At 37.0% G+C, this 288,358-nt stretch overlaps 2 protein-coding genes across 7 annotated transcripts; one reads left to right on the forward strand and one right to left on the reverse strand.

Annotated features, from left to right (window-relative positions):
• Nucleotides 1-1,837: 1,837 nt before the first annotated feature.
• GLRB (glycine receptor beta) lies at nucleotides 1,838-49,029 on the reverse strand. 6 transcript variants are annotated; one of them, XM_079305940.1, is made up of 10 exons: nucleotides 48,895-49,029; nucleotides 47,329-47,482; nucleotides 35,871-35,977; nucleotides 33,335-33,402; nucleotides 26,673-26,902; nucleotides 23,319-23,401; nucleotides 20,551-20,691; nucleotides 17,173-17,325; nucleotides 12,803-13,095; nucleotides 1,838-2,507 (listed from the first exon to the last, which is right to left on the reverse strand). In XM_079305940.1, the coding sequence occupies exons 2-10, from the start codon at nucleotides 47,451-47,453 to the stop codon at nucleotides 2,211-2,213; spliced, it is 1,497 nt and encodes a 498-aa protein (XP_079162066.1). In that variant the 5' UTR covers nucleotides 47,454-47,482; nucleotides 48,895-49,029; the 3' UTR covers nucleotides 1,838-2,210. The 6 variants fall into 6 exon arrangements, with proteins under 6 accessions (XP_079162066.1, XP_079162065.1, XP_079162068.1 ...); XM_079305939.1 differs by having other exon boundaries at nucleotides 48,779-48,919; XM_079305942.1 differs by lacking the exon at nucleotides 17,173-17,325 and having other exon boundaries at nucleotides 48,895-48,925.
• A 42,453-nt stretch (nucleotides 49,030-91,482) lies between these two features.
• On the forward strand, nucleotides 91,483-214,385 carry PDGFC (platelet derived growth factor C). The gene is made up of 7 exons (XM_079305461.1): nucleotides 91,483-91,575; nucleotides 91,726-92,087; nucleotides 161,564-161,759; nucleotides 180,990-181,170; nucleotides 206,302-206,509; nucleotides 211,880-212,097; nucleotides 212,759-214,385. Exons 2-7 carry the CDS (start codon nucleotides 91,970-91,972, stop codon nucleotides 212,873-212,875), a joined length of 1,038 nt encoding a protein of 345 aa, XP_079161587.1. The 5' UTR covers nucleotides 91,483-91,575; nucleotides 91,726-91,969; the 3' UTR covers nucleotides 212,876-214,385.
• Nucleotides 214,386-288,358: the final 73,973 nt, after the last annotated feature.

Raw genomic sequence — 288,358 nt, forward strand, 5'->3', positions numbered from 1 at the left:
GTCCTTCCTCTCTTTCTTTTCATTTATCCTTATTGCTTCTTAAGGTCTCTGACAATTTTGGAATTACCTTCAACTAATAGAAATATTAAAACCTTGAACTAGACCTTAAAGATATTTATTTCAGCCCTCGTTCAACACAGCTCAATAACGTCTGGGATTTGCCTTCCATTTCTTTGGATCAGAAAGAAATCCAAAGGACAAACTGTGGCTGCTTGCTAGAGTGGCTGCCCGAAACCTCCATGAGACAGTGGCCAGGAAGCTGGTGGAATGCATGGGGCCATACTGTGCAGAGCAGTTCTCTTCAACCCAAACACGAGTCACTGCAGCCAGCCTGTTGATCCCAAAGTGGCAGTGGTTTGAAAAAGCTCTGAGTGTGCAGGTTTACCAGATGTCTAGTGATGCCAGTGTGGCATGCCATTCCTCTTCTTACATTCCCACTTTTGACCTTCTGGTTGTGCAGGATCGCTGTATGTGGACAACTTATTGTGGGCAACCTCCAAGTGATCCAACATTGTGGTCTGCATTAGCTCAACACATCCTGGACACGCCAGAAGTGTAGCACAACAAGTGGGATTGTTTATTTCTACACTATGGAAGGTTTAATGTATTTAAACAAGTCCCTTCCTAGCCTATGAGGGGCCAACAGTCCAGATTTCCCTTTATGAATTGCAAAGTTAGTGAGAGGTGCCTTATTTTCATATTGAAACTAGTTGTGGTGCCCCATCTCTACCAGCAGAGATGTGCATGGCAAGCTCTCATGGGCTGAGGCCAAGTCCCTGTTCTCAGGAGACACACTCTACTCACATGCCTACCTACATGCAGATTTATTTCGGCCACATTTCTTCTCATGACTCGCCTTTATGAAGGGATGTACCCTGGCATCCATAGGAGACCACAGCTGCCACAGACCACACCAAGGAGCTCATGTTAAGGTAGTCTCCATACCACAGAGCTTCCTCTGGAAAATGGAAAGCAGTTTCCTATCAAAACTGTTTCATGCATAGAACCATATTCTCCAAAATGTAGCAGTGAGATCAATGGGTCAGTGAGGGCAGCTGTTAATTAACACATACGCACAGCAGGGCTCATGAGAGTCTCAGCTCCTTAGACCTTAGAACATGTTTTCATTCCTACTGGTGGCTATGTGCTAGCTAGCACGCAAACAGAAAAGGTATAATTATTGGTGAAAATGCAATTTTGTCTTGACAACCGGTTTGTTTAAAATGAAAATTTTCAAGGGAATAAAAAAAAAAAACAAATCAAGAAATAAATGTCCAATGCAACAACAAAAAAAATGTGACTTACATACTGCAGGCCAAATGCTACAGAAGTTGAGCCACAGGACAAACTAATGTAAAAATGTATAACAAACCTGATACTGAGCTGCATCTTGTGATGCCTCTCCAAAACTCCTGATACCTTTAGTCCAGAAAGTGGCCTTTTGTTTTTTCTACACTTATCTAGTTTCCAAACTAGAAAGTACTAGAAACTAGATACTACTGTATCTAGTGTCTAAAGAAACAGCAGTTAAAATTTGCCCCAATGTTTTATTGCCAGCATATTCAAACACACTTAACTGTACCTGCTTCATGGACACAGTTGTTGGGTTTTTTTTTTCCTAAATGAGCTGATTTTACAAAATTAGTAGTTCTCTGATCTTTATTTTTCCACATAGACAAGATCTCCTTACTTGATGCTGCCCTCACAAAGTCTAAATAATAATTATACCTTAGCTTTTTCTTCAACAGTGCCAGCTGAATTCATACAAGAAAAAGATGTTTGGTGGGTGTTTACTTTTCCTCTGGAAGTCATCAGAAAAGCTGTTAAATACTACATATACTAGAATACTGATTTAATAATACTCAACGTGCACATCAGTTTCATTGTCAGAAACACTTTAAATTTCTGTATGTTACTAATAACTGAAGAGTGTTATTCAGCTTTATAATGTAGTAGACATTGTCCTTCATATATATTCCTAAAGCAGTATGTATGCTGTACATTTATATACAAAGTTGGTCAGAGCACAGATATTGCAGTGTCATGCTTTCATTCCAATTTCAGATGCCATATGTTCAGTACAATCGCACGGCATCAAGATGCAACATATTGCTTTGCAAATGCAAATAATTTCACACAGTGACCTTCATGACTGGGAAGGGATAATGAAATGGGATATATTTTACACACATGAAAAAAAAAAGGATTTATCATAAATATATGGACCAGTATATGACGTTGAAGAACAAGAAGCAAAAAGGAAAGAGTGCTCTTGCATAAAGATCGATTCTCTTGGCTGCTGATGGAATGACAGGCTTGGGAGGAGGAGGCTTCTTGTTGTTCTTGGCTTGAGATTTCCCGAGCCCATTGTTGACTTCAATGGGCTTCCCATAACAGTCATAATTTGATAATTCAAAATCCCTTGGCAAGCTTCCAACAATGCTGAAATCATTGGATCTCAGATCAGATTTCGAAGTGCAAACTTTTTTGCATCTGGTCTCACCAACCTATGAAATAAAGAGTGAGGGGAATAATGATCGACTCACCACAACTCATTAGCAAACTTCATGCAGCTGCTAAAGAACACTGCAAACAAACATATAGGAAATTACTTGTTGATAGGAATACATTACATAAGACTAATTTGTGGAATGGTTATGTTATAAAGTACTTAAGGATGATCAGTCAATCATATCAACTAATCCAAACATTCCTAATTGTGTAATTTTTCATGCACAAGATGCCTCATGCTCTGCAATCTGCTATAGTTAGACTCCTTCATTTTAAGATTATAGAAGGGGAGAGAACATTTTTGTGGGGAGTATTTTTGGATATTGATTCTATTCTGATAAACCTGTAGGCCTGATACTATTCAATACTTGCATTTTTTTGAACTCTGAAACCCACAGTAAGAATTAGCCCTAAAATTCAATGTTTCATGCAATTAATTTCAGTTTCAGTGTTCTGGTTCTCAAGAGTTATCAGGTCAGGATCCTCTACCTCTTCCTAGGGTAATCATCTTGCATGGTGAGAAGCATTTTCTTTGTACCTGTGGAACTTAGTGCCTCTCTAAAGACAGGTAACAGAGATGTAACACTGTTCTCAGCACTGCAGAAGTGTTTAACTTGGAAATCTAAATCCAACAACAGAATTCTTGTATTTCCTACAGCTCCTTTGGTGCTATCGGGAATCAAGCAATGCTTTTTTTTTTCTGTGGGAAAAAAGGTTCCTATATTCCCTTCCTTGTATTTTGTAAAGCTTTTAATCAACTCATCTCTAGGAGAACCAACCCCACACTGTTCAGGGAGCTTGAAGATATTTACAGATTACTTGCAAGGCACTGTGCTTTGTGACTTGGGTAAAACCTCTCCCAAACTTTCACTTCAATTGGGCTACTCAGGAAAGCAGAGGAAAAAAAAAAAGAAGAAAAAAGAATACAGACTATGAATTTGTTCACATACATAACCTGAGCCTTAATTGAAAAAATGTGAGTTCACAAATCAGAGTACACCCATGGGCAACTGACATAAATGTAAGTTTCACTAAGGCATCCTGGAGTCACTGGTCCACTAAAACTCAGTTATTCCAAAAGCTGCCTGTCCCTTCTACCCATTAGCCTGTCTCTCCTCCACAATGCCCTCAGCTCTCTCCACCTCTGGTGTTCTGCAGTTTTTGGCTGATAGTTTAGGACATTTGCATAGTCATATTTTGTAACTACTAAAATAATAATATTAATAGTGTCATAAAATACAGTACCAAGTTTATGGATGAATGAAAAATATCCTTAAGAATATTATTAGCTTCTCTATGACAGTGAAAATTTATCCTGCATTGAAAGAACTGAGGCAGTTAGGAAGAGACTTAAACTTTGATTGGGGCTTTTACTCCCATTATTGACAAAGTTCATTCTAGTGCTAGATGGAAGAGAAGCATGGCGCTCTTTCTTCTGAAAAAAAGTGGATACACCTTCCCAAATTTGCCAGAGTTCTATTTCTCATGAAAGCAGTGCATTTTGAAACTGATGCATTAAATGAAGGAGCTGGTTTGCCCTGGTTTCAGTCAGGAGAGGGTTAATTTTTGCAGTAAGCAGGAGGAGGCACTGCCAAGGCACAGACGCTATTCTATATCACCTCATGTCATTGCCAGGGCTGGGGAAAGGGATTCTCTTCTGGCACAGAGACATTCCTTCTGGTTGACAAAACATTCAGAAGTAGCCATCTGGTACTGTCTAGTGTCAGAGAACTTTTCTGTGTGAATAATTTATTTTCTTATACCTTTTGTTATTAATATTATTGCTGTTAACTGCTCGTTTTCTTATCTCATTGCCATTTTTGGTATTTTTTTCTGATCTCAAACCATGATCTTTACCTTTTGTGCTTCTGCTTGGAGTAAGGAGGTGGAGCAGCTTTTAGTGGGAGTACTAAATTGGAGAATACCATTCCTAAACCACTACTAAATCAAGATTTCAGGTTATAGAAAAGAAAAACAAGGTAGGTGCTCCCTGATGGTAGGACAAGACTATACACATAAATTTCTTGCAACTGTCTCCCAGTCCTCAAAAGCCTGACAGCCTAGGACAGTGCTCATTACTGGAGTAGCAGGGGCAAACTGTTTAATAAGATGGTGACTAAGACACAGATAAACATGATTATATGACCCTGGGTGATACAGGATACTATTATTCACTGATCTGAGACATTTCTTCCAATCAGATCATACCCCATGACATAGGTAATAAAGATATAAAGCAGGCCCTTGTGCAATGAAAAGTGAACTTGCAGGACTGGGGTGCATGTTAACTGAAGAGTGACAGCAATATTAGATTTTTTTTCCATGGTCAAATCTAGCAAGATTTAGTAAGGTTACAAGAAATAGAATCCTGTATAAAATTATAGGCCTCTTTTTGGATTTGAAAACTGTAGTCCATTTCTCATACTACCACTAATACACTGTAAATTTCACTGATACTAATTGAAGCCTAAATTGTCTTGTTTATAGCACAGAATACTCCTGTTCCAACTGCACTATCTAGAGTGCTCCCCTAAAGGCTGTTACAGGTCAGTTCTCATTCCCATTCAGGACTGAGACTGGATTCTAGGTCACCTCTGCCTTTTAAGCAAAGAACTGTTCAACACATGTTCACACAGAGCTCTGCTTAGGTCAGTGTCAGCTAGGGTACTGATTTATCAGGGTGACACAATTTTGCTTGTATGAGCAACCTGGCCCAAATTTTTCTTTAATAAGTATATATTACTTCTGAAAATAATTTCATCTATTTCCTTTGCTTTAAATCTGACATTCTTCTATTTACTACACTCTACCTAATAATATTTTTAATTTTTCCTCATATATCTTTTCAACTCTCTAATATTTCTGTTGTTTTAATCTAAATTCACTCAAATTAACCTACAGCTTTCCCCAAACAATATGAGTTAATAGAAAGTATATATTATCTGCTTTTTATTCATTTTGTCTTGGTTTGTGCAAGAAGCCTAATAATGCTAACAACGCATCTGCTCTTCCTCACTTTCCACATTTACTGCATAAAACCTTACCAAAGGCTATAGGAACATTTTCAGTACAAAAAAAATATTGTAGGACTTGATTTTAGAGTCCTACACTAAAGATATGTAAAGAAAAGTAAAAATATGTTAAATATCATATCCTTTTGGCTTCATCCTGACAAAGAAAATATTTGATATAATTTGCCTTATCCTGCTGCAGCATCATGACCTGTGGTGCAGACCCAACCCACAGGGTGCTTCCACCAGATTTATGGCTTTTCTCCAGCAGGGGATGGAGAGCAGCTGTTTGGGAAGGGAAGGCTTCTGGTATAGTGTAGGGACACCCTTCATTCCCGAGGAAGCTAGGCAGCCACTCCTTGTCCCTCTGGCCTGCATTGAGGGGGGCCAAGGACAGCACAGAAGGTGATGGCTCTTGGGGCTTGGCCCACGGCACAGACTAGTTTCCTGTTTCTTCCAGGACTGGACCACCTTGTCTAGATTTGGTAGGGTGGACAGAACACCCGACTTTTGATGAACAGCTCAGAAGTACCTAAAAACACCTCCTAGAATCCATAAAGCCCCTTGTGATGATCCTTTGTCACCTTCCAAAAAATACAGGCTGACTGATGTTCGCTGCCAAGCTCAGCACCTGCTGCTGCTCCAGAGCTGCAGCACGTGTGCCTCTGCAGAGCGCCTTTGATTGCAGAATTAGGGGAGTAATGTGAGAAGAAAATGGGGAAAGAGATGATACGTGCTGTCTATGCATGCTGACTGTCAGGGAGGAGCAACTAACTCCCCAACTCTGCCTCTGCTGCTTCTGCTGCTCCTCCTCACTTTCCACATTTACTGCCCAAATGAGTTACACTAGATTTTCCTTTAAAAACATCCGGGATGGAGAATTTTTTCCATGACCTCGTTCCTCAGAAACATATGTACCTTATTTCTAATCTGAATTTATTTGGTTTCAATATTCAGACACAAGGCATAACTACAGTTAGTCTGATTAATTGCTGGTACATAGAGATGGTAACAAATCTAACCTCAATTTTGCATAATTCAGATGAAGTAAGCAGACTGACATATGAAGCCAAGAAAAATGTTCTTAAAGAGTTTCTTACCTTCACATCATTACCTCTGTCAACCTAATTGATAATACTTTAAAAAGTTATATTCAGTTTGATTAAATCAATAAGCACACAGATCAACTTTAATTTCACTGACCCATTTATCAGCTAACATGGGGCTGAATGATGAGTAATATTAAAGATAATTAATACTTACAAACAATAATTATTAGTCAGCATCCTCTAAGCTATGCAATATTCTCCACTGATTGATGTCAGGCTTATAATGATTCATGTTATGCCACTTAGCTTTTAAAAGTACTGGCACAAAGTTAGCTTCTTGCTGTAGTTTGAAATCCTCCCAGATTTAAATGATTTATTAAAAAATCAACATTAATGTTCCAGGGCACTCACAGACCAGCTCTGTCAAAAATTTCCAGATGCAACTTAAGCTGAAATCTTGATTGGAAAATGTCTAACTTTAATAGTTACTGTTTAATATTCTCATCAGCTAATATGAATGAGTGCTATTCCATCCACAGATTGACTATACCTGGCTTTTCCCCAGACATAGAGCAGAATATTTCTTCAACACTTTTCCCTTTTCAGTTAATTCGTGATACTTACAGCACCTCTACCTAGTATAGTACCATTACTCTTCTTACGTTTTATATTCTTGCTGTATATGCAAAGCAACTTCCTATTGCCCTCAGTTATGTTAAACATATATGTTTTTCCTTACTTACAAAATTATGTTTTTGACTTCAGTTTATATTAATTACTATCACCTCCCATTTGCCAGTCAGAAGAAAAGATAAATGCTTGAAGCTGAGTTAAGTTTTAAATCTTTGAGGAGTTTGTTTTCAGTTGTGCTGTTTGTTAAATTTTGGGGTTTTTCTTAAATTAGTATAGCTTTACTTCTGGTTTGAGCATTATTAGCTCACCAGCACCATTCACACTTTTTGTTTAAATTTTTCCATCTAGATTAGACAGTTCTCAACTTTGTGAAATCTGACCTTTCGCAGCACCAAAAATACCAGGGACTTGATTCAATTTGTTTTGTGCAAATATAATAAAGATCCCTCTCAATTGACTGCTTCTCCTGTGATCAAGTCCTCCTTATCCATCAGGATGAAGTATAATATAAAAGCCATCCTTTTTGAGAGCAGAAAGGTATTTTTATAACCCCTCCATACAAGCTACAGCACTGGCAGCTTCTCAAGCTCAGCACGTCTCCCTCAAGCTGAAGAGCTTCCCCTGCAGTGCTGCACTCCCTGCCCTGCACAGCACATCCTCATTGCCACAACACTGCCTCTGCTGCTGTGCCCCCAGCCTCCTGCTGGCATGCAGATCTGTTCCCAGTGCTGCCAGCTCTGACAGGGGCTTCCACACAAGATGAAGGAGGAGTTTTTTAACAAGCTCTGTTATTCATCTCTCTTGCACTTGTTTTGTGCTTTTCTCTTGCTCTTACCATAATGATAGATGTAGATCATCAATAAAATAATGATTATTTAGCATTAGTCTGCATTCACACTGAGTATATTTTCTGGTGCATCTCAGCAGGAATATGCTCCCACATTCCAAATATTCTGAAGTATAGGAAACATTAATACATAAAATATCACAGTATTACAGTACAGCTGAGGTTGGCAGGGACCTCTGGAAATAAACTAGTCCAACGCCCTACTCAAAGCAGACTTACTGCTTGGGGCCCTTGCACAGTTACGTTCTGAATTATCTCCAAGGATGAATACAGGAGTCACTGGAGCAGAAAGTACCTACTCTGTACCTGAAATGCTGTCAGGAACTATTAAAATAGGCTGCAGCCTGTAGTTTTGTGTACAAGGTTAAATGTAAGCTGTTTTTTTGGTCGTTCTACAATAAAAAACTTGAGTCTGAAGTACCACTGAGGGGGAAAAACCTGGGAAGGCTAGGTCACCAGAGGTGGCCACCAGTGGCCAAGTACATTATCACTCAGTAGAGATGAACATAACCAATCTCAGGTTTCAGAGCCTAGATGTGGCTCTGACAAGATAAAGCAAGCAATAACACCACATCTTTTTAAAAATAGCTGGCATTTGGAGCTGTTACCACTACTTGCATAGTGCTATTCATCATCTGCCAGAACCATTCTTTTAGCAAATGTTCTCTCCAGTCATTAGCACATTATCTGTGGGGGACAGGTTCTATACATGGGCTTGATGAAAATGTGACTTTTCAATTCGAGGGGTGTTGTTATAGTCAACAGTGCAATCTCTCACTGTAATCACGTCAGAAATGAAAGCAAGAAAAAAATTATTCATCTTCAAAACATTTCTCTTTTTGCTTGTTTTTCTCACTGTATGATGTTTCATTGCTAGGAAACACATGCAAACTCCTGCTGAGGATTCCAAATAAAAAGCAGTATCACCAGATTGCATAATTTTCTCCTCTGCTTAGAAGAGCATCTACTTGCAGCAACTATGAGTTAAGGGAACTAAACTGTATTTTCTCATGGCTTTTTGCCTCTAAGTGCATAGCCGCTGCTCCTCCTAGAAAAACACATCAGAAGTGCTTATTTTCTCTACTTTTCCCTAGAGATTCAGGGTGATCTTGACAGACAGACCACTTGACTTTAATCAGACAGTCATATTGATAAACCTCGGGGTTTAAAATGGCACTGACATTTCAAGAGTTTTTATTGGAGGGAGCATGACTCATAAAGCTTGGACTTGAGGGGTTGGCTTATCTTAGCAACATGCAGCTTCTACATCAGCCAGTTCCTAGGATCTGGTGAAGTAGCTGTACATCCATGGAAACCTTTCTCCATCTTTGGGTAATTGGCAAATTGTGAGCACTCTTTTCACTCTGCCATTTTCACTGTCATTGTTGGTGATTATTGGTCAGAGATCACTGACTACTGACACAGTGACAAAACTGCTTTCTGCTGAAAACTTTCAGTGAACCCTTACAGGTTCTGTTACAGGGGATCTCTTATCCTAGCCTGCAATTATGAACCACATTAAGCTTCTATTAGAAATATTATTTAGGATAGACTGAAAAGTTTCCTTTTCTCCATAAAAATGGAACAATAGATGCTTGTATTTTTAGGGATTAACATGAGGTTTTGTTACAGTTGTTTTTTACTAAAATCAAATATGCTGAGTCTCCAAACCAGATAGCATTTTAACTTTCACAAATGGAGCAAGCACATGAAAACAAGTTGGTCCATGAAGACTGGAACCAGGGATGCATGATTGCCCACTTGCTTTCCTCTGATTCTCCTCACACCAAAAATCTTCTCAACCTAGCAACTCCCCTGTATCTTACATTTAGGCCCTTTCCCCAAATCTCCTCCCTGACATCCCTGCTGCAAAGTGCACAACTTGCTGCTCAGGGAACACAAACTGCCACAGCATCAGGATCAGGGGCATTTTAAAGTTAAATAAAGTAACGTCTCTTTTTAAATTTGACTCCACTCTTATAACCTAAAGGTATGTATCAGCATCATTCACTTACTGTTTCATAATATGTAAGAGCTTAATTCAAACAGGAAAAACACTTATAAATGGAATTATTCATATTCTCTGGTTTTTCCCATTTGGAATTTTCTGCTTCCATGTCTTTTCTGTTGGCTTTACCTTCAAGTCCCATTTGATCTATCCACTGCATCAAGCCTAGCTATGCTGACACTTCCAGCTACACCCTCAGTCACGGAATATCACCTCCTATAGGAAAAAGACCATCCTTAAACATTTCTATAGGACATATACTATTTCAGGGGTGCAGTTATAAGTTGTTTCTTTCTCCTAAAGTTAAACGCTGGGCCACCTAAGTTTTTCCAGACATTTAGTGAACTATTTGCTCTTGCCTCCCACATAATCCTACATGACCCTGATGAAAAACAGCTCCTGAAGTTCTGGGACAGCACTCTGCCCTCTTTTTGTTTCGTATTCTTTATGCCTTTCAACATACAGCTTTTTTGATTCCTTAATGTTTCTCTCCCTTGCATATTTTCCATATGACAAATGTATTCTCTACTTGATCATTACTAGGTCTGTATGGAAGCAATCCAAATTTTGTGAGGTAGGCCTAGTTTTGGATTAGAAGTCAAACCTACCAAAAGATTTACACCTGTTCTGATTTTGGACTTTTGTACAGGATTTTCCAGGGCCAAGAACTTTCAAAGTATGCCCATGCAGTAGCAGGTTCAGAGAGGGAGTTTTCAGCTAGGCAGATTTAAAGCTTTCAAATATATAAAATCTAGCATCACTGTCCTACCACATCCTGATGTCAAATGATTGATTGGTCTGGGACTTTTTTCTATCTCAGCCTGGTCACCTTCCCAGAAATTACCAGCCCATGATATGTTTGCTTTGGTAGGTGGTGTTTCAAAGCAGGTGGATTAATTCAAGCTGGATCATTAGCCATAAGCCATTCAGCCACATAACGAACTTTTACAGCAAGGAATGCCTATTTCCACTATGTCTTGGCAAAAAAAAAAAAAAGTAAATCTCTGTATAAAGATCATCAGAAGCAACTGGAATGCTACTGGTCTCTCATAAGAAATGAGGAAGACCCTGAAAAGTACAGGTCAAACAGGAGAAGCTGAGGCTGGCATTTCAAGATCGAGGAGCAGAGCTGCTACGAGGGAGGGCAGACTGAATTCTGAATCTAAAAACCTTCAGCCTACAGATAAGAAACCATTCATGGGGAAAATTGCTGAACTTCTGTGGATAATATCAGTGCCTCTCGAAAAAAAAATTAAAAGACAAAAGCACAACATAGCTGATAACAGACAATTTTGTTTTCTACATGGATATGACAATGGCATGTACCTTAGAGAATATGCATGCCAAGGAGAATCAGCAATTTAGCAATTGGTTTTGTTCACTGAAACTGGTTTTGTTTCACTACTGAAAAACTGTAATTTTTTGTTAAACTTTTAATTGATTAAGCTGAACACTTAAAACTTTTTACATACTGGAAAAAGGGAAAATATTTTGTATGCTGCTCTGCTGCATTTTTGCAACTATTTTCTCAGAAGAAACAGTTGAATTTGGGACCTGCAGATTGCTGAACACAAAATTATCATATTCTATTCAGGGAAAGCAAAACCACAGCAGAGACATTTTCTTTCTACTCAGTTCTCATGTTGTCTGGGCTTGGGAAATTACTCATGACACAAGTCAAAGCAGTCATGGGGTTACTCTAAGCTGAGACTAGCTGCCTACCAAAATATTCCCAAGGATTCTTCTACCAGAGGAGAATCATAGTAGTTAAATGCACTGTTCTGCAATACTACAGGTCTTCTGGACTGGAGAAAATTAGTTGTGGAGCAACCCCAGCTTGATACCAAGACAGGATTTCAGCCATCCTTGCATAAACCACTCCTTCCTTAAAGAAACATTGAGGTCACAGTGTGCCAATATTACCACTTTGATCTAGCCCAATACCTTTATTTTATACAACAGAATTGCTGAGTCATTGAAAAGGACAAGCCAAATTCATATTAGATGCGTTGTAGAATAATGTATTTTCTTCTGCAGAATAAATGTCAAGTAAATATCACTTAGGACTGAAGGCAGTTGGACTATGATGTCTGATTACTATTGGAGCACAAATAGAGACTTCTAAAATAACAGGAATTCAGCAACATGATGGAAAACTTCGGCCTGAGTGAAGACATACATGTCATCTCTAATCATATAGTGAAATCTGACTGATTTACACATAAATTCCATCTGGCAACACAAGAAATCCAGGAACTGTTTGACAAACAGACCAGTCTTTTGTCTACAAAAACCATGACTTCTGGATTCCTGGTTTCATAGACATGCAATGCAGTGCAGCTGTGGCCATCCCAGGGAAAGCAAGGAGATGGATGTTATTTGAGTATGCACTCAGCAAATACTTCCTGAGAGTTCTGTCCTCTGAATAGCTACAGTTTGACAGCTGCTATTTATTATGAGAAAAACAGTAACTGTAAGATGCTTGCTACTTTATTTACCTGAAGCTAAGCAGCAATCACAGTGCTACTATATTAAAAGACTAATTTTTCACTTAGAACTTCTGACCCCAAATCACTAGGGACTGATTAGTCAGATTGCTAGCCATTAGTTACCATCATATTTTTAATGTCTTGGCCCCTTCCAAGATTAAGAAGTATTCAAAATTATTACAAACAGTATGTTCCTGGAATTGGGTAAATAGAGAAGAACACTGATTTTGTGTACAAAGCCTTGCAGCTCCTACCTGTAAAGTGCTGATGTGAACAGGAGTCCCTGTGCCATTCACAGTGTTCTTCTTGGCAGCATTTCCACCCTTCCCTTCCACTTGCTCTGCCTTGGCAATCTTTGCTTTTTCAGCTTCAATTCTCTTTGGATTGTTTAGCATTACCTGAACCACAGCATATTCCACCAGGGATGCAAACCCAAAGAGAAGGCAAACAATGAGCCAGACATCTAAGGCCTTCACATAAGACACTTTGGGAAGTTCAGCTGCAAGAGTGGTACATTCAGATGCCAAGCTGAGCACTGAGAAAATACCTACAAAAAGAGAAAACAATATACTGAATAAGAAAACTTCCCTTCAATGATACTGGCTGTGCTCTTCCTCTGAAACAGACAATAGTGAATGATGTTTTGCAACAGTGAATAGGACTTCACAATGTGGTTGGTGCAGCAAGTGTACAAAGTGCATGTGACTTCAGCTAATGAACAAGTTAAACACTTAGGTAGGATAGTGCAGTTAATGATGAATTATTAATAATTAATACTTTCTTTTTATAAACAGAGAAACAAATAAGTTAGGTTAAACTGGTAGTTATTCTCTGTTCCATCACACATCACACAGTTGGGAAATGGGCTTTCCAAAGACTTATTTTACAATGTGCATTTAATTCTGGGAAGGTGGAAGAAATATATGACACTTAAATGAAAAGCCTCCAAGTCCTTTAAATTAGACTAGCATTGTCCCAGAAATCAAAACTGTGCTATAGCAGGAGCAATTCTCTAAAGGACTGTTCACAAGTGTGATATTCCAACCTTAGGTGAAAGGGAAGTTTTTGCTGAAGAGCAAAGCTGCATGAGCACATCAAAAAGCCTTTGTTCCCAATTCACTGAGAAGATGAAAGCATGGAGGTAACTGAGGGTCTACAATTATTTCCTATTTGAGCTTCCAGGATCTAGAGGAAGCTTCCTAGATAAAGGGCATTTCATGAAGGCCTTATCATGAAAAAAGCCCACTTGTGCAAATGCTGTTAAAAAGTCACACTCATCATGAATTTCATCATGTATTTCCCCTAATAAGGCTTCCAAATGTCACCATCCATAAAGGATTCATATCACAAGAGACAAAATACAAGTTTGACCCCAAAGAAAGATTTCTCACAGGCTCCTGCGAAAATGTTAGCATGAATAGCTACATTTGGAAAAAGCTGACTTCAGAAACAGCAGTCATGTGGGGAAAACTTAGCTCAATCTCCAAGTTCAAAATGTCCCATTTTGCTTTTGGGAATGCTAATGATAAAAATCTTTATTGATGAGTGAGAGGTTTAATGAGATAGATTTGATGCCTATAAAATGTTGGCCAAAATAGATATTCAGTTAGTCTCAACTATCTTTCTTATACTGCATGAAAATTTTCTCATTTTTAGAGAGATGATTTCCTTCAGCTTTCTTTTAAGTAACTGAGGACATGAAAATGTAAATTAAAATGAAACTATCTGTATTGGCCTATGAAAATATTAATTTCTACTTGATCACAAACAACACATTCTTTAGCTACTGTTCCCATTTTGATTTCAGTAAGATTGATACGATATTTTATTTAGCATTAATCTCAAACAGACAATTCATTAGCTCTTAGAACACTGAAGCATAAAGAAATATTTTCAGTCATGTGATTTGAAACCACAAAATGTTATGATGTTTGATTTAGAAATGTGTAGTGTCAATGTATCACTGCAAAGTTGGATTTTTTTTCCATGGGGATAATAAAGAATGACCAGATGTGTTATCTCAGAATGATACAGCAAATACTGAACTGAATCCTCAGTGGACACTCTAGATTACTTTTCGTCTACTGTATCTGAAGCATTCACATACAAACATTTCTATAAGGATTAAAAGTAAGCATAGAATGCTTCTCTTTGAAAAAAAAAAAAATTCACTTACCAACACCTGCAGACTGGGGATGGACACTAATTATGGATCACAAGGAATTCCATTAAAAGTTTAAAAAAGGCCATACTGCCTCTTAATATATCTAGGACACAATTGCCTGTGTCCAGCATGCTGCTCATTCTCTAACTGTCCTGTACCAAGTACCATGCATGACTATGCTTGATTGCTGAAGGGCAGCCTCTATCCTTCTCCTGGATAATCTAATCAGCCAATTAACATGGACTGGCTCAACGTCTTGGATATAGTTTTCCTACCAACTTTAAGGCGTTTACTATCCTAATATGGTGTAATATCATGCCTGGTGCCAAAAACATTGTAAACCCACTTTTTTAGACCTTAGAATACTACACCTTACAATCTTGGATTGAATTCTACAGAACTAATTTATACATTCTATCTGCAAAGATTTTTGTGGAGCTTTTATTAACTTGTTCAGTAAAGCAACTGAGGTCATGGTGACCAGCAGCTAATTTCCTTTGGTATGGATTCCTACAATGAAGGATTCACTCTCAGTGTCTAAGAGACTTTTGGGTTTTCAAAGCAACAATAAAGCGAGACAGAAGCACAGAAATATTCTATTCAGCAATCACTTGCTGCCTGATGAATGTTGGCATGGTCTCAGAGACCCTAGTACCAGACCTGTAAGCTGCACTGCAGCAGCTGCACTAGGTGCCTACTTATCACAATCCAAAGCTCAAGGCTCAAATGTGAGTGAGGAGCACAAATCCATACATAATCTGAAAGATCTGAAGTAGCTTCTCATTTCATAAGATCTGTAAGTAGCCACTGGTACACTTCCTTGGGGCTAGATATCATTTTCTTGACACACAAATGTTAATCTTGTTATATTTCAAGGTCAAGGATCACAAGGATGTCACTAGAAGAATTAATTTGTTGCTTTTCTGAAACTGGAGAAAGATAAATCTTACCCCAGTGATGGTATTAATAACTGCCATACTAAATACTGACTCAGCTAAGGGGGTGTTAGATTTAGAGGTTGTTTTGTTTTTCTGGGGTTAAGGAAAAGTCACATAGCCAGGCCAATGGTTAACATCTTTGAAAATTCATTATTTCAGAAATACTAATACATGAAAGAAGCCAATAAACACTTGCAATGAACAAAATAATTGAACAGTGAATAAACATGCATACTTAGTTACAAAAACATCCATGTTACTTAAATCTACTCTAAGATTTATAAATCTAATATATCTTTAATAAGCCCATCTGGTTCAATATTTGAAGCATGGGATTATAAAAATTGAGATATAACTTAGTTTTGATTCTAGTTTTCCAATTCTTCTTTCATTCTTTTTAATTTAATGTATGTTGCATTTTCCCCACCCTTTTTGTCTTCAAATGTTCTCTTAAAGTTTTGCATTATGCAATGCAACCTTGCACTTTCAAAGGTAAAATATTATATTGGTTACTTGACATGAAACTAATACAGATTGAGACTCCTTCCCAAGTAACTATTTAAAGGTTAAAAAAAAAAAAAAAAAAAGAAGAAAGGTTGCATAAGAATTATGTCCTGTGAGGGCATGGTGGTTCCAGTGTGGATAGAGTATTTTGAGCAAGGAAGGAAGCTGGAGGGATTCTGCAACTGCATCACTGGGGTATTGAAAACAGGTGCACTAAACCTCCTGGGACAGGGCAAAAATTTGGAAAGTATGGACTTGGAGAGGAGGGAGTGCTAGGGAAAATGGGAGCCATAGGAGGCCAGAACATGGGAAATGGAATCCAAATAGAAGTGTCAGGATGCAAGAGCCTGGCACTGCATGTCACTGAGCTCTTGGGGTCAGTAAGTTTGGCCATGCCAGAGCTGTAATCCTGTGTACAAACCAACGATAGACTGTGTACAACCCAAGGAAGACATTAGTCAGGATAATATTGTTACTATTAAGTTTGTGTCCTGCTATTTCATAAAAAATGAAGGGCCTGCCTACTGTGTTGTGCTGAGCTGAATGACTGCATGAGCTTGAAGTACTCTCATGAAGTGAGTCTCTAATGAAATAAAGTCAGTCAGGTAACAGAAATGCTCTTTTCCAAATATCTTTTCTATTACCCTTCAGAAAGGCATCTCCAATAGGTAGCTATTCAGAGCCTTACTTATCATCCTGCTTTCTTACTGATCATTCAAATGTTGAAATTCTTGTAACTGCATAGTGTTTGCAGCATCACCCATGCATAGATGGAACAGATTTGTCCAGGCTGAGAGGAGCAGAGACATTGTGCTTGCTACCCAAATGCTGGAACTACTATCAAGTCTCAATGCCAAGGTGGAGTTATAGGACTGGGAATGAGCAGATTTCAGTGAAATGATGAGTGGATAATGGAAGTGAAGTTGCTTTCAGGGTTCAGTGTCATGTATCCAAAGCAACTGAGAATGGCTCAATGATGTTACAGTGGATTGTGACAGTACTTGAAAACACAGGTTACCCAGTGGGACTCTTGCAGCACTTGCATCAGGATTGATCCAAAATGACAGCCAGGACAGAACAACAATTAGCAGTGTAGGAGCATAAACACCCATCATGTAAAATCCAACTTGTCTTCTTAAAGTGAAGATTACTTCTACACAAGTGTAATAACCTTTAAAGAAATAAATGCATTAATGTTTAATGTGCTTTGCAGGTGAACCTGTAATCCATATCTTCCAGATTTTTTTTGCTTAATAGCAAAAGTTCAGTGGTTTGGTTTTCTTTATAAAGTTAAAGAGCTTAATTTGAAAAAAAAATGTTCATAACACAGATCTACTTAAGCACCAACTGTAGTTAGGCTGTGTTACTCTGTGCCCTATAAGGAACCCTTCTACTTTTCAATGCAGCAGGAGGCTGAAGTGAATCCCAACTTGATGCTGGCTTCAAGATGAAGTGCAGATAAAACCAATGGAGTTTAGCAGTCCTACTAGCTTAAGCTCATCTGAAAATCCTAATTAGCATTAATTTGTGCAAAAGATGAATTAAGAAATATTAGTCTAGCAGGTTTAGAATGGAAAGAGGTGCTCTGAATGTGACTCTAACCAGATTTCCCCAGTACTGAAAGCTGGTACAAATGACTTCTAAAATTGCTACAGACATTTTACAAAAGACTCTAGAAAAGCTGCAAATTTTGTAAACAAGGAATAATGCATCAAATCTTTTAAAATTAAGATACAAACTTCAGAAGATGTTTTAGACAAATTCAACACAAAATAAAGTTGCAGTTACTTGATGTTTTGCTGGAGATAACAAATGTATCAAGAAGTCTGATAACCACAAAATAATATTTTTACTCAATTAGAAGAACTGGAATTTTTATGTTAATAATAACACAACAGTGTTGGAAAAAACCTGAAAACTTAAAAAACTATTCTATCACAAGAAAAAGGCATTCCTATGTTATATTACAAGAACTGCAAAATTCAGATCAAACTGCATTTATTGATCCAGTTGATGAGAAACTTATTTAGAAGAGAGAATATGTCAAAAAGTTCTCTCTTGACATTCCATATTGTATCAGTTAAGTGCTGTACAATGATAAGCCATCATAAAAGTGCTGTTTGGGCATACAAACACCATAACAACAAAACTGTAAAACATTAAGGACAAACATCCTTGTGTAGAAGACACTATACTGTATTTTATAGTTCATTCTATCATCTCTAGTGATCAGTTGGCTGAAAACTTTTCCCTCTGTAATTTATGAATGGATTCCAGACACTTTAATGTTTTGTTTTCAGATGACGGATGACCTTCAAAATCATTATTTGTTTGTGTTATGTAGGAAATGTATTCTGCATGCCTTCATTTGAATAATATTTCATCAAAAAGAGTATAGTATCTATTGTCCTCACCATTGAGCTCAAAAGAACCTATTTGATCTGTCATAAAATTGATGAATAACAGGAAATTTGCAAATATAAATATTCAATGTATTGCTACAAAAGCAGCCCAGATTTCTTGACCCTCTTTCAACTTAGGTAGGTATGATAAAACATCAGTTGACAGAAATAGGCAGCAAAGATTAAGGGTTTTTGTAATTGTCAGGAAACACCTACATACAACATAATTTTAAAATCTGCTGCTTGATGCAAAACTTCTCTTGATTATCTGACAAAATTATTTTGCTCCCTGTGCGAAATTTGCTTTTAAAAAATACCTTCAAAAAGAATTTTCAAGTAAATTTTAAAAATGGAGCATTAAAAACAGCCTTTAAAAATACTTAAAAGTGCTAAATATTCAATGCACGTTACTGAAATATTAATTCTGGTTTTGGTTATGAGATTAAATGGATGTTCTTAACAGAATAGATTTGCAACAATATAATTTTGAAAACTTTTCAAAATGGTTCTCTCATGTTCTTTCTTTAACGTTCAAAGCAAACACACAGAACGTGAATATTTTACTGAATATTTTGCACCATGTCATTTGTGGTTACAAGTTACTGAAACTTGAGAGAACACCATTGATTTTCTTTGTGTGTAGTTCTCATATTTTTCTTCAAGGTTCATAAAAATACCTGAAATATCTAAAGTTTTTTTAGACATTTAATTTCAGATTTAGGGCATACTTCAAAATAATCACAATAGCATATAAGTTTTACAATTTTTCCCATTTCCATGAATTTTATTTGGAAAATGCAAGACCCATTCCTTTAGTTTTTCACTACTTCATGACTATTTTTTCAATAATTTCATTTTTTAATTAAGAAAACAATATTTTTCTCTCTGCTAAGTAAAGTTTTACCATATCTTGAATGCAACCACTGCTAGTTGCTGGATACGCTTTCAAAAAATCAGAATTTTGCTGAAGAGAGCTAATTTCTTATTATTTATAAGTTATAAATCATCTGAAAGGCTGAATTATGTTCTTAGGCTGAAATCTCACTCATTTTGCAGTTAAATACCAAAGACCACTTTTATTTTCATTATCTTTTCAAATTAAATGCTTAACTCTGAGATCTGCTAAAGTTCCTTGAGATTTCTCCAGGCTTGGAATCTATTGCAGGAGCAACTGCAAGTAACAGATCCTCCACTTCAGCTTAATAGGCAACAAGAAACTTGCAGAGGATCCTCAGAAGCTGCAGCGCCACTATTCTATTTTTAATAGAAAATTTATTCCCATGATGTAAAAGCACTGACTAAAATGCAGCTGTTCTTGTAGATAGTCTTGTGGTTGTCACAGCACAAGTAGTTTGGATATAATGATAGGCAGGAAACAATCAAGGTGAAAGAGGTAAATCACTAAAAGCTAAAGTACATAAACCATTGGTAAAATTTGTGCCCACATTAAAAAAAAAAAAAAATCAAGAGAATAAATAAATAGAAGAATGAGGATTGCAAACAGCTTTCAAAAAATGACAGAATTTCCAGCACATTTAGAGAAACGAAGAACTTGCAGGGTGAAGCATTTGGAATTATACTCTGGTACTAACCACTCATGGAATAAAAGTCTAACCAGAAAATCAAAATTTACCCATTTAGTTGCAACTGGCATGATTCTGCATGAACATCCATTAAGAAAAGTTTGACATTTACAAGCATAAACAAGTATTAGGACCATAGAAATAAAATGGTGATAGTAAGTTCACGATGTATATAAGCAAAGCCAAGACAAACATTTAATCTCTTCAACTTGGCTATTTCTACATTTGAACTAGCTTGTAATGATCACAAATTAATTAAACTTACCATTATACGAATCACTCATTAATTAAAAGTAATCTATTTTATCCCAGGAAAAGTAAGATGTGGACTGGAACATTAGACATTAACTATAGACAGTAATTGAAGGAAGCTTAGAGTTTTTAACCAAGGAAATAACTTATATTACCTACCTGTGCCTTTGTAATACTTGGTACAGTTACCATATTCAATATCCTCCTTTTTAATATCAAACTGAGGCAGAGCAATTTTCTCTAGCTGTACAGGATCTCCAGACTGCCAGATAAACCGTAAGTCATCAGTTGTGTAACCAACTACAAGAAGAAAATAGTAATAATAATTGTTTAAAGAACAACCTCAATCACAGTAAACTCTGCAAGAAAACCTAGCATATATGTTTTGTATGTCTTTCAGTCTTTTTCTTTTTATTTCCTGTTCAAATAAATAAATACAAAAATTAAATAAACTGCAGCTGCATTTTTATGTAGGCTGAAGTTAGGACTTAGTGGGTGAAACATTATGTTATCAGCAATATTAGGATGACTAAGAGGTATTTGTTACAGTGTGTACTTTTCAAACAAAGAAAGCAAAGCTGTACTTTGCATAGCTTTCAAGCCTCCATAGTCATTCACACTCTACTTCAGCAAATATGAAAAAGCTGGATTTTAAACAGCACTTATGAGTCTGAGTAACTTCAAAAGAATTTAACAACTCAATTACTATGATGAATCTTGGTGTTTGTGTAAAACAACTGCATTGCTTATTTGCTGAGACTAAAAGCTCTGATTCATGAAAGTGTTGCCATTATGGAAATACTTGACCAGGAATTAGAGCAGATGTGCAGTCCTATGGAAATTAGCTCAGTGCCTTCATGATCTACTGAGTACAGACAGACTTCAGCAAACCTCTGAGCACCAAAATCATAATATATATACACCACCACCAAGTGAGAGGCAGTGCAAGTTAGATTCACAACATTAAAGAATAAAGCAATATTGATTAAATATGCATAATCAGAATCATGATTTTACATGTCATTTTTTGCTTCCTTCTGTTCATTAAAGATTACTTTATTCAGAGATAATGTGTATTAGATGGGAACAGAGAGGAGCAAACATAAAAAAGATGGAGTTGGAATGCGTCATTTTGCAGTTCAAAGCCTGAGAAAAATGTTTAAAGAGCCATTCTTTTGCTGGAGGCATTAGATTATTCTTTTTAATTTTTGAAAAACAGCTGTGATTAAGAAAGCAAAACTGCTCACAAATTATGTCGCTAAGATTCACAATAATTTAATAAAAATCACAATGCTTCAAAGTTCCATAATACACTACGCAAAAAAATTGTATTAATGTCCATTCCAACATACAGCATATCACAAAACTGCCAAGATCCTTTATGATAACAACTACCGGAGAGTGAAAATTTTGTCTATAGACAATATATAGAACTGGGGATATGATAACTGTGGATTTGAGAACATCTTAGTAACAAGTGATGGCCTTAACATCTTAGTAATAAGTGATGGCCTTTTTTATTTTGAATTTTAGCAAGGAAAAACAAAATATTCATTTGAAAATAACCTAAGAATAAAACTGCCAATGGCTAACAGGGAAAGAATTGGAAGGACTGATAGGAAGTCATGGGTACCTTTCTTACTTTCAGTAACTGAATTAAAAGGTAGAAGAAAGTTTAATGCACAGTCTTTTCAAAGAAGCAAATTCACTGAATTTGAGTATATGCATCTTAGAATTATTTTTTACCAAGTAATTTATCCTTGCATGATTATACCTTTCAACACTTGTAAAGCAAGTGGACTTTCTGGACTGAGAAATCTTGAGTGAATTTCCATTAGTATTATTAACTAATTCCAGTTTTACTCCAAACTGATTTGAATTTTCCATAAGAGTTTACTTCAGCTAATGTACATACAGAGAAGGGGTGAAAAAAATCACTGTGGACATACTAAAATTCTAAAGATAAATGCTGACAATCAAAACCTATATTGTAAAACACTATTACTACTATTGTTACTATTATTGTCATAACCATAATTATTTTTATTTTTATTTTTATTGTTATTTTTAACTTTGTCCCCATTGTGATACCCTGCACAGCTTTGGTTAACCTTACTTTTTCTTCACTTGTGACTTCCTTTCCCCAACCTCACCTTTCCCACCTGACCTGCTGGAGTAAGAGCTGAACGTTTTTATGTTACAGGAGGGGCAGACTTCTCTCTGCTTCACACTCATCCTTACTCAGGAAAACAGAATTACCATGAAAGTGGGATCACCAAGGGTCAAAGTGCTGGAAAAAGCTGTAGCTGAGTAGACATCTGCATACTTGGAGCATGGGAAGGAAGATGGATTTCAGAAACATTTTGCCTGCAACTTGCAGCATGTCATTAAGTCCTTCAGAGATGTGACCTGTCTGCCCTGTTGTAAGATTAAATCACCTGGAGACCAGGAATAGATGCCTGACTACATCCACAACATATCCTGAAACCACTACCAAAAGGTTTGATCCTAAATGATCTCACTGCTTTGGCATCAAACACTTTTTCTTTGGTACAATATCAAAGGATTTTCAAATAATACCATTGCATCATCAATGCAAAGGGGTAAGTTGGGCCCCAACGACCTACAAAACAGCACACACTGTGGACGGTAAAATTACCTGGCAAAGCCATTCTTCTTTCCAAATTACATATTTCCATTTATCTCAGTTTATTGTAAATGCATTTATAAAAGGCCTCAGAATTCACAGTGCCATAACGGTAAGAAACATTTTTGATAGGGAAATGTACGTTGGTGGGGACCAGTGAGTATCAATTTCATGATTCATTAAGAATGTTGAGATGAAAAAAACAGAATTAATAATTTTTGTTTGACTCTCATGCATGCCTAGAAGAGAAGTGTTTTTATGGACAGAGTGATTTACATACAGCTTTCCAATTGCATCTTGCAGCGCTGTGTATCCATAGGAAACAAGGTCAAGTCCAAAGGGCATGACAGCGTAATAGACAATCTGAAAATACAGAAATGGCATTTAAAAACAGTGTGAGCTGTCAGGTAAGCATAGATGGCCGTGAGAAAGAAAAAAATCACAGGTTTTTTATTTTCATCCTCTAAAAGAGCAGAAACAAAGTTTAGAAGTTATAATTAGCAGTTTGCAATGGAGATCTCTCTAGCATAAAATAAGACAATAAAATTTTATAGAGGGTTTTAAACACATAGAAGCTCACAAATTAGAGAACTGCTAATACAAGACAAAATGCATATAGGTCATAGAAAAACGAACCAAATGTTCATACAGAACAGAGTCCTGTCTCCAGCATTGGCCAGTTACAGACTTCTAAAGAAGAATATGACACTACAGCAATCTGGAAGTGTTATTTTGCCAGATATCCAGCAGCATCCAAAAGTTGCATCTCAAGGGCTTCCTAGGCCAGAAGGGAATCTTCAGTATTTAAGGGACATCAACAGATTTTTTTGTCTCCACGAAGTTGTTTTACTTTCAGCTGCTTTCTGGAATCTAGGTGTCCTGGCATCAGCTGGGACAATTAATTATTTTCCTAGTATCTGGCACAGTGCTGTGTTCTGGATTCAGTATGAGGATAACGTGGATAACACACTGATATTTCTGGTTGTTGCTGAGTAGGGCTTACCCTAAATCAAGGACTTTTCAGTTTCCCATACTCTGACATAAGGAGATGGGAGCCAGCAGAGAAGGGATGGGCATCTGTCAACAGATAGTGAGCAATTCTGTTTTGCATCACTTGTTTCTCTTGGTTTTATGTGTCTCTCCACCTGTGCCTTTTATTACAAATAGTCTTAGCATAAATACTTTTTCATTTTGTTTAATTTGCTGCAATTTTTAAGTGGTTCTTGACCCACAACTTCTACAGTCTTTATTATCCTGCCTCTCCTCCCCATCCCATTGGGGCCAGGAGGAAGTGAGTGAATGATACTTAGTTGCCAGCTGGGGTTAAACCCCAACACCACATAAACATCCACAGACAGCATCTTGCAGCAAAGACTGCCATAGCCAAGCAGCACAGACTCTAATCACACTTCTGTCTATCCTCAGTCTGTCTCTCTTTCATTGTAAAAGAAGGAAAAAAAAAAATCAATGTCCATCCATTCTCTCTGTGCCATTTGTGATTTAGAGACCTTTATGGCACCATCAAAAAGTATTTTGTTTTTTCTAGTGTGAAAAGTTCAGCCTTTCTCAGCTGTTCCATACCTTTCACTATCCCTACCTCCCTTCCTACAACTGGAAGACCAGAATTGCATTCAAGATGTAAGCACAGAATGCTTTTAGGCAGTGGCATAACTTTAATCCTTAATACTTCCAACAACTCAATTCATTTTCTCAAATAGTACTGAGCTATTAGCTGACATTTTCATTTTATCCATTGCTACTCAAAGCTAATTTTTGGCTGGTAATAATCAACTCTAGATCAATCAGGCTTTATGATTTTTTCCTCATGCATAATTTCCAGTTGTTTACATTGAATTTCATCCCATTCTTTGTTGCCTAATCCTTAGATTGACTTGTGGTTCTCACTGTTGTCTCTTATCTTTACCATTCTGCATATTTTGGTATCATCAAATGCACTAGCAAAGTCAGAGCTTTTAAGATTACTTATGTTGAAAAGCACAGAACAGAGAACAGATTTTTTTGTGGGAGTCTACTGTCTACTTCCCCTGATGTGAGCAGTAGCTGTTTATTCCTGCATTCAGTTTCCTAATTCTTAACTATTTATGCAAGAGCTTTCTCTCATACACATTTTGCTGTGCAAGTATTTTGATAACTGGAGAGTCTTTCATTTATATGTGATAATATCTCTATAAATAGAAATACAAGGCTTGGAACTTATATGTTTTTAAAATGTCACCAAACCACAGTCTTTAAAAAAATTCATCTTACCTGCATACATATCATGTAAGAACACAGTGTGCTATTAAAATAAACAGAGTATTTTTAGAAGAAGACAATAATTTCTAATTTCATTGAACCCAGTTTTCTTATTTGCAAGTTTTTAGAGAACAATTTTTCCATCAGAAACACTTCCATTAGTATTCACTCAATATTCACTAATCATTAACCATACCTATTGAGGTAATTTATAAATACCTGCAACCCATTAAAATATTTGAAACACATTTAAATGTTTCATTTAACATTTTCTCTTTCAAATGGGAAATTCCTTTCATAGCTGGAAGTTATTTTCTACCTTGAAATATTAATTTCTACACTATTCAAAATTACAGAAGCAGCTGAAATCAAAACCAAGACCTTCAGAGCAAGCCAAATGAAATGCTTTGATTGCCCAATATATCTTCTTTTTTGATCACTGCCAGCAATAGTCTCAAGACTGATTTTCCTCATCCTGTTTTGAAATGGGAAAAAAAGAACCCAAACTCCTTCATATTGTTTCTCTTTTTTTCCTATCCATTTCTACTCAAGGAAGAAATAGCTCATGTGAACCTAGCTTCTCAGGTGATTCCCTCTTAAAAGTAATGTTGCAGCATATTCAGATAATCATTTCCACATCTATCAGGGCAATATAGTATACAACTCACATCAGAAGAAAATTCACTTCCTGTTAGGAAATTTAGCCTAATCTCTACAAACCATAAACTATTAACTCTCTAGATCTGTCATTCATTATGACCTCCTTTTAAATCAACTAATTTTCTGGTTTCAGTGGATGAATATTTTTGTGACATCGTGTATACCTTTGATAAACCACGTCAAGCCACCAAAAAAGAAAATGTTAGCTGCAATTAAATTGAACAGCAATGCCCAGACTTCTGAAAAAAATTATGCCCAGTAAGGCATAGAATGTAATTACGATTTTTTCACAGTACTTTTACAGAACATGCATGTTTACAAATTTTGCAATTTCTGCCTTTCCCTTTTTCTTTAGGAAGTAATCATTGTTTACTTTAGCTGCTGTAAAAATTCAAGTAGTGTGCAACATATACTGTTTTACTGAAGGATGTATTTCATATATACACATAAAATGTTTAAATTTAGTTATTTCAGTGTGTTAGCTTAACATGTATGTACTTCAAATTTCTCATACCTGTAGTGCTATCAACTGACAGGCTTTAAAACACCTTCATCTGACTTCTTTACACATATTTAATTTATTGCAGCATTGTTTAGAAACTCTCTTATAAATTTAAATATTAGTAATAAATTGTATTACATAACTAAGGTTAATACAGAATATATATTTCATATAAAATCATTTTAAAAAAATAGTGGAAACATATAAATAAAATACCTCATGCTGACTAGGACGTCTCCGTCCCGAAATATAAAAAGGAGGATATTTTCTTGTGTGACATCATGGAAGTTAGCATTTTTTTCATTTGCAAAGAATAAGTCTGGCTTCCAAAGACACTTAAACATAGTTGGGTCCACTGTTAGTGTATCTGAACCTCTCCAGTCATTGGGCAGTTTGAGTCTGGGGTCATTCCACTTCTGTCTTAGAAAGATGTTGACTCTATAATCCTGACAGGAAGAATAAAAAAAAAATTAGACTACCCAAAAGTCTAACAAAAAACCTACAGAGAAATAAAACCAACCACATTCAGAAGAGAAAAAAAAATATGCCGATGTTTCTATCACAAAGAAAGTAATCACTATTCAAATTACATTATGAAGTGTTATGTTTAACAGACTTTACTAAAAAAAGATTACATCTCTCTCATGGTTTTGAATATAGCAAATTTCCTTAAGCAAAGGATCAAATTGTCACTCCAGAGTAATTTTTGCATCCCCTCAGTAACAGGCTCCTGTTACTCAGGCATAGAGAAAAGCATGCAGCAGGGCAGAGAAAGGCCATGGCTTGACTTCACTAAATGACTGCAGGCAGCAGGCATGATATCACTTCTTTCAGGATATCCTGTGAGTTCCAGTTTACTCTCCATTTGGTTAAGTGACATACTGATGGCAAAATACCACACTATAAAAGCAGGAAACAGACCAGCTAGGTAATAGATTTTATACTGCACACCCAGAATACAGCCTCAGACCTTCTATCAGTGATCTGGACTACCTTGGTAACTGGAAGACTGATGCCAGCTTGCAATATAAGTACTGAGGTAGCAGGTATGAAAGGAGAAACAGAATCAGTCTCAAAGAGACAAAATCAAGGATTTACAGAGGAAATCTTATTAAATCAGTAGGACTCTGGCTGAAGGACAGACAGTAGTACAGCCATGCTCAACCTAGAACCTAATTTTGCTTTTGGGAATTGGAGTAGCATGTGTCTCAGGGCAAAATGATACCCTGCACATGTTGTGTCCTTAGTGAAAGCTGTGAGCATCTGAAGGAAGAATGTGACCTAGAATGTCAGCTATGATTTTTCAGTCTTATCTCTTAAGTCTTTTTGCTTTTTACATTTACATTTAAGTCAGTGGCTCTTTTTTATGTGTATGTAAACTATGCAGATCACATACAGAGAAAGAATAAATCTATTGTCAAAAAAAAGTTAAACAAACTCAAACAAATGAATGAAAATTATATAAGATTATTTCTATCTCCAGTCTTCCTAGTTGCCTTCTACAGTGTGCTTTGTTTTTTCATAATTGTCTGCTAGGTACAAAGCCTCCTGAGATAATGGCTGTGTCTTTCAGAGCAATGAAAACACTGCTACTGCTCTACAATTATAGCAAAATGCTAGAAATGTGTGAGTGAAGGTTCTTGACATATTTTTGATTTGTCAATGGATTCTGCATACAAACTAATTTTATAAAGTTTTTTATTCTACATGTCAATGACTCTTACACATTTTTTTTGATACAACTGAATTATCTTCTATTGTACTTGCTACATTGACAGTCCAAAGCAGGTGCCATCTTGAGACAGTCATGCTAACTTCAACCAGAAGGAGTTCACTTGGCTAATACCTCATGCAGAATAATTAATTCTGTTGTTTTGCTCTCCATATTTAAATACAGAGCCCACTTTCCCATGTCAAGTTCACCAGACAAATTAGCCCAAGTATTTCTTTATTACACTATTCTGTGTAATATTTTTCCTTACTGCATTGTACGGAAAAGCAAAGCAGCAAAACTAAGTACTTGTTACTTGTTGGTAGTTGGTATTGAAAAAATATACATAGTCTGACCCTCATTTATACAAAGGTCTATGTTGTCTTATCAAAGTAAAGAAGAAGCAAAAAATAATGGTTATTATGAAAGGAATTTGTACTGGAAAGCTTTAATAGAGAAGCTTCATAATTGGAGGGAATTCAGGTCATTATCTTGGAAAGCATCTTTTCAATTATATGCATATAATTGAAAATTTCATTTACTTGCTTCTTGCTGAAGTTCCCATTCCATATGCACTTGCTGTCTCAGTGACAAAAAATTACTCTAAACCATATGAGACAAATACTGCATACCATTCATGCTCACAAGCATTACACTATTGGTTACACTGAATTCAATTTTCTCATAAACAAATGCATTACCCTAATTTTGAGCAAAATAAGATGTCTTCACAAAGCCATAGGCAAATGATAAGCACTGTCCAACACTTGCCTTCAGCTTACCCATTCAGCAGAAGAAGATGCTTACATCACTGAAAAGCAGAATGCACTGGCAAAATAAGAATTGGAAGTAAGATCAGGGGGATGGATGCTATTTTATTTCCTTCCTTGCTCTATTGCAAATGAACTTAAGCACCAAACAACCAGATGTTTCAACATCTGTTTAGCTCAGAGAAAGAAATTTTCCTTTAATCTAAGACAGGGAGGTTCAGTCCCAAAGTAGAGATGTTGACAGGTATACTTGGAGAGGAAGGCCACTGCACATTTGAGGCAATACAGAAAATGTAGAAGGAAGCAAAGAGATATAAAACTGGCTAGCCAGACAACAATGTACAACAGGGCTCCTTCTTAGAAGAGCAAGCACCCTTACAGCATCTGGCAGCAGTAAAGGCTATGATCTGGTATAAATTTATCTTGAAAGAAGTCTGTAACCAGTCCTCTCAAATTCGCACAATGAATTTCAAGATTCAGTAAATGTATTACAATTAGGTTGAACAGGGGCTGAAGAAACAGTCTGCATGGAGCACATGGTCTTCCTGGTGCACATTTTACAAATTTGTTTAATTTGCAGAGTGATTAACATTTTATAGTAAAGGAGAGTCAAATAGCAGCTAAGAAGCCTGAAACTAAGGGAAGAGGATGGAAGAGATATTCAATAGCATCAGAGCTAGGAAGACCTGCCAGGTAGAAAGAAACACAGAGGTATTCTGCAGGGCTTTGTTTTCCCATACAACTCCAACAGAAGGCAAATTGTTTTCAGGGAGGTTGGGAGGCATTCTAGGATGTATTTCAGAAATCTACTAAATAGTAGGCATGTGGCCAGAAAATCACCTCAGGCCAGAAAGCAAGCATAGCCTATACATCTCACTGCAAAACAGAGCACATAGATCGTGAAAGACTTACTGCATAAACTGCACTCATACAGAGAAAAGCAACATAATGAACGCAGAAAATGTCATTTTAAAAATAAAAGTAAGGAAGCTGAATGCTTTTTTGTGATCACAAATATTAAAAAGACCTCATGAAAATTTTTAAAGAAGAAGGAAGAAGTGGTGTTTTGTCATTTGAGTCAGTGAAGAAAGGTCACACTGCAAGCAAAAACCTTGAACATAGATTATGTAGATAGAAATTCAGATCATCATCACAGAAAAAAATATTATAGCCCTATGGGTATTTATACCAGAAACTCTCTATTCCTAGGAATCCTTGACTAGTCATCCAGTCTAAAACAGTTTCTAAATGTGACATAATCATCATATTATACCACGAATCTGCAGTCTGAAAAAAATAGGAGCAAATTCAGAAGCAGAGTTAATGTGGGACCCTTGACAAGTGGTCTAACAATGTAGAAGCTAACAAGTTACAGGATTCAAGGAAAAGGGTGCTAACTGGAAGGTAGCAGCTCTGGAATAAGCTCTTCTCCTTTATATCTGTACAAATTCTGATTCTCTCTGTAGTTCACTAGTTCTTTTGCCTAGTTTTTTCCAGAAGATTTGCTTGATAAGTGTGTGGTGCCACTGCAATTCTCTTCAATATTAAACAACACAACATGAACACTCCTTTTTAAACACAGAGCAAACATTTGCCCTTCACATTCATCGCAAGGACTTGATTAAAGTATACAGGATTCTGGGCATAGGACCCACAAAATGGGTACTCACTTTAAAATAAAGTATTTTCAAACATGTTGATGCTTTTCTGTAAAGAAATTCCCTCCTTTCTTAAATCTAAGTGGACTCAGAGGGAGCTAATCTCAACTCTGTTGAGGATGAGCCAACTGCATAGTTAAGAATATAAATATCACAGGACCAGAAGGACAGCAAGCAAGGCCTTTTCTCACTGGCACTCTACACTTTTTTTTGTTGGGCCTTCTACCATGACCTCTCTTCCAGTCATCTGGTACCCATTGTTATTTTTCCCCACACTTCCATCACACATAAGAAGGAATCATTGCTTTAGCATGGCTTTACTCTCACATACAATTAGCAAAAATTTGTGAGTTCAAATTACTACAGCCAGTAGTGGCTAGAGAGCAAAGCATCCTCACAATTAATTGACTGAAATACTTCGAAATATATTATTTCACAAATTTTGGGATCACTCCAATCAGTTTAGTAGCTTCTGGTAATTTTAGAGACAGTCTTTAAATCAATACTCCTAATGATTCTCAGCAATGCCAGGGACAGTAGAGATGTAGCCAGCCACTCCCTTCTCCAACACCAAGGAACCTTTTCAGTAGAGCTAGTACTTCTGCAAATGTCTCCTTTTCTAAACACAAGAGATCTCTCTGATTCTTAACAGGCTTGATGCCTCACCTCCAGGAAATATTCTTCCTGTAATTCTGGAAGTACAAGTCTTTTCCTATTCTAGTGTCTGTTATATTACCCAGATCATTTGAAGGCAAGTACAAACCTATCCCCAAGAGAACAGTGACTCCTGAATATCCAATGCCCATTGAAGCAGGAAGAGTTTTCTAAGTAATACATGGAAGAGAAGATTGACTGTTAATTTTGTCTGTGCTTCATGTATTACATTAAGGCAATCAAGAAGAAATCCAAATTTCACATAAACATGCTTAGCTATCATGGTGATCAGCTAGACACAAAAATCTAAATAAAAGCATAAAACAAACTAAGTTGTGAATTATATAGGAGAGCATGACTTATCATACTGTAGTATGATACATCCCAGTAAATTTGTAAGTAACCATATCAGGAAGGCACAGTCAGGCATACCTAGAGGCTATAGAGAGCCTACTTCTTTTTTTTTTTTTTTTTGGAGGGGCTGGGGGAAAGCAAATTCTTACAATCACGTTTTATTACTATTTGAATCTGGGTGAAATGCAAGAAAGCCTCTTAAAAAGTCAGTTTTTAAAGCATGCAATTATTTCAGAAATTTGAAAGGACTGTTTTGGTCTAATATGCTTGACATCTTAAGATGCTTACCTCAGTCATACTTTCTTGCTCTACCTCTCTGCCCCTCTTTAAATTTGAGTCCTCTTTTTGTTTTCAGAAATAAATCTTGTGGACTCTTGGGCAAACTCTCTTTTATTTTTTGGTTTTAATATCGGTTCCTACTAATGCCTTTAATTGTCTTACTATCATTTGCAATCAAACATAAATATCTACTAGCTAAAGAAACAGAAATTTCTGGCCAGGCTGTTGAAAATTGTTCTAGCCACCCTTTATGTTCAACTTGGAGTGGCTTGCAGTCCTATTGAAAATTCATTAGGGTAATATGCAAGCAGGTTCTGAATTTTAAGTGGGATTACTTTCAATAACAACAAAAAAATGTTTTATTTCTTATTAGTGGTATTGTGGTTTATTGCTTCTCTGCCATTATGAGTCAGAATGCTCCCTTAGTCACAGTATTAAAAAAAGCAACTTGATTTTGGGGAGCTGACTCAATGCTTTAGATGCAGCAGGTCACCAAAGTGATCAGGGAATGCCTCAGAACTCCCACTCATGTGGGAGTGCATGTCTTGGCTGTGGCTTTCCATGAACTGGCATGACATGATGCACTCCTCTCTTTTTTTACACAAAAGGAAAACCTGATCAGGTCAGAACATCTTCAATAACTAAATGCATTTTTGGTAATATTTTTGATAGTGTTTATTGGAATCACCATGACAAAAAAAAAAGATCCCAAAATACCAGAAAGGTCTTTGCTGAAGCAACCCATATTTTGAAATTGATTTTATTTCCCAAATAAACAAAATAAGTCAAAATTGCAATGAGGATTATTTCATCCTGACATCTTGAAATTTTCTGGCTGAACTAGAAACACATTTTTATGAACTTCACTCCCCAGTTTATCTTTCCCAAGCAGTAAATAAACAGCAGTAAGACTATGGTCATTGATAGTCTATTCCTTTACTACTGCTCCTTCTATTTCTCCACGATTTATTTCCATCTTCAGATCCACCTAAAAAAAAGAACCTATATATTTCTTCCTTATGTATGTCAGTTCTTTTTTCTCTCATGTACAGTCTTAGTGGTTTGGGGATTTTAGAATAACACACTAAGCAACCTGTGTTATAACTCTCAGGAAGATCTTTAACTCATACTCCCAAATGGGTTCTTCCAATGAACTTAAAAACTTACAGAAATTAGTCTATCTCCTACATCTTAGAAAACATGGATTTCCTTTCATGTAAATCAGATTCTAAAGCTACAATAATCTGTGGACACATATAGAGTGAAATACCTTAATAGATATAGGTCTATGGAATAAAGCAGAGCCAATCAATCACTAACTCCATTAACTGAATTCTCAGTGTCTGCAACCACAACAATTCTTTCTATTTTATAGTTCATAATCTTCAGTCTGAAGTTAATTTTAGTAAGAAAATCTCCATGTATACTACATGAATTTAATCTCACTCTTACCATAGTTGTCTCTTGAATTGACCCAAAGCTGTTAATGAAGATGTTAACCGCAACATCAACTGGAATTCCTTTAAAAAAAGAATTATAGTGAGCTACACAATCCAGTAAAGGTACATTATCCTTCATTTAAAGCTCCTTTATACAAATGTCACAATGCAAGTTTACCTTTTTAAGTTGGTATACATAGTTTTCAAAGTCAATAGGAATCACTAAACCTCTTTTCAACCTAGTGATAAGAAAAAGTCCAGAGAGCTAATCTTACAGAATTCCACTGATCATATATCTAAATTAATAGTTTTTGAATTCCATGATTTTCTGTTATCTCAGAATAAATAAGCCAGTATTATGTTTTTTTGCACACAGTATAACAGATAAGAGACAATTCACATTTCTAGCAGCAGACACTTTTAACTGCCAAGGTCATCATGCCAACCTATCACCCCAAATTACCTGTTTATGATTTGTGAAGAGATATTTCCTTATGCTTTAAGAGGATACCTCTTTGTGCAAGTAATGCCTTTACCTGCCTGTAAAGTATGAATACATGCAGGTAAAAAATTATTGCATGCATCTTTCACAGCTATCCAGCCTTGTGTGAAAGAGTCTGAAAACTGTTCAATTTTACAGTGGTTACCAATTAGCCAAGAAAAATTTCTAGAAGTCAGCAGCTGTGAAGGTATTAAGAGGGTTTGGATTTTTTTCTCTTTCCATAGCCAGGATTCCTGTAGTTGAAGAGGGATGGTATGACAGCTGCTACAATCTGCCCTCTGTCACCCTGTGGGAATTGATTTGCAGCCATTTAATCTGGTTTTTACAGAGAGTTATCACAGAGCAAGAAGTGGCCTGATAGTTGAGAGAACTAATTATGCCCCACTACTTTTATTTAGTATCTCTATGGTGTGAGTGTCAGGATGTCCACTAGATGCAGGTATGTGATCTCATTTACACTGTTACAAATACTCAGTGGGTTTCTTCCTACTTTCAGCAACAAAAGAGATATAAGAATATATGAATATTGCTTTGACAGACTAAGCAAATACAGTACAAAGTAATAACGCCTCTTCCAATAGCATGTTTGTCTGCATAAAATATTTTTATGTACATTTAATACATAAATTCAAACTCATTCTCTTAAACACCAGAAATATATGATGATAAAATTTCACCTTTTCAGTTAAACCATTTTGTTTGTTTTGTATTTTTTAATTAGACTATTTAAGTGTGATGCTTTTGGTTATGCAATAAGCACAATACTTCTTTCAATGCCTGATGCATGTGACAGAGCACCCATCACATCACTAGTAGTCAAGAGTGTACTCTCTCTTCCAGATTTGAATAGGAAGTGCCATCCAAGAAAATCACTCATGTGTGAGGAACATTTTAACATGGGCAAACTACTTGTCAGAAAATATTCTTTTTCTTCCACCTCCCTCTGAGTTAACATCACATGCCCTCTCTTTCCCTTCCGTCTTGATTCTTACCAGACTGCCAGAAGGGTTATCAAAAATATAAAGAAATCTGCAACATGCTTTGTGATTACAAGCTGATTATGCTGAAGAACAGGTAGAGAAGAGGCTAGACATTTATCCTTTGTGACAAGACCCAGTGCTGCAAACATAAATATGGTTCTACAGAGAGTAAGAAAGAAGCAGTACACTTGCTGAGAACTGTGTTTAATATGTTTATAAAGCTGTTAAATAGAACTTCAAAAGCACAATAAACATTTACTATTTCCAAATTTTTCATACTAGTGATATTCATGTTAAAATATCTCTTAATGCTCACATAATTATATGGGGAGTTTTAAAATGAAAGAGCTGTTTTATGTAAACTGCAGTGCATATATGTAATAAAATTGTCTTTTTTCAGAAAGTAAATAATCTCATTCCTGGAAAGTCTAATTTGCAGTCTAACTTGTGTGAATTCTTAGAGGTTTTGTAGAGAACATATATTTCAACTTTTTCAGCACACTTGCCTACAGAAGAATCCTGCAACATATGACTATCAGGGAGATGTTTTAATGGCAGAAAATGTGTTTTATTGCATTACCTACATGAATTCCCAAAGTGTGTAAGCTTTATAACTAAAATATCTTTACAGGACTTAATAAGTGTTTGCTAGTAGTGATACTGCTGATCCCCAACTTTTTATAGTCATATTAAAGGATGTCTACAGAGAAATCTGGTGGTTTAAAATATTGTAAAAGAGAGTCTAACTAAAATCTAGGGAAAAAAAGATATCTTAAAAACTTATTCTATAAATTATATTTCTACATTTAAAAATATTTTATAACATAAGTCCAATAGTAATAAATCATCACATACATCGCACCCCATTTCATTATTATGATAATGAAATTCTAACATATCATCTTTCAGCTCAAAAGAATAAATATCTTCTGCAGTTTCACACTAGCTAGGGAAGCTTCCATTAAAAAAAAAAAACCAACAGAAATTTTGCTTGTTTTTCTATGCATGAAAAGAGTAAAAGTTAAAATCTAAAGATTAAAAACAAAAAGCTGAAATATCTGACAAACCTTTGAAATTAGGCCTTATCCTGGGATCATAGCTGAGCAATAGTCTATTCAAGATATTGCTGGTAGAATTAGCAGGTACTCTTGCAAGGTCTTCAGCTGATTGCTGCCTGTAAAAAAATTCATTAGTTACTATCAGGACAGAAACAACTGCATGCTTAAACTAAAGTGATTTTAAAGTAATGCCATAAATTCCATTTCACAAGTAAAAAAATGTTCACTATTTTCGGGTGCCATACTGTATAGTCTTCCTTTCCTTAAGAAGTTTCAGTATTTTTCAAGACATTATTTGTGTCATAAACACAAACACTCTCTGACATACTCTAAACTTGGAAGCAAATAAACTGCAATTCACTAATTGTTCCCTTCCCTCCTAACAAAAATATACAGAGGGACATGATTTCTTCATCAGTGTAAAGCAGCCAACTGAACTATTTTTAGTAACTGTCAGATTAGGAAACTTAGTAAATTGACAGCCACTTTGTAGGTGCCAAAGCATGCAGAGGCTTTTGGCAGTCTCCTGCTCTCGCATTCCAGCACCAGCTATTCCACCCAGAGCTGGAGGATTGAATAATCTCATTGTCAAGTGCTAATAAAAGCTTTGCTACAGAAGACAAGCCTTGGACTCTGGTTTTTCAGGGGGAATTAAAGTATCTTCATTACCTTGCCATTATTGTGCTGGGTGTAAAATGAAAACCATTGCTACAATCAAAAAGAACCTGTGACATGTAAATGTAGCTACAAGAGTACATATAATTGAGTGTAATAAAAAGCAATACAAGTGCCTCAGTGCCCTCCCCAGGTAAACACCAAGCAGGCTCATAATGGTATGTAAGTTAATTTGTGTGTTTCCAGAACCTGTTCAGTGAACTGTTTCCAGTTTTGAGTTCTGTCTCATAATCATTTTTCCATCCCTTTTGTGACAAGTTTGCTGTATTTCAGTTATTATAATTCAGTAACCAGGATACTATGTAAAGATAAGACAAGCACCCTACAGAGGCAAAAGTCATGTACATCAACATTATTATCTCTTGCAAACTAATGTCTGAATGTATTTTAAAAAATTATCAAGTTTAGTTTCTAATGTTTTTCATAATCAGCATCAGTTGCTGTTGCCTTCTTCACCCTGTAATTTAATTTTTTAAGCATTCTGTCCCATACCAATGCCAGTTTGACAGATCTGCAGGTTATTCTATATAACCTATATATTCTATATCTCAGTTCCCTGCTTTTTTTCTTCTCATCCTTACGTTTCCTTCATGTCCTCTGGGATTTCTGCCTTATTCAAACATTTGTTGAGGAAAACATTAACTCTACAGAAGGCTTTTGACCAGTTTAAAAACACCAAAAAAACCAACATGAATGTATTATACCTCCTGATTTTAAAATGTCCAATTACATTAGCTCCTGTTCAGCATTTTCCTTATTGATTACTGAGAAATTTATTAATTAATAAATGTCAGCGTAGCATGACACCAGTATTTGATCGAAAACTGGAGATGAGACCAGATCCTAGCCCTTGAAGAGCTTTTATTAATAACCTCACCTTTAAAAACAACTGGTTTAACTCAAACCATAAGGGAAAAGGGAATCAGATCTGCTAACTTGGTAGCACTCACGATGCTTTCCCAAAGAGATTTAATCTTCTCAGTTAACATTTAACAGCTAAAACATTTCTAAATAAAACTATGAAGGAGTTCCCTATTTTTAAAAACATGTCAACCATTCATGACAACTTAACTGCTTTTTTATTATATCATAGTCTCCTTGATACCCTTTGAGCATTTTACTGTTCAGGAAAAGAAATAATCAGATTTCTGTTTTCTCTGTTGTATTCAGGAAATTTCTGAAACCAAAAGCTGCATATCTGCTTATCTATTTTCTTGTATTTGCTTGACATTACAAATGAGGAAAAAATTATGGCAATAAAATGACACCAAATCCTCCTTGAAATTCTGGACTGCTCAAAAGTAATTAGCAGGATAAGTATGCATTCCAAAGACTACTAAGAAATGTATCCAGGAGGATAGCTTAAACTATAACATACAGATAAAGAATTGTGGAGCAGCTTTAAGAGGCTGTGGTATATAATTACCCACCCACATCTTGCAGTAAACACACTAAAACCTCTGTGATCTGTAACAATCTAATAGGTAAACTAATTGTTCCAGCAGAACTTCTCCAGAGATAATTGGTCTTTTAATAAAACAAGGAAGTGTTTACTTTTAGCAACATATGTTAACTTCCTGCTATGTATACAAGACAGTATGTTCTGTACACAATAGGTCTCTACTAATTTAATAATAGAGCATTTAAAAAAGGAATATGTGTTCTAACTCCTTTCCTAATAACTGTCAAATTCACTTTCAAACAATTCTCCCAGGACTGAGTTTATAAGTTTTTCTATTTTACTTAGAATTGGATCATTATGGAAAAAAAATTATTTATTTATTTCCTCATCTGGCCAGGCAGCTGGACTAGATGATTATTGTGGGTCCTCTCCAGCTGAAATGTTCTGTTCTATTCTATTCTATTCTATTCTATTCTATTCTATTCTATTCTATTCTATTCTATTCTATTCTATTCTATTCTATTCTATTCTATTCTATTCCATTTCTGTAATTTTGAGATGTGTTTCGTTTTCAGTGATGAACTTTACCAATGAAGAGGTTGCTACAGAAATATAAACCAGCTTTGTTTGCTTATTTTACTGTTAGCACTAGTTGGATAAAAGGAAAACAAAAGGTTAACATTATTTTCAATTTTCTAGAAAGAGGAATTCAGAAAAAAACGTTCATTTAGCTATTAAAAAGGTAGGCAAAAAACTCTGTATGCTGTGTTTTATCTGGTACAGAAAGTTTCATGACACTGGTTCCTTGCAAGTCACACATACTAACATCAAAAATATCTACATCATATGTCTATAAAAACTATATTTATAAAAGAAACTCCTTAATTCTGAAAATAATATTTCTTTCTAAATTATGTTATGTCCAGTATAATGTAATATGAAAACAAATCCAAGCAACAACTAATGAACAAACTTAAATACTTTTTTTTTATTTTTGTCATGGGTGATACAAATATGTTCATTAAATAGTGAAAACAGTAATCTGAACCCCACAGGATAACATGGACACATAAATGGAATACAGATGCTCATAAAAAGCAATGAGGAAAAGAGGAAAAATTTGAGAAATAAAATGAGTGAACAACAAACAGAAAAAGAAAGCCAAATGCAGCTGACAGGTTTATTTGTCTATTTGAGCAAGAAGAATAAAGTGGTTGTTTTGTGAGATTTGAGCTGCACTGCAGAAGTATATTAATACAAATATCTGTTCAGCTGTTTGGTCAAAAGCCATCCAAAAACTGAGCAAAGAAGATTTATTGCATTGGGAAGACAGTAATGGGAAGAACAATGGCAGCATAGCTTGCTGGTAAGGAACATCACAATCACATTTGACCCAAGTTGTTGGGTTGTGTTTTCAACTTATACAAGTGTATAAACGCATTTGTCCTCGCTTATCTGAGAGCCAAGTGAAATACAGTGACATTGGCTGGTTTGAGTTAGGAGGAGAAGCACTGAGATTCAGTAATTGCTACTTTTAAAGGTCACTTTGAATGAAGTGGTTGAAGCAGCTACTGGAAAAAAAAGCTCTGTAAGTATCAGCCATATTTTCACTGCAGTTCTTTTATAGCATGCTGTCATTAAACTACCATCATTGAACAGCACACAAGGAAACTTCATCCAAATGACTGGATTTTCTTCTGAGAGCCTTGCTGACCAAAATGCCTAAATTTCACCTGCAAATCAATACATCAGATGTGTTCCTTGGGGTGAGTTAAGAAGCTAATGACACTTTCAGAGCGAAAGGTGAGCAAAAAGACTTAATGAGACAGTTAATGGGATGTGTCAGGCACTTGGATAAAGAGGCTGGGACTGTCAACGTGAGACATTTACCTAGAGCAACAACCTCCCCTGCTTAATTGGCCATTATGGAATTAATTCATGTTAGGTATATTCGTGCATTACACAAGACAAAAAGGATTTGAGCTGAGATTAGCTTTTCTAGAAGAATCTTACTTCAATGTGCTAAGTCCCACATAACAACATTCACACTGAGAAGTTACTCACTGTTTTTTCTAATTCAGCCAACAATTTTCCCACTTGTAAAAAGCTGATAACTTTTTCCACCAATGATTTCCACCAGTTGCAGCATGCATTTTAATTTTAATGCATTTATTTCAACCTGTGGAGCTGATGGAAAGCATTGAGAAATAGCAATGCAGTACTCTTCACAGTAATTGATGAGTTCTAAGCAAGATACAGTGAATACCAAAAGATAAGGCAACAGAAGCCTCACACTTGCTGTGAAGAAATTTTAAAAGCAAGTAATTGTAAAGCTAACATTTTCCCTACCAAAAATTTTATCTAAGAAACAGTTAAAAAACCCCACACAACCAACCCAAATACCCAAATACCCAAACCCAAAGTGATTTTCCTGTCTTTGAAAAAATAAAAGGGAAAACAACCAGTATTCCTGTATATGCAGAAATATCTGCACTTCTACAAACACTGTCCTCACAATCCAAAGAAAACAAAGTACAGTTAGTCTTTTGCTATAACATCCCCGTGTGAAAAGCCTGGTCTTTTGGAGGTTACATTTGGTATTGCTGATGAATCAAAGAATTGCTTTACATACTCTATGTGACAGGATATGCAGTAAGGTATTCATCTCCTCTTCCTCTGGGCTCTACACATATTAACACTGCTTTTGAAGACCACAATCAACATGTTAAGTTGATAGCAACAGGTAATTATTTTCATAATTCACTAATCAAATCCAGAATTTTAGATGAGCAGATATGCATGACAAAAGGAAGCACGTGTTACACTTGGTTTGAAATTTATATAGCTTTACATTTGTATTAGGCAAATGCATCAGAAGACATTATATCTCTGTAAGTCATCATTGTATTTATTCTCAGAGCTCACTGAAGTTAAAAGGAGTCCTTTTCACATGCAATGCTACAGGAGGAAAGAATATAAACAATATTCTATTCAAACAGGAAAGAAAAATTTTTCATAGTTCTAGATTACTGACAGATAAAAATATGTATCTCAACTCACACTGTTATCTCCAGTAAAATTTCCTATATGATTCTGAAACCACAGATTTCAGTGCAGTTTATTTAATCTACATGATAGACATTGATATTTTAGTCATATAACATGGCTGTGTACACGTGAGAAAGGTAAAAATAAGTTTTGGGAAACATCTATTATCCCACCATATATTTTAAGCACAGTTTTCCTGTACTTAAACTTATAAACTATTAGTGTTCTGATTTGCAGGCATTTGATTTTTTGAGTGCAATATCTCTAAGCATAAAAACAAGTTAGTATGTAACAGTGAATAGTATTTAACTCTTCTGAGTGATCTCTCTGATCTCTGGTATGTTTAACAGCTATCTTTTCAAACTGTGAAAAGTGACATATCTATTCCTAAGAAGACTAATTACAATTACCCCAATGAAAAGTGGCATCACTAATTACATTAAAACAATGGAACTCTCAGTCACCAGTTACATATCTTCACGAATGCAATTGACATCTAAACACCTAAAATGAGATATGTAACTTCAGTACATAAATTTGGAGGTAATGCAGTGTAGTGAAAAAAGAGAAAGGTTCCTTCACAGCTAATTTTGAAAGAGAAATCCAGGTTAGGCACTCTGAATTGTGAGCTGTGAGTTGAGGGAGTGAAACAGCTTGTCTTTCATCTCAACTTGTAGATAGAACAAAGAAAACAGTCTCCTAATGTGGACAGGTAGACAACCTTCCTGCAGTTAGGTAGTGTCAATAGCTGTTAGTGTCACTGCCTCAGTCCTTGTCTAGCAGAAACCTCTTAAATACAGTTTTGGTTTCACATTCAACATTCCCAGAGTTAGACACCTTAAGGAATGGTTATATGGGAATCTGAAGTGCCTTACTATTCACTAAATTTGAGAAAAGCAAGCTGCTTCATCTGCCTGCCACACAGCCAACAGCCCCCAAACCAACCAGGTTAGCATGGTATTTCACCCAGCCTAAACCAGTACTGCTCTCAGCAATGCAGTTTTTTTGCTAAAGTTAGCTTGGCTGCTCCTAGCTTAGGCATCTCTGCATCCCACTGAAGTCACCACCTGTGTCCCTGTGTGCAATGGGTGTCCTGTTATGTGCTGATATAGCACACAGATGTAAAACATGATAAGCATCCAAATGTTTAAGCAACATTTTTAAAGTAATTTATCTAAATCAGTTCTGTACCCCAGCATCTTTTTTCCCAAATGCTGTAAGTATGGAGACAATAGAAGGACCCTGGCAAAATCTAACCACCTGCATGGTGGTAGAAGTGGCAATATAAGAGGAAAGCATAAGCTGAGATACATTTATGTAATTTGTCTTGACAAGAGAATTTAGACCTATGGTTTTCCTCGGGCTTAGGTAAAGGTGGCACAATGTAACCCACAGATCTAAGTTTTTTCTCAGTCTGGATGTTGTATATGAAACACAAAGTCTGTAACTTTTCCAGACTATTATAGAGTCTCATCATTCCGGTGTTGAGAATGGAGCAAATGCTGCTCACTGAGAGGAAAAGTTACTGAATGAGAACCAGTCTATCATGCTTAATTACTGCTTTACAAGACAGCTTTGGTTTTGCTTATATAGCTTTATCTTTTACTGCCCACCACATTTAACCACTTTGAAAACAAATTCACAAACCTTCTGAAATGTGGCCTTATTTGTCTGGAATCTCAGCTTTCCAAGAGAGATAGATGACAGTGAATAACAAAAGCATTGACCAACTGCTGTTACCACAGGGCAGAACAATTTTTATAGGAACAAGACCTGGACTCTGCAAAGCACTCATCACTGAAGTGACTGTCAGATATATCTTCTTCCACAACCAAATTCAGGCTTTCCTTTCAACTTCATTCCACCTCCCCCCACAAACTGTATCAACCCTTCCAACACACCTACAAAAGAAAATGTTCACAGACTATCAAAAGTGTCTTCTAGATGATGGGAATGAAGAGAGACATGATGTCACTTCCCCACCATTTACATTTTGGGGCTGATCACCTACGACAGATAGAGAGGCATTGTACACCCAAACACTTGATAAAAAAAGTTCTAGTTCATGAAGAAGTGGAGGGGACCCAAGGTATAAAACATATTTTGAACTTTTACTTTAGTCTTAATAGGAAGAGCATGTCAGAAGCTTGAAGTTAAGCAAGAGAAATTTTAGGACGGTTTCATACAACTCTATGCTTTAAACACATCAAAGCCTTTTTTGCCTAGTTCCAACTGTCTTTGTTGTTGTTTTTGAAAAGAAGCTGTTTATTGAACCTTCGCATCTGTGACCTTTGTAAGCTTCTGCCCAGGCAGATGGCACAAGCCATGTTTTCTGGAGGGCTTAGAGGGCCATTTCACAGTTTCTCAAGTAGCTGATATGCTTTATTGAATACAAGCCAAATACAATTTGTACTCCTTCTTTGTGGGTAAAAAAGGTCTCTATAGATATTATACAGTATTTAGTAAAGCATCTACAAGGATATAAATCTCCATGTGGACAAATGCATAATGCTGAAGAGGGATGCTGTTTTCAAAGCACAGTCTTGCTTTCCAGACAAAAGGATGAGATTTAGTGACTGAGGTTTTGCTCTCAGCATTGCTGTGGCATTAGGGACTCTGAGAGATCTTCAGAAATGAATGCTGTGCAAGTGAACAGCTGAGTCACCCTAAAACTATAATTAACAGGGATAGCTGTGATGATGACCACAGTCACTACTGGTTTTGTTAGCTGCTATGTGACACTCTTACTACACTATTCCACTCAACACTGTAACAACCTAACTTCCCTTTTCTTATAGTTTCAATTGTCTAGAGATCGTGTGAGTAATTTTGAGTAGAGACCTTCTAGGCTGCTAAGGATTGTGGGGATAGTAGCAGCAGCTCAAACATTATAAAATAACCAAAGCATTTATTACTCTATAACAAAACAAAAAAACCATCTTTCAGCTGTACTGTAAGTCACAGCTAACTGTCCCACATATTTAAGAGAAGCAAGGTATTATAAGGAATTACGAAGAAGTTAATAAGAAGTAAGTAGCAAATGTCATGCAAATATGGGCAGTCTGTGAGCAGGAAAGAGATCAAGTGACTTAATCCAACGGTAGCTGTATAAAAATCATCTGTATTAAGTACATGAAATTTCAAAATAAGCTTTTTAAACAGTAATACACTTTTTTTTTCTTGAAAGAGTGGGCCAGATTTTTTTTTTTTTTAATTTTCCATGGAAACAAAAGACAAAAGTTTTGTCACTGAAGCTTTATATTGCATTTCTCTATGTATCTGTGGAAGCAAATTTCTCAGATTTATGGTGCAAAACTCTCTATTACAACATTTTAGGCCCAAAAGAAATTATGTAAATTCCTTTGTTAATCAACAAAGACTCAGGAATCAGACAGAAGTATAATTTCTCTATGTTTCATTTGGAAAGCCTGAAGTAAGAAGGAAAATTATCTAAATGTAAGATGTGAAATCTTACATCTATTCTGAGAAAGCATTAAATCAAAGTAAGAACCCAAGCTTCAAGACACCCTTCAATAAAAACCTGGGGAAAACAGTTTCAGGAATTAATGAAAATAAGATGACAAATCAAGCCACTATCATACAATGCACGGAGAAATACAAGGGGTTGCTCTAAGATACAAAATAGAATTTTCCTAATTTAAGAAGTAAATATCTGCTTATGAGACAATAATGAACTTTTTACAGGGTTTCTAATCAGCTTGTTTTCATCTTATCCTAATAGTAGTTAATTTCATGCCAGAGGGGTACATTTGGTGAAAGTATTGTATTCTGGATGGCCAGAAATGGAAATATTCAACTATGCTTTATTTTTATCCAAACAAATTCATGCTGAAGTTCCAAACCAGTCTTGCAGCCACCCATTTCTTAACACCAAATTAAGGAACTGAGGCAGTAATATGAAACTCAATATAAGTTTTTCCTGAATAATTATTTGCATAGATTTGAATTTCATTATAAAGTTTGCAAGAGAAGACTTCTCCATATACAACTACTAATGCAGTTTTTGTTCTTTTGATGAAGTAAAATTTAGCTTTTGACAAGTTGCAAGGAAATAAAAGGCAATAATTTGTTCCAATTAAGGTTTAAATTTTATTGCACTAGTAACCAATGCAAATTAAAGGTGGATTAAGAGTTCAACTTATAAATGTACACTTACAGCAGGAATTTGTACCACTCAATTTGATAAATTATGCAAAATCCTATTTTTATTAAAAAAAATAAAATGCATTCTTTTAAAATATTTCTTCATGCATTACTAGGAATTCTTTTATTTAGACACTTCCTTAAGTAGTTTAGTCAACCCTTATGGGTGTTACTTGATTCTCTGTCCACTGCATTGTATTTTGGTTTGATTCTGAGGAAAGACAAAGAAAAAATTATTACTAATAGGTAACCTCTTTTATAACACAGATTATCACCAAATCAAGAAGTTTTGTGAAGGATCATTTAAAAAATGCTGATGACTGGAAGTTTGCCAACAGCAGCCTGAGTTAAGAGAGTATTGGGCAATTTCTCTGCCAGACAGAGTTAATTTTCATTGTTCATTCACATGACAGGTCTTCTGGATGCCAGCCACAGAAACAGCAACCTCACTATTACAAGTGGTTGTCTCTCAAGCTGTGAGCTTCAGCCAAGTAAGATATGGACAACTTGGTCATTATTCAGGAGATCTAACATGACTCATTGCTACAGCAAATCTTGCTGGCTACACTGCACAATAGATCAACAAGTACTGGATTCCACCAGTATTTTTGCAGACAGCTTCAACTGAAAAAGTATCACTTTGAAAATTATAGCATGTATTCAATATTTTTTCAAGTGTATTGGTGACAAATGATATCATATGTAATGGTACCAAAAAAATACAGGGCTCAAAATAAAAACAAACAGAAAAAATCCACTCACTCACAAAGATAAAATGAGATTGATGTTTTGAATTCTACTAAGACTAAGTCAAGAAGAGGGGGAAATGCTGGCTATTTAAATAAGACCATGGAAGACCTGTACTCAGTTCCCAACTGCCTAACACTTTCCAAGGGCTTCTGTTCTGATGCCTGTCCTGGGAACCCTGACATTTCTCTCCTTGCTATAAACTCTCACAGCAGCTCAGACAAAAAGCCTCATCCAGAATTCAACTTAACTTTTAAAAGGGAAAGAAGGGGTAGAGGTCATTTCAGATGAGTCATTATCTCATTTGAGACATATCTGAATGTACTCGAATCTAATGAAAAATGTAATTTTTAGGTTTGATATAAAAAAAGAGAAGGAAAACATGCACCATATGTAGAAACATTCTAAAATTTGGGGTTACAAATAAACATCACTATCAATACTTGAAAAGAGTGGAAACTTTAAAAAGTCATACTTGAACAATGCTTCTGTCTGATTATTCCACTTCTACTATGCTTTTTCTTTGGCAAAAGTTGATTAATGTTAAATAGCCAGTCTAACATTCTGCACCTCTTCTTTTATGGTTGAAGAAGAAATATGTTTTAAATTTGTAGAAACAATATAATTTTTTCAGTCATAGTGTTTTTCTACACTTACAGGCAACTTATCATAGTCCATCAATCTTTTGCTCAGATATTTGTAATGTGACACTATAAAAAGAGTAAGGCTGTCCAAGAAAATGATAAAAACCGCACTCACAAATAAAATATTGTCCTATGGATCACAACCTAAAGTGTGATAGGCATTAGAAAAAGGGAGTATTTTTACCATCAAGTAATCATAGCTGTCCAGAACACATCCTCTATTCAACTGGGCAATTACAGATTATCATTTCTGTATTTTTACAGGGAGACTATTCCATAAGGGTATACTTCATAGCAACAATCAATATCTCCACTTTCAAAAAAAGTTATAAAGTAATCCATGATTGATGAAAGGTGCTTAAGACATTAGTTCTATTCAATATGCATTAAGAATATGTGTGGGACAAGCCTTCTCTTACAGAACTTGTTAACCAGAAGCTAAATTTCAGCAGTTTTACACCCTCCTTGCTTTCCCCAGTACATCTGCAACATGATGCTAGACAGCACAGCACTATGGGACCATGCTACTGTGTCCCCATAAATAAAGCAAGGCACTAGATTGTTCCACCACAAGAAAAGGAACAACTACTGTGTCTTAGATTTTCCCCTGCACTAAAACAGAAGACTTGCTGCAGAAGGAACACAATTATGATGGTCAAATCCATTCCTGCTACAGACCCCATCCTTTCAGCAAAAAGCATCACCTTCTACTTCAATTCTAATGTTAAAAACAGGGCAGGATCACCATCAAAAGCATACAAAAGCATATAAGAAAGCAGGAACATACGATGGACATAGATACTGCTTCTTTTTCCCTTTTCCTTTCTTTGAAGACTTCTCTTTGGAATAGACTTCTTCAACCCATAAGGAGAATGAGATGAAGCATAAAATCACTAGTAAGAACTTCATCATGAAGATTATGCTTCAGAGAAATCTTCAGTCTGTGGTAAAAGAAAGCCATTTATGTTAGTAGGGCTGGATATGGCAAAAAGAAACACCTGCAAAACAAAAGTTTCGGGGGGGGATGGGATTTTTGTTGTTCTTCCTTGTCCTGGGAGAGACAATCTGTTCACATTTCCTTAACATGAAACTGACTTAGACAATTTCCAGAGTCAAGTAGCTTCCCAAAGTTGAGACAGACAGTGAGGAACAGATTTAAATGTAGGTTTGCACCACTGTGTTTAAGAACTGTGATATCCTTCAAAAACTGCCTAACTGAAAGTACTCAGAAGCGTGGAAACAGTGCTTCTCACCAGAAATGTATCAACTGCATTAAATACAATGTCAACCAGCCATGTAGGGAGGCAAAGAACTGCAAGCTCTTTGTGACCTTGGACAGATAAAATTGCAATAATTTCAAGGCTGGTTATGAGGTTATAAATATAAGTTTATGTGCAGAATTTAAACACAACTACTTTGCGTGAAGCATTTACACTGCAGAGCCAGCACTGACAGGGCCTTGCAAAGATGACTAAACACAACCTGCAATACCATGCTTTATTGCATCGTGCTCAGTTTAACATTTAAACTTCTCAGGGGCAAAAGCATGTACCCCTAAGGCGAGGAGATGAGCTCGTGTTTGGCCAGAGGCTGCTCCACCTGCCCCTGGCCACAGCACTGCGGCACCCAAGGCACTTTCCATTTTTTTGTCATCCCACAGATCATTCCCAAGGATTTCCTTGGGCCAACAGAAATCTCGCAGATGCCTCAGAACCTGCTGCATTTTCCACTTTGATTTATTTATTTGGGGTTCTCCCCATCCCGTCCCCCACTATTTTAAAAGAGCTGCGACTCTCTCTCCCCCCACCTCCGGGCAGCACGGGGATGCTTCAGCTGCTCCTTCCCCGGGAGCCGCAGCATCGCCCCTCTCTCCCGGCCCGGCCGACAAAGGTCACGGATCTGCCCGCGCCGCCCCCGGCCCTCGCCCGGCCTCCCGGCCCTCGCCTGCCAGCGGCCCCAGCGCGGGAAGGGAGCGGCCTCCGCGCTGCTGAGATCCGCGGGGCGCGGAGGACGAGACGAGCGGGGCTCCCCGCGGCCCCGGCAGCGCCCCGGGCCGTGCCCACCGCCGCCCCACCGGCGCTGGCCGAGGTGCTGAAGGGCTCGGCCGCGCCGCCGGGCGGAACGGGGATCTCGGGCCGGACCCTCGAGCCCCCGCCCGCCCCACCGGGGGCGCGGGCCCTGCCCGAACACGGCCCCGCCGCCGCGGCCGCGCCGCCCGCACACGGCCCCGCGCTCACCGCCGGACGCTGCGATCCCCCCGCGCTCAGCGGCGGCGGCCCGGGAGCGGGCGGGCCATGCCGCGGCCCGGCCGCAGCGACAGCGCGGCTCCTCCGGCGGCGGACAGAGCCCCTACCTCCGGCGGCGCCTCCGCGGCCAGTGAGCATGTGCGGCGCTCCCCGGCGAGCACGTCCCGGAGCCCGCCCACACAAGGCGCTGCGCGCCGGGAGCGGGCAGCGGGGCCGACCCCTTCGAGCGCTGGACACGGGGCACCGGCCGGGCGGGGCGAGGTGAAGGAGCGGGCGGCGGGGCGAAGCCGCCTCTGCTCTCTGGCGGGAGGAGAGTGCGTTCGATGTTGAGACATAGCTAATAGAGTTGGCAGGAGCAAGAGAGTGTTGGAGAGGGACTGAGTAGGATGAGAGGAAGAGGGAATGCAGTCTTGCACCGATTAGTGGAGTGGTGGATAAATGGGCCAAGGCCACTTGTAGGAGATTCACCAAGGCCAAGTGCGGCATCCTGCCCTTGGGTCAGAACAACCCCGTGCAGGACTGCAGGCTGGTGAGTGACTGTAAAGCTGCCCAAAGGACTCTGGGGCCCCTGATCAACAGCCAGCTCAGCATAGGCCAGTGCCATTCTGGCCTAGATCAGAAATAGTGTGGCCAGCAGGACCGGGGCAATGATCATCCTCCTGTACTCATCACTGGTGAGGCTGCACCTCTAATCCTGTGTTCAGTTTTGGGCCCCTCACTACAGGAAGGACACTGAGGTGCTGTAGAGAGCCCAGAGAAGGGCAACAAAGCTGGTGGAGGGTCTGGATAGTAAGTACTATGAGGAGTAGCTGAGAGGTGGGCATGTTTAGTCTGGAGAAAAGAATGCTCAGACAGGACTTTAGTCCTCTCTACAAGTGAAAAGAGGTTGTATAAAAGTGAGGATTGGTTCTTCTTTCGGCAGTCCCTTGCCAGGCTTGGGGAAGGGGCAGAAGACAGCCCAGGACACCAGGGTGGGCAGGGAGAACTTGCCAGCTCACCTTCCACTCCCTGTAACCTTATCTTGGCAACAGCACAGATGCAACAACCAGGTCCAAGCTGATGTAGGGGCAGGGTGTAGGCCCAGCTCCCTGGGATGAGGACCATCTCCTTTGCTCTTTTATTGTCCCACAAGCAGCCAGAGAGATGGCCCTAGCATTGCTGATGCTCTCACAGCCAGGGTTTCCAGGAAAGGCAAAGGGTTCTCCCAATGGCAGTAATTTCCTGCTGCACTTGGAGAGGAAGAAAACCTTGCTGCAAGGCTAGCAGGCTATGGAGAAGACAGCTCTGTCTTGTTCTCAGCTCCATTCTGGGCATTTCAGCATCTTCAGCCTAAGGCTGGGTGCTTGCAGCCAGCCATGCTTCTCCTGGTCTGGCAGCTTGTCCGTTGTCTTGGTGTGCTTCCCTGCTTCCATCTCCTGCTTGTTGTCCCAAGATGACAGTGAGCAGCACCTTGCCAAGCTGGGGAAACCATTGTCACCCAGCTATGTTTAAATGCCCATGAACTCCATGGCACACTTTCACCATCACCCTCTCCCAAAAGCCCAGGGCAAGGCAAGAGCTCCTGTCCACAGGGAGGGGAATTCCTGCCTTCAGAGAACCCTGAAAAAAATCAGGGGTGTTGCAGCCCCATTTGAGAGTTGATTCTTCCCCTGCCAGGATGGTGCTGCACAATAGGACCATGGCACATCATTGCTTGGGTTGGCTTATGTGAAAGCCAATGAAGATTTAAAGGGGACTGGGGGAAGAAAGGCATGATGTGGGCAGAAAAGAGCATCCTGTATGACAGAGCTCCAGCTCTAACACTTGCTGCATTTGTGGTCCCTGTGGCAGTAAAAAGAGACAGTGGGATTTCCTCAATCTGGGGAACAACCGTACAGCAGCTGTGGAAAGGATCTCATGACAAAAAGAGAGAAGGTGAAACCTGAGGGATGGTAGGAACTGCAGCGGAAGCTCAGGAACCCAGACATACTGCAGCATCTTACAAACCCCAGCAACTGCCTGGGCCTCTCCTCAACACCATGGCTTCATTCCCCTTCTGCAGTTGGGAGAGCATAACTTCTCAGTCCCCTCCTTGCTTCTCTGCCTATCCCCCTCCTCATATTCCTAAACTGTCACAGTGAGATGTGAAGAAGCAACTTTTTGGTTTTGAGCTGTTTCCAATGAGCTCCCTGCCCACAAAAATTAAGCTGAGCAGAGAGATTTGGCTCCAGCTGTTTGGGGACAAAGACATCAGTACCAGGAGGACCAGGATGGGCACCCCACCTAATTTTTTTTTTTTTTGGTCTGCCGAGTATGGAAAGGTTAGACTATGTCCTGGACTCCTAAGATGTTGCTGTATGTTGTGCTGTGTCCACATTAGAATGCCTATAAGTCCCAATACAGCTGAACTCACAGGCAAGGTCTTTGCTCTCTAGGTACAAACCCACCAAATAAAATAGCAGGAATCTGAAAGTCTCAGCAATTTCCACTGTTCATCCTTTCCTCTGGAAATGGTGCCTCTCCAAAACAAAAGCTTCCCCATAGGACAGATAAGGCACTATGGCTCTATGCCACATTTGCCAGTAACCCCTCTTCAATGACTTTCTTCAAGGACAGTTTCTTTTATATGGGAAGTGCTGCATTTTGGCTATAGGAGCAGTGGAAAGAATAATGCAACAAAGTCGTTCCTGCAATGGAGAAGCAAAAGAGAGCTTTTATTTAAAGAAACACTACACTTTTATGTAGAGTTGTTTGTGCAATACAGAATAGAAAAGGTTCATTGGTCCAAGAAGGCAACACCTCTTTGAAAGCATGCTTTTAAGAAAACATCACATCTCTTACATCTCCAGCAGGTGCTTAATCATTGTTATAATTCCTTGAGCAGCCTGAGAAAAGGCTGCTTTCTTGGCTCCCAGCAGTATCCCAATGACAGGGAAGAGCTTCGCAAAAGCATTTTTCTATTGCAGCTTCTTTGAAGCGGCCCATGTCAGAACTTCTGATGCTGGGGGCAGGGTGGGGACCAGCTGTGGGCAGCAGCCCCTCGTTCTTGCCAGCTCCCCAGCCTCTGCTAGCCCACAGCACCTACCAACTCACACCTCAAGGAAACCTCCTCCCCTCCATCTCAATTTTGCTGTCCTGTCCCACACGTGCTGGGCTCGGCACCAGGTCATAAATCACCTGCAAGCTAGGGAATGCCTAGAGGACAAGAGCAATTGTTTTGGCAGTGTCCCTGTGCCTGTCACAACATTAGGCACATGAAGGAGAATTGCATCTCCTTCCTGGTTCTGCTTTCAGCTGGAATGACAATTTCCAATCTTTCACCCTTCACAATCTCCATCTCCTCAGCCAGGCAGGCTGCAGTTAAGCCACCTGCCCAGGCTGGCTCTGGGACAGAATTTCCCATGCAGAACTAAGACACCCCCACGCCAGCTCCCAGCTCCATATCCATCCCTCACCCACACACCTGAAGAGGGGAACACAGCAGCAGGAAGCAGGTGGCAGTGGAAAAGGCTGATGATTAAATTCAGATCTATTTTCTCTTAGGAAATTTCAACTTCCTCCTCCAAATATAGCACACCTGGATTGGGCTTGCCCCCATGTAGCGGGACACACAGGAGAAGTTGGCATGTCCCAGAAGGTGCAGAGTCCCAGCCCTGCTGGCAAGGAAGATTCCAGGACCTGTTCTATGTCAGTTAGTACCCCAAAGCCATAAAAACGCTTCAGTTCACAACATTCCATGTGAGCTTCAGCAAAGCAATCACTCCTCCTGCAGTCAAACACAGCAATTGTGCTGGGCTGCAGAATTGGTTGTTTTCTAATAGCAAGAAACCACATTGAAAAAAAGAGTATATACTGCAGACCAAATCAGAACAGTTCCCATTTCAACCCTACCTGAACAAGTCCCACAGAGGCTGTTCATTCTGAGATAGGCTCTTCCATGAAACAAGAGGAATAAAAACAAGTCAGCCTCAGTCTTCCGTAGGCATGTTTCCTAGCAGGGGAATATATGGAAACCTTTTTAAAAGAAAAAGTTGATAATTAGTTTCTCTATTCTCCTTGAGCAAAAGAGTTTTGTGCAAGTGTTTTCCACTTTTGGCAACAACAAACTATATTTTGGCTGGATACTCTCCACTTGCCTCAGCAGTGGCTCTTTGTCCTGATTTGCTGTGAGACTCATCTGTCCCTGCCAACTGCCCTGGCCTGGCTGCCCTTGCCCCACCATGGCCCCCCATCCATTGCCAGCCACACATAGTGGAACCATGGAGCAATTCATTCCACTGCTAAGGGAAGTCTCTTCCCATCCCACAGGATGCTTTTCAGATGCCTGGAAAGCCTGACCTAGTGCTCACCCTTCTGACTTGCCCTGCCAGGTTTCAACTGCCCCAGGGACATGGATTGTTTTCTTAATTGCTGCCTGCATGTCCTTATAATTTCTTTTACTCTCCATTGCTGGGGACACAGAGCTCCTTCCATTTATCTCCCAACACATTTAATTTCACTTTTCACTTGCTCCCTCCCTCCTTGCTGCTTCTGTTCATTTGACTCTTAAGCAGATCCCTACCTAAATCAGCACTACATTACTTCTCAAGACCCACATGTTTTACTATTATTTCAGTTCTTCTGAAGTTATTGTCCTCCTAACACTGTAATCTTAGAGCACTTGCTCTAGACTCAGGAAAACTAGGACTGAGGCAAATCCAAGACAGAAGGGAGGGAGGAAGAAGGCTTGCTTTAGGCAGCAGGATCCATCTCAATCCATTGGGTACAGGCATTGGCAAGAGCTTCCTGATACAGGGCAACTGTGAAGATTCTGTAAGAAAAAGCCTCTTCTTCCACCTCTCACCCTATAAAAGCTGTCCAAGGTCACAGACAACTGCTTTCCTACCTGCCAGCACCTTCTTGGCAGGCCAGCAGGGACAGAATAATCGTTCCACTCTTGTGAGAGGAATCCAAAGCAATCATGCATGCAAGACTCTGGAGGACAGCCCACACTCCATTCAGATGTCCTATTGCAGTGCAAACCAAGCTGGCAATGCCCAAATGGGAAGAAATGGAGAAAACTGCCTCATGAGAAAGCCTTATACACCCAAGCCAGTTGATCATGAATAACAGTTCAGCTTCTGCTGATTAGTTTCAGTCATATTGGTTTGTATTTCAGAGATCCTATTGATGAGAATGGATGAAATACAAGTTTTACTAGTAAATGAATGTATAGGGGAAGACATGTCTGTCTCAATATTTGTTGTATTTCAGAGTGCAGTGATAGACTTAATTATCTTTCCTCTGCTTGCAATTGCTGCGTTGTCAGGACTTGGGAATATCTAACCATGTTAAGTTGTCTAATTCAGGATAAATTCCTGATCTTAGACAATATTCACTAGAAAATTCTTGTGCAAATCAAATGAAAAATATAACGAGACATTTCCTAGTGATTCATCCAGGAACATTAGTTTTTTCTTTGGTTTGCAGTAGTAGAACATGGACATCTGAAGGTCCAGCTCTGCTGTTCACTCACACAAAAGATACTTTGTAGCTGTATAAGATAGAATTTCTTCAGGTTTATTGCTCTTTTTAGTCTCATTTAGATATTGAATTTTGTGTAATAACACTGTATGCGTATATATTTCAAGCAGCTTGTTTCAAACTTGATTTTTTCAAGTGATTTATAATAATTATAATGCTATTTAAATGTTTATGACATTTATATGTTATATATATGTTATATATATAACATATTTGTTATAAACATATGTTTATAACATCTATTTATAATGGTTTTTAAAATAATAACAGTAACTTAACAAAAAAAAAAAAAAGGCAGAGGAATCAGAAAGTAGTTCTGTGTGTTCTGTAAATGCTTGAAATACAGATTAAGCTAATGTTCCTGCAGAAGGAAGAAAAGAGAGCAAGCAGACTGGCCTGAGTGGTCACTAGAAATAAGAAAAAACACCTAGGAAAAAGTTATTACCAGTTCTTTAGCCTGTATAATTCATAAAGCATTTACTTTCCTGGAGGATGAATTATGACTGAAAAATAAAACTTCTAATGTCGAATAGCTGACAAAATTTTATTAAAGCCTTTACCAAGCCTTTTTCAGGAAAGCAAATACATATTTTTAAATTTCTGTTAACACAAGGACCCATGCCTTGGCTTTCAGATTAATTCAGTTTAAAAGCCAGGCAAACAGAAGACCCAAATCAAATTAAAATCATATTTCATTAGTTTCAATGCTCACCAAAGTTGTTTTTCTTATAAATTGAGTTGATTTTATTCATACAATTGAAAAACCACAGTTTTAGAAAGGATTTCATGTTCTCCAACCTTTTTAATTATTAATGGGTTTTTTCAGTCGCCTATCACATCTTCATGGCTGTGGTGATCATCCAGAAGATTTAAAGATGCACAGAGCACCTAAGAGAGACTGATTTCCAAAGGATGATGAAAGCTCTTTCTTCTTTCCTTCTCTACTGTTGTAAAGGGGTGTACATCCTCAGGTCATTGCAGGAAATAGGGACAAAATAGGTACTTGGTATACAGGGTTTCTCCCATCTGGCACAAATGGCCAGAACTGTGGATATAACCTGATTTTGCTCCTTTGAAATGAAGACTAATGATTTTTCTTTCATTTTGGAATACAGAAATTTGAAGTAGCAAACCCAGCAGCAAAAAAAATAGCAAACAGATGAACCATCACATGAAGAGAATTTTAGCCTGTTCTCCTTAATGTTCCAGTTCCCTCATCTCTTTCTCATTTACAGATACTGAGTATGACAGACAATCCTTACAGGGTCGATCTGGCAAATCTGACTGGAAAATTCCGACTACTATGCCTTGGTGAAGACTCTAAAATTAGGACTTTTGAGAGAGCTACACACATGGTGAAGTGTCTCATTTATTAAAATTAAATGAGAAAATTATTAGAAACCTGTGCCCCTTTAAACATGTTAATGCTGGTAAAAAAAACCAAACACGTGTATATATATATATATATATATATACACATATATATATATATGTTATGCTTTATGTATGTGATAGATAAAGAGCTTGTCAAAACAGCAATGACATAATAGACATTTCCATATTCATAATGCCTGTACTTCACAAGAAGCAGCTACATGTCTAATGCTTCCATGGATTTACAGAAAATCGAGATCATACTAGATGCTGAAAACATATATTGCTTTCAGCCTCATGTGTTTTATTGCCTACATTTACTGTGTAGCTATACCTTTACTGACGGATCTCCATGTGCAAACCACTTCAAGCTGTTTGTATGACCTCATGCTTTTTTGCCCTATGCAGTGGTGCTCCCACCCTGGCCACACTCCAATCCCAGGAACATTCCCTAGGACTCGGCCTTGAGAAGGTGCACCTGGAGCTTATCAGGAGCTGAACTGCTCCCAGGAGCTAGTACTGTCTAATGACCACCTGGACTTTAACAAACAGCCTTAGAAACTTTTTTTTCTTGTCTGAACCATAACCAGAGTGAAATAATATTTTCATTATCAAACTTTCAAAGAAAGCTTCTGACCTCAATTGTGGCTAGGATGGAATATTACTATGACTAAAGCCACCTCTCTTGTGATTCTAAAAACAGCAGCCCAAAGTGAGACCCTCTGAGCTCTCCTGGACCACAGCAGCTGCAACCAGCCACCCCCCTCTGCCTGGGACATCTCTGAGAGCCAGTGAGCTCTCGAGTTTGCTCTGCTCAGAGGATCACTGAATGATAATGATGGATCCAGGGCTGATGACCAAAGTAATTGAGGGTCAACCCTGTGCCTGTTGAGAAGATGCAAAGGCATCTGAAATGAGCACTTCACTGAACTCAATGGTAATTTTTCACAGGTACCTTGTATAGATTTTTTGTGTGAGCAAGAGTGAATATGCTATAGCAAATTACTGGGAATGTTAATCCCCTACATTCTTAAGTACTTCAGATTTGAAGGTAATTAGGCCTGTGAGTTACTGTTGTGCTACAGCAAACTCTATGTGGATCCTTTGCTAAATTGTCAATCCTCAGTTATAGATTAAGCACTATTAAATTGAAGTGTTGTTAAGGTTAATGGCTGTTGAACTTTCAGGCATAAACTGCTGGTAAAGGTCAGGCTCAGTTTAGCACAAGGGTCTGCTCTGAACCTTCTGACTCAACAGTAAGGTGTTCTGTATTCTTCTTTATCCTTATGCTTTCTTATCCTTTCCCTGCCTGACCTCCTCCTCTAAATTTTAAAGACTTTAAACTCTTACTGTACATTACAACAGTCACAGTGTTGCACATTATAACCTTCACAGCGTTAATATCTTTAAAAACAGTTTTGAACACAATCATATACCTATAAAAGTGTTTAAAAAACAACTAAATGTCTCTTGAAAATTACAGAGGCTCATTTTCTTCCTGTAAAATAATGTTTTAAAAAGTTGAGAAATACTGTCACACCAGTTTTGTAAGAAAAAATTATAATGAAATCAAAAGATACCTTTTTGTCTGCACCCACATTTAACTGTGTTATGCTTTCATTTAACCCCTACATCTCAACAAAATGCTGTAATGAATTGGCTGAATATGTTTAGTGCCATTTTGGATTATACTGTCATTGAGGAATTGAGATGCAAGTCAGTGATAAAAAGGATTAACCTGCCAGCTTCAAAGTTCTTGAAGGCAGTGTTTGTTCATGCATAAATGGTAGATGTAAATTACTTGTGAAGAGTTAATGCATGATTAGTATTTTTTATCAACAAGCTACAGGCATGAACTGCATGTGTTATGAGTAACTGTGCCACAACTGTATCTAAACAAATCAATAAAGAATATAGCTTAACCCTGGAAAGAATCAGGAAGAGAGTTACTGTTGAGAAGTCATTTTATAACACCTTCTATACTTTCTGCCATATAAATACTTTCTAAGGGCACTTATTGCATGTAAAGTGCTGTACAGAATTAAGTGCCTGTCTTTATTTCCTCTACTTACATAATAAAAAGAGGAGACAGACGCTTGTTGGACAAGTCAAGGCAATTCCATCTAATAGCAGTTTTAAGCATGGTTCAGTATTTGTCCTGGCTGACAATTTTGGAAAGATATCTAGATGTTCCTGAGGGCAAAAGTGAGGACAGCAGGCAATATCACATTCAAATTTTTTTTTTGCCCACCATGGCATATATATTATACCTAAATTACACTGCTGATGTGCTTTAATGTAGTAATTGCTCTTTACTTAAATTCTTCTTGATTTGCACTCAGTCTGAAGAGCTGTTACTACCTGCTAGACATATGGTGCCAATGGCCCATAGGGCAAATTTCTTACAACCCACAAGATGCTCAGTTGCAATCTTTTGAACACTTTTAGCACACTGGCATGGTATTATAATGAATTGTGCCTATCCCAGGCTCCAATTCCAAAGTGGATCTGAGCCCCAAAATTTTTACCTGAAAAAACCAGATCCTTTCTGCCTTGAACAGAGCTATTTCAGGAGAATCTCACTCTGAGGTCTTAATTTGCTTCTTAGTCTGAAAAACTGATATTCTCTATATTTTTGCTAATATGTATGTCTGAACTTTAAAACCTGTCCCCTCATCCAGATTTGGCAATTCAGAAAAGGGAAATCATCACAATAGCTGAGAGAATGTATGGATTTTCACACCAATGTGGAGCCAGGCACGTTAAAAGATCTGCCTTAGGAGATCCCAAAAGACTCTATTAAATTTACCCTGAAATTAAATCTCTTCTAATTTTTTTTTCAGAAAACAAGGAGAACTTGCAATGCCTGAATGCTGATTGTTAGAGTTAGGAGCAAAATGAGCACTGTAAAATGCAGTAGAATCATTCCCTATATGGCCCTGGAAGTGCTGGAAAATGAAGGAACTCAAAAAGAAGAACAGCTGCCTGAGGCACCAGTGCATATGTGTGACACACTATTTAAGGAGATATTTTTCAGGAATAGAAATGTTGCACAAAATAAGGGGTTGGAACAATAACTGTTATATGAACACTCTTGACTGAGCATGTTTTTCAGAGACTTGAATACAATTAAGCATGTAAGAAAGGCCATGTCCTTCTAGTTTGAAAAACACACTTCAGAGTAATAATTATATACTTGGTGCCTAGTTATTAAACTACATGGTTTCTCAGAAATTACAATAGCAACTAATAATTTCCAAAATAGAAACTTCCAAAAATATGCTGCCCAGAAATCCCTGTAGAAATCGCATTCATCCTAAAATGACAACTTGTTATGGAAACAAGTATTTTACACATTATATCTGAAATGTACAGGATAAATTACATACCTTACATCAACATTAAAAATAAATCTAGCACTGAAACTTCAATAAACTGTGGTGAAAGCTCTTGTGCTGCTAATTTTTAAAAAAATATCTAACTGTAAATAAAGGTGCTAGAGGATGGGTGATCATTCAATATTAAAGAACACACTGACTTCTTAGTGCATCCATAAAATAAGTTTCTCTTGTCTTTCCTTCGTGTCTTCTTGAGCTAGGGGAGACTCATACATGCTAATGAATCTGACACCAGTGTTGCTGAATATAATGATTTTTACGATAGAAAAAATACATTCTCATTTTCAGATTATATCTGACTATTGTTATATTTCTGCTTTCACATAGGTTCACTTTAATACTAACTCAGGCCAGTCAGCAGAGCCATTACCTTTAGTGTAATTATTAACATCCTTAGGTCTGTGTTAAAATGTGTAATGTGTTTTTTGATTAAAGGTCTTTATTTTATGTTAGCACTTCTCTTGCACATAGTAGTCAAAATCATAGATCCTGCAGTGATTTTAAGTGCCAAAATCAATGGAAATATTCAGTCTTGAACACTTAAAATATTAGAGCTGGGATTCATCTGCCCAGATTGATCTATTTTGTCAAAGCACCATTCAGTTATTTTGTATGCAGTATGGATTCAGTAGTGTTCATACGAAGACCATGCAGTCATTAAATATTTGATGATGATTATCAAATGATTTCATAAAAGCAGTCATGCTACTTCAGACCACTGGACCCCATAAAGCAACATTTTGTCTGCACAGTGGCCACAGGCAAGTGGCTAGGGAAGAATGTGAACAGGACCAGCAGATGTTACTTTTTACCCAAATATCTTTCCAAACTCCAACCGTTTTCTACTCAGGAGATTTCTTAATATCACTGTGTGGGTATGTAGACCTTAGTGTATTAGAACGAGGGGTGCTGCTACCCTGCTGCTCAAAGATTAGGAAAAAAGAAGAATATTGGGAAGTTTGCGTGCACAGAGGAAAAGCTGATACTGAGTCATGGTATCATGTACCAACACAACAAACCAATAAAAATGTCAGCAAACTGGACAGTGACTTTCAGGATAGCTGCTGTACTTGGATATATAGCTGGCAGCTGCAAGGATAGCAGAAGTATATCTCTAATGAGTCTTGCAACATTTATAAGTCCATCAGTGTTCTCTAATACCCAAGGAGGCCTCTTTTCTGGTGGCTCATCCCATCTAGCTCCTCACAGTCAGTGTGGAGGCTATTAATTACTGACATTATTTACTGGTTACTTAATGTCCTAGATGGTGAGGGAGGTGTTTTCTGGTGGAAAAGTGATAGTATAAATGAAAAGCATCCAATACAGATGGTCTTAAAATCATATAAGGAATAAATACTATCACTGTTGCAGTTACACTCCTCAGCTATAAAACTAGATTACAAGAGACATTTTGCTGCCATTCAGCCTCCTTTTGGATGTTTTGCCATGCTGCAGTGCCATGCAGCAGTATGGTGTGATGCAAACACAGCAGCTTGCTGTCCAGAGCGGTTTCCAGCCTTTCCATCTACAGATCTCAGGCACACATCCCAAGCTGTCTGACCTCAGATTGCTCAGACCTTGTCTACCACACAAGCTGTCCTTGCTTTACTCTCTGCTTCAGTCACTATATTCCTCTCTTAATTCCTATTATGGAGTTTCCCAGTCCAACCTCTCAGCACCCACTCTAATCTAATCTTAATGACTACTGTCAGCCTATCCAATCCCACTCTCTGAGTCTTGCTTGAGGGCCTGAACACTAACACAGAGCATGTGGGAGATATCAGGGCTCTCTCACCCATTGCCAGCATGAGGAACTCAGTTCCAAGCTGCCTGGGTGGGCTCATCAGTGAAGCCTTGATTGGAATTAAGGACCTCTAGATAAAACAGTTTTAGCCAACTGGCATAAAGGAGATGAGTTACACTGCTTAAGTTAGATGTTTAGGCTGCCAGACAAAAGCTAGGAAGGTCTCCAGCTGAATGGTGACTGAACAGCCCTGGGCATTAGAAACCCTTCCTAGGGGAGAGGGCACAAATTGTGCTGTTGTGCTGACATAGGACCTGATGATAAGGAGGTTGGTTTAGCTCTAATAAGGTTCGAACTAGACCACATTTCCTTGTTTGCATATGCTGAGATACACAATACAGCCCAACCTTACTAAAATCAAATTATTTCACCCCTGCTTTATTGACTCACAGTGCAGGCTAGTGCACTGCCAGCAAATGGTTGCCTCGGTGTGTTTTGACAAGCCCATATTGTATACTTCTTAGCACCTCATCTTTTAGGTGTATACAATTTGATTAAACAAATATGGTATGTCCTTTCCCTTTCTAGAATTTCACATTCCTCTTTTTGCTCTCTTCTCATGATAGTTGAATAGAATTGAACCAGCACCAGGCTCACAGTTCCAGCAATGTCTTGTTTCCTGTCTTTAAATACGTGGCTAACTTAAAAAATGCTAATAATCAGATTAGTACTGATTCTCTGAATTTTCAGATCAGTAACTGTGTTAGTCACTCCAAAAATGAAGTGAATTCCTTTTTTTTGTGGTTTTATTAAATCTACATCATGTACTGGACCCTTTGCATAAAATGGATATAAGGCTACTTAACAATGCATAACTCTGCTGTTTATTATTTTATAAAATATATCAAAATTAACTGAACAGTACCTTGGCTTGGAGCTTTGCAGAGATACAGATCACAGCAAAACAAAAAAATCTTGAGATGGTCACTGTGATTTATTGAGAGTGAAAAAGCCACATATAACTGATATCACTCGATGCAGCACACTATCATTGTCTCTGAAATGCTCCAGTGAACTTTTTGAACAAACCAAACAAAAAAAAGAGACCTGATAACTTGTTCAAAATTAGGGATGGCCCTTTCTCAGACACAGTTAATAAAAAAAATTCCCTTTTGGTACATGTGAACCAGGCTTTTGTGCTCTCGTTATGAAATATTTTTGTCACTGTAGATTAAAGGATTTTTTAATTGCTTTTCTTGTCTTTCAAAACAACTTTATTGCCAGTCAGATATTTACAGCAAAAGTTCCAAGCAACAGTTTTGTTATTAAAGTAGTGGAAAATAAACAAACATTAAAGTGTAAAGAAATATAAACAAAACATTTTATTAGCTTAGCCAGAAAAAAGCCACATAAAAAAAATCTCAATTAAAAAATTTATCTTTCTGTAAAACCAGATACTGATGGTTTCTGATGATTCAGTCCAAATATGAGGTACATGTGCAATTTGATTGACAAAACACCCAATCATGGCCCACAACTTGGCCTGCTCTGACAATACGGCAATTGTGTGGATGCAGATCTAGCCATCCAAAGGTGACCCAACTCCATCATACCCAGGAATCTCCCATCCAGATCTGCTGGGAGACTGTGCTGCTGGCCACTGATGTTCAGCAAGGGATGATTCCCAGCTCAGAAAGCATTGCTTTCTTCCTCTGTCAAAGGAGAAAGCCACACAAAGCTAAGCTATTTAACTTTGCCTTGGGACAGAGTTGCAATCTTCACGTATCCCAGCAGTTATTTTGGCTCAGAAGTGAGATCAGGTTTTGTCATTTCCTGAATGAACTCAAAGTCTGCCTGGGATCTGATTTAGACAATAAAGAAAAAAGACCAAACTAACAAAAACCAATTATGGGGTGTGGGGGGAAGGAGAGGGAAGCATATTAAAGGGGAGGGGGGGGGGGGGAAGGAGAAAAAAAGAAACGTGTAAACAGAGGGGAAAGTGGCAAAGGAAAAAATAAATCAGTCTTCCCTGATAAGAAGCTGGAATATAAATGGAGCTCCTATACATGATCTTTTTCCCTTGACTTGATAGCTGAGACTATTCACATTAGTGGGGAGAGAGAGTCTCCAAACCTGTTTGTTTGTTTTCTGAAATGAGTGAGCAGTAAAGTTCCTCTAAACATTTTCTTTACTAAAATTTCCTCAGGACTTCCATGAGACTCATCTCGTTTTCACTGCCTTGGTGAGCACTAAATCTTCAAAACTATTATTGTCAGTGTGCCATGAGAACATTGTGTTGCTGGAGAAAAAAAAGTTAAAATCTTACCTTTCCCATAACACATCTCTCCCTAGATTCTTGCTCTCCTTAAGAATCTAGGGCATTTCCTTGATTCTGACAAAGTATAGATCTCCATTCATGGGCATGAACTTGTGATTTGGGCTGTTAGAATGCTGCAAAGTAGAGACATTATACATGTGGTTCCTGTCTGGTGGCTGAAGTAAAAATCTTGTTTTAAGGACATCTAGGTGTTGCACTGACATTACTAAGTGGTGCAGATGTGTTGCATTTCTGCATGGTCCTAGTACTGGCTATGTGTTTTTCAGAAACATTATATTTGTTCAAATATCTGACTGTAGGCACTGCACATGCATTAAACGTAATGTTGTGAGTGAGGTGAGCCAAGGGCATTCTGATAAGTGGCTTCAACCTTGGTTCCACCAGGGCAGAAAGAATTTCTCAGCACAGCAGTCATACACTCTGGCACATCCTGCAAGACTCCAATCATAAGTGCAAGGCATATTCAACCCCTCTGGTATTCTAAATAACAAATGTGCAGCTATTCTTCCCCCAAAGCAAAACAGTCATTTCAAGTTAACTTCACATTAGCCATTTAGTGTCAGTAAAAGAAAATGCCAGCTCTTTATCCGTTTCTTCAAGACTGTGGGATACTATTAGCATACAGCCAGCATGGATTTATGAAAGACAGATCTTGGTTTACCAGCCTAATCTCCTTCTCTGGCAAAGTGACTACTTGGTGAATGAGGGAAAGGCTCTGAAAATTGTTTACCTGAAATTCAGTAAAGCCTTTGATGCTGTTTCCCACAGCATTCTCCTGGAGAATCTGCCTGCTTACAGGATGGTGCGCTGCTCTCTGAATAAAAAACCAGCTAGGTGGGCAGGCCCAGAGAGTGGTGGTGAGCAGAGCTCCATGCAGCTGGCAGCTGGTCACCAGTGGTGTTCCCCAGGGCTCAGTACTGTGCAATGTCTTTATCCATGACCTGGATGAGGGGATGAAGGGCACCCTCAGTCACTTCACACATGGCACCAAGTTGGGTGGGAGTGTTGATCTGCTGGAAGGTGGGAAGGATGTGCAGAGGGATCTGGACAAGCTGGATCATGGGCCAAGGCCAATTTTATGAGATTCAACAATGCCAGATTCTGGGTTCTCTACCTGAGTTGCAACAGCTCTGTGTAGGGCTACAGTCTGGAAGCAGAGTGGCTGGAAACCTGGCCAGTGGAAAAGGACTCTGGGGCTGCTGGTCAACAGCAGCTGACCATGAGCCAACATGTCTCCAGGTGGCCAAGAAGGTATTGTTTCAATCAGCAATACTGTGGCCAGCACGACCAGGGCAGTGACGTCCCCTCCAGCACCGGTGGGGTGAAACTTTAAGTTCTGTGCCCAGTTTTGGGCTGCTCACTACAGGAAGGACATTGAAGTGCTGGAGCGTGTCTGGAGAAGGGCAATGGAGCTGGTGAAGGGTCTGGAGCACAAGTCCTGTGAGGAGCAACTAAGGGAGCTGGGAATGTTTAGCCCAGAGAAAATGAGGTTCAGGGGTGACCTTATCATCCTCTACAACATGAAAGGAGGTAACCAGGTGAGGGTTGATCTCTTCTCTCAAATAACAAGCAACAGGGCATGAAGAAACAGCCTCAGGTTGTGCCAAGGGAGGATTAGTCTGGAAATTAGGAAATTTTCTTCACAGGATGAGTTGTGAAGCTGCCCAGGGAATGGTTGAGTCACCATCCCTGGAGGTATTGAAAAGACACATGGATGTTCAGTGGTGAACTTGAGGGTGCTGAGTTAATGGCTGGATTCAATAATCTTAGAAGTCCTTCCCAACGTAAATGGTTCTATGAAGTGTGCCACAGCTAATGGTTTTCTCTTTAAAGTTACTGCAGCCACACTGAATGATACGTTGGGAAGATAATCTTTATGAATACTTGTCTCCTTGATAGACAACCAAGAGACACTTTACACTCCTTTAGCTGTGTTTCTCAGTAAGAAAAACCTAGCTGTGCACAGGCAATAGCTTAATTTTGAACTAATTTTCAAATATTTTGCTTGGAATTCATATTAAAGTTGTAAAAATATGTTCTTTTGGTCTACAAATGATTACATTCTTTCTGTTTTACACAGAAACTGTAACTATTCTGACACCAAACTAATTTTTCTTAATGGACTCAATTCACTGTCAGCAAAATCAGTAAAGTGTATTTTTCATCAGTCTTAATGGGATCTGGAAAAGGGCCCATGATTCTAAATAAAGCCAAATACTGGGCTAATTCTGTAGTCAGTTATACCCATGCAAACTGGAAATCAGCCAGTTGGCATATTCTTTTTTCTTTCCTCCTTTTTGTGTTTTGCAACAGAAAAAAAATCCCAGTTTATTAGGCTGAAAAAGGTAGAAGCACAAGATTACAAGGATAAAAATTCAAATCCCTTTTCAAGTGATGTAACACTTGGTCTGTGTGCCTTGGCTCAGAAGGAGATTTTTTTCATTATCCAAATTTCAGCATTTTGAATAATTTGCAGCAGTGTTAGGGTTGACATTGCTTAAATGTGGCTGTCCACATACTAAAAGAGCCTTTTCTATTGCTGATTATTGTCAACAACACTCAAGCAATATTTCTAAAGTGGCACCTATGTATGAGGCAGGCGAATGTAAAGTAAAGTTATCACATCTGTTCCACTCACCTCTTGTCCTTGGAAACTTTCTTAATTTATTTACTTTGGCAAAGTAAAGGGATTTTTACACAGTCTCTGGCATCTCCATGTACATAAAGATATTATAACACAATCCCTGAATTTGACATACAGGTGGATTATGACAATGGCTTAAACAGCAGAAAGCTTTAAAAGCAAGAATGACAGTCTGCTTAATTTTCAAATAATGGCAGGTTTCTAAACAATTCCTCACACATAAAAATGGCAGAGATCCCTGTGTGGTTGAGAACATGGTTGCCAATGACCTCACTACAGGTACCTCAAAAAACAGGAAAAGACAGTGCAGCACCTGGTAACATATCCTTTCTCCTTGATTCTCTGCCAAAATCACTTCTCATATTTAAGAAATGTTTAGCTCTCATGTTTTAAGTCTGGAAAGCTTAGTAATAACTTACCCTGCTTTATAAACTGTATGAGATTAAACCTTACACTGCAGACAGATAAGACGTAGTTTCAATACCTCTCCTTTATTCTCTGAGTTTCTTTTTGAAAAGGACGTTACCATAAAAAACTCTAATGTCTCACAGGAAAATAATGGCACTTATGTACTCTGTTTTGTTAAGTCCCTATATGTAATATAAAATACATGTGTTTATATATATTCATATATATATATGTACAATATATGAAGAGAGATCCTTTTTGCCTGTGTCTTGTGTAGTATGTAGCTTATACAAAGAGGAATGGTTAAGAGTTTAAAGAAACCACCATCTATAGGAAGAAGAATATGGTAGGAATCACAGTTAAAATGCAAACTGCTGTGGCAGATGAGCAGACAGAACAGCAGGCTTCCAAGGCAGGCAGGCAGGCAGGCACTGATTTATCCTGCATTCCTTTCACTTGGCAAAGAGCACAAGCAAATAGTTCCTTCCATCCTTAAGGATATATGATGACCAGCAGATTCTACCTGTATTTTTCTGCATGTATCTGTTAATGTGGTATCAAAAATATGAAAAAATTCCATTTAAAGCAAGAGCAAATTAAATAATATGAAAATAAGCCCCTAATTCTTCTGTCACTACTCTGTTCCCTGGTTTGAGCTAAGGTGTAACTGCTGTTGATGTCCATAGGAGTTGTATTAGTAGAGCAACGAGAAAGAGTATGCACAGGGACCTGTTCTTTAAAACCTTTTACAGCCTCAGCCATCCTTTCAGAAGAACACCTATTGTTAAAGAAGTCTGTGCCTGCTCACAATGCCATTCACTGGTGACATCAGGCACTGCCTGTGGCCAACGTGCAGTCCCCACCTTCTGCATAGGTTTAGTTTGAAACTTCCAGGCTCCAGTGGACACAAGGCAACATTTCAAAGACAAACAAAGCCACATTTTAATAGTTTGGAAAATAGGACTGTGCAAGGTGCTTTGTTAGAATGCTTGGTAGAGATGGTAAGATCAGAGCATATTTGATGAAGTTTCTGGATTTTATTTTTTTCAAAGTTCTGTTCCAAAGGCTGTAATAATTAAATGAGCAACATCAGTATGATCAATATGAAATAGGTTATAGGATTAGTTTTTCCCCCATGGGTATTAATCACTAGTTAGATAAACCTTAAGGAGTACAGAATACATACTTTTCCCAGGAAGAAACTGAGAAAAAGCTTTTACAGAAACACAGTTTAGAAATGCTTTCCAGAATACCCACCTACAGGAATACAGGCTGAAGGAGACATTCTCAGGCAGCTGTCATGATGGTGATAAGTCATTGACCTCCAAACTGAGAGTTTACCAGTTCAAGTTACCAAATATTCTAACTTCTATCTTGAATGGAATTTGAGAGAAACTATACCCCAATTAAAGATACGTCCTACTTAGGCAGAAAGCAGTATTGTTCGGGCTTTCAGGCTGGCTGTTGGATTTTCTCACATACAGGAATTATGTTTAATCAGCTAGTTTAATTCTTCCAGTGGCAATTAAATACATTTAAATTAACACATTTTTAGTAGTTTTTTTTGTTGGTTGGGTTTCTTGGTTGATTTATTTTTACTCACTAACTGGATTTTTAACCTATTTCTTTTGCTCAAAGCTAAAAACAATTCACTTGCTGGTAGGCCTGAGTTTAGCTGCACGCGTTTTATACACAGCACAGATTTTATCAACATATGCTCCACCTCTTTCTTATTTGGAGTATTACACTTATTAACCCTCCTTACCTCTTGCTTTCAGTGGGAAAATAAAGAAAGTGATGAATGATGCAAGGCCCCATCTCATTCCAGTGCTTTCTAAGATATGAGGTAATGGTATAAAAGGCACACAAATAATTTGGCTTGATATTTTTTATTTTTCTAAAGATTGCACTGTGACATATACCTTACGGTATTTTTAATTAACATCACTTGATTGTTTTCTTTATTCAAAAGCTTAGGAATTCTTAAAAAGGTCTTCTATTGATATGGGAATTCAAAGCATCTTTTTGTATTTATTTTTCAGATTAGTTTAGATCACACCCATAAAAAAAAAAAAAGGAAAAAAAACCCTATTTGCTTAAATTATATTATAATTAGTTATTTTTAAAATAAAAAACAAGGTCACTTCTCTCACACATGCATTTTAGAGATCATTCTTGCCATAATCTATGAATTTATATTAATTTAAACTGGTAGATACAAGCACAGTATTCGTTCTATTAGAACCTAGCTGACTTTGTAACTTTGATAAATAGTGGTGTCTGTAGAGCAGTCCATTCTAGTATTCACTATGGGTATTGACCACATTTTCATAGAATATGCTGGGTTGGAAAGGACCCACAAGGATCACTGAAGTTCAGCTCCTGCCTCGGAACAGGACAGCACCAAGAACCATGAGCCTGAGTGCATTTTCCAAATGCTTCTTGAACTCCGTCTGCAGTGCTGTGGCCACTGCCCTGGGGAGCTGTTCAGTGCCCACCCTCTGTATGAAAAACCTTTTCCTAGTACCCAACCTGAACCACCCCTGACACAACTTCAGGCCATTCCCTCAGGTCCTGTCACTGTCACCACAGAGCAGAGATCAGTGCCTGCCCCTCCTGTGCCACTCAGGAGGAAGCTATAACTGCAGTGGGGTCTCCCCTCAGCCTCCTCCAGGCTGAACAGACCAAGTGACCTCAGCCATTCCTCACATGGCATCTCCTCAAGGCCCTTCACCATCTTTGTTGCCCTCCTTTGGGCATTTTAATAGCTTTAAACCTATTTAAACCTTTCTTATATTGTGTCACCCAAAGCTGCCCCCAGCACTGGAGGTGAGGCTGCCCCAGTGCAGAGCAGAGCAGGACAATCCCCTCCCTTGCCCAGCTGTGATGCTGTGCCTGATGCCCCCAGGACAGGGTTGGCCCCGCTGGCTGCCAGGGCACAATGAATCACGTTCAACTTGACATCAACCAGGACCCCCATGTCCCCTTCTTCATAGCTACTCTCCAGTCTCTTGTTCCCTTGATGTCAATCACAAGTTTTAGTCTGAAGCAAAATTCAGAGAAAGTCCCAGAGGAGCTTCAGGGAAATTTTGCGTGGAGTTCTTTATGAGTAAGTCCCAAAGGAGTATCATGGAAAGAGAAGGATGTAAGAAAAATGAAAAGTATTTTCCAAATTCCCATAACTACTTCTTAAAATTGCAGTATATTGCTGATATCCACACACATGAGTATTCTGCATTTTCCTACTTTTAGTATTGAACTCCTTCACTGTTGTTTTACAAAACTAATTTTAATTTACTTTCTAGTCACAAAAGAAGAAAATATCAAAAATAAATCTCTCAGGCAGGTTTTTCCCTTATACAAGAAACACCAGCCACATGAAGCTTCGTGAATGGTTACCATAAAAGCTAAAAACAAACAAGGATTTCTTGAAAATGCAATTGCTCAATATACCCAAAACTGCCAGCTGCAGTTTCCTCTTTAGGCTATTGACTTCATAAACTTACCCAACCCTTCAGAAATTTCCTGGTCAACAAGATTTTTCGGAAACTTTATGGAAAAAACAAACAAAACAAAACAAGACAAAAAACCCATTGGTTTAAATTAATTTCCTGAAGACTGAATTACTTCGTAAGAAGTCAGACTAAACAATTGTAAATGTTACTAAAAGTTAACCGGTTTAGAGCAATAGAAGCAAATAAGCAGACAAGAAATCTTGTTGGAAACTACCTCTTTAAACTACCACCTTGAAATAATCAGATATTCTTTCAATATTTGTTTTTTCTGTATTGGAAGAAAAGGTATTGCAATGCATTTTCTCTTTTTTTTTTTTTGAGAACAGGCTTCAGAGATACTCAAGGGTACAAAGTAGGAGTAAAGTTTCAGACAAAAAGTGCTATTTCTTCATGAAACTTTGGGTTATGGTAATTCCTTCTGCAACTGAATAATGTATTTACAATTGTGACTATTTAAACTTTAAAAGTGATTCTGTAGGTAAAAGCATGAAGTGTGTTTTTAGCAAGTGTATTCAGATCAGAGAGAGAAGGTATTTTGTGAAAATAGCTTTGCTCTGCATTAACTACTGTTATTATATTCCTGTTCAGTGGTGACCTTAGTGGGACTATTTGCATGAACATACACATGAGTATTAGGCTTTTCTATGAGTCCATAAGAAGCACAGCCCCATCTCACTCCTAGTTATAGTTAGTGATTCAAATTTCAAGGAGAGATATAAATTAAAAAATAATTATCCATAGGGTTGTTAAGGATTAAATGAGAAAGCTGGGCTCCCATCTTAATAAGGTTGCTGTTACATTTTTTTTGCATAAAAACTTGGACAGCTGGTCTGGCTACAGTCTATCTTATATGCTTTAAGGCATGTGATAAAAGTTATATCTATATTTTCAGACCTAGGTCTTATGAGGTACAGTGTCTGTATGGAACAAGACAGAGAAGTTACCTTTAGATTAAAATATGCAAGTTACTTTTAGAGTTTTTCCAATTTTTAATGAAAACTGGAAACTCACATGTTCTGATTTAAAGATTTCAAAGCTATAAACGTAACCAACTGAAATCTGAATTAAAAAAAAAAAAAAGTATATTAAATAAAACTTGCCATTAGAAGTGCTTGTTATCCAAAATATCTACAAGAACATTATTTTCTTTCAGCAGAGGCTTGCAGACTTTCAGTCATGGAAGAGTTCTCCACCATGCTCTTAGGAATGGGATAGAAAATGCACTGTCATGCTGTATCGATGTCTAATGAAGACCAAGTGTCTTTTGTTGTTTCTTTTTCTATTTTAGGAGACTTTTGGAGGGATTGCAGAAGAGCCAGTAACTCTCTAGTGAGCTCCATGGAAAGCTGAGAGAGCATGGTGCAGAACCTCCTTCTGCTCCAAAGGCTTATCTGTGAGAGCACTGATGTGAAAAAGCATCAGTCATGCTCTTGCCTCCCTGCTCAAAGCCAGCTACAAACAAGTGCAGAAATACTTTCAACTAAATGTTCCCAATTGCTGTTGTGTTTGGCATTTTTTCCCTTTTAATTTCACTACTCAAGTTTGCTGCCTCTTATTTCAATGAAAGAAAAGTAAGGATGTTTTTAAGAGCAGAAAATAGTAATAAAAATAAACATAAGGCTAGACCCTACCAGCAGCTTTCAAACCAAACTGAAGTCTAATGTGTGCATTTCTATTAGAGTGCAAACCCACTGGGTTTGACAGTTACAACTGTTAGGTATGCTTAGAAAACCTTAATTATATTACTAGATTACTTAAGTCCTCCACTCACTTTTTCTAAATTTTCATTTAGACAAATATCTGACATTGTGGTTTCAAAATACAAAGCAATTTATTCCTGGTGTTTCACAATAGACATAGCTAGTGGCTCTTTCTGACTTCTCATTTCTCTCCTTATAGCAGGGAGAGGCTTCAGTGTCATCAACCCTGACGGTGCTGAGCAAGCTAGAATAGGTGCTGCTCTGTAAAACACACTTTGAATTCTTTTTTTTTTCTTGATACCTTAAGGTGTTTTTTTGTTTCTTCTGCTTTAACAGCCATGGAGGGATCTCCAGCTAAACCAGACTGGACACAAATGAACAGAAGCAAGCAGATATTGCACAACCACAATTTTTCTAAAATCATTTTAGCAAAACAGGAGAACCTTGGCAGTCCTAAGGCATTTAGTCAGTCAACATTTCTGTAAACAAATATATAATTCAGTTTTAAATGTAATTTCATTCCAGGGATCAGTTTCAGGTTGCTGTCACACAGGCCTCCTCTTGGGGAGATTTTTTCAACAGAGATGAATACAGAAGAAGCAAAAGAACAAAAATTTTGGTCAGTTCCAAAAAGAACCTGGTTTGAATCAAGCAATGAATCAGGGAACCAGGACTTTCTTTCAGGGGTGATGGACTGAATGGCAAGCCTTGTTCTATAGTGAGGCAAAACATTCCCTGAAGAAGTTTTAATTGGTCAAGAAATTAATTTTCTGTATTTTGACAGTTTTCCATTGCAGACTCAAGACACTTTGAGGATTTGAATTTAAAAAACTGACAGAGTAAAATAAAACAATGCAGAAAGTATAAAATTATCTTCAAATACAGAAGAAAAAATGCCAGTATGGAAGCTGAGGAGTCATAATCATTCTCTCATATAAAAAAACCCTGTTCCTGCTTAGAGAATTTCAGTTCAGGCCTGGTATTAGAAATGCCAGGATTCCCTTTCCTTTTTTCTTTCAGTTCAAGGGTATGACAAAGACTGAGCAGGTTTGGTTTCCTTAGCCAGGAATTCCTACAAGGTATATTAATATCTGCTGAGTCACAAACACCTCTTTTTTGGCTTTCACTTCTTTTTGGAATAGAATCTCCTTTTTGGACAACTGAAAACAGGGCTGAGATCTGATACCAAACTCCTTATGGTCAGCAGGAACATTGATTCTGTAGGTGGACCTGGCTGCAACTGTCCCCAGAAGCATTCATTTTGAGTAGATCCAGATGTTCAAGAAGAAAGAAGGAAATAAAAAAATACTATCTCCTCCATTTCTTTTAGTGCATTGTTTTTTAAGTTTTGATACCATCTCACATTTTGTATATGACCATTTTATTCTACCAAGGTGTCAGCACATAATTGTGGGCATATGTAACAGCTCATTAGATAAAAAGAGCGTTTAATATTGCTTCATAATCAGTACTTTTGGCAGAATTAGTAGAGATTCAGACAGGATTTAAGGATACTAAAATCAGGTTCATAGCTGTGGGTAGAAAATGGAAGGAAGTCTTAAGATATTTTTAATCTACCATGTTAACTTCAAGTTGTTATGAGTGCAATTCTCTCAATGTAGTTATGCTTGATTTGGAGCAAAGCAGATTAAAAGTCCTTTACCTGGATATTGGTCAATGCAAATAATACATAGAAGTTCATGAAGCATTAATTTTCAGGGTATTTTTTTCCAGGCAGTTCTAAGGAGGTTTGAAGTTACATTCAATTTGAAGAAGGGGGTTTGTTTGAAGCTTACTTGAATTAGTCCAAGACAATCAAATTGATGGGCTAGAAACCTGTGACAACCTTTTACTGTCCAGCATTTATTCCACATTTCACTGCTAAAATTAGAGTATGTCTTTCCTAAGGCTTTCCTGGACTAAAATATATATTTCTAATCTAAGGATAGATATGAAACAATGTATACAGAATGTGTAAAAAAATTATTTTAAACCTTTATTATGCCCTCTGTAATTTCAGAAGGTATTTCCAGTCATCCAAATTTAGCACTATATAGTATAAAGATGCAATCAGAATTAAAACATACATTTACTTCTCTGCATGTTAATCTGGTTAGTATAAAAGACCAATTTGAGAGAGTAAATCTCTGATACCTATTACTTGCATAGAATTAGTTTAACAGTATAATCATATTTACTAACACTTTAAACAGGGACATATTTCTGCATCATGCTCTAATGATTATGTCTGAACCAAAAATACCCCTCAACTTCAGTCCTTGTAGGATCTGAAGAGAGGCTGAATAGGGAAATTCCTGGATTAGCAAAGTATTTGAATATCAAACCACTGACATAGCACTCACTGACATATTTTGGAGTCCAGTCAGGTGTCTAGCTCTGTGGATTCTTAAAGAATCATGTAAGTGTCAGAGCCATTCCCCTTGAGCTGTGGAGACTGTAATGGACATAGTGGAAACTCCCTGAGCTAGGAATACAAGCTCAGTCTGAAAAAATGCTTTGTTCTCAATGCAGGAAGGAAGCAATAACATTCAGCAGGGCATTGTTAAAAACCATTTATATGTATCAGTCAAGTCTACTGAAAATCTAAGGAAGTAATTTGTTTTGTGTACATAGAAAATAATGCTTCTTCATCCTTTTAATTTTTTTTCTTTTTTTCTTTTTTTTTTTTTTTTTTGTAATGGAGTTGGTCTTTTCTGTCCAAGATGAATTCCTAGTTCTTAGGAAAAACTCCAGAAACCTCTGATGGAAAATGAACAAGACAGATTTCTGCTACTTTGAGGCAGCAGCAAGTGCTAAAAAATAATGTACCAGAATGTCAGACTGAGTATGCTTTTGGAGACAACATTTCTAGCTTAGAAAGACACAATGATACATACAAAACAAAACAAAAACCCATATTTTTAAAAGCTGTTAATTCTTGTTTAATTCTCAGTCTTTCTCTTTTTCTATTTTTGATTTTTTGCTGTTTTGGGTTTTTTTAATATTTTGAATGAGCATCTACATAAGTGTTGCAGATCAGTATGCTATTAGAACTGGTACTTTGCTGGTTACATCTCTAAAGACTGAGCAGCAGACTTCCTTTAAATGCATAAATGTGATAGGGTCCTTTTTCTAGATGGGCAAAACCAGAGTCAGTTCATATAAGTTATGAATCCATTCTGGCAAGAAGTTAGACCATTCATTCTGGACCTCTGTTTATAGTTCAAGGAATAAAGACAGGTCTGGAAATCCAATTATTGTCTCTTGCCTGCAGTCTTTGAAAGAACTTAGGAAAGGTCTCAATGAGAGAGAGAAACACAGCAAATATTTTTGAAGTGTTTTATTTAAAGTACATCCTTCTAGCATTATTGTTTAGAGCTCAGAGTTTAAGTGATGTAATTACCAACATATGTTATGTCTGTTTAAAATATTACTGAGGGGTTTTTTTTTGGTGTTTTTTTTGGGGGGGGCGTTACATCACCAGAGAAACAATGGATAGGATTTCTCTATCATATTTGCAGCTCTGGCAGTAACTTGGATCTCAGTTGAAAAGGAAATGGAAACATATATATGTTTAATAAGAGTAAAAAAGGCAAAATAAAAAGCTTTTAAGAGCAGGGAGAGATAAGCATTACTAAGCAAATTTAGCTTTGAACATATGTATCTATCTATCTATTTATCTATGTATTTATCTTTTGCTTTTAGTCATTCTGAAATAGGCATGAAGGTGTGTGATGAGAACAGGTGTAGAAACACAGGTAACATCCTCAAACATTGTTACATCACAAAATTGTCAAATAAGCTTAAATTACTTATTCTGTGGGGTTATGAGTTGTATTTCACATTATCCTGACCAAACCAAACCAAACCAAACCCAACCCAACCCAACCCAACCCAACCCAACCCAACCCAACCCAACCCAACCCAATCCAACCCAACCCAACCTATTTTAGTTAGAGAAATAAGAGACATTAAAAACACAAGAGTGTGTCCAGGAAAGAAGAAAGGAGATGGATCTTACATGAGGCAATGTCATTTCAAGGCTGAGCTTGGTCAGAATAGACCATGTTAAGGCCAATGTGAGGCCTTAACTCTCACTAAACTTTTAGCTCCAAGTCTCTGTGTAGCATTTTTATTTACTGACATTCTTGGGGCTGTGGTGGAGAGTTATCTCTTACTAACAGTTCCTGCTAAAAGACATTCTTTCAAACTGGAAATAATTCTGGGATCTGCTTTTGACTCATACTGTGAGTAAAACTAGGAAATTCCAATATTTTGTAACTTCAATGTCATTTCAGGGACCTGCAACCAGAAATTCCAGCAAAGTTCCCTACTAGAAACTGCATTTGCAGTGTTTGAGTGAACACCATGCTTGACGAGCCAGCTACACTCCTTCCCTTTTTTGTTCCCTGACTGAGCCCACATGTAGGATTGAGCTTCCAGAATGGCTGCTTACAGACAGAGCTAAGTTTCTCCAAATGTGTCCACCTACCCCTCAGTTCCACACGAGGCAGAGAGGCTGAACCTTAATGCTGACCTGCTTCTGACCTAAGTAAAGTATCTAAATCTCGTTTGTGCCTTTCTTCAAATTACTGGAGGAAAAAAAAAATCAAAAAACAAACAAACAAACAAACAAAAACAACAAAAAAACCCCCAAACAAACAAAAAAACCTCAAACCAAAACAAAGCCACGATCTCTCAGAACCTTTACCTCAGGAAAGGAACTTCCTTTCAGTTTTCTCTGAAACACCTTTTCAGTAGCATAAGCAGTAAGCTGTTAGTTAGGTAGATGAGTTCATTATTGTCTTGGTTTATTAAGAATGACTGTATCATGCAGTAGCTATGACACTGCTTATCCAGACCTTTTTCTAACCCAGTTCTGTTTCCTATTAAGGACCAACAACTTTTCCTTGATCTGTATTTAGAGTTATAAGTGGGATTTTTACATTATAATAATAGTGTATATGCTGCTGTGTTTGCTTTTTTTTTTTTTTTTTTTTCCCCAAACAGGGAGAATACAGAAGCATGGAGCTTCTGCAATATTAATTATATGTAGCTTATTTCAAGATTCCAAGATATGGTTGTAACCATCCTTATTAAATCCATGCTACAATTGGAATATATTCTGCTGAGAGGTAAAAAGTTAAAGAGATAATTATTTGTTATACATTGTCTTAAACTATGGAGGTGTGTTTCAATTAGATTTTTCATTTGTATTTCCCTTAAGTGATGGTTTTTTTCTTAATGACTTTGTGTTAGCAAAATTTTTCTGACACTGAAGATGAGGGGGATTATGAAGAAAGGGGAGAATAGCTTATTATTCATGAGGAGTGATTATGAGGTTTAGCAAACTAAAACTAAAATGGAAAATAATATGAATTTAAACTCAGAGAAAACCATACTAATAAGAATTTCTGCTACAGCAGAAACTGTAAGAATTAGGCCTATTAGGATTTGCAATGCAGAAAATATTGCAATACATTAGTGGCATTGAGGACTAGGGGTTTCCAACCAGATTTCAAGTAGTATTTCAAGTAGTGATGGAGAAGTATTAAAGCAAGTAGAAATCTCATTTGGAATACAGTAGGCAATGTTTAGGAAAACAATTCTAAAGCAAAGCTCTCAGGTAAGGAAGGTGTCAGTGGTGCAGGAAGCCTCTTCTAGGTATTAATTTCTGCACCTCTTGGCAAACTTCACTGTATAATTTCATTGTTTAATATTCACTGAAATCTGACTAGAAAAAGCAGTGAAAAATACATTTGGCCTTCTGATTTGAGCTAGGAACGGAGAACACTTTTATTATAATAAGTCTTTATTTTCCTTCTACATCAGCTTCCCTATTTGAGAAACAATGAAGTTACTTACCCAGTTTTATAAACATAATTAAGCTAATTAAATACTCATCATCCTGAATGATTAATGAAGCACTTTGCCTCTGTCCAATACCACAACTTGTGAGTATTTGCTACTGCAACTAAAGAAAACAAAACCATTTTGCTTTAATGTGGACACGAGCAGCACCTAAACTTGCTGTTGCCTCTTTTTATGAGCCCTTGAATATCTTTAGATGCTCAATGCACTGTTTCTGTTCAGAACCAACGTGAACTAGAAAGATTCCCAGTTTTCCAGAACAGTCAGGGGATTAAGGGTTTCTTAAGCAAAACTGGAAAAAGCAGACTACATAGAACCCTTTCCTGGAATTCCCATTCTATACAGAAAATATGAGTCTTTTCCAGCAAAAAACAACAGAAATATCTAAAGTCTTTCTTGTTCAATAAATATTACTGTGCAAAGGATACAAGATTAGAAGGGAGAGAAAAAATCCCAAATGACAACCAGGAACACGATTCTATTATCTACTTGTTACAGCACTGAAAAGAGAAAACAGGGTTGGGAAATCCTAGTTTAGTGTTGGTAGTTTCCACTAAACTCTAGAAAGAAATATGCAAGTAAGGGTTCAGTATTCCCTCTATGCCTACATTAAGCAATATTAGCTAGACTTAGGAAGCCAATGCTTTCTCCAGTGAAACTGGGATCTGCTACTAAACATAAACATCACTTTACCATGTCTCTTAGAGAACATCTCTTTCTTCAAAGCCTCTCAGAGGAATAGGTGTGATTAGGCCACCATTAGGTTGGAAAGGTAATTAAACTTAGATTTTCTCTTTCCTAAGTGCTCAAACCACTAAGCCAGCAGTGGAGAGGTTCCCTATGGGACAGGCAGGGCAGGCACATCTTTTATGGGTGATTCACATGGTAGAAGAACATCTTGATTCACATGGTAGAAGAACATCTCCTGGTGTATCAGGGAAGGATCTAATATATGGAGGCATAGAAGCTGAAAGCTGAATAATGTAGTGCCTGTTTCCCTCAGTCCTCAGCTAGAAAATATGATAGGATAATCTCATGAATTAATGGACAATTCATGAATCATATATAGGTCTTTATTTTGCAATTTTCCAGACATCCTTTTGGAAATTTTCCAGTCATTGGAGAGTCTTTTTATCCTCAAATACCACAAAAGATTAAGGTGATTGAGAAATCCTCTCCGCAAAAGGAGAATTTATTTTTGGAAAAGCCTTCAGATGTCAGCTTTAATAAGTACATGTCTGATCTCCATGGTCACACTGTGATGTAACTAAAAATGACACGGTAATCAAAGAAAGCACTATTTTTAGAAGATTCATTATAGAATTGAGAATTGCAGCACCTTATTGAAATGTTCTCTCCTCTGGTGGTCTTTACAACTCAGTGTCATGATTTAATCCCAGTCAGCTACCAAGTCCCACACAGCCCCTTGCTCACTCTCCCAGCAATGGAACTGGGGAGAGAACTGGAAGGACAAAAGCGAGAGAACTCATGGGTTAAGGTAGAGAGACAGTTTAACAGAGTAAGCAAAAGTCATGGACACAAGCAGTGCAAAACTAGGAATTAATTCACTGCTTCTCATGGGCACAGGTTCAGCTGCCTCCAGGAGAGCAGGGCACCTTCATGTGTGATGGTGACTTGGCAAAATGAATGTCATCACTCCAAATTTTCCCCTCCTTCATCTTCCCCAGCTTTATACACTGAGCATGATGCCTTTTGGTATGGAACATCCCTTTGGTCAGTTTGGGTCATGTGTCCTGGTTGAGATTTTAAACAGCATCATGTAGCATTGCTTTTCTGAGCTGAATCATGAAACAGAGAACTTACCCTAAGATAATATTCTTGCCTTCAGCCACAGGGCTCCAAACGGTTCTTCCTTCTTCTCCTTGTTGATTTTACATTCCAGTCTTCTAATCAAGATGTTATGTTGTACCACATCATACACTCAAATTTCTATGAGGAATTTTAAATGAACACTATCAAACTATTATTTTTAGCAACAAAGTGTGTATTCTTAATAAAAAATAAAAAGGCATCAAATCCTTTCTGCTACGAACAGTGTTGAATGATTTCAATTAATGGATAAAAATATAATCACTCTTAATTGTCTATTAATTTATCAAATCAAGCCAACGTATCTCCTCTGACTTCCTCTTCAGTCATCCCCTTTTTAAGAAACTTGAGATTTACAGATAACTTCAGACTTTAATTTGCCACAGGCCATGATGTGGCAATGATTATGGTATATCCCACTCCCATCAAAGCGGAACTTTAACCAATTGCTTTTTCCAGTTTTATAAATCTCCTCTATTAGACCAGGCTTAAGAAAAAAACCACAAATATCAAAATCCCCTTGAGATAAGTTTCTTGGGTTGGGCAGCAGTCAGTATGATTTAGATGGTTATTTTTAGTAGCTGCTGCTCACCAGTCTTCTCAGTTGCTTTGGGAATAGAAAGAGTATGGTCTTCACTGGAGATGCTGTACTAAGACAGACTTTTCCATACCTGCAGAAGCATTCATTTTTCAGCTGGTGTGAATATCAGGAGAATTTGGTAGGTTGGAATAGATGTAACTAAAGCGTAACTTAGGTGATGGCAAAGTAAACTTACAACGAATGCACAAAATGTATGATTCTAAAATACTGCTAACAGAGCATCATGTAGGAAAGCCTAAACTAGAGCCAAGAAAGTCAGCTACACAAATAACCAGGTACACCCTATGAGCACAACGGTCTCAGTGTAGGAATGGTTTCCATCTCAAGCAAAGTGCTGAGTTGGCCCAAGTCCACTTTCCCCAGAATTTTAGGCAATATCTTAGGATAATGCTTCAAAATCCTGCGTTGATTAAGCTTGCTGCAGATAAGCTGTTACCTGCCCACAGTGCTGCCATGCACCAGGGGGCCCTGTAGACCGCCCCACAATGGTGCTGTCAAAGTGAGGATCCAGACAAACCTGTCACGGGGAGGAACAAGATTAGGCTGGATTTAAGTTGAGCTGGGCCAGATGAAAAAACTCTAGCTATTTGAGAGGACTGATACCCCCTGAAGGCAGAATGCAGCACTGCAAAAGTACACAAGCTGACATTCAAAAAGTAGCAAAATCATGCTAGCACAACTTTGCATGCAAATTGGTTAGACCTTGCTTAATCCCCATAGTAATTTCTCTGTAGTGAAATTTTCCATTCTGCTTTCAATTTTTTTGTAGCTGTTTCAGCAGATCAAAGTGAATAAATGTCAGATGACACTCGGTGATTCTTATACTTTACTCCCTTTGCTTTTTGTCCCCGATATACCAGAAATGAGTGATGAGTGACTACAGAAAAGGGAATGTGTTGCTGGAAGGCTTTGGGGTTTTTTCTTTTTTCCTTCTGGATGTTGTAATCTGCTATTCATTAAAATGAGTAAGTTGACATCTGCAAAGTGAGGCATGAATGTTTATTTTATACACTGAATACCTGACAGATTCTTAAACACAATAATTTCCAAAATATTATATAGTTTATTATATTGTTTATTTTCCTTGTATAGTGTCATTACAAGTTAGAACCTGATTTAACTTTGAGAATCAAAATGGTATCATTTAGCAGCTGTAAACATTGTTCTATGGGCAGATTTACCTAAAATAACTCATAATATTGCCCTAAGCTGTTAATGCACTCGGTCCTGCATAAAAAAAAATCCATAGAAGATAAAGAACAACAAATCAAAGCTAACAACATTGGAAAAAGAAATGGAATAGGAATGCAAAAAGCATTTAGAGTTTTCCACTGTCTCAGCATGTAGCTGCTATTCTTAATGCCATAATATTCATATAAAAATTAACTGATATGACAAATCTGACTTACATCTGATAACTGCATTAGCAGTTTTGAATCAGTCTGTGCAATGAATAACATTCTTCTCATCTACTCAATTAGCATTAGTTTTTCTGAGTTACCTGAAGCCTATGTTAGTCTTAACTAAAGTACATATACAATAGCTTGGTATTGGTGAGTACAAGGATATTTTTCTGCCCATAGTTTGTGGGGTGAAGGGGCATGGTGACTAAATTATCATCTTTCAGTGGCTAGAGTAGTCCTAGTTTGATTGAACGATCCTTACAAATGGCTTTCCTGGAAGAATGAATATGGTCCATGACTACAAATTTGGTAGAAGAGATTTATAATGCCCTTAAAATAATAACTAGCATCCACTACAAAACAAGCACTGATTTATCTTTCCACTGCTGCATTAGAACAGAAGAAAAAAGGACAGTCTGTTGGCCATCATCTTTGCCAAAGTCAAATTCCTTCTGCTTTCTTAAGACATACAACAGGCACAAGAAAGCTATTACTATAATCCCTTGTTAAAACATATTGCACACAAATTTTTTTTTTGCTTGAAATATACAACCATAACAACTAATTTTATGTAATAAAATATTTTTGCAGGTAGCAAAAAGTACTCAAATAATCAATAATAAAATGGGTGGAAAAGAATAGAAATGCCAGAGTCCTGAAAACTGAGGAGGAGAAACCAAACTGGACAATCAAAAAGGTAATATCTCAACTTCTGTAGCTTTACCCACTCCCAGTGATCATTATGCTTTAGTATGATTTAGCTGGTTATGACCAGGTGTGGCACTGAAAATACAGCTTTCACTATTTCCTGCGTCAAGAAATCAAAATCCATTCATCAGGCTGTAAATGGGACAGCTGAACTGAATGCAGGGAACCCACTATTGAACTATCTTTCTAATTAATTTCATGAGGGGCTGAGCTCTTTCTTAGTTTTGTTTTTTATTTTTTAATGAATATAATGGAATTAACATTACTCACTTCAGTGGTTCCCAGGATTGAGCAGAAATGTGTTGAGCTACAAAGGTTCAAGTCATATTTGCTTTATTCAGGCATGAACAGGCTTACTCTTTCTATGAGTGTGATAGGACTCTTCATTTTTCAGACTTTTGTCCAATAGTGTAGTGGGCAAGGACTAGGAATCTGGTCCTACAAATCAATTTAGATCAGAAGTCCTTGTGGAAATTAAGAACTATCACCTCAAAACTGGTTTACTTTTTCAAAATATGTTCTTTTAATAACATCCATATTTTGCATTGATTAAGAGCTTCTTCAGGTCCACCCCTATTCACACCATTCAGCCTGGGCATTGGTGATATGCTTTCTGAAGAAAGGCATGATCCAAAAAGATGCTGACAACCTCAGCATCTTCAGCTCCTCTATCTTCTTTAGCCCATGTTAAGTTTTGGGCTATTGACAGTAACCAGCATGCTGAAGGGAATGTTTACATCTACAAATCCTCTCTAAACACCTAACTAGAGATATAGTCTAGGGAGAAAAGAGTATTTTTTTATAAATTTTAACATTAATGGAGTGGTATTCTTTTCAAAATGGATTGTGACAGGGCACAACATACAACAATATTAGAAACATAATATGAAATACATAGTTCAAAGACCTGCTGTCAAACTAAACATATTTCATGGGATGATCTGTGATCCACATGGCTGTGAAGTTGAAATTCTCATTTTTTTATAGTGCTGTGGGAATGAGAGACTGATCTGGTATGTGATCAATAAAGAAAAATGTTGGCAATACTCTGGAATATTGTGCATTCTTAACTGGATAACATGAACTCCAGGGTATTGTCGTGGGATAGCTTTGAAAAATTACTGGAAAAAGCTTTAAAATTTTCATTTGTAGTGTATTTCCATTCAGCGAATTGGCAAGGAGATAACAATGAGGATATATTGGTATGAATAATGCATCATTTGTATATTCTTCATACTCTTGTCCAGCTGGCAGTCCAGTTGCTGCAGCATTACCTGAAGTTCCAGATACAAAAACCAATGTAGGATTTGAAAACCAATGTATGAAGTAGGCTTTTCTCTACGTTCTTTTGCAGTATAGTTAAGTAAGAATTTAACTACACTTCAGTATCTCAGATTCTGATATATTTATAATATGCAGAAATTCAAACTACTTATGTAGGAATGTGTAGAAAAAAATTGGTAGAATTATGCTGCACAGCCTTTACCAATAACATTTTATCTTACGGGAAAAAGAAATTGTAGAATCTATGTCTGCTTTTAAAGCATATTATTGAACGAAGGGGTTAAATGAGATATTTTTTTAAATTCTGATAATATAAAGACTGCTGCCTTTTACTAAAGTGACCTGATATTTTAAAAGACTTTTACTTTTTCTGACTTTGGAAAAATACATTGGATGAAAGATTTTATGTTCCATTTTGAACTTTATTTCTGCCAAAATAACTTAGATAGTTCTGTGAATGAAGCAACTGATGGGAAACTCAGAGTTTATGATTTTGTACATCTCCCATGTTAAAGCTTTTTAAACATTTTCTGATGAGTTAATGTTTTAGGAAGTGATATCAACTACTTTGAACATGGGCCTGATGCCTTTTTTTTAACATAAATTAATAAAGTCTAAGCAACTTGAAAAATTAAACTTTGCATCTGATCTGTAAATTCTTAAATATTACAAATCAGTTCCTTGGAAGCTCTTCATCTCTTCTCTGGAAAAGCTCCAGATGGCCTAAATAAAACTCTGGCATGCTTCTGTAGATGATGCCAAGCCTAGATTTGTTAGGTGAATTGTTAGAACATGTTCTCTCTCTCCAGTTGACTCTGTGCAGTGTGGAACAGGGAAGCTGTTCAGAGGCAGAGAAACTCCATCAATAAGGAGAAGTATGTACTGTAAACTAAAATAAGAGGGATCTCGGAAAGGTGTCATCAGAGTTGGGGCAGACAGAATAGCAGCTATATTTACACTGGAGTAGAGTTTTGATATGAAAGACACGTTCTGAAATACATCTTAAAATCTGAATTACATCTTCTATGAGATTATCATCTCATAGAAGTCTTGCAGAATTAGCGCTTTCTTATGGAAGCATACTGAAAGATCTCCAACATATTTGTGTGTGGGTGCTGGGTCTGCAGCACCAATTGATTCACTCCACTAGCCTATGTTGAATGAATCAATGCAATGAAGGTCTGAGTAAAGGTGTGGAAAAGTCATTATGTGAAATGAAAATGGGGATAAAAAGATTTGCTATGGTAAGCAAATCTGGCCTGGGGATTGACAGGGCAAACTACAAAGAGGAAACAAATCTGAGTGCTAGGGAGTATCGGAGGACCAGTTATGAAGGAAAGGAGGTGGATTAAATCAAGTGTGGAGAGATAAGATTAGCAGGAAAACGCTTTAATTAAATAATTAGTGCAGTAGAAGTAGTAACTAATTAACTGAGAAGAATGAAAGGGAGGAGGTGAAAGAGAGGAAGACTAAGGAAGAGACAGAGAAAGGACAAATGGGAGGAAATGTAAAGGAGCAAGTCAGGATTAGGAGAGACACTCCATATGTAGTAGAATTTTTGCTTCAGTGCCTCATCATTCCTGGGTGGTTGCTCCTGCTCTTCAGTTCAACTTTACTCTTCTACTCCTGTTAGATTCTCTAACCTGATGTTCTCTAACCTATGGACCTGTTTGAAATATTTTCTCAGACGGATCTCATTAACCAATTAAACTGTAATCTCAGTTCAGTCTTTAAACAGTGCTTTTTGGAAGCTGATATTGTCAGTAGAATTCCTGTTCTCTTCTGCTGAATTAGTACTTAAATGAAGGCTCATAGATGTGTAATTGTCTCAGCATTACTCCTGCTGTGTGTGGACTGAAGTATCAGAATCAGGAGACTAAAGCTGAAGTGCAACAGCTATACAAAAAAAATACAGTTCAATTAAACATGTTAAACAATGAAAATTCTCATTATCAATACAATTCTAGATATTATAAACATAAAATGCCTGCAACATAAAGTAAACTCAGTAGATATAAATGTTCCATTAAAATAAATGTGACAGATCTTAGTATAACTGTTTGATAGACAATCTGCATTCAGGCTGTTAAGTTCTAGATAAATTGCAAATATTGGCAGCAAAATTATGCTGCTGTGCCACAAATACTCTCAACTGAGTTTAATTTCCCTGAAGAGCAGTTCTAAAGCCACTGAATTTATATATAAATAGCTTAGAATTACTTCAGTATATAAAAAAAATGCTGTAAGTGGGTTTTATCAGTGTTTGAAATAATCTCTTTATATACATATATGTGTTTTGAATAATACAGGTCCCTTAATTTTATTGAATCTGCATATAGTGATGTGACTTTTATAACTACTAAGACACATACTATTTTTTAAAATAGCAGTGATTATTAATGCTTAGAAATACTGACCAGAATTTGGATTTTCATTGTATATCCATACCTTGCAATTCTCAGTGAAAGGAAGACAGGCAGGAAGACTGGTGGTTATCCAGAAATCAATAGTTCTTTGGAGCTGACACAGCTCTAAAGAGATATGTCATTGTCAGTATTGATCATAGGATTTCATGCCTGTTGATAGAAACAAAGGTGTTAGTGATCAATAAGTGGTGTCATCTGATTAAAAATGAGCCAGAAAGCTTTTTTCTGCCATAAACAACCAAAGTCATCATACACATAGTTATAAATAGGCAGACATTCATGAGTACTGAGCAGCCTGTTGTCTGGGCACTTACTTTTATGCACTTGCTCAAGCACATGGCATCTGAATACTGAGGTGCATCTGAATGGGAGCGTAAAACCACAGGAACCTCTACTCTGAGAGCATGCAGAAGAAAGTAAATGCTTTGACAGAGACACTTTTGCACCCAGAAAACTCCTACATATCCCATGGGGAAACACTGACTTTCAGAATGGTGACTGCCACCCTCTCAGGCTGGGTGTAGTCCATGCTGAAGTTCAGCAAACACGTTATGAGGCATAAATTACCTCCACGTGCTACATTTACATGCTGACTTTGGAAGCCCATCAAGACCCAAATGAGCTAGCAGGTGCCAGAAGTGGGTAGTGTTCTTTTACACAAGTTTGGGAGACCTCTAGTGGGCCTCCTCTCTTGTCTCCTGGTGTGGCTCCCACAGCCATAAAGCAAGGTTGCATTGTAACTTCGGCTATATATGTGTATGCAATTCACTCAATCAATGGAATTCTTATATGTGACTGCTCTAAAACAATGCTTGCAAGTGGAAACCACACAAAAGTACAGTGAGGACTTTGATCTCAAATGTTTGGGACATTTTGAAAAATTATTAAGCTATGCACCATCAAGCAGAACAACACTGACAAGCTTAGAAATCTGTTTTTGAAGTCTTATTTGTAGGTGTATTTTTAAGACCCAAGTCTCATTTTAGGATTTGCAAAATAGAAATGGCACCTTTTATTTGGAGGCGGGATTCAAGTGACCAAATTATGTTTGGAGTTCCTTCTCCTCTGTTTGTGTCTGAGCAATCCACACCACACAAGCATCAACAGAATTAAAGCCTCTGTGAACTTCACATTTTTCTTTATTGTATTTTCAAATGCAGCATGGAAATGGGACAACAAAACTTCAGCTCATTTACAAATTCAGTAGGAACAGACAATAAGACTGAAAAACTAAAATTTATCATTACCTCGTTTACAGAGTACTTTCTAATACAGGAATGATGTTCTATTCAACTCCACACATAGCCTTTGCACCTCACATGAGTAAGATTTTAGAAGAGTGATGTTCATTTGTACAAATATGCCTATTTTCCAACTGCTCAGTGATCATGAGAGTAGAAGATTTTATTATTGTTTTTCTAAAAGACAATCAATGTTTGTAATGCAATTTCTGTTTTCATATTTATCACTCAACCATTAAAAAAATTAACAAAACATGATACTTACATAACTAATTTAAAAATTTAAAAAAATTCCATAATGTGAACATAAGTATTTTAAAGCTCAGCCCTTTTATACCAGCAACTAATTAATGTGTAACTATACTGAAATCAGGAGTACTTTGCACAAAGTACACTTGCCTGTGTGGATGAGCAAATATTTATTAGCTCTAAATTATATTCTAAGCTTTGCAAAATACTGTTTTATATTTAGTATGAACTTACAAGGATTATACAGGTACATTTGAAATATTTGGGAATATAGAAGTATGTATGTATAAATTCTTTTTTTTGTTCTATTCTTATTAAGAAGTGAAACAAGCTTTAGAGAGAAAAGTGAATGAATCCATCTTCTTTTCCCAGCAGGGGATTTTAGTCCTGCAAAGGTATGTAAATGTCTAGCTCTAACTTTTGTGAGACATGAATCTGATAGAAGTTATTGCATTTCCAGAGTTATGCATCTCCAGAAGCATTTTCCTTTGATTCATAATGCCTAAAAATGGGTTTATATCTCAGCCTTTGGCTATTTCCCCTTGAAAACTGTATTTCTCACCCTATTCCTTCTCATGAGAGAAATGCTAATGTCATGACAAACCTGTTGGAGGGTAAAAAAGTGTTTCTGAAACAGAATATTAGGAAAAGGAAATAGTACACTTCCTCACAGAATTTGCTTGGGATATTTAGAACTCAAAGAAATCAGTCCTTATCTGTTGGCATCAGTTCACACTATAAAGGGCAGTTTTTGAGCATACATGCACCTTGCCAGTTCCAGCACTCTTCCAAAAGTAATAGGGAATGTTTCTTGTTGCAGAGTGGTGAAGGGACAACGTGTAGAGCATGTGACTGCCCACCTCTGCTGGCACTGTGACCATATTATTTTGAATTTGGTGTGGGGAAATTATTTGCTGGTGTAAGTGAAGGTTTTGAAGACTGTGTGATGAATATATGTTTTAACGGTAACCCTTTTGGTTAACAATAATCACAGAGAATGCTTTTTCATTTCAAGGATATTTATAGTTCAGGAAGGCTATACAGCATCACAGTAAGTCTCTGAGATCCTAACAGGCCTAATATTTGTTGCCTTCTATAGAGGCTAAGTCTCAACACATAAATTCCTGTGGGATAATCTAGATAGTTCAAATTTTATTCAAGTAAAAGAAATACTCCTTCAAAGATAGCTCTAAATGAGTATGATAAAAAAAAAAAAGTCATAAAACAATCTGAAAAATGTCAAATCAATGAGGTTATTCTACAGAACAAAGTTGGCATGTCAGACAATTTGAATATTGCAAATTACAGAGAAGCAACTGTTGCAATATTTAAGTTGAAAAATACTTGAGGCACACTTTACAGACTACATGACAAAACATTTGGGGAAAAAAGACTTTGAAAGACTACAAAGTGTAGGCTAAATAATTGTGAGATGAGTTATGGTGAGGTGACTGATAAAAAAGACAAGAACTGAAATGCAATTCTAATAATGGAAAAAACTTTAGAACATAAAGCTCTATGTACTTAAAAATAGTTCTAGTGTATGTAAAAAAAATTATATCCAGTGAATTTTGTACTGGGCATTGAGTCACCAGAACTCTTAGCTGCACTGGCATTGTGGTCCCCAGTGAAATTCAGTATGACTAATGCAATATGCACTGGCAGGAATTATCTGAACTACACACATATTAGTTTGTCATAATAACCTAGACATTTACTTTTTCATTGTTGGTACTTCTGTGGGTTATTACCTGAGTAGATAATATAACAAGTTAAAGGCATGAACAAGAGATACTATATACAGTGAAACATTCTATCTTCATTCACTATATAATGTTAGATTAGGCCTTCACTTGGCATATGAAGTTCTATTTGTCCCACCCCAAATAAAACACAACAAAAACAGATGGCACTTGAGAAGCCTTAGAAGTACAAAGGTGTTAATGTGAAAATCATAATAAAAATGCCAAGCTGGAAAAGGATGTGATACAGCTGTAACATAGACAATGAAGAGGTTAAAGGTGGAAAACATAAATTAATTATTTTCATAACCCAAGCACATACACCTGATGAAACTGGAGAGCAATAATGTTAAACATAGCTGGTGACAAATGCTTAGCACGAATTTCAGAGATGACTGGACATATTTAAGGATAGAGATTACCTCACATGATATTTTGGGTGGAATTTGCAACAAAAGCATTTTTGTAGAAAAGCAAAGCCTTAGTGATAAAAATATACCTTGACCTTTAATTACAGGAGGTATAGAATGGAAGCTTCCTCCCTAGGCAGTGTTATTCCGTATTCATCCACTATGTGGGTTCTTGCATTTCCCTTTGGAAAGTCTGAGCCAGGACCACAGAATCATAGAATGATTAAGGTTGGAAAAGACCAAGATGACCAAGTACAACCACAAACCCAGCACTGCAAAGTCCACCACTAAACCATGTTCCTATGTGACACATCTACATCTCTCAAACACCTCCAGTAATCATGATCACCACTTCCCTAGGAAGCTTGTTCACAACCCTTTTTGTGGAGAGGTTTTCCCTAATATCCAATGCAAACCTCCTCTGATCTAACCTAATGCTATTTCATCTTGTCCTGTTGCTTATTACTTGGGAGAAGAGAGCACCCCCTACCTTGCTGCAGCCTCCTTTTTGCGCAGTTGAAGAGAGCAATAGAGTCTCTCCCCTGAGCCTCCTTTTCTCCAGACTAAACAATCCTAGATCTCTCAGCCACTCCTCAAAAGACTTGTGCTCCAGATCCTTCACCAGTCCACTGCCCTTCTCTGGGCATGATCCAGCACCTCCGGATGAAACCCTGGTCTGATGCAGCCTAGATTTTTTCAATGGATAGTTTATTTTTCATGTGCACAGCGTAAGACATTAGGCTCATGTTTTTCAGGGTGAACTTGCCATCAGTACTCCAAAATACAAAGTAATCCAAAATGCAATTCCTCAGGCAATGAAGGTTAAGCTACAGTGTAATACTTCATTTATTTGATTAAAAAAACCCAAAAACACTGCTTGTAATCATCAGGGTAAGAGAACTGAAAAGTTGTATATGTTATTTTTATTGCCATTTAAAATAACAACAGCGAAGCCAAAAAAATTATAAGAATAACAATAATAAAAGTAACTACATAGTCTGCTTTGTGCAGTACATTTCTGTCTTCGTGCTCTGTGAAGTGAAGGGTTGCTATTTACGGTATGCTCCAAGTCTGCTTTTCAGAAGACAGCCCAGCTTGGCTGGACAGCTTTCAGTTGCTACTGGAAATATGTCACTTATTAGGAACAGAGGGGTTGTTTATCACTGTCTCAAGGGTAACTTTGGCTGAGGCAAAGAAACAGCTCAGTTATATAATGGAAAGAGCTGGGTCAAAGGATAAGAAATTTATGTAAGTGTGTGTGCGAGACTCCGGCTATGCAGACTCAGTTTCTCTAATGTATGTCTTGCACATATCATGGCTATATAGGCCTCCCAAAAACATATAAGGCTGTACAGGTCCCCCTCCATCCCCAAAACAACTTCAAAACTACGGGGGCTGATGTAAAAAAAATTAAGAAACCCTCCCAAAACATCTCAATCAAGACAAAGAAATGTGCCCTACTTGCTTCTTTTGTCCCATCTGGTATCCAGTTAGCATTCAGTCTTGTTATCCAGACCCACCACATAGTCACAGTTCAAGTCCTCTAGTAAACTAGAAATGCCATCTCCAGCAAAGATCTGTACGGGTGCTGAACATCATCAGTCCTTTTCATCCTCACCAGCATTAATAGGGGAATACTCCTTGACACAATCTCAGTTCTGCTTTCTGGTGAAACAGCTAAAAGGAACCCAATCCTATCTGCTTTACCTCACCAAGTACCACACGGCCTTGCAAAAAGCCAGGGAGAGCTACAAATAGTTGAACCTATGTTTCCATCTGCTTATGTAACTGTTATATGTCCCAGTTCAGGGTAACCACAACAACTTCTAGTACAAAAAAACCCAAACAAACAAATCCAAACAGTCAAAAAAACAAAACAAACAAACAAAAAAAAAAGGTATTCAGAGACTTTTTGAAACCTTCCTCTTAGTGTTTTAGTTCCCATTGCCAAGGGCATCCTTCAGATTAAATATTTAACCAAACATCAAGTTTTCAAGCACAAATCAAATTACCATAATAACATCCCCGTAAAGAAACACTGGTAAGTCAGCACCTCGCCCTAATTACCAAACACACAAACTGACTGCGGACCGCGGTGACCTCGGGTCTCCTCCGTGGGGCAGACGGGACCCCCAGGTCCCTTCACAGCACCTGTTGCGCCGCCCCTCGGCCGCAAGAGAGGGGGCAGCAGCGGGGGCGCCCGCCAGCCTCCTTCTTCCCACCGACAACTTCCCGGGGCGTAAACGGCCGCGCCAGGTGCCGCCCTCGCCGTGATGGGACGGCGGGCGTGGGAGGGAGGGGGGAGCCGGCAGGCACGGCCGGGCTGGCAGCGCGGCCGCCGAGCTGTGGGCGCGGAGAGCGCTGGTGTGCGAGCGCGGGCTGCCCGCCCCCGCCCGACAGGTGCGCGCTCCTCCGCGGCCGCACCAGCGGCCCAGCGCCAGCTCCGGCTCCTCTGACCCCCGCCCGCCGCGGCCGCGGATTGTTTAGTCCTTGGGAAGCTGGTCTGGGTCCAGATTTTCCTCTGATCTTTTTATTTTTTTTCTTTTTAAGAGAGAGAGGGGAAAAAGAAAAGCCAAAGGAAAACAAAACCTGGAGACACAGAAAAGGGCTCTAGGAAAAAGTTTTGGATGGGATTATGTGGAAAGTACCCTGCAATTCTCCGCTGCCAGAGCAGGCTCAGTGCTGCCTTCGCCCCAGCGGCGCAGCCCGCGCCGGGCGCTGCTGAGAGACGCCCGGGCCTCGGTGCCGCGCCGCCAGTGCCTGCTGTGCCGGAGCCCCTCGCCCCGCCGGCCCAATGCTCCTCCTCGGGCTGCTCCTGCTGACATTTGCCCTGGCCGGCCGGAGGCAGGGGGCCGTCGCCGAGTCCGATCTCAGCAGCAAGTTCGTCTTCTCCGGCGCCAAGGAGCAGAACGGTAAGGAGCCGCTGCGCCGCCCGGGGCAAGGCGGGGGCGGGCGCCCGGCCGGCGCGGAGCGGAGCTCTCCTCTCCTCCCGGCCCCTCTCCCTCTTTCCCCTCGGCTCGTCCCCTCGGCCCCTCTCCTCCCGCCGGGGGCCGGGAGCGCGGCCCCGGGGTGGCGGCGCGGGGGCAGCGCGGCTCTGCCCGCCGGCTCCGGGCAATGGGCAGCGGTTCGGCGGCCGGGGGGGAGCCGGCGGCTCTCTCTTCTGCAGCACTTGAGGTGAAAAACGTGTCCCCTTCCTGTCCACCGCTTCGCCCTGATCAAAAAACAAACAAACTGAAAAGCAACAATTTAAACCCAACAACGACCCGCGCACCTTTGAACCCTAAATGCTTCGCTCTCGGGGGGTGGGTTTTTGTGTCTGTGCGTGAATGAGTGGTATTTTGTACGGGCTGGAAACGAGCTAATCCTGCATAGGAAATGAGAATTACTTTCAACTTTCAAGTGTACCTGAAATGTTTAGAGAACTCTCAAATGCAAGTTCCCCTGGGCTGGGGCTGAGCAGAGCTGGAGAAAGACTCCTTTCATACAGCAAGGGCAGCTTCGGGGTGTGTAATTTGCTTAGCCTCTGAACTCCATATGATTTACATTATTCAGATTTTTAAGCGCCTTACCTCTTGATCTACTATTATGAAGTCATTTTAAAGAATGCTTTACAAACTGTAACGTTATATACTGCATGAAACCACACTTACTATAGAATATCTAAAATTAAGGCTGTTAGCATACATTTGTGGAAACCCTGGTGTTTAATGTAGGGGACGGGAGGGGGGCTGTGTTTGAAAAATTTAGTACTTAGCATGTCAGCTAGAACAAGCTTTCTCCCTGGGCACAAACCAACACAAAAGGCCAAGCTGGGAGCTCTCAAAACTCTCTGAACTGTAATGAAATAAAGCAGAAACGTAGATTCGAGGCTAATTCAATTCCCTCAACTTTGAACTTGGGGCTCTTCAGATAAAAGTATTGTACGTCATATCTTCTAATAGAAAGCAAAGTTTCAGAGACCTCTGTGAGTGGGTAGAATATGCAGTGCACTAACAAATTTAAACGGGGGAGATTAATACTGCTGTGGCCTGTTAATGTGATGATATATGGCACCTGCAGACTGCTGGAGCTGCTGATCAAAGAGCAGCATGGGATCAATCTCTAATCAGAGCAACTGTGAAGGGCCAGAGGAAAGTGATCAAAAGACTTAGAGAACCAGGCTATTCTGACAGGAAACCAATCAGACTTTGTTCACAGTACAGGAAATTATCTGCTCTGTGTGAGAAATCACTCACTTTCTACCCCTTCCCATTCTACCTGGTGTTTAGAGGCTTTAGAGCACACGTTTGTGACAAAATGGGCTTGGCAATTTTATACTGATGTCTCGTGCTGTTGTGCTGCCTTCCCTTAAATTTGCATGGTGTGCACATGGAGCTTATCAACACACAGAGTATTGTCATTGCTTTGCTTTAACTTTGTCAGGACTGGAAAGAAAAAAGAAACCTGCTATGCTGTCAGTCTCCTCTAAAAGGTTTTGTTCCAGGATAACGCAGCTGGGCCCTGAAAGGCCTCCAGGGTGCAACAATGGGAGCACAACAGTGTAAAAGGTAGATCATACAGCATGGAAGCAAAACTGGTGTAAATAGGTGTAAGTAGATGTGACAGTGCCAACTGGATTCTGTTCACATATATTGGAAATGCAGCTGCCTTAGGTCAGGCTTCAACTGGTTTATAATGAAATTTAGCATGCTCTAAGATACAGTCACTACATCTTAGAACAAATACAAGACCAGGAGACATTTTATTTTAAAAAAATGTGCCCGGAAACTGTATTATGTGGTAGTTTATACTCAGAGCAGTCCAGGTTCCTCTTGTAACTTATTTTAGTTTGCTTTATAGTTGTTCAATTGCAAATCTTACTTAAAAAAAAATTAATACAAGTTTAAGTATACCTAAGTACCATCCTTGGACTTTTCTTAACTGATTTTAATTATTTGGGGCATCAGTAACACTAGTCAAACCAGTTCTTACTTGATTTAATTAGAGTGATTTTTACACTCTGCTGCAATCTAAAGATTGTATAGCTTTTAGCTAGAGGCAGGTTAAAACTCCCTGGAGTATGAGAATGAGATATTGCTGTTCATGTGCCAAATAATCTCTGGTCAGGAGAGAGGGAGATTTTTTACTCACGCAGACTACAAATAAAAATTCTGTCCTCAACTTGTAAAACTGCTAAGTGGCCAAGAAGTTTTGCAGTAGAATGGATTGCAGTGTTACTCAGCTGCACACATGGGTGCTATAGATATTGCTTCAAGGTGATGCTGGAGATGCCTGTGACCAGTTATTAATTCAGTGGGACTACTTGTGTTTCAAAGGGTAAGCACGTGCTTAAGGATTAACTAATATTTATTTAATAATTTAATTACATTAACTTCAAGATTAAAATTTGACTCAATTTATTTGCTAATTGTTTGCATAAGAAGCTTTCTTGTTTTTGCTGCATAGTGAATATTGTTTTAGGTGGAAATTTCCTAGTGTAAATATTTTTTTGCAATTGTAAATTAAATATTTTAGAATAGTGTTTTGCTGGTACCTCCTGGAAAATCATTTGAAACCACTTAAAACTACCTCCATGTTTTTATCTGCCTGCCCTCTGTTATCATGAGATTTTCTTTAAGAACAGGTTTTATTTGTAATTCTGTGTGACAGTAAGGGGTTTTATGTGATTTCTGTGAAAAAATCCTATTTATCTTTAAGTTTTTATTTCATTCCACTGAGTAAATAGTCATCTGGAGGATCAAAGAAGTTTATGCAACAGTTTTCTGGAAAATAAAGTAATAGTAAATGGTGCATGTGGTGAGGGCTCCCATTTATCTGGGTGGATTTTATTTCTACAATTCTTTGTCAGATTATGCTTTGAAGGGTTTTTCATACTTATGTGGCTTTATCACTTTTCTTATGGCTCTTTGTGGTATTTACTACCATTTTTTCACATTGAAGCAAAGAGTCAAGAAAAATTGAATGCTCAGTTTCTTTTAAATCACAAAATTGAATTCTTGTATATTGAATTTAATTGGATGGTTTACTTCTACTTTCTTGCTTTATTTCTATCTACTTTTGACTGCTGTTTTTGACATAGTATCTTCATGATGTTTCTGTAGCTTCAGAAATGTCTTAGGGAGCTATTGCTATGTTGAGAACTGTGAATGACTTAATTCTAGTGATTTAACTGTTAGCTTTGAATGCACCTGCTTATGTGATGTTATTAGCTTAATCTGGATTTAATTCCAGCATGAGATGGCAGGAGAATCTAAGATCTGTTTTCTTGGCTGCCTTGGAGCAAGATGCAATAAATGTTTAAAGCAATTTTGCTAAGCTATCACCTGTTACATTTCCTATGAGAAATGTGAGTGTATCTATAGAACATAGTGTAAACACTGCTGTTGGATGCCATAAGCAATGATGTGTGGTGTGTGCATTTCAAGTGTAGTACTGAGTGACTTCAGAAGGCCAAGAACCTGAGGTCAGTTAGAGACTCACCAGGATCAACTAAAAAGACTCATTTTCCTGCAAGTATGAATGAGCTGCAGTTAAGAAAGTTGCTGAAGTAAATCTTAGAAAACTGAAGCACTTACTTGATTTCTGCAGCACAGGTGATGTTGGTCATGATCTGCCTTTTCACAGATCTCAGAAGGAGTTTGATTGATTTTCTTCTTCCTCCACATGAATGAAAACCCCTAATAATAATTTTCACTAACTGAATGCTTCACAATCTATTTGTTAAATCTTATGAAATGGGAAAAATTTCTGTAGCTTAAAAAAACCAAACCCAAAAGTGTCTTTGAGACAGAGTATGACACTTGCATATTTCAGGCCATCCTTGGGAAAAATTGGTGGATGCAGCTGGAACTGAGTGAGTAGCTGAAGTGCCAGAGGAGGATTCTCTCATCACCTCGATGTGTGTGTGGCCTGCCACACCTCCTCTGAACCACATAAAAGATTCCCTGATTTCTGTATCTCCAAAGAGAGCTCCCAGTTAATTTAGGGAGGGGGAAAGCATAGCAACAAGGAGTTTCTGATTAAGTTCCTTTAACTTGGGCTGAACATCAGAAAAATATGTGTATGTCCAAGTGATGCAGCACATTGAATCCTTACAGACAGGATTGTCAGTGTTTTTGCTTGAATGCAGTCATTTGACTGCAATATTATCTTATAGCTGAAGATACTTTATCGTGGTGTGATGCCACTTCCACTGGCTCATGCTGGAAAGTGCCAGCACAGCCTATTGACTAAGGTTGGGTAGCAGAAATTGTCTTAGTTTTGAGAAGATAAGGAAGTATAATAGATAAGCTGTGTCATCTAAAGGGAAATTTGATAGTGAGGCAGTTTTTTTCAAGTTAAGTCTATTTCTGCCTAGTCCAAGGCTTGTTTTGAAATGTTTGAAAGCTGTTTTCCTGGAAAGTAATGTGTTACAGCACATCCTCTTTTGACTTTAAGCAAAAGATTGTGGCAAATTAGAGAAGCTGTTCACCACTACAATAAATTGCAAAAGAATAAAGTTTTTAAATCTGGGGCTTTTGTGTTTATAGTTGACTTCTGGCATATTGTTTGCTATTCAGCAGGGTGATGCTTGGGACTTCTTAGTCCTATTGCTTCTCTCAGTTTCTTCTATTAGGTAAAATAAGGGTTTTAAAACACAGACCTCTTACTTCTTGTCCAAAATATGTAGTCATTCCAAGCTGTACATGTCTTTTTTTAGGGTTGGAATAGAATATAGTGTAAAATGAAATTTAATGTATAATGGAATCTTGAATGGAATTTAGTGTAAAATCTTATTTTTGCATTAACTAGTTCTTATTAAGTTTGCAGATTGGACTTCAAAGCTTTATGTCATGTTGTTTGGGGAGTTTTTAGTTTGTCTGTCAGTCAGATAGAGTTTTATAATGGAGAAGAAACACAAGGCATACCTTGAGTCAGGGAGAGCAATATTGCCAAAGAGCTTATGTTGAACTTTTTCTTGACATAAATATAATGCCTTTTATCTTATAACTTTATTCTAACCATTTGAATCCCAATTATTGCATAGTCAACATGTAATAGCAAAGTACTGGTTTACATCATGCAGCAGTGGTTGTGCATCAATGCAGTGGTTTTGGAGGTTTCTGTCTCTATTGGGTGGGTGCTGCTTTTGGTTTTTGTTATGTTGGGCAGTTCCTGACTACTAGAAAGAGGATGTGCTGAGAAAGCCCACTTCCCTTATCAGGAAATAGCCTCTTCAATTGCTTTGTAGATAGCTCCTTGGCTTTACCAGAGAGCCATGCCTTTGCTTCTTAGTCACAAAGTGCATGCCATGGGAAATACCCTTCTTGGTGTGTAAGCCTTAAGAATTGGCCTGTACAGATGTAGCCTTTTAGCAGAAACCAGTGTGATCTAGAAAAAGTTACTGGAACAGGAAGGGAATAAAGCTTGCACATAGAAACATAGTTATTTTAGTAGCACTTAAGGGTCTGAATGAGGGCAGTATGAATTTCTGAGAAATTAATTGCATGCTGAAACTTACTCAGCCTTGTCATTCCCTTTTGGGGGCAACTCTTTGAGTTTGTGTTTGAATGTGAAATGCTTTTATTCAAGTGGGTAAGTGAAAATTCATAATGTGTTATTGTGAAGCTAAAATACAAATTGGTGTTTTGCAGGGACTTTCTTAGACTGTAGGATGATATTTTAAGGTGACAATGCCTGGAAAATTTGTTCCTGGCTCTATCCACAGATATTGTAGCCTCAGGGTTCATCTGTCTTCTGATGATCTCTTCTTGACATCTTTCTACTGAGATTTTTTCAAATAAATCTTCAGTGCTACACTGGGCTATTTGTGTTTAATTACATGATTCTACAGCATACTAAGCAGTCTTCTTATGTGTGAAGGTACCTCATCTTTACAAAGCATGTGTAAATAACAGCTCACTACATTTCTTTAACTTAATCAGTTTCCACAGCAGTTGGTTGGCTGAGTGACAAAAGGCAGAACTCTGGATGCTCTGGGAGAGTCTTACAGACACAGAGTGTAAGAACTATTAAAAAACTAGTATAAACAAAGGAGAAAGCCCAGCTAATTCTTCTGCATTAGGGTTTGTGAGTGCTGGGTTTTTTTCTGAGCTTAATTGGTTCTCTTGCAACTATTCCATCTTAGTTGTGCATGCCTCAGTTTTGGACTTTGACATTCACCTTGTGTAGGCGTGACCTTATGCTTGCCCTGGGCTTGGAGCCTGCCTGGCCTCTTTCCACTGTGGAGCTCACAAGTCCTGTGAGTCACCCTCAAGCCATGGCAATGTGCTTTTTCACCTTTACTGACCAGACCTCATGTGAGCTGGCTGCAGCTAAAGTTAAAAGAACTCCTCAGCTGTGTAGTGAAGTCTCTTTGAGCCACTGGTTTACTATTTCACTGTGTGGCTATACTCACTCTTGTGGCCTAATTTAAGGCTATGCAGGTTAATTCTGCAGTGAGGATCTTCACTGTGATGGCTGCTGCTTTTGTTTTTGGAATTTTATTTTCTTTCTGCCATTTTTATATGCAAGTGTTTGGATCTGAGGAAAGAGGATATGAATTAGCCTCCCTTTAATCCAATCCAGGCAGAAAGAGAAATGAAATAAGAAATTTTTCAAAGGTTTTTTCCCATGAAATGGAATCATTTTGTACTACTGGGAATGAGAGTTGAAAGGGAATAATCAATATCACCTTTTCTTTCCGCAGCAATGTGCCTTTTTGGTGAATTAATCCTCATAAACTATTCATTAAACTTGCCATTTTGTGGTAAATTCATTCAAGTTATCATTTTAAACATGGGTGTTTTAAGGAGATTCTTCTAGGCTGAAGGTCACCTTTGTTCCTACCTCCCTGAAAGCCCAAAACACTGAAGTTTCTCCGTGAATTAGTTAAAACTGGTTATTAGCTGCATTAAAACAGGATGCAGGCATGGCTCAGTTTGATCACTGAGCTGATTCTTCCACATGAAGTGGAGGGTGTCACTGATCCTGAGTAAAGCTTGGTAAAGGCAGGCAGGATGGAGCTTTTCTTTGGTCTTGCACCTTGCCAGCATTGTGACTGGAATTAAAAGTCTTTGGCTTTAATTTTTTGGGGCTTGGTTTTCTAGATGAACAGTGCTATTGGTTGCGTACCGATCCTAATATGTTCCCTGTGATACTACAGTACTACTAAAGGAAAGCAGGGGAGGTCCTCCTAGTTTCAGCAAATGTCTGGAATAACCAGTGATAATTTTGAGTGCTAGATCCCTTATCACTCTTATGTTGCTTTTCTTGAAACCTTAATCTGTCTCAGAAAAAGCAAAGAATGTCTTGGGAAGAGGAGGTAATGCTGCTTGTGTTTTCTGTACATTTAATTCCTTTCTACATTGGTGCTGATGAAGTATCCTTATAATGAATTGGCAATAAATCATATAAGAAGGTGGGAGGCAAGGAGTTAGATGATGCAGTTAATTAGGGAATTGGTCCTGTAATCTGATAAATGGGCTCCAAACTAGTTTCAGGCAGTAAAAAGTAAAGGAGTGGTGCTCTTTTTGTAGTTTCAATATTCAACATCTTTAAACCATTATTCAGTTTGATACATACCAGCAAGGTTGTAAGTTTCTGTGCATGTAAAATACCAGGGAGTTTCGTGTTTGAAGAGTAGTTTACTGGAAAAAAATTTGGAGATGCATCTTCCCTGTCAATCTGTAGTTCCTAATTTCTCTATGCTTCTTTTTCAGCATTATTTGTTTAAAAGCTCATAAGGTGGGAAAGAACTTTGTTGGAAGAGGTACTTATTTCTGAACTAATGCACAATATCACCTGTTTCAATTCTTACCTTTAGCTACAATTTTTCACAAAAATCAGTTGTCCAGTCTTTTACTAATCTAGAGAGCTTCATTGGATGAGCTATTGTATGAGAGCAGCTAGAATATACAAGTATGATGATGATTATTATGGTTATCTTATATTTCATTAGTTTTTCTCCCCCAGTGTAATGCTGAATGTAACCATCCCACTGTGTTCACGCTTGTTCCAAACAATCCAAGGCATTATAGTCCTAGGGGCACCAAGTTTCTTCTTGGATTGACAAGGAAATCATCACTCATTTTATGCAACAGTTAAACATTAAGAAAGGCATATGGCACAGGAAATTTTTTTGCTGTGTGTGAAGGTATGGCATTTCCAAACTGAAGGTGTTGTTCTGACTATTTCACCGGTAGTGAAGAGTTATATGAGGCCACTTCCATCTGCAGAGAATCTGTTTCACTTTCTTGTGGTTCTGGGGCTCATTGAAAATCTCTAAAACAAAATCTAAGGAATGGATGTAATAACTTCTTTATGGAAAAGTCATAAAAAGGTACAGGGCCATGTAAACAAATTGGGTCATTTACAAGATGTTTAAGTGATGGATGTTCAGTCCAAATGCTAAGATGTGGATTAGGTTTTTGCAGTCATCGTGACTAAATTTTGCTCTCAACAAGTTTTTCTTTCTCTGCCAGGAGAGCCTTTGACACTACAGATGACAAATTTTCAGAAAAAGTGTTTTCAAACGTTTCAGTACATTCAGAGTAAAGCCAAGATGCAGGAGAACAATTCAGTAGTATGATTTGTTATTTTTCTAGGTGAATGAGGAGCCTTTCTTGATCTTCATGGTTACACTGTGAAGCCATAGTAGAACTTTGTAGTATCCCCAGGGAAAATCAACTAAAAGAGTTTTCCTTCTGGATTCAAACATGCCTGAACTAATTACAAAGCAACTGTTTTGGCTCTGTGCTCTGTCAGTATAAATACGTTTGCACAGAACAGAGTGACTGCAATCCAGGCTAAGCTGTGTTAGTCACAGAATGTGTGTCGTATTTCATTGAAGCCCTGGACATCCTATCTATGGTGTGTCACCTCACAAGGCCCTTCCAACTTCCTTCATCACTTGGAGAGGAGTGCAAAATATAATAACTAAGAATTCTGCTTGTTAAGATGCATTCTGTGGATCATTTATATGCTTGGTTGCAAATGTAAGCCTAAGGATGGACAATTTCCAGTTGGGGAAGGGATATTGTGTTAGCTACTGTGGGATGCTTCTCTTCTCAAGAGATGTGCTTGCTCTCCTACTACCGAAGCAGCTTCAGTTACCTCTTGTAACTCTTCATGCATTAAATGTGCAGGTAGCAATGTTATTTTCTGTCTGAAACTAAACAAAAGTTTGGAGTTGGTAGTAATTAACTGTGCATGGCTGAAGCTGTCTATTTGTGTGCACAGTGCTAAATCATGAACCGTTGATATATCTCTTAGATGCTTGATAATGTGCCTCTGAAACTAACAGCAGTTACATGGAAAGTGTTTGTATGTGATTATGCAGCATTAAGAAGTCCTTCAGAAAAGGATTTGAATGAATGTGGCATCAGATGGTGTCAAGTGTAAAAGGTTTGTATGTGTATTATTAGCATTTTGTATTTCAAAAATTTTGGGGAAGTGGTCTATGGTAATATTTCAAGACTTACATGTCTTGCTACTTGGTTGGTCTGTTGTTACACAGGAAGGTTCATACCTACCAACATTTCTGTTGCTTGTGAAGCTATAGTAGATCTGAAACGGAGGTAAAACCTCTTAATTGACAGCTAACAAATAATGGCTCCAAAACAAGCATTGTCTTTATAAAAAGAGATTAGATTTTTAGATATGACCCTGCCTACTGTTTTAAAATATGGCTAAAGATTCTTGATGGCCTTGCTTTCTTTGTGTCATTCAAAAATCCCAGGTCCAAGGTGCAATGCATATTTATCGGCAAACTGGAGTCTGAAACTTTAAATGCTCTAAAAATTTCTGCTTAGCACACACTGTATTTTTCACAGGTATATGTTCAAGTTTGCTGTTATGAGAAGTTGCAAAGTACTTGCCTGTGATGCTAATGCAGCCTTATAGTTATTCGTTTTGAAATGGAGATTGTATTTGTCACAGTGGAGTCTTTCAGCAGTCTTTACCTATCTGCCTAAGAGCCTTTATAAAGATTGGCATAAGATGCTGAGAAACAGCCTTTTTTTTTTTTTTTTTTTTTTTTAATTTATTTCTTCCTTGGGAATCTTTATTCTATACCTATTCTCAGTACCTGCAAGAACTGGTATGTGTGTAGGGAAGTGGGTATCCCAGGCTGAGTCCAAACAGCACTGGCATAGTTAGAGTTCAATAATTTTATTTGAAGAGGCACCACTGAGATTGTCTTTGATATTACCTAACACCTCAAGAATGCCACACCTCTGCAGAGTATGACAGTAAAGAGAGCTCTGTTGCTTAAATACCTACCTGATATGCATAATTTTCATAATGCTTGTAGGGAAAAAGATGGTTTTGCATTGTTGTCAAGTAGAAAGATAAATATGTTTTTAAAGCATGTGCCTGCCTTATCAACAAGAATCTTACAAAAATCTGTTTGGCCTCATTTGTCAAGATGCATGTGGAGGTTGGCCTGGTGGTAATTCCCAATGAAGTAGCAGTGAAATGTTTCCAAATTGTTGTTGCTTATAACATAGTTACATTACCAAAATTTGGACCCAGTTAGTCTTTCTCATTGGAGCAAGAAATGATTGTGTGCTAGTATTATATCTAACACTGACCATTGCTTTTATGGGATTTTTAGCTTCTCTAAGTTTGGGGCTCTATCTATTACTAAAAAATACTGTTTGCAGGTTGGATCAATGCCCTTAAATAAAGTTGATTTCTCTTGCTCATTATGGGACAAAACCATCCAAATTTGTTAATGGTTCTGATTCATCTGAAACACTTTAAAAGATTTCAGTATAGAAGAGAGGCTTAGTTTTCTTAGAGAAACTTAGCCCAACATTTCTTTCTAGCAGCAGTTGCTCAGTAGATGGTTGTTAATTATTCAGATTTATGTTTATGTGCACTTGTGTGTGGTGTATCCTGACCTTTTTATGTATGTAGATGCTTAATGTATGTTTGTTGTCATTCTGTTTCTTGAGGTTTGTTCTTGGGCTCGGTTGACCTGTTCAGACTTTTTTCAGTTTTAGGAAGTGCTTGGTAACGTTGCATTCAGTATTTGCTTTTCAGATGAGAATGTGTTCTCTGTAGTTTGTCAGAAAGCAAGCATCTGAGAATCTCTTATTTTTAGTTGGCTTGGGCAAGCAGTGGTGAATAAGAGACGTGAAATTATTTTGGCTGAATTCAAGGTGGGCTATCAGTTTGTTAACAGGTCCTAAACATTCAATAAATTTTGTAGAGTTTAAATAGTAGTCTTTTATGTATACATGGAGATCAGCTAATGCTAGGTAACATAACAATATTTATATTTTATTTTCATTTTCTTGGGTTTGTGAAGAATGACATCTTCTCTGCTCTTCTGCATGTCAACTGATCTTAAAATAATTTACTTCCAGGCAAAAGTGGCTGTTGAACATGTGTATCATTGGCCACATCCAAGCTGCATATTAAGCTATCTGATCTACAGAGGGGCAATGTGAGACTGCAGAGGGTTCACACCATCTGTTTTTGGAATTTTTGTGTACCCGGATGCTGCTACTGGATACAGAATAAAGGAGCTATTAGTTTCTGGGTTCTGATTCCCCAGCCCTACTTTAGGATCTTCAAAAACGACTCTGGAATATGTAGGAGGCTTTTTTGGTTTGGCTTTTTTGGTTTTGTGTTTGTTTTGTTTTTTAACTTTTTAAAGTGCACAATCACTTATTTATTAATAACTAATGTATTAAAAACAATTTTTTATTTTTGCCTCTAATTCATTCCCTTGGCTGACTCAAGACTTCAGAGTCAACTAAAATATAATTATTTTCAGAGGTAGCTGGTTTTTCTCTGTAACATTTTTTCTTTCCATTGTTTGCTGAATATTCATTACTTTGAAGCTCAAAGTCTACTGTAAAGGATATCTTGTAGCATACTTAAATAAAAGCAAGCTGTTACCAAAAATATTACTTTCAGTCTCTGTTTTAGTTGAAGTCTTAACATAAAAGTAGTTCTAAACTTGCTAATTATTATAAAACATGCTATTATATCTACTAGCAATTTATTAGGCATACTAAGTATGTACACTTTTTTTTATAAATAGCCTGTTACCAGCTGAATAGCTCTAATCCCTGAACTTCCCTGCTGACAGTACTTCAGATTGGATAGATCTAAAAGATGCAGAGATATATTGCAGAGTTGTTCCCTGAGATACACAAGATGTCTTGACCTTGCATGAGGAATTCCACTAAAGCTGGGAAGTGATTTGGTCTAGTTGGAATGAAAAAATTACATGATGCACATTTGCAAGATCAAGACCTTGTCATTAATTCAAAGCCTGGAAAATGGAAACTTCTTGATGACTTCTTCAGATTTTTGATTATGTCCATTAAATGTGAAATAAAGTTCAGCAATTGTGTTCATATTTGCTGTGTCTGTCTAGCTATAAAAATCATTTACTGTGTCTGAATTACTTCTTATCTGAAAAAAACCCCAACTAATAATGGTTAAAGTGTAACAAAGTTTATTTATGTAAAACAGCATTTGAAAGATAAATGCTAATCATGCTTTCATGTTTTGAGTTTTATTTTCTTTTTATAGCTCTCATACTCAATCAACTAAGGAATCCAAGCTCTATCCTGAACAACAGGATCTCTCCTCCCTTTACAGTGAAATACTAATAGACAGATATGAATATCTGTGCTCTTGATAAAAAATTGATAAAAACTGTAACAAAAGCTCTCATGCTTATGCCTTTATGGCAAGAGAGAAATACTCTTCTTTGCAGTTTGCAAAATAGTTGATCAGCACTGACTCGTTCCTTAAAGCATAAGGAAGTGGTATATGTTGAGAGATAAAGACAGAAATGTGAGAAGAGTCTGTGTTGAAAGTTAACAGTAGAAGAAACCAAGATGTTGTGGTAACACTGCATAGAAATTGTTTTTCTCAGTATCTTTTTTTCTTTCTGTATTAGAAGAATGAACAATAGAGCTCCAGCTCTTCTTTGATGATTACTGAATGGGGTTAATTATTTTTTTCATCCTATTGTGCATGAGGAACTTATTTTATACTGCTAGATTGATGTCACCTGATTTTTTTCATCATGTAGAGGAATTTAAAAGAGGAGTTTGGAAGATTATCCTGGTTCAGGACATGAAGCTGTAAACAGCAAAGACAGTGATTAATTCATAAGCATTGCAATATACTGGCTTGGTTTATTAGCATTATGGATAACTCTTTTTGATGGGCTGTTCCTCAAAACACAGTTTTTAACACGGTTTAAACGGGTGGCTAATCAGGGTTCATATCTCAGGGCCTGAAGAGAGAAGCATGCCTTCAGCTGTTACAGTTTTTTCATGCTAAAACATTTGTATGTCTGATGAACTACAGGTAAAGTAGCAGATGCTTAGACTTTTTATCAATATTAGATTCATAACATAAGCAATCTCTATTTTCCTGTTCTTTTTTTGGTTTTTTTTCATGCACCAAAATTAAGATATTAGACATGGCCTTTCAAGTTGCTTGTTTTTTGTGTAGCCAGTAAGCATGACTTTCAGAGATGGCTTTGTATCAATAATTGTCGTTACTTCAAACTAGAGGAAATGATAATACTCTTAAAAATCAAAATCAAAGCATTTAAAAAATGAAACTTAATGGTGCTTGGAAAATCATATGTCTCACTGAAAATTACCAATATATTTACTTTTCTGGCATGTGCTTATGCTGCCACTAGGAACTTGGTCCTTAAAGCCAGAGGAGAGAATATAACAAACTTCTCAGTGACACTTTGGTGCCAAGATAGATTCACTGCAACCTTTATTTATTTATTTATTAATTTTTTTTTGTTATTCTTGGCACTTTTTAAACTAATGATCTCATAATGCCTGAAATGTTTCTGAGGATAAATAAAATTGCATCTAAAGCTTCCCTTCTTCTCGCCTTCCTGGGTTTTTTTTGTGGATGTGTGTGTGGATGTGTGCATTTTGGAAGTTTTTTTAAATAAACTGAGCCCTAAGGAAAAGGTGTGTAAACCAGACAGTGATTAAAGGGTTGCTTTTTGATTAGAAAGGTCAGCAGCTGGCACCTGCCAAAAGGATTTTGATCAGAAATTATTAGATATGTATTTATGTATGGATGGGGAAAACAGGAGGAAGAGGAGCTTTGGTAATTTTTCTGCCTGTGAATAACTCTGGAGGCTCTGGAATCACCTTTTACAGTAATAAGTTATAATGCTCAGCCTCAGGCTTTGGGTGCTTAGCTAGCCCCTGCTTTCTGTCACAGAGCAGGGCTAGAGGGAAAGATCTTGCATCCTACTGGAATTGCCTGAGGTGTATTTCCTGAGGACAGAATAAACCAAAAGGATCATCAGTCCTTCTCTTCAATACGATTTGATAACAAAGAACACCCCATAAACATAATGGGATTATTTACTCAAGGGATCACGATGTTTGTTACTGCTACCTTTGGTAGCAAACAGTAGAGAAGCACCATAAGAAAAAAGACATCCAATAAAATGCCTTATCTGGTAAAGATTTTCTCTAGATGTTTTCCATTAAAGATATTGATGGCTTTTATCCAGGTGAATAAATGCTGCTAACATTCTGTCCTTTGCACTTCCATAAATTCTGTGTTTAAAAAGTAGTGGCAGTAGTAAGGCAAAAATAGTAATACTGTACAGATTTTAAGAATGTCTGTAAGCAAACAAGATCTAATTCAAAGAAACTGCTTTCATTCTCTGACAATTGCATTTATATTTTATTTTTAAGGTGAGTACCCTTGCTCTTAAAATTATTCTTGCTCTGGAATTTCCTTCAGTTCCAGGACAGAAGCCTTCTGTATGTAATTCACCTTTTCAGAATTTTATTTCTTTATAAATAGACTATCTGGTACATTGGTTCTAGGTGCAATATTTCCCCTACTTCTTCAAAACTCTATTTACAAATACCAGTTCAAATAAGCAATATTACATTCAAAGTGATTGTGTTCAGAAGATAACTCTCTAAATAGCTTGAGATAGTTATTTTCCTTTTTAATATTTCTATGTTGTTAATTTCTGAGGTTAGGTGTAATTCTGTTTTCATAGCTTTCTCATAATTTGGTTTAGAATTTTACCATTTTGATGTCTCTGCAGAGGATTATCTAATGATGAAAATTCCACCTCCAACAATTGTATTCATATACAATTCCAATATACACTTGTCAAGCTGTAGGTGTATATTAGGCTTTAGGTAGTGTCAACAACTTTCTTGAAGCACCTGCAGAAATCTTCCAGGCTCACAAAGACCTTTTTATTACTTGCCTTGAGGCAAAAATGTTGCCAGGGACTTGATTCAATGGCAGTCTCTTGGTGTAACACTTTGGTTGTATTTCTTGGTATCATGGCATCATTCAGGTAGTAACAAAGCATGAGCAGTTGAAAACACAAGGCTGAGGCTCTGTTCTTGTATCTCAGTTAAAATTAGCTTTAACTACTACCTGAGTAGGCTTTCAAAGAAATAGAGAATGTTAGATGAAGAGGGTTTGGAAGCTGTGCTTGTCTTCCATCCGTGTTGGTACTGGAGGGGACATGAAGGCTCTTCTTGAATTGTTCTTGAGGGTTTTGTTGATTGTTTTGTTCTGTTTTTGCCTTTCTCTCCCCCTGGAGGGTTGAGACAGTGACTGACATCCCCTATCACTTGCTGCAGGTTAGAACACTGTTTTGACCAGAATCAAATCAGAGAATTACTTTTGGTCCCCACAAATTCCTTTCTAAAGATGTAATTTTCTTGCTCTACAATAATGTCTGCAATTAAAGCAACCTTTTATTAACTGCTTTGGGGTTCTTATCTACCATTTGCATCTGTTAAGAATGTAGTTGCTGTTCTGTTGCCCAACTCTACACAACTTTGGATCTGTTTTAGTATTTTATGAGATATTTACATGGAAGATGTGACTAAATATCCATTTGTTAAATTTAATTTTTAACTTGGGAAAATGTAGGAACCAGGGCTTGAAAACAGAAGTAAAATACTTGAGAAAGAGAAAGGAAATGGAACAGAATTATGGGCAGAAAAATTCCAAACTTCACTCAGATATGACTCCTATTTACCAAGAAAAAGTTAATTAGAATTAACAATTTAATATGGATATTCTTAAAGAAGTAAAACTTAGTGGTAGGTAGCTTATATAATTAATATTAGGCTGAGGAGAATTCAAGAAAAAATAATTTGATTGTGCTCAAAAAGAAGTGCTTTGTATTTGAGATGAAACAATTTTATTAAAGGTAGGCAAGGCAAGGTAATTAAAGATATGGAATAATATGTGAATTTTGAATATCATAAAATGGTAATGAGGCCAAAAGGAAGAGATAAGGTTAAGTATAATGCTGTGATCTCAAGGCTATAGATTAAAAGAAAGTGCTCATAATGGAACCTGTGTGCCAAGGCAATTCCCTGAGAAAGTTCTAGAAGGCAAAGCAGCCACTTCAGGCCAAATTAAAGGTATAGTTGCCTCAATGTCTTTTTTTGTTTGACAGTACCCAGTAAGGAATGTAACAATGATTCCCTGGGCTATTTTCCTGCCTTATGGTGTTGTAGGATTCAGAAAATTTTATAAGTTTCAGGCAGAATTTGGGTGTTTGGTAGCCCAAGGGATTTTTGTCATCTTGCAAACTTTTGCTGTTTGCAGTTTCTAGCGAGAAAGTTTAACCACATAACTGATAAATATCTTATTTTGGTTGTTTCATGCACACTGTTGGATCATTTTATTCAATATCATCTTGCTCTTTGGTTTTGCTTATGGTTTTTAGATTTGACCAGCTATTGTGGAGCCCCAGCTAGTAGCTGCTCCTAGCCTTGGATCTGCCACACTGTTCTCCTGCAGAGTGTTTGTGTATTCACCTGTAACAAACATGCACATGCAAACATGCAAACATGTGCAAAGATGCACACAAAGGATGTATCTTCTGGTATTTCAGGTATCAAAAAGTACTGAGAAACAGTATTCAACATATGAGTAGATACTGGATTTACATAGTAATAATGTTTTCTCTGGCTTTCCACGCTTTTGCCTCAGGTTCTTAGTATTCACTTAATAAATGATCCTTAACAAGGATCTGAGCTGTTTTGTCCTGTCCCAATAGGTCAGACAGCAGCTCTGCACCTGGGAAAGATGCTCAGAAATTGCTTTGTGTTGGGCTCAGATCTGGGAGTGATACAGACTGCAGTGAGTCAGAGCTATACATTTCACAGGATCAAGACATTTCCGTGTTCCACATCATGTATATCATTGTTAATATGGGTAAAAGATGTTGTAAATCAGGTGGTGACTGTAAAAACAGAAAGTAAACTTTCTCAAGTGTTCTTTCCTAGTGTTCGGTTGTGGTGTCAAGTGGTGTTCTATTTGTTTTGGCCTTGGTTTTCTTCCCAGAGACATTTTTTTTCATTTGTAAACCTTCATGGCCAGAATCTATCCCTTCATTATGCCTCTGCCTAAGAAGAGCAGAGATTTAAAGGTTTGGGTTTTTTAGTTCTTGCTGGTTATTTTAGATCCTAGTTTGAAGGAGAACCTGCCCGTGGGGGTAAAGCAGATTCTTCAGTGCAACTAGTGATATTAAGATATTGCAGATTAGTAGCTGGTCTCCCACCCTGTTCCTTGCCCAATTTTATTAGTTCACTATTGAGTTTCTCTCATGAGATAACCCCACCTTTGTCTACCTTGTGTGGGAATAGTGATTAATTTCCACTCTCCCCTCCTCTCTAAACAGAATATTTTCTAGGATTTTTTACATGAAGAAAAACATGTTTCAGAATACCAGATGCTTTATCTAACTATCTGGAAATTTTGTCTTGAGTCAGCATTTGATACATTTAGGAATGTGGTTTTTTTGTCTGCCACCAAAATAAAAAATATTATTAGAAAAGTAAATTAATAGAGAACTTGTGTACCTCTGTTTTCTTTTGTGCTCTGAAATTCTGGTTCTTATGCATGGAATAAATAACACCTACTCAAATAATAATCCTCACTAACCTCATCAGGTAGAGATGACAAGATAAGAACTAAGTACTTATTTTCTAGTGGTATTGTCAAATTCTGCTGAAAATAGAAAATTACATTGGCATTATTTAAAATTGTCAAATTGAAAGTCACCTTAAAATTTACCCTGAAAAATTAATTTTAATTTATTTTGAGATAATTTAGAAGAATAATTTTCAAGATTGTCTTCTATATTTAGAGAGAGCCTAGCAATTGAATTACTTTTTTGTTGTTTTTTTTCTCTAATAGAATTTGGAAGAATGAATGAATTCTGCAAGCATGAGCAGCCTAATGCATGCTCTGCTGAAATTTTGATGACCCTGTTAAGTCAAGCCTGGTTCTTGGTAGGCAATGCTAAGAGCAGAGACTGGACTGTACCAGTGCCTCTTGTCTGCTGGAAGACCCTTTCCAAGGGAAAAGCTACTTGCTGTGAGAGTCATTTCTTGGTTGCTGCTGGATCCAGTAATGATCACTTGAGCCTTTCCCCCAGGTCTCTTGTCTCTGCTTTAGGAGAGTGTAAAGGTATTGGGGGAGGAATGAAGAGAAATACATGTTTGGAGCACAAACTGAAAAATGCAATTCATATTTGGGCAGTATTTTCTGACCTTATCCACTGCAATAATTAGACATTTATGAAAATGCAGGCTGAAGTGGTACCATGCCAGACAAATGTAATAGAAATCTCAAATCAAGTTGCCAGTACTTCCTTTTCTGGCTTGCTTTCAACTGTGCCTGTGAGCGCAAAGGAATGGCATGTATTTATACGTTTGTAAATAAGATCCCACACATTTTCCGCTTGAGAACATGCACTCGGACCTTTTATGGTCCGGAAGGGGTGTTTCTCTCTGTCTGTGAGCTGCCCAGAGAACTGCACATTTACAAGTATGCAGTTCAGAAACTTACAGCTAATACTTTGTAAACTTCAGTTTAAATAAAGAGGTTTTGGGAGATTAAAGGCCAATTTTTTTTTCTCCCAGTAGTAAAATACTTAAAGAAATAGGTTTTGAAGTTGATATCTTTTTGCTAGCCTAAGTTGCCTCATTCAGGTTTAGTTATAAAAATAGCACTTAGATCAAGGTCTCGTGACTGTATGTCTTCTTTTCAAAATGCAATTTATCAAGAGATTAAGTGATAATATCTTTTATCTAAAACACTCAGTGTCAATTGATCATAATGGATCAATAGTATCTAGCAATAACATTTTTAGGAAAAAACCTCACAAATCAACTAAATTTACCTAGATGAAATGGAAATATTCCAAAAATAGTAATTTCTTGCAGGCTTATTTCACCTATCAAAGAAATTTTGATTCCATTTGAGCCATTTCCAGCCCTGTAAGATGAATGCAGAACACTTACATGTCAATGTCAAGAAGTACCATCTGAGAGGGCACAAATAAAATAATTTACTTGCATAGCAATTTAGTTGCAGAGAGTATAATAAGTATGTTCTTTCTTCTATGTGAAATGATAAAGTGTTTTAGAGTAAGTGTAATGTGCCCTACAAAATGTGTCCAGGTTGGGTTTAATTTTCCATCAGCTGTTTTGGAAACTGCAAATACTCTGAGGCTGGACAGTTGGAAACACTTGAAATATGCTATAAGAGCCAGAAGATTTTTTAGGTATTGAAACAGGTTTTAGTTCTTATGCCATGATGCACACAGGACTCCACTCTAGCTTTTATAATAAAAAATATTAAATAGATTTTCTTAAAAGTGGTTATTTACTGTCTTCAGATTAATCAGAAAAAAGACCCTTTAATAATTTCTGGAAAAGAAGAATGCTTACAGGAAGAAGAATAATGAGATGTGAGAGTTGCCATAAAAATATTTGTTTTATTTCAGGACTGTTTAATTAGGTCAAAAGAAAATGACAATAAGCTGAACATTGTAATAACAGTATGTGTCATATATGCTAAGAATGTATTTTTGATTATAAAGCTTTTAGTGCTTCAAATATTCAGTTTCAAATCAAAATAAAGTCTTTGTGAAGCTCAGGTGTTTTTCTACTCAGAAAAGATGAATTGCATGCAATAGACATTTCCCTTTCTCTTAGGCTGCCTTTGGTCATCCCATTCTACAATAGCAGAACTAGTGCAGTTAAATTCCCAGAAGTCTGAATTTGCAGTCAGTTGAGATGTCCATAAAGAATTTAGCTTGAAAATTTTCAAGTGGGCTGTGTGTAAGTTCTCAGAATCAGTCCATACAAGCAGGAATTCAGACAGTTAAGATTACCTTGCAGATTTCATAATACAGGCAGCTTTCTCTCCAAGGTCATGTTCTTGCATTAACTGGTGCTATGTAATCTTTGAAAATATGTTACCCTACCACAGTTGAACCAAGAAAGTAATTCCTGTTCCAAAGAAGTAAAAATCAGTGGCAGAGCAGAGTTGCTAGGGCACTTGCTCAACTTAAGTCTTCACTACTTTGTGTAGGCCTAGAAATCCCAGTGCCACTAGTTAATTAGTGGTGTAATCCTGAACTTTGCTTGGCCAGAGGCAAGCAAAGCTATTATTTCAGTGAAAATAGCTGAGCAGGATTAAAACAGATAAAATTGGGCCTCAAGGGGATCAAGTGTATTCTTAGAATTCAATTGTTGTCACTTAATGTGTTTAATTGTCTCTCGATTCACAGGGCATGCCATGTGCAATTAGCTGGAGTTACAAATAACTAATCTGCAAATTTTTGAGTTAAAGCTGCCTTTTGATGTTAGACTAAACTATGTCTTCTATGAAGCATTACTCTAGAAACCCGGACACCATCTTTTTATTTTCCTTTCTTCTTTTTTATTTTAAATTTTTTTTTAGTTTTTGTCTCTCCTGCTTCCTTATATTATTTTAATTACCTTTTGTGCTGTTTTCCCATTTCTAGCTGCCTATGGTTGCTATTGGTATCATAATATGGTATGGGTTATTTTCTCCTCTGTGTGATTTTGTAGTTGATGTTGGTTAGTGATGTCATTGCTGAAGGCATGACCTAGGTGGCTTCTCACAGGTCTAATTGACCTCTCTTTCCTGTGATTACACATAGACTTGTTCCTCTGTTAGCCATATTCAGTATCATGGAGCTGATTCATGTTTTAGGTGATAATCATGTATATGACTTACTGAACAGGAGCTGATTCTCTTATGTTAGATACAATGTGAGTACTTTGATCCTGATCAGGAAACTCCTCGAGGAACTCTGTGCTGAAAGATCAGCTGCTGCTTTGGTGCATTGCTAAACTGGGCTTGAAATGTGGAGTGTATTGTAGATTCAGCTCTATTTCTTCTGCTTCAGTGACTAGTGATAGTTAAATTGTAAAGGCATGATAAAACAAGGCGTTTTGAGGTTACAGCCTGTGCATTATAACTGCATATTCAAATACAGCTACAAAATAGTAACTTCTGAGTACCCATGTAAAGTATCAGATTTCATACTCAACTGAAGAGCCCTGTGGAGACTCAGTGGCCTGGTCTGGCCAGTGAGCCAGCCCCAGCCTGGTTTGACCTGAAGCCATGGAAATCAATTCGCTCAGTTCGGGGACATTGGTGAAGTTGGGAGAGTTAAAGTTTGTCGGCACTGTGGGGTCATGGGAATTACTATGTAAATAAGAGTTATGTTGCCACTTATGGTTGGGTACAATGTTTCTTGAACCTTCTATCTGAGAGTATACAAGTTGTGTTCACCTCTTGTTAGGGGTCTTGGTCTTCGCATTCCAGAGTGCTACATGGAAGAAGAATAAAGTACCCTGGGATTTCCCACCCAAGACCCTGCATCTGCTCTTTTCTTCAGCGCTGACCTATCGCAATTGTCACCAATCCTGTGATGCGACAGAGCCCTGCTGTTTTGCATCTTATCTGTGCTTTTTTACTGGGGTCTGTGTATATAACATCAGGTTTTGCTCTGAGCTACACAAAAATTTGTTTGGTTACTTAGAGGCTCTCTTGCCTTGAATGATAATGAACCAGATGGCATCCTCTATAACCACTGAAGCTGAAAACATGGTATGGAGAAAATCAAGGGACAAAACTCTACAGTTGTGGAATCATCAATGAAAAGTTCTAAAGGCAAAACCTTTCTGTGATTTAAAGCTTTGTTGAAAATTCTGGCGGCTCTTTCCAAACTAAGCTGATAGGAAGGCTCTATTTGTAACCCTGAGATATTTGTGGGAGCTGTGGTTGTGATGACTCCAAAGGGTTAAAGTTCAGTCTCTTATTTTCAGATCTCTTCACCTTTAAAGCAGCAGGTCATTAGTTTTTATGTTCTATGGTTGTTGGTTTTATATCTGAAATTAGGAGAGGAATAATTCCTAGCTGTCAGAGCCCTGAAATTGTTTGCACCATCAAAAAGCTTAGTGCAATTTTTGTGATGGCCATGTATGTGGTGTTATTGTTCTTCCCAATAGTAATGTGATCTGCTTTTAAGTACAGCTTCAGGATAGTCTTAACAGTCTTTTTATTGTCATTGTGGTTAGTTATCAGGAGTCTTGGTAATCCGAAACCTTCCTTAATAACAGGAAATATTTGCCATTTCACCTCCAATACAAAGGAATTCATGTTTGCTGAAAAGCTGGGTCCTTCTAAAGGTCAAAGCTGTGGAGCTGTTGCATCCTTTGCTTTCATAATTCCTTTCAGTTTTGTCTGTTTAAAGTCAACTGCTTTTGCATTCCCACCAGATAGTGATAGGTTTGGGTTTTTGTGGTGTGGGTGGGCTTCTTCTTACTATATGTGGGGTTTTTAATGGGGATGCAGAAAAATGATATGAAAATAGGATTTTAAAGGTTTTGGACAGAAAAATTGAAGTCCTGTTTTTAAACCGATGAGGCAGGGAATGTGACACTGAGTGTGGTATTACTAAGTTAGACTCAGCTAAAGTTTATTTTATTGCCAATTTTATATTTGTAATAGTATCCTCAGTTACTGCTCAAGTTCAGGGCTAAGGTTATTCATTTATTAAAGTTGTAATGAAATAGATGAATATTTTGGAGCTGACATAATTCAAAGTTGAAGTAATTGATGGAGGCATTTTCCTTGTCATCTGTTGTTAAAAGTGTATGCAGTTCACAGGATAGGCATGAGGAAAGGTAAGTTTTTGTTGTATTTTAAGGTATTTGACCTTGGCTAGAAAGTTTACTTCCATCTCACTCTTCTCTTCCAGGATTTTTATCCTGCAGTTCTGGCCTAGGTGTAATTATTGTCATTTGTGCATATGTTTATGCCATCACAAAATGACTGTCCTGTATTTGCTGGTGAGATAGGAGAGCAGAAAAAAAACCCCTAATCTGGCTTGGTATTCTTCTTATTAGTAGTTGCTGACTACCCAAAAATCTTGGCTCTTGTGTATATCCAGAAATACTCTGCTCCTGGCAATCTTTTCACCATATGAGCTGTCTCCAAATGCAGATGACATTTTTTTTGCTGGACTTCCCAGATGGCTTTTAGTTGAGACTGTGCTTTATTCACATTTGCATACACATGCTCTTAGAAAACTACAATGGCAATGCCTCTTTCTTGCAATGAAGAAATCTGCTATTCTTACCTCAAGCTTAGCACATGGTGAGACAGATACATGACTCTTCCTTTATCACAGGCATTTCAAACCTTGTGTCTGATTTTCCTGGAGAAAAGCTGCAGGATGGCATTTCAGGATCCCTCCAGGAACATATAATTTCATAAACTTGAACACATCTCTGACTGAGTAGAAGTAAATATGACTTAAATAGTCCTGGTGTTTAAATACTTCAGGAGGAAATTTTGACTTGGAGACCTTCATAGATCAGCTTTTAATGGAGCACTGACATCTTTGAAAGAAGAGGGGTTTCTTTCAAATGAAAACTACCAAAAAGAATGTCTTCCTCCAGCATGGTTTCTTTTCCTCCTTGGGTCTGCTTTAAATCACACATACTGATTTGAACCGGGATGATTGTGTGGTTTGTTGTTCTTTATTTAAAGGTTTTCTTTCCAGGAGTTAATAGAGGTTTTCAGATTTGTTTGGAAACCAGACCATGTGCCAAATGCTTAGATATGACAGTGCCCATTAAATATTTTTTTCTTGTATATTTCCTTTCATGTTTTCTTATTTTGAATGTATGATTTTTATATGGTTCTTCTAAAAATCTGTATTTGTTTCCTTTTTAAAAGAAAACCCAAGTCAATCAGCAAATTAAACCAATGAACATACCTTGTCATCCCAAAAAACAAAGCCCATGCATTTTTCTGGTGTTATTTTTGGTAAAAGTAAAATTTACACTTTTGATTTAGATTGTTCTATAAATGAATGCAAATCTGTTGAAAGAATAATCTGTAGTGAGGAGAAAAAAGCAGATCTGTGAAACATGGTTTTAAGATCTCAGTTTTCAAGGAGCTTATGAAAATGCAACTATGTTGTTATGTTTATAGGATTTAAAATATTAGTCTTTGATAATTCCATATCAGTAGATAGTAAGTATTGCTCTTGGTGAGATGCATTTGTTATAATTTTATTCCGTTTGCTAAATACAAACTTAAGAAAATAACTGTACTTTATTCTGAGGTCATCAGTCACTTTAGCTTCTAGACCTCTTTTCACCATAATTCTCTTCCCCTCCAGACTTTTTTTTCCTCCCCTTGTTTGCATAAAGCCTACAGTGAAGTGTAACTTGAGGCCCATTGACTGTGAAATTTCCAGAAATCTTTTTGCAGCTGACCCTTTGTGCTTTATTAAGAGTGAAGTTAAAATACAAAACTTAGAGAATTTTGCCTATGCAACAGGTAAAAAATATAATTACAGCTTAATGCTTGAAATATTTTACTGTCTTCAAAGGCTCTGGTATTTGTTTCAGGAACTCATCAAATTTGCAAGACCATTTGATACAGCTTTGGTTTCTAGAAATAAGAAAGCAAAATAAATCTATGAAATAGAGTATTTATCACAATTTGGATAATACTGTGAGAGTATGAAATAATAGTTCTATACTTATTAGTATGTATTGCTACTCTTTCTTAAAGTTGTTATAGATCCAAATGTAAAGTAATGAAACTCTCTTGTTTAGAAATTTAGTGGAGATAAAGCAACAAATGTAGTCTTATTTTTCTGTCCTATGAACATATTGTAATACTGAGTGTGAGTCTTGCAAACTCACAAATTTAAATGTAAATAAACTATACCTTATCAACTTCAATATTCATAGTAGCTGGTGGGCAGATGTATAAAATGGATACTTTGAAAGTTGTGCCTTGGTGGCTTTTCTGCTACCCTGTTTTTATTGTGAAAAAGAAAAAAAAAAAAAAGCCAATTTTTGACCTAAGTTGGAGAAAAATCAGCTGAGGCAGTTCTGAATTGTGGCTTTTGAGATTCTAATTTTGTAGATAATGTGGCGTTAGAAATGCACCCAGTTCAGCTGAACTCAGGGTTGGGGTTGACTGTCATAGTGTTATCCCAACTTAAAACTGAATTTAGTTGCTACAAATTTTGAAAGCTTGGTGTATATATAAATAAGAGAGTTTTGCAGCTTCTCATAAATGTGATAGGTAGCTCCAATTTCCAGTTGTTGCTTTCATGTTGTTGAAGTTCCTTTAATGTAAATATTACTGACTTCTGAGACATTTTACATGGGCCTTTTTTTTTTTTTTTTTTTAACATACAAGTTTGTACCAACACTGTTGTCTTGTTTGGTCTGTTTTATAAATAGAAAAGTAGACTGTTATTATGGTGGTCCTATTAAGAACTGGAGCATGGATAAATATGTAGATTTTCAGTGTCCACAAAATTCTAATTGCTTGACAAGTATATAAAAATTTGGATTTTCATGTATTCAACTTGATGAAGGCCATTATATCTGAGTTCTCATGGAAGCCACCTATTACAGAAACCCATTGTATCATACCGTAAAAGGAGAGTTATTTTGCTTTAAATTGAGATGTTAAACCAGACAGGTGTAAATTTAAAAGCTTTTTAATTTGTCATCGAAGCCATCCTGTCAGCATTAAAATACTGCATGAGAGAAGGGTGGATGTTGTCCCCCTGCATGTGAAGCAGTGGAGCACTCTTCTGCTCAGTCTTTGTTCTCCTCTATAATAAGAGAGGAATGAGACCCTGTTGGGCATATCATATCTTGGCAGGACCAGCCTCTGATCTTTTGAAGGCTGCTTTACACAAGCAGTGGGATCATTCAAAGTCTGTGGAGTTTGTCCCAGTGAAATGTCTGGGATAAGCTTGTAGGATCAGTCTTCACGTGTAATTGCTAAGCTGGTAAAGTGTGATTGTGTTTTGGATCTGTAAATCTAGAAAGAATCTTGTCTGCTGTGCTCTGTGAGGCCATGCCTACCCTACCAGGTTAGATCTAAGTGAAGAAACAGTTCAGAACAACTGCATGTCTTAAAAGGTGTGATGCTAAGAAAGAGATGAGGTTTTTTCTCTGCAGGAAGGTGACTATAACTGAATTGTTATGTTTGGTGCTTCCTGGTGACTAGATAATTGCCTTTTCTAAGTTAGAGGCTAACTTAAGTTGTAGGCTTTGCATTCTGGAGTCCTGAAACTCTATCCCTTGCTTTGGTGAGAAAATACTAAATAAATAGAGCTGATTACAAATTGCACAATGTTTTTGCATCTACAAAATAAGTCTTGGGAGCCTCATCTTCTCTCTTGTGTCTGTCCCATTGCTTCTTCATGTTTCCTATGTTTTCTTTTCTTTTTAATTTTTCTATTAATGTTTTCTATTCTTTTTAATGCTACTTTTGTTACTTAAGCTCACACAGGTGGTCCTGTCAGGCTATAAAAGTAGTTGTTTGACCAATATAAAGAGACTGCCTGAATAATGCTGGTTTTTACATTAAGTACTAATCTTGCTTAGAAACCTTTACATAGGATTTATGGAAGAGAGCAATAAATTATATGTAACTTGTAAAACATTCTGAGATACACATAGGATACAAGATCAGTCAGCAGCAAAAAATTTCCCATGAGTCGTATGTTTCTAAGGTATCTGGCAAATTGGTTCATCAATCTTTCCTGTTTACCTCTTAATAATGGTGATAGTTTACTTTACATATTATTTTGGGGTGTAAAGTTTGTTGAACAGTCTTAAGGATCATGTGACCAGTGATTGATGGAGCTCTTGTTTCCAGCCCATAGCTTTCTGGCTTGAAAGGAAAAAAAAAAAAGTTAAGCTAGTTTCTAATTAAACAACTGTTTAAAGTAAATGCGTGGGACTAATTTATAATATGTGTATTCTGTGGCCCATGAACTTGTGATAAAATCTGTTTTTTATGTTTGTACTTTTTACTGTCAGTGTGGGTTGTTATTTTTAAAATGGACATGTTATGAAAACTGTTCTTCACAAGTGCTGAAAATAATTGGAAATTAAGTAACTATGCTAATGGAACTGTCTTGCAATGTAGAATAGGGTGCATGAATGAAAAATTAAAAATAGTTGTCCACTGACTCTGAAAGTCCATGAAACTGGCAACAGTAGCAGATCTTGCTCTTTTGTTTTATGCACAGCTTCTCGTATTGACTGTTGGCCCATCAAGAGGCACTGTTGCAATTGCCTGACTCTGGAGGGCCTTGAGATAGATAGATTAGTTTTTAAGCTAACACCCAGTGAAAAACGAATCAAACACTCCAACCTACAACTGTCCTGATAAAAAATCCAACTAAAACCAAAGTCTATTTTTAGTTTGTTACTATGAATAAGACTTGGGTTTTGGGCAAAACTCTAATAAGAGAAGGTTTTTTTTTTTTCCCTTAAGAGGAGAATGTGTGTGTATATACATATTTGTATATCTATTTTTTTTAAAGCATATATATGTATGTATAGAAAATATTTTTGTGTGAAATGCTATAACAACAAAATTTAGGGTTTAGATTATGATTTTGAAGGAAAACTTCAAAATTTGAACTTGTCTTAAATCAAACAGATTTTAGAAAGAGATGTGAAGTGACAGGTTATATACAATTTCCTGGAAATTTTGGGATGCATATATTTATGCATATGGTTGAATCTTTAGTCCTGTATGCATGTAAACATTAAAAATTAGCAGTATTTTTGAAATTAAGCATTGTAAACCATTCCATTCCAGGTTGGTTACAAAATACTAATCTCTATCCCTGTAAAAGCAGGAATTTACTGGAGGAACACAGACGAATCTTTAGCACCAGAAATCTGAGCAGTGTCCGTGTAATATTGTACATGCTATTTAAATAATCCATGAATTAGTCACACATTTATCAACTTAACATTGTGCTATTCAGAACTTCACACTGGACAGCAAACATTGAATCCCATAAATATTTTTCCCAAAAGCTAGTATATGAGAAGGCTTACTGAAGCTTTTTTTAAGGGAAAAAAGGAAATAAAACCCAGTAAACCCACAAAATCCAGCAGAATAGTGAAAGGTTTGTGAAGAAAATTTTGAACAGGTTTTAAATTTTTACATGTCAGTAGTAATCTCAGCTTTCACTAAAGTGCCTTTGTCACATTATGTACTCCATTACTTAGGATTTAGATCCCTTACTGATTTGATGTGGAAAACATAGAGATGACTCTTTCCCAGGAAATAAAAGGATAAGGTTGTTTTTTTTCCCTTGTCCTCTACTATGCTTGCCTAGGATTGCTGCAGTCACAAAGCAGCATTTTCAGCATTTACCTGGATGAATCCTGTAGCTCTGTGGCTGTGTCTGACTGACACAAGTAGTTTCATGAACTATGGGAAGCAAAAAAAGTGATAGGTCTGTGCCAGGTATTGTATATAAAGCTAATTTTCTTGCCTATAACTGCAGTGGTGAGTTTTTCCAGGCTCTGTAGTGGCTGTGGCTGCATTACATGTGGGTTCTGCGGGGTTGTCTTAACTGTGTGAATATCATCCTAATAACTTCAGAACACCTGCTTCATTGTCAGATAATTAGAGTTAAACCTGGTGGCAGAGTTTCAGGCTTGTTACAAGGACGTAATTGCAGTGCTTTGTTTTTGTTTTTTTTTTCTTTTTTTTTTTTTAATGATTTTGCTTTCCCTTGAAAGTAACACATGTGGTAATTTCAGTGTCACTCACTGTACTACATCTCCTTCACTGTACTACATCTCCTGCTAATGATAAAAGGATCTGGATTCTATATACTTGACTATTGTATTAATGACAAACTTCTGACTATTGTAAGATATACCTGCATTTCATGTATTAGTTCACATATTCATGTGAAATTGGAGTTAATTCTTTCACTGCAAAATGTAATAGCACATGAATGTGTTGGACTGAAAAATGGCATTTTGCTTCACAGAGTATGTCTTCTCTTTCCTACCTTACACCTATGGAAGACACAGGCTTTGGTTAGTTGTGCATTTTTTGTTTGGTTTTTTTTTTTTAAGCTACAGGTAACCTCAGACTAGTAGTATAAAAACCAAATAAATGAATAAAGCCCTGTCAGCTGTGTAAAATGATTGTGGACATAGAAAATATGCCTTGGTGCCTGCCAAAGTCATTGGGAAACTTCTCCTTGACCCCAGTGAGCCAGTGCTCCTTGTTATATTTCTTTGGAACTCAGAAGATGCCTCTGACCAAGGAGTCTGTGCTTGTGTATGTGTCAGGAAACAGAGGCAAAGAATCTATTTCTTAAAACCATTTGCCCCTTAAAAATCCTAAGGAGTCCTTTTTATTTTTTTAAATTTTTTTTTAAATAAAGCTGAAAGGATAAAGTTGGCATTTAATCTGTGCATGTATTAGGTAGCCTTAGATAGGCAGTGGTGCTCAGCTCCCTTGTTCAGCCTGTTGGAGGTGACAACTTGACCTGAGTATGCAATCAGCTGTTTCCACAGCAGAGGCCCACCATGTACATCTTAGTACCAAGCCCCCTGTGGAGAAGCAGTGGTTGAGTGCTCTGAAGTAATGAATTTAATCTCTGCATAAATCTGAAGTTCTGTAGATAAACATTTCAGTTAAGCTGCAGCTCTGTACTCTCCTCCTGCAAACAGAGGATTCTGTCATTCTGCTTCAGTGAGGCGTGTCTGTGGCCTTCCTCTTTAGCCTGGTCACAAGTCCAGTGTTAAGCTACAAAATAAAGTGTTCTGTTTCTTCATCACACTGTATTTTCATCCATCCTTATTCCAGCTGCTCATTACTCTTTTCCAATAGCCAGTAGCACAGGTTTTGAATGATATCTTTGTCTCTTTGCTCGGCTAGAATAAAGTTAAAAAAAAATTAAAAAAAAAAAGACATTCACCCTTTCACCCCATAAATTACTTTTCTCAAGTAAGGTACTGGGAAAATTTTGTGTACAGTAGCATAGTCACTTGAAGAATTTTATGAGGTTGCTTACTAGAGGTTTGGTTCTGAATCCCAAAGTGCCTAAAATGAGTTAAGCTGAATTCACAGCCGGAAAAATTTCTAGATAAGAATGTGTTAGCAAGTGGTACATTGGTGGTTGAGTTTGGTCCTATGATATAGACAGGTGGGGAGTATGTGAGAAACTGATATAGAAAGGAATGTAAGAACAAATCAGGGAGCATGAGAAAAGAGATTTTAGTTCATTTTCTGTGGAGCAATGGCAAAATGAAAGAAATGAGAGATTAAGAAGCACAGATGCAGAAGATTATAAATACACCTTCTTGGGAAGAGCAAAATACTGGGTAAACTGGGATGCCTAGTATAAAATTGCAATTGATTGAAATAGTTCAGTGTCATTCAACTTAACCTGTGGTTACTGTAGGTCAAAATGTTTAACCTGAAAAAGCAGATATGTCGCTATACTGCAAAGCAGCCCAGTTTCAGGGCTCATTTTGAGAAGATGGAATAGATTGCTGCGCTAAAAAAGGCATTTTAGACATTGTTTAATATTTCAATGTCTTCATATTACAAATATCATTGAGCCTGCTTTTTCTCCTTTGTTTAGACCCTTTTTCAGAAATGAAATACCAATCAAGAACTATGTCTGATTTGACATGTACTTCAGTTGCATTATTTTTATATTATTCTTTAAGACTTTTAAACAATGTTATTTACTCTGTGTGGTGATATATACATAGAGATTTTCTGTATGACACAGATTTCTATAACAGAATAAAGTTTATAATTTTCTCAGAATGTCAAGTACAAACCAGTTATTCTCAATAGTAAGAAAATGAAGCTTTTTGGCACTGGAATGTGTCTGTTAAAGTTTCCCTAATGCAGACCACCTGCCATTCTGATGTATCTGTATTTTTGCTAGATATACCTGTGTCTGGGGGAAATGTGCTTGTGTAGTTTGCATTGTGTGACATTGCAAACTTAAGCTTCCTTCCTTTCATGGCTGCTGTTTGAGGCACAGCTGTTTTTTGAAAACATATGAATTAATCTTTTTTTTTTTTTTTTGGTATCTCCAGGAACATGGGATACTGGGAAACTGTGCTCCCAGCAGCTTCTCTAAGAAAAAATAATTTTGGTGTCTTTTTCCCTCCTCACCAAATGTTGTGTGTGCTAAACCAACACAGAAACACACCTGAAGTAGCAGTGATACTTCTTGTGAGATTAGCTAGTTTTTTCCTGTGCTCACATTATTTTAACAACAATATTTTTTCCTTTGGAAATCCTGTAAATATGTCTACACTGCAAGGTGGTTGTGTCATTTCGCTTTTCTCTACTGTGTTAATAGTTATTTTTCTTTCTGTGGATTAGGTCCACAGTTTAGAGATTACTAAAGTAACAACGGTAAGACAGTTGACAGTGAAGTAATTTCTGAGATACTAAAGATTGTATCTTCAAAGTCCCAATCTTGGTTTATGGCAAAATGTTACCTCAGAGTAACATTCACATATGTTTTTAGTCTTGAATGGTTCCCAGGTTTATCTAATGTAAACTAATCATCTGTACTAGGGCAAAACATTTTGCTGAAGCATTTATATGCAGAAGAAGGCTTTGGAAGATTTTACATATATATATATGTGTGTGTGTGTGTGTATGTATATTGTATCTAAAGTCTTCCTTAGAAAAGTTATTATTTTTTCATAGGATGACTTCTTTCAAAGCAGTAATTCTTATTAAGGGTGTCATATTGTTGCTGTACGTTAATACAATATATATAGCAAGAAATTCTGTGTATGCTTCTTATGTTTAAAAAGAATCATGGGATCATATAGTTTGGAGAAAACCTCTAACATTAAGTCCTTGACTGGCCACTACCTTGTAAACTAGACCATAGTGTCTAGCTAGTGTCTAGCTAAGTGTCACAACTGTGTATTCTTTTAAATACAGAGTTTTAAACTGTGATCATTGAAGTATTTCTCAGTCCTAATGCCATGCTGTGTGCATCTTCACTTTATTTTGCAGTGGGTCTACACTGGAAGTCAAACAGCCCTGCAAATCTATACTCCTTAAAAGTTTCAATTCATTTTAGATAGTGGACTGAAAGAAAGAATACAAATAGGAAAAAAAAGAGAAAACATGTTTTTTTTTCTTGTGTGTGTTGTAGATTCTTGACTTTTAAATGTGCAGTGTCCACATAAAGTCTCAGAGCCTCTACCTTAAACTGAAGCTTATTTGAGGCAGGAATTATCCGTGGTGACTTTTGGGATGGATTTAGAACTGTCATTGTGCTGTAGAGCAGTACAAAAAGTATTTTTACTCAGACAGCTTCTCACTATCTCTGTGATGGGATGTTCTGTGGCTCTATGTTGAATATTCTACCAGTGTAAGTTTTAGTGGTTGAAAAGTAGCTTATTTTTATAGAAGTAAGGAATTTAATGCCTTAGCTTGTTCTTTTTTAAATTGCACAATCTTTTTTGATAAAACAATCAAACTCTATCTTTAAAGCCACCAGATTTTTTTTTTTTTTTTTTTTTTTTTTTTTTTTTTTTGGGTTTTCTTGGTCTCTGAAATTCCTTTAGAATTCTAAAGGGAGATGGAGAGTACAGAGGAGGTGAATATGCACATAACAAAATAGAGTTGATGTTTGCTGCTGAGTTTACTATATGCAATATTGAATTAGGAGGCAATTCAAATTCAGAAATGCTGATTGCAGTTCACTTAGGTCTGAGAAGGGTAAGGCTGAAGCCCAGTAGTAAGACTGCATTATGATTTCCTGGTATTGTTATCAGAAAAAGAGGTGGAAAATGTGTGCTGCAAACTGTGAAGACCACAAATGCAATACTTACAGCAAAATCAAAAGTGAAGAATTTCTCTGAATATTTTTTCATAGACAGATAAGGAAAAATTGAGTACCTGACAGCCAAGAACCAAGAAATAAAAACAGAAGATGAAAACAATGCTTTGATAGCATTGGAACATAAAAATTCAATTCAAGGAAGAACTAGTGAAAACAGTGGTGTCAGAGAGGACTTTGAAATCATGTGGTAGCAGAGAAAAACTTTTTAAACTTCCAGAGATGCTGGGCAGTTCTAACTTCCCTCATCTAAAGCATGGAACTCCAGTTAGCTTGGTTTTGGAGCTAGACACTGTTATGACTTGGATAAACCTCCAAGGAAAGTTGCAGAGTTATTTATAGCAAATTATGAGCTGAATATGTGTATTTTAGCTAAGCTAAGCCACAGCAAATGTAATAAACCTTAAAACAATTGAAATTGCTTCAGTTCTAGGGAAAAAGGAAATTTATTTAGGTGGGTGTGAGAAGAAATGGTAGCTAGACAGACTGGAAGAAAAAATAGGAGACATTTTTATGAAGAATAAAGTGCACTTTGAAAAAAATACATTAAATTATGTGGTAGTTTTCTGAGTGGAGCGGAAAATCTATTTACTGGAGAAATTTGCAACTGCACATGTTTTACTTCTGCTTTTTCTCCTTGTTTCCATTTTGCCTGAAAAGAATTAGGAAGGCAACTGTTGTTCTGCCCCTTGCAGAGGAGAAAGTTCAGTTGTCTTTATCTCAAAATGTAATGATGTATTAATACTTGGCACTTCACTTTCTAAATCTGCAGAATAACCCATATCTATTTAAAAAGGCCTAGAGAACTTGAGAGCTCTTAAACAAATGTAGTTCATGCTGTCACTGTAGAGAAGCTTGAAAAGTGACAAATTGTCCTGCTAGTTTGCTGAAAGCACCTGGGAAGAACTGAGGTTGTCAAATGATGGGTTGAAGATATATGTTCCACTTCACTCAGAAGACTGCCAAATAATTTAATGTATTTTTTAAACTGCAGAGAAGTATCTCTGTGAAAGTTTTAAGCATCCCTACATGCACATTCGTTCCTATAATGCTGCTTTCTCTTCTCTTGTGTGCTGGTCAGAATTGGTCCTGAGGCAGTGAGGGATATAACAGACAATTCTTACTCCAGTTTTCCAGTGTAAGCTTTGGTTTAACCCCTTCGATCAGCATTGCAAGGTTTGACTGTTGAGAGTTGCAGTAGGAGGTGGAGAATTAAGGGAGTTGCAAACAATGAGAAAAACTTGCACAAACGTGTATTTAAAAGAGGAAATTATCAATTTTCTCAGGGTTGTCTCTTATTCTTTAGAAGTTATTAAAAATTCTTTAAAAATAATTTCAAAGGATATTAAGCTGATGATGAAAATTGTGAATACCAGTTTTTTCAAGAGTGATTTAAAATGAAGATTGTAACATGATTTAACAGAGAGAATTTATTCCCAGCGTCAATTCCATGACTTTATATCACCTTTCCCTTTTTATCAACTGTTGCTTTCAGTGAAGCTACTGATGATTATTTGAGGATCTAATAACAGGATGGAGGTATGGCATCTGAGAGATTAGTGATTTGTGTTATTCCCTTGAGCTTTCCAGTAACAGTTGAAGTTACATAGCTTTCTACATTGGTGTAATTTTTGAAATGCAGAGTGTGAGATAGTCTTCATTAATGCAAACTCATATACAATCACTCTGAGTTCTTTGAACAGCAATATTGCAGAATCTGTTCTAAGGTGGATGTTTTCAGCATTTTCTTCTTAGAGTGAGGAAAATCTGAAATATTTCACATTTATTAAACATGGTTCAGAATGGTATTTGCATACAGTGTAAGCAGTACAGGAAGCTGAGCATCTGTTTAAGCATCCCTTTAGAGTCTAGTAAAAGATGCTCTAGAATATAAGATGCTATAAGAATATTAAGATTTTTGTATATCAAAAAAAAAAAAAAAAAAAAAAAAAGAGAAATCGCAGCAGCAAACACCATATCTCAAAAACCAACCTAGCTTTCCTAGTAGTAAAAATCATGTCTCTAGAGGCCTTTGTCCCTAAGGCAATATGAAAGAATTACAATAATTTTTTTACTTTAAACTCCTGTCACTCTGAGTGTTAAATCACAATTAGTTAGAAAATACATAATGCTGTGCTTCTGCTTTTGGTATTAATCCCTGTGTGATAAGTCATCATATTTACACAAAAGTGATGTAAGATTTACCTGTTGTAGTGGTTGCTGCAGTTCTGGTAGTTGCCAGCTGATAGTGCTGGGACTAGGCATGATCTGAGCAAGCTGGACATTGTCTTTGCAGGTGAAACTGGCAGCAAGGAGAATATATTGATGTACATCCAACCTTTCTCCATGAGGCACTGAACCAAATGTAGGGTGTACTTGAACTGCTTATTAAATGTAATGATGCTGAAATTATGCTAATGTATTCCCCTAGAGAATGTGGCTACTGACAATCCCATTTTTTAGCCTGTAAGATGATTTTAGCAATGTTTGAAATCTCAAGAATATATTTATTTTGTGAAAGCTCAGCCGTAACTGAGCTGATTTGTGCAAAAACATTTTTTAAAGTCATAGAATAAATCTGACTAGGAATAGCCATTTTTCCTATAGCAAAAAATAAAATTATAAATATATTAATTATTGCATGTATTGCATTATATACAGCTACTAAAAGCATAGACCTTTAAAAAAGAGTGAATTAGGTAGTATAGGTAACATAAAAAGGTAAGGTAGGTAGGTATGAATTAGAATTTGCTTTCTTTAAGTATAAGATGATTCTTTTACTGTCTGTTAAGTAAGCTTAAGCTTTCAGCAAAGGGATTTATGTCAGTATCCTAGTGAAGATTCCTTTGTAGAAAACTTCATTGCAAGGTCTATGCCTATAATAGCAACCATCAATATTTAGACTGTTTTGGTCTTTTGGGTTTTTTTCTTATTTTTTTATTTTTTATTTTCAGGAATAGCTGAGTTGAGTTCCTGGTCACTTGAAATATATTCTCTTGTGTTTATTATTTCAGCACCTAAATATGAGCAGTGAATAACATTATTTTCCTCTTTTGAGCAATGCTACCTTTAAATGCCTCTACAAGAACATTAAAACAGGAGTTTCTTGGATGCTATTATGTTAACACTACAAAGTAGCAAAATACAAATCACATATGGATCAATTTAGTTGTGTGCTTTTTTGTGTCATGAGCTGTTCACTGGTGGAAAACTATTTTGCTGTTAAAGCTGCATTTAGCTTATTGCTTATGCTACATATACAGGCACAAATATGGGTTCAAATCTATCTACAAGTTAATGGTTCTCTATTTTTGGAGTGTAAAGTTTTCTAAACAAGCTGGTTAATAACTAATGCTAAGATAGTTGTGACTAGAACTAGGAGGGTTTGGTGACTATTTGACATAGTGGTCAGCAAAACCAGCAAAAGTGTTCCAAAGGTTTGCAATCCAAACCCATTTTTAATACTTACACCAGATGTCCAGATTCTGGTCATACTAATTAATCATTTAAAGATGTTGCAGAGAAAATGTTGTGAAATAATTATTTCAATAATGTATGTAAACCATACTGTTTAATATTAATTACATAATTTATTGTGTTTTATACCAGCTTCAAGTATATTTATTCACTCCAGTTTTTACTGGTTGTACATTGGATCTGCTTACCCTCTTGTTCTGAATCTCTTTGAAATTTAAGAAGCTTCTCAGGCTTATTTGAAGATAGTCTTTTCAACAGCCTTTTGGAAATACATCCACAATCTCAAAAAGGAAGGGATTAGACATCATTAAAGGTTCAGTGGGCCATTCAAATTTCATTTGAACTATTTCAGGTTATCCTACCTTTTATCAGTAAAATGCTTAAATACACTAAGACTGATTTGTAAGAAATATGACTTCTAATTGCAAAGCAGGAGTTATTGAAGTCAATGTTGAAATGATACCTGCCTCCCTAAAACTTCAAAGAACAACCTTTGTCCTCTCAGGCTTTAATAACTATAAATCAATCTGTCTTTCCAGTATTGTTCTCACAACTACTCACCATGTCTAATTATAATGCAACTCAGTTTAAGGAATTTACCTTTCTTCTTATCTTTTCCATTTAGAAGTGTGTTATGATTGCCTCCTATTTGGGCAAAACCTGGGTTATTGTGAATGGCTCCTTCTATTTTAGAATACGTAGATTTTAACAAAAATATTTTGAAAAATAAAGGTAAGACAAACAAAAAAGTGTAAGAAAATTTTTCCTCTTTGAGGACTTTGTGATAGTTCAAGATGGATAGTTCAAAATGGATAATTCAACTCTAAATGTTCTGGTGAGACTGTGTTTTTGTTCTTTGATTTGTCTGTAACAACCATGTTTCAAGTGCCCTGCCTGACTCAAGCAGTCAGTCTTTTTCAAGTGTATTTGGTTTTTGTTGAGACCTAAATGTTTTGCAGATATGCTCTTTATCTGTTGTTTTGGAAAGCTCTGTGATATCAATTCTTTTTTTCTTTTTATGTAAAACTTTGTCTGATATGCAGTGAATGATGCAGGGACAGTTAGGCCACAGTTCTTAACAGTTGTTTATCACAAATTCTGCTGATGGGGCATATGCTCATTATTTTAGTATATAGCCACTAACAAATGTTTCTGAGAAATTCTGCCTTTTAGGTAGGTTGCAAATTATCTAATGTAAAATGCAGGGATTGCCATTAATTGCCTTTTTTTTTTTTTTTTTTTTTTTTTGTGGCAAATTTTTTTTAAGTTCCACTCATATTTTTCTGTATCTGAGGATGAAGGGGGTTGGATGGAAACACGATGCTTGACATTCAGTGTTTTCTGAATTATATGTGTTCATGTGTTGGGTTGAACAAATCACACTTCTTGAGAATTCCTTATGCAGGGATTCTCTTGGGAATTTACAGACTTTTTGGGATGATGAGTAAAACTGCAGATAAGAGGTCTAGTGACTTGGCTTTCTATAGCTTGTCTTAGAGCTGATGAGAAGAGTTTTTCTGAAGAACAGTGCCTTGCAGACAGAGGAGACAGAGCTTTCTAAAACTGTGTTACTGACTTAGCTGGAATTGTGGGTTCTGGCTAGAGGCAGTGGACAGGACTGGAATGCCCTTGAGACCAGAATTATGATCCCCAGCTCTGACCTTCCTTGTTAAATTTAGACAGCAGTTTAGTTTTGTCCTCTAATTAGAAGTATCTGAGATGGGTGAGCTTGCTGTTCAAAGAGACTGTGGTAATGTAGTCATTGCTACATAGGAAAGAAGGACTTCAGTAGCTTAGGCTAGGAATGGCTGTTTGTGGTCAGTGTGCACAGCCCTGATACATTTGAAAATGTGACATGACAATTCTTGTTGGATGTTTAGATGTTTATGTTTAATAGCATCTGATGTGTGTAAACCAAATCTGAACTTGGTGCTTCTTATAACTGTTTAAATTAGAAAGTGAAATAATAGATTAACATCCAAAATAGCATTTTGTTCTGGTTTCTGTGACTTCTTGGGGATGCGGAGATAATGTTCTTTCAGGCAAAATCTCCTTTTAAGGAGAAAATTAAAACTGAGAAAGCAGAACTCCCCATGCATATTGGCAGTATTAAGTGTCGTAGGATGGCAGAAAAATTTTGAGGGTCTTTCTTTTGTTTTAAAGTGATGCAAATGTATGGTGCATTTCAGTAGAGTTGCAGGGACTTTTTTTTCTTCCCTGTACAACATTATACAGGAATCTAAGGACCAGGATTTTTCTGCATGGGCTAGTTTGCCCTTCTGAGAATTTAATACAGGGCTCTGTGAGCTTAACTACATAGGAGACCTAGTCTGTTGTTTGTAAAAGGAACCTGTGTATTCCTGAGAATACTTTGAACCCAGGCTCAAATATTATTTGCACAGGAGACCACTACCCCTATTAGTCAAACACTTGATGAAAGTGAAGAGTTAAGATTGTTTGTTATCCCCCTTCCCCCATTTGGAGGAGAAGTGAAATACTCTTATCTTCAAAGCTTGAAATAGATTTGAGGCAAACTCTCTGAAGGGCTGTATTTCCATCTGCTCTCTTCTTCAACACCTGCATTCCTCACATTGCTATCAATGCTTGGTGCTGCTGTAATAAAACTGCAGAGATTGCAAGCCTGTGGGATTTATTTTTAATAAGTTTTGAATAAAATAATTTATTTTAAACAACTCTTGGTTAAAAATACTATAAATATTGATTTGGGGACATCTGCCTAAAATTAATAGGCTATAAATAAAGTGGTTCTTTAAACAGATGTTTCTTAGCCTACAATTTCTCCAGTTGTTTTTTAGGCCCTTTTCATATATGGAAGCTAAATGTCAGTGAAGAAAGCCAGTCAAGTGTATTGCATTTTATTTGTAAATTGTATCTCAATATCTTGTCAACACTGAATATGTTTTTGTGGTTAAGTAATGTGCTTTTTTTCATCATAGGCATAAAAAAAAATGCAGTTAGTTATCTTCATCAAGCTGAAAAGGAGCAGGCACAATGTCTGGCCTGCCTGGGTAAAAATAGGACCAAATAAAATGTTCCTGATCTCATTTCTCACCCAAAGAAAAAATCTGGTTCCTTGACCTTCTATGAATCGTATCCTGTATAAAATTTAGCAATAGTTGGATGCCTGCTTTTGCATGTGAGGCAGTTATATGCAAGATACCTTATTTCTTCCTGAAAGGAGGAAGCCTGGAAGAACAGGTGGTCCTGACTCTCATGATTTCCTACTATTAGGATTAGTCATCCAAGTATGAAGGATGAGCCCTCCTCATGCAATGTCCACATTAGAAAGCTTATTTAGAAAGATATTTCTTTCAAAATACTCTTTTGGAGTGTTGAAGAGTGTCTGATTATACAGATTTGATAGGCTAAGCTGCAGATTATCACAAATTCTTGGTTTATTATTGATAGTAATATCATCTTTTGTTGTGTTTTAAACATTTAAGTTACTTTACTGCATTTTTCGTTCACTTCCCACCTGGATTAAAGCACCAGAAGGACATGGATCTGTCAGAGTGAGTCCAAAGGATCACCAAAGTGATCAGAGGGCTGGAGCACCTCTCCTCTGTGGAGACAGCCTGAGAGAGCTGGGGCTGTTCAGCCTGGAGAAGAGAAAGCTCCAGGGTGACCTTATTGCAGCCTTTCAGTGCCTGAAGGACGCCTCCAAGAAAGCTGGAGAGGGACTTTTCACAAGGGTGTGTGATGGTAGGGCTAGGGGGAATAGCTTTAAACTGAGAGTAGCTTTAGATTAGATATAAGGAAGAAATTATTTGCTGTGAGAGTGGAGGCACTGAAACAGGCTCCTCAGGGTAGTCTGGCTGCCCCATCCATCTCAGTGTTCAGGCTGGATGGGGCTCTGAGCCCCCTGGTCTAGGGAAGGTGTCTCTTCCCATGGCAAGCAGTTGGAACTAGATGATGTTGGAGGCTTCTTCTAACTCAAATTTATCTATAATTCTATAGTTGTTTTTAAAAAAATAAAGAAAAATAATGCACAGGTTGGGCAAATAAGACATTTTGGTAATTCTAGACCAGATTGATTTTTGTGCGTTGAAGGAGCTGCAACATGATTAAATGACTCTTAACAGTGATGCAATTTAGAAGACATTGTTTATTAACCCAATTTTATTTTTCCGAATCTTCCCATGTTATTGTGGCAAATTTTACTGAATAAGGATAAGGTACTCTTTAAATACAATTTGATCTAAAGTTATTAACAATGTAAAAAATAAATACCATTCTTATCCATTACATTAGTCTGTCACACAGGACAATTTTTTTTTCATTATTGGGAATATGAAATACTGAAAGAAATCAAAAGAAAAATCTGCAAATATGTGCATGACTTCCTTTTTAAGAAAACGTGAGCATAGACATGTTGAGAGAGGCCTGTATGTGCTCTGTCTGAGAAATGACTAAAAGGTAAGCAGATTGGTAAATAAGAAAGAGAATAAGCACAAACTATGTATGAATTCTTTCCCAGGCTCATGAATCAGAGGCAGTTTCTGTGCATAGTGAACTTCTATTCTGGTAGCATGTCCAACCTTCACTCTGCTTCACTCTGTGTATATTTCCAGCACCCACAGTACTCTTTTGTAAAGATGTTACAGGTTAGTCATTTTTGTAAAGAATTGTGTTCTTTGGTTTTTTGAGCCCTCTCCTCACTCACCTCTTTCTGTGAACCATGTGCTGAAACAGAATCCTGTCCATTTTCCATGCCAGTCTTATGCTAAGGAAATAGAAATGCTTGAAGACACAGACCTTGCCATCCTCTTAGTGCCAATTTGGTGTTCCTGTGCCTGGCCTGCTCTGCAAAATTTGTGTCATTTCAAGCTCACAAGTGACTGAACTACTGTGGCCCTTAGGAGGAAAAAAAAAGCATTCTTTGTGTTTATGTTGTTATGTTGTTGAGTTGCCTTTTTTTTTTTTTTTTTTTTGGGTTTTTTTTTTTTTTTTTTTTTTTTGTTTTCTCCTGTGTATGTGCTTCTCCCATTTTATTTGTCAGTCTGGTCACACATGAAGATACAAGTGAATGTCTTTTGTGGCTCATTGGAAAGGAATGTGATGCTAGTGAAAATATGTATTAATGTAACAGATCTCACTTGTGGAATAGCAAATGGTAATGCTGTAAAGGGTGAGTGCAGGAGTAAATGTCTTTGAAACTTAGTGTTTACCTTGAGTGAGAATGGCTGAAGTGCTGTAGCAATGATCATACAAATTCCTGTGTTTGCAATGCATATGCATGGGAAAGTGGACAATGTGAATTTTTTCTAGACTATATAGATGACAGGTTCATTTCTCCAGTCATTCATAGCATAATATTTGGTGGAATTTTTTTTTTTGTTTGGTTTTTTTTTTGTTTGTTTGTTTGGTTTTTGTTTTTTGGGTTTTTTTTTTTTTTTTTCTGTTCTGATGCCAGGAACAATGATCACAGCAAGAGTTTTGAGGAAACATTCTCAAAGGAAGAATCATTATCCTCCTTTGATTGTCCCACCAAAGGCCAGCTTGAAGAGCTCTATAGTTTGTACTGCTGCAAAACTGGCCTTTCCATCACTTTTCTCAACCCTTTCACTAATAGAGTGAATGTCTATGGAACAACAGAGGCCTTCCTGCTATAATCCTTTAAAGTTACCTCACTTTTCCTTTTTTATGACCATTTTAATTTCAAGGAAGCAGAAATTTAACAAAAGCTTGTTGAACAGAATTAAAACCTTCATGTGTTTAATGAAGCATAATTTACTATTGCTGCCTCCCTAGGCCAACTTGTTTTGTCTACTCTTTAGAATGCTACCATGTAAAGAAATCTAATACTTTGCAGTTGCTTGTTATTCAATTCATTTAAATTTGGCTATAAATTACCTTTGGCTCTATTACAAAGCTTTCAGAAGATAATTAGAAGAAAACAAGAGTCAGGAAGAAGTAATAGCAGTTTGTTTTTATTCTATAAATCTGCTTTACTGCCGTACATAGCTGGGCATTGTGTAGGAAAAGAGATGAGTCCAAAGAGTTCAATATGGCTCAAGGACTTCCCCAACCACTATCAACATAAAGTCCTCTGAATTAGCAAAGAGAATCTTTGTTGCTCAATATTATTATAGCCATTTTCATCTTTCTCCAACCCAATTCTATGTATTTTCAGTGGCTTTGATAAGTCTCGTGATCACTCATTTATTGATCTTTCCTAACATTGCCTAGAGAGTCATAAAGTTTGTGGCAGTGCACAATTACTTTACAGTTTATCATGTGGTGACAATTGCTGGCTGTAAATGTTTGTGGTGGTAGGTGTAAAATTAGAGACTGTATCGGTAATTGGAGGAAATAAGATAAATGAAATGACACAGTGAAGGTAAGTTCAAGAAACTGATTGAACAATTGAGTTTGGTAGATGTTTCACTTAGAATCTACTGAACTGCACAGGCACTTTGGTCATTGCAAGAGGCCACATGAAATAAGTTATTATCTGCACTGTAATGTCACTTTCCCAATTCTCAGCAAAAATTCAAGCACAGAATGATGACAGCTTATGCAAATGAAGATTTCCCCTGTGTCATTTCAGCTCAAGAAGTGGCATGCCTGAAGAGGGAACAGAGAATTAGAGCTATTCTGTCTCCTCTCATATGATTTTGGATGCAGAAAAATTACTCATTTTTGTACTCAGGCCCAGTTAAATGCAAAAACCATATATTAAATGAGTACAATAATACAATAGCTTAAAAGCAAAGAAAAAAGAGAATTAGATCACATTACATATTAAAAATAAAATCAGTCACGTACTTGTTTTTTTGGGTGGAGTTGGACCAGTGGCAGGTAAGGCTGAGTGAGGGACATTTGTCTCTTTTGAAGTTGTACTGTATCCCCATTTATATAATCAGTATTTAGGGAATGTTCTAGTATTGCTCTGTAGGTACAAGTCTTATGACTGGTGGAACAAATTGTTTAATTTTTTCCTTTGTTTCCCTGAAACATTTCTAAAGCACATTCATTTATGAATTCCATATGATGTGGAACTTTTCCTCTTTGTCCTGGCTGTAAATGTTTCATGAATGTGCCTTTTTAATTTTTAAGCAGCATCCTCTAGGACATTGGTGGTTCAAGGGACACCTATTTCTTGCAACTTGTGGTAGATCTATAATTTTCAGAGAAAAAGTTATATTCTTAAAGGATGTCTTTTTGGCACTTTTTCAAGGTCACTTTGACACTGATGAGTGTGTTGGTTGGCAGAACTGGTCACAATTCTGAATCACAGAATGTTGGTTAATTGAAAATTCTGTGATGCTTAATAATGAAGCTTCTGTTCACTTTTATGTTTAATGTTCATAGCAAAGCCTGTGTGTGAAATTCCAGAAATGTATTGTAGAGCTTTAAAAGGAGAAATTCCATGAGAAACATTTTCTTACTCTTCTTTCACTACTCTGTGTTTTTTTCTATCTATTTCAGTGTCTGAAGCAGATTTGAAAGCCATTGCTTTTTTAATAATAATTGTTTTATCTGCTTCTTTACTATTCTGGAGAACTTTACGGATTATCTTGCAAGACATTCCTGCATGTTGCTGCATGAAATATCATCTTAAATGGGAGGAACTGTCTTGTAGTTGCAGTTTTAAAAGTTTTCTTTCTGTTACATCTCTTTCTACCTTTTTCAGTATTTGGTCCTATTGTAAATCCTTTTTATGCAAAACCAATGCTATTAATGCAGAAAAACTCATTCCTTTTGGATAGCATAAGCAGTGTCTGATTTTCTTATTAGGGAAACAGGTATAGTTATCTATCTATCAATCTGAACCTTCCTATCTGTAATTTAGTTCCAAAACATGAAAAAAATTATTATTGCATAGAGTTCTAAAACAGAGAGGGAGAGAGAATTTGGTTTGAATTTTTGAAAGAAAGTGGTCCTAAATTTTTTGTTTACTCTTTTTTTATTATTGCTTTTTCCCAAATAGAGCTGTAGATTTTTTGTTTCCAAAACTGGACATGAGGTTTTATGATAACTACAATTCTACTAAAGACTTAAAATTTTTATCATGAACACATAATAATTCCAGCAGATTGCCTTTAGTATGGGCACAAATTCTGAGATTATTTTTTTTTAATGTAAATAATGTTGTTTCATACATCAGAAAATGTTTTGCTTTCTCTTCTGCTCGGACTGCCTCTAGAATGAGAAGTTGGAATCTATGTTCCTGGAGAGAAATTGCATTTGATAGTTGCTAGTGCATACATTAATACATAGACATGTATTTTCTGTTTATATGCAGCAATTACAGCTTAATATTGCTGATAAGGATAGAATAATTTGTGCCCATGGAGCATGATCTTTTGGGCTACTTTGGCTTTTGGGATTCATTACGTGAATTTCCTGTAGGGTTTAGAATTATCTGTTAAAAAATGTTTTCTCTTTGTAGAGAAGTAGTTATCTTGGTGTTTTAGGGTAGCATGAAACTTCTCAAGCAGTTCTGCTTTTTCTTGTATTATGTTGTGTGAACCAATTATATAATTTGAAGTTGAAACCATTTTGAAGTTCTCAGGAATAATATCAAGCTCTTTAAGCTCTGTGTTAATCTTAAATATATCTTTCTTGGTAGTTCTGCACACATGCAGAAATAATATTTCTAAAGTACTTTTTGTGTTCTGGATTGTTCTCAGTGTTCCAGGTAGCTAAAGGAGTACATGAGAATATCTGGTGTGACTGTCAACTGTTGCAGTCTTTGTCCCTCTGTCTGGAGCACTGAGTTTGTCAGGGGCCAGCCTGCATCTGCAGTGAGATGTGCTGCAGAATGTAGATCAAGAACAGACTTCATGCTTGAGGTTCTTTGTTTGGAGTATTTGGAGTTTAAATAAATCACTATATAATAGATTTAACAAGTTCATTTGTAGTCTTTGGTCTTGCAATTTGACTGTGTTCCAGCTTCACTGAAACATAATGAAACTGTTCCATGCCAGTTATTCTGACATTTTAGCAGGGGAACTCTGCAGGTCCAGTCTCCTTCTTTCAGCAAAGGAAGGCTAGATGAGGTAGCTCAGGGCCTTATGCAGCTGAATTTTCTCAGTCTCTAAGGATGAAGATTCACAGCCTTCATGGGTAGCTGTCCCAATGCTGGACAGTTTTGCTTTCAGCAAACCCTCATTGTTCCCATGTTCAGCCAAATCTTGTCATCCTGCAGCTGGCCACCACTGGCTTTTGTGCTGTTATTTATGTCACAAACACCTCTATGATCCTTATTTAGGTTGTGGAAGATTGCTATGGGATCCACTCTTTGCCTTCTTTTCTCCAATTCTTTCCTCCTGCATCATTTGCCAAAAAACACAGGAGCACTTTGAGCAGTCTCACCCTCAGGTGCAGCCAGGTGGGTGTTTAGCCCTTGTTGCTGCAAGGATGCTCACTTGTTCATTTTTGCTACCCTCCACAATGCCCAGGACCTTGCAGAGCCACCACCTTATCAATGGCTGCCCCTGCCTGTTCTGGTCTGCCTAAAAAAATCAGTAACTGACTAGCAATGGTAGCACTGTTTCTTGAGGGACCAAATGGTCATCGCTAAATTAAAAAACAAACAAGAAAGAAACACCAAGCAAATAACAAAATATCCCTCCCAAACCCCCCAAATACCCTTTATTTTCTGCATTTTACCAGTTATTAGTCTTTGGAGAAACCACATCTGACCTAAGGCACTCCTATAAATGTAATCTAAAAATAATAAAAAATAAAAGTTTCTGCATAAATTCTATCAAAACAAAAATTTCCATTAAAACCACTACATTCATTTATGTACCTGCTTTTTGTGAAGATCTAAATTTGCTTGCGTGATTTCACTGGCTTTTGTGGTACTAACCGCAGTCTATAACATTGTGCACATGAATAAAAGCTTTCAATATTGACGTTGTAAATAACAAGCTGTTTCACAGGGAGAAATATGTCTCATTGAGGTGGACTTTTGTTTGTTTTGAAGGATTTTGAAAATTTACAGTTCATATAAATACCTTGTTAAGGTCACCATTAACATACCAAGGCATTGCAACAGTGTTTTCTTGTTTCAGAATGATTGAAATTAGAGCATGGAATAATCCTCAAAGAACAAAGACTTGCACCACTTTTTGCTTATGCTGACTTAAGAGAAATAAGACCTGCAAATGAGGATCCCTTACTGAATACCAGACTTCCCCAGCTGCTGCATGCCTTCAGTATTAATTTATTTCAGTGCCTTTCAAAGGCATTGATGTATATTTCATATGAATAAGTGAAATATTTCCAGGAATATTTTTGGTCAGATGGCTCTCTGTTGTGTTTTGGTCTCCTTGCCATGTTATCTTGTAGTGGAGTGGTTTCACCTCTGATTTTCCTCGAAGGGTCTGATGTTGGGCTGCTGGTGGAAGTGCAGTCTGTGTACTGCTGCCCCTCTGGGAAATGGCAGTTGTGTTCACGTGCAGCCTCCTGGAGACCATATGCTAGAAGATATTTTCATGTTATTCAGCTAGCTTGTTAATTCTCATTTTTACTGTTGATCTGCCCTGTTTCACAAATGGCCACTCGAGATCTGAGCAAAGAAAAGTTAGGCATGTTGAAAAAAGATCAACAGATATTGTAGCAATGAGACTAGCATTGCTGGAAGGTCAGACTAAAATTTTCACTCAAGTTGAAGGGCAAAGAGAAAGAGGAATTGGAGGTGAACTATTTCACAGCCAGAGTATTGTCATTAGCCTGTCTTTTTGCATAACAGGTACATTTAAAAGTAACTGCTACTTCATTACTTTTGTAAATCACTTGCATTCTTATTCTGTATATTTATATATTGGTTCTCCAAGATAATGTCCAGCAGGACATCAGTCCTTGGGGTTGAGTAGTAGTAGTCAACAGTATGATTAGCTCTTAGTCTTAAACTTCCTTTCTAACTAAATGACCAGTCCTCGCAAGAAAACCCATAAAATCAAGTGCTGAATCTCTTTTACCTCACATTCATTCTGACAGACTAGTTTCACTTCCAGCAGAGTGAATTATGCTGGTATTTCATTTGGTATCAAGAAGAGAGAAGAAAACCTTTGAAAGTGACTCCCTTACATAAGATCTTACCAATTTGGTTATGTCCTGATCTGTTGAAAACTGAGACCTGTGCTGATTTTAATGGCAATTTCTACAGTACTCGAATCCTGACTTCAGACTCTGACATTCAGTTCCTCTCCAGATGGTATTTCTGATTTTTTGGAGAATCCTTTGTAGAGGTATAATAAATTGTCCTTACATAAAACTAGATGCAATGCTGGCATTAACCTGAATCATCTGAGAACTTGAATTTTCCACAGTTGGAACTGACAAGACAAGATTGGAATGCATATAATCTGCAACATCTGATTTTCACTTGTGTACTTGTTTAGAATTTTAATATAGATACAATATTAATTTTCATGCTAACTAATAATGCCATCTAATGACATACCAATTTTATTTGAAGGCTGGAGACATATTAGACAAAATCCAATCTGTCTTATGTCATCTCTAAGCATGTATGCTTGTTGTTGTGGAAATATTACTATGGTCAGAAGTAGGATTTCATATGGAAAATAACAATTTTTTAATGCTGTTGAGCCAGCCGGTAGGATGAGGGCTATAAGAACTTCTGAATAATGCCATCTGGAGCTCCTGAAGTCTGCCTCAGAAGTATTTGGCAGTTGACTTCATCAGGTCATTATGTCGTTTTCAAATCAGTAGAGTGGAAGAAAGTTGGGATTCTTCCAAAATTCTGTCTTTTGACTTGGAAACACTATTTCTGTGTGTTGCATTTTTTTTCCAAAAGTAGTAAAGTAGGATAAAACTGTCAGATGTGCCTGCCACTCTGGTAGAAGCTTGGCAAATATTAAAAGATGGATTTTAAATTTTCCCCCCCTTGAACATGGTGACATACACAATAAATTATAGTCTTTCGAAGTGGAACACCATCTGAATATACTGTCAAAAAAAATTTTAGTATAAATCTGTCACTGGCTTTGGTAATTTAGCAACAGGATTACAAGAAGAGATGTTGACTGTTCCTTTGCTTTTTCCTTAACAAATTTGCACTGGATTTAGGAAACTGATCAGTTCCTAGCCCAAAGAGATTTTCCCAGGATTTTCAAACATCCCCTGTTTGCCATGAGGAAGGTGCTGCTAGAAGTGTGTAATGCTGACTTTCAGCTGAAGCAGGAACTCAGAGTAGGGTGCAATCTTTGCCCCCCTTAGCACGCCCTAGGCAGTGCCCTCCCAAGCACTCTGCTTTGCTCTCCAGTCTGTTCCTCATCATGGCTGTACTGGGGACTGTGGGCATTGCAATGCTTAGCTCTATTTGAGTCGAGCTGGCAGTGCCAGAGTACTTGTTGCAGGTTTGCACTGTGCTGTTTGCTCTTTTTACTCATTTCTGATGTGCCTGGAGTCCCTGTGGGCAGGGAGCCGCTCTGCCCAGCTCACCAGGGAGCTGAGGCACACTCAGAAATTGCAGAATGGGTTGGCTGAGGCTGGAACCAGAGCAGAACAATACTGCAAGGCTTGGAGCTAGAGCTTGTTTATAATCAGTCCATGGTTCAAGGAACAAGTTGTCTTTTTTTGCCTGGATTTTTTTTCCCTTCTCTTATATATTTAAGGGTACTTTTGAACTTGGGCTTTTTGTGACTTGAAAGCTTGAAAGAGATGAATTACTCCAGTATGCTTACTCTTGGAAGCTTCAGCTGCTGTGGAGCGAATGCCAGCCTGCCTGCTGATGGGCACATCTGTTATATTTTATCTGTTTTGTAATCCAAATCTTTCTGAGACCATTTCTGTCCATATACAGTCAATCCAGTTGCGCTATTAGCATTTGAGTACAGATGGCAAGTGTGCTCATAATAATGGTCCTGACTGCAACTTGGTTTCTGTGAGACAAAGGTTGGCTCTTGCCTTTTGTGAGTCTTGCAAACACAGCACTATTTAATTTTGTTAGACTTAGGCTGGGCTTTGCATAGATATAGTATGAAAAAGTAGTTTTACTCTGAAGACCTTTTTTCTCTGAAGATGTTGCTAATTCAGACTGTGTGTGATATTCCTGAGGAGCACATCCCACTGGATTTAATCATTATGAAGAATGTGTTAGCCTTAGAGTAATCCCCAGGGAGATGGCAGAAGCTGACTGTGCAGCAATGAAACCTTGGTGAAAGTTGTGAGTGTGACTACAGAAATTGGAGACCTCAAAAGTAGTAGTTAGAATAAATATTTAGACTGGAAAAGCTCTCAGATATTTTAAACAGACTTTTTTCAAGAAGTGCATTTATATAATACAGCAATCAAAAATTATGAATTTTTACCTGTAGTCTGACAGAGAAATTTAGGTTACAGCAGGATGTTACAATCCTGCCAAAATACCCTTGTGAGAGTGTAGGAACAGCACCAAATCAGTACAGGACACAAGTGTCCTATAATTAATCTTGGAATTTTAGGATTTTTTCTTCTGGGAGTTATTTAACAACCAAACAAAAAAACAAAATCCAAAAAGTACAGACAGTCTCATTATCTGATAGTAATGCAGCCAAAAGAGAAATGACATTTGCTGTATAAAGCATCTACCTAGAGTAATTTGTCACTAGCAGCAGCCATTAGTTAACACTGTAAGTGCCACTGTGATTCTGACTAAATAGCACTTGTTAAGTTCTGTTTAAATACTATAGCAGTAATTACACTGATGTATATTACAACCTTCAGCATAAAAGTGACTGATTATATGCCTTTTATAGAGGAGATGAAAAGTGAAAACATAGTAGTTAATTATGAGGTAGACTTTTCATGGCTTGCACAGCTGTATTAAGAGAATGAAGACAGCTGCAAGAATAAACTGCAAAAACAGTTTGTTTAGCTTGCCTGCTTCCTAATTACACACATGTCCTTCTGGAGGGAGACACCTGGTATGGAAATGTTTCATCTTTGTGTCTGTTCAAGAAGTCCCAGCATATTCTTGGTGGCTGCAGAAGCACCCAGACATTTAAATTAGGAAATATTAAACCTGGACACTTGAATGTGTGTAGTAATCCTCCATCCTGATATTTCCAAGGCCCAGAAATTTGGTTTCACTGCATTTTTAGACTTATCAGTGATAAGGGCAATTATGTGGAGGGGAGAAGAAGGTGAACTTGTAGGAAGAATACCTAAAAACACCTTTCTGAAACAAAGTGAAAAAAACTTGGAGTGTTATTGTTTTATGAGCCATAATTTGAAGTTGTTTGCCTTTGAAGGCAGAGGCTTTTTGATCTATATTCTGCTGTTGACTAGATTTTTATCTTTCAAGAGAGATGAAAGTAGCTTAAAGGAATCTGCTAAAACAATGGAAAGGCACTTGAGGGAGGCCCTATTTTGGAAAATAGAGTTAATCTGCTAAAAGTAGGGTAGTAGAACTCTTGTTTCATCTGTGTAATTTGGTTAAGTTAAAAAACCCTTTAACTTCTGTTCTTAAATGAAAATATCTGTGATTTCCATGTTTTCTTCCCATGTATGAAGCTTAATTTGCACATGTAACTGTAAACCAGAAAATTAGTTTTAAGCCTAAATTTTAAAGCTGTGGTCTTACAAACCAAAACTGTTTCAACTTGTAAAAACTGCTAATTACTTAATAATTAAAATATTTGTACTTGTTTTCTTATTCATTTCATGTTAAAGGAAGAATAAAAAGTGTTTGGTGAAAACATTTTCTAAATTTTTTTTTTTCCTCCAAAGGAGAAAGCAGGGACTTTTTTTTTCCCCAGACTGATGTTTTTTTCCATGCCATTCACTTCAACATTTTTCAAAATAGAAAGGAGAGGTAAATCATAAACAATAAAGTAAGGAGAAAGTAAAGCTTCATCTTTGTTAAGTAAGAAATTTAAATTCCTGCTTTTGGAAATGGAAATGGAAAGTGTGAGTAATGGGATATAGAAGAGTGTAATTCAGGGAGAAAAAAAGGCCTTTTATTAAAAATTCATGTATTGAAGTTTCACCACTACTGTCAGTGACTGACTTCAGTTGATACTGAATTATGTCTTGTAAAAATGGTATTTTGTTCTAAAAAACCAAGAATCAAAAACCATAGGATTATATGGAATTAAATTGCAAGTTGCTTTTCCCAGTTCAAACTGGTGAACAATTATGTATTCAGAATTTTATGAATGTTGTGTTATATTTTCAGACTTCTACATTTTTTTTAATACAGTAGTCAATAAACCATTGCTCCAAAAACTAAGCAGCTGATGATTTTGATAATCTCACCTATATTTCAGTGTAAAATCTAAGAATAATAAAAATAATAAACCTTTCTATAACCAAATGTGTTGTCAGTCAGTACTTGTTAAGCAGTGCCCAGTTTTGCTGCTGCAGTGACAAAATTGAGCACCCTCATTACCCATTAAATAGTTTTCTGATTGGAAAACCTTTGCAATCTACTGGTTTTGCAACCTCCCCCCAAAAATGCAGTAAAAATATGATCTGATAAAAGAAAAAAAATAAATAACTTGAGAGAGATTACATCTATGGGTTTTTTGTACAGAGCTACTGCATGGAAATGTGAAAGGTGGTTGTAGATGTTTGCTGCCCTGGCTGTTTCACTGTCAGGTTAATGCTGTTACACTGCTTTCTCTGTTGTGACACACATTGTACATCTTTCTTCACTGGAATAGTTCCTTTTGTCTTAGATCCCCAATAATCAGGAGATAGCAATATATTGAAGTTTTCTTCAATGCACTGTCTGATTTTGGTCACTCACACAGGAAAGTGATACTGCAGGACAGCATTTTTAGAAAAGGTTTTGACAGTTTGTTCCTTAAACTTACCAGTTTACCTGTAAACTCACCTTAGACCTGTTCTGAGGATTCAGAACTTCTCTGTAGCCTCACACAGGGCAGCTGGTTTACTGTTCCTTGCCTTCATTATTATTCAGCTCCTTTATTATTCAGTTGTGTCAGGCTATGCTGCATATTTATGCTAAAATTCTGCAAGACCACTCCACATTAAACAATGGGAATTTGTGATACAGACTTGGGCAGCTGGCTGCTTTGTTGTTCAGAGTTATAAGCTCATGTATTCAAGGTATATATTGAGCATGATACCTCTCTCAGAATTTCATCTGTGGGCTGTGTGCTGCAGGCAGGTAGGTGATCCTTCCTGAGCTATTTAGACAGAGGTGTGTGCTCTTCTCATGCCACAGAGTACATATACACAGGCATCCTCACAAACATGATTATTTAGAATTGTGCATAGGGTGTTTTTGTGAATGCATGCATGGATAAATGAAAGTAATATAGCTTACTTTGGCCAAGGTATTTTATTGGGTTCTGCATAGTAAATAGCAGAAAATATTTTATAGTTGCTTTATCTCTTTCCTTGTTCAAGAAGCCAGTCTAGGGAAACAGTCTGGCATGATGACTAACAATTAAAGTTTCTCTATCCTTTTTCATTATGCATCCATAAAAATGGTGATTATCCATAGCCCTTCTTTAGTCACTGATACATTCACAAGTATAAAAGCATTGATATTTGATAACTTTACCTTGAACTTCACAGATCTGATATTTACAAGAGGCTAAAAATTCATTAATGTCCTCTTTCTTCTTTTTTTTTTCTCTAAACTGTTCTTAATGTGGTGTTATTCTATGCATGTATTAGTGCTGGAGTTTTATTGGGGGGGGTTCTTTGATTTTTCTGCTGTGATTAATTCCTTGCTTAATTTACCTAAAAAGTGTCTTATAAATAGAAACAATATGATTCTGTGTTAAAGCAACAAAATTGGGAGAAAAATTAGAGCTTTAATTTGCCTTAACGAGCTAGAACTGCAGATTTAGATAAAACTTTGCCAAACCTTGGAAGAGAACAGGTAATCAGCTTTTATATGTTGCTGTTATGCACATGTGGATGAAAATAAAAAAAATAAAATGGGATGAATAGTGAGTTTATAGGGAGAAAAAAGCACAAAAATAATACACCAAATAGTATATTTTGACATTGAATAAGTTGATAAGAAAACTGGTATTCAGCTTTAAGAACTGAGTTTTACTGAGGGTTCTTTTTGACTTCAGTTAACAAGGTGCAGCAGCTGACTTAATTTTTTTATCCAGTGAACTGATCTCACAGACATTGAGTGTATAAGCATTTCTGTGTATGAGTAAAAGTACTAGAGGCTTAAATAAAAGCACATATTTGCAGCTGTTTTACATAACATCTGGATTTCATCCACGTTACCATCTGTAACATTCATGGAATAAAAGAGGTAAAGAGAAGTGAAGGATTCCAGTAGATTGTGTCATCAAATGACTATGACTAATTTAAACATTTAGGTATTAATAGTGGTACAATACTCTGAATTTATAGGGACAAAAAAAAAAGAAACATCTACCTACTTTAACTCTCCAATAATGGTAGTAATAAATGACAGTGATAAAGGAGGATGAAATGAAGTTCTGGTGTTCTCATGTTAAGGTACTACTAAAATCTAGACATTAGTACTGAACTGTTTTATGCACTTAAAGAAAATAAAAAAGCTGTTTTATTTAGCTTTGGAGGTAATTAAATATTTTTTTCCTTTGTTTTGACTTAAGATACATTCCATTCTACTAAAGGTGTAAGATTTTATTATGTTAGCAATAACATCATAAACTGGTCTTCCAGCCCAGACTGGTTGGTAATGTGAGCCGGGTGAAAAGATAATTACATGCTCTGCTGGAAAAGGGGATGGGGTTCTCATCGTCTTTCAGGACTTATCTCCATGAGTAGACAGGCACAGTAAGTATTTATCATTAGTTGCTGTTTTCATTTATAATTGTTATTTTAATTCCTACCTCTTTACAATGATACACAATTATTTTGGCTTGTAACCAGAATTTGAATAAATATTACTAAAGAGAAATTTATAACACAAGAGGAAGTGGCTTTTGTGTTCCTCTTCATACAGTGACTGTAAAAGCTTTAGGGGATTAATTAAATAAATCCTTGAGATATTTAATTGGGAATTGCTGATAAGTATTAATATTGCTCAAAATTTATGTGGCACATATATTTTAGTAACAGTAACAAAAATAGTTGTCCTGTGAAGGGAATAACTAGTATTGAAAACAAGAACAGCTATAAGTAAATGCCTTCAGTAAGACCCAGAATATTGTCTTTATGAATGACTTTGGCTAAGCTGTGAGTATGTACCCAGATTTGCCAACTTCTGTTTCCTAGTAATCCCATTTTGCACCAAAAGTTAGCACTTGAGGGGTATGTGCTGGGGAATGCGGTCTCATTGAGGAGGATGGTTTTATTATCAGCCTGAATTTTAACAGCAGTCGCAAGGAAAGCAAGTGATTTTGCAAATGGATAAAGTGGATTTACTGTCGTCTGCAGGATGTATCAGAAAACAGAATGAAAACGCAGTCTTCTAGCTGTTGGGGGTTGGAAGGAGTTGTATCTGAAGAATTGCCAAAATAAAGAAATAAGCTGTGCTCTAGCCCCTTTATTAATCTATATGATTTTTACTTAACAAAGGTTACTTTGTTTCAATTGGAATTTTGCCTAACATTTTCCTAGACCAGTCTCTAGAAGTAGTGAGGGCAATAAGCAACACTGGACAAAGTGCAAATGCAGACCCTTGTGGAAACCTCCAGTCCTTGTGGGAAGTCTCCTAAAGAAAACCTGATCAGTACAGCAAATTTCTGAAATGGCCTAATACATCTTCATTCTTCTGTCTGTTCTCTTACAGTTAAGTGCCATTCTTTTAAGTGTATGAAATGACTGTGATGTGGAAAACAGAACAGCTGAAGCACTCTGAGCTCGTGAGAATGAGTACCTGTGTCAAGGAGGGCTTCTGTTAACTCCAGCCAGCAAACTTAAAGGCATTGCTTTCTACCAGTGTGTGAAAAGGAAGATATTGACCAAAATACTAGCTGCTCTCTGATGGTGCACATAGGTGGTTTGCTAAGAGATGAGAGCTGCCTGCAGCCAGAATTCCTCTGGAGTGCAGCTGGTGGCAGCTTGACTCCAGAAAGGATGGCTAAGAAAGCAGCAGGAGCAGTGCTGTCCTGGGGCTGGCCTCACCTCCTGCAGCCCACAGAAAGGGTCCACTGTGGGGATCCTCACAGCTGCAGGAAGCTGTGGTAGAATAATGGAATAAATGGGAAATCCAGCTTGGGAAATCCAGCTTGTAGGTGGCGAAGGGGGCACTTTCTGTTCTCTCAATGTATGGAAATACTTGGGCTGCTGGAGGTCAGATTTCTCCCAGTTCTTTTTGTTAAAGTCTGTTTAACATCTCTCAAAGTCTTTGCTGAGCTGCAGCATATTTTTGACCTTTCCATACCAAGACTGGTTAGTTTTGATCCTAGGGTTGTAATTTAAAAAATCCCCAAAACTGTGCTAGTCTGAATCTGTCACATTTTTAATTTCTACCCTTAATTTATTTTCTCCTATTAATGATTGTAATGGTATGGACTTGTTTTAATACAGCTGTTATCACTGTTGACTTCATGTATGCCTCTGACATTTGATATATTTCGCATCCACCACTTCAGAAGTGGGCACAAAAAACTTTCATCTTTATTAGTTTTAGGTCTGCAGCTTCATAGATAGTAGAAAGTTTCTGCTCTCCTCTTCCAGTTTGGTACAACAAGAATCTTCCAGAGGCAAATATGCATTCCCATGAGCTGAGAGTGTGTGACCACTTTAACCTTCATCAGATTTGGGCAATTTCAAAATGAGATGATTACTTATTTTGTTGCTACTCCTTTTAATTATTTTCTCACTTTCCCTTGTGCTATGAACTCCCTTGGTCTTACAAGTAGATTTGATGTTACTTCCAGAAGTGAACTAAGAAGTAATTAGGCATACCATGAAAAATTAAAAGATTAGGATAAGATCCCCATCCAAATTTTTTTTTTTTCTAAACAAAAGTGTGAAATCTGAGAAGACATCACAGAGCTACTTCTGAACTGTGAAGTAACAAATAGTATTAAATGATGGAAGAATTTGTTTCCTCATCAGTTCTTCACTAAATGCCTATATATGGATGTATGTGGTTTGTCCTTGCAGCAGTGCAACTCATAAGCCATCCTGCTCACCTAAGAATGTTTAAATAGTTTAGGTGAAAGTTCTGTACATAGGTATTTTTTAAAAATAATAATTAAAACCATTAGCTCTTTGTATTGTGCATATCTTGCTGATAATCTAAAAAGAATTAGTCTAATTGCTTTTAATAGCGTGACCTTTAATTCACTTTAAAGTATACAAAATAATGAATTTGAAACCAGAATAAAGTTAGTACCCTCTGAAGGAATGTATATCTGTTAGCAAGTCTGTATTTGTTAGATTTAAAAGAGAAGATGGTTTAAAGTGGGGGTTTTAGTGCTCATGGTGCAGCACCGTTCTTTAAACAGTAACACCTCAACTTAAAGGTTATTTTGAAAACTTTTCTCACTGCAGAGAATCTAGTAAACTTGCAATTAAATCAACTGTTTCAGTTACATTCAGTTCTATGCAACTAGGTGATACCATGAAATACGAATCCTCTTCTTTCTGCTTCTCAATACCTAAACCTAAGCGAGATGAACTTAAGACATCTCTCAATTTAGAAAAAAAAAATTCCTGACCCTTGCTTTTTGGAGCATCCTAAAAAAGTTTATATAAGATGCCCATGTTTTAAAAGAATCTGAGGGAATAATGTTCTCAGAAGCAAAGTTCTTCATTTAGAGACTACAAATCCAAATTTTGTTAATTTAAAGTGAATCAGCAAGAGGTAAATCAATTACATCCCTCAAATCCAGTCAGTGAGGAAGGAGTCCTAAAAGAGTGAAGCCAACAATCATCAAGGCAGGTTTGCCAGTGTGATAATGTAACTTGTCTGCTTTTACAGAATACCTGAAATATTTAGAACATGTTCATATGCTGTTTCTAAAAACTCTAAAACAACCAGGAACTGAAAAAAACAAGACCACCCTCACCCCTGAAACTCTGAACATTCTCAGTTGATTTTAATTCAGCAGTCTTTGGTTCTTATTCAGCTTCATAGTGCAGATAGTCAACATTTGGCATCTGGTGCTTCATTTTTCTTTATAGCAGCAATGCTTTGATGTGCAGATAATACTTTACCTGTGGCATATTATAATCTTAACTTCAAGCTTTCAGTTTTAAAAATAACATCTGCCATAGCACTTTGGACCTTTCTACTTATTTTTTTTCTTAATTGTGAAAGATTATAATAAAAGAGACTTTTGCTAAGTACCTAGAAATAAGAAGAAAATATTAACATAGCTAAAAATTTCAACAAGCAATTAATTAACAACCTTCAGATTTGTATTAAGCATTCTATATGTATAGAATTTTTTTTTCGTGTACTGCTATGGTGGACTGAGAGAAACTGATTAGATATAAGAAATATTTACTTTCTTCTTCAGCCTTGCTGTGTAATATATATATATGTTTAGTTATTGCAGACCATTTATCACCAAGTGATTCAGACATCCTGTTAATTGCAGTGCTGGGTTAGATTATGCATATATTAATTGTTTTGTTCCTTCTAATTTACGTGAAGGCATAAGCTTGAGGGCTTGATATTCCTATCTTGTTTGTTTTGCAATTGAATTACTAGCTTCACCTATTAGTGTTGAAGTTGTTCATAAATGCCTTCTCTTGGGGATGCACTTTATTCTTAGGCATAAAATTATAAATGAAGTGTGCATCGAGATGTGAAAAGCTGTTCTCTTTCATACAGTAACATGCTGCTATGCCTTGGAAAAATACAATACCTTAATATAAGGCACAATTTCATTTAATTGAAAGTACTATAGTTTTCTTCTATTTTAAAGTATAAATAACTCTTACAATTACAGTACAAGGTTAAACACTTGGGTCGTTTTGTAGTGATGCCAAATGCAACTAGGGGAAAGGTCTTTCTATTTAACTTGTCTTTGGTAAGCAGAGTTCTGGCATTTTCTTTCCTTCTTGTCTTGAGACTCATGTGATGTGATGTGAACTTGGAATTCAACTTGTTCAAACTTCTCTTTAAAAATGTAGTTCTTTGTCTGTGAAATTAGTGGTTCTACCTTTCTTCCCAAGGAGTTCAAATGACAATACAAACTGAGCCAAAACTGGCATGCCAATTCCTTTCCAAAATATGAGTGCAGAGACTGTAAAGTGGTTTTCATCAAGTATCCTAACCTAGTTTACTGTTCACTTACCACAGATTATCAGTAAAGCAGGTCTTATTTATTGGTGGATAGATGGGGTTCCATCAAACATTGGTGTTTGTTCTACCATTGACTCTAAGGCAAAGCCTTTTTGTCCAGGCTGAATCCAATCCACTTGGGGTGTCTTTGAGCTTCCCTGCTAAGGACCTGCTTTCCTTTCATACTGCTTGCATGTTCTCCAGAACTGCAGGGACACTGCAACCAAAATGCATTTTAAGCATTGATTTCCCCCAACCTTCCCATATGCCCATATGTCTGTACTTTCCAAAGAATTTGAAGAATACTGAAGGCTGGTATGGATGGTTTGACAAGGGTTAAAGTTTCTAGAAAGATAAAGTGACAGATCTGGCTTCATTCTGATCCTGAGTGACGCTGAGGAGACTTGTGACAAGCAGCATTATTTCTCATGCTGTATTTCAAAATGAGAAGTGCTGATTGATCAAATTATGTTAAAGGAATATAGCTCTGTACAGCATTTCTAAGATCATTGGGGAGATCACAGGCAGTTTTAAAAGTTTTTAAGTGTTAAAAATTCTATAGTTTTGGAAAGGTTGACAAATGGGAAACTTACCTGAAAGTAGGGATATTGGAGTGACTTAAGAGTTTCAAATGTCTCTTTTCATATCATAACTGTGAAGCTTTTTGCAGATAAACCCATATACAGTTTGTGGACATTGGGTTAAACATAACTCTCTGAGAAGATTTTTGTAATAAAGACAGCAGGGAAAAATTTAAATCATCAAGTGATAAAAGCTTGAACTTACTGTGTGAAAAAATTGTAAATTATTTGTGAACAAATAAAATCATAAGTTAACACAGAAAATAAGATGAACATTGGCAACTCTGAGGAACAAAGCCTAAATCAGTGTGTCAATAGGTTTCTGAAGGCTTCAGCACTGCATCTAACCTTTCCAGTGGCATAAATTGTGACTGATGGTGCTTGGGCCCTGTTATCAGTCCTCTTCAATGACACTTGCTGTACTAGATTAGCAAAAAGGGTATTTTGGAAGCGTTTTTACCTTAAATACCATGTGCAGTACACTAGCCTATGGGATACAGGTTTCTTCTGGATGCTCCATTGTGCCTTCATGGTCTGTGGAAAAATAAAAGGGTCACGTGAAAAGAGGGATAAATTGTTTGCAAATGTGATGTTGTTGTTCATCTGACTTCCATGAAGAGAAAGGACTGAATGATCAGTTATGCTTGTGCCACTTGCAATTACCTGAAAATAGAAAGTGTTTTACTTATTTAGAGAGAATGGCAAGAGTTCTCTCCCTGAAGCTAGAAAATTCTCTGTCCTAAGAAAATTCTCATCAGTTTGTCTAAATATCAAATTCTTGTCATTGTGACCTGTCTGCAAAAACAGATCCTGGTTTTCACGTGTACATGAGTTCAATAGCCAGCAGGATCAGAGATGTATGATAACAAAGTTGTAAAAAGTATTCTTTCTCCATATCCTGCTTTTATACTGTACAAAACTTTCTCATTTTGTCCTTGCAGAACAGCAGACTGTCTGCTGTAGCTTGTGCTTAATTTCTAAATTTCTTCTACACATGCAAATACTGTTGGGTGTTGCATGATTTAAACTTCCATTCAAAGATACTAGAAATGAATGTTTAAAATTTGACTTTTTACTGAGCTGTCTGCTAAAGATTTTCCAGTTCAATAATAGTTGCATTGCATTCATCTCTGCAGATCTGTGTTGATAGTACATTACTGCTTCCTATGAAATCATCTAGAAATCAAATTTTAATAAAGTGAAGACATTACAATTTTCCTAAAGCTTTGTTTTAACAGGCTAACACCAGCTAAAGTATTTTTTGTTTAAATGGACATTAAAAACGTATTGTTTTTATGTCACTGAATTTGGAAATATAGTGTAGTTCAGTTCAGAAAACACATGAAAAGATGCCAAATGATTTCTTTATATTTTCTTTGCTTCTCTTGCCTTTTTAACACAAGAATATACTGGAGGCATATATTGTGTGTATGTAAGGTAAGTCTGGGACAATTTTCAACTGAATTTTGTAGTTTCCAGTAGCAATGTCACTTCTGTGCTAAGAGTAACTGAATGCCACATGGGTTTCTTTCTTAGTTACTCTTCTTGAATAGGTAAAACTAGCCCTACATGTGCTGCATTCCTACCTTCAACTGTAGTGCACAAACCCTTCAATCTCTCATTTTCTTTTATGTCCCGTCTTACAGGTCTTTCATCACTGTAATTTTCTGACTAAAAGTGTTTGCAGTAATGCTTTTCAAAATGGTCTTGGGCAGCACATTTTTTCCAGAACTTAGAATATGACTGGTGATGTTCATAAATGTTTGAATTGCTATTTTTATAACATACTCTACTGTGTGAAGAATTAAAAAATAAAATCCATACAAATAGCAAAACAATTCAAACAGCAAACAGAAGCATTTCAGGGCTGGTGTTTCTAAAGATTAGGGTGGTAATTTTATCTCTTTTTCTTGTTCTTCTTTCCCCCTCTTGAAACGTGATCAGTCTGGAGTTATTTTTTTCATTCTGAATAACGCCTAAAATGAGAGAGAGCTGTTTAACACATTCCGTATCCATAGAGTCTATTTATTCAGACTGAATTCCACATGGACCATGGATAATCTTTTTCCCAAATGTTTACTAGTATCTGCTCTTAACAAGTACTGCACAATATAAACTGAAGGCACCATAAAGAAAAGGGGCATAATAAAATTGAGCCTTGCTTTTCAGCAAAGTCTGACTTAAGATCAAGATGTGCAAGTTTCAAATGGTCTGGATTTTAAAGGATTTTTTCTATAAAGGATACGAATCACATCAATTTAAAAACACGTGAAGAGCCATAGCTAGAAAATAAGCTAGAAGTAGGTTTTAATAAATGAAACAAATGCTTTTAACAGAGATGAAAGGAAATCCAGGTTCATTTCACTGTTTTGTTGAAGTTATCTTCTTGCACTTGTGACCACTCTGTGCCATGCACCGTCTGGAAGGTCAGGGTAATACTGCCTGTTTCCCTGTCCCTTCCTATCTCAGCTGGTATGTGCACCTTTTCAAGACAGACTGGCTGATACTCTGTGGGCATGTGTGTGGTCTCCAGTACTAACAAAGCTAATTTTGGATGTAGCTTCTAAGCACTGTTGTAATAAAATGGAAAACAAATTGGAAGTGCTAGGCTTGAACGTTTATATGTGATGATTTTTACTTTTGCTTGAGTTTCTGTTGTTGCTATAGATACTATTTATAGTTGTACTTCCTGTTGATGTTTGTTTGCATTTCAGAAATCAGTTATGTTTTTCAAAACTTTTTAAAATCAGTTCCCATAGGAAAAAAAACCAAAACCATTTATTTTTAGTAACAGAATTGGAAAAGTTACAGATTTGAAAGTACTAATATTTCTTCACTCAAACCTCCCAAAGATGTAAGACTTTAAAAATACTTTTTTTTCCCCCTTTATAACTTAAATAAATAACTTTGTTATCTCTTAGTAGATATAAATATCTCCAGCTGGGCAAGCCTTTTCCTGGTTTCCTGGTTAACTGTTTGTGTTTGCTTCCTGGTCTCTCTCATCATTAAATGTTCCTGCATGTTTTTGTACTGAGGTTTTTCACGTAGAGCAAGTTGTACTTTTCCAAGGAGACTTGCAATTCCTTCTATTCCACGCCATTTAATCACATTTGTTAAAATTTGGGTGAGTAGCTTTCAAAAGCCTTTCCCTTCCTGAGTTTTGCTATCATTCAGGACCACACATTTTACCTGTTCATTATTAAAGAAGATTGAACCTGATGTTCTAGCCTTCCATGAGATGAACCTGGAAAATGGATCCACCACTGTGTGCTGTTATGCTTTGCTTCAGCTTCAAGACTTTTCAATTTAAATCATTTTGCATAGAGGGACTTTTGAGTGGAGATAACATAAAATGCTTCCCCCTTCAGCAGAGGAAGAGAAAATAGGAAACAAAAAACATGAGAAATATTATGTAGCAGACTGATGCTCTGGAATATAGCAGAAAAGAAAAATAGTAAGAGTGGTCTTGTTGCAGAAAGATGAGGAATTAATGAAGAGCTCATGTGGTGATGAATGAAGGCCAGGTATTTGGGCTGATTACATTTGTTGTCTGCTCTGCATACTGTTCATCATGCAGCTGTTTACAATCTGCCAATCCTTGTAATGATAGGGGGAATGACCTACTGAGAATTATGGTTGTTACCTCATTTTCCTTCTCCTCTCCTCTCTGTTTCTCTCTCTTTTCTGTCCTTTCTCCATCTGTTTTGTTGTGGCTTTTTTTTTGTCATCACACTTTCAGGTACTGCTTTGACATTTAGAGACCATACCACAAATACAAATGAGTTGTAAGTCATTCAAAGTGAAAAAAAAAAAACAAACCCAAAAAACCAAAAAAACCAAAAAACCAAGAAATGGAATTAACTATAATATAGAGCCTTTAAAACTTCTAAATCACTTTCTGCTGGACATTTGATATACTTTCCTTTTAATAGGTTTGCACCTCCAGAAAAAGAAATCATAATTCTGGATTAATTTCATAAATATTTTAATAGCATTGCTTATAGGAAGAGGCCAGAATTTTCTTTCCATAAGCAATGCCTCTTCTGTCTGAGATGACTCCAGTCACTCAAGCTAGAGGACAAAGACAGGGCAAAATCCTTGATTAAAGACTGTATGTTGTGTGATGTAAAATAATTTTATGAGAAACAGAGACAAGAAAAAATGAAAAAAAATCAAAAGGATGATCTTGGTATTTATATTATCCATAAAAGAAAAGATGTTACTGTAATAACTTTATCTGCTAAATTTTGTATTACAGAGTACTTTGTTAATTTTTGAATGGCTGGAATATGTATTTATATATATGTATTTATACATTTGTGAATATGCAATGTACTAATAATCCTATTTTTTTCAGCATAAATAAAGCAGATCATATAATCATTTTAGAATGGATCATCAATCCATTACAAAATAATTCTAACAGGTTTAAACAGTATTTAGCATAGATGGAATTCCTTTCATATTTGAGTCAGCAGGGGCTTTAATATCAATTCCAGTGTAGCCAAGACTTTACCTGTGGACTTTGGAATAAATGCTTGAAATAATTGAAACACTCTGGAATAATTAGAATAATAAATAAAATAATAAATAATAAAATGAATATAAATAAATAAAATAATAAAATAAATAATAAAACTCTGGAATAGTTAGATCTTTGAGCATGTGAATAACAGCAAAAAGTTACCTCATCTAACATTTAGCAAGAGGAATCCTTTATCTTGGCTAAAACATAGTATTTATCTAGCTTTAAAAGATGTTGAGAAGTTCAGGACCAAGACTGCCTTCCAAAAGAATTCGGTCTGAAAACAGATCTCAATAGAGGTTACTTTTAATGCAAGAAGATTTACTTGTCAGGAAAAGAAAAAAACAACTGCCAGCCAACCAACCGACCTACAAAAAACTACCAAAAAAACCCTCACCAACAAAAAGCCCTGTTTAATTGCCATTCTCTTCTTTGATCTGAATCCAGAGTACTAGGCAAATGCTGGCAAAATACTAGGTTATAAAATATGAACTTATAAAGTAAAAGTATAAATTCATTTTTGTTTCTCGATGCAATTTGGAATCAAAAAAGTTTGTTACTTTCTGATTAGTCGTTGTTATCTTCTGCAGGACATTGAGTCACATAGCTGTGTGGAAACTTTATTAAATCTGTTACTGCAGTTCCATGCTCTGTCACCCATTGATGTCTTCCCCCTCTCTACCACTCTTTTTCTTCCCTTTCTTTTTCTTACATTTGTCCTTCCCTGTTGGGCCAGCTGCCAAAACTGAGGGTTCCTGAGGATCAATTAGAAAACTTTTTCTTCTCTGCTCACTTCATCTGTGTTCTGTCCTTAACATAATGTGGAAGGCAGAAGGACCTTTAGCCAGCCATCAAATAGTGTATGATATTCAGTGCCTAGGGTAACAGTACAAGTTTGAACTCAAAATAGTAGCTGAAGAAAGAAAGTATAGATTAAATTGTAAGATTAAAAAAAAAAAAGAATACAGTTCTTCTATACATTCATCTTGAGTTGTTTGAACTAGAATTTTTTCACATCTTTCAAAGTGTGTGAGTTAAGTGTGTGTCAGAAGAAGTAATGTAAACAAAATGTAATATATGTATTAAGATGTACCTTACATGTACCTACTTTGTTACTTTATATCTATATGGTATTTATGAATTGTATTTCTTAATTTTCTAGTTTGGGGTAATATGTAACTGTGCAAATTAGCGGGTTTCTAGTTCAAAGTTGAATTTATCATGCTGTGATGTTGACAGATCACATATGTGTATTGTGTGTGTGCGTGTGTGTATGTACTGTGAGTAGTGCTCATCTCTCTTTCTAATTTCTTGCTAATATTTGAAGAATCATGTCAAGACTTAGAGCAGGTATCTGTATCATAGCTGAAAATGGAAAATCCACAGAAGATCTGTCTCAAGAAATGTATCCCAGAAAAGCTGCAGACTGTACTGCTTAGGGAAGCTCTCTTAGGGGATACAGCAAGTCAGTATTAAATTTTCTTAGTACTGGAGAAGTTGATGATGAAAGCAAACTCTTGTGAGCTTCAAAAACATTTCTTGTGCAGATTGAGGCAAAAGTATGGGAAGAATAGACTGCTTGCTTAGTTAGGTTGAAAATAGGCTGGAGGCCAGGCTTGAAGGCTCAGCTACCTGGTGGCAAGTAGTGATGGATAGTATGGAGTCTGGGCTTGTTTTGTCTGAGGAAGAGAAGGCTTTGAGGCAGCCATAGCAGGCCCCCAGTTGCAGTTACAAGGGATGGACAAGTTAAACTCCTCCTGGTAGAAGGCACAGAGTGTAACAGAAGAAATCCTGAAAAAAAAACCAACAACAACAAAAACCAACAAAAAAGACCTCACGAACAAAAAACCAAATTAAACAAAAAAATCCCACCAAAAAAAAACCCCTCAAAAAACGCCCCCAGACAACAACAAAAAACAACCAAAAACCAAACCAAACATGAACCAACCCCCCTTTGCCCTCGCCCCCCGAAAAAAACCCCAAAAAAACCCCAAACAAATGAACAATCAAAAAAGCCCCACAAAACCAACAAAAGAATCATGGCTAAAAATTGCAGCTTGAGGGGATCAAATATAATATTAGGAAAAAAATCTTACCTAGGAAGTAATGCAGGTATGGAACAAGTTATCCCAAGGTACTGCGGGGTTTCCATCAGTGAGGGGCTTTGACCATTGTCTAGGAAATGCCAACCCTCCAGTGACTGTGCTGCTCTGGTGTGAGCAGGATCTGTAACCTAAGCAGGAGCTGGGGGTCTCCAGAAGTCTCTGCCAAACAGCCTTTATATGGCTTGGGCTGACTTTGCCCTGATATCCATTTTATGTGCAATCAATATAGAACAGAGGTATTTGTCTTCAATTTTTTGCCAATAACAGATGATTTTCCAGTTTTAATTTTTTGCCTGGCAAAAAGAGTTAAATTTATTTTGACTGTTGTATTCAGATAATAGAAGTGCCTAAAGGCAACTGAATCAGAGACAGGACAGAAAGAGGTACCCCTGTATGACTTGAGTTGCTGCTTTTGAAAGCAGGCTTATTGCTTCTTGAAAGTCTGGTGAAAGAGGAAGAAATAGCATGTTATATTAGATTTCAAAGAATTTCTTATACAAAGTCTTGGTTTCTGCATGGTGTGTTGTAAAAATTATATGGCAATGCTGTCTGGAAATCCTTTCAATTAATTAAAAAGCCCCATTTCCCTCTCAAGTTCTATGGTAATCACTGAATAATTACTGGCATATTTTTTTCCCTCAGTATTAAAACAGAAAATACACAAATATTGCTGTATATCTGAAAAAATTCTAATGTTTATTGGTAAATATTTTGTGTTCAGACTCTTTTTTATTTTTGGATTTGGCTTTATTTTTTAAAGCAATGATAACCACATGTGAACTAATATTTTTCTGATGGCCTAAAAGCTGTTTTTCATAATTTAGGGCTATCAGACGAAATTAACCAAATAATATATATTGAGACTGTGTGATTAGCAGTACTGTTGTCCTGTTGTGGAAAAAGTTTAGTTTTAACAAAAGGATTTAAAAACTATTTTTTTACTAGTAATGTGTGGCCTTTTAATGAATCAGTCCCAAGGTCATTATTCCACCCATGGTGCTCCTTTCTTCTTCTGCAGAAGACTGTTTCCTGCATGCAATTTGTCTGAGTTTTAACCATGACCCTTGGTAAAATGTAGAGATTGCAATGTACTGAGAAAGAGGTACTTGCTGTGTTTAAAAAGTGTCAGTGCTGATCTTTGTGAAATATGTTGCACCCATGGGGGAAGAAACTTACTTTGAACTAGGCAGGAATGAGCTTGTCTAGTCGGTGGGTTTAATTTCAGTTTACAGTGGCATCTAGTGATCTGTTTGGTGATACTGTGGTTTTCATCTGTGTTACTGCATTGGTGGAAGGGTTAGGCACTGCTGTGCTCTCAGAATGCCTGGAATCTTGTAGCTTTCAGGGGCAGACTTTCTGCACTGATGGATATATAAATCTGGTGATAGCATCTTGTACCACATCAAAGACAACTGTGGCGACTCATTCTTCAACTTCAGGCTATGTTAAGTGTGTGCTGTCCTTTCCTAATAAGTGTAACTCTGTCATATCTCTAAGTCAACTCAGGGATTTTTTCCTGTCTAGTTTGACTCATTTCCAGGGCTTTCTCCTGAAGATGATCTCAGTTGCTCATCATCTGCTGAAGCTTTTTACTGAAGATGTGAATATATTGCTTTGGTCCTTTTCTGTCTGTATTGTCCCAGTTATCTCCTGACTGAAATGGTGCCCTGTCTACCTCAGTCCTCACCTAAACTGATGCATCAGAGTTTTTCTATGCTGTTTATACAGTAATAATTTTTTTTCTATTTTTTTCTTTTCTTGACAGTGGAGGGACATCAGGATGAGTGTGGGCAGGATGGTTGTTCATAGAAAGGCAGACAGCCCACAGCAGCTAATGTATATAGATTTGGAGATCTGCAGCTGACTGCTATAAATCTGACTGAGCTTGTTACTGCCTTTTTAGTGTAACTTGGACTGATTTGTACCTAAAATAAAACCAGGAATTACAAAGTCATTCCACAAAGAACAAAAACTATAGTTTCATCTTAGCCATGCACAGGTAGACCTGACACAGCCCACTCAAACAATTTTCACACCATGCATGAACTCAGTAGAGTTTTGAGGTACACTGGTGCAAATTTTGTAGAACAGATAAAATATTGCAGATTATCTGAAGAGAAATAGCAAGCTTCATTCTCCAGTGATAGCAATTACTTGCCTTTGTAGTAATACAAAATAATTCTTCTGTAAGAGAAGAAATTCCACTGTCCAAAAGTAAATATTTGAAATGGACCAAGTGGTGTGTGTGGGAATTTGATATGTTCATGTAACATTGTTGTGTGTAAAGTAAATAGATACTTTTCCATTACAAATGGGGGAACTTGAAGGTAGTGGAGATGCAGTTCACTAAATAAGTAGATATCACTAAATAAGTAGATATTCCTTTCCCTCATTTTTATTTACTTCTCATTTGATATGCCTGGACTATTTACAGTTCTTACCTGCAGTGTTGTTATTATCATTTCCCTGATGATGCAAAAGAAAACTATTTTTAATATGTTGTGAAATATATCATGGTTTGTGTTTTTAATGAAAAAATACCACTAAATATAGTGTCATCAGGTACCACACTTGGACATGTTTCTCCGAAATGGTGGTGATTTGAATGCTTTGGAAGTTACACTCTGATGCACTAATCACTGGGAAAGTAATTTTTATCATTGTTGGCTCCCATATATAGCATGCAGCTCTCAGCTGACAGACTGTACATTATAGAAAAATGTTTGTGACTCAGCTAACAAAAACCCAGTGAAGTATCTAAATTAGAAATTCTGGTTTCATGCCTTTTTTTCTTTTTACTGCATGCTGTCCTCTCTTACTGCAGTCAGTCCTTTGCAAGTCTGTGTGGATATTGGCTAAACCACACTCCATTAGTTTGATATAAGCAGCCATTCTACTTAAAAGAAAATTTTCTATTTTCATGCCACAAGTAGAAGGCACAAATCCAGAAGAATAGAAGGCAAAAGTTCATCAGACTTTAAATATAGATTGATTCTTTTAAAATAGCAGTGCAATGTCTGTGGCCTTCTTTTCTTGCACTACATTCATTTAGCTGTCAATTTTTATATGTGGTATATTAAGGTACAATTGCAGTGTATATTTTCATAGTAGACAGAAGTATGTATGTCTTTTAGAAATTCAAATGAATTTTCATCAGAATGCTGTTCATAAAGAAAAGGGAGGAAAATAAAGTAAAATATGTAACTGAATAAAACAATGAATAGCTGGAAGTAATAGAAAATCTCCAGTATAAAAATGCAATCTTATTTTGTTACAGAATTTATTAATAGCTACCTCTGAGAATTCCTATAATTTACTGAGTGAAATATCAGCCTGACAATATACAGGTTTTAGAAAAGCTCTTGTGTTATTCTATGGGCTTTTCAAGCAGAAATTCTTGCCAGATGAAAGAAAGCCAACAAAGCAGAAGTGTCTTTATCTATGCAGGCCATACCAACACTTCGGGAAAAGAGAAGGAATGAGTATTGATGCCTCTGTTTTCTGTCCTTCCTGTAGGTGTGCAGGACCCTCATCATGAGAAGATAATTACTGTGACTACTAATGGGAGTATTCACAGCCCCAAGTTTCCGCACACATACCCACGCAACACTGTGCTAGTGTGGAGATTAGTAGCACTTGATGAAAACGTGTGGATACAACTTACTTTTGATGAAAGATTTGGGCTTGAGGACCCAGAAGATGACATTTGCAAGTAAGTTACTTCCTCTTTCACTTAGGAAATTCTGAAAGGAGGTGATTGGAGACGAAGAAAAAAGGTATTGCTTGAGTTTTGTAACAATCGGCACTTGCATGTTAATTTATTTATAAAATACATCTTTTATGATTCTATGATTTTTTCGTATGATTTTATTTTATAGTGCCAGAGCAGTTTTTCATGCTTTAAAGCTCTGGGGTGCTGCTGTTTTCACTTCTGCGTTCAATATGTAGGCCATAGATATATTGCAACACAAAAATGTGGCATATTTAAGCTCCATCTCAAGTAAAAGTTTGGACATCTGGAAAAATATTCTTGACATAATGTTAGACTTATGAATGTATAATTTTTACAGAGTAATTTTTTCTAAGTTACCTGAAGCAGGATTCATGTCATGACACAAAGTACTACACTGTTTTTTAAGAGACCCCTACACAGTACTCTACAATATTTTAATGGCCTTATATTGTCAAGTTATCTGTTAAAAACAGTACTTAGAGTACTGTGCTATTGACATTCTTCAGTGGTACTGGTTTTTCCCTGACTTCAATAATTATCTGCATGCTCAGTCACTGGCAAAGGTTTCTGGTAGGACTTGTGGAATCTCTTGGTTTCCTTCCACAATTCTGGGCTGAAGGTTTTGTAATTTGGGACAGAAACATTCATAACATGACAGGCATCAGCACAGATGTAATTCTGAACCAAGCCTTGTGGTTGATAACATTCTGGATGTTTTGTGGGGCAGTAGGACTAATATACATATTTCCTGTGGGAAGGTGACATCTTGAATCACCTTTTGATAGCAAGTTTGAATTTTTTAGAGGTTATTTTTGCTGTTACCCTTGATTTGGGAGAAGGTGCTTATAAAATAGAGATAAATATGTTTCTACAGGAAGTAATGACCAAGGCCATATCACTACTGTAACACAGTAGTTTATCACAACTATAAACTTATGTTTTCTTGAATGAGTGCACTCCTTTGCACTCCTTTCTTCAAGTAAAATTTTAGCTTGCTTTTTCTTTTCTTTGCATATGGCAGAGTGAAGTGGCAAGTGAAAGAAAATTCTGGTAGGGTGACTCATTCATCCACTTGTAAAAAGAGAAGTAAGATAAGCTAAAATATTTTATAATATTATAACTAGAATAGTATTTTAATTGGAGTACATTTATTTTAAGTAAACAATGTGCTAAATACAAAAGGACTGACAAATTAAGGAACAGTAATGTTACTCATAATCTTCACTCAGTTATAATCTTATGTTTGTATTTGTGCAGGGATTCCAGGAAGTTGTATGACTGCAATTCCTGATACATGTCCTACTGAGAAAATACTGGTCTTTTTGACTTGGAGATTAAAATGAGAAATATATTTCTCTCTGAAAAAGATTGATATTTTTCATTTTTAACCATGATTCCTCTAGGATTCCTCTGAACTTTAATTTCAGTAGCAAGTTCAGTAAAGGAAGAGAAATTGCACCTTGTTTGATGTAAAGGGAATATAAATAACTAACAAGTTGAGGAAATAACTAAAACACAGAGAGATTAGATATGTAAAATAATTCTACACAGGTCAAGTAAATTACCAGTTACCTCAGTAATATCTCTTTATGAGTTATGTCTTGTATTTCTTATGTCTTAGAGTTCCTAATAAAATTATTTATACTTCTTCCAATATTTTCTGTAGAAAAACTAAGGGTTTTTTAGTAACTACATTCCTCAGTATTAATTACTATATTGTTTTTCTGCCATCTTGAAACACACAAATCAGTATTGTTGATGTAGAGTGCTCAACTATTTCTCTGAAAGCAAGTTTATATGACAAAGGACAGAATGAAACATCACATGAAGTTTAATCTATTATCATTCTATACCTTTGACATATGACTGAAACTAAGTAAAAACTGCAATCAGGAAACAGACTTTCTATGCAGGTACAGAGTATATCAGAGTGCCATTTTCTCCCTTCTGTAATGAGTGAGACAACCTCATGAATTACCTGCTGTGGTCATTGTCACAGTTTTCAGTCTCTCTACCTGTTTTTTAAGCTGCTCCTTCTGGCCAGAACTTTCTTCATCATCTCTGTAGACTGTGGTGCCCTGTGGTGTCAGCTCATAGGGCTGATGAGAGTATTTTGGAGGATATCAGTTTAAGATAATTAGCAGTTTTTAAATCTAATAATAAGTAAAATATTGCTCATACTTCAGAGAAAAAGAAAACTCAAACATATCCAGTTGTACAAGTGGTTTTTGTCTAACATAATTCTATAACAGGAATACAATAATAGTGGTAACTAAAAAATGTCATATATGTATCCTGAAGCTATGGCAAGTTTTTTCCTGCATCTGACCTCCTCATTCAGATTTCTTCAAAGTCAGTTCTGACATTTCAAGCTACTCAGTGAAGTCTTTTCATCTAGAGCAAATAGCACATTTTACAGATATTTTGCAAGTACCAGTCCAGCCTCTACTTCAAATATTTTCCCAAATGCAGATCAAAGTGATCCTGCATGGCTTTTTTTTATTCACTCTGTTTTTACTTGTAGTTCAACTTGTAGTATTTATTAATGTAGCAAATTTTCATTACAACAAATTCTATGTTTAAGGCTAGCCCTTCTCAGCCTCACCTGAAATAGTATTAACGTGCATGTTCTGCTAATTCTCAACGGCATGATTGCCCTGTAAGTTTCAATTACAGTGTTTTTAGAATAAAATTCTGGTATTTTACTTGTCTTTAACCAGGTGATCTTTATCCTAGTTTTACAATGGTGATGTACTTGAAATTCATGCACATCATGTTTGCATTCCTTTAAAGATAGTCACTGTTTTCTGGTTTGGGGGTTTTTTTACAATAGTTCTATTTCCTCTGCACTTGATCCTTCCTATGGACAAAATGTAAAGAGCCCCACTGTGTCCTTCCTGTAATGAACACAAACTCCACTTTATTTGGAAACTAGATCCATGCATGTGTCTAGAAAAGATTTAGGTTATTTGGTTAACAGTAGGGATATATAAATCTCTGCAGTATTACAGTAATTTCAGTTTCGTACACTTTGTTTGATTTCAGTTGTGACTTGCAAAAGAAAAATGCTACAAGCAGAAAGATCACTCTTCAAGCCAACCAAACAAAGTGAAGGATGTAACTCTTGGGTTTTTTGTGTACCCAAGACATCATCATGTTGTGTCTACATGATAAAAGTGGCAGTGAATTTCTAGCAGAGGCGTTGTGAATTTGGATTATATACACCTACCCTTTCTGATGAAATAAAAATGCAGTTTTTCTGCTGTTGGTAAGGTAACTGGTGTGACAGGTCATTCATTATTTTAATGATGCTAGCCCCTCAATCCTGTTTTAGTCATAAAGCCATTAGACTTCTGTGCCAGACAGCTCCTATTGCCAGGGAGCTGCCATAACTTTTCTTGACCAAAAACTGACTTTTGCTCAGCTGTTGCTTGTTGTTCAAATTTGTTGGTTTCTGTCGATAAGAACATGAAGTGATAACAGCTTTATGATGAGCTCCTCTGTGACAGGAAGACATAGATTTAGCTTTCTTCCAGCCAGGACATAGATGTTACAATTCCCCCTGAAGGGAAATCTGATGGTGTGAGTTGGTTGTATATTGGAGCATTACAATGCAAGGCAGAAATAGGAAAAGGAAAGGAAAGAATCTTTTTTCTATTGGGAGCATGTATCAAACTTGCTTTCTCCCTGTGTATGGAGTGGCTCTAGTTGTTCATCTGAGTAGTGGTTGCAGCTGTTCTTTCTAATCATCTGATGATTACAGTCTGACTTTTATTATATATGATAAAACACAGAAATGTGTCACAAATCCAAAGTGCAATTACTGCAGATAAGGTGATAAGGATACATGAGTACATGAGTAAAAGGCTGTGGAACTGATAGTAGAATAATAAATACCTTTTACCAACATCTTCATGTTAGGATGGTTACACTAATTTCCAACTCTCTTTATCCCTCCAATAATTTAAATTAACAACTATAGTTTGTTTGTTTGGGGGAGGGGAGGGAGGCTTTTAGCAGCTGCAGATATTAATCTGTTCATTTACATGTATACTAAGTAAAACATTAACGTATAATGTTTGAAAGAATTGTAAAAGCTTCTCTACTTGATATATGTAATTTTTAGATTTTTTTCCTGCAGAAAATTAGTTAAGCTGAAGGCAGCTGACAGTGCTAACATGGGGTAAAATATATGCAACTTGTTTTCCTCTTCCTGTCAAATTCAATACTTAATTTTTAATCTCAGGAATGTTCTTCCTCTGAGGATTCTTAGGATGATGCTTTATTATTAATTGCCACCTGTATTAAATTCATTGCCTCCCCTTTCCGTGTTTCTCTAGGCTACTTTCCTTCACTGCAGATCTGTTGTGACTGAGCTATTGCCTTCCATTCATGGAATATCAAGACTCTGCAGTAGAAGCTGCAATTCAGAGTGCTTCAATAGTCATATATGTTCCTAATGAATCTATTGTTAGGAGATTGTTGATTAGAATTAAAGAATCAGGAGATTCACCTTAGTCTGACAACACTGAAAAAGGTGTATTAAAGAGGAAACATACTGACACTGTCTTTTGTCTGTGGCTGTGAAGAAGGAAAATGTTTGCTGGCAGTTTTTTTTTTTTTTTTTTTTTTTTTTTTTGCATAATTTGTTTCAAATGGATGTTAGACAGTGATAATTTATAGTAAACACAATCAAAGACTAAACATTTTGTTACGTAATTTTCCAAAGAGACCTTTCTTTGTAATATAAGACACAGTGAGTTACTTGCACTATGTGGAGCTTGCTTTCTTGTTATTATTACAAATCTGAATTTCTAGTATGTGGAGTAGAATATGGATGCATAGCTGTGACTCTCTAATGCCTCAGTAAAAAAGACAATGGAAATTTTACTTCTGTTTTGCTCCTTTTTATGGAAACACCTTGCAACATCAAGAGAGTGCATGCATGAAAGGATAATGTCATCATCATTTTCTTCTATTCAGAAGAAATTCCATCCCATACTCTGCCCCCTAGGGAAGACAAAAAGTTGTTTTTTTCTTGTTTTACTTTGGATGCATTATAGAGTCAATGTTGGTATATGTGTGAAGACAACACTAATATCAAGCATAGATTTGTGAAAGAAATAAGAGAATTTGAGAATTCAAAAAAGAGTCCCCAAACCCGCAGAATCTTGAAATAGAGGTGAAAGTTATAGTGAAGACTAGACCTTAAAACTCTTTTCTTACAGCTGTTGCCTTAGGAGTTCAGTATGTTCAATTTTAACCACCTGGTTTTTCATGATAAAATCACCATTGATATGATGTTCAACAAGGGCAAGTGCAGGATTCTGCACCTGAAGCAGGGCAGCCCTGCATGTACAGACAGACTGGGGAATGAGAGGCTGGAGAGCAGTGCCATGGAGAGGGAGCTGGTCCATGGCAAGTTGAACGTGAGCCATTGTGCCCTGGCAGCCAGGAGGGCCAACCCTGTCCTGGGGGCATCAGGCACAGCATCACAGCTGGGCAAGGGAGGGGATTGTCCTGCCCTGCTCTGCACTGGGGCAGCCTCACCTTGAACATTGCATGCAGTTTTGAGTGCTGCAATAAAAAAATAAATAAAAATAAAATTAATTAAAAAAAAAATTTAAAAAATAAATTAAAAATTAAGCTGTTAGTAAGTGCCCAGAGGAGGGCCACAAGGATGGCGAAGGCTCTGGAAGGGAAACTGTGTGTGAGGAGCAGCTGAGGTCACTTGGTCTGTTCAGCCTGGAGAAGAGGAGTTACATTGCAGTTACAACTCTCTTGTGAGCAGAAGAGGTGCAGGCACTGTTCTCTCTCTGTGGTGACCAACCATGGAACCCGAGGGAGTGGCCTGAGGTTGTGTCAGGGCAGATTTAGGTTGGGTATCAGGAAAAGGTTCCTCAGCCCATGGGTGGCTGGGCACTGGAACAGCTCCCCAGGTAAGTGGTCACAGCACCAACCTGACAGAGCTCAAGAAGGTTTTGGACAATGTTCTTGGGCAAATGGTGTGACTCTTGGAGATGGTCCTGTGCAGGGTCAGGAGCTGGACTTGATGATCATTGTGAATTCCTTCCAACTCAGAATATTATGTTATTTTGTGAGATTCAACACATGGGTGGGCTGGGCTCTGTTTAGGTGACTCTACATATCAGTGACACTGAAGTGTCTCATAATTGGATGTAACTTCTGCAAAAATGAAAGCATAGCTGAGTTAAAATTTATTATAACTCTATTCTATGACTCAGATCCATTTGGAAAGGAATGACAGGGTTATAAAAAGCCTATGAACTCTCATTCTTCAATACAAAATATTTAAGTTTTTCCCAACACATAAATAACTTGTTAATCATTTTTATTCAAAGTCTGAAAGGGAGACATAAAATTTAAATGGTTGGGATGAATTCTAGCATTCAAGTGCCTTGGTTTAATTGAAATACTGATGGCAGAGAATTAATATGAAGTACCTAATTTAATCTGAAGTCCTTTGTAGCAGCATTGATGTTTTCTTGATGGCATTTTAGGAACAGTGTGTAGAAAATTATTTAAAACTTGTGTTAATACAGGCTGATGGAGTAATTTCTTCTGATGTTTGTAGAGTGGTTTTCTACGGTTTTGGTTCTTAATTGTTTGATCCACTACAAGACAAGTGAGAAGTTGTGCCAGTACAAGAGAGGTTTGGATGCTAAATGTATAAATGAAGGATGAGAGTGGGGGATGGGGACTAAAATTTATGAGAAGTTGTAATGATTTAGGCGCAAAGTCCTCTGATTACCTTAAAACTTTTATGTATAAAGAAAATAGTTTTATACTACAAAGGTTATTTAATATGTGTTAAATGTAACAATATTATTTCAATTTAATAAATAGAATTTTGATGAAGAATCCAACAGACTTAGGCTTCCTGCTTTCTTAGTGTTTTGAAGAAAAAATCAGTGAATTTTTTGTGTAAAAGAAATATCTGGATGTTTCTTCTCTATTTTGATTTCACTGAACAAAACTATAGTGGGATTTTTTGTTTTGTTTTGTTGTTAGGTTTTGGTGGTTTGGTTTATTTGGTTTATTAGTTAATTTATTTATTTTTTAAGAACTATCTCTCTTTTGGATATTGTGTGATTCCAGAAAAAAAAAAAAAATCCGTGTAATTCAAACATTTGCTCATCTTTCAGCTGTGCCAGCCATTTGGTTTAGCTACTGTCCCACTGCTCAGTGTGGCAGTGTACTGTATCCAGAACCGTATCCTTTCTCTTGAGTTCTCTACTGATTATAAAAGTTGCTTAATACCCTTCTCATGATAAGAGATTTATAAGTGTGACAAAGCAGATATCACAGGCAATAAAAGATGATTAAAACAAATCAGAAAAGCAAAGTTCAGTGTGATTTTAACTGAAGCTACTCTGCAACACACATTTCCTGGGCTTGAAACATAGGAAAGGAAAATGAAGGAGATGTCTCTCTGAGCAGACTGGAAGGAGAGCAGAGCACAGGTGATGTGATCAGAAGAGCACACTGCACAAACCTAGAGACTGCATTCTTGCCCACCCACCTTTCCCTCAATTTCAGTAATTCATAATTCATTTTTAGTATCCACCGTTGAAAGAGGACACTATAATAGAAATTATTTTGGAAGTGATTCGACCCCTGTTTTCAGCCCAGATGAGTGTGTAGGAGAGTAATTGCTGATATGTGAGCAGTTGACATAATCCTTTACTCCTTTTTCACACCAGAGACTACAGTCATTTGCTCAAAAAAAAAAATTAGGCTCCTTAAAATTTCTTCCTGGTCCTCTCAATCTCAAACAATCTTTTTGAATAAAGTAAACTATGTTCCCACTATCAAAATATTTTGTAAATGGTTTTAATCCTAATTTATTGCTTTTAAAATTGTTTCATGTTACTGTAGTTGGCAGTGTTTCTAGTGGTGGAGACCAAAGTTATTTTCTTTGAATGTGAATGTGGAGCTGCTGGGTCTTGCTTCTCTCTAGGGTTCTCTAGGAACAGTTGTTATTGATGGGGTTCTCCTGCTCTCACCCTACCACTTATAAAACTATATAGTCTCTGCTTTCAGGGGCAGAAAAACACTGTGAGCCATCACCACCTGAGCTCAGGGACACAAATAGACCCTGTAGTTTCTGGTGTGGCTCAGTTTTGCTCCTGATGCCATGGCAAATGCAAACTGTGGGGTCCAGCCTGGCAACATAATCTAAAGTTACCCCGTGTAGTGTCTAAATATGCCAGTTTAAGCATAGCACACACTCCCTTAATGATGTTTTATGATAACTGAAAGTCTAAATATGATTATAATGTTAGGCTCACCATCAGATATATAAGCAGGATTAAACCAGAATAGCAGACATTCCAACTGTCCTGATCCTAGATGGAGAGTGTGCTTCTTCACCTGTTGTGCAGCTTTTCCTTTTTAGCTTTCTCCACTTATCCTCTTCCTTTCTTTTCTCCCTCTCACTAAACATTGTCCTTGCTTCTTTAAGTGTATCATTGACATTTTAACAAAGTATGTTTCTCTCCTGCAGTTGTAGTCAGACCGCATTACCAGCAAATATTTTCACTCAGACGAGTTAGTAATAATGCAGTTGTGCACTCAATGCTGCTACATTAGGATAAAATAGAAGTAAAATGTAAAAGTAAAGTAAAATCCAATTTGCATCTTTCTGGTCACCAGGATATCTGAGAAGATGCATGTGCATCAGAAACTGTGGAAAGAAAGATGCAGTATTATTAAAAAATATTAGGTGGTCATGTGGGAGCATCATAGGGATTTTATACAGTTTTTTTTTTTTTTTAAATTAGATTATTTGATCATCTCATTTTCTGAAAGTAGCATGTGGAAGAGGGAGACCAGCGCTGTAGCATCAATTAAGACATATCTCTTCAGACTAGCCCTTGATTCATGTTCTGTCTGGACTAAAAATATATTTGCATAATTTTATGACCATCAATTTATAACTAGTAAAAGTGAAGTGAGAGGAAACTTGTTACACTCCTTAGATGAAAAGTGATCTCCTACTAGGATTGGGAATCCATTTTTTTTTTTCTGGCTTGTGCAGACTGCTCTGTTACATTACATGTTTTTTTCACCTTCTGTTTGAGTAGCAATTACTAGCCTGTCCTAAAGCAGAATATCAGACTTTGTGAGAGCTGGTCTGTCCTGGATTGGTAGATACTGTGTGCAGGCATAGCTGCCAAGAGGACATATGTTATTGTGTCACTGAGCTAAAGAAAATAAAGGTGTTTTCATTTAAATAAACATAGACAGAGCCCCAGCCTCCCCTGAAGTAGGCAGAAATGGGGGGAGGGAAAATGAGAAACTTTTGCAGGCATTTAATGGTGTTCTAATATCAAAGGCTGCTTGAGGGGAAGGGAAGCAGCCTGCACTGCCCTGGCAGAATCTTCACATTACTAAAAATGCCCCTTATGCGCCTTATGGTTTTTTTTCACCCAAAACTATACTTTTGAATATTGTTAGGATATTGCTTAGCCAGTAGTTTGCACATCATTGACTGGAGCCATTGCTTCATTCCAGGATTTATATCCTGGAATATCTTTGAAAGTACAAAAAGAAGAAATTACTCTTTGGGATACTAGAATAAATATTTCTAATGCTACTTGAAAAACAATGGTAAAAAATGTGTTTGTGGATTCACAGAAGCTGGAAGAGATACATTGACCACTGAGAACAGTGTGAGTAGAGGAAGAAATTTTATAGCGGGTTAGAAATAGTGTTTTACAACCTTGGCTGTAAATGTGAATTCTAAGGTCCATTAGAGTTTTTGGTTTTCTACAAAATGTTGATCTGTACAGTAGGAACATGTGATTTATTATGATTGCTGTAATTCCCAAGATAAAATATACCAGACTTTACAGAGGAGTCCTGGGAAAAAGTTGATAAGGCATTCAGTTCTCCAAAAAATGGAATATGTAGTACTGTACAGTGCAGGATACTTACTAAGCTGATTGGCTTTGTAAGGAGAGACAGTAGCTGCATCTTTATGAAGGCAGAAGTGTTTTGGAAAGTGTAATGTCCATTGCAGCTGGACCCTGAACTTTGTTGGTCGTTTCCATGTGATGTTTTATTGTAAGATGATAATAATAATTATAATACAGGTAATGCCTCGCACGGCAGAAGACAAGGACAAATAGAAGTACTGCTGTACAAAACAGTAAGAATACTTTGTCCTATTACCATTTTTTGTTATGTGTGTTATTATTTATTTCATAACTGGTGCAGAATCCTAAGGAGGTCCAGTGAATACGACAAAGTAGACGATCGGAGGTAAAACAGTACAGGAAAAGGTTTCCTGTAGATGATACCCATTTTATAGTCCTTGAAAAAGAACCTTTCCAAGTAACTTCTAATTTTGTAGAAAATCTTTTTTATTTACTTTATTTTGTATGACTACAGGAGAATCTGTAGTCAGATAGGTGAAAGGTAAGTGTAGCCCATTAACTGTGAGTGTCATAATTTTTGGAGCCTTCATCTCCACAGAACTTCATTTTTTGTATTTAAAGACGAAGACCAAAATAAATACATGAACATCATTTGCAGGCTGATTTGTGTACAAATGTGTACAATTTTTACAAACTGACCCTTTTTCCCAATTTCTTCTTTGATATATAGTAAGAGTAGTGATGGTATGATGTCATGCACTTTCTTGATGTATACACCTGTTCTACTCATAATGTCCCATTTTTAGAGAAAATTTAATCTGTATTTTAAAAAAGCTAAATATATTTCCTATTCTTACTGGCATTGGGAATGTTGTCATTCCGAAATATAATGAAGGTAAGTATAGGTGGCTTCTAAGGAATTGTACACTCGATGTTTTAAAAGGAAGAGTTTGGGCAACCATCTTCTTTCTTTACATCCAATTCTGATCTGCCAGATTATACTGTCTCTTTCTAAAAGATTCTTATTCGCGTGCTTGAAATGCTGTACCAATAGAAGTTGTATGGGTATAAATTAGTTTGTAGGAGAGGCTGAATTCTGTGGTTCTGTATTCATTAAATTATTGTTTAGGTAGTTAATCCATATCAGTAGTTTAATATACTTTTAAATAGTTGAAAGCTTGCTGTCTGAACATAGAATTGTTTTTGTTTTAGAAACTGAAGTACATTTACCAATGTATCTGGTGTGCAATTTCTCATTCTTGCCCCTTTGTCCCCACAAGCAGCTGTCACTTTCAGAGGCTGTGGGGTATTCATGAGCTTATGGTTGAGACATGTAAATGTTTATCAGTGCACCTAGATGCCAGTCATGAGGATTTATTTCCTAGATAAAGTTGTGTGTCAAATTTTAGTCATCAGGGAAATGTTTTCAGCAATACACAATTTATAAACTGGCACTGAAGTAAACATTTGATACAAATGGGAGTTTTAGGGAAAAGAGACACATTTCCTTGGGCTTCTTATTTTTGCATGCAGTGCCAAAATGCATTCACCAAAAGACAAAATCTGCTTTGCAAAATGTGGATTTTTCACCTTCACATGGTACTGATTTACAAAAAAATGGAAAATATACTTTCTGGTAGACTGGAGTGTGGTAATGCAGCAGTTAACTTGACCAAATCAAACAACCAGTGCATCCTTTTTCATGAAAAGAGTTTGAATACTTGAAGAGTAGAATTTGGAGGTTTGAACTTTGTCTTGTTTTTCTTTTCCACTTGTAGTGTGGTAAGTGTATATTTATGATCAAAGTGATTTATAGTGAAATCTAAGGATTAACCTTTTTTTTTTTTTTTTTTTTTTTTTTTTTTTTAATGTATCCTAAATAACAAAGTAGAAATACAGAGAGAGCTGTGTGGATGTGTTAGAAGCCTCAGGGTGTTATTAATCAGTGTGGGAAAAGATTAAGCAGGGAGAACCATGGCAACCATGTAACATTTGTGAATGAAGGTGTGTTTCCATAAGGCAGTTCCTAAAGTGCAGTACTACATATTCTAAAATAGATGTGTTCAGTGTAGTTTGGCACAGAAACTACAATCCGCATTGGGGGAATGGCAGTTGGAAATGTTTTCTGTTTATACCTTTGTCTGATTTGAAAGACAGGTGTCTGCTAGGGAAGGCAGGATTGGAGAGTGTAAACCCCTTCCCTTTGAATTACTATAGTTTTGAAATTAAGGGGCTCTCAGGCAAAGATATGGAGGATAGGAATAACAGTTCTTTACTAGTATGTATAACAAGGCAAATAAAAACAACAACAACTATGGAATTAACGACAAACAGAACCAGGGACCCCATGGCAGCTTTTTCAGCCGAGATAAGAAAGAGAGGAGAGGCTTTGCCTCACAAAGCCCTGGGGCAGCCGATCCCGGTGCCCTGCAGGACTCTGAGGAGCACTAAGGTGGAACTGCAGGAATGAGCCAAAGATCGCGGGCTGGTGTCTGAGGTGTGTCAGAAACTTTGTGGCAGTAGCTGGAAGTGCTGGGTGTCCCAGCAGGGCAGGGCAGTGCGGGGCTGCAGCGCAGAGAAACCCAGAGCGGCGCCGAAGGAGCGGCGGGGCTGGGGCAGCGATGGCCGAGCCGAGCCGGGCCGGGAGAGGGGGCTCAGGATTACCGGGAGCCCCAGCAGATGGTGACGGGTCCCTCTTTTAGGGAGGCAAGAGTTAATAAGGTCCTGGGTCAGTGGCTGCTCTTACAAGCTGAGGCTCACCCCACAGAAGAAGAGGAAGAGGAACAAGAACAAGAACAACGAGAAGAACGAGATGAAGGAGAAGAAGAAGAAGAACAAGAAGAAGAAGAACAAGAAGAACAAGAAGAACAAGAAAAACAAGAAGAACAAGAAGAACAAGAACAAGAAAACCAAGAAGAAATTCCAGGCTGGGTTATGGCAACAACAGCTTCCAAGCAAGTGTGTCCTCTGTGTCCTCCAAAATCCCCAGAGCAAAGGAACTAGCAGCTGCCCCCACCTGGGCCCAGCCAACCCTTGGTTTTCTTAAGTAGCCATTAAGTACCAGCAGTCAGCACCTCCCAGCAACTCATGGGAAAAATTCAATAGGTAAGAAGGAACAAAGGAAAAGAAACCTAACCCCCAACAACCTTGATTATCTTTATATAATGGAAAATGTAGACACAGCAGGATCCTTGAGGATTTTATGCTCATTTGTTGGCTGGAAGTGATGTCTACTGCTAGAAATGATGTTTGTATATAATTAAACACAATTTTCTGAGTACAAAAACCAGCCTCATCAGTTATTTGGATTATATCCGGGTTTGTTGTTTCATTCCAGTGACTGTTATAACACTCAGATCATAGATCAGCAAATACAGAAACAACTATGGAAATTTATTTCACATCAAATCACTGGTGTTCCATCATTTTTTCTCTGTTTATATGTTAAAACATTAAGCATGATGATTTCATGACAGATATCATAGAACGTAAGCCTTTTCCCAGTTGTCGGATAATCTGTAATGATATCCAAAGGAGTTTCCCCTTGCGGGAGAAGATCCTGCCAAATCCTTCTGAAGAGGGGCAAATTACCCATTTTGTGAGCTTCAGGAACTGCAGACAAATGACTCTGGTAACTTTGTTTGGAAATTCATATTGGAAAGACAAAATCCAGAGGGAATGTTTTAAATAACTAAAATTTTATATTGGCTAGTTTTTGAAATTTTTTATCTTCCAGTATTCTGACTTGGCTATCACTCAAAGTAGCCCCAGTTAAATATTTCTAATGATGTTGAGCAGAATAATCTTTACTGAACTTTTTCCCTATACAGAGTATTTGCTGGTGCTCTCACAGAGTCACCATTTCAGTAAAGGTGTGTCCCGGTTTGAAAGGACAGGTGTCTGCCAGTAAAGGCAGAAGTTTCCCTTTGAAATTGCCTTTAGTTCCACTCCCCCCAAGTATTATAATTGTTTGAATCAAGGACTCTGAGGCAGAGATAAAGGGGTGGGAATAGCAGCTCTTTTACTAATATATCTAACCGTACAAGCAGAAAACAACAGCAGTTGTTAAAATTGCTAACAGAACGGAATAGATAACTCGGTGTCAGTCCCTTTAGATGCAAGCACGCTGTCTCTGTGCTTAGTCCCAGCCCAGACCTGCCGAGGGCAGGCGGGAACGGAGGCAGGAGGGGGGTGGGGCAGCAGCGGCCACGCCGGTCTCGGGTGGGAACGGGCTGGAGCGGCGGCTCCTCGCTCACCATGTGTGTCTGGGGGATCAGCTGTGTCCGCAGAGGCAGGAGGCTGGAACGGGGCAGATGCAGGGCAGATGATCACAGAGGGTCTGGCTCTGCTGTGCTCCACAGCAGGGGCTGAAGATCTGAGCGTCCTCCTCCAAGCTCCCTGGAAACACGAGTCATCATCCCCCCCCCCCCCCCCCCCACCCCCCGGAAGCCTCAGAGGCCCCTCCGGAAGCTGCTGCCACCAACCCCTTTTGTCTGGAGTCATCAGAGACCCTGGGTGTAGCCCTGCCAGCTCCATTGGCATGATAATGGGAAAAATTCTTTCAATTGACACAGTAATAGAAAAACACTCAACCCCCCAAAGGTGAAATCTCCCTTCTGTACCTCAAGAAAATCTGCTTTCTGAGTTCTTTTGTCTTCTGCCTATCTGGCTAGTGACATTATTCATAGGTAACTTTTACTGATATGCACTTCTAGTGGTTTTCAATTCCAGGAATCTTGTATCTACTCTGCTGAATGGGGAATGGACTGAATGGGCCTATCTGACACTCATATCGATGTTTCTGTCTGGCAACAAACGCAGAAGAGTATGATATAAATTATTGCATTTGAAAGGCAATGGAATTAATTAAATAACACCTCTGAAGCTTACAGACTTGGGCGATAAGTGGTTGTGCTGCCTGACCTAGTCACATTGTAAAGTAAAAAAATACCTGAGTTAAAATTTCATCTTACATAAACTGAAAAGTAGTGCACAAGTGCCTGCAGTTTCATTATTACCCATGACTTAAATTTTGTGTTATTTTGATTTTCATCTCACATGATTTATCTTTTGTGTTTGCGCCTTTGTCTTTGAGGAGAACTTAATTTTGTCTCAGTGAGAGGAGGAGTATTGGTAATAAAAAAGAAAGTTCTCCACCTGTTCAACGAATGATGGAGTTTTCTTTTTGCAACTGTACAACTTTTTACAACTGTATTGCTATGTCTGTAGGCTTTTTGCTTTCCTGAAATACACATTTTTTCTCTAGTCCAGCATGCCACTCTGTCCTTTTCCTCCTTCTTGGGGTCCTCCCATTTTCCCTCTGTCCTTTGTCAAAAACTCTGCATTCCTCTTGTCCTATCACACATCTTTGCCATACATTGGCCTTCAGGAAATAACAAAGCTGCTGTTAGAAACCGTGGATTTGAGTACCTCTGTCATGCTCCAGTGTTCCATTTTCCACTCAGATATACATTAATCTGCCAAGCTTTGAAAAAAATACTGTCGAACTAAATGTTTGGTCTCAGTTTCTTCTATAGGCAAATATGTTTATTTTACCAAAAGAAGTATTATTACTTACAAATGTGATTCGAAAGTGATCTAAGAAATGAAGACTAAGTAAACGTATCACCAGTACCTCACACTTTTATCTCTACAAAATCACAGTTATGTCAAATGCTGGAAACCATCAAGACTTTTGCTCCATAGGAAATATAAATACTTCAATATCAGAAATTAAAGTTATTTCAAATAAAGGTGGAAGAGGGAAGTAAAGTTTCCTTCAGAATGATAGTGTTAAAATTCTTTGTAAAATTCAAAATTATATTTTCATGATGACAGTTTTTAGTAATTTCCAGTTTTTCCAAAACTGAAGCTGTCCAAACCATTTCAGCGCTATTTTGCAACAGTTTCTCTGGTGAGCTGCCAGAGGACCTTGAATGTTTTGGATCTGCAGGTGGGTGTGCTATGCCAACACCAGGAAAATGTTGGAATTCTATGTGCTTTTAAAACAAGTTGGAATAGAAATATTACATTGCCCCACAAAATGCTGTAAAAAAACTTCAGTAGGGATTGCTAACAACTTTTTATTTCTTAACTAAAAAAAAAACAACATATTTTTATCAAAAGGGGAAGAATAAATTTCACTTGTCACAATCTGTTTTATTGGGATTTCTAGATTTTTGTCTAGCATGTGTCTGTGTACAGATGGAAAGGTCCAACACCACTGATATGACAAAGGCTTTTACCTAGTGGATTTTGCTCCTTAAATTTTTTGATATATTTGTGGAATTCTGGAGGCAGAGGGAAGCCATAGAAAGGTCACAAAACTTCAAGCAAAGATAAACAACCTGTCATAATATGTTTAGGAAATGACAGTATAAACCACAGAAAAACATATAGAAAGGAGAGGAAAACATATACCCTTGGAAAATACATCTCCTGGTTGGAAAGCTGTTGAAACTTTGAGCTGCTTATGTTGCTTCCTTGCTCCTTTCCATTAGATTGTCTTAGTTCAGGTGTTAATTCCCAGCACCAGGCCTTAGGGGAGGGGAGTAGATTTTCTGTAGCAGATACAACAGTAGGCATTGTGGGCGTCATGCCTAAAGGCCAGAGCATCCTTAGTCTCAGAAAAGCAGACTGGGCTGCCTACTTGACACGGATTTTACTTAGTAATATTTAAAAAGATATTACAGATGCAGCACCAGAGTATTTCTTTAGTAATTTTCAAATAGGCTTGTGTTTTCTCCTTTGCACACTGCACAGAAAATAAGGCTTCTATGTTGGTAAGTTCAACATGCATTTTAACATTATTTTTATTCTCTTGCAGTTGTAAAATGGCATCTCAATTCTTGGTTATTTATCTTGGTTCTCTTGTGTTTCAAGTAGAAGCTTCTCTTGAGTGGAAGATAATTTTCCATGGCTGTGCTATTGTCCCCACTGCTCCTTGGCCCCGTGTCATCAGCTGCAAAATGACACAGCAATAATGTAAATGCTAAAGCATCTGAAAAACTTTGTTTTGCTGTTTTTACAGAAAGTTCAGACATCAGTCCAGATGTGTGATGAGAGGAATTTTAGTTGCACGAAATGCTTTTTGGCAGGCTCTTGTAGAACATTTAGCCTAGATAACTGACAGGAATGAAGTTATTGGCTAAAAATATCATTATCCAAACTGAATTTTATTTGTTTTTTCAGAATACTTATTTCCCTCAAGTTTGCCTTTTTGCTAATGGAATTAATCAGCTCTTATTTGGAAGGTCTAGGATTTGAACTGTGGAATGTGAGTTTCTCTTTTACTTCAGGTACACCAGAAGACCAAAGGGTGCAATAAAAAGTTCTGAAAGTTAGGCAGAGGCACTAAACCTCAGGACTCCTCTCAACATCTTAAAATTTAGTCAATAAATGTATATATTAGCTTATTTCACTCTTTAAAAATAAGCAAGGTAGGTAATTATTTCATATTCTTAACTGAAAAATAAAAAAGGTTATCTTTAGAAATTTCACAAGCTAATCTTAAAAAGAAAAAATGTTCAGCACTCCAAATAAATTTGATAAATGTGTTGAGCCCTGAGGCCTTAGTACAATTAATGTACACATTGCCTTTGTAATAAGTTGTATACCTGATCATAAAGTAAAAACACTGGTGGATCTGTTAAAGGAATTAGTTTGTGTTTGGGGGAAAAAAAGATAATGATAAAGTAATTAGTATCATAAGTTCAACAAAGATTTAAAACTGTGGTACATGGCAGTAATGGATTTTGAACACAGTTAATGAGCATATTCATTGCATTCATTTTTAATTAGGTGGAAAAAATAGTGGTCCTTTAAATGGAGATAATAAATGTGCAAGTCAGTCTTGCACAAACATGCAACACAAGAATTTATTGCCTGCTGTCTAACTAGGGAACTGGGAATCATTACAAAGATTAGATTTACTGAAAAAAATCCAGAAAAAGCTTTAGTAGAAAATGTTTATGAGGTAATAATTTTCACATTAAGTATAGTTTGGCACATTTGGTAGAGAGTGTGTGTGTGCATGTTTTTTAAAATATGAGCCTTTGCTATCATCAGAGGTAGGACTGTTTGTACCCTTGAAAAGGACTCTGCTATTTACAAATTTAGATTTATGTGAGATGTGTTTAATATATGACTGCACATGCAAGAGAACATAAAAATATCAGAAACCTCAAGGCTTTCTCAGAGGTTTGTTATGCTGATGCTTAGGATACAAATTGTGGTTTAAAAGTAAAAACTTGGCTTGGGAGCTGCAGCTGAAAGCAGCCGAGTGCTTGCCCTGGTTTAACCAGCACATGCTCACCTTCCCAAACCACCAGGCTGTGCTGCCACTGGGGCTCTGGGGGATTCCAGCTGAAGCAGGGAAAGTGCAGCTGAAATGCTCAGTGTTTATTCTGCCAGTGGGCGGCTGGGGAACTGACATGAAGCAGGTTAAAGCACTGAAACCAGATGTACCTTCTAGAGCAGTGGCTTTCCATGTTTTTATGACTTGGGAACCCACTAAACATTTCCAGTGAAAACCAGGACCTTTGTATGCCATACTGAAGCTTATTGATGATTGACTGGCATGTCTTAGTTACCTTTCATGGGTCTGGTTGAAGTTGTTCACCGATCCCCAGGGATACCCAGACCAAATGTTAAAAGCAATTAAACTAAATCAAACTTAATATATTTCATTTTCTCAGCGTTACCTACCCATCTGTTCCTTGTCAATATTTCCACAATACCAGGTTCTTTCTGACATGCGGTGAGGTCTAGGTCTTTGCTCAACAAATGTCTTGTTGGGATATGCATAAACTCCTTCCAAGTTTCCCTAAGCCTTTACTTAACCTTTAGGAAATTATTCACCTCTGGTATTCCAGGAAAGCAAGTTTTCAGTACCAAAAAGTCCCCAGACTTTCACTGGTGGCATTTAGTCATGCTGCTGGTGACATTGCAGCACACATTACTGTGCCACTCAGGTAATTAAGGTCTTTTTCCCTTATTTTATTCTGCCCTGTCACACATGTGGTAATTGCTTTCTGTACAAGAAGCAAAACCATACACTTGGGTCTCTTCAAAATGCTAACTCTGTTTTTATTTTTTTAACCTCACTGCATGATTTTATTATGTATGTAAGTCAGTAGCAACTTGGGAGCTAAGTTTGAAATAGCTGGCTTTGGCTGCATATTTTTAGCATTTAAAAAAACTAAAAATTGCAGAGTCAGTTTATTGGTTAAACTAGGAAGTTTATAGAATTTTTGCCAATAAATTTTTGTAAATAATTTTTTTTTTTCTTTTTTTTTTTCCTGTTCAGGTATGACTTTGTAGAAGTTGAAGAGCCCAGTGATGGCACTGTTTTAGGACGCTGGTGTGGTTCTAGTACTGTGCCAAGCAGACAAATCTCCAAAGGAAACCAAATCAGAATAAGATTTGTGTCTGATGAATATTTTCCTTCTCAACCTGGATTCTGCATCCATTATACACTTCTTATGCCAGTAAGTAACATGTTTCAGATCAAAACATTTCAGGATACAAAATCTTTGAAGTGGTAGCTCAAAAGAATCTTTAAGGGTAAGATTAATTACTGTTTATTTCTTAATGATAATAATAGTGTGCAATTTGTCATCCTGAATTGTAAATTTTGTTTCTGTTTTTTAACTGAGTGCTCCTGTGGTTCTTTTTGGATAGTTTTGGACTAGGAACTTGTGGGCTCGGTTGTTTGTGTGGAAAATTCAGTTAAATGTTAGCATTCCTAATACTGTACTGTGGAAAAAAAAACCAATTCCACCTTTGAGAAAAAGACATCAGTTTATGAATCAGCAGTGTGATGTTGAAAGAGGATTGGGAAGTTACAAAAAAGAAACTGAAGAGATTAATGTTTTTATTAGTCAGCTGCTATTTGACATACTCAACCAGATGAGTCTATCTACTTCTCAAACAGAAGAGTTCTTATGATTCTAGATAGCTTTATTATAGAGACAAAGCAGACATTCCATAATATTAATTTTTCACTGCATTTTCCTTGCAATCTGTATTTTAGGCTTTTGTTGAATGTTGCTTAAAGCTTGGAAGTCACAGGTATTAAACTAGTCATTTTCTAAAATGTGACTAATTTCACCGTCAACGGTTTTCTGTTACTATTTTCATGAAATGAAAGATCTGTAATAGCAAAAAGTGTTTACATAATTTCAAGGGTGAGATAATGTCCTGAAACATTAAAATGGAGTTGACTTGTTTTAAAATAGGTATTCTATATTTAAAGAGAGTAAGGAGTATTTTTTATTAAATTCCTCATAATTCACTTTGAATCTCCTAAGTAGTCTCATGGCCTGTGGTATTTGGTTGGTCGAAAATATCTCCAAGTTCAATAAAAATTGATCAAAAGAATCCCTGTTGCAACCCCACTGACATGTGCTTCGCTCAGAATGCACTTGGCTGGCTTTATTTTTCTGCTATTTTGCTCTTTCTCCTCATTGGCAAAATTTCAGTTATTGAGAAGAATATATTTAGCATGCTGATGATGGTGTCAGTGTACTGTAGTGGGGGTGGGGTGTTTGTGTATATATGTATATATATATATACGTGTGTGTGTGTGTGTGTGTGTTGCTTTCCTATAAATATTTTTAATTACTTATGCCTAAGGAAGAACTACTTCTAAAGGGACTAAAGGTTTGATCTGCATGTTTGACTCTTTTATGATTTAGAATAACTTTTTTTTAGTAGAATACTATGACCTGATATAAAATGTCAGTCTCCAGCCTTGAAACAAGGCCAAGTTTAAACTTCAGTACACCTGAGGGCAGAATGTAATAAGTAAGTATGTTTACTTTTAGAAAATAGTAAAAAAAAAAATCACTAAATACATGCATTTGTGGGGCTGGTGCCAAATTCCATTGTCACAGCTCTAGTATTACACCCTACCTACTATGTATCTGTCTAACTTATGTGTGATCCCTTTTCTGTGGAACTGATTAAGCAAAGGCACATGAAAATAGGAGTATATGTATAATATAGCAACTGCTTATGAGTTAATTTCTAAATCTCCCTTGATCTTGTGATTTTTTCAGCAAAAAAGTTCTAATAGTCATGCAGAATACAATTACACATTTCTGACAGCAGATTGTAAATTAAATAGATATTGTTTAGTTCCAGGATTAAACCTGCTTCTTGTACCTAAAGCAATTGAAAACCAATGCAAAAAAAAAAAAAAAAAAAAAAAAAGTAGTTTGCTTTACAACTATATGGTTATCTTCTCCAGCTTTTCAAGAGAAAATTAAATTTACAGCCCCCCTCCCATACCCCCACAAAGAAGATGTCAGCTATAGGAATGAGCTTAAATTTTAAATAATTCTTGCAAAATAATAACTGGTTCACTAAGAGATTCAGTTCAATGATGTGGTCCTAAACAGTTAATTCTTTTCCCTTTTTTTTTTTTTTTTTTTTTTTGAAAAGTTGTGGGAAGGGGGAGATGCCTGGTAGACTAGCAGTGAGAGATTGTTTGGGGAGAAATGAAGCAAAACTGAAATAAAACAGTGCAAGCTTGTTTCAGTATTTAAAGGCCACACACAGAGAGGGGCACCGGACACATTTTCAGGTCTATTAAAGAGCAAGAGAAATGGCTTTGTTTAGATCTGCTGTAATTTATCATGTATGTGTGTGTGTGTGTATATATATATATATAAATTTTTAGGGGTTTTTTTGTTTTGTTTTTTTTTTTTTAATTTGTATATTATATTTCAAACCAACTTTTCACATGATAAGTAGTAGGAGAATGGGTATTGATCTGATTATTGCTAGGAAATTTAGTCACTCTAAAGAAAGGACTCACAGCCATTCCTATATCAGTGGATGCAACATCATTCTTTAGTAAGGTTTGATGCAGGATTGGAAGACACTGCATAAAACCAGTGCACATACTGTATACAAGCAGAATGTTCCCCAAGAAAAACATGATACTTGTCTTCTAATTCTAACTAATTAGTGCTTAATAATTTGAATTTCTTCAATTTTAAGTTGAGTACCTTGGCTACATTTGGAACTTTCTATAATTCTGGTCTTTACTCCCACTTTCTTACCTCTATTTTATAGTTAAAAGTTAATTTTGTCTGCAGTATCATGAAGTGGAAGCAGATGTTGAAAAAGCTTATTCATGTTAAGGAAACATATTTTGTGTTATTCCAAAATTATTATGCTCCTTTCAGCCCAGCTATTATTCTCAGTCACTCTTTCATACTCTGCCCTGTCACTTACTATGTGCTTACTGGTGAGCTGCTTTATTCATAAGGGCTGCCTGGTGATGGTTCTCAGTTTTGACCAGCTATCCATTTATTAAAATTAATAATTTTGGCAGCACTGTGCCACCTAAACCCTCATAGAACTTTATTGCAAAAACAATCCATATTTCATTTCTTTTCCCCTTCTTCTCACTTGTCCTATATAGTAGCCACATGAAATTGAGGGAAATCTTATAAACTCTTATAATATACATTTAAGCCTCAGTCTTCCTAGTGACTTGTTTAGTTTAAACTATGTCAGTTACAAGTTTGGCAGAGAAAACTTGATGTAATAAAGTCCATTGTTAGTTGGGGAGCGGGTGAATGGGATACTTGATGCCTGAGGTGCCATTAAGGAATGCATGACTGATTGCCAAAGTAGTTATTAATTATTCAGGGCACTCTGAACAAAGCAGCCCCAGTGAAAGTTGAAGCTGGGGGTGACTGTATTCCCCTTCTTTTTTGGCATATGGTAGCATGTCATTTGTCATCAAAGATCATGCCAAAGATCTTTGAAAATAACAGACTTAACCTTCTTTTATGCAAGCAAAGATGAAACTCCAAGAAACTGTCCGAAGACTGACCTGGTTTAAAAGTGGCTTAGCAGGTGGTTTGGGATTTTGGTGCAGTACCTGTTTGGCTACATGGGTGTCAGTCCAAGAGAGTGGTCTGATTTACTTTTCTTTTTTCCCCTTTTGATGCAGAGATTTTGTTAGTATTGCTCTTGCTTTTAACAGTAATGAAAGCTAAATAGATATTCTTTTGACAACTATCTAATAATACTTCCTTTGTTTCATCCAGATTGGCTAAGCTTTGCTCTTTAAAGATTGAACATGTTACTTCTTTTTTGTGGAACCTTTTAAACTGGGCATGTTGACTGAAACAGGCAAATAAAATTAAAATACTAATAGAAAAAGTGCATGAAACTAGAACAGAGAGGAAAATTTCCTGCTTTTGCTTCCTCTCACAAGTCTGCAGGCTTCACAGCAATCAGGTGTGTTTCTAATGTGTTCATGCTGAAGCCCAAGAGATGTTTAACTGTGTCTGCAATAACTGGAAATTCATCCAGAAACATCCTAAAGAACATTATTGACCTCCTAAACAAGTCTTTTTTACACTCTCTTTAGAAGTGGTCAAAAGGTTTTAGAAATAAAATTATTTCAGGGTTTTTTAAGCTAAGGTGTATGAAGAATCAGGAGAGTGGATGAGTGTTATGTAGCACTTTGCAATGCTACATGAAGTGAAAAAGAGCTGTGAAGTGAAAACCCTTCATGTGGTGGGAAGGACTCTGAAACAAAACCTCTGTGTTCAGAGTTTCCACTGATTAGGTACAGTGAAACCTTAGTCTAGATAATTGAATAGGTTACTAAAGAGGTTCCAATGTGCAAATTCCATGTATTAATTTTCTTTTGTGTGGCAAAAATTAATTGTAAATCAAAGATGTTTTGGAACTAATTCTTTCCTTGGAGATTCCATTTCGCATTAAATTCTTGCTTAATATCTTAGATGAGATAATTTCTTGGATGAGACATTAAATGTTATCCCAAAATACACAGATAGGAGTGAAATGCTTTAGTTGACAAAAAAAAAACCAAAAAGTACAAACTGAGAGTGGCTATTATCCATGGGACTAAAATGAGTGGTGGGGGAAAAAAAACTTTGAGGCAAAAGAACCCTGGAGCATACTTTCTAATTAAATCATAATGCTTTTTTTTCCAGTGACCATATCTCAATCTGTCCCACAGCATCATAAAAAGTTTAAAAATCTATGTGTATGAAGCAGATTTGCAGAGAGACAGGGTTAGACAGGAATCTAGCAAGATGATGGACCTGCTCAGAAGTCCATAGAAGTCCTTAATCTCCCATGCTAAGTTTACTACCTCATTACAACACTCCCACAACCTGAGGGGCCAGTGAGGATTTTCTGAGACTCTAAAAGGAAGAGTGACATTTGGAACCATGTTGATATTGTCATTTAGTTCTTAAAAAGAATGAGTATACATACATATCTAATAGCAAGTTTTGTACTTTGAGGGACAAGGTTCCTTTCCCTTTGGCCAAAATCTGAATGCAGTTTCTTATGTAGTATATGTAGTATAAGCCATTTCTTTCTTATTTTTCTGTGATGTTAGTCTTGCAGGTTGAAAAGAATCACAAATTGTTTCATTGTTTGTGGAAAAAAATTACTAATTTTCTTGGATTAAACTTTTTTACAAATTTATCATATATTTGACTAAGATTTAAATTTATTGATTTGAGAAGTTTATTGAATATCACATCCCATATCACTGAGGCAAGAGATGAAAAATCAGCTCATTTTCTTATTTCTAAATAAGTAGCTGCATTTAATAGAAAATTAAATGCAATTTCGTTACTGCAAATGTCATGCTTTGGTGTTTTTTTCTTTACAACAAGTTCTGTACTAGTTTTCTTCCTGAAAAATTTAGGAGTGTTCCACAAGTGTCAGAATGGGGGGTTTTCTTAATGGAACATTAAGTCTAAAAACTTTTTAATTTTTGAGATTGAGGGCATTTTTTTGAAAGTAAGTATTGAGGGGCAATCACAACAAATGTCATGGACAAGAACTCATGAGAACTACTCTCCTTTTAGTTCTCATTATGTCCAAGTTAGATCCCTCTGTGCCAAGGGATTATTTATTACCATAAACAAGAGATGGGGTAATGCAACTGTCAGGGATAACCTTTACTGCTCCTTGTCCCAAATAATGTCTTTGATCACATACTAACCCTCTCCTGCCACATAAAAGCAGACCACAGAACAATTCAGTGGAAACAATTTAATACTCTGAAAAGTGAAAATGTTTAGAAAATGTATTGGAAAAGTTTTTCAAATATGAGATAATCTTATTTCTTCATTTTCTGTAAATTACCCAAAGGCTTTTATAATTTCCATGTAGTAGTGAATGTTTATATCATCAGGGATTCTTTTTTAGTATTTGAAAACTTTATTTGTGTCTCATAGCATTTCAGTAGAGAAGTTTATGTATGCATATTTAACTTGGAAATAAGTTTTACCTGGTCTATCATGTACTTGTTTGTAGTGTTCTAGTGTAAATTTTAATGTTGTGTGGTCTGCTCTTTTCAAAAATTGCAAAGTTTTCTATGAGGGTCCTCAAATAAAAAAAAAAACAAAACTCAAATCAAGGCTGTGACTTAAGAACAATCTGTATGTAAAAAAAGTCAGTCTTCAGCTGTACATTCTGTGATATCATATAATTGGAACTTTGAATGCTACTTCAACAGAAACATTTCACAATAATGTTCAAATGTTCCTTTAGCTTATCAAGATTATTCTGTAGTCGTGGTTCAAATTTATTTGTTCAATCTAATTGATCATATCTATTCTAAAGAATGAAGTGTATCAATAATTTGTAATTTTTTATCTAATCCTTTACTAAATATTTTATGAGCTACTTTTCCCTTGATATGTTTGGTTTAAAAAACCCAAACTATCCTCCCCTCAAAAAAACTATGAAAAACGACAAAAAATTTCCACAAACGAAAATCCCACCAAAAAAAAAAAAAAAAACCCAAAAAAACCCCCCAAAAACAGACAAAAACCAAACATGACAACACCCCCTTCCCCAAAGTTTTTTAGCAACCCATATTTTTTATACCTTAAGTACTACAGAATCATCTAGTTGGTTACCCCTTCTCCAGTTTTCAGGATCAACATCTCTGAGAAAGCATGCTGACAGCTTCACTGCAAATTCGAAAGCAAAGTGATTCTATCTCACTCTCAAAGTAATCCCCTGTGTAACTGGCACAGTCCTGATTTTTTTTTTTTTTTCTTTCAAATGCTGAGATGATGTGTCTGACATGGTTACTAACTGAAAAAAATGTACTGTAAGCAAATGTACATTTGATACCAGGTTTCAGGCACCACCATAGTTTTCATTTGTGCTATTTAGGTTCATTCCTGTTCTGTCCCTATTCATTATTAGTGTCTTAGTAATGCCACAATCCTATCCATTGCCTCACCCCAGCAAAATAGGAAGCAGCTAATTAGAGTGATGTGTATTGTGCTAAATTTTCTTACTATGATTCTGGTAGGAAAAGACAAAAGCAGAAATTAAATGATAGAATTTATTTTATTTTATTTAATTTCCACAGGCTAGAGCTCTGAAGGGGCAGCTCTAGACGTTTGAGATAAACTCAAGTATGGAGCAAATGGCTTACAGCACAATCTAGCTCCACAAATTGGTAGAAGCACCTCTTTAAATTCAGGAGAATATTCTTGACAGAGTAATAACACTGTATAGTAGCTTCAGGGTAAGACTTTGCTTGTGGGAAGATTAATGTGGAATATTGGTAGTGGTGTTAAGACAAATTCTTTTGTTTCTAAAAAAGGGATAGCTAATAAGCACTATGGGAATGCCAAAATTTGCACCTGTCTAGTGTTTGCAGTACCTGGCCTCTGGTGTTACAGATGGGGATTATGAGCTGTCATTTGTTAGCTTCTATAAGTGCTCAAAACCTTTTTAATGATGATGATGAAAGGCTTGGCTGAAGAAGGCAGGATTGTTGTTGAAAAGCTTTAACTGTTGTTTTCATGGGAAATTCTAGAAAATCGCCAAGCTGTCACATTTGTTCTTGCAATTATCTCAGGCTAGGGTTGTAGACAAGGAATTCAAGAATGCTGCTTCCATGTTTGCTCCTAGCTGGCTGATGTTGTTGAAGAACTGTAATTGTTTAAAAACAAATATTTTAAAAACCTTGCACGTGGAAATGGAAGGCAATTTGTTTGACCAAAAACCTTTCCAGAGGCTTGACTAATAATTTCACTCTGCTTTTGAGTGGAGCAATGACAGGAAAAAAATAGCAACGATCATTTAGAAGGAGAAATAGAATGCTGGTCTTCCTATTGAAAGGTGTGTTTTACTGCATCAAAGACTTAGTTTAAAGGCACTTAAAAGGTGGAGGTGTAAAAGCAGATGACACAGCCTTTCCAAGAAATTCTGCATGTAATCCTACAGGCACTGTGGAGGTTGGTGGGTTCTAATAACCTTTCAGCTGCAAAAGGGTTTCTTGGGGGAGCTCTGTGATAACTCTACACTGTCAACCCTTACAGCAGTTCTTGGTCTCCTCTGAGTGTGTTAGGAAGATAGGGGATTTTCAGTGTAGTGGTGTAGAAAGTTAAATCAAGATGGTGCTTTGTTGTTCAGTATCTGGCTCTGGTGTTTTTTGGTAGCAGCTAGTTTCAGAGTTTGTCAGCAGACATCTCTTATTCTAAAAATTCTTCTAACACTATGACAAGTAACCCTTAAAAATCATGACCATCTTTAGAAAGACAGATGCTGTGCTAAAGAAATTTCTTAGAAATCAGTATCTTAATAGTTTAGTGAGCAGTTGGCTTAGTAAATGCAATTCCTGAATTTGAATTTTCAAGTGTTTTATTTTCACTATTTTTCTTACTATGTCTGCATGTAAGTTTTTAAAAGGCCACTGTCCTTGAAGCTTGAAAACCCCTAAGATTTAAAATACATTTGAAAACAAATTTTTGCTAACTGTGCAGCCAACCCTGAATTTCTGACTGACAGAACCAAAATGACTAGGTAGCCAAGGAGAGTAAGACAACTTAGTTGAGTCAAATTATCAAACCTTCTCAGTCATCATGTATATTTCCTGAGGGGAAAGGATCAAATGCCAAATAATTTTAAACTTTCCAACTGGAAGGACAGTTAGCCCCATATATATACGCTTTTAATATGTAAACTGTTAGTAGGGTTGCCCTTGCTTATCTTCTATAATCATTCTGATCTGCTAAATTCTTCTGATTTGCATGTGTATATTTGTCTTTGGGCTTTTCAATGTGAGGTATTCTGGATAATCAGAAGTTAATAATGAAATGCTTCCTGTTCTTAAGTAATCTTAAGTAATTTTGGTTTGGAATTCTTGTCTTTTAGTTAAAGTAAGTTCTGTCATTGATCTCATCCTGTTTGCACTCTGTCAATATATATAACTTTAAATACTGTATTTACTTTATTTAAGAAAGTCATAGGCACCTTTCATGTCGGAAAAAAACCCTTTGTAATTAGGTGCCTAAAATAGTAGTATATCTTTGATGCAAAATTAATGTGGAATTAAGGTTCATAAGAGTCTTTTGAAACTGTTTGCTGGTATAAAAACTTCAGAGTACATCTCAGCTTTTCACCAAAAATCCAAGATTTTTACAAGAGAAAAACAACTAAAATTTTTCAGAAAGTTTTTCAGTTCTTTAAATTGGAAGAGAGACTTGCTGTTAAAGAGGAAAAAAGAATTCTTAAAATTTCCATTATAAAGTTTGATATTTCATCACCTGAAACTCACAAATTACAGAGGAATTTGGAAAATCAATCCATTAAAAGTCCTGGTGAACAGGACCAACTTTTCTGCGCAGGCCTTTTTAAAGAACTTGTTGATAAATTTAAAACACTTTCGCCCATCTAAGGAGCATCATTAAACAAGTCATACAAAGCCACAATTTTCTAAACTAAAGCTATACAAAAATGCTAATGGATACTTTATAGATAGAACTGATCTAAATTTTCTGGTGCATATTTGAAAGAGCAACAAAATATTAAGGTGTAGTCATGAACATCTGAAACTGGAGAAAAGTGATTTTACTAGCACCATTGCTTTTTAAATTTTTCTCTAAACTTGATTCCCTAATAAATTATGAGAATACAACCACTTTTGAAAGACTTCTCCATTGTACTTGGTTAAAAACTTAAAAAAGGTAATCTCCTAATTGAGCAATTAGAGAATTAACAATCAAGCAGTTAGAGAATTCTCCAAGAGAACTGGGAAGCAACACATCTTGCATGGAGTACAGCGTGTAGAGTTTTCAGTTTAGGTCTTTTATACCCTGCTCTGACTTTGTCATGCACAGTGTTCTCTCCCCAGGGACAGTCTGCCATAGGCCATGGCTTCTTGCAGAGTGGCAACTGCCACTACATTTCTTTCTGCAGGAAAAGGATGGCAGTTTGTTTCTGACAAGTATTGAGGTTCAGAGAAGAAAGAGAAAATAATCGTCGAGTTACCAAGGGATGATAAACTGGCAATTGCTGTAGTGCCAAATTGTCATTGTTAGGACATTTTGTATACAAATGGTGTTCTTGTGGGCATTATCAGATGAATAATTACATTTTAAAAGTATTTTAACAATGCACTAACTTGAATTTATTATTGCATGCAATTTTAATGTTATTTCTATTAATATACAACATCACTGAAATTTCAATAATAATCATATACTTTCCAATTTATAGGCTTGAAATCTTTGGAATTTTTTATTCTAGTTCTTTTGTCATTTACAATGTGACTGGTGACATATTTATAAACATGCAGTTCAACAGGAACTACTAGGTATTGTGAATCTGAAAAACAACGACCACACCATCTCAACGATGGTCACATTATTCAAGCCTAAATAGATTTTGATGGTTTTAAATTTTTTCTAAAATTAATTAATTAATTAATTGACAAATAATTGTTTCCCTATGTGATTAATGTTCTGAGATTAATGTTCTGCCTAGCATCTAGGTACTCCTCTAATCTCCTATTAAGTGAATTATACACCATGGACCAGATTCAGTAATGAAGTAGAGATTGCTTGGAGGAATTAAACTTTGATGCTAATCAGGTTAAATCACTATTGATGCCCTCATTCTGAGACTACAGTCAGTGGTTATCCCAAAAAATTGGTTTAATTCTCTATGGTAGAAGTCAAATTGTAGGAGATAGAAAAGAGTTGTCAATGCTTTAGCTGCTTACTAAAACATCCTAGTTTCTCAGAATTCCCTTTGACAACATAATAGTTGCTAAGGTAACCCATATCTAATACTGGTATATTGTTTGAGAAGAGAATATAACCTGAATTGCTAAATAGCAAAATGTCCTCTTCTGACCTCTTAACTGAAATATAACCTTACAAAGAGAATTTATGCTCATTTAAATTCAGGCAATTTACATTAAGTTTATGGTGATGCTTGAAACCACAATTTGTCTTCCCTGCCATTCCCAAAGTGGTTAGTGCTCATGCATACTAATTTGTTCATTCAAATCCTTGTTTGTCCACTGGGACTGCACAGATAATCTAAGAGATGCAAAGTAGCATCAAATTAAATAGTAAATAATGAAGGAATGCTAAGAACATGATAATACTATCTTCTTGGCAATTAGATATCTCAAAAGTTTAAACATTTACAAAAACAGAGAATATTTTCTCCAAATTCAAGACTGAATCTTCCTTAGCAAAATGTGTCAGTCACCACAGTCACTTTACTCAACTTGTTTAACATTGCTTCCTAAGTGTAGTTCCTGCAGAACATCTCAATTATGTTTCATTTTTGGTATTGATAATTTGTGTTTTTATGTGTTTTTATTTTTATTTAAACAAAGAGATTATCTCATGGGGTTTTCCTGTGTAGGGCAGGTGGGAGAAATGTGAATTATCCATGCAGATCTCTTCAGTGAATGTCCTTGATTGGTGTTATCCTTGCAATGTTGCTTCCATCCCCTCTGCCCCACTTTTTTTTTTTTTCCCCCTCTTCTTGCAGTGTCTGTCAATCATGCCCTGGAAAAACATACCACGATATATATTCAGCGATCATTGCTTGTGAATTATACCTTTTTAATATGATCTTAAATTATCTTATTTGGTTTACTCGTGCTTTGTTGGGGATGCAAAAGAGCATTTTCAATGTAATGGCTGTGAAGTAGATTTGCCGACTTGGTCTAAAGATAAACTTGTGGTTTGCCAGTATCTTTCAGTCCAGTAGGCAAAGGAACAAATAACTTTGTTTTCTCTCTGTTCAACCCCACATTACACAATGTCTGCAATTTACAGAAAGTCATATTTCAGGTGCAACCAGTGCCTCACACTTTAGCTTTTTACTTAAACTGATAATAGGCCCTACATCTAACCACTTCCTAGATTACAGTGAATAGCAGCTTGTGAAACCACAATTAATTAAAGTTTAGAAAACCACAGTTTTTGATGTCTTGTGTTCTGTAATTGGCTCCATATATTCTACATTAGATCACCAGGAACTGACAGTATTGCTGAATCAGTGAATATGAAAATAAGAGACACAGGGATATTTTAAGTAGATATACAAGCAGAAAAGTGTGTTACAGAGCATAAATATTAATTTTTCAAATTAATAAGAAAGGCTACATGATGGGAATAGAACGAGAGTGCCTATTTAAAAGGCTCTGCAACTCTTGTAAAATTATGCTTTTGAAATACAAAATTGAAGAAAGCCTTCACCTCTTTCAAAAGTGACAGTAAGGTATAGCAGGTAGCAGCAGTTTGTAAAAGGGCTGTGATTAGTGCAGTGTTAGTGTGCAGCACTTCCTTTCTTGTGCCAGTGTTTTGACTCTAGCTTTCCTGCACAGTGAGCATGCAAAACTGGAGTAGCGTGAAAGGAGGAAACCAGATGAAGCCTGTGCACATGGGGACATCTCTTTAACTCAGTGTCACTGCTATAAGCAGTCTGGTGGCAGGACTGGGGCCACAGTCAATGCCTGGATAGACTTGTTTTCAATGTTACAAGGAAGATTAATGGCCTGGTTGAGGACATAAAGCAGCATCATTTTATATCAGTTAAAAGACTATCCATACCCATACTATGTTAGCAAGCCCAAATGAATATAATTATCTATCTATCTATCTATCTATCTATCTATCTATCTATCTATCTATCTATCTATCTATCTATCCATCCATCCATCCATCCATCCATCCATCCATCTATATCAAGATACTTGATCTAGTTGACCATCAGATTAATTAGAGACTTTTTGATCACATCTGTGGACAATAACATTGTATAACTGAAGATATAAGGCTTAACAGAAGACAACTGATTAACTAGCAATCCTCAAGAGGATGGTATTTTCTCTGCAAAGTTTTGGATTTGTTATTGCTATGGGTTTATTACTTGGCAGATGATGCCTTTCCTTCTTTTCTTCTTCTGCTTTCTTTTTTTTTTTTTGTCAAGGAAAGGGCTGAAAAGGAATTGCATATACAAAAGAAAATGTATATTTATTCATTATAGTAAAAGTAATTTGACTGTTTCAATGATTTATTTCATTTTTAATAACACCAAGAATCAAGCTGAGGCAGTTGTTTATAGTGTTGCCTTAAAATTCAACCTATTCTATTTTAATGGATTTTTTCATGCTGTAAGCAGCACCAAATTTCATGAGAGGCTATTAGAAATAGAATTAAGCAGTCTGCTCTCAAACCATCTTTGAAGGATTAATTTTAAATAGCTTTGAAAAGTAGAGCATGGCAGAAATGCATCTACTTTTATTTTATAACTGATACTAATACCATCTTCTCAAGTATGTTATATTACATACTATTTTGAGGTTTCAAATAAATTATAAATAATACTGCCAAAGGAACTTCTGCTGCTCCCAAGGAACCAACTTTTAATAAAAACCGATAACTCCCTAATTTTCTTCAAGAGAAAATAGCTAAATTAAAGTCCAAAATGGAAGTACTTTCATTTTTATTTTAGTTACGGGCTTGTGGTTCGACATTCATCTAAAAAAAATGTGTTTTTCTACCAGATATTCTATATTTAGGCATACTTGCATGCTTTCTATGTACCATTAGTTTACTAAATCCAAAGGGTTAAAATGTACAAATGGACAAAGAGTTGCTGAGGAAAAAAAGTGTTTGGTTATGTATTCAAAAGTGTTTCTGGCATAGTTAGTCAAATCAGACTTTAAAATTATTTAGGGTTAATTTGTTTCTAAAATTCAGCATGTCACTCAGCCTAATTTTACAGATCTTCTAGAAAGATCAGTGTTCCAGGCAGATGCTTTGCAATACAATAGCAGAGATGCAAGGCTGGAAGGGAACTCAGTGGGACTGGACCTTTTCTGAGCAATTGTCCTGCTCTAAGCAGAATAGGTACACTAAGATCCTTCTTGGTAGATTCTAGTGCTGTTTCTGAAGTCCAGGGATGAGAATTTCAGAGATTCCCCATGTCATCTGTTGCATGCTTTTACATTGTATGCAACATTTTTAAACCACTTAACATAAATAATTCTTGTCATTGAGGGACTGGGAACAGCTGATCATCTGATGCTCTTTTGCATGTTTGTTATCTGCTGTCAGTCTGGTCTTGTCAAGATGAAATAAAGTTGTATCACTTAATCTTTTATCATGGCTCATTATTTTGTTTTCATCTTCTCTTTCATGTGAATATCCTGTTTCTCTCTGCCTGTATCTCACAAGTAATGGAGATAAATCTGAACACTGTATTTCAGCTGAGACCTCTCTAGCAGCTCAATATGTTTTTATGATGTTCTGAAAATGTCTGAATGAGGTTTTTTCAAACAGGATCCCATTATCTCTTATTCAGGTTTTCATCTGCTCTGTAACACTGTTTATTCTGCTTCAGACTCTGTTTATGATTTTGTATTTATGCTTTTAATATTTTACTCCTAAATGCAAGGGATTTCAAAATACTTTTTCTTAAATTTCTCTTTTCAAGCATAATTTCCCAATTAATTTTGACTTTTATTTGTTGTGCGATCACATTACTTGTGTGCGTAATGTATATCAAAATATAATGAAGTAACATGAAATGTGTGATGACACTAAGAATGGATATATTAGGACAGAGATGAGGTTCTTTCCCTGCAAAGTAATGTTTTGTTCAAGGATTTTTTTGCCTTCAAGGCAGGACAAGCTCTGATTTGCAATGTCTGCGGTACAGGAATGTTGGGTGTGTTCATTTTATTGTGATATGAAATGAACAGAAAGCTGTTGTGGAATGCAATTTAACATGTGTACTGAAGGATCAAATTAAAGTAGTGTTCACTGTAGAAGAAATTTTCATTGTCCTTCCTAAATACATTTGTAACAAACGATCATTCCTAGTGTTTAATGTTTGATGAACCTCCTGTGAACATACCAGGATAAGTAAACATTTTCTTAAGAACACCTATCCATTTCCAGTGGGGAAGTTCCTAGAGGGAACTTTAAGAGCAGTTCATTCACTGACTCCAAACACTTACTGTTGTTTAATTTGATTAAGCTGTTATATGTGTTTTGAGTAAAATGAATAATTTTAAAAAAGGTCTGCAGGCTTAGTGCCCTCTAACTATCACTGGCTATATCCCCTGTCATAGAAGAATGTACAGAACCTTTTTCTATCCAGAGCAGCTGCACTTAAGTTTACTGTTTATTCTTTGTTCGCTGCTGTCAGTCAACTAAGAGCTAGCATTTTGTGTGCAGAAAATTGAAAAAAGACTTCTGTAAATCATAAATACAGCAGACACAACTTTTTCCTGCTTGAATTTCATGTGTGTCTATAAATGTAGTGATTAGTACCCACAGAAGTAGTCACAGTAACCCCATTTGCTACAAGATCTGAGCAAATATTCATAAGACTATATCTACATGCCCACTGCCATCTGATTGCAGTAATCTCTATGCACTGATTCATTTGGGCATTTAGTTTGCTGTCAGTTCAATTACAATGTTATTCCTCCTTTTTGATGGTAATTTCATATCGTAAGCAAAATTCAGGTTGTCCTGTTCTCCTGGCTGAAATAAATTGTTCCACAATTCAGCCTTCAGGTATGTGTACTGGAATTGCATAGTATCAAAGTTTCAGGGAAAGAAGCTAAGCTGTAGTGAAATCCTATTCTGCTAAAGTTCAGCTAAATCTTGGAGCCAGGGTGTCTGTACAACAAATATAAACTGTAAAAAAAATATAAGGATATAATTATAAATATTGGGAAGAGATATTCTCTGTCTTGGTTCCAGTATTTGATATATAAAGTTTCCCTTCTAGAAGGGAATTGCAGGTATAAAATGGGGCAACCTAGAAAATTACATTCAATTTTATATTCAAATGAAGGTAAAGGGGTTTTTTTTTATAGCAGCATTTGAAAAAAAGCCACTTATTTAGTTGTCAACTCATGCATTTGAATGTCCATGAAGGAATATTTTAGTGCAAAGTGATGTTACTATTTAAAACAGTCACTGAATACCCTACCACTTCAATCATAGGGACATTTGAAGCACAAAACAAAAAGGAAGCTACCTTATGATCTTAGTGTTGAAACATAGAAAGGTAATTATGGGTATATTCAGAAAGTCATCAAGCACTGAAATACTGAAATAGTTTTAGAAGGGTCTCTGTAGAGTTCTACTTTCACTCCTCAGTGAGAGCAGTATAAGGAGAAAATAATACATATTTTGGAAAAGTCAGCAAGTATTCAATATGGAGTTCTGCCCTGCAAATGGGTACAAGACAGCAATGCCTCTTAACAATGAACTAGATTAAGCAGGGAATAAACTTTAAATATCCTTAAATACTGTGATGAGTAGTTAATAAGGGAAATTTGAAAGGAAGGCACTATGACAGGGAGGACAGAGTTACTACATAGGAAAATATCTTGTGTTTCCAAAACTTAACCTGCAGCAATCAGCAGCAGTCCCATGAGATGTTGACCACCTGTCCTGCACATTCCCTCACACGTTCCACACATTGTAAGGATTAACTGCAGCTGCTAACGGGTTTAGGATAGTCCTGTGAATATAAAAAAGAAAATGCTATCAGACATGAAGGTTATGATTTCTTAGACATTAGGGGATTTGCCTGTTTTAGCAGCTTGCTGCAAGCACATGACAAGCTCTTTCTCCAAAGATTTTATGAGATTGTGATGAGAGAAACTGTGCTACAGTAAATTATTTTGGTACTTCATTTTACCTATACACAGTCTACTTTCCATCATTTTCAGTGGGGACTTGATCTGTATAAACACACAAATACCCTTTATACCCTGCATGTGTATATACATTGTATATGTATTGCCCATGGTTAGAATTAGACTAAATGTTTTTATTATGCATTTAAATTGTACAAGACACAGCATTATCTACTGGGTTATAGCTTTTTAAAGCTGCAGTTACAGTCTGCCTATGTACTCATGCATGAAACAGGAACAGCCAGATCTTTTCATAAATTTAGTTTGATAATATTATAATGAAAGTTACTCTGAAGTTCAGAAATCAAAATATTTAGTAACTGTTACTAGGATACAAAAGGTAGACTTTTTCTCATAACATATATACATAGTTATATGGTATGGGAAGAGCTCACTCTAAATTCAGCTTTAAAGTCTCATTTAGAAGAGGGAAATGTATAAAAAAGGAGAGAGTGCTCACTAAAAATTAAGATTTTGGAAGTACTTATGGTTTAAATGTTACTTTGCCACAAGTGTACTTAATAGGAACCCAGACTTTGGGATAATAAACCTAAAATTAGTTTGTATATCTACAGTAATTTGAAAATTCTGAAAAAGATAAATTATTTCAGGAAGTAACTCAAGATTAAAACTGACATACTGATTCTACTTTGAAGTTTCTTGTCTTGGAGATAATCTATGCCATAACTTGTTCTATACTATTATCACAGTCTAAATGTTTGCTTTTAAATGCTTCCTGTTCAACTCAGTGATTTCAACTTCATCAGGTCCTGCTTTCAGAATAGTGAGGCTGGGTCTTTGCCTACTGAGTCAAAATGTGTCCAAGTTGTGAAATGTCTTACATTTCTTTCTGTCTTCTATCTAGAATCCTATTCACTACCATGTCCACAAATTCTTAATGCAAGCAAATACAATTAAAAACCCATTAGAAAGGTAGAAAAAAGGCTTCTGAATTTGACTTCCAGTGCAAGTATCTGGTTGGATTCCAGAGCTTGCAGGGGTTATGTCCTTCATGGTTTGAAATCTCTGCAGTTGCCAAAGGTGCTGGCAACACAGCTTTCAAGCAGAGTTATTTATACAATTCTTCTCTCCTAAATTAGCTGAAAGAATAAATCAGTGAGTGAAAGTTACCCAAAAGAATTCAAGAATCACTGGGTCATTTTATAAAAAAAAAAAAAACTTCCAGTAAAGGAGAGGCAGGTAATTTTGTAGTGCTTATTAAATACTCATGAAGTAGCATGTGCTGCTTCAATGAGACTTACCAGATGCACTGAAAATTCAACAGCATTCAACTGCATCCAAGAAAGATAGCTTTGTCTGTGTATATATTTCCTAGGAATAGGAACTTCTAAAATTATCATTATTGTATATTGATGCTGAGCATCAGTTTTCTTCATTTTGCCTTTTAAATTAATTAGTGTGATTTATTACTGATACATGTGATCACAGAAAAAATCAAGCTGTATTTTATGCATGCATAAGCACAACTATTTATGTAAGCATTCATGATTATAGATATTTATAACTGACCAATCATTCAAGTTTTTTGAAAATAGCTTCCAGAGGCTATTGCTATTGATGCATCCTCTGAGAGTTAATGAACTAGCTCTAAATGTGTCAGCTCTGTCTACACAGAGTGTCTCTCACACCTGTCTATTTCAAAATGTGTTAGAGAGCATAGAGTTCCGGCAAAAAGCTGCAGTTTGCCAGAGGAACACTGATGATTGGTGACATCCTGTGCTATTTCCATGCTGCTACCTTCCTTGGGAGCATCTTGAAGTTGTTTACAGCACAATTAGAATTCCAGGCCTTCTCTGTGAACTGCACAGAAACTCTATTTAGGGTAATATTTAAACATTTTAAAAAAAAGTATTTATATAGAAAGTTTAGCCTGAGGAAATTTTATGCTGTTAGTTAAGCTGTAAGACTGTTACCCAATGCTACTTTTGCAAGTCTTTTTATTCTTTTATTCAGATAAAACCAGAAAGGCACAAATGTGTTCATTTTCCCTGGTTGTTCTCCTGTTGGTAGTTATAGAGAGTAGAGATTATGCACTATTCAGAGGGCAACCCTCAAAATGCAGTAACAAAAATATGGATATAGAATTTGGAAAGCCACCACCGGCTTGAAGATGTAAATTGGTGCAAGGGCATGTATGGATATTCAACAAATGAGGACCTTAGTGAGATAAAAGGAAAACCCTGCACACACATAAAGACAGCCTGAACAAACTTTTGATAAGAGGTAGTACACTATAGGAACAGAAAATTTAGGGAGCCTATGAAAGGCAGAGAGCTGGAGGCCCAGGAAAGAAGGGTGCTGTCATCCTGCAGTCTGGTTCTTGTTCATAGGAGCATTACATTGGGGAGGGCTGGTACCCCTCTATCTGTGTGACATTTGACTGGGCACAAGTTGCATTTCTGAAATGAGGCCAGCTGGAAGAGAGGGATGGTTAATCCAGTGCCACTGGAGCTTATTTCACCAGACCTACCTGCTCAGCAGCCCCAGGGTGATGTGCCTCTCATGAAAACCATTCTTGCTGCTGTGATAGTAACTTCATCTAAAGCAGTAAAAAGTGCTACAGTGGACGGGAGCTGTGGCAGCCTCCTTGACTTCCATCTCTGCCATGTGCAATAAACATCCTCACTTTATTCCTTGTTTTTGGCAGCCTAAATTTATTATCTGCCTCTGTGGCTTTTTTTTTTTTTTTTTTTTTTTCTTTTTTTTCTTTTTTTTCCCCTCTCCATTCCTTTTCTCTACTTGGGCTGTTTGCACACAGGACCAACTACAGATCATCTCACTTAGTTCTTGAAACTTGAACAGGACTAACACTTGCTTAGCATTACACATTAATTTTGTGAGTCTTTATAAATGAGACTTTTACAAGAGCTTTTTCTTTTGTACTGCATAGATGCAAGCAAGTAAAAGCCTGTGCTTTTTCAGGTAGGTCAGGATTTCTAGAGACTTTTCACACCTATTACAGCATGTACTTATGGGAGAAAACAAAGAGCTATTGTTACATGGAGAAATTTGTGTCCTCAGGGCAAACTGGAAAGAGTTGGATATCTGCTTTCTCTCACAGCTTCTAATGATGCTTAGTAGGAGGGTTACCTATGATTATAAAGGAAGAAAACAGGCTCTTTATTGTGTGTGTTACAAGAATGAGCATGTTCTATAAGTTTCAAAAGCATTATCTTTAAATCTAAGCAGGACTTGGAGTGTTCCTGTGTAATAATTTAAATAATAAAAAAAAAAAAAGCCAACAAACCAACAAACTCTAAGGATATTTCATTAAAAGAAATATGTTACTTCTTTCAAATTACTGATACTAGTTGGGCTTCAGGGGAGACTACGTTCCTTTGAGGTTTTTATAGAGTCCTTTCTAGTTTGATTAAACTATGCAGATGTTTATTAGTTTCTCTGAACTTTACCAACTGATGAATGGGTCATAACTTAGAAACTGCTTGCCAATGTTTTCTTCAAGACAAGTAAGGGAAAAAAAAGTAGGGATTTCTTTTGTGGGGAGGTAATTATTTTAGACATAGTATTCAGTACTTGTAAGTGTCCTGTCATGCCAAGTATTTGACTCACTTGTTTTTGTTTTTCCAGTCTGAACTTAGTGCTTGCATTATTAGAGATGAAATTCCTTACTCCTGGCAGCAGCAACCTAATGTTACTATTTTTTGCCTTTCCTTTAACTGGAAGAGGGTAGTGTTAGTACATTTAGGGTGTTAGTACTCTTATCCTGAGAAACAGGAGCAAAATAAAGGCTTTTCCTAGGTTATAATAGTGCTTGAGAGCTGATCTTGTGTGGAGTGTAGGTCAGTGCTGTTATGCTCTGAATTGTTTATCCTTGGAGCAGGTACAGTGCAAGGAAAGAACAGATGGATAGTGGCAAACAGGAGAGGTTATAATATCCAGTCTCATATCCAGCTTTATACCTGGTATCCATCTAATACACTTCTGGATTCTTCAGATAAACCAATAAGTATCTAACAAAAATGGTTTGTATTCATTCTGTCAACAGAACTTGTGAGATCAAGGAATTGCATTTATGCTCATTTTACAGGTTCAATAAGGCTGTGTTGCAAACCTGTATGCTGGTGCCAGAGTGAATCTAAAACTATTTGTGATTTTGTGTGAGCAGCTGCTGTGCTTTCAGTTGTGATGGCTTTCCTGTTGCAGGTCTATGCTTCTTTTTCAGAAGTTTGCCTCTTGTTTATTATTCAGCCACATACACAGTCATGCTGGCATAGCAAGGAGATGCTACTTCCAGATGCTTTACATTATGAAGGTTTGGCCTGAACACTGTGCTGAGGATAATGCAAGAAGTATGTGTGAGAAAAAATTAATCATAAGTCTTCAAGTTAGGCTACATATTAAATAATAATTCAGGCTTGAAATGAAACTAGATAATTTTAAATTTGTTTGTTGAAGTTTTTGTTCAGACTTGCTGTTTCTGTGAGGCTTGACATCTAATTTTACTTACCATAGTATCCTACTCTTTTCAGTTGAGAAAGAGGCTAAATGGAATAGTTTTGATTCCTTTAATAGGGCACAGTTAATATGGTGAGTACTGTAAGATTCATTTTTAGTCCCTAATTCTTTTTCTGGGGCACTGTTATGTGGGATGTTCCAGGGTGGACAGTCTTGTGACATTAGTCTGTATTATTTCTGTCCTTTTTTCCAAGCCCATTTCTTTAACTGTTGCCTAGATTGGCCTGTCTTTTATGTGTGTAAGCAACTTAGGGGATTTTTGTGTGGTATTTGTTTGGATAGAGCTAAGTGCATGTACAGAAATACAATATAAACAAACCTGAAGAAAATTCTGTTTCACCAATTGTCATTCTTGGCTGTTGTACAGGCCAGCAGAAGTTCAGTGTTTTCAGCTGTAGTTCTCATCCTGAATCATTTTAACTAACAGTAAATATGCAACTGTTTGTCTCTAACTTTGTACTAAGTATATTTATGATTATTAAAGTAATTTGAAATTGTTTCATGGGCAGAAAAGCAGAAAAAAGCACATTTTTTACTAGAGGAATCACATAGAGAACCTGATGTATTTGTCAAATCTGTCTTGACAGAAATTATTCATGCTCAGGAGAAAAAAATAAGAAGGGTGTTCTCAAACCTAAAACATTGGCATGAGTTGAGAATGTGTTGCTGTGAAAGAAAAAGTGTTTACTGTCAATTAGTATTTATTATAACAGAGCTTGGAGAACATCACTTCCTAGAAAATGGTTTCCATCCGGAAAGATATTTTGGATAGCTACTATATTTGGACAGCAGAAGTGTCTGTGGTCTTGGTTTGTATCTCCCCTGTCAGATATATAAATATATGTTAAATCAAAGTTGATTATTTTTTAGCTGACCTGTTAGGGGAGACATTAGAAATTTCTGGGAAGTAAATTAGATGATGTTGTCTATAGAATAAATGTCCAGTTGACAGATGGCTGCTTCATTATCAGATCATTATCCCCATCAGTGTTGAGCACCAAAAAAGCTAGAGATCATCAGTGGTCTTCCTGGGAGGCTTTCCCACCATCATGCTGCTGTGAAATGGCATCTCTCTCTGTCACAGCACAGCACAGAGTCCCTTGAGAACACCATGAGTGTCAGGCACGCATGAGTGAGGCATCCAAGTAGGACTGCCTAGAGAAGAATAGATTAAATTGCAACAGGAGTGATAGACTTACTATAAAAGTGACTGAAAGCTTCAGGTAAGAAGCATTTCAGCATTTCTGAGTTGCAGCTATGATGTTACTTTCCCGAGTTATGCTGAAGTTCTGCATTTGCTTGTTCTAAAAGGTGTGTGCCATCAATGAAGTTGAGTTTTAATTTCTTGCATTAAGTAATTTCTGCTTTCTGCTCTGCTAGTAAAACCTTATTGCATGTGTAAACACTGCCTATAGATGACAAACTTTGAGAAAGTCAAGTGAAATTAAAAATTGTATAGAATTCCAATATATGATTTTAGTCACTGGAAGGAGTACCACTTACGCTGCCCTGGATGTTCTGTCCAAAAGATTTAAATTACAAAACATTTAGTATCCAGTAGCAAGTAAAAACAGTGTAAAGTATAATTATAAGTACCATTTATCTTGAAGAGTTTATTGAATTGAGATTTCATAAAGGTTATTATGTCACAAATTCAATATACACCATTTATAGCTTTATGATATCAATTATCTTTCATCTTTGTGACACTTTAACTGTCATAGAAATTGACCAGCATTAAAGAGTATTGGGAAAAAATTCTTAATCCTGAGATCCTAATGACTTTATTCTAAAACATTCAAAGTTACATAATTTTGCTATTTCAATTACTTTTTTCTTTTCTGCCTTGGGCTGCTGTGAGAATGACTAGAAAGTGGTGGCAACTTTAATTGTGTTACCATTAAGTGCAGGGATTCACCATATCCTCACATTTTTACTCAGGCAAATGCCTGTTGAATCCAAAATACCATAAACTGATGGATTACTTGCTATATATGTATTGTTTAGTGTGCATGAAGTAAGTTGCAAATATGAAAATAGATTCTAGGTCAGCACATTTTCTTCTAGAATCCACCTATTTCTCTGGCAACAAAAATCCCAGTAGGAGTAAGACACTGAAGTAGATTATTTACCTAGAAACAAAATAGAAGAATTTTTTTTTTTTTTCTTACTTCAGTTATTACTGATTTTGTTTTTCATGTTAGTAAAACCCTGCACCTCCAAACCAGGAAATGTGGCTTTTGCACTATTGTGGAGAAAAACAGGAAGAAAAGTTTTGAAATGTTTACTTTTTTTACCATCTGAATTACAGTGCCACAGCACCATCCTGAAGCTTGCTATGCTAAGTAGCATATTTTTGCTGAGAGCAACTATTTAAATTATAGACCAGAATTTTTTTCTTTATTATCATAGTGTAATAGATGGATCAACATGTTACTATTTTTAATACAGGCAATGAAGCAAAGAGAAGAAGAAATATTTTAATATTTTGAAAAAATCACATTCATCCAGAATGGGAAACAACTGTTTCACCAATTCTATTGGAAATTATTAGCAAGATGAAAATACTGTAAGATTAACAGTAGCAGAACACTTAATCTATGATTTGTATTATTTTTTCAGGACTTTCAGTTAAAAAGCAGCACAAATCCTTCTAGTGGCTGCATTTCTCGAAGTTGTAGAGAAAGCCTTGTAGCAAAAAAATATGAAGGCTATAATGGGTACTCCCATTTGCTGCTCTTTCAACCATATATTTAGCTGAAACAAAAACTGCATATTTAATAGAATTTAGAGAACAGAAAATAAAATATTAGTGTTTGTATGGGATACAGCTACCACAGGAATATATATTTTAGAAAACTCCTGCTGAGTGAGTAGTGTTACAAGAATTATTTTACTAAATCTTCTTTTCCAGCATAACAGTTACATTTCTCATCAATTTCCCTGATCATTTTGAAAAGATAAATGACTAGCTACCATTGATCTGATATTATAGATGGAAAAAATTACAGTATATACACACTTCACATTACAGTACTGAGAGTGCCATTTTGTCACTAAGTGGTAGGAGGATTTTAAATATAAATATCTATATAAACACACATTATTGTCCTTTTCCATCTCTGAAATTGGCAGCACATTCAAATTTTTCTTCATCTTTCTTACATGATCCAGATTACTTGCTCTGGTGCAGTAAAGCAGACATAATGTCTGTAGTAATGTCTGCATTGAGAAAAGCCTAAAGCCTAAACATCAGGTGCTTCAGAAGCAGCTTCCTACTTAGGCTTACCTTCCTGCCTTGTTTTATTCTTTTGAAAATACAAATCAATACATAATTTTTAAGCAGATTGTAGAGTGAACAAAAACAGATGCCTCACTTTGCTTGAATTGTCTATGACTAAGTACTCCTGTCCACTGAGTTGGTCAGTGAAATTTGTGCTGGGGTAAATTACTTTTCAAGACTCAATTTCAGCTTTTAAATACTTTTGGTTTCATTTGAGACATTATTTTTCCTTTCTTTCTAAGGCAGAAATAATTTTAGTTATGCCAGATGTTGTTATTATTCTGTTCATTATTGTTTAACCAGAAACATAATTCTTAGTACTGTATGAATCACAACTGGTGCTTTTTTTTAATCTATAGATGAGAGGAAGAATATTTGCTGTCTTTTTACTGGGGTATGTTGATATTTTGCAATGAAGGATAAGAAGACAAAGATTGTGGCTAAGTTTCTGAGGAAAGGCAAAATGTCAAATGTTTCAGATTTCTAAAAGGGTTTAGGAAATGGCTGCAAATGGGGCCGTATTTTAAAATCACCCTTTGTTCTATTTCTAAAGTCCCATCTGTCTCTCAGTGAACATCTTCAAAGGACAGGTGAAGTGGCATGCTAGCTGCAAGGCTGGAAATGTAAGAAAAGGCAAACTCTGCAGTGGAAGTTTACAATTATTGCTAAAGAATAATTAGGTACTTTTTGACTCTTGTAATTTGTCTTATTAGATAAACTGTACTTCACTTACAAAGCTTCCCAGCTATGTAACTTGGTAAAGTACAGCAGTGTGCCAAAGCAGATCCATTAACCCTCTGACTGGTGCCCTTCTCTTGGGTTTGCTTGCAGCACCACACAGAAGCACCCAGCCCATCCCTGCTGCCCCCATCAGCCTTGCCCTTGGATGTGTTAAACAATGCAGTGGCTGGATTTAGCACTGTGGAAGACCTTATCCGCTATCTTGAGCCAGATCGATGGCAACTGGATTTGGAAGATTTGTACAGGCCAACGTGGCAACTTCTTGGGAAAGCATACATTCATGGGAGGAAGTCAAGAGGTAATTTACTCTTCTGTCTGGCCGTGCAGCTTCCTACGGGTATGATTTCTTGACAAAGAATTAAGAGTGTTCTTCAACTTGAGTCTTGGTTCCAATAATATGCTAGAAAGGGAGCAGATACCATTGTTACTAGCTGTCCTCAACATTATATTATTTGAAAAAGGACAGTGGCCTAACTCAAAACTTAAATGAATTCAGCAGGATAGGGCAGCAAAGAGGAATTAAAAAACAACAACAACAAAAAAGAAGCAAACAGTAGTTTCCTGTAGGGAACCTGGGAGATCTTTATTTCTCTAAAGTAACAGGGCATCTTGACAAAGTCACATATTTTAAATTTGTGGGTTTCTTATATTATGAGGGCAAAATTTTTTTTTTTCATTTGTGGTAAGTATTGTCTTACACTTACTGTATCATGTGAATAATTGTTTATTTCCCTAGAATTTTTCCAGTCTCTACATGAAATGAATTGAGAGTAATTACCTGAATGTTTCTCTTCGATGACACCTTAGGAAACACCATGTGTCCATGTCTGGGTTGATCATACAGTTGTCAACTTCATCAGAAGTAAAGTAGAATGCATTTTCAAAATTTGTAGATCTGTTGATCAACAACTCATTTTCTTCCTTCTGCATCTGCCACATCCCACCCAGATTACATGTGGATGGATAGTGTGAAAGGAATGCCACATTCCTTGCTCACCATACAGCATGAAAAGGGAAACATGAGCATAACTGAACAGACTTCCCTGTTGGTGGATGTAAGCTGAAAGGTTATCATCTGATCAGCAAGAAAAGGGAGGAAGTAGAACCTTTCATAGCTCAAATTTAAGTGTTTGACAGTTTCATTCTTAGATCAGAGCCCGGAAATCAACATTTGTACCCTATCCATATTGCTATAGCCCTGCATAGACCAGCTAAATTTTGGGCCAAAGAGGAGGAAATATCTTTAAAAGCTCTCAGATAATAATTTAACACTTCCTTAATTAAAGAGATTTAGTATTTGCCCAATGCATGCCATAAGCACACAGTAAGTGGGAGAAAAACAAAATGCAGGTGTTGGTTAACATCTGTATAGACAAAAACAACCTCCCTGCAAGACACATCTTAAAAAGAAACTATCAGAGTAAATCTTTTAAAGACTTCTAATTAGATGCTGAAATAGATTTTTTCACTGAATAAACATATCATGGTGTTGCCACATTTGTCTTCCAGACCACCCTCAGCCTGCATTGCTGAGTCTGTAATACAATATCCTGTGGTGGAAAATATGTCCAGTTGAAATGACATAGGACTCTTCAACAGATAGGAAAAGCAAAACCTTTTTCTTCTTTTTAATTTTTTTCCTGTGTTATTCTCTCAAGCAGCATGTTTGCTATATTTCAAAACGTTTTTAAGAAGTGTTTGCCAGAAGTGCATATCGTAAAATTTTTGGTTTTTATCAAAGTCTTTGATTCATGATTAGATCAGTTTCATTTTTACAGTGTTTCAGTGAAAAAGCTAAATTACTGTCCTGTTTTCATAAGCAACATAAACATATACAAAAAGTATATCTTACTTTATGTAGAGAATTGTCCTCTCTTCCTACATAATAATTTGTATGACAAAACTATATTTATACAACCTTAATTCTGGAGAATTTCTGTTTCTGATGTTTCCTCTGGATAAAATGCTTCCAAAAAAACTTCATCAGGAAAGAAGAAGCACCAAGTTCAGAAGCTTTGATGTCTAAATATAATCCTAAATTCTTTTATACTATTGAACATGCTTAAAAATAAAATATATTTTGCTGTGCAAAAAAAATATCCTATCACTTCCCACTGAAATAAATGTATAATCATTAGATCATGTTCTGAAATCTCCTTAAGGAGACAAAAACCAGTCCCAATCAAAGCACAGTCCTTAACAGTTGTGTTTCTTGTACAGTTATGTGACTTTTTCTTTTCTTTATACCCCACTTCTTGCTTGAGATTTTGTAACAGCTCTTATTGTAGAAACCAGTAAGAAACTTACATTCTCAGGAATATCTCCAAAGTGCTTAGGAATGAAAACCATTCTGCTGCTATCTGTGCTCACACACAAGTGCCGCAACTGGAATTTGATTTGTTTCATTGACTTTGAAAGCAGTATCCAGCTGGAAAAATGTTTGGGGAAAGAAGTTTCCCTGTGGCACTTGATACACATCGCAAAAAATGCCAGAAAATTGCATTGCCAATTGCATAACACAATTAATTTCAGGCTGCTGTGAACATGAATTAGTTCAGTTATGTGTGCCAGTGTAGGCACACTTTTGAAATACCCTTTACTGTAGGCCTACCTGCATCTACATTTTTTCTCCTTCACTAATTTTTATTTTAGTGTTTCCAATTTATGTGCTACTGCAGAGCCTTTCACTCCTCCTGAGCTAGTGCTGGACAAAAGAACCTTGACTGTTGTGTCAAACATGATACATGAGTGGAAGCCAAGTTGAAGGAGTGTTTAAATGTTCACATTATAACAGGTACTGTAACTCAGTGCAGTTGGGAAATCCACATAACCTTTTATTGTGGTTAAGTAAACACTTTTAAGGGAATATATACATTCTCTCATCTAGCTTCATGCCCACAGTGTGTTAAAATAAATGTTGAACAGACAACTACTCTGAAAAAATAACAGCTTCATTCACACACTTCAAAGAAGTGATTATATAAGCACTAGATAAATTTGTCACAGACCTTTTGATGAAATTGAATTACATAAGGTAGGGCAAGGGTTCATTGTGAGGTATCATAGCAATATACCATAGTACATTTTAAAACATGGAAATCAAACATGGCATTTGTTCATCTCTCCTGAAGCCTGTTGCAATAGTAAAGCACACTGAAATATATCTGCTGAGAGCTGACTGCCGGCTCTCCAACAGAACCCTTTTAAAATTAATGTCTGCAGGTCTGAGGGTTGAGTTCAAATTATTTCCTTTTTTGTGACAAAGTGAGTAACATACTGCTTATTTTAGTGCACAGTCCTTTCTCTGTGACTACAGCTAGCTGTAGGTATGGAACTTAATGCATTTCTCTGCTGGAAGGTAAGAGGCAATGGAGAAGGACACCACCACACAGGAATCTCTCCCAGTGGGTCTGCTGGAAGAGGTGTCAGTGCCCAGCTTCCACTTTCAATACCTCATGGTGAAGGGCTGAGCAGCACATAAGCTCTTTCAAATTCACTGCACCAAGCATATCAGTCTCTGTAGAAACAATCTTCCAGGAAAAAGTATTGACAGAACTAGTGCTTGTCAAAGTGTGCTTCAGGCATTTTGTCCTCATTCAGACAGCTCACTTATTATATGTTTGAAAACATAACAGAAGAAAGAAATACTCCATTCCTGTCCACAGTCCTTGATTAATGGAGGTAGACACATCCACCTTTTAAGTGACTCAGCCTAGAGCTATTAGCTGATCAGAAGAGCTTAAATAATTTCTGGTTTCTCACAGTGAATCTCTCCCCCAGAAGTTTTGTCTCTCTTTTCCTCTGCTCCCTTCTCAACTTTCTCCAAGGAATGCTCTTGCAGTGTGGGAGGCAGGCTGGTGTCCTATCAGTAACTTTATTGGAGTTATTACACACTCCTCCCTCCTGAAATTCAGCTTGTTTATTTAGGAGCCTATTTTAAGCCGATAGTGATGGAATGAAGCGCCCCAGCTTGGCATTCACTGTGAGTGCAAGCAAAGAAAAGGTTTCAGTGTGTTAAATGACCTTTCACAATAATAAATCCTTACTTATGTGTGCCAGTATATGGATATGGCCTGCAAAAGAAATGTTTGAAGGAGCATGGATTGAAATTCCTTCACAACGCTCAGCTCCTGGGACAGTACCAGTGAGCATTTCTGCTAAAGAAATTCTGCTTCTAAATTTTTTTATGTCTTATGTGTTTAAATAGAATTAGGAGGAATTACCTTGCCTTGATAGGCTGAAGTTCTCCTTGATGACCTCTTGAGGCTCTTTACATAGTAGAGAGGAAAAAAAAGGTGTTTCTCTAGAGGGTGATTCAAATCGGAAACTTATTTTAGCTTTTATATATATATATTTATTTATGAATGGATGACATTATTTTTTTTTAGCAATCTTAATGCACTGGGGTTCTTTTTCCCCCCTAATTTTTTCTTGATTTAGCTTAAAACCGGTTGGTTAATAGTCTTTGCCACTTTGTTCAGGGCCTCTGTTTCACTCATCTCAATAGCCAAGTTACCATAGTGTTTTCATTTTCTCTTTATGTTTCCCTTTATGTTCTTGGTTTTCACTAGAGAGAGTAGTATCCTTGTGAATTAGACATCACTTCTGTTCCTTTGTGGTAGGTGTGGAGAAAAACTAGGTCATGATCATTATAGTCTGAGTTTTCTGAAATAAATTCAATTTATATTGCTTCTCACTTTTTTCCCCCCAGTCTTATTATTTTTTCCTAATTTTAACTGCTTCTTTCAAGGCTTGTTAGCTCTCGACTATGCTGCTAAGAGGAACATAAAGGAGCTTGTTCTCTTTCAGCTCTTTTCATGAACTTGCTTTTCAACTATTGGCAAAGTGGAACTTTAATATGATACAATATGCTTTTTATATAAGTGGAACCTGTTTATAGGGAAACTGGTGTCAAATAATATATCTTTAACTTGCACTTCAAGTTAGTTGTTTACAAGGAGGAGGAACTTTTATTTAAGACACATAAAGAGAAAATGAAACCTGGAGAAACAGCAGAAATCCATATATATGCTGCTATAAAGAAGGAGGAGAAAATTGAGCCTACTAATAGTTATATAGATATACAGTCTTGTGCACTTATTTATTCTGTGCAGAACTCCCTGATGATGTCAACTACTTGAAGTTCTTAGTCCATAGAAGTGACTTCTGCTTAGATATGAATGGCTTCATTCTTTCTTATACTTAAAATGCCCTAGCAAAGATGCAATAGTGGAAATTTTAACAAGGAAGAAGTTTGAATTCTTTATTGCAAGGGAATTTAAAAAGTTTTTGAAATTTTGCAGGATTCTTAATTATTCTCTCTGTTTCACCATAATGACTGTAGAATAGCAACACTGGAGCTGAGAATGTTAGTCTAAACCAAGTCACTTCCATTAGGGTTAGTTTGATAAAACATGTGGAAGATAGCCAAATCTTGCTTTAATTTGAACCAACTTTGCCAGCATTGTAAAATAACTGGTGAATATCACTATGCAGTGATCATTCCATTTAAGTTTCATGGTATTCATGGAATTGCACTATTACACTTCTGTGCTGAACCTGCACAAAAGTGAACCTCACCCATGGGTTCTGTACTGCTGAAGTGATTTGCCACAACTGAACCTGGATTGGAAATCAGGAAGGCTCTGTTGTCTCTGTACCTTTGCAGTGGTGGATCTGAACCTCCTGAAGGAGGAGGCGCGGCTGTACAGCTGCACTCCTCGCAACTTCTCGGTGTCCCTGAGGGAGGAGCTGAAGAGGACAGACACCATCTTTTGGCCGCTGTGTCTGCTGGTGAAACGCTGTGGTGGAAACTGTGCCTGTTGTCAGCAGAGCTGCAATGAGTGCCAATGCGTGCCAACAAAAGTCACCAAAAAATACCATGAGGTATACATTGTTTCTGCATTTGCATGTTTGGAAATAATGAAAGCCAGTTAAGGTGTTTGTTTTTGAAACAAGAGATGCACTGGTATTAGTATTTTAATATGTTATGAATTGCACTTGTAGTAAATAGTTTTTGGCATTTAAATTAGGTATTGCATTGAAAAAAATAAAGTCTTCCTTGTTTATATACTTTTTCTCTGCAATTAAATAATTTCTAAGCCTTTTACTGCTGCAGTTTAGACATATAACAACCATACCTTTTGTTCTTCTTTCTCTAGTGGTAGATATCAACTTTATGAAGAAACAAATATTTATTAATTTCCATTGCTATAAACTGATAGCTAAAATTATTTATTATAGAATTATCTAATTGGGTTAACTCTACTGTTTGCTCTTAAATAAGATCAAGTGGAAATCTGAAACTGCAAGTCTCATCTTTGGTAAACCAACATGATTTAATCATGTTCAACATGATTTAAGCAATTTTGTAAATGGCTTGAGGTAAAAGCAAAACTAGTTATGAGTGGGTGGAATTAAGAAGAAATTCAGTTTTAATGCGCTTCCTGTCATCCAGTGGTTTTCCAGTGCAATCTGGTAAGATCATAGTCCAGGTGTGTGATGAAGCACTTGCCATTTTCTTGATGCTTGGCTTCTTCTTCTTCAGGTTCTTCAGCTGAAGCCAAGGATTGGTGTCCGGGGATTGCATAAATCATTGACAGATGTACCCTTGGAACACCACGAGGAGTGTGACTGTGTGTGCAAAGGGAATACTGAAGGATAAACATAATTTAATTGTGCTGTTTTCTTTGAAAGCACATTCAATCAATGGCTGATTCTATTATGGGGCTTGTGCATTATCTCCTTCTGTAATCTCAGTTGTTTGCTTTGGGGATCTTCCATCTTGAAGATTTACAGTGAGCTCTAAAAAGAGGAGAAGCCAAACTGGGATTATATGTTGTGTGACAGCTCTGTTTGGAGGCCCAGTGAAATGATGGGAGAAAGGCATCAATGAGGGATTTAAAATATATGTATTGTTGTTGTCCCCCACAATTTTCTTGGCAATACATGGATTTATAATTTAGGAGTAAAAAATAGATTTAGAAGGCTGACATCATGGAGACTTGATCCTGCTGGCTGTCTCATTTCTACAGCTCAAGTACATCTGGCCTCTGGTTGAAAACACCTGAAATCTTTCTGTGTTCAGCTACTCCTACATACTCTAAATCAAAGCGTTCTTTGTTGTATAAACTTGGGTTAAAACAGACTTTTTCCGAATTAAATTTAAATTTGTCTAATGCTGGTAGGAAGGACTGGATTTTTCCATATGCTCTAGTAAAGTTCCTGCCTTTTAGAAGGAAGACTGGACAATAACGTGAGCTAAGGAAGCAAACATTGAAAAGAACAACGCCTTTATTCTTACTACTATGGCTGATGATTTTTTTTGTGTGTTTGTTATTTTTATCGTGTACATTTTTATACTCTTCTATTGACAATATAACTATTTGCTTTTCTAAACTTGTTAAATATATCTATTTTTACCAAAGGTATTTAATATTCTTTTTTTATTACAATCTAGATCAACTATTTTTTAGTTTTCTGAGACTTTTAAGCCAGATTTATACAGTTGGAGGAACAGAGATATGGTTACAGTGGGAAAGAAGTGTAATCTCTTTGTTTCTACAAAGTGAAAAGTACAGATTTTTACCTGGATGCAGGTATGGCAGAGATGTGTGGATGAAGCTCAAAGCTTGCTAGCTCCATGAGACTAAAAATATGAGAGACAGAGGTTACTATAACCCATTTCACAAGCTGACTTTAAAATTCCCTCTCTCCATACTGGCCTTTGTCCAGGTAGAAGAGAAATGAGCATAGATAGATGCATTCTGGCTTGTTTAACTCTTTATTTCTTTAAAGGAGAATGACCAACAATGTAAGAAGAGACACTGGTGGTCTGTAGCCATCATGAGGCATCATGGTCATGGGAAGGCAGCCTTGTCAATGGTAAAGTGTATGGTTTCCATTGATAGAAATATCTGTTTAAGTACTGTTCACTCACAGGAACGTAACACTCTGCAGTGCAGTTTGATGAACTCTATGGTATCTTTCTTCTGTATGTTATATTCTTTAACCAATACACTTATCCCACCCTATGCAAATTGAAACAGAAACAGTAAAGTATTTTGCTTGTAAAATGCTATAACATTATGCCTAGTTTATTTTTTTGACTATTGGATTTTCAGATTGTAATGAATCACGAAATAAAGTAATGATGCTAATTTTGGGAGAATAAACGTTTCATTGTGGTTGTGTGTTTGTACCTTTCAATATACAATTTCATGGGAAAAGTTAGAATGGTGATTTTCTCCCTATCATTTTGTAAGTCAACTCTGAAAACAAAAGTCTTCTATTGCTAAGACTTCCACCTGCTTTTTAATTCTGCATTACTGTAAATCCACAAGAAGAAAAAGGAAAGGAATTAATGTGATGTTATTTGTATAAATATTCAAAGTGTTTAAAATTGTGTGGATGTGAAGCCATCAGTTTGAAATAACATCTTCTGTTATTGTTTCCATAGAAATTAATTCTGGTGAAATTTTGGGTTTTCTGCAAGTTGGTGTGACTTTCTGATACCAGTTACGGAAAACACTCAGGTGGCTTCTTATTTTGTCCCCACCCTCAAACTCCTACTCAGTAAGAATAATTTCTGGTGTAAATGTGACATACAATTGTCCAGTCTGAATATTAACCCTGTATGAAAATACCAAATTATGGTCACACAAGAAACCTGGTTTGCTTGAGTTTTGAGTCTTTGACTGGAAGTGTGTTGTCCTTTTTTTTTTTTTTTTTTTTTTTTTTCAATTTAAAGAGTTTTTAAACAGCAAGTCAAGGTAAAGACAGAAATCATACCCTCTGGCATCATAATTCATCAGAAAAATAAAAAAAAATGTAATTCCTTTACAGAAGATTCGGCCATAGTAAATGGAGGTCTCATCCTCTCTGTAGACTTAGAGAAGGTTAGAGAAGAAAGCTGATCAGGAATTTTTGAATAAGTATTTGGTAGCAGGAGAGTTATGGGGAGTTTCTGAAACCATGTGGGATATGGTGAGTAATGTTTTCCAAATGTTGCAAGTAGGTTGTTTTTTTTTCCATTGCCCCTCTCTGGCTCACTTTCTTTCTTGCCAATTTCTTGAACCAGTTTCCTTCCCAACTGCTTGCTATGGACCTGCATCTGAGCTCCTTACCCCTTTTCTCCTTTCACAGGACTGTCACTTTTGTCTGACCCAAAATCAGCACCACTTCTGTTTGCCACCTCCTGCTGAGCATCGTTGAGCTGTGTGCCTCCCCCTCGGCTCCATGCTCAGGCTTTGTCTTCTCACTGCTTCTGCCAGGACTTTGTTTTTTCCACCTCTCCTCAGATATTCAAGAGATGTGGAGATCCACCTCCTCCCTAGCTGAAAGAGTCTGGACAGGCTCATTTCTCCTACAGGAAGGGGTGTGGGAAAGGCACCAGCTGAGGGGAGCAGTGAAGGATGCAGTTTTCTGCTTGGTGCTGTATCCTGGGTCCTGCCACACTGAGCAGGTGCCCCTGGCTGTGGGTGACTTCTAAGCAAAAAGTGTGGTAAAAACTGACTGAAGATATTAATAATGGATTACTAACAAGCAACAGTGCCTTTCACAGCTACTGGTAATGGCAGCTGAATGCCAAGGATGTGTGGAAAAAGATTGACAAAAGTGGGTAGTAAGCTTGTGATTTTCTAATGTGGAGTAGAAGTTGCAAGTTTTGATCCTACATCTTTGTGGAGACTTTTTGGAAAATGTTGCAGTCTGTTTTAAGCCGTGAGTTCCTGAATTGCATAAATGTAAGCATCAGTGTTTGGCAATAATGGCTAATGGGTCTAAACAGTGGAAACAACCAAGTGGAATAAAGTAGCTCCTGTAAACAGACACAATCCAAATAGCATAGTCTGGATTTTGTAGGTTTTATCCTATGCCCAATAAATGTCTTCAGTCAAAAGTAATTGTTCCCCCCAGAGGAATAGGTGGGGGAGCTGACAACTGATGTTGAGCCGTGTTTTTATGGATTCTGTAGGCAGTCACATTCCTGGAACCCTCCTGTCAGCTGTGGCCAGCATGGGAGTCATGGAGAAGCACCAAATCTTTACTCAGCAAGGGCGTTAACTGCAGATCTCTTGGCTCTTAACAGAGTTTAAGTGTTTTTGCTCCATGTCTGCCTGGTTGAACAGGCTTACAGCTCCTTTTCAGCAGAAAAACAGAAAAAAAAATGGATGATACAACAGACTGTGTGGAGAAAAAAAGATAGAAACAAAGATTTGGTTTTATTAGCTAGTGTATCAGCTAATACAAGCTGTTACCTGATTTCTTTTCTAACAGCTGTGTTGAAACTCTTAAAAATTTGCAATTCAGATGCTAGATGCTTCCATAGTCTCATTTTGATTACTCAAATTCTGAAAATAAAGATTGTAAACATTTACTTTCTGTTTAAATTCTGAAGATACAATAATAGTGCTACTGTTCAAAGCTCTCTCATAAAACCTCATGGAGAAATACTAAAGAATCATGGTTGCAAGATTCTTGTTCAAACTACGTGCTGAAGCTAAGTAGACCAACTTTTCTGACTCTCTGATGTATTTAAATAACTTTCACCAAGATTGCTCTTTATATCACTTCTTGCATGGAATGCTTTATCAATTTGCCTTTGAAAGTCCTTTTATGCACCTTTTAAACCCAAGAACGGTGGTTTTGTTTGTCTGCCAAAATCACAGTGTAAAAATATGGCTGCTTATTTCAACATAAATTGGACAAACTTTTCGGAGAAGACAGTTTGCCTGTTGCATTACTGGAATTCTTTTAGACTGTTGAAAGAAACATAAGTTTACAGCTCAGTCATGGGAGAAAGGTGACAAGGTTTTTGCAATTGTACATAAGCTATATTGCTGCTCTGAATCTTGCACTGCGTCATTCTTCATTGAGCTGGTTTATCTTCATCAAGTATAGAGGCAAAGTGTGTCCCTCCCAGCTGAGGCAACTCTGTTAGGTGTATAAGGTTCATCAATGGAACACTTCATACACAGGCCTATTTTCTGAACAAAACATTACTTCCTCAAAGTGTCTTAAGGAGTTCTGAGTGTGGAATGGCAAGGTTGGGAAGAAAACTTGTTTATCTGCCTTTGTCCCGCTTCACAGATATTTGCGGGGTGGGCCTTGACTCAGACAGTACCTGAAACCAAAACTTATATGAAGGCCATAATGCTTAGGGTTATTTTTTGAAAAACAGCATCTCACAGTGATCAGAACAATTAGCAACTTTAAGACTCAGAAGATAGTAAAATTAACTTCACTACTTTGTTCAAAAGGGTTCATTTAGAGACGTAGAAGAAAAAAATGTTTAAATTTTGATTTCACTCTTTTAGAGGTTTTCCACAATTTCAGAAGAGCTTGCTTTTCACCCTCATTAATAGGGTGTAAATTCTGTATTCTTTTGTCATAAATTGAGTGATTACGCTTAAAAACAGTAAACACTTAAGTCTCTGTTTCCTCAGGTTTTAAAAGGCTGGACTTCCTGATTCTTTCAGCCTTCAGGGTGTCATATCTTTTATTGTGACTAATATACTTTTTAGTGAAGAGAAATCAGTGACCTGTGTACCATATAGCATCTTTACCCTCGAAGGCTAAGCAGACTTTTGGTATACTTGCAAAGAGGAGGTGCCAGGCAGGAATTGGCTCTTTTTGGTGCCTTCACACAATTGAAAAGTCATAGCAGACAAGATGAAGTGTGTATGGAATTCAAATTCACAAAATTCCATCACTGTTCTCCAGAAAGGATATGCCCATATGCAACTTCTCAAGAATAAGTCTGTTTACCTGTGACTTACTTTAGTTACTTTTCATGTCCCATGTTGAAGGTAAGTGTTGAAAAACAAAGCATATCTGAGCTATAAAAAGCTTTTTCATCCAGAGTCTTAAGCAACTAACTATAACAACAATCTCATTCTGTTTTATGCTGTGTAGTTAAATCTTGGAGCTTAAACACAAATTTCTGACACAGTCAGAAGCAATCTCCTCTGGCTGGAGAGCAGGGTGAGAGGGCATCCTATCCTGACAATTTTATGGCATCTGGCTCTTTGGGAAGCAGTCTGTACGTATAGGTGAGATATGGTTTGCATGTGGTCCTTAGTGACAGGCTGGTTTCCACTTACAAAACTGGTTATTGATTATGAACAATTAGGAGTGTATGGATAAGAAAACAAGTGAAAGGCTTTTGGTGCCTTAGACCAAGTGCTCCTCTAGCTCAGTGTTCTTGTCTCTATTCATGGCAACCATTGATGAAAGCATACAAGTATGCTACACTTTCCAAACTCCATAAATCAGCAGGTTAGGACTCCTTTAGCCAAAGTTTGAATTAACTCAGCCCATAACATCCTCAGGAAGAGCTGTAAAACACAGCCCATTTAAACAAATAAATGTGTCTTCTGCATTATGTGATTACAGAGTGCTGAAATTCAGCACAGGTTCTGCCTCACAGAAAGATGGTTATCATAAGTGTCTTAAACTTCATTTCCTTTGCCACACCTGAGCTGAACAGCTTCAAAAGCAGCAGATCAGCTGTTTGACTACCAAAAAGGCAGTGGCATCTTGAAGTAACTGTTATACACAGGAGATGCAACACACTTCTTGCATGCAGTGTGAAGTGTTCAATAAAAGCAATAAAAGTTTTATATGGACTAATTAGTTTCAGGAAGGATAGAAAAAAGTTACTAAGTGTTCTTTTACAAAGCATTCTTAGTATATATATTTCCTACTGTATACTTCATTGTGCCCAAGGCATCACTCAGGTTGAACAATCTTTTCTCATACATTTGGTATATTTTTTTCCCCATCACTTTCAGATAAATTAAAATATTAACATTTTTTCGTTGCTGAAATTTTGACTATTGCTAACAATAATTCAAGAAGTATTGGAGACAAACTTTAAAGCATAGCTATTGCTAAAGAGATGATGTGCTAGCATCTCAAACAAAAGACACAAAATTATGGCCTAAGCCACAGGCTGTGACTGTTAGGAATTCCTTTCAGTCACCTTGGCAATTGTACATTTCCAGTTGTTTAGTGGTGGGGCATGTTTATAGCAAAGAAATGTAATTTTTTTCCTACTTGTAAAAATAAGGATTTATTCCATGCAATCAAGGAAACTAAATTAGACAGCTATGTTAGAGAAGCAAATCAAGTGTGGGCTGGATGGGCTGGATGAGCTGGCAGTGAGGGGGACTGAAAATTGAATGACTGGTCAGGCCAGAAGAAACTAGTTGGAGAGCAGTGTGTGTGCCCCCAGGTTCAGCAGTGGGTCCAGTCCTGTTCAGCACCTTCATCAATGCTCTGGATGTTGGGCCACAATGAGTGAACCCTCAGCAAGTTTGTAGATGACTCCTAACTGAGAAGAGTGATGCACCAGAAAGTTGGGCTGATGTGCAGAGGGTCTTTGACAGGCTGGAGAGAGGGACTATAGGAACCTCATGAAGTTCAGCAAGGTGAAGTGCAAATCTTGCATCTGGACAGGAACAACTCTGGGCACCAGTGTATGCCGGGGGCACCCAGGAGGAAAGCTGCTTTGAAGAAAAGGATCTGCAGGTCCTTCCTGGTGGACACCATGAGCAAGCAACGTGCACCCGTGGCAAAGAAGGCTAATGGTGTCCTGGGCTGCATTAGGAAGAGTGCTGCCAGCAGGGCTAGGCAGCCAAGCCTTTCTCTGATCAGCACTGCTGAGGGCACACCTGGAGTGCTGTGTCCAGTTCTGGGCTCCCCAATACAAAAGAGACATGGGCATACTGGGGAGAGTGCATAAAAAGCCCACTAAGATAAGAAGGGACTGGCAAACTTCTTGCATGAAAAAAAGACTGAGAGGTGTGAATGTGCAGCCTGAAAAGGCTGGAAAGAGATCTCCTCAATTTATACAAATACCTGAAAGGACAGTGCAAAGAGAATGGAGCCAATGATTCTTTTCAGTGTTGCCCAGTGATTGACTGGACCAGAGGCAATAGACACAAACTAAAAAGCAGGACTTTCCCTCTGAACATCAGGAAAGACTTTCTTGCTGTGAGGGTGGCAAAGCACTGTCAGAGTTTTCGCAGAGATTTTGGAGTGTCCCTGCTTGTAGATATTCAAAAGTCACCTGGACATGTATGTGGCCAACTGGTTATAGGTGGCCCAGTTTGAGTAAAGGACTGGAACTACATGGTTTCCAGGGGTTCCTTCCAATCTCAGCCTTTCTGTGAGGAGCACACATATAATTTCCACAAATATTAAATATTTGTCTTAACACTGAGATTCAACTCATCATAGAACAAAGTATTAATAAGCAGAGTCAAGTATTTTCTTATGCCATAAAGGATATACCTAGGCATCAAATTGCCTCATAATGTTTATGATCTGACAAATTCTTTAGTTTCTTCCAGAGAAAGTTTCTAAGGGTTTATATCTGCTTTGTTAATCATTGCTTTCAAGATAAAAACTGAAGATAAGGATGTGAAATAAGAACACATTATGTGATAGGAAATGGCCTACATCTAAGCCAATATCCTGTGTGAAATCACACCTTTATTTTTCAAGTAAAATCAACTTTCTGTATGAGCAATAGCCTTTGAACTCTTACCAAATCTCTTAACACTTTCTCTGTGTTTTGGTTTTGCTTTATGTAGCACATAAGAACGTGGACATTTTCCCCTTGTACTTGCTTTAAGTATTTTGCCCTTACAAAAGATACCTTACAGTAGCAAATAGAGCCTGTGAGTTTCTACTCATTTGGGAAATTACATCAGAGCAGTTTTATGGCATGTTGTCCAGGGGCAGCAATGCCAGGAATGGTGCCACACAGGATGATGATAGGCATCAACTCACAGACAGGCCACTATGTAAATACCCACAAGATGCAGGACTGGGGACCAGTAGCCCTGGGAGTCAACCATGCACTTCTTCAAAGTTGAACTGATTTTCTTTGATAGAATATGTAAGGCAAATGACATCATCCTAGCCTCCTGGAAGGGAAAAAAAAAATTGAAGAGCTAGTTGAACTATCCTAACACTTAAAAATTCTTTTTGCCCCATGGGAATGTGAAAAAGCAATAAAACTTTTAAGCAATGCTGCAGTTCCCCTTGCCCATGCTTGAGGTGGCATTTAGATCAGTAAAGACAGCATTCTTTCCAATGTGAAAGCAGTGAACAAGGTTATCAATATAAATACTTTATTCTACAAAAGTACCTGAATTAACATATCACTGCTATATTAACCAAAACTAACCATGTCAAAGCACTTTGTGTGGTGGGTTAAAATTGTTGCCTTAAATATGTTAGCACAGTTCATAACTCTTAAGCAATCTTAATGGATTTTAGAATTTTTGCTGCCTTTGCAGAATCCTCAGAGATCACTCTGAGTGATGGCTGCAGTGAAAAACTTCTTTGTGACCTTGAGACAGTTTTAAACAGTGAGGTCATGACAGCAATCTTATTTAAATGTAAAAGAAGAGATTTATTTTTAAGTTTCAGGAAGCTGACTTGAGACACCATCATCTATTGGCAAAAAGGGGACTCCAATTCCTGAGCTAGAATTGGTTTGTCTCTTAAAACTTGAATTTTCTTCTCTCTCATAAGAAAATGTAACAATATTAAAATAGAAATTTTGTAATCTAATATTTACCTTTATTTGCTTTCATATATTTCTTTTGTGCACATCCTTTTGCACTCCAAACAGTACATCAGGACTGCCTGAGCCTGTGTATATTCTCCCTTCCTACAAGATGTGCTAATGGGCCTCAGAAAGTAGAAACAGTCTTTTTTTTTTGAATGTTTGAGATCAGCGTCAGTGTAGTTAACCAATGGAATTAATTAGTAAGTAGATAAAAGCACCTAGTCTATGCCAAAAAAATATTAAAAATTCTCAGTAACTACAGATGAAAGGTGAAAGAGTCAGAGGAACTCTTTACAGACACAAATGTAAGTTAAGTATCTCTTGAGAGTCAATGGGCTTTAGGGTTTGACTTTATTATTGCCTTTCAAAATCTCCCCTTCAAGCAAAAGAAAAATGGTATCAGAAATTAATCTTTGAAAAAACACTGGGGTGTTGGAAGACTGAAGAAACTAAGCACAAGGCAAAGGATGGTGTTTACAAAGGAAGCTGGTTGTATTTGGGAAAATGGTGGTGTTCATTGAGGAGCTCTGAAGGGTGTGCACCTCCATTGCAGGTAGATGAGTTGTGTTTTACCCTGCTCCGAGTCTGCCTGGAAGAGTAGGATGCCAAAAACAAGCATTACAGAGACCTGTTAATGGGCACTTTGACTCTGGCAGGCTGAAAGGGGGTCACTGGTGCCTATGTAAAAGTCTTCTCCAAGCCCACAAAGGAAGGAGCACTCCTGACTATCTTTGCATGGGTGTGCCATCAGGAACAGAAAGCATCTAGGCACAAAGTGTGCTGCAATGGGAAAGGTCTGCCATGCCTTCACACCTGGTTACCAAATGTGCTGTTCTGGGTGATGTTTCTTTGGGTATGTTGTGAGGTATGGCTTCTCCCAGGCTGTAGAAGGAAACTCATCTCCCAAGGTTCTGTCTGGTTGTCATTCCTTTGTCAAGTCATAAAAGACAAAGGTTTTGTCAGAATGTTTTCTTGTTCTTTTCTTCTTCTCATTGAACGCTTTTCTCTCTTTGCCATTCTGTCACAAGAGTATATCACTGGTTTGAGCTGCAGTTCCCAGTGGTGAGCTACATGCTCAGCTGTTGCTATTTCATGTTGTGCTTTGCCTATTTTCTGCAAAGTATAGAGGGTAACCTTGCAAGGAGTGGCAATGTCCAAAACGGATTTGGAGATGTTTTCTGCTGTTTGCTGAAAAGTTATTGAAGATATTAGTGGCAAGAGCTGGCTAGTATTTAGTTCTAAACAGAAAAAAAGAATAGTTTAAATATATTGGCTATTTCCTAATTATTTGGGCATGTAATCTGTAGTTTCAGTGTATTGCCATTTAATTCAGGAAATCCTAAACCTTTGCAGTTGGAATGAGCTGCTGCAATTTCTATTTAAGTGGCATAAGTGCTTTGAGACTCCAGTCTAGAATGTGGGAAATTAATTTTAAAAAACTTGCTTGGATAGATCTCCTAGAAATTTCCTCCCACTGAGCAGTCAAGAATATCTTTACTTTGAAAGTTTTGTCTTCTGTTTGCTGTGTGAAGTTCCTTGGTGTTCCATCAGGCTATTGTGCTTGATTTCAATTTTACTGTAGGTACAGTATTTTCAGAAATCTGAGGTATTATGTTTAATTTTCAAATTCTTCTTTTTACTGGAGCTCCAGCAAAATTGTTTACCAGAGGTACGTACTGTGAAATATATTTTCTTGAGTTTCCCATGGGTGAAATAAATTGGTTCATGTGGGAAGCATGGGAAAATAACGTGATGCATCCACTCTACAAGAGATCTTTAGAAGATTTGCAGTGAGATATACAGCTTCCTAACTAAAGTTAGAAAACTTTTTGACATGTACTTTTTTCCTAATATGTTTGCCCCTTCAGAAGAAACTGAGAGTTTAAGACTATTTCCAAGGATGTTGCCTGATGATTTAGTGGCTGTCAAGTTAGTTGTATCAGGCATCTGAATATGGATTCATTTGCCCAGTAACAAACACAAAAACGTCCTCTTTCCTGCTGTGCAGGCACAAAGGCACTCTGGGGAGCCTCTGACAGGGCTGTGTCTTGTCAAGTGCTACCTGACCCATGTGCTTCCTCACCTCTGGTGCATGACACCTCTGAAACAGAATGAAATTATAGTGCTATTATGATGCACTCCTTCAGTTGGGCTGGAGACCTCACTTCTCCATTTTTAATGCTTTTGCTGTCTTTTTATATTGACATTCTGTCTAATGTGCAGATATTGAAACCATCTTATTTTCTTCATTTTAAGAAGTGCATGAGGGCCCATAGAATAGTCTGTCCTGTTTTCCACATGGTCTTCTGTCTGCACAGTGTATAGCACTGCAGGAGGGCCCTTTTGAAGCAGAAATGCATGTAAATATTTAAGCAGTCAAGTTGTGTACAACAGATCACACTGTACACCTGTCTATCTCCTTCACAAATGAATGTGCACAAATGCTGGGTGGCTACCAGGTTGGATATTTTTCACAGAGCCTTTTAATAGTAATAATTTTTTTCCACTAGCATGAAAAAGGAAAAAATGTCCAAATGAAGGCTGATTTTTGCTTAATGTACTCTATGCCAAGGTTGGAGCTAGATTGTTATGAGCTCCAAGTGATTTTAAAATCAATTTTTCTTTGATGACCAAGACACATTCTAAACAGTGTTCCTATTATCTCTCTTGTGATATTTCATAAACACCTGGAATGAGCTGGCAGATTACATAGTAATAAATTGCCCTTTCATTTTGCATGGGAAAGGTTCTTTTTTTTCCCAGACCAGAGAACTAAACATGTTTTCTTTACAAGAAAACAGAGAAATTGAGACTGCAGTTCTGAACTACAGATTCTGTGCTTTTATAATCAGGTTGTGCTTCTAGGTTTAATGGAATAACATCATCTTCTTCTCCTCTGCCTTCAAGCTGGTAAGCTTTCAGACTGGAAATCAGCCTTATATTCTTGGTGCTGTCACTGATGCCCTGCGAATTGCTGAGCAGGTCCCTGTTCCTTCCTTAATTTACCCTGTGGGATGCAGGTGGTTGTGGGCCTTCTTTTTACAAGGCACATTTAATTTGGAATATGGAATTGCCATGCTAAATGCAGCTTTATTTGTTCTAAGTTAGTTTGGAATAGCACCACATAGATAAACCCAGGGGTTACAGAATGAAAAAGAGATGGAACTGCAGAAGTTTTTGTCATGTAATTGAATTGCTGCATAAGGGGAGGACAGTGATTTCCCCAGGCAATTATTTCACGAGATGCTGAGATGCTGCATGCAGTGTTCATCATTTGGAAACTTCTGCTTTCTCACAGTAACCCAGACATGCATTAAAATAGAAGTGTGGTACCTTTTTGTTTTGATTGGATTTTTTTAACACATCTTCATTAGTACAACTTTCTTCCCAAATCAGCAGAACTAGTGTTGCACCATTTAAAGGTTGCAATGGATTCCAGTTTGTGATTTGGTGTGTGTCTGCCCTGCTCCAGACACACTCTAGCCTGGCAAATTAAAGTATGAATTACCTGAAAAGCCAGGAATTCAGGAATACTTATTTTTTTCAGTGGTTCTGTCTTCCTTGCAGTTTTTTCTTACCACTTACAGCTTGAAGCATAATGTAGAAACCATTTTATTTTCTAGGGATTATTTGGACATGTGAGCATAAATGGGATTAAATAAATTGGCTTCCATTAGCTCAGATATCTTTCCTTTACCATGTATGGGATAGATCAGAAATCCATGTTCAATATGTCACTAACAGTCATTTTAATTTCTGGATGAATTTGCTAATGGTATTTATTCCTATTTTTAGGGACTGTTTTTGATGTAACTGGGAGAATTTTATACTTCTTAGTCTTCTTTGTGGGTATGGCAAATGCTTCTCTAACCTAAAACACCTTATAATATTTAAATGATTTGCTGAAGAACATTTCATTTTTCTCACTCTGAGATTGAAAGAAATCCAAATTTATACTTCTTTTGGCAGCTACAAATGTAAAAACTAATCAATAAGAATGTAAAATAGGAGGCCAAGTATCTAAATTAATGTACTTAAAGGCCTGAAACTGTGGATCTTAAATATAACATGACTCCAGACTGGCACTGGATTGTTGAAAATCTCTTTGGTATAGTATCAATGTTTTGAAATTAAAAGTGCTATTTCTTTATAAATATATACACACATGTATTTCCTTATTTGTCCATTCATAGGCTAGACTTTATATTTAGAGTGAAAACATGCCTGGTTGCATGTGTGTCTGTTTCAGCTCTTAGCTTTTATATTAAATTAGCTTTGCATTCTCACCATACATTCTTGTGCTATATACATATTTTTATTAATTTCCTATGCTTTCATTCCTATCATGTTGGCAGTTTCATGCAAACAGAAACCCATAATATTGACAAAAGAATGAGTGATAAAGCGTGAAAATCACACAGAAAGGAATGTCTTCAGTGCTGCATATTTTAAAATGACACTCAGTGACAACAGGAAAGCTGCTTCCCACCCCGAGTCTAATTACCCCAACTATAAACAAGTGTTGAATGTTTTAAAATTCAGACACACTGTTACAAAAATAAACAATTTATTGATGAAGCAATAAGGTTATTTTCTCTTTTTCATCTTCGTTAATTAAGATTTTTGTTCAGTTATAATCTTTGATATCAATGCAATAATTTTATGCTGAGGGAAAATAATAGCTTGACTTATACATTATGGCATGTGGTATTTATAGAGATAAGTTACAAACTCCTAAAACCAAGATTTTATAATAGAATTGTTGACACAGGCCTAATTTTTTGGCATAATAAATTCTATTATAGTGTTCATTATAAGAATTTCCAATCCTTTTATAGGCTATGGAGTCTCTGGAAAGCAAATTAAGTCAGGAATTACAAGACTATCACAGAAGCTTCTCACAATTATTACTTTAAAGTAGCATATGTTTTAGAATGTTACTTTTTTTATTTCCAGGAATAATTTCCTTTCCTCCAGACAGTAAGACTTCAGTATAACTTGATTTGTTTGAAGTTGTCTTTGTTTGGAAAAGAAAACAATATGATATTATCTTATTGTTAGTTATCTGGGAAAAAGAGATACAAAAGCCTTCTCTGAATAGCACTTTTGATCCATGTCACGCATTATGTGATGTTTCTAATATTTTAATATTTTCTTAATCTAATAGGTGAGATGTGTGAGCTGTGTTTCTTATGTAAATCATGATGTGCCACTGTGTTGAGGGGTTCCATATGCATTTTCATCCACAGAGAATTTCACTATGTGTAAAAGCAAGTCCCACACATTAGCCCCATGTACAGCTTTAATTCCTCATGTTATGTATCAGACACTGCTAGAAGTAAATATTTCTTATTCTCATCACTTCTGCAGTTGCAGAAAATCATAGGAGACATTAATTAACATATAAAAGATATGCTACACTTTGCATTATTATACAGAAAATATTTTGATTCCACCATATTTTTCATAGATTCTGTAGATTCATTTTGGTCAGACTGGAGCAGGCTAGAGGAGAGATTGTATTGTATTGTGCCATATTGTATATATACATATTTCTATAAAATAGCCTAAATCTTCGCCAAAAAAACAAACAAACAAAAAAAAAACAACCAAAAAAACCCAAAAAAACCACACACCCCCCTCCCCCCCCAAGCTATACATCACAAAAACTCCAACTCTTCTTCTGGAAGTGCTCGGTGTCCTTGAAGTTATTCAGACATCTACATGGGATCAGCTATGTCAGGTGAACAACACAAGATAATAAGTATGAGGAACTGTTTGGATCTTCTTTAATGGACCTAAAAGTATGTTATAAATCTGGTGACAACCCTATGAAAAGACAAGAGGAGGTGTGTTGCTAAATGCAGCACTGAGTGACAGTGGAACAAGTTACAATCCTGAGTAAGACCGTAATAAGTTTCTCTCTTCAATGGGAAGTTTGTTTTCTGCTTTCACTTCCCAGAATCTCCTTTGTAGCAGTTGTTCTAGGAAATTAATTAGGAAGTACTGAGCTGTAAATAACTTTCTTTTATACTTAGGAGAGAAGAAGAGGGAAGAAAGTGTAGATGTTTAGATGACTGGTCTGATACTGAAGCAGATCAAACCTTCAAGCTCTGAGATATTTCTGTATTTAATTAGGAACAGACAGCTGACAATTTATGAGTGGTACATCTCTAAGGCCATCTCTAGCTCACTGAGTAGCTCTTGTGTTTGTTGGAAAGTACAGTATTCCTCTCACCATCCCATAATACACATCCCTTTCCCATTTATGTGCACAGGTACATTAACTGAACAATGAAAGTACACCATAACTTTCATGAATTATGTGATTGCACTATGAAGAAATCAGAATATCCAGTAAGTATATTTCCATGGGCATTTGTGCACATTCTCTATTTCAACTGCTAATATTGTAGTCCTGAAATTTCAGGGAACATTAGTAAAATATGTAGAGTCATGGTTTAATGTGTGCTAAAGCTTGAAGGTCACTCAGTGTTTCCAACTGATGTATTCAGTTTGTAAATAAATACAAGGATATTATAATGGTACTTGTCCTAGTTTGAAAGGACAGGTGTCTGCCAGTAAGGGCAGAAGTTTCCCTCTGGAATAGAGACTTTGGTTCCACTCCCCTCCCCCAAGTATTATGATTGTTTGAATCAAGGACTCTGAGGCAGAGATAAGGGGGGTGGGAATAACAGCTCTTTTACTAATATATCTAACTATACAAAGAGAAAACAATACAGTTAAAATTGCTAACAGAACAAAATAGGTAACTCGGTGTCAGTCCCTTTAGATGCAAGCACGCTGTCTCTGTGCTTAGTCCAGAGCCCGGATCTGCCAAAAAGGCAAGCGGGAAACGGAGGAAGGAAGGAGGGGGGAGGGGCAGCAGCGGCCACGCCGGTCCCAGGCGGGAATGGGCTGCAGCGGCGGCTCCTCGCTCACCGTGTGTGTCTGGGTGATCAGCTGTGTCCGCAGAGGCAGAAGGCTGGAACGGGGCAGATGCAGGGCAGGTGGTCGCAGAGGGTCTGGCTCTGCTGTGCTCGGCCGCGTGGCTGAACGATCCCGCGCGTCCTCCTCCCGGCTCGCCGGAAACCGGAGTGCCCTCCCGGAAGCCTCAGAGGCCCCTCCGAGGCCATCCCCACCCACCCCCTTTTGTCTGGAGTCATCAGAGACCCTGGGTGTAGCCTGGCCAGCTCCATTGGCATGATAATGGGAAAAATTCTTTCAATTGACACAGTAACAGAAAAACACTCAACCCCCAAGAGTACTCTTCAAGCTACTGAAGACCAGCCTCTTCAGAGACTGTCATTGATATCTTGTAGTGTTCTGTCCAACTGGTATACTGTCAGATTTCTTAAAACTAATGGTTCATCTGTTGGTATTTCAGGAAATTTATAGTCAGTCAGACAAAAAAGAATTTAGAAACACAAACTATTTCAGGTGAAGGAAGGTCTCAGTCAGAACTTCAGGAAAGAAATAATAGTTATTATGAAATGTATTTCCTTTGACTAGGTGCTATAACCTTCATATGCCCTGTGGAGCTTATTTCAGTGAACCACTTCAAAGGGAAAAATAACACAGGAAGCTGACTCAATAATGCATATGTCACATTCTCTTTCTATTTATGCTTGCCCTATTTGGAACAGAAAATAATGATTTGATGGGACAGGGGAGATTGATATCTCAGGGAAACAGAGAGGAATGTCAAATGACAGTAAATTAAATAGGACAAATTTTATGCATGTATAGTATGTATTGAAAACTGATATTATCAGCGAACATTGAGGAATTTTTAAGAGATATTCAGTAAGTTAATAGCTGAATTGATTATTTAGGTAAACATACATGTGAATGTGGTCTATAAAAGTTTTAATCACTTATAAAATTATATGCCCAAAAAGTTAAATTCCTATAAGAATAAGGTAAGATATCATAAAAGATCCTCCTGAAAATCATGCACATTTTTATGTAGTAATTCTGATAATGAAATAAAGCTTTTAATATTTATATTTTATTTCTTTAGACTTAACTTTTATTTGCTTATTAATATATGTAATACATTTTTCTCTATTTAAAGTTAGAAAAGTTACTCAGAAATAAGCCTGAAGGAAAATGGAGGAAATTTTGGTTTTTATTTTTTTTAAGAGTCAATATCCACTTAATTGTGTTGTGAAGAGATTGGAACTATTGGAAAACTCTATTTTCAAACACAAATTTGAAGAGAATCTATGACCAATCTTTTTATTTTTTTCTCACATTTGTTTTTGTCACTTCTTGAGAGAAAACACATTTAGAGACAGACAATCCTAATTATAGAAGCTTCTAGCTTCAGGAGTGAAAAAATGCTTTAATCATTCTGAGTTATAATTAGATTCTGAGGCACCTGCATGATACATCAGTGCCATGCCAATGTTTTTTTCCTATCAAAGTGATTATAACAGAGACAACAGATTTCTTCCCACTGCAGTATTTCAGTATGCAACCCATTATGTAGATAATCTCACCTACACCAAGGATTTAAGAGAGTTTCGGACTCATTGATAACCATGAGCAGCACACCTTAGATGTGAATACTTCACCTACACTGAATAACTTAGATTTACATGGGTTGGAGGAAATTGGATGGAAAGCACAGGACCTGCACTGCTATTTCTTGTAATTTTTGGATGGAAATTTCTGGATTTATGCCACATCAATATCTAATTGTGCAGGTCTTGCATGGAATTCACCTAAAATAAGGAGAAGCACAGATACACACACACACAGGGTTTGTTTGTTTTTTTTTTTTCTCTATGAGAATTTCCTATGTGAGTTGCTGGAACCCATCAGAAAGCTGATACAATAATTGACAGCCTAGGAAACCAATTAAAAAGTTACTTCATCTTCATGAAACACATCGCTAAAAGTGAAAACTCTCTCTTTTGACTTCTGGTTTGTGGTAGGTAATACCAGCCAGCCCGGCTCAGCCCTGCCTGCCCCCCCTCCCCATGGGCCTGGCCAGGCAGGGGTGGCAGAGCCACCAAGGTCTCCTCTGTTTTCAGCTTGGGGCCCTGATGGCCGGGGGAAAGAGAAACCTTTGCTAAGATCCTAGTCCCCTCCCCTGTAGCATGGGCACAGCTCGGCCCCCCAGCTGCCCATGCAGGTTGGGGAAATGCAGCTGGGGTCTGTGCTGGGCGCTGCAGTTTCATCCAGCCTCCCCCACACAGCCTGGTGGCCTGAAAATCCTGGCACGGCTCCCCTCACCTTCTGTGTGCAATTTTAACCTTTCCAATGTTCGGATAAGACTGCAGATCTCCTGACCTCCCTTGAACAAGAAGAGTAAAACAGAAAGCATACTAAAGTTAGTGAAGTAAGAGCCAGGTTTCCAGATGGGAAGATATTGAGGAGACGCTGTGAATAGATTGACTGAAGAAACCTTTTTGTGAGCTATGGGGTGGACTGGACTACACTGAAAGTTCCTATAAACTGTGGAGGAATACATGGGGGAGTTGAAGTGGTTGAGTAAAGGATCATTTTCCCCGAGGGAAAGAGGGTCTCTCTTCTGGAGAATGGAAAGATGAACAGAGACATTTGATGGAAAAAAAACAGATGGAGAGAACTTCTGCCTTTGAACAGTTTGCTCTTAAAAGTAATACCTCATGAGTTCTTGACATGACCCATAACACAGCTCTGGAAAGACTGTGGAGATGGGAGGAGTTCCACAACTTGCAGATTTTCCCAGGCAGATGCAAATTGTGAAAGTGCAGACACAAGAGAACTTTATTCTTCTCTTGGAAAAGAACCCTATGGCTAAAGCAAGAAGGAGCTTCTCTCTCTAAAGTGAACTGAAATGAATTTAAGTGAAAGACTGACTGAAGTGCCACTGTATGTTGTTTCTAAGAAATGTGGAAGGTGTGAGGGAGGAGGGAGTGATCTGGAAATCTTATTCTGAATTTCTTATTTTGTCTGTGTTATTAATAAATTTTTTCTTTATACTCTTTTAAGTTTTAGGCTTGCTCCTAAATCCTATCTCAAAGAGAAATTGAGCATATTAAAATTGGCAAACCTAAATTAAACCAAGAGAGTGGTATAAATAATTCATGCCAAATAACAATTACTGTGTTTCTTATTGTGTGTCATTTCATTCCCAACAATAGCATTAAATTACGGTTGAATGTTTGATTGTTGAAATAATGCTTATTCATGTCCCTTTAAGATGTGATGTGTTATTGGGTGAGTCATAACATCATTGTGTTTTTACATCTATTTTCTACTTTGAAATTTATAGTTATTATTTGTGTTAAGATGGTATTGGTTTTTTGGTAAGTCACTGAAATTAAGTTTATATCTGACAGCTGTGTTTTTCATTGTAGATAACACCTGAGTGACCTGCACACAAATCAATAAGAAAGTCTAATATGGTCCTTAAAATAATTCAAATATTTTGACAGTTCCAGAATGCTACTTTTTACATTTTCTTTGTTTTCATAGGGCAGAGAGGCAGCGTGGCCACCTGGTGGTATTGAATGCAGTGCTATAATTGTGTGCATCACTGATATTGGCAAGGCTGGTTCAAAGAAGGCTATGAAATGTTTTCAAGAGAGCTCAAGTATAGATCTGCCTGCTGTCATCTGACAGAGGCTGTGCTTCATCTGCTGCACTCGACAGTTTTGATAATTGTGCTAATGACAATGAATCCACCTTGCTTTGTTGTATAGTCTCCCTAAGGGTCTCAGTTCTAATGCTTTACTAATATATTTATTGATTTTCTTCAAAGATTCTGTATCTGCTTATCCCAAAGTGGAGGAGATTCAAAGCTGCCAGAGATCAAACTTTCCAGTTTTTCCAGTTTAAAGTTCCTTCTAAGGACTATGCATTGGTTTTGGTGAACCTTTTTATATTGCAAACTTCTTGCAGCTATGTTGACTGTACAAAGCCTTTATTAATGGAAGAATATATTTATAGGGTTGTCTACTCTGTGTCTTTCTCTTTTGACACTTTTGCATGCCAAGCAATTAACCTTGCAGAAGTGGCTGCCAAAGACCTGTTTTTTGTACCAAGTGTTGGCTTTTTCTGTGTCTGCTAGTTACTAGCAAATTGTGAAGCAATGAAAAAATGTGTCTTATATGAGGATATTCCTGTTTATGGAAAAAAATCATAGCAACCTCCCCAGCCACTCTGCTTCCATGTTTATGCTTTCTGTACCCTCTTTCCTGCCCAGTTCTCAGTACACCATTGTGAGAGGCACTCAGTGTGCCAGGACTGCTACCCATCTGTTGGTAGCAGCTGGGTGGTGTGGCATTTGATCCAGTCCTTTCCCCGGTGAGTTTCTTCTAAAGCTCAGTTTTGACCTGAGTTTCTTAGAGAACTTCACTGTCAGTAGCTCATTGTCACTGGCATATTTAATTTACTTGCCAAGGGCTTTCTTCTACAAAGGCTTAGGGATGGGCTCAGTTCAACACACACGAGTAGTCCTACTACAGTCAATGAGACCTTTTAATGTGCATGAAGTGCCTGTATAAGTTTTTGAAGAAGGTTGCTTAAAATTCTTTAAATATACATGTTTTTATACACAACATTGAACTTTCCAAGGACTGCTGCTGTAGGGGAGATTATCTGGTTTATGCTGTTTCCTGGAAGGTACACAGAGCCCTGTGTTATGCATTTGCTCTTTCTCACAGATCTTTGTCTTGTCCACTTGTGCAGATGAGTGAGGTGACATGTCCTTGCTGTTGAGATATCTCAGTGAGCTCTGCAAGAACAATAGACTTTGTTAAGAACTATGTTCAGTTCACATATACTATGGACTTCCATGTCCATAGTTTTGGGATTTTTAGACAATCACACCTATGCACCCTGTATTAAAAAGCCAACATTGTGCTAACACATGATCAGTAGCACTGTCCTCCCTCCTACCTGGTATTCCCAGACTATTTGAAAAAAGACAAAACAGGAGTATCTTCTGTCTCATTATTTTTCAGGAACCAGTGAGATTTCATTCAGATATAAATATTTTCCAATTCTTCCCCCTCCATAAGTTTTCCAACCCTTAACTAATTCCAAGTCGGTCTTTCCCTACTTCCAGTCAAGTCTTCAACTGTTCCGTTTGCCTTAGGAAAAAAATTATTATCACATAGATAGACAAAATCATTGTCTGCTCAAATAGAAAGTGTTAATCTTGTGAAATTTACCATGCTTGGAGTAGAATATTTTTCCCAGAACAGTGAAAAAATTACTTTGTGATGAAAATGCGGCCAAACATTGGTGACCCTTAATTCTGTCTTCGGGTTGGTAAAGTTTTCAAGGAAGGCCCTGTGGTTTGCTTGATCTTATTATTGCAGATTATGCTATTAATACATCTATTAAAACACCTATTATTGGTAATAATGAAGAGCAAGAGTATAGTTGTCCTCCAGTGCTTTCAAATATTTATCATACTCTGACACATCTTCTGAAACACCTTCCAAGAAGCCTTTAATTATAACACAGTATTGGCAGAAATCCATTTGTTGCTTCCTTTCGCTGCTTTCAACATCTTTCCTTTAGAATCTTGTGCATATGTTCTTGTTCTTTATGCATAGCTAGTAAGTGTTCCCACTGCTAAAATAAAACAGGTTACAGGTAACAAATTAGGATAAATAAGGAGGAAAGAAAGAGGGAATCAACACTAAACCAATGTTAGAAGAAGAGAAACTGAAGTTGGTATCCCATGCAGTGTAACTAAGACTCACTTAGAGCAGTTTGTCTTTTCTGGCAAACCAGCAGTTCTCTCTTCACACAAAATCTAATGTTTTTCCAGCCTTGCTTTTGGCTGTTTCTGTGCCTTAAAGCTATAAAAAGCAGAGGAAAGCGGGGAGGGGAGAACAAAACGCTTTCACACTGCTTTTCATACTGAAATGCCTTGGCCAGGGTCAGAGCTGAGACAGGGAGGATGGAAGGACTGCAGCAGGCAGCAGTCAGATGAACTCCAGGATCCACCACCTCAGACAGGAAGGAGATTAGATAGCTTGTCCCTTGTCAAGTCAGAGACAGAGCCAAGAATTAATCAAAATCTGAATCAAAATCAGCGCCTAACACATAGAAAAAACTCTTCTCTTGATTTTTCCATGTAGTGGTATTTTTCACTAGCTAGTTTAACATTTCAACTGTGCTCACATAAAGTACATTATACCTTATTTCTTTCTCTCTTTTTATTTACAAACAGATTTATATGCTTTTGGTTAATTAGTGTATGTACATACTCAGATTAAAAAAGCAGTGTGGAAGTTTTCAAGTATACAATAGACAGCTTAGCTTTAAGGACATCTCTATAATGTTAGAAAAGTATAAGAATGTGCAATTTAAATGGTATAAAACCTAAATGTATTTCAGTTTAAAAGGGCTATTTTTGGGATAGAGGAATCTTGTATTCAAATATGCATACAGTTATGTGTGGCCAAAAGTATAGAGACACCACATAAATGATTATATATCAAAGGAAATATACTGTGTTATACAGTTGTGCAAACAAAAATAATATCACTAAAATGTTGACAATAAATGGCTGTCTGTAGTATTTAAAAATGAAGTAGTCTAGACTTCAAAAATACGTTAATTGAATTAAGTGTTTTTTTAAAAATACAGACAAATGTGTAATAAATAAAGTTGGCATGTACTTTAAAAACAATACTAAAAAGCATTCAGAGTTAAGTGATTTAGAATAAATGGCTCTGGATTATTTGGCTATCAGAGTAATAGAAGGAGAATACTAATTAGCACTCCAAATCTTTAATACTGTATCAATCAAATTCTTTCCTTTGGTAATTCTTTATTGTAGCCATAGTAACAAAAGAAGAAAACTTAAGCCACATAGACATTTGCAATGCCTTTTATTTTTCTTAAAGAAGTCTTATTTTCTCTAAGAAGCTCTGTTTCCTACTTGTAGCACTTGTAATTATACCTTTCTACATTTAAATATGACAGCATATCCTCAGGCATAATTCATTCCTACATAGCTCATCTAGATTAAATTTTTAAAAGCTTGCCCATGCTTTCATTATTTCATGAAGAGCCTTTCAAAATAAGCTGAGGTATTCAGAATTTATATATATACATATACATGTAATGACAGTACTTACCTAAAATAGAACAGTTATTTTGAGGGATTTTCTTTTAGATGTACTTGTAGAAATTGTTTAGAAGATTTTCATAGCAAAGCTAAAGAAAGTTAAAGAAGGTAGTGATTAGAAAGCTCCAAGAAAGGTCTTAAAACATGTAATGAATCATAGATTTATTCAGGTTGGAAAAGGCCCCAGAAGATGTCTAGTCCAACTTGCCACTCAAAGTAGAATCAGTCCTGAGGTCAGCTTAGGCTGCTTAAGGTTTTTATTCAGTTACATCTTGAAAGCCTCCAAGGCTGAAGGCTGCACAGCATTCTTGGGCAGCCTTTTCCACTGCTGAACTGCCATCAGAGTAAAAGAGCATTCTCCTGTTTTCTGTGGGATGTCCCTGTTTCAGTTTATATCTGTTGTCTCTCACCCTCCTGACTGGGACTCTTGTGACTGTGTCTTCATGCTAAATTTACCATAATCACTGGGGGCTCCGTTGGGTCCCCCTGAAGCACCATTCCTCCTCCCAGATGAACAAGCCTCAGCCTCTCCTTACAGGGTGCCTGCACTCCTGCTCCAGTCCCAGCCATCATTGGCAGCTCTCCACAGAGCCTGCTGCATTAACAATGCCTTCCTTTACCGCTCAAGAGACTTCAAACCAGACATAGTCTCATAGATAGGGTCAACAGGTGAAATTAAAGGGCACAGACTTCTCCCTTGCCGCTGTGTATGTTCCTGATTATACACCCCAAATACTGCTTCCCTGCCCTACTGCCAGAGCGTGTTCATCTTTAGATCCACCACTGTCTTCTCTACAGAGCTGCCCCACAACTTGTATCACTGCACAGGTTTCATACATTCAAGGGGTACAACTTTGCAATTGTCCTTGTTTTGGTACTTAGAGTTCCTGCCAGCCCATCCCTCCAGCCTGCCAAGTGCTCCTGAAGTGGTCATGGCTTCAAGCAGATGGGCTGCATGCACCAACAGGGTGTCCCCTGAAAGTTCAGTGGAAATGAACTCTGACTTCTCCTCCAGATCACTGTAAAAGGTGTTAGACAAGAGAGGTCTTTAAAAAAATCACAACTGGCCTCCAGGTAGAGCGTGGGCTATTAACCACCCACCCTTTTGGCCTCAGGGCCTAGGCAGGTTTTCACCCATCTAGTAGGCCACCCATCCAGACCCACCACCCATAATGTTCCAATTCAGATATCAGGATGCTGTGGGAAAGGAAAAAGTACCTCCTGATATTTTTTTGACCAGAATTTATACTTCTAAACTGCAGGAAAAGTTCTTTATTAAACAACATTGCAATACTTGAAAGTCACAGTTCTATAAATATTTACTCTGACTGAGGTAGTTTTATGTTTTTGTACATTGCATAAGTATAGTTTGCTGATCTCTATACAATAAATAGAATAGTTTATTCTCTGTCTACTTAGTATAGCAACAGGAGTGAGAAATATCAAAGAACATGTTCTTGCCATGGTTTAAATCTGCCATAATGATGGCATCATCCTGTCACTGATCACAGCTTTTTTGAGAATAATTTCTACTGAAATATATTGTCTCAGTTTGAAAGACAGGTGTCTGCTAGGGAAGGCAAGACCCTCCCTTGTATTAAAGAATGTAAACCCTCTCCCTCCTGAATTATTACAATTTTGAAATTAAGGGGCTCTCAGGTAAAGATATGGAGGATAGGAATAACAGTTCTTTACTAGTATTTATAACAAGGCAAATAAAAACAACAACAACTATGGCATTAATAACAAACAGAACCAGGGACCCCATGGCAGCTTTTTCAGCCGAGATAAGAAAGGGAGGAGAGGCTTTGCCTCACAAAGCCCTGGGGCAGCCGGTCCCGGTGCCCTGCAGGACTCTGAGGAGCACTAAGGTGGAACTGCAGGAATGAGCCAAAGATCCCGGGCTGGTGTCTGAGGTGTGTCAGAAACTTTGTGGCAGTAGCTGGAAGTGCTGGGTGTCCCAGCAGGGCAGGGCAGTGCGGGGCTGCAGCGCAGAGAAACCCAGAGCGGCGCCGAAGGAGCGGCGGGGCTGGGGCAGCGATGGCCGAGCCGAGCCGGGCCGGGAGAGGGGGCTCAGGATTCCCAGGGAGAAGAAGATAAAGAGAGGAAGAAGAAGAAAGGAAGAAGAACAAAAAGAAAGGAAAGAGGAGAAGATGAAGATGAAGAAGAAGATGAAGAAACGCAGCTGTACCCCACTCTCCTTTTACCTGGGCCTAGCCAACCCTTTGTTTTCTCAGGTACCCATAAGTAACAGCAGTCAGTGTTTCCCAGCCACTCATGGGAAAAATTTTATAGGCAAGAAAGAGCAAAGGAAAAGAGACGTAACCCCCAACATATATTTATATAATTATTCTAGTAGTCTTCAAAACTGTATAGGTATGTACGAAACAAAAGCGGTCAGGGAATGGGAGTTTTTGCTTGGGAGACACCTTAGCAGTCTTTGATGTGGGAAACTTAAGTATTTGATATGAGGCAAAATGAGTTTTCCAAGCTAGGAGACATATCTCCTCCATAACTCATTGATGGGTGCCATCCCTTACTGATTTTGTGTCAAGGATGCGTAGATGTGTGCTCTGTTAGATTTCAGGAAACATCTCCATTCTTGCACATTTTACTTCCCCACCACAGTTAAAGGCACTTGCAGTTGTGACCCAGAACCAGGCTGCAAAGAATGTCCCAAAAAGTAGCTTTGTCAGTGCAGACAATCAGATTTGAGTCACTGGAGGCTGTGATACCATTATATTGATCCCTTATGTGATATGCTTTTTATAGAACAGGTGATTCTAACTCTCCCCCTCAAACAAGGGCTGGAACCTGCATATCTAAGTGGAGTAGGTTGTCCTTCTTTTCCATTCTTGGCTCACATCTGACAGGTTGTTCTTTGGCACACCACTGTCTTTCGCAACATGGTTGTGTGTTGTGTAAATCTCTCCCTCAAGCCGTTTAAAGTCATGTGAAATTTTCCTCCCTAAAATCTTGGATTTCTTTAACTTGGATTTTTCGCCATACAAAGAAGGTGAAGGTAATAAAGGCAGAATGAATATTAAAGAACAAAGCTGCCTAATATTTGCTTTAAGGCTCTGTGTTCCGAACTTTAAGACTCCTTGAAGTCGTAAAGGGGTCACATAAATTTGGAGCCACCTGAATTCTTTAGTTGCCATGCATTTTTCTGAGCCTTCACACCAACATGGCTGCCCAGCTTCTCAAATGGAGCAGACTTAGCCAGAGCTGGGTTGGAGGGAGTGCAGACTGAACTTGGCTTTAGCCACCCATTCACATCAAAATCATTGTTTCCTGAAGGCTTTCAATTCTTTTTTTCCTGGGCATCCCCAAACCAGCTTAGTGTGGAGTGACCCAGCCATAATTTACATTTAAGCCTAATTTGAATTCATAAACAAGGCATTCCTCAGTCTGTTTCACCTGAGGGGCTCTATCCAGCTGGCATCCTCTGAGCATGACTAATGGTGCAGGCTGTGCATGAAGCACAGCAGCAGCAGTGATTGATGGGAGTCTCCATTCATTCAGGAGTATGAGTATGTAATGTGGGCTCAATCTGTGCCTGGCAGAAGGGGTTTAGGTCCATCTTTCATCCCAACCTTCCATTTAAAAGCTAATCTAGTATGGATTTCCTCTGTGAAAAGTTCTATGTTTAAAAGGAATTTGCAGGAATAGAAGGAATACGTATTTTCATTTGTGGGAGGAGGTAGGGGAGAGTGTGCACAGAGTTTGTGCCAAAATAGTAATGTTATTTAAGTGTCCTAGGGCAGTTAGAGCTCTTGCTTGGGAGAAGGGGAAGGTTGACTCCCAGTCCTTGCAAGTGGTTATATAAAAGCTTTACCTGATGCTTGATTAACAAAAAACCTGTGAATATTAGCCTCCTGGCTATTCTAAGTCTCAGATGGATGCCTAATTCTACTCACAGGTTGAAGAGGAAAGAGGTGTACCTGCCTTGGTAGTGTACTCTCCTGCTTGCCCCTGTTTCTCCCACTGTCTTTCATCCCCACCTCCTTCTAAAGGTCTTATATCTTTTCTGGATTTAGACCCTGAATATAGGCTTCAGTCCTTGCATTCCCAAGCTATATTGATACCAAGGAGCATGAAATGAGATTTGCCTTAAGGCACAAAACCGCTGCGTATGCATTTTAAAAGCTTTGTGTGCACACAACTGACTATTACAGTGGTATTTGAAAATGAAAAAAATGCATATTATTATGTACTTTTGATGGCAGTGTGTACAGAGCATACAAAGTAGAACAGGCCTTGTGGCTTGTGTGTTCATTCAGAATCAAAAGCAGTGAATAGAAGAGGCTAAATCAAGCTAATTTTGACACTTAAGATTATTTGTGCCTTATTAGGTAGAATCCCTTTTCCTAAGGCATTTTAATGCAAGTGCCTTTGAAAGGCATAAAGCATTTAAAACACACTGATATGTGTATAAATGTAAATTTTCCCTTAACAGAATGTGTGTTGTTTGTTTTATTAAAATGTTGCTTAGGAAATATTCTTACTGAAGATGTACACTCAGTACATGAACAATAAAAGTGCTCAATCTTTGTAATTTTCTCCATATAGAACTTGAATGAGTAAGATAGTATTGCAAAGCAGCTCCATCAGGATAAAATTGTAGGGGTTAGAGTTGCATTCATCTAGCTAAAGCTATTTTTTACACTGCTCAGGGCATTATTTGTCTTTATACCATCGGCTTCAGGAATGGTTGGGATGGGTGTGTGGTGGCTAATTGGCTATACAGCACCATGGCAAGCTCAGGGCAGATCCTTGTGCTCTTTGTGTATGGCAAAGTCAATACATGATCTAGAATTTTAGTGTTGTGATAAGACAGTCACCAGGGATGCAGAGAACATTTTAAAAAGAGATCTTTTTTGCTAAAGTCAGACTAAACTTGTGAGAAAAACCATCAAGTAGTTTGTAGGTTGTAACAAAGTAATTAAACCAACAGGATGTTTCTTAGCAGGTTAAAGCAGAAAAGCTGGGAACCATCTGGCAGCTAAGGAGGGGATCAAGATATTGAGAAATTAAGATTTATCACCAAAGTACATTTTCCCAGATTTTAAAGAAACTGAAAAGTCCTTTTTTTTTTTTTTCACTTGCAACACCATTATAAAAGTATCTAAGACTGTCCATTATCTCAAGCACTAGATTATCTTGAAACTTCAGAAACTTGAAAGCAAGTTATATGGGAAGTGTAGTACTGCATAAGCACTCAGACTTCAGCCAGCAAAATAAAAGAGGAATTTAATACTTCAACAGTATTAACATTGTATTTACAGCTGCTGCTGCTGCCCACATGAAAAAAACGTTTCCCAGGGGCTGAGATCAAAGGTACGGCCAGTGTGACATACTACGGGACTACACTATAATAATTTTACGGTTTTAACAGATTGTTTCCAGTGAAAATGTGAGTGATAAAAACTGCAGGTGTTCATAAACAGGGAATGAAGGATTTTTTTGTATTAATACAGGTTAAATTTTAAATTAGCTACTTGATTCAGCTGTGCAACAGCCTCGTGCGTGAAAGGTACCTCCTTTATCTATAGTTTTCAAAGAGCACATATAATCCAAAGATCCCAGAATTTTGTGAGACCATGAATCCCGTGTAACTGCTAACCTGCTCTTTTGTATTAAACAAATAGGTTGACAGCAATTTGTTGTCTGTTTGATATGGGTTTTGAATTTAATTTTTGTAAGGCTGCTAGTTCATGTAAGTTCATGTGCAAGTGGGAGATCCTGTGTTAAAACTGAGGCAGAGCCCTCTAAGTTCTTTTACTTTTCAGAATATCTTAGCTGAAGGAAAGTAGGCTGTCCATCTCTGTTTTACTTTGCCAACCTGATACTGAGGAAGGAAACATCATATCCAAAAGGACTTAGAAAAGGCAGCAGGCTACTTACCAGATGCTGCAGGTACATCACCAGATTGGTGCACAGGCATTTAGCCTTCTGACTCTATTAATGTTAATGAGAGTCAGGCAGCTCAACCTCCATATACCCTGCTCTAAACATATCCATTGAAGTCTGGCAAAGAGAAGCCCTGAGGCTTCCTTGTAAAAGTCTTTGAAACTGTTGCTCTTCTCCTGTAAGATTGTGATGGAAAACAAGCCAGAAAGCTGCCCGCTATACAGAGATGCAAAAGCTGTGCCTGAATATAGATAGGTCTGGTGTTTTGCCATACTACTAAAATCAAAGCACTGTGAGGTGAAGAAGGGTGATGTGAGAAGAACGTGCTTCCCATGGGCAGTGAACTGAATGGCTTTGTAGAGACAACTCCAGGCAAGCATTTTCTTTGCCGATTATATTGAAAGCTGCTGAGAAACACCTGGACCAGGCGCCACAGTTCACATCCTCATCCCTGACAAAGCATTATGATTTATTGTGTTGTTCTGGTCTGGAGCAAAATGGCTGCATAGCAAATTTATCTATCTTCTGGGAGTGTGGAGAGCTATTCATGTATTACAGAAGGTTGACCATGAAAAACTCCTCTCTCAGTAGGGAAAAGAAGCACATCCCTGTGGTCCCTGGTTATGTGGGGAGCGGGAATTGGGGGAGCTGCCCTTACAGCAGCTGATCAGCTAGTTACCTTTAAGAGGAGGAGATACAGCCACATCTGTGAATAAGGCCCCAGGGAGCTCATTCTTCATGCCTTCTGCCATGTGTGGTCTTGTATACGATGAAGTCAGAAGGCAATCTTTATTCCCATGTAGGTTTTGCAACAGGATCACAGATGGTGCAAAAATGGTTTCTGGAATGCAAATAAAAAGGGGCAGGAAGCCAGCCTCCATTGCTTCCTTACTTGTACCACCGTAAGTGTGAAGGAATTAAGCTCCCATCATCAGAGCTACTCACTATGAAGGCCCAGGGAAAAAAGTCAAATTCTTCCTTAACTTCGAAAGATGCCTTAAATTCCTTGTTTCTTCAAATGGATTAGTGAAGATTAAATGGTTCCAAACTAAGACAGTTTGCAGTTACTTGCATACATGCTCAGAATCACCGATTTTTTTAACACTGGCCTCTTTTTTCACTTCCTGTATTTCTCCAGCTGTGTGGTCCCCTGCAGACTGGGCTGCCTTCCACAAGCCATAAAACAACCTGAGTACTGCCCTGATTTAGGCTTGTTTAAAATTCTCCCTGATTGCGATCATTGACGAGAAGTGCAGGGTGGCAAAACCCAGCCACATTGCAACTAAGATTCTGCACCCAAGTTGGTTGAAGTTTAATCAAGTGCTGTGCAAGACATGTCAGGTAACAGATTTCCTCTTAGCAGAGTTCTTTCATATTCTTCTTGGTAGCACAGAGGGGGTATTTCACTGTTTACTCCTTTGTGTTCATTCACACAAATTGTCTTGCAAAGAAAATGTGCGACTAGGTAAGGTGAACTGAAGTTGGTGCTTTAGGCTGTGACATGATCCCTGGCAGAGGCAGAGATCTCTCCTCACACACTGTCTGTGTGTGCTCAAGCTGTGCTCCGTGTGTGCTGAGAAAGGAGCCAGCAAGAGTGATCCTCATGGTCCTTCCACGTCCCCAACTGACCATGAGAGAGAGCTGTGGGAGACGACAGCAAATGTGCAGGAGTGTGTGTCACATGCATCCCTCAATGTTATGTCAGGCCACATTTCTACCTATGCTACCCTAACCTGCAGGATTCCTTTGTCTGTCACTCAAAATCATCTGAATTTACTTCACCAACAATTTTACTCTCTGCAGCACTTCCATCTACTGCCAGTCACTGTCTATGGAGTAAGATACTGCCACTCTTAACCTTTTCCATTATTTTCTTTAATCAACACATAAACTGTAGTTTTTATTTTTCTGCTGCTTCATGCTTTTTTTTTTTCTGGCCATAGTATTTTTGATTCTTCAAAAACCAGTTAAGCATTTTCAGAGGCAAGGATGTTGCACATCTTTCTATGTGTGTTTCAGAAGTACAAGTTTTTTCATTCAGGATGCCCTTCAAACAAAAACCCCAAATGTTTTATGAGCAAGGACAACTGAAAAATACTTTCTACTTGACTTTCTAATGCTTTGATGATTGAAATAGAACATCACATGAATTTAAAAACAAAAAATTACCAAGCCATAACAAGACTTGATTTGTTTGTGCTATTTTTCCCAGCAAACTGTGATATTCATCTAAGAAATAGTAGTGTGAGTTTAAGATTGCTTTAAAAATAATTTTGCTTTCATTTTTTTGGATACTGGCCAGCAAGGTATACAGTCTCAAAGTAATACTAATATCTTGTTGTTGCAGCAAAGAATGCAAAAGACACCAGTTTGTGTTGGCCCACCTCCTACTCAGAGAGAACACATATTACAACTCAAAAAGTAAGATTCATTTCTAATTCAATGACTCACAGATAGCTAACTTTTAAAATAATGTCTTGCTCAAAAAATAGCACTCCCTGAACTGTGGATCAGATTTCTGCTTGATAAGTCTTGACACTGTCATTGCCATGGTTTACTCAGATCTTCTGGTTTTTTTCTCCAGATTTTTTCCTATCATCTTTGAAAATAATTACACTGCTGGCTTGGCTTACACCATTTATTTATAGAAGAAGGATTTCAGAAATGCCTAAGTTGTTCAGCACATGGTTTTCTATAAGTTTCTATACGTAGCTTACTGAACAAAAGATGAGAAAATGTCAAGATCCTGTTATCAAAATTAAATCCTGCTGCTTATTTTTGGTAAGCAGAAATTATTTACTAGAGTAATTAATGAAAAAAAAAAAGGTAAATCACTGGAAATCTAAAGTAAAAGTTGAAAATTTGTTCTTTTCTTAAAACCACAGAAATTATTTTAAGAAAAAAAAATCAACTAAGTTAATCTCTTGTTCCTTATGGCAACATACAGTAACAATGTGAAATACACTTACAGTATACAATAAAAGTTCTGAGTTTTATTTTTGCTTCTCATATCAGTAGCTTTAAAAGTTAGTACAATTGATGTTTATACAAACAAATTATTTTTAAAATTTGTATTTAAAATCAGCTTTGTTGTTTTGTTTTATTGTTTCATGGTGATGAAGTAGAATTTTTCCTGTATCAGATGTTTAAGTTTGCAAAAATGTGTAGGCTTACAGTTTTCTTAAGAGTAACAAAGCAGGTTAATTTACAAAAGTTTTAAAATGCATTGTAGTATAGTTTTAATTATATTTCAGCAACTATATTTTTAAAATGGAAAATTGAGCAATCAATCATTGTCAAAAATTTGTCACAAAAATATGCATCTTCTGCACTTCTAAGCATTTGCAAAACTAATAGTTATTAATTCCACCACTTCTAAGCTGAAAACTCGTCTATTTGCTTTACAGTTGCTAGTTATTATGTGACCTAAGACTTAAAGGATCTGAAACTCATCACTATACTAAGCCACAGATACATTAATTTCCTAAAAGTTGGCAGTCTGGAATTTTCTAATATGTGAATGGCTCAAGATTTCATTATACTCTTAAAACAGGCATACCTAGTGACCATACATAAAGACATAAGGATCATGTAAATGATCTGATATTGGAGGACAGATATAGCAATGCTGTTTTCTAAAAGTTTACAAATTGGAATATAACAGCATTCATTATATGAAATATTTGTATTTCTATCATTATTATTGTGAAGCAGAATTTTCCAATTTTCCCTTTCTCAAATCTAATTTTAATAATTACTTGTTACATTATCAGGATTTTCAAGATTAAAAAGTTGTAAATATTGTGTAAATAATTTAGTTTTCTGTGTAGTAAATAAGCATCATGGATATTTCCCATTACATCTGTATAAGAATGTTTGTATATTTATTTTCTGCAGTGCATATGTCCCCTTACCCATAGCAACTGGAAAACAAAGTGACTGGCATCAAGTTTTCTAATTGTGATCCACTCAGAGGAGAACTTAGAAGAATTTTAGATGTTAAAAGTATTTATCAAAATGTATAAAAATCCTCTTTTTTTGGCAGCTAAACTCGAATTTGCAAGAGCTGTGCACTCCCCCCAGGTGTTTCTTAGGGCCCTGCAGTTCATCACTATGTTGGGCTGGGCATACCTTGTCTGGGAGATTCTAGCAAAGCATCTTCATCTTCTCCAAAATTTGGGCATTGGCTACACAGCTCCCAGCAACCACACTTACCTGTTGCACATGCACACAGGAAGTGCCTGCAAGTACTGAAAACAAAAATCTCAGCATAGGAGGACATATATACCCTTTTGTTTTTGTTGGTTTTTAGACAAAATTGGTGCTAGAACTGTTATTTAGCTGTTGGGTGCAATTACATCTTGTTGCTGCTCTTTAGCTGATAAAAATTGCAAACACCTGTTGTGCTTCCTGTTTCTGCAAAGCCTTCGGCATTGCATTTTCCTGTCCTTGCACAAAGATCTTCAGCAGATGCATTGCTGAGAAATTTGCATTCCTTTTCTCCTTTGAATTCCTGTGGCAGTGAGGAATTCTTGTTTTAAAGAACCAAGTTGCTGATCTGGGATCTTCATCATCACAGAGGGTAAGAAGAATATGCTTTAGGTTAAGAAAATCTGTAGTTTGAGAGGGCCAGGGGAAAAAAAACAAACAGTAGAATACAGAGATTTTAAAGTATTTAAAAGTAGCCTTTGAGAAATTTAAGAGATTTTTTTTTTTTTTTTTTTTTGTAGTTTTTTTATGTCTAATGGGGGATGAGGGGCAAGGAACATTATTGTTAGGCCTATGGGCAAGTTCACCTATGCCCTGCATCAAAAGTCAGCAGCTGCTTGTGTGTGGCTCTGCATCTTTCTGGCTTTTTGCTTTGTCTCTGTGTGTCCCATATCTGAGTGATCTGTGTCTGTGGCAATTTTGGAAAGAATGTTCTGTGGCCAAGATCCAGAAGGTTTTGAAATGGCAATTTTGAAACTGCAGCAACCTCCGGTTGCCCTTAAGGAAGAAGCACTGTAAGACACAGATAGGTACTGTTTTCTGGCACTCCTTTTCCAATCTCCTTTATTTCATTTCATCAAATTTAATAAATGCAATGTCAGTGAATGTGATAATCTGACAAGTACAGCCAATCAGATACTTAGTGGGATACTAAGCTGTCTTTAAGTTCAGTTCTGTTCCCAAGACAAAAACCACAGATGGGTGTTTTAAAAGAATGATCTAATTGTTCCCACAAAATGTGACTAGAGTATATTCACCTCATCAGTAGCTTGTACCCTTAATAAGTTTCTCAGAAAGAAAAGATTGTTGGAACAATACCCCTTTAAAAAGAAACTAAAAAATCTAGGTAGAAGCTAAAATATTTTATCAGGCTCTGGGAAGCTAAGGCCAAATTCCTTCTTTAATGGCAAGGTTTGACCCCTATTTAACTGTCTCCAGTGGGAATGCTTTAAGCCATGGAGTGGAAAAATATTCTGTGATAAAGCACTCTCAGTTTTGCTTGTGGAATTGTTCAATTAGTCATTGAAATAATGGCATATGTAATATAAAATACAAAGTGTGCTTGGCCAGCTACCCCTATCCTGAATAAATGTTCTAATTCTTAGGTTGTGCCAGTACATTTGCTCTCTGTGGACACAATTTTCTGACATTGAGTCACTGAGTATAAAATGACTTACAATATCTTTCTTTTTCACTTTCAGTGAAGTACTTTTTCCACACAAGAGCTACTTCTGTGGAGAAACACACCACAGAGCCTGTAAACCCATAGAGTATACTTCTCCTATTCTATCACCTTCAGCAGAGATGGGAATTTAAAGCCATGTTTTGTTCCTTGGCCAGGTGTTCCAGTGAGGGTGCTTCTGGTGTAGAGAATGCCCCTCCCTTTTCTCCAGATATGCAAGATTTAGATACAGAATTGGTGTGGTTTTTTTTTTTTTTTTTGAAGAATGCAAATGAGAATGATAAGGGGGAAGAAAAGAACAATCATAAGCTAAGAAAACCTGGCAAGGAAGGGAATCACCTTCAGAGATCTTGGCAGGACTTGAGTCTATGCTCTTTGTTTAGTTTTGCCAAGGTTTGGGCAGTTAAGGGCAAGCCCAGAAGATCTTTCCTTTTGTGCAGGAAGAATTTCAGCCACCTCTTTAACCCTTTCAAGAAATATAGGTATCACAGAGGAAGGTGGGAGCCAAATGAGATTTCTGAGTATGAAACTTTCAGACTAGTGTGGTCGAGTTGCCTGAATATCTTTATGCTACTTCTAAACTGGTACCCCTAACTGTGGCTTTCTAAAATGAGGCAAATGCATAGAAGTGGGTGAGTAAAACAGTGTTTCTGCAAGCCTTTGCTCATTTACTATTGCCAGAAGCCTTTAACTGCTCAATAGGGATTTTTCGTGTGAGTTACTGGTTAAGCATAGGAACAAGCATAATGGTTTGGAGCCTGTTAAATGCATGAATATTTCTAAGCTACTCCTGGTGTACAAAGAAAGGATTTCTATCTCCACAGATTTGATGTGCCACATGATGTACAACATTGGGTACTTGGTATGATTTGTCTGACAGTATTTCAGAAATAAGTAATAAATCACAGTTGAAACTGCAAATGTTTTCTTGTTCAAGTTCAGTCTTTAGATTTATCTACTGACTCATGTATTAGGCAAAAAAAAAGATCCTCTTTTATAGTTGCAAAATATCATTACATTTTGAGCACCATAGCCATACGGACAAGGAGGCCAAGAAAAACTACAAGCATTACTTCAATATTATTTAAATGAGATAAATAAATTAGCAAAAATGGTTTTGGTGAAGAAAACATTTTGATTATTTAATATTTTAATTGGGAGAAATATTTTATTTTAAATATTTAAAGAAAACACTTCCAACTTAATCAAATTTCAAAGAGTCAATTCATAAGGCATTTTGAGGGAATTTTAATGGTAGGCAATAAAGATAATACCTATTTCTAAATAAATGGAGATTGCATTGAGTTTTGCTGAGTTAGTATTTCTCACTATTACTTCAACCAACCTGTACATAAGTAAGATTGTAATTTCCTGGATTTGTACTCCCTTTTAGCATGTTCATTTAAGTTCAGAACTATGGATTTTTTCCCCCGCTTTTAACATCAGCTGTAGACTACATATGTATATGGTTATTTTACTGAGAAGAATATAAGAGCCATTATTGTTCAATCTTCTTCCTAAGCAAGCATCTCCCCTTTTGTATATGGATGTTTTTATATTTGCCTTCTATTGCTTTTTCTACCAAAGAGGTTTAAAAAACTGTTTAATCTCTTGAAACAGTAGAGTGATGAAGTGGGGTATTATTTGCCCTCCACCTCTAAGCTCTAGTAAAATATAATGATATGGCTATACATTCTATAGAGCCAAAATCAGCTTTCCAATAATTTGTATGAAAAAGAATATGCAATCCTATGTGACTGTTACAATTTTTATTAGTCATGGAAAAAAGTAATTTATTGACTTGTTTTACAAAGTCTTGCAGGATGTACGTTATTGGCAATCAAACTGCAAAAGGTTTTGCAACAGTAAAATAGCACATAGTTTGTGATTCCTTTTTGCTTATTTTTTACCTTCCTTTAATTAGGAAGTGTCAAAATACATATGAGAGAAAACACTATTGAACTTGTAATTTTTAAAATAGTGTTGAAGTCAACTAATGTGTCTAATGCTGTCCTCTCCTGAGTGTAAGCATTTGGCACTGCCCACTCAACATACAAACAATGGGTGGACATAGAAGAAAATGCAGATTGTTTTTCTATGTGTCTAAGTCCCAACAAGACCTTGGTTACCCATGAAGCTCTAGACCAACCAGGACATTAGGTGGGAAAAGAACCAGTGCCTTAGCAGGGCAGAGGTTGCCACACTCCTGAAATTATTCAACAGCCATGAGAAAGTGCGTACTGGCCAGGGTAACCTGGACATTTCTATCACCTTGGCCTCAGGCTTCTCCTTTGTCAGCAACTGAAGATCCCTTTGCTGTTTGGCTCAAGTCATGCTGGCAGTAGAGACTTCTGACTTTAGTAAGAGTTCAGAGTTTTTCTTCCCTCCTTTCTTTCTTCTCACTTTCTTACACCACTCCTGATGCCATCTATGTTACAACTACATTTTTTAAGAATAAAGATGCACTTTTTTTGAATTAATCCTGAAGGATCTGTCTGTACATGGCAAAAATGTAAAGGTGCAAAAGTGATGTTAAAATACTTTTGAAGCAAACATGTCTAGATTTTAGTAAGCTGACTTGTTTGGGCCCAGCTTATTTTACTTTCTTATTGTTTAGTATTTCTTTCTTTTCCTTTTTTAACCAGATGCTTGATGTTTAATAGCAACCTTTGTGATACTGTCCTTGACAGTAGACTTGTTATCATGACTAAGTATTCCTTGGACTTTTAAATGCAGAGTTCCTTGTCTTTACCTATGTGAATGAGGGGAGGAAAAAAAAAAATCCTATGTATCAGCACAAAGCTAGGAGTTTGGGAAAGTAGTTGTGGAGTGCAGTGCTGGCAAGACTCCTGCTACTGCTGTCCCCAGTTCCAGGACTGGGACCTGTGTATATTGTCATCTCCAGTATATGCCTTCAAGTAGTCAAAGATCTGTGCAAATGTTTTGATCAAAACCAGGTGTGAGTGGAAATGGAGGACCCCTATGACTTTTGTAGAAGCTATCATTTTGTGGTTTATTGTGAACTTCAGGGCTGGCTATATTTGATAACTGTGGTATTTATAATGAAGAGCTGGGATGGTGGTTTCCATGCTCCAGACTGTCAGGCTGTGGTATGTGGCCTTCACAACTATGATGAATATAATAACAGCTCTGGATTCACAAAGAGTCAGTTCATTGTGGCCATGTAGCTTCCCTGACTTTCTCATGCCTGCTGGTCTACAGAAGACGCTGAATATTAATATTAAACAAGGAAAATATGGATTGCCTATTGGCAGCCTCAAGAATATGAGACACAAGAATAATGATCCTGATGAATTCCAGTTCCATTGAAGTGAAAAAGGAACTTGCTGCACTTTGAGCCTAAATGTCACTTATTTTTTTCCTTGACTTTTCTTCCTGCCAAGATATGTAGACCAGCAGCCAGGATGGAGAATCTGGGAGAATATATCCACAAAAACACAATGTCATGTCCTTAGTTTAGCACAAAACATGCTTCTATTTTTCCACAGGCTAAACATGTATGAAGATTTATTTTCACTCATGTAAACACTAATTTCAGGAATTTCATTAACATAGTAGATGCTTAACATCTTTCGTTCCAGATATGTTTTTATGTGCTGAAACAGAATCTCCATTGTGCAACATGTGCAGTTCTCTAAACTTCCAGATAACTATTGTATCTCAATAATTGGAGGTTACTATGGACCTTTTAAGAGGGAGGAAACAATATGGGAGAGTCCTATTTTTCTGGAAATTTTTTGTTCTGTAGTAAGGTACTCTGAACAAATGCTCTACTTTTAGAGGTTTTTTTTTTTTCCACTTCTGGTGAGAAAAACAGGATACAAAGTGTGTAGTGGCACTGAAATAGCTTGTATGTATATTGGGGAAAAAAACCCAAAAATGATAATGGTGTGAACCTTGCACCTCATAGTTGAGGTATCTCCAACCCTAAAGGCTTTGTCAAAAATGAAGCATGGGTTTTTCCTGATATAGTTGCCTACCCATTAAATTCTCATCAAGTTCTTGCAAAAATCTTTGAAAAGAAGGAGAAAAATTTAGGGTGTGATCCTTCTGACCTTCTTTGAGATGCCTTCTTCATGGCAAAAAGTAGTTATTACCCAAAAATGTTTTGTTCTATTGTCTGTAAAGAGAGATTATTTCAAAACTAGACAGGTACATTTAGTGACACAATTGCAGCCACCCAGGGTCCTTCACTGCTTCTTTAACACTTAGGTAAATAAAGAAATATGAAATTGGTATTTTATCAAGACAGAGAAGTTTTTCTTGATATGTCAGTTGGTACGACTAGAAGTAGAGTGTTAACATAAATAATTTATTTAGAAATTTCACTCTTCTAGCCAATTGGCATGTTCTTCTTGTTTCCATTCTCCATAAAAAAATGTTAGAGATGTTTAGAATAATCTGGGAAATTTACTAATTTTAGTAATTTTACATATTGGGTTTTGTTTGCTTTCTTTTTTCCCCCTTCATTCTTTATCTTATACATATGCAGAGGCTTTACAGACTGGATGTTAAATTTTTTTTGGTGCAGTTAAAGAGAAATTTAACCCAAAATTTTCCTCCTCTAAGAAGCTCTAAAGAAATCATTAGTCAAGGATCAGTTCACCATTTTCTTGAACACCTCAAAAACAAATAGCATTTAACTCTAATGTGTTTTTTTTGTCTGTTTTTCTTTTTGGAAGTTTATTCAAGAACTTTTTTTGCAAAGGAAATTGTAGTTCCAACTTCTTAATGAAATATATTGCTTAAATTTAATCTATGTTTTGACTATTTTCCTGAAATGTACTGCATCTTAGCTGAGTCGTGAACCTCCATCCCAGCTTCTGGAATGTGGTGTCAGTGTTTTGGGTTCATTCCTACTCTAACCCCAGTCAAACTTCAGTGTGGTGTTACAGATTTTCACTACCAAAAAAGAGGTAGGCAGACATTGTCTGTCTTCCTAGAAGAGCTCCTTTCACTGCTAGTCCATGAATGTGGTGGGTGATAGGGATTAAAGCTTCACTGTGGTTTGTAGTTTCCTGACCACCTCAGGGAAGTTTCAGCAGGACCTGTTCAAGTGGCTTTTAAGTTTTGTACTGTGTATGCTACCTCTTTCAAGAGGAATCCAGATATATTGCAGAAATGTGATGAATTCCAATACTATAAATTGGATGTGAGCAAACACCATTGCAGCTTTTTTTTTGGATCTGAAGCATTTGGCAATAAATTATGCATTACAAAATAAATAGCCAATGCAAATATGTTCACTTAAGTAGCATCTGAAGACCAGCATTTCCGACTAATTGCTAACTGGTTAATAATAGGCATGCACAAGGAGCAAATAGAATTTGTTAATAAAGATTCAGTGAACTGAAACATAAATTTCTTCATTTTATGGCTCACATTATTTTTTTCCAAATGGTGTAGTCTTTAAGTCATGTGTTACATATAAGATTAGCATCACACTGCTGTGTTAATTGCTCTGTATTGTCACTGTGCTAGAGTTGAGAAGACTTTATAAACATCACAGTCACTATGGGGGGACAGTTTTCTAGTTATCATTGACACTTGTTTAAATAAATAATAATAAAAAGGCTTTTAATTTATGACTGTGATTTTAAGGTAACAGCTAGGAGATTAAAGCATAAACAGGCAAGGCCAGAGCATTCCCTGGGTGCTTCTCTTAGTAGATTTATCTGGCTCCTGCAGTTGAGTAAGTTCCATTTTATCCTAAGTCTGTTCAAGAGGAAGCAGCCCTGTTGCAATACTGCATTTTCTCCTGCCTCAAGAGCTCAAATAATTTGGCGAGTATAATTGTTTTTATGCTGCTGTTGACTTTGCATGGACTGTGCAATGTGATGACTGTCTGTGTCACAGAGGCATTGATCATCAGCTGGGGAAATCAATGGAAAATGTTATGCAGTTTTAAAAAGAAATTTCTCACAGCTGCTGTTTTAAAACATTAAGAAAGGAGATGTGGTGTATACATACACTCTGTCAGTCTCCTCAAACATAATGATAATGTTTTAAAGAAACTTGTATGTAAGTGTAAGTATAGCTATTTACTTCTTGTCTCTTTTCTGCTGCACAGGAATAGTTGTTACTTCACCTGATGCTGCTGAGGGTAGTGGTGTTAAAGCTCTGTCAGCCTAAATGTCAATACTGATGGCTGACTTAAATTTCTGACTCTGGTGTATTTACAAAAGCCTAAGCTGGTCTAGAGGAGTAGCATGCTTTCATAGCTCATCACCTCAGTCATCCTGTGTTGGGTCTCTGGTGAGAGAACTCTCTTCTCACTTGGTGCTCTATACCCTCATGCTCATAAGCACCCATGGGGCTGGAATTGGAAAATTTATGAGCTCAGATATAGTGGGTTTGATGCAAGTCAGTACACAGGGCTTAAAAGAAAAAGAAATATTTTGGGTAGTTGCAATATGCTTTGCACTCCAAACTTCAATTTTTTTCCCCATTAAAAAAAGTAGAATGCTTCTCACATAGAACTGAAAATAATTACAAAATACTGTTGCAACTTTAGTGAAAAATGGCATGTATTACCAAAAAAAACAGAATTTCATTCAACTTGTTAGGTAACCGAACTTGCCATTCCAATAATTATTTACTTATATCAATATCCTTTTCCTTTTTTTGGCCACTAGAAAATTTCATGAGGCTTCATGTTAAGTACCAAAATACGAAAAAAATATTAAACCATGTCCTCCACTCTGAAAAAATGGTGAAAGAGGGCTGCTGTATTTCTGAATTCTTTACTTCTGGGTTAAATCAATTATTTCAGCACTATAAAGAAAAAGCTCATGTCTCACACAATAATTACCACATAGACATTCTCTAACACCCAGAACAAACATCTGGATCCCGTTGAATGACTTTTCACCATGGCAAAAAGGGTGAATGAAATATAATTCCTGCTTTCTGATATAATCAGATTTCTTAATTCCCACAACAGCTGGGGCTCTCAATATATTACAAGCATTTTTTTTCATGTTGCAGATGTTATGTGTAAAAAAATCTCACACAACTTACTATGAAGCAACTCTTGTGTTCGAATGTATTAGACAAATTAATTAGTCTTTGCATGAAGTCTTTGTTAGTCATTAATTTGAGCAAAACATAAACCCTCGATGTCTTTGCAAGATATGTTAGTAGAATAGGAATAAAGTAATAACAGCTAATTGTTTATTAATAGATTAAGTGTTATGTTTTCATTTTCTGTATGTGTTTTGGGGGGTTTATTTTTGGATCTGTATGTATGTTTGATTTTCCTAAGTATTTCTAATGCTCTATTATCTCTAGAATAATATTCTTAATACAGCATAATCTTCTGTGATAAACTGTAGCTGACTGGCTCTGGGCCAAAAAAAAAAAAAAAAAAAAAAAAAAAAAGCTGTGCTAAACTGTGGTCTGAATTTTAGATCACTTGTTAGGTTTAAAAGAGAAAACGTGCATTAAAAATAGTTTGACTCTTTTATGTGGTGGATTAGCCTGGGTTTAGCTTCTTTGAAATCTGGTAATCAGATAAAGTTCTGCACAAAGCAACTGCAGCTCTTTGCACTAGTGCTTACGGTGCCGACCAGCTTGAGGTCAGTGATCAAAATAAAGGTACATTTCAAAGAATTTCCCTTGGGAATGTGCCCTGAGAACTGCTGATGGATCAAAAGCACTGGTCTGTGGCAATGAAAAGACACAGAGAAGCACTTACTGTCGTGGAAGTACAAACTATGTTTGCAATAGCACTTGGCATCTTTTGTAAAGTGCATGGCTATCAGGACAACGGGAAGCATGACAGCCTGCCTTATGTACTTAATCTTCTGAGCAGAATTATTTAACCAGCTGTGGCACTTCTCTTTCATGTCTGGACAAGGAGGCCTAGGCACTGGTGTAAGTTTTCTGAGAGTGAACCTGGTCCATTTTCTTTGACAGTGGAACTGATTCAGTGTTGCTAAAGTGAATGTCTTCATCAGTGAGGCTGTCCCTGGCCATCCTGTCAGTGTCTTCAGGTAGAATTGTGATGTGCACAGTCAGAGGGAGAGATGGGAGTCCTCCAAAATAGAGAAAATAGGGGCTTTTCTGCCACTTTTGAGCATGAGGGAAGATTTTTCCCACTGACTCTATAATTTCCCGAAACTGCAGGCATTTCTGTTGGCTGGACTTTGTGTCCTGATAGAGGTGAACATGAATAATACCATCACACTTAATGTCTTGAGCTTGTTCTGCCATGACAAGTGTGTATAATGAGTGCAGACTCAAGTGATACAGAAGAATTCTGGTAATTAGCCTGTAGCTATAATATTTTAAGAGGGTAAGTGCCCACACAGGATGAGCAGAACCTGTGTTTAATGATAAATGTAACAAAATAATGTATTAAAGTCACCAGAGTGATTTTAGGAGAAAATTGCTTTAATATGCCTTACACATACAGAAGGCCCAGGATGACAATCAAAACCTAAGAACTGCCTGGAAAGCCTTGTAACAGTGAACAGGAAGTAGATTACAAACAGTAAATCACATTTTGGAACAGTTAAAACTTGTTATTATGCTTTGGTTTTGTCTTTGTATTGGAAAGGAGAATTCCTGCCATATGGGATATCAGTGCTCATTTTGCTCCTGTCTTTGTTTTGATGATGCTCCTTTCTATATGATTACTGCTGTGTACTAGGACTCACCTCAGTGATTGTACAGACTGACTTCTCAGAAGCCACTTCGAAAGTTACTCCAAGATTGAAGGGAATTCATCTGTAAAATTGTAAAAAATATGTCTGCATCTGAAGCTCTGATGAGAGCACTGCAAATGAGATATTAGTATGTCTCAGATCAATTACAACTGAAATGTTTTCAGCTAATGTATACAGCTGCTGCTTAGTCACGTTAATACCCAAAACCAAATGGAGAAAGAGGAGACATGAAGAGCGTGAAGGGTAAGATGATATAATGGGATTTAATTTTTTAAGTTAGGCTGATATAGCACTCTCCTTAGGTGGAAAAAAAGCAACAGCAATAAGGAGGCAGAAGAGATGGGACTCCAAAAAAGACTAACTTTGGTCTGATGGCTGCTGCTCCCCAAGCATATGTGCTGCTAGTGCAACAAACTAAGAGTTGCTTGCAAGCATTTCTTGCAGAGTAGCCAGTAGCTTTATTCAGTTATATTCAGCAGTAGATAAAATATTCTGACTACGAGCCTGATTCATGAAGGCAATATTTGTTAAACATCATTTAAAACTATACTGACAGATACTTTCTGACCATGGCTAAGCAGGTACACAGATTGAAATATTACTCAGTACTGGTTTAAAGTACAGAAAGAACATTTTTATTCAGGTTTCTTTAAAACATTAACCTTAATGCAAAACATAAAAGAATAGATGAACTGAAAAGTTCACGTTGTGTTTGTTTGTCTGTGTCTTCTGTGACATTAGGACAAGTGAGTGAGAGGCAGCTATCTGCTTGCACTCCATTGCTACCACAGGTAAGAGGATTCCTAAAGAGGCAGCACTTGTATTCCCAACTTTGCTGAGATATTTTCATGCATCCCCAGAACATGCCTGTTCCCAGTCCTGCTTCATGACTGTTTGAACATAACATGTAAAAATGAGGCAACAGAACAGAAGTGATAGTATTTTCTTGGGAATCTAAGCTGTTATTTAAAATTCAAATTGTAATTTACAGTTAAATTATTATTTAAGAAATCTAGTTGTGTACTCTCTAAGTTCTTTCCTTAATTTTTTACAGTCTATTGTATAATGGTCCTGATGCTGATGGCACATTGGACTGCACTAGCACTTCAATTTAGGCATATACTTTGGAAGCAAATCTCTGGATTGTCCCTAGTTTGGATTAAATTATGGGGGAAGGAAGGTAGGGGAATTAGGAGGAAGGGTGGGAGAGGGGGTCGTCTGCAAACATAAAATACATTCCAAACATATAAAAGTGAGAAATGTCATCTAGGCATCTAGTATGCTCCTTTTTCAGTGAGAGGCATCTAGTATGCCCCTCATTTCAAGTTGCAGTAGGAAGAGCTCTTTTTTATTTTGATGATTAAAAGCAAATGGTAATAGAAAATAAAGAAGAAAAATGAGCTATTTTTAATATATTTTTGTTAAGATGATGTAAATAATAATGTTTCTTAACATTATTTGCTGTGCTTCATTAAGCAATTTTTAGCTTGTTGATTTTCAGATTTGGGAATGTCTTCCAGTGAAAGTGCACTTTTTTCTGCATAGGTCTGCCAACAGTGAGCAAAGTTTCAGACCAGTCAGAGCTGTATTAAGATTTTTCTGCTCTCCCTAATAATGTTACTATGAAAAAGTATCAGAGCAGAGTATAGTGGTGGTGGAGGTGGTATTTCTCTGAATACTTTTAGATTCAGATTAGGTAAATACATGGTTCAGAAACTACCCAAAGCAGAGGGAGTGGTTTTGGATTAAATTCATTTTCTTGCACATATCATTGTAGGAAAAACCTAACTCAAACAAACAAAAACCCACAAAAAGTCACCAAATAAAAACCAAACAAAAAATAAAGTAAAACAGTAAACATACATTTATGTGTTGAGTAGCTACAGTTTGGTGGCATCAAGCTTAACTATACATTGTACTGTAAGAAGAAGCCTCATTTTGGTTTTGGCTACTCTGACCCTAGTCTCATCTTTCTTTAACCTTTATTTTAAAACAGGCAAGCAAATTTTTTTTCCCTTCTTTTTTTCACAGTACAGGGCATTTTATGAGCCTCTGCCACATTACTCTTCAATGTTGTCCTTGCCAGGATAAAAGTGATTGATTCAGTAGTTTCTTGTGTGAAAACAAAAACTGAAAATCCCTGTTATATTCGCTTTATCACTTATCAATTCTACTGTTCTCTTCAGATTCTTGTGCTTCCTTTGTAATTGTTCTTCAAAATTAAAATGTAGGCATGTTTACACTGACTTGATGTCTTCATAGGGTTATTCACTGTACCTTTAAGATGCTGGCTTGCTTTTCTTCTCTTTCTGTGTCTTACAGAATTATACTATATGCCATTTTCACTGCACTGTAAATAAGAAATGCCCTTCCTGTGAGCTGATTTGACTTGGTAGATGTCTTGGTCTGAAAGACAGGTGTCTGCTAGGTAAAGCAGGGCCCTCCCTTGAAATGAAAGTAAACCCCCTCCCTGTGAATTAGTATAATTTTGAAATTAAGGGGCTCTCACACAAAGATACGGGGATATGAATAACCATTTTTTAGTAGTATGTATAACAAGACACACAAAACACCAACTATGGAATTAATAACAAGCGGAACAGGAACCCAGTTCCATCCTCTCAGCCGCAGGCACGTTCCCTCTGGTGCAGTTCCCGTCACAGCCGGCAGGGAGCGCTGGTGGCTCCCGGCGGGCAGGGCAGGTGCGATGATTCCCCCGTGGCTGCAGGGGGCGCTGTGGCGCGAGCGCGGGGAGCACGCGGGAGTGGCGGCTGTGTCCAAGGCGGGAAGGGATGGAAAAGAGAGGCCTTGCTTCACCAACCCTGAGCAGTGTCAGTCCCGGTGCTCCAGCAGGACTCTCGGAAACACCAAGCTGAAATGGCAGGGTGACCCTGCAGGGCAGGGGTGCAGGGTCCAGCAGCAGAAGAAGAGGCAGCTCCTGGCTGGGTTATGACAATGGTAGCGGCAACTGTCCTCATCCAAAGCTGCCAGCGAGCGATAGCAACTGCCCCCACTCTCCTTTTACCTGCTTCTAATCTTGCAGTGTCCCCCTCCCTCCGAGAGAAACTCCCCAAAACCAGAAGAGTTCCCCCTCCCCTGTCTCAAGAACCAAGCCATCACAGCTTCTTAGTTTGTCAATGGAAAAAATTCCACAGGCAAAGCGGAAAAGAAAAAACCAAACAACCCCCAACAGTTCTACAGGAAACTAAGAAGAAGAAATAGTTATTCTACACGATATCTAACTAAGTGATTCACAGAAGGGAGCAATGGGAATCCAAGCTTTTTGAAGGGAAGGATTAAGTCCTTTTGATTATCAAATGGACCCATAAAACTGTGGCCATAATTATTTTTTGCATGTCTCTTACACATAATTTGGGGGCTGCTACTCGTCTCTGGGGAGGAGGTTTAAACTGTATCATAGGGGATAAAGTGAAATTAAATAACATGAACTAGAAATTATGCTTAATTTAGCTTATTTCTTGATATTTACAAGTTATTAGGAGCTCGGTCGTGTTGCTGTGTGTCAAAGCACATGAAAAGTAAAGTTTTTTTAGATATGGAGCAGAGGATAACTGAAGTATAGAAACTTGCCTCAGAAAGGAGATCATAAACCCATGGCATTTTTGGAAATGGCTGTAAAACCATTGACTTTGAACCATGATATTTTGACAGGCCAGTGACAGTTGATTCAATCAAATAGATGTTTCCTACTTAGGATGGATTTGCCAAGGCAGTCATATCTATTGTGTCATATCTATTTGTAAGGATGGTAATTAAAAGCTCAATGAAACAAGAGGCAAGCTAAATCAAATGTTACAATAACAATGAATTAGATTGCAATTATAAGTATTTGTTTCCTCAAAATAATTAATGAGAAAAGTCCTGGCTATTCCAAATGGGAATAAGTAACTCTGATACTTGCACATGATGTAATTATATATTAAAGAGCTTGATGATTTATGATAATTTATTATGAAAAATTATTACTGTCCCAAAAGTTGATGTGGGCTTCTTTAATATTATTCTGCTTCAGTATAAATAATATTTGCTCACCAAAATCTGGGACTGCTGTTAATCAATCATACACAAAGTCTTTTAGAAGTGTCAATTTATGGTGAATAGATCTTTGTTAGAAATTTTATTTTGAACTGCTTTGCTAGTGGAACATAAAGCAATCTCTTTTGAGGAGTTAGTTAATTTCATGAAAGTTCATCGTGTTCAAATAACTTCCAATCTGCAATTCTTTCTGTTAATGGTCTGGTTGTGGGGAGTTAGCACCTGCCCGCAATCTCAAAAATTTCTGCAAAGTTTTGAGAATGAATTGAAAAGGAAGAAGTGGTAGATGATAAGATTGAGAGGAAAAGGTTTGCATTTCAGCTGGCTGCCTGAATAGGTTCTAACCTTAGCTCTGCTTTAAGAATAAAATGGGACCATATACTGAGTGTAAATGTTGAAGAGGCAAGACAGGAAGCATTACCCTTCCATACTAATTTGACACCTGATGCAAGTCTTTATATTACACTTGCTTTGAGGTTAGTTGAAAACATTTTAACACTCAGCACACTTGATTTCTTCTTTTTTAAACTGGGGATAGCCTGGGAACCATCAAGTGCCAAATGCTTTCATCGAAGCCATAAACAAAGGGGGATTCTATAGGAAATCCATCTATTCTCAGGAGGTTTCAACAAAACACATTTTCACTTATTCAAAGTGGAAGAATAAATCTGTAGCTCTTTTTGAAGAGACTTACTTCATAGCCCTAGGAGGCAGACACAGTACTGGATTTAAAACAAAAGCTGTAACAAAAGCATCCTCACCAGGCTCAGTAAATTGTGGTAATGTTTTATAGGTCTGCAATATATCTGCATGTGAGAGCTGTTCAGTTACTGCCCAACCTAGCAACACAGATAGTCTATGAGGGGGAAAACATTTGCTGTGTGGATGCTGATTTTTGATCAAATAAAGTAACATTGAGTGAACTGGCTTCTTAAACAAATAAAGAGATGTGCTTTGTTAGCTGAGATCATGAGATAAAAATTGGTTCTGTAGCAATGAATATCTTAAACAACTTGGTGTTTTACCTGTATTTAATCTTTCTTGTCACAGATCATCTTTATACATAAACACACTGGTGATTAACCTTGCCTGACTTATTTAAGGGTTCATGGTTGCTGCCACAGCAGAGACTCCCAGCTCAAATGGTGGGCTGATGTTACTGAATAAATACAGTGAGGGGAAGCTGACTAGTTTTGGAAGTTGGTTCCTGCCCAACATAATTATCTTTATATATATATATTTGGTGATAGAGACTACTTCTGCTTCTACTTCTACTAAGGATTGGGGTGTCAGGAGCTAATCAACTGCTTGTTTATTTAGTAAAAAATACAGAAGTATCTGCTTGTGTATATTTTCTGGATAGATCATGTTACAGCATCTATTGAAACTCTGTTTTAGAGTTATTTATGGGCTAGCACATGCTGAACCATTCACATGCATCCCTCTCTCCATGGTATATCAGAATACTCCACAGAAATGTACTTAATCAAATCCAAACTGCTACAAACATTTGATCAGTGATATGTGGATATGAAATGCAGGATGCTGCAGGAGTACAAGCAAGACTTTCATCTGATGATCAGTGTTCTTCCTCCACAGTGATAGCATTTGTCAATGGAAATTAAAATGTTCTTGCCATCCTGATCTTAGAGTCTAGGACTATAATGTACTCCAAAACACTACCAAAAAAGAATATGGGAACTGTCTGAGTTCATTTCTCATCTCTTGTTTATAAGTTTGGTGAAAATACTTATTTTTACAAAAATTTAGTTTTTAAAGAATCACTAAAAAATCATAATTCTTATCATAAGTTAAAATCTGTTTTAGTTACAGAAAACACCTTTACCTGACAGAAAATTATTTGAGTTTTTTTAGTTTACTTAATAGAGAGACAGTTTAAATCAGTATTATGCATACTACATAAGAAATGGAAATGGACTGCAAAGTTAGCTGTGCAATCCTGGTATATAAAACTACTTAAACATATGTTATAAAATATAAAATTAGCAGCTGGAATTTCTGGTTGGTTTTGGTGGGGTGATATTTTGTGTCAGTTTTTGTTTGTTTTGTTTGGGTTTTGTTGTGTTTTGTTTTTTGTCCTGAAGCCATGGTTTCCAGATGTGTGGGATCAACAGTAGTCTTTTGAGTTTTGATGATGTGTTGTGGCTGAAGGCTTGAACTCAGAAGTAAAGATGCAAGTTATATGCATCTAAAACAACTGTGAAGAAGTTCAAACTGGTTGGAAACATTAATGTTTAGAACTCAAAATTAAAGCATATTAAAAAATAGCATAGAAATCATTATATTTGTCATGAGGAATATTTCAGGCTGGCAACATACTAAGAGAAGATAGTATATAAAACCCCCATTGCTTCAAATTGTCTTATACTCTGGTTTCAGTTATGCTATGCAGGCTGAGCTGTGTTTAGAATTTGTTGCTAGACAGATTCTGATAATGCTGGTGCAGTCCACTTTAAGAATTAGAATAGACACTGCTTTTAGGGTCAGTTCTTGCCCAGAGACTCCTAATGTTGCTTTCTCACAGAAGTCACAGGAACAACATAGGAAGCAGTCTTTCAATAACAAATTACTCCAATTCTGTAGTCAGGGTATTGGGAGCTTTGATGAGAATGGGAGTAAAAAAGAACAGGGATGGATTAATTGCTTGTGTCAGCACTAGACTGAAAAGAAAAAAAGTAGTGTCCACAGTCAGTTTCAAATTAAAGTTCAGTTTCTTCAGGATAGTAGCAATGTATTATTAAGGCAGAAAATGGTTTAATTCTTTCTTAAGCAACAAAAACATTTTGGCATTTATACTGTCTTTAAGGCTTGAAAGGAAGAAGTATGACTTAAGTCCAGCAAATGCAAATAGCAAGTCAGGACATATGTTTCGTAATCACATTTACAGAATATTTCCACGTACCTATTGGGTTAAAAACTAGTTTTAAAGTAGGCAGATTTCCTTTCCTTATCATATGTAATGATTCTACTTCTTCTCATAAAAAAACCTCCAGTAGGTAACCTGTACTCAGAACAAATCTTGGATTGTTGGGGGTAGGCTTCTAAACTAAATATGTTTAAATCTCTATGCTCATCTATGAAAGAAAAAAAAAAAAAAAGAAATTCTACAGGGCCAAGCTCTCTTTCTCAGGAAGTTCCTCATTCATCCCCAATGAAAATCAGTTCAAGATGTCCAAGTAACTTCATCATGCTGTCTTGAAAAACTTATAAATTATGGTGAATTCAATCTTCTATCTCTTCCTCTCAGTAGTTGAATGATAATTGCATGTACTTCTGGATTTTTGTACTATTCAGTGGATGTCACTGAAGCCTTGAAATCATGAACCTCAGCTAGGTTGTTTACAAAGAGCAGTTGGGGCTTGAGCTGTGAAACTCTGCATGTACTTGCAGAGCAAGAAGAGGAGGCAGTCACTCCTGTGTGGGGAAGGAGGAGCAGGAGTTCCTCCAGACTCACAAGCCAAATTCATGAGCAAATCATGTGAGATACAGATAATTCATGCAAGAAGGGACAACTTTTTTAACATCTTTCTCACCCTTCCCTTTGCCCCTCCCCTTTCCCTGCAAAACGAGACAGGTTCTGATGGAATGATTTGTAAACCTTATGGGTAGAAGATGTGAAAGGCAAGATAGTGCGAACATTAAGAATAGACCAAATGTTGTTTTATTTGGATTCAAATATGCTGTTACAGTTTTAAGTCTATGTGCCAGCAATGCAAGAGGGTGGAAATATGTAACAAATGCCTATTATTGCCTATGGCAGCAGGAGAAATTGAGGTTTCTTCAAATTCAGTAAGTATATGCAAAACAAGAAAAAAAGGAGATATCTGTATAGATTCGAGTGAATATGGTGATAAGAGATGATAAGACCAGATACCAAGCATAAATTAGTCTTCCATGTGATAAAACTTTCACTCTCTCAAACACTTCATGTCTTTTTTTCCAAATAGCATTTTTAAAATATAAGTGATTTAAAATATAACTTTTCCCGTAGACAGATATAGATTCATTTTAATAGCATAGGTGACCAATTAAAAGCAATTGATAGTCTTTATGAACTTCTTGCCATAGTAAAATAAATAAATCTACAAAAAATGTGAGATCAGTCTTGTGACTGACAGTTTTGTTAATAAGACGATATGAGAGGAATTTTGGAATCCAGCGCAATAGATGGATAAGGCTCCTGCTCCCTGTGGACAAGAACAAGGTATATATCTTAAAAATTAAATTCTTTACATTCTTTAAACTAAGTTGAAAACAGTAGTTTATATTCAGGCCAATCTTGGTCTCTTCCTGATTAAATTAGTGCTGCATACAATATGATGTAAATGCATATCCAGTAAGCTTCTCTCAGTCTGATCTGTGCTACTGCTACCAGTCTCCCACAACTTTATGGATACAACTCACTAAAAGCAATCAGATCAACTGTGTGTGGCAACATACAAGTATTTCATAACCACTCACAGAAATATATACTGTATGCTCTTTAAATTTGCATTCTCTGATACAATACAAAATATACCTTCAAAAGCTAGTCGTAATACAAATAACTGTGGTTAGTTCAAACAGTCAGGGTATTTCAGAATAATTTCAGATGTGGTCTGTTTTCAGTTGCAAGTTCAGCTGGTGTGAAATGTCACTTTTCTCACATTCTATCATTTTGCACTTGCAGCAGCAGAATACTTGAATAGAGCTCTTAGTAGCTCACATTATACATGGAGAATATCTTTAATATCCATGCAGCTCAGTTCCTGGAAAACTCTGTGCTGGACTATAAACAGCTTCCAAGAAGAAACTATTGACCTTTGATTTGAAGAAATATGATTGCTAAATATGTGCAAGAATTAAACTATGATGTTCTTACTCAAAAAACCTTTCAAAACACTTCTACATACAAAGGACATCTTCAGCAAAGATTTGTCAAGGTAGTGTAGCAATAGTTTTCAAGGACTACAATCTGTAGAGGCAAAAATGAACCAAACAAACCAACTCTACACACCCATCCTAAAAAAAATCCCTGAAACCAACAAAAACCTTCCAAAACCTGGGGAAGGTATTTCACTTCTATAGGTTTTGTATCCTGTTTGGTATCACACCTGTCATGGTAAACCTATACAATGTGATATTTGGATAGACATATGGATGTTAAAGTTCTTGTTTAGAAACTTAACTTTATAGTTACTTCTCAGTTGATTTTTTTTTTTTTAATGCTTATTTTAGAAGACTTCTTCCCTGCCTGCACACCACTTCCATGCTGCTCTCTTTTTAGAGGGGAGAGAATCAATTTTGAAGTCCATAACTATGAGATCTGTAAATACAGCTTGGAAAAAAAATTGTGAATGAGACTGAAAATTATGGGTCTTAGAGACTGCTATTGTGATCAATGCTTGCACAGCCAGGAAGAAGAGATTTCTTGTCTTAATCTGAACAATATGCATTATAAATGGGCTGAACAGATAATCAAGAGCAGTCTATGCTTTAGATCAAGAATAGGGAAGTTTAAAAATACTGTGAGGAATATAATGAGTTCATTCTCTTATATCTTTGGTAGCTTCCTTGAAGCTATCATTACAGCTGTGAGCTATCATTTCCTTCCAGAAACCGAGCAATTAAGTTCCATCTGAATAATTCAGATTCACAGAATAGATCACAGTGTAGAGTTTTTCTGAACAATTTTAAATCAGAACAAAACCAGAATGCCCACTCATTTGGGTTTTTTCACTGTCTTTTTAATAACAGTGTGAAAATCACAATAGAAATCTGCTGTGTATTGCACAACTTACACATTTTCTTGGGGTGAACAGGATTGTGATACTTAGCACCTTACTCTGCTCAACATTTCATCAGTGTTGAACTGCATTATTGTAAACTGAACTGTGTTATCAGTAATTTTGTACTATTTTATAGAGGTAATGAAATCAGAAACTAACATTGTTTGAAAGCTGGGTTTGGGTTGATTGTGTGCTTGCTTGTTTTCACAAATAAAGGAGAGTGCCTAGTGCTTTAAAACAGAAATGAGGAAAAGCTACCTATCGTGGTCATCATAGCATCAATAGGAGATTATTTTGAAAGTCTCTACATCTGCATTGCTACTGCATTATTTTGGTGTAGAAGAAAGACTTGTTCAGCCAGAACTCTGCAGTGCTATTCTGCTCTATGTATGACCTCTCTGCCTAGTGGTAGAGTGGCTAATGCCTTCACAGCCCTTTGGTAGGGAGAATAAAAATTATGAGTAATCAGCAGAAAATAGTCCAGGGAAAAAGAAAAATATAATAATTTCTTTCCCAACTCGAAGTCTATGAAGAAGTAAGATATGATTTTGTAAAATTTATGTGCAAAACATGCTTTGCCACTTCATGCCTTCACTTTCCTCATCATTTGAGTTTCTTTATGTTTGGTGGACACTACCTTGGGGTAGTAGCATTATTATTGATTTTAAAAGAACAACTGATGAAACAAAGCTGTATCTGTTGCTTAAAATTTCAAAGTGCTAAACTATGTAGCTGCTGCTGTTACAATTTCTTCCTTCATTGTCATAGTTAAGGTGAGACTTTGTCCTCCACCCACTAATTATTGAGGGAATTATTGCTTAGATGTACAGTCTGTTACTTGAATAAATATATTTGAATTGGAACTGTAGGTTTCTAACCTTGTATGTTGCCTCAATGCCCAAATAACATACATAAATCATTGTGAAAACTAAAGATGGCTATGTGCTTTTTTGTGAGTTCTTTGAGCAAAATTCATTCACCATGAACTCAGACTTACTGAAACTTTTGAACAGGTTTACAACATTAGGCGCCTATAGTTCCATAAAAGCTTGCCCATGTTGAATGCCTAGTTGGAACTGGCTAAGACTCGAGTCTTCTTTAAATTTGGTACTTGGCAACTCTGATCTTTTCTTTCTTTTACTGGATGATGTTCCTGAATCAGAGCTAAAAATAAGGCTACTTTTTTACTTGTCTTTTTTTTTTTTTTCCTCTCCATTTTACCTTCTGTTTTAACTGGCATCCTTTCACTTTCTTAGCTCAGGTTCTTGGACTAGGCATCGTTGCATTTCATCTTTATACTCACAGAAATTTTAAATAATACTGAGTAGTCTGAAAACTGTGCTACAATAACTAGAAAATTACAATAACTTGGAGAATTTCAGAGTATTGGGCAAAGAAAGGTACAAGCACATTACAAACAAAGAATTTCTTTACTGGTTCATGTCTGTTTTGAGAGCATTTTGTTCAAGTGGAGGAATATGATAATGTAATAGTGACTATAACTTGGTGGTGGCAATTCATTTTCTTCTTAGAAGTGAAATAAAGTCAGAACTTAGTGTGTTTTTTTATGATGGTCCAGAATTACTTTAAAATTACAGGAAAAAAAATTGAGTGCTAAATCAATGCTAATCCAGAAATTCCAGAAGTGATTTGGCAAAACAAGGTAGTTTTGAGAGACAGTCACAAAAAACACAGTGAAACTGAAGTCTAGCAAGGAAGAGTGAGTTTTCTGGGATTGTTCAGGCCCTTATTTAGAGTACAAGGGTACAGACACATAGCAATCAGGAAACTAACATTAGCTCAGACAGGATGCATGAGTCAAGGATATTGAAAGGAGATGAAAAATGTGGTATTCAGGCATCTGCCACTCACCAATTGCTGGGCACTCTTTGTGGTTCATGCTGCTGGTTGGAATGTACTGGAAAGGAAAGAAAAATAGTTTAAATTGGGTTAACAGCTAGCATCTGTCATGTGACTTACTGAAAGAAAAAACTGTTTAGCTGCAAAGACATGACCAGAAAGGATAGGAAGGGAAAAGCTCATAGTAGAGAGTTTCCTTTTTCCCACAACCCTCAGTCCCCCAATCCTGTTTATCTCAGTGGATAAGGCTTAACAGCTTGAAATACTGAGTATAACCTGGAAATAAAAGCATGTACAGCCAAAAGCTGCATATTTTACTATGTTCTTATGTAATGGATTGTGTTCTGAATTAACATCTAGAATCTGTAGGTATTTGAAACAGACATCATAATGGTCCACTTGTATGGTTTAATTTAGCTTGTATTCAAAAGAAAAGATCCCTGTGTCTTGCTCAGATCTAGGAACAGTTCCTTTTTCAGAGCTTGTTTTGCTTTAGTTAGCAACACTTGCAGATATTTGGGTGGAGGGATGTAGTTGGTTCAGTGTACAGAGCAGAAACTTCTTCATTTAACGTATGCTGACCACTGTGCATTTGCTGTGAGCTTTAGACTGGAGTTATATTAGTAGCTGGAAATATCAACTCAGACATGAATCTGCATTGTGTGGCCAATAGAGATAAACACATGAAGTGTCTTACTCTCAAATTTTTTCTTGATGCTCAAATCTTTGTCTGAACATTTGTACCAACTCTGACATATATTTTATAATTGTTTTTTTAATATCATTTGATCATCTGTGTTCAAATACCTTTTGTTTCCCTGTACTTCTGGAGTCCATCAGTCTAGAAATCTGACTCTTTCTTTGTTACAGTGTCTATATCAAGAAAAAAATTGTTGAATTTTTGCTTCTGACCTGTGTAAGCTATTTTGGCATCTCTGGCATTTTCCAGAAGCAAGGAGTTCTCAAACTTCGAGCAATTGTTTAGTTATGTGGTATTTTTAACTCACTTAAGTTCTCTTGGTTATATTGGATAACTGTAGACGATAAGCTAGTACTCTGAATACACTGCAGTTTTTCCCTTGCTATTAAAAACCCTGTTGTTGGGGGTTGAGTGTTTTTTCTGTTACTGTGTCAAATGAAATAATTTTTCCCATTATCATGCCAATGGAGCTGGCCGGGCTACACCCAGGATATCTGATGAGTCCAGACAAAGGGGTGGGTGGCAGCGGCTCCCGGAGGGGCCTCTGAGGCTTCCGGGAGGGCACTCGGGTTTCCGGCGAGCGGGGAGGAGGACGCCCGGGATCGTTCAGCCACGCAGCCGAGCACAGCAGAGCCAGACCCTCTGCGATCACCTGCCCTGCATCTGCCCCATTCCAGCCTCCTGCCTCTGCGGACACAGCCGATCACCCGGACACACACGGTGAGCGAGGAGCCGCCGCTCCAGCCCGTTCCCGCCCGGGACCGGCGTGGCCGCTGCCGCCCCTCCTTCCTCCCTCCTGCCTTCGTTCCCGTCTGCCCTTCGGCAGATCCGGGCTCTGGACTAAGCACAGAGACAGCGTGCTTGCATCTAAAGGGACTGACACCGAGTTATCTATTCCGTTCTGTTAGCAATTTTAACTGTTATTGTTTTCTGTTTGTACAGTTAGATATATTAGTAAAAGAGCTGCTATTCCCACCCCCTTATCTCTGCCTCAGAGTCCTTGATTCAATTATAATACTTGGAGGGGGGGAGTGGAACCAAAGTCTCTATTCCAAAGGGAAACTTCTGCCCTTACTGACAGACACCTGTCCTTTCAAACCAGGACACCTGTGCAATGGTGGAAAAAGTTTTTTCTTGCAACTGAAATTTATTTTCCACAGAAAAGACAGATTTCAAAAGTTTCCAAAATAGCTTGGAAAAACAGTGAAGTAGAAGAACAAAGTAAAACTGTACATTATTTTAAGACTTTCTGCATGCATTTGTCTAAAATGAGCCCTTGTATTTGTTATCCAGAAATTCCTAGTTCCCTAGCTTATATTTTCTAATAAAATTTTCTAAAGCTATTTATACTTCATACTGTGACATGTAGAATTTCTCAACGTTTTACCTTCCTTACAATAGAGTAAATAAAATTATTGTTTGCCTTTATTTGGCTGACAAAACTTGAGTCTGGAGAGTAGGATTGATTAGCTGGATGTTATCTGGAGACAATCTGAATCCATTTTTAAATATGGTTTCAGATTTAAGGGCTCTCAGAATCTCAGAGCACTTTTGCCTCTTGTTTATACAAAAAGGGGCTTATCCAACCTTTGTGTTAATATAGTGTGATGGACTTGCGTTTCCAATACTGATTAGCAGTGGAGGATATCTTTGATATATCTAGTATTTTTACCAATTCACCAGTTTTATTGATAAATTCCCTGGCTGGGAACATCACATTAACACAGTTCAGAGATTGTTCTACCTGTCCATAAAATTAAGACAAGGAAAATATCACAAATATTTTTTTCAAAACACCTTAACCTCATAGCTGTGGAACTTTTATCAGGTTCATATTTTGTATGTTTATTTTATCTCCAAAGGAAAATCTAGTAGTATGTTTTTGCTGCTGATTGTACATCTGAAATGGAAGTATTTTCTTTGCCTTATAAGGTGGATTTTACTCAATAACTGTCTGACAGTTTATTTAAATATGTTGGTGAAGCCAAAAGGTGTTGCCAGGTTACAACTAGGACATCTACTGTCCAGAATATTTATTGTAGCGCAGCTCAGTTACATGAAAAATAATTTTTAAATTATGTGACTGTGACTGTTTTATAGTGCTGGTTTATATTTGGTAGTAGTAGCTGTGTTTCTTTGAAGTCTTCTAAGGTTTCTTTTTAATTTCTTCTAAAGCCTTTTTTTGTTTTAAGTATCCAATCATCCAAACCTTCGAATGAATAAACATGAATAAAACAAACATTTTAACCCCTACAGTTCTTTCAATAATTTGGGAGACACTTTGAACTTCTGGAAAGCTTTCTGTCTAATTTCCCCGTACTGGCAGGTGTTGCTATCAACTGTAATAAATTTGCTGAATCCAAGTATGTTTCAGAAGGACCCGATCTCTGTCTATATCAAGGTGGTGTCTGGTGCACATAAGGAATCAAGGTAAAATCAACATATTCAGCTTAGCTGCACATCCAGTCCCCAAGAGGAGTTTGTTAGGGTGTCTCCAAAAGTGTTATTGGGCTGTGTGCACCAACTGACAGTCAATGGGCAGCAGCATTGCCTCCCTATGCTTTTTTCATTCTATTTTCCACCCCCTATTTTAAATAATCCTGTCTAGTGACTGAATGGAAATCCTGTAGCCTCTTAAATCCACATCTGACGTTGAATCATTCCAGGTTTTTTTTTTTTTTTCCAAAAAGTGAGCACACTCAGAAATAAGAGAAGATCTTAAGGTGGGTGAAAGTCAGGACTCTGCTTTTGTGGAAAAGCATACTGGTGCAATGCAATTCAGGAAGTGCTTAGAGACATTAAATACTCTAGTCTTCAGTTAGGTCATGGCTGAAAATAGAAACAGTGAGTGCTTCACATTATTTCTGTGCAGACAATGGTCCCTTCACTGACAAGCCTATGTACCTTCAGAATAGATTGTCCTTGGCTGGGCCTTGAGGCAGCCCCCTCTAAAAGATACAGAGTTGTGGATGCTGGAAGGAGCTAGGGAATAAGAAGCTTGAATCTTTTTCAAGCTACTCAAAGCAAAACAGAAGGGAAAGAATTAATAACAGAGATTAGCACCTGTTGTTGGCACAGGAGGGTGAGTGACAGACATGATATTTTGGTGAAAGCATGTTTACAAGGGGTGTTACCTTCCTTGGACCAACCAATTTCATTCTATCCTGGTTCTGCGATCTAGTCTATAAAAGTGTGATTGCTCCTTTAATAAATTGCTTTCTTCTGCCTCTGAAGGAAGTCAGTGTTGCTGTATTCTTTTGCTGCTCCTAGCCTATAGTGACACAGAGCAGCAGTCCATAAGGCTGTGATAGAATTTGAAACTAAGTCTTTTACACCTAAAACTTTCAAGTGCGTTTTCTTTTGTATTATTAGTTTCATTTTTGCTTCTTGTTTATGTGGAGTACTTGTAAAATTCTCTTGTGTTATATCCATGAGTACCTCAAAATTTGCTTTTGACTTGATACTGCTCTTGAAGTCCTTGGGATAACTACTGAGTTATCTTTTTTCTTTTATTTGGTTGATTCAGTTTATTTTCCTCCAGAGCTAAGGAAAGTGTATTGCTGCTAGTGCTGTTATCACTGCTACTTAATATATTATTTAAATCAAAATGTCTAAGGCTTATGAATTTAATAAGCATAATCTAAAAAAAGAAAATAAATTTGATACTTGTTTCAATGGATCTTTTCAGGTGTGTTGAGACCACTATGTGTCATCTATTTCATTAGATTTTTATTAGTTTTATTTATTATCATGGAGCCTTTTTGAGTTCTGCCTCTGATTTAGAAATACAATATCTGTGTTTGCTCATTTTTGCTATGAAAAGTCTGAAGCTAATGATTCTTTCAAACACACCAGGCAAAATATGACAGCAAATGCTTACAAAGAAGGAAAAAAAAAAAAAAGAAAAAAAAAAAGAGAACTGAGTATTTGGATTCCAAAGTGCCACCACAGTGATTAAAAAATAAAACATAAAACTCAAACCATTCATTTGATCTGAAACATGAATACAAGTTCATTTTGAGTTTACAAAGCTGAGAACACTGGCATCCTTCAAACCTCCTTGGAAAAGCAGCCAATTCAAACTTCCTGAGAATGAAGTTTGTGGGAAGTGGCTTAACATCTTAGAAAAGTGTTTTGAACTTCAGACAGAATAAGGTATTATGCTTAGCAAAGGAAACTACAAATTGTGAAGCATTTGGTGTATGGTTTGACTTTGGCCACTGTTACAGTAATGTCTGCAACCCTTCAAAATACACTCATCCTGGGGAATGGTCTCATTAAAAGAAATTTGCTTCCTTTCTCTTTTTCCTCTACTGTGCAAATAAGGAAATGGTTAAGAGCTTTCAGACATTGCGATCAAACATTCATCCTTACAGGCGCTTTGGAACAAAGTAAACTTTAAAGATTAACCTGACCAGAATAAATTTAAGAAGAAAAGAAAAAAATCTTACAACCATGTCCTTGGAATCCTTGGAATCCTTGGAACCTTACACAAAACTACATAAAGGCCCACTGTATGAAATATGGTCTACAGGGATATTTGAGGTATGTAAACCAATGAGTAGCCAGGCCTAAAAAGTGATTTTTACCTCAGACAAGCATCAAATTAACAGACAAGGTGTCATCAATCAGGTGAAATTCTGTGTCAGAAGTGGAACTTGGGATTCTTTCTGTGTTTCTGGTACACTGCAGTTCCAAGTCGTGGTTGAGTTGAGAAAATTAAAACAGTTTTATTTTGTCTTTGCCATGTTAAGAACCACTGTTCTTTTACTGTGTTACTCATGCATATTGCTATTGATTTAAGTAACCCCTCGCAGCAAGAGAAGCTGGACTAAGTTCACTAGTTCCCTTAAGTTCTTGCACTTATTATTTTATTTTCTTTTAAAAATGTTTGTTTTCTTTTTTTCAAGGCTTGTCTATATGGTATAAACCATGTGAGCAATAGGTTGTAAACACATTGTGGAGGTGCTGCTGTTGAACTGTAGGTGATATGGTCAGCTGGTATAGTTTATCAAGATATATATTTCTCTATATATATTTCTGTTGGTATATATTTCTGTCTGCACATGAGAAATCATTAAATTTATGCAGAGTGAATGTACAATTAGATCTCTGAAAACTTTCTGTTCTCTAATGAAAATAATTAAGTGCCTACTTTTTAATAATGTTTTACAAAATAAATTATGGAAACAGGTTTTTATTCCAACACTAAAAATTGGTAGAAGTGCTATACTTCATTTTGTCATGTGCACTTATGGATGAGCACAAATGTATCAAGCATAGGTAATGTCTGTAATGTTAGAATGATATTTATTTTTGTTGTGAGCTTTGATTTATGGAGTTCATTAGCAAAAGCTGATGCATATTGACAGGCATTAATTTCATTCTGTATGAAAGCTTTCAATTTGTCTGAAGTTAGGGGTGATATACTAGCAAGCCCCCAAATCTGGGAGTCCATCCACAAAAGAAAGCAGTGAAAGATGGATGAGAAAATAAAAATTTCTGTTTATGATTTCTTGAAGATCCTTCTGCTATCAGTTCTCTGTTATATCTATTTCTCTTGTGTCTTGGTTCAGAAGGTAAATCTATCACCGAAACAGTTTTTTATATTTAAAGCTGAAAAAACATATTTTCTTAATAGCTTTTCATCTCATGTATCTAACTATAAAAGCCTCTAAAAGTGATAGTTAAGGAAAAAAAAAGCATTTTATAGGAATATTAATATTCAGATATTATTATAGGTATCATTAAAATAGCTTTGTGCATTTGCTGTATCAAAAGACATAACAGTAAAATTATGTAATTAAATTCACATGCTTCCAGGTTTGTTAAGATTTTTGATTGCTTGGACTGTTGTTTTTCAAATATTACTTTAAGTAAAGGAGTTCACTTTAATTTTTTCTGTACCCCAAAAGATGTAGCAGGTTTTTTTTCAGTAAATATAAAAGACAGTAGAAAACAAAGTTATGATACACTTCTGGTTATGCACAGATAACAACAGGCTGTCAGGAGGTAGCAGAAGCATACCAAGTTCTCAGGTGGATATATAAAAAAGGACTTGGGTACAGTGAATGAGAATTCCTTCCTAAAGTGGGGAGTAAGATGAGAGCAGCATTCTAAATGGCTTCCCATATTATGCTTAGTTCAGAATTAGCCTGTTAAAAAGGAGGCTCAAGGGAGAACTCATCATACTCTACAACTGCCTGAAAGCAACTTGTAGCCAGGTGTGGGGGCAATCTCTCCTCCCAGCATCAGCCCTGGAAGAGTTCAAGAAAGGACTGGATATGGCACTTAGCACTGTGGTTTAGTTGACAGGGTGGTGCTCTGTCAAAGGCTGGACTGGAAAATCCTGGATGTCCTCTCCAACTGTAATGGTTCTATGATTCTGTAAAATCTTGATTCTTTCATGTTTCTGCATTCAGAGTTGTTCAGGAGAGTGATTTTCCCCCCTCCCCCCCTACCTTGTTTTCACTATTTTCACTGGAAACTCAATACCACTGCATGAACAGAAATCAGATAGCTGTGGTGTGTACTCTGGTGTTTAATGGATGTGAAGGGAAGATTTACCATTGTTTTTATAACTCCTTCTACAGAGGTTCTTGAAACAAGAAAGCCCTTTCCAGCAGCTCCTCTATTGAAAGAGGTATGAGTATTTTCTGTTGCTTTTCAAGTAACAGAATTTATGAGACTGGATGTGGTGAGGCTTTATTGGAAGGATATCAAAGGGTTCTATTAATTTGTTTTTCATTCATGGTGTAAAGGCCCTTCATGACTATGGAGTAAGAGGCTGTAGCACTCCCATACTGTAGCAGTAGATCAGAGGGTGTCATCATTACATAATAGATATACTTAATTTTTTGCTGTTTGACTGGTTATTTATAGGAGAGAAGTTATATGACAATCAAGACTTTTGCAAAACTAGAGGTTCTTTTTGGCTGGAGCCACAAGGGAGAGAAGAAACTCAACTTAGAGCTAGGAAAACATTTCATCAGCATTAGCATAAAATCCAAATGTATTTTCTACTCACTTGCCATTCTAGGTTTTAGAAAATGCATCTGGCAATAAGTCTTACCTGTATTGAATGGGAAACTTGTTCTGCCTCCTCTGCTTACACCAAGGGGCACAATGTTAAAGATAATGTGGTGGAAGCAGCTTCACTCCTCTCAAGACCTGAAGACCTTTCACATCAGGGAAACAATGTCATCTTTGTGTCATGAGAGACTAAACCCTTTGCATTTTTTTTTTTCTTCAGTATTTACCTTCCCCCCCTCCAATCAGTATTTTTCAGTGATGAGGGAGATGGATAGATTGATCTTGGGGTTTGTATGTGCATGCAGAACATCCTTAGTGCCTCTGGAGCAATGAACTGGTGTGTTCTACCCTATGCCTTTCCTCCTGGAAGAATGACTTCCCATGGAACTAATTCTGTCTTCTAGAAAATTAAAAGTGATTTCAAAGACTGAATAAGAATTCAGTAATTCAAAATCCTAAGGATCTGAGTAAAAGCTGGTTGTGTAGGTGAGGTACAAAGATTTGTTTGATGTGTTTCCACTTTAATTGCCTGAATGTGCCTGGCACTGAGTACACTCACTGTGCCACACTTCCATCACTTTCCAGCCCTGACAGTCACTGCTCCTTACCTGCTTTCACTGCCTGACCAGTAGTTGCTCTTTAGGAGGAAGCCCCTGAGACTGCTGGTAACAAGTCTTCTTTTCTGCCAAAAAGGAGGACTGCAAAGGAAGACACTAAATTGACATTCTTCCCCAGGCACAGTGGCGTTACACAGCTCTAAAAGAAAAAATTAACAATTCATGCCAAATGCAGGTTTTAATTTCATTTTGGGCACTTTGGGAGGCTTCTGTTAGTCTGTCTGTCCTGTTGTATGTGGTGAAATAAAAGTTCAGGGTTTGCATTTGTAGCCAAAACCAACAAATGAGGTAGGAAACGGCCAAGAAAAGGAGACAAAAAAGGGAACATATTTAAAAGCTAACATTTTTCAATGCAATATTTTACTATGAGAATAATAATGAAATTATAATCCTATCTGATGCATGTTCACATAGTGGGAAGATATTTTCCTGTCTATTAAGATGAAAGACAGAGGTGGTTAGCACTTGTAGAAAGTGTATCAGTTAGCAGGCATATTTTTTCAATCTATCTGCTAGCATGTGAAACAGCTCTGTGTATGTGTATTCTAATGACAGAAGCACTATCTATATAAATAACAATATAAGCAATAAATAATAAAAAATGTCTATCATGAAGTCTTGTTCTTACACCTCACATCTAGACATTATTTTGTGTTGCATTGCTAAAAGGCACATTAATGCTGACTGTAAACTTAGTACATGTGTAAGTTATTGTTATTTATTTCTGCCAGATTGTAGACATTTCTACTATTTTCACATTCTTTCTTAGGAAGGTCAGTCTTTTCCCATAGGCTAAGTATTTTTCTATGTGCATGGTACCCTGATCTTCCCCTGTCATGGGGCATACTAATGCAATGTTGGAGGTTCTCAGTGTGACAAGGAGCTGCCCTTTCTCATTGTGTGGTTTTCTGACTGAATTTAGCAGTGACTCTTTACAGCCATTTTTAATGAAGTTTGGAGTGAGGGAAGCTACAGATTATGAGAGGACTTCATTGCAAGTTAACAATGCTGAGATCTGCTCATCTTATGTGATAAGCTTTGATACAGCAGATGTTCAATATTACTACTTAATTTTTAATTCCCTATAAATGCTGTTTTAAATGATACAATGCCCCAAAAATGAAGCCATTGTTGTTTGCTCTGTAGCACTACAGCAGAAGAACTCACAGGTCACCAGAGCAAGAGTTATTTGAATGGCTAGAGGTTTTAGAGCAAGGTCTGAGGTCTCTAGCTGAGAAATTTTCCTAATCAGTTTTCAGAAGAAAACTTTGTGTTTTACTTGTACATTAAAGCTGCAGCACAAGCTTTCATTTCAGATTTTTGTTATTTTTGCCGTGGCAGTTGCAATACCAATGATGACATTTAATTTTTTAGATTGTACACCAGAAGAACTAAGCAGGTGTAGTACTACACAGTAACAGATGGTCTTATAATTTGTTCTTCATGCTTGTAAAGAACATAATGAAAATAATTCTGTTGAGGATGACAGAGTAGTAGTGATATCAGTGGACTTTTTTGATGGATAAACCTTCCCATATTATTTTTTTTTCCTTTACAACCAGAATAAAAGCTTGATTTGAAAAAAGATCACATGCTCAAAGCAATAAGTAAAATATGTTTGCCTGTGAAGGAAACATTTATTTTAGTGATTTCCATGGTGTCTGGGGTTTTTTTTAGTCTAACATTTTCCTGTCTCTGTAATGTGTATAGTCAAATGGTTAAATTTCTTGTTTATACTTTACATCTGATAGTTAAGCACCTAGTGTTGAGAAAGGTGCACCAGAATGGATTTCTACATTTTTTTCACAGTCCCATAATAGAGAGTTGTTCCGCTTGACCTGCTCCACAATCCACAAAATCTCTTAAATGAAAAGTGGCTCACTTACCATAGCCAGTGTGTATTGGCTGTGGCTACCTTTCTTTCTTTCCTAACTATATTAGTTTTCTTGGCTTGGCCTTTCCTTATATCACAAACTTTGTTGGAGAGAAAGATATTTAAAGAAAAAAAATCTCCCCAAATAGCATCAGTTCCAAAAACCCTAGTGAGACTGTGTGGCATAGGACAATGAAGTCCCAACACAAATACTGTTTGAAAGAATGCAGCACACAAAGGACTGAAATATCAGTCTGTAGCAAGATTTATAAACCAAATCTTTATGGGATAATTTCTTTTGGTCCTTCATTTTAACTACCATCCCTACAGGTGTCACTCTTATTAGTCCCATTACTCTCATTTGAATAACCTCGGCTTTGTATTTCAATATCAGCATGGATACTAAAAAAAAATATAATTTAAAAAAAAAAAAAAAAATTGCTGTTACAATAATTACTCTCTTGAAACAGCTCCTGTTTTAGTCTTTCAATGAACTATGACCTACCTTCATTTTCACATTGTTCAGTATGATATTGAGAATCAAGTTAATATGAAATAATACATATATGCATAATATAATCATGTATCTATAATTAATACTAGGAATTGCTTAGCTGTATTTTTAAAAGGGACTTCAAAATAACATGTAAGAATTCTGTTCCTTTGTACTCTCTGTGGACAGCTAAACAGAATATTTAGAATATTCTAAATACATTAATATTCTAAATACTAAATATTCTACACAGCCAAGCCTACCATGCCACAGGGGATAGCAGTGAAGCCTCAGGTGGAACAGTCTGTGCTGGTTCTGTAGATTTGTGTTGTGTTTTCACTTCCAAACCCATATGCCAAACCTAAATTTGTAACCAAGATATCATTTGAAATGTCAATGTTTAATTGCCATTTATTTTACTAAAAATTTAATACATAGAAAAGCTGTACTTATGCTGAAGAGTTATCCTGTATTCACCTAGTTTTTGACAACAAAACTGCATTTCTCAGCCACCTACTTTTTCTAAGCAAAATAGAAATTAGTTTAAAGCATGTAGCAGCAGTTTCACCACAGACCCTTTTTCCATAAAAGTAACTGACTTCTCAGGTACGCTTACCTGGAGCAATGCATGGTGGCACATGAAGTGTCCTGGCCAGTAGAACATTGCCTTTACAGACTTCTTCAAGCCCCTACCCTTCTCCTTGTAGGTTAGTGAGGAAACAGACAGAAGAAATTTGCACCTGACCTGCATTATACTGATTTCTAAGTTTGGAGGAGGAATAATTTACATTATGTTTGAAAACACGGGATATTGCCAATGGCTCAAAGCAGTGGTAACCTGATACACTACAAAAGTCTTAACTTCTGTCAGGTAAATAGTTTTTTATGTTAACTCTGTCCTTTTTGCTTTTTACTAGCTTTGCAGACTCCACTAGTGGAACTGGAACAGGCCAAGTTACATTTTAAGTACAATATTCTTATCATATATAGCTGCATCTTCAAAGAATGATACAAGCCATATTGAACATAAAATAGACTTTCCAGATATTTTTGCATCTTGCAATCAAACTGGGTCATTAGTAATTGTAATAGTGTTGTTAAATGTCACTTTCCTGTTTCCTGTTTTTATTACATTTTATTGGAATAGAAAAGAGGAATAGCAATAATTCTGTTTGGGAAAGAAAGCCCCTACCAAATCAACTACAGATTCTCTCTAATGGATTGTAATTATCTTTATTTAAAACATTATAATAAGTTTTATGTAATTTCTAAAGTTATTTAAAAAAACATTTTGTTGTTAAGAAATTACTTGGTGGAAGTGTCAGAAACAGCATAATCTTATCTGTTATACATATGGTCATAAAAAAACAGGACAATTTTTTTTTTCCTGGGAGGAAGACTTTGGAGCTTCTCTGAGCAAGTTCTCTTCAATTTCTACTTGTAGTCTTTAAATCTCTGCCACATCTGCTGTGTGCCCATTTATTGTTCTAAACAGTCACTGATGCAAGTATGAACTTCTTGAGAAGGGCAGCCATGTAATTCTGCTCTGTCAATAAGCCCTGGGTAACCATTGCACTACCAGGGACATGGCAAACATATTTAAGCCCAAGAAAAAGCTCTAAGACAGCTACCAGCTGAACAGAAGACTGTATTTCTTGCTTTTCTTATCATAGAATGATTAAGGTTGGAAAGGACCTCCAAGGTCATCGAGTTTGACCTTTGACAGAAAACTACCATGTCAACTAAACCAGAGCACTAAGTGTCACACTCATTTATTGAATATTTCCAGGGATGATTATTCTACCACCTTCCTACTCCAGTGCTTGACAACCCTTTCCATGAAATTCTTCCTGTATGGTACAAGTCTTCCTTTTCCACTTGTCCATGGCTGAAAGAGCTGTGTAAGTGAAGAACAGCAACAAAGGTAAGACAGAAGGGATATTTAATCTGCAGGGGAAGAAAAAAAACTTTAAAAAACTGTGTAGAAGAAGTGGTCATAAAAGTCTTCAACAAATGTTGGCAGCCCATATATAATCTCATAATAAACCTAATAAAATTTAGAAGGCTGATTTCTAATACTGCATCTAGACCTCTCTTTCCTGCCCTGCCCCCATCCAAACTGCTGCTTCTCTAGGCTATATGCCACTGTTCACATCCAGATAATTTCTGCAGAGAATAAGTTATCCCATGTTGTTCTGGTCAGAGATTAATAATAATAATAATAATAATAATAATAATATAAAAAAGCTGAAATAGTATAAAGTTGAAAAAAGCTGCCTCAAAATATACTGCTCAAGCAAATCTGAGGAATTATTGCCTCAAAAAGAATGCTTTGTTTTTGTGAAAGGGTTAGTCTAGCTTTACTGCACAGTAATAACTGAGAATATTAGTTTTGTATGGCCATTACTGGGTCTGGATATGATAAGGAAGCCAGTAATAAGTTTCCCAAGCACAGGAGAGGATGGATATAGGTTTTTCTACCTCTTATAACACTAGAGCACCCTGAACCATGACTTCCAGTAGCCTTAGGCCCTGACATTATACTCACAGACAGTAGGACCCTTTTTCTAAAAGAGATTCTCTGGGAATGTAAAAGATTAAGAAATTGAGCAATATTTCTTTAGGGAAAAGCCTTGCCTATGAGAAGCCTGGCCAAACAGGATAAAAATTTCTTTCCATATCCTGTTTTTCATTCCAACTCACTCTCATTACAGTGCTTTGACGTGAAAGGGCCAATTATTTTTGCCTTCTTAATAAAACTATTTATTTTCCTTATTTGCTTTGCCAAATACAAAAAGGAATGAACAGACCCTTTAGCCTGCTACCTTTGTGACACAGCATTTGAATTTGTCAGTCTGGAGTTCAGAAGCATGACTTGTTGAGAGCATGAGGAAGGAAAAGAGCAGTGCATGCCTCTAGCCCCTTGGGAGGATTGCACAATCCCAGCTGACTGAAACCATGCTCAGGCAACAAGGTGTCACAGAAGAAAGCCACTAGTACCTTTGTACAAAGTACTGATCTTTGCAAATTTTAAAGCAAACAACCCATCGATACTCTAGTATTATTATGAAGAATTGGCATGAGGTTCTTCTAATCAGTGTAAGAGTATTCTGTTCTTTTCCCATAATGTGTTACTGTTACTAATGGAACTCCATGCTTCTTTTCATCTTGTTTCAATCAGGTTTCACTGGATTGACTAGTTTACATTTTAAAGTTAAACTGCCTTTTTTTTCTTTAAATTGTTTGCAGTGTGTCAATTCACCAAATGGAAAGGAAATGATTTTTGATTGAAATTTACACTATCTATATTTAGATTCCTTTGGGATTCCTAGTAAAAAAAAAAAAACACATGCAAAACAACTTCCATCAAATTATGCTCTCTGAAGAGTTGCTGGAATGACTGCTCTTTAATTTACATAGAAACAAATTTATTTACTGCAAAACCATTGACTCTAAATAATTAATTTCACTTGAACAAACAAACAAAAATAGATTTTTTTTTCTATTGGCTATCAATAGCCTTCTATACTACTCATCAAACAGTTATCTGCCAGTAGAAATCAAGACTGATCTTTAGTGCCTTATTTCCCCTAGGGAGACTTCATGTTTTAGAAGACTTTTCTTAAGTAGTTTTCTTACTTCTTAGCCAAATTAATGCTTCTAAGCAGTATTCTTAGGTGGTTCAGACAAATTACTTTAACTTCCTTTCTTGATGGCATGACTGATCTAAAATACAAGTAAGAGCTTCAGCTCAATCACAAATTGTTCAAATAATGCCCCATTTTTTTATTAAACATTTTCAATGAAAAAAAACCCTAAGTAGCTGTACGCATTTTAAATTCTCCATTTTAAATCTTTCCTTCTATCTGCTGTTTTCCATTCTTTTCTCTCCCAAGTTCCTGAAGTGGGATAGGTATGGGTAGTTCTGATCCTGATACACTGGCTTGAACAGTCTTCCATTACTTGAGTTGCATTTCAATAGTGCAGTGCAGAGCAGAATTTCTGACTGAGTCTGTTGTTCCAATTCCACTTGTAATTTGCCAGGAGCTTGCAGCACACTGCCTCGGTGTTCCTGTTCAGCACAGAATGCAGGACTGTACTCACAGATTTCTGAAAGCTCCTCTTTGATCATTCGCTCTCCTCTGTTGTGGGTTTCAGCCAAAGACTTCCACTGTCATCCTGTGATTCCTCACACCTTTGCTTCTTGCCACAGCTCATATTCAGAAAGTCAGAAGTTAGCTAATACTTTCCCTGAAGGGAGTATGTGCTAGTCTGTAGCAGCCAAACTTCATCCTCTGTTCTGGATTTAGGTATCCACATTTCCTTAAGGGAGAGAAATGTCTCTCATACAGCAGTTGGGCTACATGAAAACCATTTTAGTGCAAGTCACTATGCATAGTATATGCATTTTTATTAAAGCACTATGACTTTCTGAAAGTCTAAATGAACCAGTAGTTAAGTGGATCTAATTATTTGTGCACCAGAAATTATAGATATTAAGATATTTTGGGTGTCTAGATTTTGTTTAGGCATTTTGATCCTTTCCTAGAAAAAACTCAAGGCTGAGTTTTCCAAGGACATGGGACAAAAAAAAAAAAAAGAGCCAATCAGATGGTAACATATGGGCACTGAAGTACAAGGTAGTAAAAACAATGGAGACGTAAGAACAGTAGCTCATATGTTTAAGCATCTATGAGTAAACACCCACTTTATTTATTTACTAGCAAAGCTAAAATGAAGACTAAAAATATTCCATAACTGAATAGCCAAAAGCATTGATCCATGGACTGAGCTGAAAACTCTCTTGATCCTAACACATATGGGGGGGCTTGGGATTCATAAACAAGTTTTCACCTAATCTAAAATCCTGAAAGTTTTACTTTGGTCACACCATGGATATTGCTGAACAAAAATGAGGATGAGGGAGGACATTCTGTGTCTGCTGTTGTGACAGAGTGTATCTGCAGCAGTGAAGGTTAGATGCACACAGCGTGAGGGACAGTCAGAAAAGGAAATATGATGAACCATGGCCCAGGAAAGGTAGTGGCAGAAGCACTACTTTCACTACTTTTCAGTTCCCACTCCCAACATTAAATATAGTATTTCTTATCTACTATTTAACATTAAATACTGATATACTTGGGCTATTCTCCATCCCAGACAGATGATGAACAATAAGCTAATAAATTATCATACCTTCTGATTATCACCCTCTGATTTACTGGACAATGCATTTTTATCCCCACACTTCAGGATGGTGCATCTTCTGAAAAAAAAAAAAAAAAGAAAAAAGAAAAACTAAAAAGAGAGGAGGGCAGAGAGCCCAGTTTCTTAAATAGCCTGCATTTTTCTGATTTTGTATCTCTTCAAGAAGAGAAAGAAATTCCACTGTGTGCCAGACATGCTGGACGGGCAGCCTAGTCAAAGAGACTTTCATATTCTAAAGTTATTTCCATTCTTTCCACAATCTAAAAATAGAAGGCTCTGATGAAAAAAAAAAAATCAAGACCTACGTGAAGAGAAGGATTAGATGGAATAAAAATGCTGACAGTTTATTAACTGGACACATTTAGGTGTCTGTTTTGAAACAGATGATTTGTAAATGTTTGTATTCCGTTTTCATCATTAAACCCTCCCCACAGTGTACATGATCCTGAAGGTAGGTTTTGAAGCCTAGGGCTGGTTTGCAAAACTTCTATCTAAATTTGCAGAGAAATTCTCATGGGTTAATAAGCCACCACTTATTTTCTTGGAAAGCACACAACATGCAATTGGAGGTATTCTTGAAGAATCCTTTTTTTTTTTCTTCCATGTGTTTACAAATATTTTAGTTCCTTTTTTCATGGTCTATAAATTAAAGTTTGAGGACAAAACTTAGGTAAAGGAATGCTGGCTGTATAGGGTCTTTAAGCCTCTCAAAAGAAAAAAAAAAAAAAATCCAGAGTTCAGAACCTTAAAATTTCTAGGGACAAACCTACCTTAAAATTTGTCCAAACAAACTACTTTGGTAAAGAGAGAAACACAGAAATCTTTAATAGATTATGAAATTAAAACCTCATTTTCTCTAGCTCTATGTGAGTTGATCTTTTTTGCAGTATGAACTTTTGATTTAATCACACAACTGTGTTATTATTCTAGAAAAGAGATGCTGGTTTAACTGATAGGAGCCTTTCTAAAATAGCCAATTTAAATAAAAATAAATGAGCTTATTTGTTATGACCAAAGGGAGAAAAGCCTATAGTTTATTGCCATCGCTACTGAAAATCCTGGCACAGAGAGAGTACACATGTGCATCTTGGAAAAAGTACAAATAAAAAAAAAATTGCTATCTCACAGCTTTTTGGGGTTTTTTTGTTTGCTTACTGTCAGTTAACAAACCCCAATGAGCACAAATGAGATGCCAGAACCACACCTACTTGTCTGCCAACATGAAGTGGACATCCTTGTACAATTCTTCCATGGACTCACATTACTTGTCTTACTTTTGTCTCACTCTCTAAAGGGGAAAAAAAATTTAAAAAACAAAATTAAAGGAACAAATGAACACAGAGTTAAAAGTAGAGACCATAACTAAAGTAAGAGAAAGACGTACTCAAATACCATCATTCTTTCTGGCTCAAATAGCCAAGTTTTTCACCATTGGAAGTAGTTAGGTAGCAGATTTAGCTGTAATCCTAATTAGAGGGAATATATCCCTTTTTGTTTCCCATTCTCTCAGGAACATATGCAATAGCAATCAGTTTGTTTAATCACAAATCAAAGTCTCTTTATACCTAACACTCTGGGCTTAAAAACTTCCTCTCTTGGCTTCTTCTGAATGGGAAACTAAACACTCCTCTGTCTCGATGCAGCATTTCATGTGTGCTCAGCTGCAGGATCCTAGCCCCTTTTTCTCCACTGTCAATATTCAATTGATGTCACATTTTTGGAAGAAAGACAACCAGAAAGTGCATGTATCAGCTTGATAATATATTGTCATTAACCTAACTTAACAGATATAAGAGAACTATGGAAAACTTTAGGTATTTATCTAATGACAGGTAAAGGGTTAAAAGCATCTAGTGTATAAACCAAGATTATTTTATCCTCTGTTATAAATTATGTGATAGTACTATAACTGGGCATGTATTTTCACCAATCTTGCCATTCTGTTGTGCTTAGACTGTTCAGGTTTTACTTGGGGATCAACAGCCACCTGCAACTGCATCATATCAAATAAGATCATGATTTACTTACAGGAATGGAGTTTCATAATTTCCACTAGAAATTTATAGTCCGAGCTGTTTGACTGGAGACAGGGGTCCATGGTGAAAGGCAGCAGCCAAAGTCTGTCAGCTATGGCCGTTGGCAGTCAAGCACATTGCACTGTACTGAAACTTACAAAACAAGGACAACATGCCTAAGATGTCATTACCAGCAAAGCAGTGATAGCTGGCAGTGCTGTTATCTTCTAATGGAACATGGTATGGTCTCATTCATTATGAGACCATCATTGCCAGCAGTTTCCAACGTGTGTGACGACCCACATGCTCTGGTATAGTGCAGTATTGCACTAGACACCCACTAGTGTACCTGAGGTAAGATGTAGGCTGCAGAAATGAAACAATAGAAAAAAACTGAGACATAATCTTTTCCTCTGTATAATTTACTTTGGAATAGGTAGCAGAGATTAAGGTGCAAGGCTGGAAGTAGAAGCAAGTGCTTTTGAGACCCAAAGGTTATTACTCTGTGTTTGGATAAAGGAGTCACCCATTGGCAAGCCACTCATGAATGTTAACAGGATGAGGATCAGAATAAATTTTCTGGAATTTCTTCAAAGGCTCTTTCATGGTGCCCCAAAGCACTGACATGTAAGGGGTTGTTGTGGTATAGCCCCAGTCAGCAATCACACACTACCCAGCTACTCAGTCACCCCTCCAACCAGCAGGATTCAGAAAGGAATTGAAAGAGTAAAAGCCAGAGAACCTGTGGGTTAAGATAAAGAAGGTGTCATAGGAAAAGCAAAAGCAGAACACACAAGCAAAGCAAAAATAAGGAATTAATTCACTGCTTTCGACAGGCTGGCAGGTAATCGGCCATCTCCAGGACAGCAGGGCACCATCACTTATAGTGGCTACTTGGAAAGGTAAACACCATCACTTCAAATGTCCCCACCTTCTTCTCTTCACTTTACATCCTGAGCTTGATGTTATATGGTCTAGAATACCCCTTTGGTGTATTGGGGTCACCTGTCCTGGCTGTGTCCCCTGTGAACCTTTGATGCACTCCCAATGTCTTTGTTGTCGTCGCAGCGCAAAAAGCAGGAAAGGCCTTAGCTCTGTGTAAGCCCTGCTCATCAATAACAAAAAAAATCTCTATATTATCAACCCTTCTTCAGCACAAATCAAAAACATGGCCCTGTACTAGACACTGTGAAGAAATTTAACTCTACCTCAGCCAGAACCAGCACAGTGGAAGAAGGATTGAGCTCAGAAAGTTGGAAAGCATACCATTTTCAGCTGAAAGGATTTTTCATCCTCTCCCATAGATACATCTGCAAGACAGAATTCATCCTAAACTAGCACAGCCTTTTTTCCCCCCTCCCTAAAGCATCATGTCAGTTGTCTAAGCTCCAAAATCCTTATTTCATGGAAAATAAAGTTGTTTTCATTTGCCTATGTCCATCACTAAAAGTTTTGATGTACTTTTCCATAGATTTAAATAACAGGATTCAGCATACTTGCTAAGACAAAAAGGGACAGTGCATGGGGAAGTGGCACAAGCAGGCGCACACTGTTGTCCCCTCACAGTTGCACAGTTTGCATCTCATATGTGTCTCTGTTGTTCTAACACAGAGATTATCTTCAGCAACCAAAATGTATAACTGTTTGCACAGCAACAATACACACAGATTATTTTTAGTTCAAACATGTGGCACTACTCATTGTGCAGCTGCTTTCATGCATTAATGCATTGGGATACAAAACCCTAATTGCAAGAGCCCAAACTAATTGCAAGCAATGAGACATTTTGGACTGAAAACCCCTTTGGCTACACTGGAATCAAGCTGTTGACTTTTCAAGCTGAAAGAGATATGAATCATGGAAAATATTTTATTCTTAACCCCTCAAAGTACCCAATATTCCTAAACTAATGCAAAATACAGTTATGTGTTGGCTTAAAAATTACAACTTCTCTGCCAAAGGTTAATTCAGACTATTCATTCAAGATTAGTTGCAAGTTTTTTAAACTGTAAATAAATTCTTGTTCCCAAACAGCAAAGGTTTTCAAAGCAGGGAGTATAACCCACAGCCTATAAAAGGAAACGATTTAAAGCAGAAATGGGACATTTGACTTCTGCATATTTGGAACATTTAATCACCCCCTTGGTTATATGGAATAAGTTAGACTGGTGGCTTTTTCTTCAGCTCCTTAGCAAAAGTACATTTATTTAATAGAGCCTTAATGTTTTTTAGGATGATTTAGAATTGAGTCCTGTACCTTTTACAGGCAGCTGCAGAACTCTGCTTCAGGAGGGAAAAGGTTCAAAGATTGTAAGCACTTGAAGACAGAGAATCTTTCTTTTTCTCCCATTTGAACAACGATGGGCATCTTTCACATTCATAATACAATATATTAATGAACATATAATTGGAGAATTTTAGTCCCATTCTATTAGAGAGAGCTCTGCAAAACTGAAGCTGTTTTTAGTTGTAAGCTCAGGGAAAAATAGTCCAAGGGATAAAAGTACTGTCTCAGGACTTACAGAAAGTAATAATTATGGGACCTAGGTCTCATACAGAAG

The sequence above is a fragment of the Erithacus rubecula genome, assembly GCF_903797595.1.
Source record: "Erithacus rubecula genome assembly, chromosome: 5".
NCBI lineage: Eukaryota > Metazoa > Chordata > Aves > Passeriformes > Muscicapidae > Erithacus > Erithacus rubecula.

What these genes read in the sequence shown, in the direction of transcription:
- GLRB (XM_079305940.1), bottom strand. Translation starts at nt 47,453, where the DNA reads ATGATGAAGTTCTTACTAGTGATTTTATGCTTCATCTCATTCTCCTTA. An exon ending in TGCTGCAAGAGTCCCACTGG is followed by an intron (nt 13,096 to 17,172) that starts GTAACCTGTGTT and finishes CTCTTTTTGTAG; the next exon opens with GTATTTTCTCAGTGCTCAGC. An exon ending in TTCACATCAGCACTTTACAG is followed by an intron (nt 2,508 to 12,802) that starts GTAGGAGCTGCA and finishes TTTATTTCATAG; the next exon opens with GTTGGTGAGACCAGATGCAA.
- PDGFC (XM_079305461.1), top strand. Translation starts at nt 91,970, where the DNA reads ATGCTCCTCCTCGGGCTGCTCCTGCTGACATTTGCCCTGGCCGGCCGG. An exon ending in CGGCGCCAAGGAGCAGAACG is followed by an intron (nt 92,088 to 161,563) that starts GTAAGGAGCCGC and finishes TCCTTCCTGTAG; the next exon opens with GTGTGCAGGACCCTCATCAT. An exon ending in TCATGGGAGGAAGTCAAGAG is followed by an intron (nt 206,510 to 211,879) that starts GTAATTTACTCT and finishes GTACCTTTGCAG; the next exon opens with TGGTGGATCTGAACCTCCTG.